Source organism: Canis lupus, chromosome 10 (assembly GCF_003254725.2).
Source record: "Canis lupus dingo isolate Sandy chromosome 10, ASM325472v2, whole genome shotgun sequence".
NCBI lineage: Eukaryota > Metazoa > Chordata > Mammalia > Carnivora > Canidae > Canis > Canis lupus.
Window position 1 is genome coordinate 25,869,693 of NC_064252.1, and position 203,631 is coordinate 26,073,323.

Genomic DNA, 203,631 nt, shown 5'->3' on the forward strand with positions numbered 1-203,631 from the left:
ACACTGTGGTGTTTTTGTAATATTCCCCTTTGGGTACCAAGGACTTATTTATTCAGCTAACATTTTTGAGCAGTTAATGTGTACTAGATAACATGCTTGCCACTGGGAATAAAATAGAGGAATCCGACGCGATAGCTAGCTGCCCTGGTGGCTGCCTCAGTTTAGCTGGGAGTCATATGCCCACAGCTGTCTCTACAAAGCAGGGGTAAGTGATGGCATTAGCGTTCTCAGAGAGGTTGCAGGCTACAGAGGCATTTTAACATAAAATTATCCAATTTGATCTGCCCCTAATCTGGTGCAGTAGACTCTAAAGGGGATTACAGGGAGGGGTTAAAGATGAATAAACTTGGGCAGCCTGGATGGCTCAGTGGTTTAGTGCTGCCTTTGGCCCAGGGCCTGATCCTGGAGACCTGGGATCGAGTCCCATGTCAGGCTCCCTGCATGGAGCCTGCTTCTCCCTCTGCCTGTGTCTCTGTCTCTCTCTCTCTCTGTGTCTCTCTCTCTCTCTCTCTGTGTCTCTCATGAATAAATAAATAAAATCTTAAAAAAAAAAAGATGAATAAACTGAGACTGGGGGTGGGTGGGGAGGCCCAGCTCCAGGTTATCAGCTGGCAAGTGGAAATGCTGGGGCACCTGTCCATGCATTCTGACCCCCCACCTGGGCTTCCACCCTCCCACACAGGTAAACACTGTGCATTATCACTGAGTTTTTTAAAAAGGCTTACCCACTGGGAAATCTATTCCTTTTGGGCACAGGCTCTATCGACTTTGCATCTGGGGACATTCCATGAGGTGGTGACACCCTAGGATTGGAAGCCTTTGGCCCCAGACCAGTCCCTCCAGTCCTGGTTTGGAGTTTCCCTGAGCTAGGTGGAGCCTACTGTGCTTGCATTTCCAACTTCGGAAGCCACTTTACCCAAGGTGACTGTGCCTTCCTAAGAAATGGTGTCTCCTCCTCTGGCAGTTGCTGCCCCCTGCCACCTGGGACCTTGGCTCCTGTTCACCTTCCCCACCCCGGGACATGCTGCCTGCTGTGTGTGCAGTAAAGATGCGACACCTTGTAGTTAATGCTAATTGCAGCTGTGTTCATCTCCCTGCACATCTATTTCTCAGGCCCTCCTGTGTAGTTTGAGTCCCAAAATAGCCCACCTCATGATATATCAGCTATGATTCCCAGGGCTGACTTTTTCTCCTCTGTAGGAATTTGTGTCAGGAGCGCCTGTTGTAAAACTTTGGGGACTTGGGGCACCTGGGGGGCTCAGTGGTTGAGCATCTGCCTTTGGCTCAGGGCGTGATCCCAGGGTCCTGGGATCAAGTCCCACATTGGGCTCCCTGCATGGAGCTTGCTTCTCCCTCTGCCTGTGTCTCTGCCTCTCTGTCTCTCATCAATAAATAAATAAAATCTTTAAAAATAAATAAATAAGTGCAAATTAGCCAAAATTAAATAAAAGTAAGAAATTCAGGGTGCCTGGTTGGCTCAGTTGATAGAGCATATGACTCTTGGTCTCGGGGTCATGGGTTCAAGCCCCACATTGGGTGTGGAGCCTACTTTAAAAAAATCTTATAAAAAATAAATTAAAAGTATGAAATGCGGTTCCTCAGTCACAGTGACTGCATTCAAAGTGCTCAATAACCAATGGGGCCAATGGCTACACACTGGATGGTGCAGATACAGAATATTTCTAATGTCACAGAGAGTTCTTTTACATGGTACTGCTATAAGAACTCACATGCGGAGATAGTTACTCCGGGGCTGAGAACTTAAGAAGGCTTTTCCAGGGAGGTGGACCTCGAGCTGGGGTGGTAAGGGAGCATTGGAGGCAGAAACCACTCCTGGGGGAAAGAGGGAAATTGTGCCCTTCACATTTGCATGCCAGCTCTGGTGGGGACCTGGCCCCGAGGGAATGTGGAACTGGTGAATGAACAAATGAATGTAATGATCAAGGCAAATACAGGCTAAACTAACACGTTAGATTTGTTGTGTAAGTGTGTGTGTGTGTAAGTGTATTTTTGTCTTGTGTTTGTGTGTACATGTGTGTATGTGTATACACGTGTACAGGTATACATGTGTGTACAGTCACATGTGTAGGTGACTACACATATGTGAGTATATACATGTGGATATTTCAGGGGTGAGGGGAAGGACGGGGAGAGGGAATAGGCCAGAAATAGACGTTGCTCCGTGAAAGTTCTTGAATCTCTGAATTCCAGGGTGAGTTTGAACTTAGTGCTGTTGGCAGTTGGGAGCCACGGATGGTGTGTGAGCTGGGAAATGGCAGGATGTCCCAGCAGGGACGGCCAGAGGCAGAGAGAGCCCCTGGTGTGCTCTGACAACATGCAGTGTTTGAGAAAGCCGGCTACTCCAGTTCTGAGGCTGGGGAGGTGTTGAGAAGGAAGTCACGGGAAGGGATGGGGTTATCTCTCACTTCTTTCTTGCACAGAGTTCCGGGAGCCGTGTGCCCTGGTATGCAGGCTGTGTGTGCAGCTTGAGCAATCTTCACCCCCACAGGGCAAAGTGCTGCGGAGAACCGCCTCCCCCTTCCAAGAGCTAGCAGTGCTGCGAACTGGGGTGTGTCTGAAACATTTTTAGGCAAATTTTAAAACAGCTCTGACCCCAACCAAGGGACCTGGGTTGGAATATTTAGTATTTGTTCATCTCTGTCTTTAGGGACTAGGCCCTTTGCCCACCGATCCCTCAAGGGCGAGGTCAGAAGAGCAGTGGCAGGAGACAGTTCCACAGAGGGAGAGTGCTCTCTGAGGGTGGGATCAAGGAGGACTTCGTGAAGGAGGTGGCATTTCCCCCAGCCTTGCAGGCTGGCTAGGATGTAGACAGAGGGCAATAGAGAGGAAGGGGCACTGCAGGTGGAGGACCGATATGCCCAGTCACCAGAGGAGGAATATGTAGGGTGCAGTTCAGGCAGAGAGTAGCCCAGAGGTCCTGCCTCTCCCTCACCCCCCAGCTCTGGAAGGCAGCATGAATCTCAAGCCTGGGATAGTGGGGGGAATGTTTTTAGTAGAGATAATGCCCTATCTGGGTGGAGTGATGTATAAAGTAGCGGAGAGCCTGGAGGTGGGCAGGCCAGCCAGAGGAAGTAATGGCAGCTCCAGGAGCAGCCTGTCATTCTCCCTCAAGAATCACTCCTTTAGGGGCACCTGGGTGGCTCAGTGGTTGAGCATCTGCCTTTGGCTCAGGGTGTGATCCTGGGGTCCTGGGATCGAGTTCCACATCAGGCTCCCCTCGGGGAGCCTGCCTCTCCCTCTGCCTGTGTCTCTGCCTCTCTCTGTGTCTCTCATCAATAAGTAAAATATTAAAAGAAGAAGAATCACTCCTTTATTTGGCCAACACCCTCAGCACTTTGTCCCTTGCAGGCCACTGTTACAGGGCAGCTGTCCTCTGGAAGGGGGTGGGCGAGGCCCAGGGAGGGGATTTACTACCTCAGCAGGTTTATCAGTGTGATAGGTGCAGAGAGACTTACCCTGCTAAGGGCTGAGTACAGGACAGGCAGGTTTCTAAGAAGAGGAGACCTTTGCAACAACATGTCGAGGAGGGTGAGGTGGGGTGCAGAAGGCTGTTTCTGCTACAGTGGAAGGTGTAGTGGGACCGCCCTCTCTCTGCTGGGGCTCACCAAACAATTCCTATGATTCTGTTTACTTCTCATGACCACTTTGTGTTATTGTCTCTGGTTCTCTAGAGTAGCTCAGAGAGGTCAAGTAACTTGTCCAGGCTCACAGAGTCAGTGGCAGAGTGCTTCCTCCACTCTTTCCACATTGCCTACAGGGGAAGCAGGGGACAGCTAGAAAGGAGGGGGCTCTGGGGCACATAATTCAAAGATGGGCTTTCTCTACAGGACTAGGAGTTTCTAGAGTGCCCCAGATCACAGCTGGCAACTGAAAAGCCGCTGGCCGTGTAACACCTCCTACTGGTTCTCATACCCTCTGTACAAGGTGTGAATTCCTCTTTCTGCTCTTGACCAGGTATGGGGAAACTCAACTGTGGAGTAGGAGTGGATATGGCTCCAGTGTCCTGAGCCACACTCAGATATAACCCTGTTGGCCACGTGTATATGGCAGAGGAAGAATAAGGAGCAGCCAAGACTTAAAACTGAAGGCAGCGTCCAAGGAGGAAGTTGGGGAAGGCAGATGAGTGGGGTCTAGCTTCTCTTCTGGGATTACAGGGGCCACCGGTGACAGTGAGCATCAGATGGTGCTGGTGCTATGAGCCAGCAGCATCAGGGACCCCGGCATGAGGCCAATGAAGTGATGGTGAGCGGAGTGGGGGAAGGGAGCAGCAGCCCAATATTGGGAGGTTTGGGCAGGTAGACAGGCAGGATGGCAACGTGCTAGGAGATCCCAGCAGCAGGGGTCTGGATTCTGGAAGGGGACTAGCCAGGAGGAGAAGGGGAGGGGAGGAGCTGGCTGCTGCAGATAGGCCTGGCGAGGCATCTCACTGCAGGAATGAAGGAAGAGACTGGCTAAGATCAAGGGTAGGATCAAGGAGCCAATCCTAGAAACTTGTGCAGAGCCCCACAAGTCAGGAGTTGGCCCCAGCAAGCTGGGCCTGTGACATGGATCCAGTGAGGACAGAAGGGCCGCAGAGCCCAGGAATGGGTAGTCCCTTTAGCAAGCCGGGGACCCTAAGGCAGCACACCCCTAAGGGGACTTCCTTAGGAAGTCTAGGTTCAGTAAAGGACCCAGGGAGTCCCCAGGGATTCATGAGTATCAATTCCAGAAGCTAAATTTCTGTCAACGGTAGGGAGAATCTGTAACTTTTATGTGTCCTGCCAGAGACGCTGGCTTGCTAGTTTCTCCATTTTATTTTAAACACAACTCAATCCATTCCTTTCCTACACTCATCTTGAGTCATTCTTACCTAAGAGGAGTCTGATGATCTGTGTTTATTTAGTATATGCCATCTGCATGCATCAGTGGTTTAGTGCACTTTATTTTACTGACAAGGAAAATGAGGCACAGAAGGGTGAAGAGACTTCCTGAAGCTCCAGTGGCCCTGAGCAAGCGAGGACAGAGTCCAGGCTGTGGAGCCCCCAGCCAGTGCTCCCTTTCCCCTGCATCCCCCACCTCATCTGGACTTGCCATGGTAACCAAGCCTCCTCCAGCGTGGGAAGCAGAGGCTGCGTAGCAGTTACCTAGCAACTCCCCATAACCAGGTCAGAGCAGGGGGAGGGAGGCACCATGTGCTGCCCACCCTGGGGAATTCAGTCCTGTTGAAATGGGATTGCCCACGTCAGAACATGGCCACAAATGACCCTGGATAGAGCCATACCCGGAAGCACCTGTGTAGGAGAGTCTCATGCCAGGATCAGTGCTATTGTGGGACTATGGCGCAGAGCTGGCTGGCTGGGGCCTCGGTCTTCACAGTGGACACAGGGCCTCACTATGTACAGTTCTGGTTTCTGTGCATAGCATGGAAACTGTCCCCACTGACACGCTGTCCTAATTTGCATGTGGGAATCCACCATGGAGGCCTGATGGAAGAGAGAATGTGTGTGTGTGTGTGTGTGTGTGTGTGTGTATGCATGTGAGTCTGAGGGAAAATCTAGGGAGCTATGCTGCCTCACACTGCCTTCTTGTTCCTTACCTTTCTCAAGAAATGTTTATGGAATGGCCTGATCATAAAATGTGTGCATCTTCTTCTAACATTTCCTGTAGATTGGGTCTTGATAGCCATTGCCCACTGTCACCCTACCCCACCTAATTCCTCCTTTAGGGCAGGGCTCTGCCTGGGTTCTCAGGTTCTGCCTCCTATAGAGTCCCATCAGTTGGTCTAAGCCAGTCATGGTGGTCTCATTCTCTTGGAAATGGCTAGTTTAGGAATGGCGTGTGATCTAGTCATGTTAATGGGATCCAAGGGAATGGCTACTGTATGGCTTCTGGGAAAGGTTTTTCTCACCAATTTATTTATTTGTATATTTAAATTATTTTATTTACTTATTTGAGAGAGAGAGAGAGAGAGTACAAGTGGGGGAAGGAGCAGAGGGAGAGGGACAGGCAGATTCCCCAATGAGTGTGGAGCCCAATGTGGGGTTCAGTGCCATAACCCCTGAGATCATGATGTTAGCCAAAACCAAGAGTCAGACACATAACCCACTGAGCCACTCAGGCTCCTCTGTTACAAAAAAAATGGCAGATAATGTGCCTCTTTTTTTTTTTTTCTTTTTAAAGGTTTTATTTATTCATTTGAGAGAGAGAGAGCAAGCGAGCATGAGTAGGGGGGAAGGACAGAGGGACAAGGAAAAGCAGACCGGGCTCTATCCCAGAATCCTGAGATCATGTCCTGAATCCAAGCCAGACGCTCAACTGACTGAGCCACCCAGGTGCCCCAGAATGTGCCTCTTCTTTACTGGACATTGTCGGTCTGCACTGGATGTCTGGTACTGCAATGGCCACTAAGAGACACCACTGATGTTCAGAGGATTGTGTTGTTGAATCACTGAACTCAGCAAGCTCTATCTCTGGCCCTCTTATATGCAATATCATAAACCTCTTGTTGCTCAAGATACTTTGGGTCAGGGTTTCATCCTCCTGATGGATACTCTTACTTTCATGGCCTCAGGCTCACTCACTTTTCACTAGTCTGAGCAGGGCTCTCAGTAGATGCCTGGACAAGGCTTGGTATTAGAAGTAAAAGACCAAAAGGAGACAAGTGTCCCTCTTCCTGAATAAGTCAAAGATATGACTCTTTGGTCCTTTGTCTCCTAGCTTGGAACTGAAATTGGATTTGTAGCTGCAGGACCAGCTTCTTGCAGACTGTAGACTTCCCTCCTTCCCTCTCTCCCTTCCTTCTATCCTTCCTTCCTTTCTTCCTTCACTCATTCATTCATACATTTGTGCCGAGGCTGGTTCCTCCCTGCTTGTGAGAGTCGATTGTGCACACATCTCTTCCCCACATCAGTTCACTGTTGTCATGTTGGTGGCTTGAAATCAGCCATGGTGGGAGGGTGTTTTTTTTTTTTTTTTTTTAATAAGCTTAATTTTTTTTTAGGTTGCAAAACTTATACTCCTTGTTCTCACACATGCACAGCCTCCGCCATTATCAATATCCCCCATCTGAGCAGTGCCTTTGTTACACTTGGTGAACCTACATCAACATGTCATTATCACCCAATGCCTATAGCTTACCTCAGGGTTCACTCTTGGTTTTGTACACTTTCTGGGTTTTGACAAATGTGTAATGACATGTGACCACCATTATAGTATCATAGAGAATAGTTTCACTGCTCTAAAAATCCACCCCTTCCTCTCTCCCTCCCACCTCACCCTTGGCAGCAGCTGGTCTTTTTACCACCTCAATAGTTCTGCTATTTCCAGAATGTCATATAGTTGGATTCATACAATATATAGCCTTTACAGGTTGGTTTCTTTCACTTGGTGATAGGCATTAAAGGTTTCTATAGGTCTTCGCATGGCTTGAGAGCTCATTTCTTTTTAGGACTGAAGAATATTCCATTGTTTGGCTGGACCACAGCTTATTTTTCCATTTACTTACTAAAGGACACCTTGGTTGCTTCCAAGTGTTGGCAATTATGAATAGAACACCCATAAACATTCATGTACAGGTTTTTGTGTGGACAGAAGTTTTCAGCTCCTTTGGGTAAATACCAAGGAGCATGATTGCTGGATCATATGTTAAGACTATGTTTAGTTTTGTAAGAAACTGCCAAACTGTCTTCCGAAGGGGCTGTACCATTTTGCATTCCCACCAGCAGTGAAGAATTCCTGCTACTCCACATCCTTGCCAACATTTGGTGTTGTCAGTGTTTTGGACCTTGGATTTTCTAAGAGCTGTGTAATGGTATCTCATTGTTTTAATTTGCATTTCCCTAATGACATGTAATGTTGAGGATCTTTTCATGTGCTTACTTGTGATCTTCTATCTTGTTCAATGAGGTGTCTTTTGGGGCTTGTTCAATAGGCAGGCCTTTTGCTCATTTTTCAGTTGGGTTGTTCGTTTTCTTATTATTGGGTTTTAAGAATTCTTTGCTTTATTTTGGACAACAGTTCTTTATCAGACAGGCTTTTTGCAAATATCTTTTCCCCTTCTGTGGCTTATCTTCTCATTCTCTTGATGCATGGTAGGAATATTTATACCACAGAATTGGCAAATGTAACAAATCAGGGCTTTCCTTCAGAGGGCATTTAAATATTTACCAGTACACTGATGCATACATGCATCAGCCATTTATTGTGTGAACTATGCACTCAAAAATATTCAGTCCCGTGGCAGAGACAGGCTCAATGAATCACTGACCACAATACAGAGTTCTGAATATAGGGATGGAAGCAGAACAAGGATGCAACAGGAACATGAAGAAGGGGCATCTACAGCAGCCAGGAAGTTGGAATGGCTTTCCCAGTGGAGAACTTGAGCCCTGAGCTAAGTATTTCAAAGTGATTAGTTGTTGTCTGGATCAATACTGCCCAATAAGGTTAGCCACTTGCCCCATCCCGCTATTTAACTCACTCACACTAGCCACATTGCAAGTTGTGGCTACGAGTGGCTGGAGGCTCCTATATTGGACAGAGCAGATCGAGAACTTCCCTATCACTGTCCCAGAATGTGCTATTGGACAGCACTGATCTAGACAAAAAAGTGGAGGAAAGGCATTCCAGGCAGAAAGAACCCAGTGGAAGGACTCAGAGCTCTGAAACAACATGACTCATGCTGGGGGGAGATGGGCATTGCGGCTGAACAAACAGGCAGCAGTCAGATCGCAAAATGGCATTAGTGCCAAGCTTGGGAGTTTAAACTCTAGCCTGAAAGCTAGTGGGAGCCCCCGGAGGCTTTTGAACAGAAGCCTGATGTCGTCAGCTTTGCATGTTAATAAGATCTCTCTGGTAGTCAGTGGACTGGATAAGAGGGGCCAGCCTGGAGGCTGGGAGATGATTCTGAGAGCATTGCAGTTTCCAGGCGGTGTGTGTGGGGGGAGGTTGGGGGTGAGTGAAGAGAGGTTTGAAATGAGGGGGCAACTGTGGCACAGATGCAGAGAGAGTAGAGAAATGTGGATGACCCACTGGCTCATTGCATCTGGCCTCTGTGAAGTGCTTTGTAAATAGTTGTTGATTTAACGAATGAATTACAGCTGAGCCCAAATTGTACAACAGGGTGTGTATCCCCCTGGTGCTGTGGGTGGTATCTATTGCACAAACAAAGAGGTACAAGAGCATATCTTTTCATCTGAAGGAGGAAGGGCTGACAGGGAGAGAGACAAACAAGAGAGATGGGGGGAAAGGGACTTCCTCTGTCCTGTGTGATGGAAAGAGGGCTCCAGTGAGGAGGGCATGAACTGTGGGGGACCCTTGACCTAGGGAGTGCCTCTCTGAGGCCCAGGGACAAGGGCTACTCAGAACTAGGTATAGGCCATTCTCTACCCATCCTCTTCCCCAACCCCTTGACCATGGGAACTACAGGACAGATCTGGTTTCCTGAAGGATTGGGGGCATTTCATCAAGATAGAGATGTGATGCACAATGGACCGGCAGCATCAGGGAAGACGGTGTCAGCAGAGCATGTTCAGGAACAGTGGAACATGGGCAGAGTAGGAGACATTAGTGGACTGGTGCTTAGACACATGAGAGATACCAGCCTCCTTCCCTTGGACTCTTGGAAGTAACTGGAGATCTTGAGGGCAGGTGGCTGAAAGTTACTGTAACTTGAGCATCAATGTTAATATTACCTCGTTTGCACCTACGGGTCCCTAAGGCCTGGGACCTTTGGGTTACAGAATGAATGATAGGTGACATGAGGCAGGTTTCACTTGCTCATTCATTAAGTAAGTATTTGTTGAGCCTCTGTGTACCAAACATAGTGCTGCATGCTGGGCAGACAATGGTTTACAAAACAGAGATGATCCCTGCCCTGGGGAGCTTATGGTCTAATAGTCCAACAGACCAGCGTATGCACTATTCAGGAAAAGCACCTGGAACCACCATAGTCCAATCGGAAGGGTTCTTTTAGGTGAGGGTCAGGAAAGGATAATTTGAGAAAGTGACACTTAAACTGAGACCTGAAGATGCATAGGAGTTAGCCAGGTAGAGGGAACAATAGATACGGAGGCTTTGGGAACCGGTCTGGAGGCTGAGAGAAGGCAGCAAGGAGACACAGGGGAGGCTGCAGTGGGAGGCCGGGGCCAGACCCCACACGGCCACATCGGGACTTGGATGCAAGTCCAAGCATGGTGGCTGGTGGGGGAGTGACGTGATCAGGCTCATGTTTGACAAGGATCATTCTGGCATCTCTCTGGAAAATGCACTGGCGACAAAAGGGTCTGCTGGGAGAAGCGTGTCAAGGCTCATTCAGTCACCCAGAAAGAGACCTGGTGGCGTGGTCGTGGTGATGGAAAGACGTGGAGGAATCTGAGAAGTATTTAAAAGAACTGAGACAATATGTTTTTGCCGTGTCCTTGTTTTGGTATAAACAGGCCAAAGCGTTGACTTTAAACAAGGTGAAGAGCAAGTACTCGCCCAGGTCAATCTGTCCCACGCGTGGCCTGTTTTGCTCTGGGTTAGTTGCTCTAACGGTGCCGAGGTCATGTGGGCCATACCCTCACCTCCAAGCAGGACCACACCTGAGGTGAGTGCGTTTCATGTCTGAGGGGTTCCTGAGAAAGCTTTCACAACTTCTTTCAAAGATAACCTCTGCTTGTCTTTAAAAGAATCACTATTGGGAAACCCCTGTTTGTATTTTACCTGGATGCCTCTCGTCCTGAAGTTTCTTGATTCTTGATGGAGATGCTGAAATCAGTCACCTGGGCCTTCAAACATGGATGACGTCATAATGGCAGTTCTGAAGCATGTCTCGTTTGTAAATAACAGAGGAGGGTGCCTGAATATCCCGAGCAAAGGGATCTAATTAGATTTTTGTGGCTCTCTAGCTCTCTGTTCTTTGCCCTTGCTACTCAAAGCATGGTCCGTGGACCGAGTTAACATCACCTCAGAGCTCAGTAGACTTGCAGGACTGAATCAGAATCTGCATTTTAACATGTTCCCCAGGCCATCCATAGGCAAGTTCATTTTGGGAAGCCCTGCCTTGGATCAGCCTAAGACCATCTAAAAGTGGGTGGGCGGTGACAGGTACCAGAGATTTGATATTGCAGTGAGCCTCAGCAAGTGGTTAGAAAAATTGAACTGGTTCAACAGGAACCAGACTTTCTCTGGAAGTTCCCTGCCCCCGGGTCATGCACAGCGTTTCAGCTGAAGTCAGAGATGTTGGGTGCATTTCCCCATTGTGTGGCTGGGAGGAGCGCTGAGGGCAAGGGGACGCACCCCTGGTGCTGAAATGCTGTCAGGTGGAAAGCAACTCTCCATGCGCTCCCCTAGGCAGCAGAGACACTTCCCCAAACCCCCCCAAGTGTGGACAGTTTGTTCCTTGTCCTCTTTGCCTGGTCCCTAAGGGCCCCAGTTAAGTAGTTAGGGTGGTTAGGGTGACTCTTGCTTTGTTCTGAATTGAGCAACGAGTGATGTGCAGGGATAAGGCTGGGTTAGGACCTCAGTTTAAGACTCCTCCAATGGCCTGGGGTGGAATAGAACATCCAGCTCCAGGGGTTTTGAAAGCTCTGCCCACGCTGTGCGGTGGGCCTCTCCAGGCCAGTGACCCCGGTTCCCACTTGAGCGGATGTGTGACCCAGACACTGCCCAGCAAAACAGGGCCCTTGTCATTATCTCTGCTTTCCTGAGAAGTGTTTCAAGGTGCAAAATCCAGGCCAGAGCCAAATCATTTCCCTCTCTCTTCACTGGGGCTGGTCCTCCCACATAATCAGACAAATGGATGAGGTTTGTGGGCTGTGTAAAGCATATGGTTTGTAAATACTGTAAAATCAAACATCACTTTTGGCTTTTATTTACTGTAACATGTTCACATCACCTAGCACCAAAATAGCTCTTAGGTCTTCTCTGCCTTGCTTCTCCTTCTCCCTGTTCTGTCGCCTTCATCCTTGTGGTACCTGCGCCCGCGCCCCTACCTTCCGCTGCGCTCACGTCTCCTCCTCCCCCACCTGCTCCCACCCTCCTTTCCGGGCTTGCCTTCCCCGCTGACTCCTACTCCCATGTCTCCCTCGCCTGTCCCACTTAACATCTCGCTCGCTTTCCCTCCCTTTCGGCCTCTCACACTGCTCCTTGATCTTTTGAAATGTCTCTGCTACCTTTCCCTTTCTGTGCTTTCATTTCTAAAGGCTGCGTGCCAGACGCTCCTCACTCTGCTCCACTCCCTCCGCCTCTCAGGCTATTTTCTCTTCGCTCCCAAGACTCACCACAGAGTGCCTTCTTTTTCCCTTCCCCTGTAAAGGCAGCGCAGGGATCACAAAATCATAGAATTCAGAGTCAAGGGGACACAGCCTACGTTACACTGACAGTTACTTTTGAGTCAGAAACTCTTTCTTCTTCTATCACACTCCAGAATGGCTGCCCCCATCACTCCTGAGAGCAAGGAGGGCTGGGGAAGAAGACAAAGGAACGGACCCACCTCACCCCCCGTGCTCCATCTCCAACATGTACCCCATCCTTTCATTTAGGTGTCACTGCACACACCCCTCCTCTTCTCAGGACCCTCAGCGGTGCAGACATATCTGCTCCCAGGCTCCACCAAAACACTAAATTTCCTTCTCCACTGTCCCTTCTTCCCAGCGAAGTCAGTCTGTGCTTCACACCTCCCCGGAGAAACACAATCCTATTTGGAGGTGGCAGGAAAGAAGGTGGTAATGGGGTCCCTTGTCCCAAGTGCAGCTCTTGGGTGTGTGTGTGTGTTGGAGGGGGGACGCTGCCAGCAGTGGCTCAACTGCCAGATCCAACAGAAAGCACATTGCAAAGCTGGTTCCCGCCCAGGGTCATGCTTGGGCAATCAATCAATCAATCAATCAATCAATCAATCCATCAACAATTGCTAGTCAACACTCTTGTGGAGTCGGCGTCTCTCTGTGCCACTGGGCAAAGCCTCCTCAAAACACAGGAAAACAAACAGAGACCCAAAGAGACATCCTTGTAACCATGAAACAATGGCTCTAAAATCCAGCTTTCTCAGCCAGGGCTTCTCTAAGCACTTCACAGAATCTCAGATGCAGGCTTCTTCGGTATCCGGGGAAACAGAGGTTACAAGTAAGCCCCTGGGGATTTGTAAAAATCCCTCCATCTCCCAGTGCCTGGCTCCTCGTGGTCTGTTTCTCCATGTCGGCCACGAGGAAGAGGATTAGCCAGGGAACAGTCACTGGAGGGAGGTGAAGGTCTCCACCGAGGGTGGAGCAGGAGGCCGGGCTGGCCCAGGCTTCGGGACACCTGCTGCTCCAGTCCTGCCTTCATGGTCCTTCCCGCTCCCGGCTCAGCCCTGTGTGGCTGTACCTTTACTCTCGACCCAGCAGTACCCACCCTTGGAGAACAGGAGGGAAGTTGCCCCGCGAATCCTCAAGGTAAGCTGGCCTTGGCGGTAAGCTGAAACGTGCCCCACCGAGTCCAGCTCCACCCTGTTATTCTGCGTCCAACGCTAGGGTGTGGATCTCCGCTTAGCTTCTCTCAGTGAGAATTCCCAAGGCCAGGAGGAAGCAGTGCCATCCTAAGGACAGGAAGAATTTGAGTTTCATGTCCCTGCCCCCTCGCCAGCTTACCCGCTGCCTTCCACACACCGCTGAGGGGAGCAGAAAAACAAGTATGAATATAATTCCCCACCTGACTTCCTTTCATATTAACTAATTAACCAACTAAATCACCAATAAATTACTATTATAAAATGTGTATACACATAGGCATATGTGTGTGTGTGTGTGTGTGTGTACACACATATACGTGTCTATATAGTTCCAGCTTTTCTTTCTTGCTCTCTCTCTTGCAGGCAGCTTCAGGCAAAAGCTTCTGACCCCACTGGAAGGGCCTCATCGGATCATGGGTGCCACGTAGTTGGCAGGGAAGAGGCCCAGTTTGTTGTGCAGGCGGCCGGTCCACCAGGACGGGTTGGAGCTGTCCAGGACCTCGACCACCTCTCCGCTGCGAAATCCCAGCTCGTCGTCCTCCAGGGCCTCAAAGTCGTACAGTGCCCGGGCCCACCGCACTCGCTGTTGAGGGAAGCGCAGAGGGGTCCTGCTGAGCCAGGGCGGGGGGCTGGCCTGCAGAACCACTGTCACACAGGGGAGGTCCCAAGGCTCCCGCACCAGGATAAAGTCCTCCATGAGTGGCCTGCCCCGAAGGCTGACTTCTGGCTTCCCAGACCCCTCTTGGACTCCCCTGTCCCGAAGGCTGACTTCTGGCTTCCCAGACCCTCCCAGACCCCCCTACAGCAGAGAGCAGACCCCACTGCACAGCCCTGAGCACAAAGTTATCAGAACTTATCTGAGCCGCTCTTGAGACTCAGGACTTTTACTGCAGAGAGGTTACCCTCCAAGGCCTCCCAGAGAATCCTTGACAACTACCCTCCCTACATCAATAGGTGGTCTTCTTATTCTCTTCAGACGACAGAAAGGATGGCAGCGTACCTACACTGACAGCCCCTGGTGCTAGCACAACCGAGGCAGGTGGATTGCAAGGAAAAAGCCAACAGATCTCCCTCCGCTAGAGGCAGAGCCGAGAAGGAAGAGGACAGGGCAAGGCAGAGCAGCCAGAGTAACAGACAGGGATGGGCTCTGCCTGGGAACTCCCCCGCCCCCATCACTGGGCTCCCCCTGCCTCCATTCGGAGCTCTGAGCACCCTGGCTCCCTCCTGCAGGACCAGCCTTTTCTCTAAGTGCCCCTCTGGCTGCCTTCATTGAGCCCAGGGAGGGAACGTTCACGTACCCCGGCCACTTGGAGCTGCACTGGGTCTGTGTGTCTCCGGTGCATGAGGGCGGCATTCATTTCGCTGCCCATGCCCACGCCACAGTGCCCATCGTTTATGTCAAGGCTGCCTCCTCGGCGTTCCTAGAAACACATGTAACGGAAGACCTGTCACCACACCACGTCCCTCCCAGGCCCTCCAGTGCCTTGCTCAGATGCTAGGGACACAGCCAGTGTTCCAAGAATACTTGCTGCCAATGACAAGAAACCCCAGGTGTTGGAGAGAGGGGGAAGGATGGCAAAGGGACCTTCGATTGTGAAGACGATGCCAGATTTCATTCATTCAAAGAATATCAGGCACCTGCCATGTATCTAGTACTGTCCTAATCACTGGGGATGTGTAGCTGGAAGGAAAAGGCCCTTGTCTTCGTGGATCATCAGTTTAGAGGGGGAACCATCTACATTTAAGTGATAAGTGAGCTGAGAGAGCATCTAAATCAGCCAGGGTAATCGGAGAAGGCTTCCTAGGGGAGGTGATACTTGAACTCTAGCTTAGAGGAGGAGAAGGATCAGCCAGGAAAGGGCATTTTAGGCAGGGGAAATAACATATAAAAAGCCCCCCAAGTTATGAGAGAAAACACAACAGACCATTCTGGTAACTAAAGATAGTGCAGTGTTGCTGGAATGTGTGTTTGCTCGGGGAGTGAGGAGGGTGGGGGGCAGAGGGGTGGTTTAGGAGGAGCCAGCAGGAGATGAGGCTGGGGAAACAGATATGGGCAGCTCACAAAGAGCTTCGTGTGCCCTACTAAGGAATTTAGGAACGATGTTATCTGGCTGTATTGTCCATCTCAGTAAGCGGCCCCAAATCCCATCTGGAACAAGGCAGGGGATAAATAAATAAATAAGCAAGGCTCTATTGTGGGCGTTAATCTGTTTTTCTTGTGGATCTCCACAGCCAGATGGGTTAAGGGGCATGGATAGATTTGGAATTGTGCTGACAGGAAAATGAAGCCACGGTTCACTGAATCCTCAGGGTAGGAGTGTGTGTGTGCGCGTGAGGGTGTGTGTTCAGGCAGGGAGCCAATGAATTCACAGGGACTTCTTTGCCAAGAGCAGTTCCCATATCATATTATCATATTTCTGCCGGTTGGGAGGTCCCAGTTCTTCTTTATGAAATCTGTGGACCCTCACGAGGCTGGGCTGGGCCTGAGATGCTTCTCCCGGGCCCACAGTCCCAGGACCACACACCCTTCCCCCCTCCACTCCCCCCCAGCATTTATTTGCTCTGGTTGTATCTGCTATCACGGGAAATTTTCACAGGCTCGGTGGCGGTGGGGACAGGTGGCCTGAGCCCCATGGGGGAGAGCAGGTCCTCTTCCCTACCTCACAGTGCCCACTGCATTCTTCTGGGGTACCTGATGGAAATGAGGGTGCTGCAGATAGCGGTGCTGCTGAGTTGGTGGTGCCGGGGCGTACTGCGAGGGAGGGGGCGTCGGGTGGTCTGACAGCTTCCTGGTCATCGGAGGCCGGATTTCTTCTCCCACAGCCCCACTGAGGAGCAGGCCTCCCTGGGGCCTCCGGTCCAGGCTGTTTCCCCGGTGACCCTGAGAGAGAATGATGAGGATGAAGCAGATCCATCCTCCTCCTTCCTGCATCTCTGGGCCCCACCCTGCCCCTTCTCGCAGCTGTTTCCAGACCTTGCTCAGGACAGTCCCAGGAGACAGCTGAGGGCATGTGGGCAGCCCAGAGACAGCCCACAGTTCAGACCCTCACAGCTTCAAATGGCTCCACGTTCTCAGATTCTCCAGGGTTGGGAATTTCAGGTCTCTGTTTCCTTTCCACGTGCCTCCCATTTTGTCCCTTCCTAGTAGGCTTGTTTTCCTCTGTGTAATCAAGCTTGAATATTCTATTTTACTGACACAATGCCACCCCTCCTTATCGCATGTGGCCACACCGCCGGACATCCTACCCTCCCGATGAGCTGTGCTATTGACTTTGCCTGATTTTGAACTGTCATTCATAGCCTGGTGATAGAGACCCAAACAGCAGTCCTCTTGCGGCGCCATGGAAACCAGGCTTGCCGCTGGGCACGCTGGGAAGGAGCACGGCCTTTCTGCTTAATGGGACCACAGCCCTGTGACTTGGAGGTCCTCTATTGTTATTTTTATTTCACAAACAATCACATAGGGCCCTGGGCTTTGTACACGCCAGGCGCTGTTCTAAGAGCTTTACAAATATGAATGCATTTAATCCAGTTTAATGCACTTTTATGCTACCTCTTTTCTCTCTTGCATGCATGTCCTGGTAAATTAATACCAGGTCCAATGAATGAATTGGATTCCGGCCACTTGGATCTTTCCATCACCTGTAATGTGGTTAAAATAATTCACAAAGTCTTAGTTAACCTTTGTTTTTCTTGCTGGACTTCTATGTGCACTTGCTAGGAACACTGTTTTTCTCCTAGGACTGTCATCACTTCTCAGGCTTACAATCAGCCAACTACCTGAGATGGTTTTCTCTACTTCCCCAGAGCACATGTTGCTTTGACAGCGGCAATGCCTTTTCAAATAACTTGTTCCTGGGATTTCAACTATTCCAGAGAATGCTTCTTCCTATACCCATCTCTTTCTTTCTTTTTTTTTTTAAGATTTTACTATATATTCATGAGAGATACATACATACGGGGGGGGGGGGTGGCAGAGACACAGGCAGAGGGAGAAGCAGGCTCCATGCAGGAAGCCCGACGTGGGACTCAATACCGGGTCTTCAGGATCAGGCCATGGGCTGAAGGTGGCGCTAAACTGCTGAGCCACCCGGGCTGCCCTCCCATCTCTTTCTTATAACGACTTGCTTCCTTTGAAAGATATTTTATAAATTGTGCGTGTGTGAATTTATGGGAGGCAAGTTAACACTTCCTTGGTGCCTGCTACTGTCCAGACTCTATGGTGAGTGCTATCTCTATATTATCTCATTTAATCCTTGTGATAGGCCAACAAGGGAAGTATTATACTCTCTCCATCTCCAGATGAGAAATCTGATACTCAGAAAGGTTTCTTAACTTGGCTAGGTAATAAGGATAGTTAGTGATGAAATTAAGATTTAAAGCTGGTTTGTCTGGGGGTATCTGGGTGGCTCCATTGGTTAGGTGTCTCGCTCTTGGTTTCAGCTCAGGTCATGACCTCAGGGTCATGGGGTAGAGCCCCACATCCAGCTCTATGCTCAGCAGGGAGTCTGCTTGAGATTTTCTCTCTCCTTCTCCCTCTGCTCCTCCCCCTGCTTTGTGAGCCCTCACTCTCTTCAATCAACCAACCAACCAACCAACCAATCAATCAATCAATCTTTTTAAAAAATTTTTTAAAAAGATTTTGTATTTATTTATTCATGAGAGATAGAGAGAGAGAGAGGCAGGCTCCATGCAGGGAGCCCGACGTGGGACTCGATCCCAGGACTCCAGAATCACACCCTGGGCCAAAGGCAGGTGCCAAACCACTGAGCCACCCGGGAATCCCCAATCTTTTTTTTTTTAAAGGTAGGTTTATCTGATACATTTTCTAGTAAAATAATACTCCATATTCCAGACTGTTCCCAGAGCAAGAATTTCAGGTCCAATTATTTCTTCCAACAACCCTACCCCACCCTTCTGTGACAAAGCTCTACCCACTCCCTTAGTCCTGGACTCTAAGATGCTCTCCATCATTCCTTGTGTGCCCCCCTGGCCTTCATCTTGGCCAACTCCTAAGTTGGGCTGAAACTGTGATGCAGTAACATCTATAATAACAAATAAAGCATCCATGGTTAAGAGCTAATGTTTGTTGAGTGCTGGTAGCACTGTTAGGAGTGATATAAGGGAAGGCAATACATTATCTTCTCAAACCTTCACCACCATCTATGAGTTAGGTATCACTATCATTCCAGTTTTATGGATCAGGAAACTGAAGATCAGATAAATTTCCCAAATCACATGGCTGGGAAGTATTAAGAGATGATTTAAACTGAGGTCTGACCTCAGAGTTATTCTGCCTTCCAGAATACTCAGAGGACATGCCCATCAAATGCATTGTCTTGATGGGTCGAGTAGGACTCATGCTGCCTAAAATCTGTAGACCGGGGCTGATCAGGGCCTGAGACATACCTGGTCCTCTCGGGTTCTATCCCTCAGAAAGATCTGCTTCTGTTTGGAGATGGAAGTCGTCCTGTAGTAGTCTACCAGCTTATTTAGAGATGGAAACTTCTCTGTCCACAGGAAGTAATTACCCTTGTTGTCTCTCATGACCTTGAAGTGCTGAACATCATCTTCATGCCTAGAGATCAAGGTAAATCAAAATTGTATATTATATGGTGATGATGTCCCCACCCCCAGAGCTGACTGCATCCAGGGGTGCTGGAGTTCTTTTTGGGCAGGAAAGGGGATTTGAGTGCTTGCCCATCACAAAGCAGGTGGGCTGGCTCACTCAAATTCTAGGAGGAGATTTGTGGCAGGGACCACTCAGGACACAGGCTGCATTAGAAGGGATTTTTACATCAGCAGAAGATAATCAGTCTTCTGACACTGGAGCCAAGCTTTTATAAGAAGAAAATGTCCAAGTGCTTTAAGAACTATCAGGTCAAGGACTTTTTACAATGTTTGTTTGAAACATGGTAATCCCTAGTTCTGTATGATGCTAAGGACTCTGTCAAGACTCAGAGGGGAAAGATTTTTCACCCCTGCTATCTTTCCATTATCAGAAATACTTTGAACCAGCTCTTTTAAGCCCATAAACTAGCTCTGGACAGTAAGAGGCTACCTTGGGAAATTTGTCACACTTGGTTCTCTATATAATGGAGATCTCTTGGCCTTGGTTTATGTTTTGCAAAAATAAGGTTACAAAGTATTTTGAACTTTTGGGGAGAAAAGTGTTACATAGACATGTAGTGTTTTAATTGGCAAGGACCTCTGAGATTGTTTAGCTTTGTCTCCATGTTATGTGAGGTGAGGATGCTGAGGCTCAGAAAGGTGAGGGGCTCAGCCAAGGTCATGGTGAGTGAGTGGCAGAGCTGAGGCAAGAACCTTGGTTTTCTGATTCCAGTCTAATGAATTGAGCCTGTCATACCATGTACACCTGCTAACTTCTTTTAGATCGGCACCTTTTGACACCAGCTGGAATTGCAGTGATGGGAAATATTTGTATCAAGGTAGGAGAAACTGGATTTTATTCATCTGGAAAGGAGGAGTTTGCCCTTTACTATTAGCTCCAGTCTTTCTCCATCAACAAGGCATTCTCTTTTCGATGTCAAGTTTATTTGTCAAACAGACATACACTTATATCTAAAAATAAACTAATGATATCAATTGCCTGATCCAAGAGAAAGGTCAAGAATTTAAGGAGAGTTGGGGAGTAAGGATACCTCCGAAGGTTACTGCAGGTTTCTTAAGGATGGATTCAGTGGACTATGTTCAGAGGGGACAGGAATTTTGATTGATCTTCAGGCTCGTCTTATGTGCTGGGCTCTGCTCATAGCCAGCAGTGACCTCTGCTTGACTGCTCTGAGCTAGGAACCGACACTCTGCAATCACTGCATGGTCTTCCCCTTGGTGTTGGTCACTAACAGATGCTTTCTTCATTCTAACAACACATGGTTTAATTCCTAGTCATTACTCCTCACATCTGTGTGTGGAGGAGGAAATATTCTTGTGATATAATTATTCATCCACCACCTCTTAGTCAAAGAACTCAGAGTGAGAAACATTAACCCTCTCTCTCTCTCATGAACTGAGAGGCTGGATGTCAGGTTTGCAGCCAGTCACCTGGGCCTGTGGAAAGAGCTGGGCTCTCTCATCTGGGCTGCACCACTGTCTCAAGTTCCAAGAGGAGCAGAGAAAAGGATATAACTCAGGGCTTCAGACTCTAAAGTCTAGTGTTTCAGACCCTTAACAAATGCTAAATGTTAGAACTACAATTAGCTCTTAATTATCTTTGCATGACAGAAAGCAGATGTATAAATAAATAAAAATGATTTGCTTTGGAATATATTAGTCTACGTTTCTGCAAGAGACGTAGTAATGATTATGGTAATAATCACAAGAAGCTGCAATGCCTCAACAGCAGGGAGAGACTGTGGCAGAAGTCAAGGCTGACCCTTTTGGAGAATTCACCATCATGGAGGAAATATAAACCATAATTCCTAGTTGAAAAGCCAGAGTGCACTTCATGCAAACCAAAGGCACCAAGGAATGCCCTTCAATGTAGCCATTTACCTAGTCCAATCTGTAACCAGGGCCCTTAAGAAAGAGGTTTGACTATAAAATTTATTAAATAGAGCAAAGTTGCATTAAGACCTAACAAATTTAGAATTTGTGATCCATCACTATTGGCCTGACCTAAAATTTCCTATTGCCTAACCTATGAAAAAAAAACAAGTTTTAGTTAAGGAAAATTAAGATTTTAAGCAAGATTGCAAGGACAATGCTAATGAGACCAAGCTACTTTTGAGCGCTTTAGAGGCGCAGGTGCATACAAATGGTTGACCCCTATTTGTAAGTCCTTCCTACCTATTCCTTAAAATACCCATTCTTCCAGGCAGCCCAGGTGGCTCAGTGGTTTAGCGCCACCTTCAGCCCAGGGTGTGATCCTGGAGACCTGGCATCAAGTCCCATGTTAGGCTCCCTGCATGGAGCCTGCTTCTTTTCCCTCTGCCTGTTCTCTGCCTCTCTCTCTGTGTTTCTCATGAATAAATAAATAAAATCTTTAAAAAAAAGTACTCATTCTTTCTTTTTTTTTAAGATTTTATTTATTTATACATGTTAGACACAGAGAGAAAGAGGCAAAGACCTAGGCAGAGGGAGAAGCAGACTCCATGCAGGGAGCCCAATGCAAAAATACCCATTCTTTCTAAATAGTAAAGTGGCCTCTCAGTTATTACGCAAGATTGGATTTATGAACTTAAAGCACTAAAGCTGCATGCCTTTCAAAATGTATTGAATGATCCAGACCAATATTTCCTGTCAATGAACCGACAGTAGGCTCCACTGTACAGGTTTCCACGGCTCCTCATGTGCAGGTATCAGCGTTAATTTGCACACTTTCACATGTGGTCACCATGCCTGGTATGTGACTTGCAATCCCAGACGTGCTGACCACACACAGTGCACTCAGACTTGGGGTTTCTGAGCGTGGGGCTGTGTCATGCTTGTGTCTGGACTGACTCACTTCCTCCTGGGTGCTTCACATTAATGAGATTTTGCTGCTACGGTCCCTCACCTCAACCCCCTCGGCTCTGATCTGTTGCTGTCAGTTTGCTGCATTACAGTGCACGGAGCTGGCCCTTCTTTTTGTGCAACCACAAATGACTTGTGACTACAGCAATGACTTGAGATTTTAATTTTCCTCTGAGCCTTCTTCAGATATGTATCAGTAGTAGAAGAAGAAGTTCAGATTTAAACCCTAAGACAGATGTGGACAATTGAGGATTCTCCATTCCTTCTCTTGTCCTACTTCTTTGCACAAATACTCATCGAATGCCCACTGGGTATAAGGTGCTGTTAAAGGCACAAAGATGAAATAGATTAAGATCCTGTCCTTCCAGGGGCACCTGGGTGGCTCAGTGGTTGAGCATCTGCCTTCTGCTCAAGGCATGATCCTGGGGTCCTGGGATCGAGTCCCACATGGGGCTCCCCACAGGGAGCCTGCTTCTCCCTCTGCCTGTGTCTCTGCCTCTCTGTCTCTCATGAATAAATAAATAGTATCTTAAAAAAAAAAAAAAAAGATCCTGTCCTTCCAGAAGCACTTAGGCTAGAGGGGGAGGCAGATGGACATATACATAACTTGGCCACAAGCCAGCGTACTGAGGAGGTATATACATGGGTCACAGGAAGGAGATGAATTGCTTCCAGCTGATAAGATGCCTGGGCCCCTTGGCCGCCATGCTTCTGAGCAATAGGTCACATTCAAGGGGTCACCTCATGGCTTTAGCAGTCTGAGCCGGGAATGATCGTACCTGACGGAGATGGAGAAATCCCCTGGAGAGCTCTGGCTGGCCCGGATGATGAAGAAACCAACCTCCTTGCCCATAAGTAAGTTCTCAGCCTGGTGTCGCGAGAGGCCTTCATGAAACCATCTATTGGATGAGATAAAACCAGAGAGTCTTGGTGAGATGCCAGAGTGATGGGAAGGGGAAGGGGAAGGGGAAGGGGAAGGGGAAGGGGAGAAGAAACGACCCAAAGGGAAAGAGGGACTTTGGTCAGTAGAGAACAGGAAGAGACAAAGGAGGGGGCTGGGGCCTCTGAACCAAACATGCTCTAGGCAGTTTTCAGACAAGGCAAGTGAGCGTTCCCCTGACGCACCCACTTTGTTCCTTCCCTCCAGGAGAAGTCTTTCTTGCACTTGGAAAACCTGAATCATGGAAATGTGCCACTGCACCAAAATGGGACAGTGTGGGAGTGACTCACTGCGGGAAGTGGCCGCCTGCTGGCAGCTATGTGAGGGATGTCACTAGGAAAGAACTGCAGGGACAGATGATGTGCCAGGAAGACAGGAACCCCTTCAGGCACTGGGGGACCAGAGCTGGGAAGCCTTGGGCTCACACCCAGGCTGGGAGATCAGTGGGCCCCCTTAATGCCCAGAGGTGCTTGTGATCTGGGTGGTGTGGAGCCAGGCTAGCAGCAGCAGAGAGCAGCGTCAACACAGCCAGCTCCCAGGACCCCCCTCAATATCCAGGCAAATAATCCTTACTGTGGAAAAGAAGAAACAGAGGAGAGATTCTTCTTTCAGGGGAGCCGTCAGGGTGGCAGTGTCTGGAAGTGTTGTGGCAGGTGGCATAGCATACATGCAAAAGGTCAAGTACAATCACAGGAGCAAGGCAAACAGTGGTTACAGCCTCAGGGCAGGAGGCCAGAAACCTCTCAACCACAGAAGAGCAAAATGAGTGTTTGCAATCACTCAGCAGCCCTAAGTGGGATGGGTCCCATTTCTCCAAGGTGGCTCTCCTATTGCTGCCACAGGAAGGCTAGTATGTCCAATCCCTTGAAGGTGAATGTCTGACGCACTTTGGATTCCTTTGTGAGCAATATCCTGTGCTCTCTAGAATTTAGGAACCTGGACAGGAGTGGCAGGAGGGATGTCCTAATTCTAGACCTGGAACTGCAGGGGAAGGTTGGTTGGGCTCCGAGGGGCCAGAAGCAGAGGCTTTCTGGTGGCCGTCTACCTGGAAATCCTGCCAGAGTAGCTGCCACACTTTGCTACAGGGCCGAACAAGTGACCACCACAGCATTGCCTTGTGTAGGAAATGTAATGGGGCCGGGTAAGAGAATGGGACATGCTCCTCAGCAGCCCTATCTCAAAGGAAATATTTTGGAAGAGGCAGCAAGTGGTTAGGGGATTGTTTAGAAGATACACATTTGTCCTTTAATTGGAGTTGGATAGATGACTTCAAGACTTGCAAAAATGTCCACACACTGCATATTAAGCGAGCAGGCAGGGTTATGTTTTTACATATCCTTCCAAAGCTATTCATTCGTTCATTCAACAGGTGTTTTTTTTTTTTTAAGATTTTATTTATTTATTCATGAGAGACAGACAGAGAGAGAGAGAGAGAGAGAGAGAGAGAGAGAGAGAGAGGCAGACACACAGGCAGAGGGAGAAGCAGGCTCCATGCAGGGAGCCCGACGTGGGACTCGATCCCAGGTCTCCAGGATCACGCCCTGGGCTGAAGGCGACGCTAAACTGCTGTGCCACCCGGGCTGCCCATTCAGCAGTTTTTAATCAAGTATCTACTACGTGCTGGCCTTCTGCTAGACGTTGGGGATAGATATAGTGGTGAGCAGAGCAGACGAGAAGCCCTGTCCTCATGGAACTTACATTCTATCACACAGAGATTGTAGAACCCACTGGCGGACCTAGTAGTTCACTGCGACAGTGATAAAAAGGTTTCAAGGGGGAGGGGAGAAGTTAGAGATGAGAGTACAGAAAATTCTCTTGAAGAAGTAGAGTAGTGGAGTGATAGCTGGAGGGGGACTTGGGACCAGGAGGTTTTGCTTTTGTTTTGCTTTTCGGTAAGATGGGAGAAGTTGCAGCATCTTTGCAGATGGGAATGACCCAGCAGAGAGGGAGAGAATTGATATGGGGGGGGGGGGGAGTTTCTGCTAGAAGCACAGACAATTCTTTCCAAACAGCTGCAGGAAAGGCAGCCTTGTCTGAGTGCAGTTGCAAGAGGTGGGTGGATGCAATGAGTCAGCGGGGGTGGGGTGGGGGGCAGGGTAGAGGGGCTTTTCTGGTGGCTTCCATCATCCCAGTGTCCCTGGAAGCAAGGCCCTGAGCCACTAGGGCCGTGGGGGAGGGGCTGGAGGTCTGAGGAGCAAGAAGGCATCAAGTGGTCATCTAGAAGATTACAGGGCAGCATCAAGGGTTGAGGTCGGTGGTCGTTCTGTTGGTTCGGTGGTCAGTCCTGGTTCACCAGAGTCACCAATACCGCTTCGGGTTTCTAACAGACCTTTGTGCTCTTTGAGCTAGACCGAGACTCTCGGAAATTAGATTTGTATCTAACCCTTGTGGTCCATTCTTGAGACAAATGAGACAAAATCTCAATTTTTCGTTTTCCTCTTTATGAAAGGAATTCCTCTTTTCCCCCCACTGATGGTTTTCATGGGTATGAACATGGCTTAGGGAAGGCAGCTGTTTGTGATCCCTGGTGAGGACGGAAGATGGTTAGGAGGTAATGGAGAGGTGCCCTGAAGAAGCTGCTCTTGATGTGGGGGTGGCCAACAGCGCCCCCGATGGAATTCGTGGAAACCCTGTGATTGCAATTATAGATGCCTTTAGCTTATAAACCTAAAATAGGCGATCCATGCCCATGGTATAAAATTCAAAAGGGAATGCAGTGAAATGCAAATCTCCCTCCCACCCTGGCCTTCAGCTGTGTGGTTCCCTCTCCAGAGGCAACCAGTTTTGACAGTATCTTGGGTATGCATAGATAATTTTAGTGACTGCTGAAAAAGTAAGGGGAGTGTGTGTGGGTAGGCCCATGTCAGCAGGCTGGAAATACTTACTCAGGAAACTGGATGTCTATAAAATTCTTGGGCACATATCCTTCTTGGCTTCCAAGCTCCGCCTTGAACCACTCCTCTTGGTTACTTAAGATCTACATGGAAGAGAAGCAAGGACAAAGACTGGAGGGAGGATGTCAAGAAACAAAAGAGAGGGGTACAGGGCAAAGAACATCTTTTTGGATTTAGAGGGAAATAAGCCATAGAAACCACACAGGTGCTCCAGTGGCGGGGCAACAGGTTTATCTCTGCAGTTTGGCTTCTGTGACCCGGAGCTATATCTGTCCACTAGTGCCAGCCACACATGGGACCCCATCATGGCGTGGCCTTCCAGGCTTGGCACTTGGAGGATTCTCTGAAGCCCCTTCTCTTTATATTTTGGAAATTCATGTGTCCCAGGTCTCAGCACCTTAAGCTCCTCATTTGAGCAGATGCTGGGAAGACAAGAGTGGCCACTCCGTGATTTCTTCTTCTCTGCCAGGTAGCCAGGAACCTGTTAGAAATTTAATGTGTTCCTATTTCTTTAAACAAGCAAATTAAAACTTAAACATCCGGTGGGGCCAGCTTTGAAAACAGTAACTCTTTGTGTTCACACTCCATGTGTTTCACAAACAATTTGGACGTGACTCAAGATATCTGGGATGCCTTTTCTAAACTTGCTTTTAGCACGAGATCACAAGCAAACCAGAAGTTCTGTCTCCTTACTATATGGTCCTTCATTGACTGTGACCCCAACTGTTATCACTTCCCTTGATTACTCGTATGACTCATCAGACTTGGCTGTATGCGGCTTCCGGTTATTTCAGAAAATGTTTCACTATTAAAAGACAAATATTTTCCCCCCATCCCCCACTGAGAACGGTTCTAAAGTATGTGGCATGGACTTGAACAGCAATGAAGGTGCCAGAGCTGGGGCACGTGGGGGGCTCAGCAGTTGAGCATCTGCCTTCGGCCCAGGGAGAGATCGCGGGGTCCCAGGATCGAGTCCTGCATCCGGCTCCCCGCAGGGAGCCTGCTTCTCCCTCTGCCTGTGTCTTTCATGAATAAATAGACTCTTAAAAAGAACAAAGTGAAGACGGCTTGACAATGTCATCGAGCCCCTGAACGAGCCACCCGGGAGCCCTCCTACGTCTGGACATTGCGTGAGAAGTAATCAATGGGCATTATTGTCGAAGCCGCATTCACGTTTCTGCTTCTTTTGCAGCTGAAAACGCCTGAACTGGTGGAAACCGCCACGCCGAAGGGGGAAGCCGGGGACGGCTCAGGGAGACCACCGGGAGCAGAAGCCCTGGGGTTGCCCAGGCCATGTAGGTTCTCCAGGCAAAGGGCGGGCGCAGGAACTTCCGGGACGGGAGGAAGTGGAGTGCATTCTGGGAACAAAAGGCCTCTGTCCGGCGGGACTTCCTGTTGTGGCCCCAGGGGCCCAGAGGGGGGTAAAGGTAGAGACACAAGGCCTTTTCTCTTGAAATTTATGGGGAGCCACTAAAGGATCGTGAGCCGGGAAATAACATGGGAAGAATTAGAGCCAGGAAGGAGTCCTGTACGAGAGCCTGAAGGGGGCTTGGAGGCACGAAGCGCAGCCACCCCTGTGAGGGGCGAGGGTCCGCTTGGAGGCCCCCCGGAAGCCCCGTGTGCAGGTCGTGACCTTCCCGACCCGAGGGAGAAGGGGATTCTGGGAGGGCTCTGGGTATCCTTGGCCTTGGGAGACCGAGTGGGTGGTGATGCCTTTGCTCAAACGGACGAGCACAGGAGGAGGAGCAGGTGTGAATATCTCGTGTGGGTGAATCCACGTGGCCCCGGGACCGTCTGGGAAGGAAAGCCCAGCGAGCAGTTGGAGGAGAAGTTGGGGCTGGCGGCGGTGACTCCAGAGGCATCAGCGCAGGTGGGGTGGAAGCCTGGGTCCCACGGGCTCCTTTCTTCCAGACACGAAGAGAGAGGAGAAGAGCTAGGAAACTGGTACTTCTACTATCACCCCCAAGGTGGAAGAAAGGGCCAGCTCTCTGAATGTGGAATGAGAAGACCCAGTTTCTAGGCTGGCCCTGTCACCAGCTGTATGACCCTTGGCACGTCAACCAGCCGTCAGGCAAGTGGTGACAGTAACCACTAGCCAGCCCCTCACAGAGAGGATGTGAGGATCCGATGAGCCCTGGTACCTCGAAATCCTTCAGGAAGTGTGTGCTGTGTTTTTTTTGGGTTTTTTTTTTTAAATACAATTCTGCAAAATGTGGTATTCTTAGAAAGGAGGACTCCAGCTCTGAAGGACATGGTAGGGCTTATAAATTCTTTCAAGTATTATATGTGTACGTTTTGAATTTGATCACTTGTTCTGAAGAAATAAAAGTGTGTCCCATATTTAAGTTCTAGAATTGCTGAGGACAGAAAACTTTATAGTTTCTAACATCAAATATGACTGCTGGTATCACTGAGGACACGTGGGTACTGGTATGCTAAGGGGGGAGAGCAGAAAATCTAGGTCAGAAAAAGAACTAGGAAACTCACACCGGTGCCTGGTCTTCACACAAAGAACACAAGGACATTTCACGCCACGCCTTCCCCCCCCCCTCCCCAATTTGTGGCTTTGGGATTCCTTTCTCCCATCATCCCAGAGTGCGATGTTTCGGCTGGGTAGCAAATGTCAAATACGAAGGTGAACAGGGATAATAGGGTAAAAGAGGCCAATTGGAAATTGGCTCATCACGGTAAGAACCAACTTTGTACTTAGTTCTCTGACCTGAAACCAGCTGTAATTTTAGTAATTGTGGCGCATACCCATTTACCTCCTGTAGCAACTGAAAGATTATCCTGCAATGCCGGCCATTTCTACCCACCACCTGGTGCTCCGTCTGCCTGAGATTGTGTTCCCAGAGAGGTGAATTTACAGGCTTTTTATGGTGTATAGAAGGCAAGGTTTTAAAAGAATCTCATTTTCTGCAAAGAAAAGTGTTTGGGGGGGAGGTGGTTTCCTCCTGCCGCTGTTGGCTCAGGGCCCCATACTTCCTGTTCTTCTCATCTTTCTGTCTATTCGGTTCCCCATATCTCTTGTCCCCATCATGAAAACCCAAGCAAGGGGTTCAGGCTGAGCACATGAGGTTTTATACTTCACTTTACCATATCTTAATTCTTATAATGTTGTCTACGAGCATAATTTTCTGTGTTACGTGGCCTGAGAATAAGATGTGGGAAGAGGACAAAATGTACCATTGGGAGAATTTTAAAATTGGTTGGAATTATAGCTCTTAGTGGCCTAGTAGAAATCTGAAGTATTGAAGAAGTTAATTGACACAGGATTAAGTCTTAGTGCTTTCAGGTCACTGTTTTAGTAGGGAGCAATGGGATTGAGTTAGACATGTTACAGAAGTGGGTAGAAATGGACTGGGTCAAGAGACTTTTTTTTTTTTTTTTTAAAACAACTGGCAAATTTAAGAGACAAATGTTAAGTCTGGTGTTGTGTATAACTGCAGATCCAGGGGGTTGAGGCACAAACATGAAACATCCGACTCCTGACTTCAAATATTTCTCTCCCAGGAGAAGCAGAATGGAATAATTTGGCTGGAGTTCCCCAACCACCATCTTGTTCATCATCCTGTGATCAGCATCTAGTGAGCACTTGCTGTTTGCACTCAGGTGCTGGGAATACAGAGATGAATAAACTGAGAACTCTGTCCTGGGGAACTCACAGTCTGGAGTGGGTAGGTTGGCGGTGAGCTAGTCAGACATTGTTTGTACCTTCTAGTGAAAAAGTCTGTTTAGTCTTTTAGCATGAAAAGCCTAGGATGAAAGAACACCGCAGGAGTAAATTACTGGGGCAGTCACAAGCTGCCTTTGAAAGCACTTGCAAGATTTTTGGGGCTTGTTACCCATCTCTGGAGTCAAGGGGCAGGGTTGCAGTTGTACATAGAGACCCACAGGCAGGGCTACTAACCCCCATGATAGAGATGTACTGTGGGGCTCAGCCAACAAGCCCCTCTCCACTTTTCATCCCACCATTAAGCTGCAAGGGACAGAATTTGAAAAGAAGGAGAGGTTGGCCTTCTGGTGGAATTCTACATGAGCATGCAGAAATGCAATTTAATAACTCAAGCAATTTGTACTGAGCACCTGTTTGGGGTCGTGACTTGTGTGGGGTGCTGCTGGGAAGACACAAAGATGAACCAGGCATGGCTCTGCTCTGGACCAGAGGAAGAATCAACTGGTCAATTATTCATCAAATATTAGGGAGAGTCAACTCTCTGCTGTTTTGGACACTGAGGCAGACCTGGCCCCTGCCATCAGAGCTTTGGCGAGTGCAGTAGCTAACACATAAACAGGCAATCAGGATCCTACAGGGTAGGGGCAGTGATGAGAGATGGGTGTACAGGGCGCAGAAGAGCACAGAGGCTTGGCTGCTCATGAATAACTGCCACCGGAGGTGAGATCATCAGTGCCTTGAACGAAGTGTGTGTGCAATGCTGTGGAAGAACTGAACAGGGACTGATTAATTTTGCTGAGGCCATCGGGAGTGTGGAGGATTCGTGAGGGTTTCCAGGCAGAGATGGTCAAATATGTGTGTGCAGGAGAGAGGTTTTCAGAGTATGGGGAGAGCCTGACAGCACGGTGTGTGTATTGCAGCGTAATCTGGGCATTACATACACAAGGGTGTGTGCATGCGGGTACATACATGTGCATGTTCCTGGATGAGAGCTTGATGAGGTTAGGGAGTGGGTTGGGAGCAGCTGGCTTAAATTTCAATCAGTTGATAATGGGGAGCCACTGAATGCCTTTGAGAAGGAAGTGATCTGATCTGATTTGTCTTCCAGAAAGATCCTCCTGAGACTAGTATGTAGAATGATTGAAGGAGTAAGAGACAGGAGCCCCTTGAAGTCAGCCAAAGGGCTGTGGCAGTAGTCTGACTGACAGCAGGAATAGGTGATACTGAAATATGGCAATCATTTATGAAGCAACCATTTGTGAGCTGGGACCATTACCTCTAATCCTCTCCAGAACCCTGCAAAGTAGATATAGTCTCCACTTAACAGATGAAGACAGTGAGGCTCAGAGAGGGCAAGTGACTGAGCCAAGGACACACAGCTAGTAAGGTGAGATTCAAGCTCAGATATATCTGGCTCTAAACTCCTGCTCCTTTTTACTGCATCAAACTTCTCTTGTCAAAAGGAGAATGCTTAAGAGATCTCAAGAGAGACCAATGGACAGAGTACATGTTTAGGGTGAAGCAGAACTCCAGACCCAGAGGAGGGACAGTTAACAATGTCAACTTCCACAGGCACTTTAGAAAGGCCATTATTTAAGACGGATTCCAGTAGGTTCCAGTGGAATAAATGAGAAGCGAGGGAGTCAGGCATCAGTACAGAGAACCTCTCCCAGTGTTGGTAGTGAGGAAAAGACACCAGGAGGTAGATTCAGAAGCAGAATCAAGGAAAGTTTGTGGGTTTTTTTTTTTTTCCTTTTCCTTTTCTGAGAAATAAGAAGCACTCAAGCAAGACACTAGGTTCTGTTTGCAATGGGAGCTGAGGAGTGGGAGTTGGCTCCTGGCCTCTTTGGAGTGAGGACACTCTGTAGGGGTTGATGATCACAAGGTCACAATACCCATAGAGAAGGGAGGGACTGCTCACCGCGTGGCAGATCCCTCTGTGACCTTGGTAAGATCCCACAGAAGTGAAGGTCACCTTTCCTTGGGTCAGCAGCCCAGACAACACTCGGACCTTGAGAAGCTCCAGCATGGAAGGCACACTCTTGGCAGCTATATTGCTAGATCTTGCAAAGTGACGACAGTGAGAAGGATGAGCCCTGGGGGTGTTCAAGTTCCAAACCAAGTCATCCTTCTTGTCTGTGCACTTGTCACGTACTGACACGATTCTCTCTACAGCAAGCATACTTCTCGGTAGTGAGATTGGCCTCAGTGCTGCCTTGCGGTCTGAGAAGAGCCCGCGTGGGCTGCTGCGGACCAGGGATCAGGTTTCTGCCAGCGCTCTGAGGCCAGGCAGGGGGCATTCGCCTCACAGACTCCCCAGATGGCCTAAGGGCTTGTGCTTTTGCTCCAAACGGCCTGAGATGCAGGACTTAAGCCTCTGAGTGTGGTGCATGGACTGGAAATTCAAGGCCTCTTCAGCCCTGCAAAGAGCCACTACAACTCAGGTGTGGGTGTTAGGCCAGTTTTCAGGTGCCCCTGAGGGGCCGGGTGTGCATGGCCTCCGTTGGCTCACGTCCCCTCCAGCTGTCTTTCCCAGGCTGTCTCCACCAGCACCCTCCTGTTAGGTTCCTCACGATGCTCACTGAGCACCACCCAGGCTTGCTCACCTCTGAGCTTCGGGTAAAGTCCAGCTCACCTTCGCGGCATTCCCGAACAACCGATGTTGCCCCTCGCTCCTGCAACCCCGTCTCTCGCGGGGGGGATCCCTTGTTCCCTCACCTGGGCTCCTGAGCACTTAGACAAGAATATCTGGAAGAGCCTTTTGGCTCTCTGCCCCCTCTCCTCCAGACCATGAGCACCTGAGGACAAGGATGGTGGCTTCTTTCCATCACCCCACCTGCTAACTGCCATCCCGGTGCTCAGAAGGAGCCCTTTCGATTGAGGCGAACTTTTCTTTTTGAAAGGAACTGTGTGTAGTTCTTAAGAAACAAAGGCATGGGTTGTTGGGTGAAGTCGGGGACCAGACCAGAGTAACCCCAAACTCCCCAGGGCCCCCTCCCCTCAGGGCCCCACGTCACCTACCTTCAGAACATCTCCGGTGTGAAAGCTCAGTTCATCCTCACCTGAGGCGGTGAAGTCAAACTTGGCGATGGCTTCCATGTCGTGACGCGGAGCTGGAAGAGAAGTAATGTTCTCATTATGCCCTTCTGTCCGGAGAAGCGAGCAGCGCGGCGGCCTGGCAGTCGGAGCCGGAGGTCGGCGCGGCGCCCGGTCCCAGGCCTCCGAGGCCTCCGGGCGGGAGACAGGCGGGCCGCACGGGGAGGGAGCCTGCAGGATGTGCTTCCCGTTCTTCCCCCAATCCCCACATGCCAGGAGCAGGGAACCGAGGCCAGCAGCGCCTTTCCCCTTCCTTTCATCTCACTTTGCCTGTCTGGCCGGTCACCCTTTCTGCGGGCGGCCCTGTTTCTGGCTGATAAGGACGGAAGACTCGCTATCGCCTCTAACTCGGGCCGAGGGGCTGGAAAGACTGTTCCGTAAACATCGTCCTGAGGCTGTCCCTTGGCAGCTATATTTAACCAGGCAGTGTTAATTAGACAGATGCCATTTTCTCTTTTACATCTGAATCATTTAAGAGAATTAGGCAGCATCGGCCAGTGGGGAACTTAGCATCCTTCCACATGGCCTGAGAGTGGAAAGCATTCTGGTTCGAGAAGCAGGGGACTCAATTAGACTCCTTATTTCATTTCAAGAGTGTAAGCCAAGTACACTTTGAAAAATTTCATTCTAATACTTCTGAATTGAGTTAAAATATTATTACCCCCTCCCCCCGGAATACACGAGGCCTATGTAAAATAAAAAGTTAGCCTACAAATTAAATATAGTTAGTTGTGGGTTTTTTTGTTTGTTTGTTTTTTCTTTTTTTTAATTTTTTTTTTGTTTGTTTTTAAGGAGACATTGCAGGGGGCACCTAGGTGGCTCAATGAGTTAAGTATCTGCCTTTGACTTCAGGTCATGATCCTGAGGTCCTGGGATCAGCCCCACATTGAGCTTCCTGCTCAGCAGAGAGTTTGCTTCTCCCTCTCCCTCTGCTGCTCCCCCTGTGTGTGGTCTCTGGCACTCACTTGCTCTATCTCTATCTTTGTCAAATAAATAAATAAAATCTTAAAAAAAGAAAAAGACATTGAGGCTATAATAGAAAGAGTAGCATCCTGGTTTTGTTGGTGGCTGACTAGCTGTATGATCTTGTACAGCAACTAAACCTCTTGAGGTCTCAGTTTCCTCATCTGTAAAGTAGGGATCATAATATTCAACTAATAATAGGGGTGCCAGGGTGGCTTAGTCAGTTGAGTGTCTGACTCTTGATTTCAGCTCAGGTCATGATTTCAGGGTCGTGAGATCAAGCCCCATGGCAGGCTCCACACTGGGCATGGAGTCTGCTTAAGATTCTCTCTCTCCCTCTCCCTCTGCCCCTCCCTCTGTGCACTCTTTCTCTCTCAATAAATAAATAAATAAACAAAAAGCACCCAAATAATTTTTTTTCACCCAAATAATATTAAAAGAAATTGTATGGGATGAATTTATCCTCAGCAAATGTAGTCTGGCCAAAAGCAGCCCCAGTTTTCTTCTGATTTCTCCCATCTTCTATAAACTTTCTTCTTTGCAATTTGATGCTAATTCTCCATGACCCTTAAATCCTTTGGTTCTTTGCTAAGACAGTTTGCTGTTCCGACAGTCTTGGAAGTTGTTGCTTGGCATTTGCATTTATCAGAATTTGGCTAAGTCTGAAACCCTTTAGGTTAGTAACCTCACACCTAATGGCTTTCAGTAACCAGTAAACCAGGACCACAATCACACTCTCAGTGGGAATTTCCACCCAAGTGACAAGATTTGGGTAAATGAGGAAGGTGGCTGCCAGTGGGAGGGTACAACACGCAAAGATCAGGGGATCAAAGCCAACTGCCATGGTGGTGACAGCAAGTGGCTAGTTTCTCTGATTTTCCACATTTACTCAGTCTTCCAAAGGCAATTTGTAGAGATGACAATTACTCATCCCAAAGGTAGATATTAAGCAAAAAATACTTCAGGAGCCAAAGTAAAATGTCATAGTTAATTGTCTTGAGTTTTATCACCAGCCAAAATTTATTTCAAAAAATATATATATATATTTTGTACCCTTTCTTCAGGATCTGTCCAGCTAAGGCAAATTAAAATTGTGACCTCGGGTGACCCACTCAACAGAATGGAGTATTCTGCTCTCTTTAGTGAGCACTAAATGCTTTTGCTGATTTGCTTCACCCCGTGGCTTTAACATGAAAGGCCTCCCCTAATTAAGGCCTTGCCTTGAGTTTGCGGGAAGATGTGGTGTCTGCAGGTCACCATCATGGTATCAACAGCGGATACTGGTCACCTCAGGAGAGCAAGTGTCAGGTGAATGGTCCTGAAAACTAAGATCCCATTTCTATGCAAATTTACCTTAATAAGCATGATGGAGACAAGAGGAGGGCAAATGCTAAACATATTAGAAAATCACATAAATTAGGGGTGAAAAAATATCCAAGGCATGCTCTAGATATGACCTTGAGCTTGGGAAGATCTTTCCTACGTTACATGTAACTTGGACCCAGCCTGGGTACTTGGTCCAGGCTGGCTGTGTGCTGCTTCAGTGAGAAGACTGAGGCAGAAGTAGCATTGCTTCTGAGAAGCAGCTCTTTGTCCTGCCTTTCCCCAGGAGGCAGGTGGTATGGCACATCGCAGAACTCCCTAGCTTATAATATTAATCCTGACTTCGAAAACCCAATTAAACAGGCCCACTCTTCATGAAATCACTTTGAAAAAAATTGTGTGCGTCCCATTTCCATTTGTGAAATGAAATCTGCTCAGATGCTGTTTGGTAGGAGGGAGACGTTCAGTGGGGAGAGGGGTGTGTTCTATTTTCGTTCAAAACCCAGGGCTTTGCAATTTGTCCCCTTGAATTTACCATTCCCTGCTTCCCTAATAGCAGTGCCACCCCCAGGGGTCGGTCTTCTATTTGATCATAAAAACGCATGGAGATTTCTATCCTATTTTTCTATATCCATTAGTCTTTATTTTGAAAACTTTTAAATTACCACCAGGGCAAAAGAAAACTGAACATATTTGGTTCAGTATTTATCCATTTGTTGTATAGTCTGTACCTTCCTATATATATATATATATATATATATATATATATATATATAGGAGTATATATATATAATATATATAATATATATATAAAATATATATAATATATATACTCCTATATATATATTCCTATATATATTCATATATATATATACACATATTAAAAACATGGTAGCAACAATTTTAAGACAGAAGAGAAAAGAGGAGGGACAGGGGAGAAAGTGCAGCCAGCTCAAGAGCTCAAGTGTTCAAGAATGCGGTGGAGCCTTCTAGCTGCTGTGTGCAGTTACAGTGCTTCTGACCTGAGAGATGAGGAGAAAGACATCTCTTTAAAGAACCTCACGCATGGATTAAATGTGCGTTTCCTTTCAGTGATCAGCTTCAGAAATGGCTGAAATGCTGCCTGCTACAGAAGGAGAACGTGAATGACAGGTGACAATGTCCAAGGGCAGTCAAGCCACCTCCTGGAGCCTCCCCCACCCACCCCGACCCCGTCAATGATGCCATTTATCCAGAAATCCTACCTCAGAACCATGCAGGGCTCCTGCCCTTAATGCTAGCACTGCTTCTCGCCACCCCTCTGCGTCTCTCTCACTTTGCCCCTTTATGAATTGCGTGCAATATCCATTAGCAGCCCCATGACACAGATCTGCTGCGCCACTTGGCAGCACTGCACAGGACTTCCCCAGGCACGATTTTCTCTGCCCCTGCATTTCCATTTAAGCTTCTTTTACCTCCAAAAAAACCTGAAAAATATTCAGCCTTATATACCAGGAATGTTTGTCTACTTCTAAAATACAGTCACCGCGGAGGATGAAAATAAAAACCACAAGATAGCTTTTTAAAAGAGCCCCCATGTAAAATCCAGATTAATTGGATGTGTTCAGAAGCATGTAGTTACCCTCAAAAATGGTACCCGGCAAGAAACTTCTTGAAAGATTTCAGCTCCTCCTAAGTTGGCTATGAATAGCCAAAGCTTCCGTTTTATGCATCTCTTTAAAAGAGCAATTGCATAACACCACAAAGCTGTTGGAAGATTCAGGCTCAGGACCCAAAGAAAGAAGGAGCTGGGTCCTAAATCAAGTCAGCAACACCACTTCCTATTTTGCTGGAGAGAACTCTAATTTAAATATTATGTGACTTGTACCAGTTTATGTTGTAATTCTGTTAAGCTAATTTTTTTTAAAAGAGAGAAACACTGCTCCGTCTAAGTATTGTTTGTAGCAGATTTATCAGGATGGTAACAACAAACATAATTTTTATTAATTTATCTTGTGTGTGAAATGCAGTGATAAAACAGTAAGGAATTTACATGTTAGGACTTTGCAGCTACTAAGAGGAGCTTGGCTAAAACTGCAAAATTCTTCTGGCAGTTTGACCCACATAATGCAGATCTTTGGAACCTACAGCCTTTCTACTTGTCAGGCAAAGCCCCTCTTGGATTCAATGGGAAGGCAGAGTGCTTACTCTCCTCCTAAATTGACAAGGTCAGCTCCATTACTTTTCAGAAGTAGGAAACCTTACCCTGCTAGGAAAAAAAAGAAAAAAAAGATTCTAGCTAAGCCTCATTGTACACAATAGATACGTTCCTGAAAAGTTATTAGGACTAGAGTATTTGTAAGTGGCTTCATATTAGCATGCATTTTAGAGGCTTATTCTATAAAGGAACCCCATGGCGAATCCCTTTACAAAATGAAAAGGAAAATTTGTTATACAAATAACTATCTTTTAATTTATCTGTCCTAAAATCTGGGTTTTCACACATCAAGTCTTTTTTTTTTTAAGATTTTTATTTATTTATTCATGATAGTCACACAGAGAGAGACAGAGAGGCAGAGACACAGGTAGAGGGAGAAGCAGGCTCCATGCAGGGAGCCTGACGTGGGATTCGATCCTGGGTCTCCAGGATCGCGCCCCGGGCCAAAGGCAGGCGCCAAACCGCTGCGCCACCCAGGGATCCCCACACATCAAGTCTTAAAGCAGAGCACACCTGTATATCCTTCTAGCACCTCTCACCATGGGTTAAATAAATGTTAGTCTCCTCTCTTCTTAACTCCCAGAAAGCTTTTTATTTTTATTTTTATTTTTTTTTAAAGATTTTATTTATTTATTTATTCATGAAAGACTGAGAGACAGAGAGAGAGAGAGAGAGAGAGCCAGAGGGAGAAGCAGGCTCCATGCACCGGGAGCCCGACGTGGGATTCGATCCCGGGTCTCCAGGATCGCGCCCTGGGCCGAAGGCAGGCGCCAAACCGCTGCGCCACCCAGGGATCCCCCAGAAAGCTTTTTAAAAGCCTCTCCTATTGATATATAACATTCCACCTTGGAGTGTAGAATAGGAATCATCAAACAGCCACTCAACTGTGCTGCTATAGCCAGGAAGGCAGCCTGAAAGAAGAGAATTGAATGGGTATAGCTGGGTTCCAATAAAACTTTATTTGTGGACACTGAGATTTGAATTTCACACAATTTTTACATGCCACAAAGTTTTACTGTTCTGATTTTTTTTCCCCTAACCACACTTAAAAATATAAAAACCATCTTAGCTCATGGGCAAAAATAGGTGATGGGTGGAATTTGGCCTGCTGGCCATGGTGTGTGAACCTCTGATACAGAAGCTTTTATTTGTATCTTGCCTGTCCTAGTAGTCTGCAAACTTCCTGAGGGGAAGAGCTGTGGCTTAGTGAACTAAGTGTGGGTTTAGGAGTAGATGGGCCTGGATTTAAGTCTAGGATGTGCCATTCATTTTCCAAAGGTCCTGTTTCTTTATCCATTAGACAGGAGTGACCACGTTGACTTCATGGGGATGTTGTATATTCATGTGTGTAAAGACACTGGCTCACAGTAGGCATTCCACAAATGGTAACAGGTGTTGGTGTTATTTATTCTTAGATTCTCTACAATATCCAACCAGTGCTTAGTAGGCACTTAGTAAATATTAAGTGAATGAAAACATGATGAGCAACCTGCCATCAGAGAGTTACAACTGTAATGGGTTTCCTCAGGGCAGGGACAGCAGACTGAGGACCCATTTACAAGGACAAATTAATTTCCCACTCAAAAGTGCCCTGACTTTTCAGCAAACTCAGCCAGATAATAAAACACACACCCGCACTAAAGGTCTGATTTATTTAATCCAACAGAGGGCAATGGTGCACCCCAAACCATCGGTTCTGTCCTGTAACTCATTTTTTTTGCGTCTTGAGTCCCCACAACCTTTATCTAGACAGGTTTGGTGATTGTCCTCCTTTCTTTCGTGTGTTTTAAGGCATGTATACTTGATCATTTCAAGGAGTCCAAAGCCCATACAATACAGAATGGCTCTGCTGGGCAAGAATTGGAAATCATCGGCTCCTACTCCGTATCCTGCTGCTTGAATTCCCTGAGTAGAGGTGGTCCTGTTCATCTCAAAGTGACTAGTCCTCACTCCTGGCTTCCATTCTAGGTTAATGATTGATTTCTCCTGAAACCCCTACTGCGTGTTTTTCTTTTTTATCTGAACCCTACATCTGTGGTTGGAGACTTTTTGCCTTAGTTTATCACCTTTTCCTGAGTGTTGAATATAGGAACAGGACACTGAGAGAGGTCATAGATGGCCCTCCTTGAAAATTTGTAAGCTTAGGTTGGACAACTACCTATAATTTACCTGTCGGCTATTGCTTAAATATTCTCCCAGAGACCCAAATCAATCTATTCCGGAAAAGGCAGTAGAAAAAAAAAAAAAAAAAAAAGGAAAGAAAAAGGCTGAGCATGGTCAAGAGATCAAGGGCTGGCCTTTCTTCAATTTGGGTTTTCAGATGGCAAGATTTTTGCTCTATTCTAAACCAGTGGAATCCCTGCTTACAGAATAGCTCTTAATCAGCTGGCCATGTTGGAAATGTTAACCTTCTTGCTGAATGTCTAACACGGTGTACACATTTCTTTACTGTGCCTGCTCTTGAATTACTTCTAACTCATCCCTGGAGCCTTTAAAATAGAAACCCAGGGCAGCCCAGGTGGCTCAGTGGTTTAGCGCCACCTTCAGCCCAGGGCATGATCCTGGGGTCCGGGGATGGAGTCTCACGTCAGGCTCTCTGCATGGAGCATGCTTCTCTCTTTCTCTTTCTCTTTCTCTTTCTCTCTCTCTCTCTCTCTCTCTCTCTCTCTCTCTCTCTCTCGTCTCTCATGAATAAATAAATAAAATCTTAAAAAAAAATAAAAAAATAAAAACCCAAATCCTATTCTAGTAAGATCCTCCTTCTGGTTTCTCTGGAGACTCGGATCTGTGCCGGCAAGTAGAGGGTAAAGTGGCAGTTGAATGATGGCAGCACCAAGCTTGCAGATAGCCACGTACTTGGCAATGGCGATCAGGGGCCTCTGCTTTCAAAGATTGACAACCAGCAGCTCCCACGCTCATCTAGACCTCCCCAGTCAGAGCTGCAGGACCATTTATTTTTAGGTGCTGGACCCCAGGGGGGGAATAAACAGCCTTCTCAGGACGACCTGGCCTGTGTCCACAGGTGTTCTCTCCATGGCATATAAGCATTTCTAACTTTATTGCAACCAAAGTATGCAAAGACAAGTAGAATATACTCCCCAAACCATTTCTGGGTGGTTGGCTGAGATTTTAGTACCCTCTAAAAGCCTCCATTTTAAATGGTTTTGCACACATGAGACATTCTTATTTTCCTCTTGTCCCTAGGTGACTCGTTATTTCCCCCTCCAAAGTCCCCTAGGAGGCATAAACTCTCCTGGCAGTACCGGCGGGGCAAACTCAGGCAACTAGAGGGGCTGTCTGCACCCCATCCCAGAATAGCGATTCCTCAGTGGCTGACCTCTTGGTGCCAGTCTTGGGGACGCAAGGAAGTGGCTTAGGAAGAAGCCTGCGGGGTGTGCTCCATTGCGCCTGCAGTTGTCTTGCCCATGTATCAGTCATCCTCTGGCTGCTTCGCTTCAACAGAAAACAGCAACAGAGCTGTCTCTGATGACAGGTAACTAAGGGGTAGTGGGTCCTGGGGCGAGAGTTGAGACCTGGGGGCACTCTCTACCACTGCACCTCCTGCCAACCCTCTCCCGACTGCTTAGAGTTTCAATCTACTCGTTGGCCTTGCCTTGATGTCTTCCTATTTTCTGAGTGGGTACTATCTCCTCAGTTAGGAGGCACTTGTCTTTAGGTTTGGAAGCCAAATAAATATATTTCAAAGACATATAGACAAACTTGATGCAACTGGAGAGTCCCTCTAAATCCCTTATATCTTCATTTAATCAAATTTCTGTTCTGTAGATGCCTACTAGTCGCTGTGGATTCGGGAGCTCTCACAGGTCTCAGGGATGTTTTCCTCTTTTTAAATTAGCTCCTCTTTTCCTGCTGAAGGTTTGTTTGTTTGTTTGTTTTGGGTTGGGAAGGGAGGGCAAGGAGAAGGGAGTAGAAGAAGGTGGAGACAAATGAGGGGGGGATTGTCCCTGTGTGGGTCCCCTCCCCTGCAAATGAGAGTCATTTGCTCTTCCTCCTTCTGTTTTTTTTTTTTTTTTCATCCTGCTCTTTGATAATCAACACCAGTCTGGCACATTAAATGAAACTTTCTTTCTTTCTTTTTTTGTACAATTTTTTTTTTTTTTTTTTTTAAGATTTTCTTTATTTATGAGAGACCCAGAGAGGCAGAAACAGGCAGAGGGCAGCCCGGGTGGCTAAGCAATTTAGCGCCACCTTCAGCCGAGGGCCTGATCCTGGAGACCCGGAATCTAGTCCCACATCAGGCTCCCTGCATGGAGCCTGCTTCTCCCTCTGCCTGTGTCTCTGCCTCTCTCTCTCTCTCTCTCTGTGTCTCTCATGAATAAATAAATAAAATCTTAAAAAAAGAAGAAAAGGAAAGGAAAGGAAAGGAAGAAAAGAAAAGAAAGAAAAGAAAAGAAAAGAAAAGAAAAGAGAAAAGAAAAAAAAGAAAAGAAAAGAAAAGAAAAAGAAACACAGGCAGAGGGAGAGGCAGACTCCCCACAGGGAGCCTAATGCAGGACTCAATCCCAGGACCCTGGGATCACAATCTGAGCCAAAGGTAGACGCTCAACCACTAAGCCACCCAGGTGCCCCCATAAGGTCTTAAAAAAAGCAATCTCTACACCTAAAATGAGGCTCAAACTTCCAACCCAAGATTAAGAGTTGCATGCTCCACCAACTGAGCCAGCCAGGTGCCCCTCTTTTTTTTTCAAGGTCAAAGCACGTCACATAAAATTTCACCTGTCCTCAAACTTTTTGTAAGAAGAATAACCTTTTCTTTCAGTGGACAAACTCAAGCAACTTCTATTCTTTTTTCCCCTAACTTGCCATTCTCTGCAAGGTGAGGCTGCCAGCCATCGCAGAGGTGCAGGGGCCTGGCTGGTTTCAGATCTCAGTTCAGCTGCTTCCTTGCCAGTGCAGGGGGAGTGTGTGTGTGTGTGTGTGTGTGTGTGTGTGTGTGTGTGTGGACCTTAGGTCTTCTGTGCCTCAGGCTCTACAATCAAGGATTCAGATAATAATCCTCATTTCCAGTTTGTCCGGGGACAGGGTGTGACCTCCCGGCCCATCTATGGAGTCTGACAGTTCAGTGTCTCTCCAATAATTTCTCATCTATCTACTCTCCTTTCTTGTAGAGAAAACAGTTTCAAAACCATTTTTCAAAAACCCACCAAGCCTAGGAACGCCTGGGTGGCTCAGTGGTTGAGCGTCTACCTTCGGCTCAGGGTCCTGGGATCGAGTCCCGTATCGGGCTCCCTTCAGGGAGCCTGCTTCTCCCTCTGCTTATGTCTCTGCCTCTCTCTCTGTATCTTTCATGAATAAATAAATAAATAAAATCTTTTAAAAAAATCCACCAAGCCTATGCCTCTTTCCAGCTTTTTAAGTCTCAAGTTTTCTTCACTTGCCCTGGGGCGGCGGGGGGGGGGGGGGCAGAAACACTGAGTTCTCTCTACTCACTGTAAAGTTCTGGCTGCAGTGATTTCAGAAGATGGGACACACAGCATGTTGTAATCAAGACTGTCTCCTAAGTAGAGAGAAAAGGCAGCACGAACCAAAGGGCAGTGGGGTGATGGAAGGCTGAGCAACAGAAAACTATTCTAGCTTCTAGGCTTTGCCATCTGCCTGGAGCTCAGTGACCGCGTGGCTTTCCGTAAAAGAAACCCCAGGACAGCTACCTGGGGGGCCCACGGGGCCCACTCCTCACCCAAATCCAGAGACAAGAACCAGCTGGGACTAAGTTTCATGTATCGATGTGATCTATCACGGGCCAAGGGCTTCCCATGCACTTTGCAACATGATTATGACTCTGATCATTATTACTCCTACGACCACGACCGCCACACACGTTTTATAGCTGGGGAACAGGGGAGCGATTACCGTCCATGCCCCCTGTTCTTTCCTTCTGCACGATGCCCCTGCCGGTACCAGCAAAAACGAAAAGTCCTGCACTAGTTCAGGATAATTACTAACGAGCTCGGGGCCCCCTGAACCTTCCTGGGTGGCTGTCCTTCAGCCAAGAAATTGATGGGCACAATTCTCACGTACCCACAAAATTCAAGGCCATCATTCCTTGGTCAAAGAGGCAAAGCCTGCAATAAACCCGGCTGACCTCCGACCAAGCCATCTTGTGCTTTGAGGCCACTGCAGATAATGGAAGCAATCTCAGTGAATAAACCTACGTGGGGCTGTCCTTCTCCTTGCCTTTCCCTTCCGTTGCTCTCTCTCTCTCTTGCTGTCTTTCAAGGTCACGGGTCTCTAACCTCTCCCACCATCAACATTCCTCACCAGCTAGTCTGCTTCTGTTCTGACCTCTCTCTCCTTTCTCCTCTGAATGCCAGTGACTTACCGTGAATCTAGCGAGAGCAAGTGTACCTCAGGTCTTTTGTTTTCACGTCTCCTACACTTTTCTTATTGAAATGACACCGTGAAAACAACAGCGACAGAAATGAAACAGGAAGAGCCCACCAAGCCCGCCGGAGCTGTTCCTTCCAGCCCCACTCTGGCGCCAGACTGAGATATCTTGCCATTTTCTTGTGTTACCCTGATTGTTCCCTAAAGCAATGAAACACCATGAATCCTGTTGGTGAAATCCAAACAAGAATGAAGCATTAAAGATAACACGCACCCCCCAATCAGAAATGATTCAGGGAACCCTACAAGAAGGGCAGGAGGGTTGATGGTGGATATGAGTGGAGGCAGGATGGAGACGTACAGACAGACATTTTACAAATCTCCAGGCTTCTCCTCCCCTCCAACCCCCACCCCCCATTCACTTTCTAATTTCTATTCACATCATGATTTCTCTTCAAATATATCACCAGGGGTTTATGGTGCCTTCATGATCTCTTTTCCTCCTCTTCCCGTCTGTTCACTGTTTATTGATTTGGTCTCTGAACACTTGGCTCATTTATCATATATATATTTGAAAGCCTCCATCTTCTTGCTCTGTGGTCACCAGGGCTGTAATATCACTCCCAAACGTTACCGAGTCAGCTCAGCACCCTCTTCCCCCCCTCACTGTCTGCACTCAGTGCTATCTTAATTCTTATTTGGGCAGAGGACAAAAGCAAATGACTCTGTGACCACACCTGCTTGTCACTTTTACTTATATTTCCAGGCCCCCACTTATTATTGGTATGCAGGTTATTTTTTAGTTCGCTGGTCTCGAACCTTGCAGAAGTGGACCTTAACCCCTGCAACAGTTTACCTGGCTTCATTCGATAAGTCCACCCCTCGAAAGGGGGAGGTAAATACGTTTTTAGATATCAAGTCACCCCATAGAGGTACTAAAAAGTTGCCAAGAGAAGAGATGTTGCCCATTACTTTCATCAGATGAATAGTTATCATATTCTTATCTCTTTTTTTTTTTTTGAAATTAAGGTCATAATTAGAGTTTGCTTGAACTGAGGAACACCTGTATTTGCTTTGCTTACTGTAGTCTCTTTCTTTCTAACTGCCAGTTTTGATCCCCAAAACTCTTAGATTGTCCAAGTTGAAGATGACCCAGAAAGTTGACCCAGTCTTTCCTTAATTTATTGAGATGATGGGGACTGGGCACAGGGAAGGTGGAAGTGGAAGCAGCTTGGTGGCTACATTGAACCAAACATCTCACTATAATTTTCAGTCCAAATTCTACCCTAAGGAGAAATAAAAGAGTTGAGTGTATGAACGAATCTCACAATACCCCAATTCTTGTTTCTGAGCCTGACTATCCCTGGGTCCTCCACCACCTTCTGTGGGACGAGGCTCAGACTCCTTGCTCTCCTGGTCATTTCCTTCACACAACATCACCAGAACATTCGTTCAATGTTCTTCTTAAAAAAGTGTTACCTAGAAGTAAGTCCAACGTTCAAGAAATGGTCTGAGCTGGGCTGAGTGGAAGACACTATTAAATCACTTTCTCTGTGCAGCAGAGCTTTTAACAACGCTTGACTCTGTTGGCCATTCGGGGTCCGGCAGCCAAGCCTTGGGACAAAAGCACAAGGGTTCCTTGGCGTGAAGAGGGGTCACTCCAGGCCTCTCCACTTCATTTTTGCGAGAGGCTTTTGGGAGCCCAAATGGGAGGTTCAAACTTAATCTTTTTGATTTTGATCTTGTTTTGGTCCTGGCCGTCAGCCAGCTCTGCAGTCCATGATTCAGCTGGAGCACAGATTGGTATTCCTCCCCTCTGGTCTCTCTCCCGACTCTTGTCTCACAAGCAACCTTAATGCCTTTTTGGTCTTTATCCATAATAAATGGAACATGGGCTTGGAGTCAGATGGAGTTGAGCTTGCGTCCTGGCTCCTTCATTCACCAGCTGTGAGATCAGAAGCTCACTGGTTACCTCTGAACTCAGTTTCTTACTGAATGACTCCCTCCAGATTGACATGAACTCATCAGCACCCTCTGAGCATCAGCTCTGAACCCACCAGATTAAGTAGTCATCATTCTTCACGTTTTCTTGCGTTTTGTTCTCTAGGGTCTCGTGAAAAATGCAACCAAACGCCTGGCTGAGATCAAACTGGGCCGTGCCTGTGGCCCTTTCCTTACATGGCCGTCTGATAACCTTATAAGAACAGGGTTCCAGGGTCATACTTGGGGAAATGCCACGTGGAAGAAATTCACCTTTTCACTCACTTTGCCTCTTTTGTGTCTTCTGTTCCCCATTCCTTGTCCACCTTTCCCGTCTGTTGTGTTTTCTTCTATGTCTTTTAAATAGGCTGCTGTCACCTTATCTGAGAGTCATTTTCCCATTCAGAATTCATTGATGCCATGTTGTCATGCTACCTCCTAGATCCACTCAAGACTTTCCTGTTGCCATTTTGGGCCTTAGCAATCTCTTCTCCATGACATCTCTCTAAATAGACTTCAGAATACCACACACCCATGCAATGCAAACATGCCTCAGGATGCTTTCTCATTATTCTCTAAGCACTCCTTCTGCATCCTCACCTCTGCACTGGTCCTCCTTCCACCACCGAACTCAGGCTGCTATGTACAGTTGTGCAGGCTGTTTACTGCACAAGGGCCTGTGGCTGAGGTTGCAGTGGAGACAGCCAGTGCTCTTCTCTTAAGCTTTGAGTCCTGATGTGGGGCTGCATCTAAAGTTAGGGACATACTTTTCTAATTTAAACGAAGGCATAGGATCTGACTTCAACTGCCCCTCCTAAACCTTACTTGGGGTCTGCCCTTGTCATACCCTAAACTCTCATTCTCTCTTTTTCTTCTGGGGGACTCAGCATATCTACCCCTTGCTTGGTGCTGCTGCCACATTCAGTTACATGGGCAAGCACCTGGCCTTTTGGAGTCCAGCCACCAGAGTTCAAATCCTAGCTGCACCACTAGCTACCTGAGTGATCCTGACCAAGTCATTGAATCTCTCTGAGTCTCATTTTTCTCATCTTTAAAACAGGAATAATAATAATAATAGTACCTGCCTTAGTATTCTCGTGAAGATATTTGAATATTTAAGACATCCATCCAAAACACTTAGTATGGTGCCTGGCATATAGCAAGCACTTCATGCCTGCTAGCTCCTGCTACTTTATGCCTATTCCATGATAGCTACCGATGGCTGAGAGATGCAGTGCCTCTCTGGAAAAATCAGTGAAAAAAAGTACTAGTATCTTGCTAGATAAAGTACAGAATGCCCAGTTTAATTTGAATTTCAGACAAATGTTCTACTATAAGTTTTCTAGCATAAGTATATCCCCAAATGCTTACCCTGTCCACATAAATCTCATAGGGGTAAATGGTGCATTGTTAAGAATAATGGCAAGGAGGGCGGCTCAGGTGGCTCAGTGGTTTAGCACATGCCTTCAGCTCAGGGCATGATCATGGTGACCTGGGATCGAGTCCCACATCGGGCTCCCTGCATGGAGCCTGCTTCTCCCTCTGCCTGTGTCTCTGCCTCTCTCTCTGTGTGTGTCTCTCATGAATAAATAAAAATATTAAAAAAAAAGAATAATGGCAAGGAATCATTTGACCTTTCCACCCTGTCCTCTCTGTTCTGCCCACTGCCTGCCATCTCACACAATGCTTGCTCTACAAGATCTCTGACATAAAGACTGGGGAGTGGGCCAACTTGTGTCATAAGACTCCAGATCTTGGAATGAAGCCTTAGGAGTTCCTAAGAAGATTATGGTTTGCATGTAGAAGTGCATATTCTCTCATTCATGTATGGAATGAGCCACAAAATGTCATACTTCCCACCTTCTCTGCTTTTCGTGTGTTATTTGCTACTTTCCATGTTGTGTGGACCAAAAGGCATGCTCTTCCTGTTCAGCATTCTGGAATACTACGTGTTTGGTAAGTGGGTCTGATAGATTGGAATTTCTGTTTCAGTAAGTGAATTTTCTTGTAATCTGTATTTGTGATAAAACAGGAATCCTCTAAGCCTTCTTATGTATTCAGATGTTTCTCTTATAATTATTCTGGCATTTCACATTGTTATTCTCAAATTCACTATCTGCTTTCTCATATCTATAACTTGTCAAATTTTTCCATGCTTGGCATTTGCACCACAGTAAAAAAACTACTGGGCACCGGCCCCAGTGAATTATTAGTAGTCCCATCACGTAGTCACCAGCTTGACATTTACTTGTATTATCCATGTCTCTAGTCCTGATGACAAATAATCCTTGACTTGGTTGCTGATAGCTCATCCTTTTTTTATTTTTAACTATGATTTGTGCTTTTCTAGAGCCTGGCCTCTTCCTGGAACCACTGTGGAGGAAGCTACTGAACCCCCAGCAGTACCTAATGTGGTTCTGTTCCCTTTGTGATCTTCTCTTTCTTATTCTCTTTCATTTCAAATCCTCCATTACTGACTCCTTGTCCAGATTCTTTTCTCTCCCAACTCTGTCTGCATGGCCAAGCAGTGGCAATTTCTCCTTGGTCTGGTCTTCACATTTGCTGCTGCTTGACCTCACAGGGCTTTCACTTTCCTTCTCTCTCTCAGGAGTATCTCCTATGCTTCATGCATGTGCTCAGCAGTCATCTCCTGGGCCCCACTATGTGTCAAGCATTGTGCTCCACATGGAAATCCAGAGTGGATTAGAGAGGTGGTCCTAGACCGTAGCTGAGTCCCAGTTTTGAAGGAAAGACAGAGAAGTTGACCAAACAAATGAGATCAGTGTGGTAACAGAGCCAGACCTCAGTGGTTGAAGAATCCAGAGGAGTGGCTCCTAATCCAGATTGGGATGGGTACAGGTGCAAGAGGGGCCAGGGGGCCCTTTCCAAGGGAGATGAGTCTTATGGACAAGTAGAGGGCATGTACATCATCAATGGAGGGAATGATACCTGTAAATAGTTTCTGTGGAGTCCATTGTGTTCATTATAACCACCGGGGATTGGCAGGAGGTGGGCTTGGTGATTTGGGTGGAGGCAGGTCATGGATGACCTTGCACAGCATGACAAGAACATTGGACTTTATGCCACAGGTGAGGGGGAATCTATGAAAATGTTGATAACATCTGCATTAGGAAATGTTTAATCTGGTGGCAGTATGAAGGATTGGGGGGCAGGGTGAAACTATAAATGAAGAAACCACTGCAGTGGTCTTGGCCAGAAACCACAAGGGCCTGAAATACGACAGCGAGAGACTATGCTCCTTCCCTCGAGCTTGGGCTTATGTCTCAATAGTAAGTGCTTTACATGTTTTCTCATTTAGTCTGCAGGATCCTGAGGAATAAAACCTGTTGTTCTATCCATCTGACGTATGAGAAAAGTGAGGTGCAAAGAGGTTAAAAAATTGTTCAAGGTCACATGTGTCAAAAAGTGGTGGAGCCAGGATTCAAATTCACCAGGCGTATTTAACTAATTTTGTGCCTTGTCTATTACTTTGACCATCTGGCAATGGCTAAAAGGCAGAGAAGAGTCAAGAGCAGCACTCTCCGACAGAAATATGCAAGCCACAACTGTGAGCGACACATGTAACTTTAAATATTTCAGTAACATATTTTAAAAAAAGGAAAATTATTTTTAATAATTTATTTTACACGACATATCCCAAATGCTATCATTTCAACATGAAATCAATATAAAATATTACTGAAATATTTTGTATTCTTTTTTCTGAACTAAGTCTGGTGTGTATTTTATAATTATAGTACATCTTGACTTGGAGCAAGCATATTTGAGGTACTTAAAAGTACACATGTCTAGCAGCTACCATATTGACCAGCATGGGTCTAGAATGAATGGCTCTCATATTTCTGCTGTTGTAGAATGTGCCAATATGGTAGATGGTGGTAACATTTTCAGAGACAAGGCACTATGGGAAGAAAAGATGATTTGGGAGGACTTTGAAATGCTTGAAAAACATCCAGGTAGAGATTCCTAATCAGGGGTTGGATGCATAGGTGTGGCTCTCAACATAGAAGTCTGAGCAGACATATAAATGCAGAAGCTATTCCCATATAGATGATTATTAAAACCCAGGCTTAGAAGGAAGTCAACATGGGGGCGATTATGTCCTTAGAGTAAGCTCTGGAAACACACGTAAGGGATGGATGCCTTGTGTAGGTAAAGGAATTCATTTGTAGGTATCTCCTCTTGAATGGGAAAGAAAGATAAAGTGTGAATGCAGAGGTAAGTTTGTGTAGGTAAAGAGGGTGAAGAGAGACAGGAAGTAGGCCTTCTAACCCAATGTTGGCAGGAGTTCTCTTGGCTTTTCTACATTTTTTCTCTTCTACAGAAAAACGAGCACTTTTATAGCTGACTGCTCACAAAAATCTATCTGGAAAAAGGGGAAGCAAACAAAGCAAACAAAGAAGAAGAAGCAAACAAAATGTAAATATTTGTTCAGCCAAGAAGTAAAACCAAAATGAAGACCCATCTCTCCCAATTGCTATCCCATACTGTCTCTCTCCTTAAACTTTCTGTTTTGGAATAATGATAGAGCCACAGGAAATTGCAAGAATATTACAGAGAGATCCCCTGTCCTCTTCATCCTCTTCCCAAGATTGACATCTGACATCACCATGGTACAACATCAATACCAGGAAACTGACATTGGTACAATTCTATTAACTGGAATTCTACTTTTTTCTTTTACCACTTCCTAGCGGGAAGCACCCTGACTAAAAAGAGTCAAAATGAGGCAAGATGTAATGTCCAACCAGGTCCAGAGCTTTATGTGTTCAAGAGGTTTTATGCCTGTAACTAAATGACATGCATCAAATATAACACCTAAATGCCACCTCAATGCTCAGGTCAAAAATTCGTTCTTAGAGTGATCTGTAACTTGTACCAACATTATGTGGTCAGACCAGACTCTTCACTATCTGTTTGGCTTCTTGTTATAGAAAAGGATGAAGAACAGAAGAAAAGAACTGCTCTGCTGTCCCCATCAGGATCTGTAATGAGGACTGTATGACACTGAAGAGAAAGGGAGGTTGCTGTACAACCCAGGTCTCACTGACTACTGAACCCAGGCTCAGTTTCTGACAGGCAGTCTTGTTAGATGGCTATTTCATGTTTCATGCCCCCCCCTACCCCCCCACCCCCCGTCTACACAGCAGAAAACCAATGGATTAGGAGGGAGTTAGCATTCAGATGAGTGAGTCCATCCAACTTTCGAGCTGGGATTATTTCAGAGGAACTCACAGTATCCAATACGACAGGCTCCTCAATAAATGTGAGGGGTTTCATCGAACCAGCTTATCAAAAAAACAAACCCAAAGGATACAGGCACATTCCTCAAAAGCAGAAGCAAACAAAGAAAGAATCAAGAAACCTCTTCGCTTCAAGGAAATAAAAACCAGCAAGAGAAAATTAAGCCAACTTGAAGGGAACAGTGGCTGTCCATCAGCCAGGCTTCAGCCAAGGCAAATAATCCATTTATTAACAGAGGTGAGAGCTCCTCTGTATTTTTTCTCTAAGTGGTGATTTGTTAATCAGTAAATATGGAATGACTTTTTTTCCTCCCTTGGGTATAAATGAGTTCTAGTTCTCAAAAAACAATATATCTGGCAAGAGGTAGAACGTAGAAAAATGAAATGTTTTGTCCATTAAGATCTGAAAATTCAGCAAAACACTCATTTCTGGTAGCTGGGTGAAAATAATTTGACAATTGGCCTTGACAACTTCTGAGCAGCTGAAGAAGGAAAAATTTAGCAAGAACAGGCTGGATCAGGATGGTCAGATGCCTTCAGGCTGAGTGATCTCCACAAATTTATTTTGTGCATCTACACCTCCCCTTACATTGTCACGTACCATATCTGTGCTACCAGTAATATAATAGTTCGTGTCAAATTTGAGAAGACAGGCTGAGGGCAATTCACAGTTGTGAAGTCCAACTATAGGCTGAAGGGAACAGGACAGTGGGAAGAGGTAGGGGAAGGAGGGTCCTTCCTCCGTCATAGCCCTTGGAAAGGGTCTCCTGCCCCCCAGGTGCTGAGCCAGAGCAGCATTCACAGGACAAGGGTGGAGGGAAGTAGCTGAAATCAACTCAGCTCTACAAGTGCTGTTATCAAGGTCAAGGGTGAGAAAACCAAAGTCATGTGCTTGATGGACTAGGCCCGCATTGACCGGAGTTGAAATTCAGCCTCAGTTCCTTCATAGACCTTTTCCCTTGACAGTGTGGTTTGGCCGTTTGTATCCGACCCAGCCATTTGTTTGGGGCTGAATAGATGCAGGCTGCATTTTTAAATCCTTGCAGATGCTTGAACAGACCCCGCTCTCCAGTCAGACAAGAATGCCACCAGATGTGACTAAACGTGCCTCCCTTTGGAGCCGTTTAAACGTGAGAAATCCCTCCCCTAAATCCCTCCCCTAGCAGTCCGCGGCAGGAAACTATTTTTATCAGGGTCTTTCAACCCCAGCTCCGAGACACATCGCAGATTTTCCTGCAAAAGTTCCAGCCCACAAAGAAATAAACCCCGTGCCAGACAAACTGATGCCCGCGGGCCGGGGGAGGGAAGGGCCGGGAAGCTCAGTGGAGGTAGTAGGGCAGGCGGGGCAGAGAGAAAACGTGACCCACGTGGCATCTGGTTTCTCTTCTCTCTTCAGCTTCCACTGAAGCAAAGGTGAAAAGGGGGAAGAAGCGAGGGGGGGAAGCAAGGAGAGGCAGGGCCCCTTCTGGGAAAAGCAATTCTAGTCTTGAATTCTCAACCCTGCCCACCTCCCAAGCCAGTGACCACTTTCCCCCCACGCACCAGGTGACGGAAATGCTCAGCCTGATCCAGGCTGGAGCCAGAAAAGGGGTGATGACGGCTTCTGCCTCATTCTTTCTGCTGTCTCCCTTCCCCCTTCCAATCACAATAAATATATTTATACTCACTTGATTATGGCAGCCAGACAATGCTCCCCTAATTGGCAGTGATCAGAGCACCAGAATTGCTTGGGTGAACCTGCTGTCTCTCTATCAGGCAAAGCAACGAGGGGCCACTAGGGCAGTCCCCATTAACAGTTTCCGGTGGAATCAAAAACCGTCCCCCTCCCAACTCGTGCATGGCAATGAATTTTCCTAACAGCTCCTAAGAGCCAACCCTTGAGGAACTCAGACTTACATGAACCTGCCCAGCATCGAATGCTTTTGTACATCTTCCCCACCCCCCAGCTCTACTGCATAGAAAAAAAACCCATAGCCACTTCCTTCTGCTGGAGGTTCTTTTGTTCTTTTACGTTTTTTCTTTTTTTCTTTTGCAGGCCTTATGGAGCTAACTGTCATTTTTGGTTCTTGGTTCTTTGTAAATTTCAGGGACATCTGGCACGCAGTTTACTGCATTTGCTCGCTCTGGTATTTGTAGATGCGTGTGCCGTCTCTGCTGCGTGTGCGTGTTAACATTCCGTGTGCATAATTTATGCACACATAATTTGGAACTTGAGTGCTTTGGTATATTTTGACATTTAAATGTGACTACCACAGTGCTGATCATAAGGAATTGCTTAATAAATGTTTATTAAATACATGAATGCACCAGGAAGGCAAATGTCATTCATTCATTCACTCATTCATCAGACATCCGAATGCCTGGTGTGTGCCAGTGTGTGGCTTAGAATGTGCTAGATGCTGGAGGTTCAGTGATGCACACCCACAGTCCCTGCCCTCAGGATGCTCACAGTAGTAGGGTGGGAGGCAGGCACATAAACAGGCAATTATAAGATATGGAGACACAGCGAGAGAGCCCTGTGCAAGGTGGCCTGGAGGGCTGAGGAGGGAGACCTCAGTCTACCTAGGGAAGGAGCTGAGGCCATGATGTGTGTAGAGGGGTTTCCTGAACATGGGGAGACCTGGCTGCGGCTATGAAGTATTCCAAAGGGGTAGCATAGCCGGTGGCAGGACCCAAGAAACAGCAGGGAGCAGAGAGCTAGAAGCCCCCTGAGGGTGTTTGGGAAAGTCCTGAGGCCAGGAGTTGACAAAAATGAAGTGGGGGCTCAGACAGGGGACTGGATCTGGCCCTGAGAACCTGGGGGCAGGGAGTAAAGAAAAGGAGCTTCAGTCACCTCGGTCGGGACTAAACATCTTCTGGATCGTGCCAGAATTTGTAGACACACACACCTCAAAGCAGAATTTGAACCTGCTTTGGAAGCTTTGCCGACATGCAGTCTGTCACGTCCCACACCCGTCACTGATGAGCTACGTGAACCAGAGCAAGGGCTGCCTTCTGTAGGAGTAAACTGAGGACACGGACTCTGTGGGCTCTAGGACTCCTCCCAGCTTGTATATAATAAGTTGCCTAGGGTCTCTGTGGCGTGTGTATAGACCACACCTGGGCCTGTTCCCTGTGCCACCCGTGGGGGCTCTGCAGGAAGGAGGCCATGTCCAAGCAGCACATGGTATCACCGGTGGCATCACCAGCTTACAGGGCAGAGACTGGCAGGTGCGATTCCGCAGAAACCCTTCAAAAGTCCTCATGAGAATGTACTGTATGATAAAGACATCCTACCGTTGCCAGCCTGGGTCAGGGTCTCATTATCTCAATTCTGAAGTACCCCCTATTAAATTCTTTTTTTTTTTAAACATTATTTATTTATTTATTCATAGAGACACAGAGAGAGAATGAGAGGCAGAGACACAGGCAGAGGGAGAAGCAGGCTCCATTCAGAGAGCCCGACGTGGGACTCCATCCAGGGTCTCCAGGATCACGCCCTGGGCTGCAGGCGGCGCTAAACCACTGGGCCACCGGGGCTGCCCACCCCCAATTAAACTCATAGCACGGATCCCTGCTTGATTACTTTTCTCTAAAGCACTGCTTAGCTTATAGCCTTTCTGCTCAAAAACTCTTACTGATTCCCCTTTCCTTATAGAATCAAGCACCAAGTTCTCGGAGTGACATTCGAGGCCGTCCTTAATCTAACCCCCTGCCCTATGTGCCCCATCTTCCCCCTCAGCCAGGGGACACCCTGGCAATGGCACCCATGAATATTCCTACTTCTTTGCCTTTTCTCCCTCCAGCCCTCCTACTAAAGATCCAACTCAAATTCAAGACCATCTCTCCTAGGAACGCTGTCTGGCTTCCCCGCCCTTTGCGGCATCCCGTGTGGCACTTACTATGTTGTTCATTAGTGACTATTAATTTCACTTTGTGGCCTGTGTCTTAGTTCACTGACTAATTTGTAAGTTCCAGAGGATAGGAGCCAAGCCTCACCCCCCACTCTTTGTAGTCTATGGACCTAGCTCAGCATCTTGCTCACGGAAAATAATTGCTGACCGTGGCTTTCCTCCACTATAGCCTCTAGGAGACCATTGAGTAAAATCCATGGGAAGCATGATTATTATTGTGTTATCATAGCTGCCGTGGCCCCAAGTTCTTTTTCTGCCTTCTTGGAAAATAGGAACCTTGGAGAGAGTGGTTTGCTGTAACCATTTTGGAATAAAAAGAATGTGAAACATTTCTCCTACGATTCATAAACAATATTTTAGAGGCATTCCTTCAGAGCTTAAAGTTCATCCAGGAATGAGCTATTTATTGCATGGATCAAAAGGAGCATATGTGCAATCCACCAGGAGGAATAATCACTCTGCTAAATTTAAAGGGGAAAATGATTGAACATTCCTGCTCAAAAGCAGAAATGGTTTAACATCACACGACTGAAGAGGAACATGAGTGACTTACTTAATTTTTGGCACCCCAGTGTTCGGTTTTTATTGTATATGTTCCATTGAGCAGCACACGGGATTTTTCACAAAAGAAAAACTGGCGTTAAATCAATAAGGAAAATCACCATTTCCTTACCGATCCAAGAGCATTTAAGGAAGCTGAGCTCTGCCAATATGTACAACTGTGCAGAATTTGTAACTGGGCAGTTAAAACCACCATCTAAGCTGGCAGCTGTGATTTTCCCAGAAGCAGAGCTTCAGGAAGAAAAATAGCTTTTAAACTTCAGTTCCATTTTTGCAAATTGGATCTGTTCATGAAAAACTGTTTTAAGTCCGGATTTCTTTCTTTTTTTTTTTTTCCTCCTCTCTCATTAGTAAAGGATGTGATTGTTTCTTTTTACCCATATGGGAATTCATCCATTTTCTCCACAAATATTTATTGAGTAGTTATCATGGTCAAACACTGTTTTAGGTGCTGGGGAATGCAGATTGGAACAAAAAAGGCAAAAGTCCTTAACCTTGAGGATTATCTCCGAGGGAGGGCAGATAATAAATAAGTAAACAAGTAGGTAGATAGATACTATGTCAGGCATAAATATGGAAATGATGCTAACATCTTATTGTACTTAAAAAATTAATTTCTAGAAAATTAAAAATGAAGACTCCCCCATGAATATTATCTTAGCTAATATATGTCAAATATATGAAGGGATATTTTTAAAAATAACTAGTGGGACTCCTAGGTGGCTCATGGTTGAGTGTCTACCTTTGGCTCAGGGCATGGTCCTGAGGTCCTGGGATTGAGTCCCATATAGGGCTCCCTGCAGGGAACCTGCTTCTCCTTCTGCCTATGTCTCTGCCTTTCTCAGTGTATCTCATAGTAAATAGACAAAATCTTAAAAAAAAAAAAAAAAAAAAAAAAACTAGTAAGGAAGACATATATTGTTTTTCCATGTGACGTTGACATTCCCTGCTGACTTTCAAAATAATGGGCAGCCTATGTCTCTACATGTTCCCTGGACCCCAGGCCCCAGTCCTAACAGCACCATGGAAGGTTCCCTGGTGATGTGGCACAGATTGTTCCTAGGTGTTTCTTCTACTTTGAAAACTCTCCTCCTCCTTCTCCTCATGCCTTGCCCCCCATTAATATGGCTCCAAAGTCACCCTCTCTGTGTAACCTTCCCAGGCCCACCAAGTAGAGCTGAGTTCCTCTCCCTCCTGCCCTAAGAGTATCCTGGCACCTTCTCCTGTCAAGGACAGATTCTAATGGAAGATTTTCGCAATGGTTTATTTACTTCTGGGTCTTCCTTCCCAAGCTGTAAACTCCTCCAAGTAGATACTGTCTTGTTTGTGATTTTATCACACAGCACAGTGCCTGGAATTGTAGTAGGCCCTTGACAAATACTGCATGAATGAATGAATGACCTATGGTCTTTTCTGTTTTGGCTTGTGCTGAGCTATGCAGTTGAGAACGAGGGGACTGTGGCAGAAGGCAGAGGAGAGCCAGCTGAACAATATGGTAAAGAACTCTGAACAATGGATTTTAAATATTTAAGCTCACAGGCTGCAGATGATAAGGAATTTCAAAATCAAAGTTTCCTAGATGAGGGATCCCTGGGTGGCGCAGTGGTTTAGCGCCTGCCTTTGGCCCAGGGCGTGATCCTGGGGATCCAGGATCGAATCCCACGTCGGGCTTCCGGTGCATGGAGCCTGCTTCTCCCTCTGCCTGTGTCTCTGCCTCTCTCTCTCTCTGTGTGTGTGACTATCATAAATAAATAAAAGTTTAAAAAAAAAAAAGTTTCCTAGATGATATTTCTGTGTGTACCAAATCTGGATGGCTGAGAAATTCAAATAAATGATTAAGCATGTAAAGCAGAACAATTAAGTAATGTGGATCATTTACTGCAGGAGAGAGACTTGAAGAGACTTAATAATGGTTCTTAATGAAAGGAAGGGATTGTATTCCAAGGACGGCTAAACATCCTCCTTCTGCATGCACACAAAAGAAGAAAAAAATGAGATCACAGTGCTACAAAATTTAAGTTAAAAACAGAAAAGAACTCAATTTCAAGTGGGTGACAGAACTCATTTCAAGTTACTATTACAAATAACTGGCATGTGTGGAGGGCTTACTCAGAGCCAGGCATTGTTCTAAACCTTTCCCCATGTGTTCTTTCACCCGATGCTCAGGACAAACCCATGCAGGTTAGTTTAGCTTGTGTTACTCTCATTTTGCAGGTGAGGAAGTGGAGGCACCATTACTGATCGTTAAGCAAGTCCCCTCCAACCCCCGGGGGGTGAGAGGGGCCGCACAGCTGGAAAATTGGTGGTGCTGAGATCCCTGGAGGGCTGTCTGACCCCTGAGCCCCTTGCTCTCACCTACTCTGCTCACTGCTTTACTAGGAGGCAGAACTAGAAGCCAGACCTTCCTCTCCGGATGGAGACCCCAAGGTTAGCTCAGTTAAGTTCCTGGGGCTCATTTAAATTTGAACAAGAAAATCCTTGACTACATAAACCGTCCTTCATTGTCAGTGCAACTTGCTGTCTCAGGGGCTTCACTACACCATGCGTGTGCACGTGCGTGTGAGTGTGTGTGTGTGTGTGTGTGTAGTGAAATTTGAATGCTGCTTTGCTTTGCTTTGTTCTAGTGAGTTGGCCTACCAGCTCCTTTCTAATGAGATGTTGAGTCGTTTTGTTTTCTGCAGTCTGCACACGCGGTTTATAGGAGCAGACGTAAGTCGAGTCAGATTGAGATGTTATGATTGTCGCTCCAGAGGGATGGAATTTACTCTCGGGGCTGAAAAGTCAGCATCTTGTTCCCTGCGATCGGTTCCAAGGCAACCGCGTTTCGCCTGCCTGGGGGCAGAAGCAGCGGGGAGGGCGCCCGCCGAGCGGGGCAGCGGGCCAGCAGCTGGGATGCGGAGCCGCAGCCGCAGGAGTCGGGGCTCCTCGGGTCCGCGGAGGGGAGCGCGCTCAGGGCCCGCGCTGTGCGCTGCGCTCCCCGCCGCGTGCGGGAGGCCTGGGGCTGGTTCGGGGGAACCAGGGCAGCCCAGTAGGAGCTCTGTGAAAGGGTGTGAATGAGTCACTACACTTTTCAGGTTGACTGAGATGACTTCTGTTGATTTTCTTCGAATTTAGATCTGTTATCAGTGTTCACACATGGGGCCTAACGGGAAGAAGATGAGTGAACGTTTTCTCGATAGTGCCTGGCCTTCGGGCAGGGTTGTGATAAGATTTGGGTTAAGATGTGACTCTGCAAGAATGTGTTGGTCAGCACGTGTGTCCCGGTGTGTGCCGAGGGCCTGGGGGGGGGGGGGGTGCTAATGTCCCGAGCTGGCAGGAGACCAAGGAGGGCGAAGGGTCCTGAGCTGGAAGGAGACCCAGGGGGGCAATGTTTTCTGAGAGTATACACAAATCGGCTGGGGTTGGTTCTTAACCATTTTAGGGCATCAGCAGACACTGCAACTTTGTCAGACTTTGAATCCATGGTCTGGGAGAAGCACTTCCTTTTTAACATTGGATCCTGACAATGACTAGATACAAACAAAGTATTGGTGCCTTGATTAAACAAACGCTTGGGTTCCAGAAGCTCATTGAACCTTTCTGGTCTCCGTTTCTTCGTCTTTACAATGGATAGGACAATGGTACCCACCCCCTTGGGTAGGGTTAGATAGAGGAATACAGGTCAAGTGCTTGGAGCGGTGCCTGCTATTTAGGTAGCATTAAATTTGTATTTATATTATTGCATATGTCTTTGTTCATAAGACTTCATACTTGGCAGAGGACCAACTCCAGTGCTTGTGCAAAATAAGGGTTTGGTACCTATTTGTTAAATGTTGAAGGAATTAAAAGAATCGATTTAGTGGAATACATGGATGGCAACCTATTCTGACTTTTCAGTAACCTGTAATTTGGGGGCAGACCAGGCATTAGATTTAATCTCCTATAGAGAAATATTTCAAAAAAAGTGCAGTGTTCTGCAATCAAACATCTATCTCTGCAGAAAAGTAGGGAATGAAGATGGTGGTTTTGCATGAAGATCACAATGGGAATGTCATGAAAAACAGTTGGTAATGGAAGGGCAGGTAACAGGGTCCATGACTTTCAACCAAATAAAGAAAAACATTTAATATAACCAGACACTTTAGAGCTGCAAAGTACATGTTAATTTTGAACCCACAAAAATAAATAAATATAAAAAACAGGAGTCAAATCTCTGACCTATATTTACTTTGTATTGATTTTCTACTAATGACAGCTTCAAGTTGAAATGAATAATTTAAGAAAATGGAAAGAAAATGAACAGTATAATGTTTTAGGAGCTGGTACAGTTTAAAAGTTGATATTGATAGTAGGTTGAATCATATGAAACTGCCACTTCTTTTGATGAAAAATGGTCAGACATTGTCAGTTTCATACAGTTCAGTCTAATATATTTAAGCTAACTGGCACTAATCAAAACACTTATATTACTTTGCCCTTTATTGCCTTTTAACTATGACTCTAGAACTAAATTGGCCAATTATATTTGTCTTGGCCCTTTTTGCCGCTCAGAATTTGCGCACAGTAGGTGCTAAACAAATGTTTTCTTAATTGAGTGCTGTTTTCCATTATTTTCTCTCAAAAATTAGGCATAAACTTCATTCTCCTGCCTGATGGCAAGACTGCCCTTAAAATGTAATTAACAAAGTGTTAGCTTCATTTCATGTTTCATGATTTAGATAAATCCTTTCTGTTCCTTGTTTGGGGCAGCGCTGGGAAGCTAATTAATACATTATTAATATATTGTAGAGGCAGACAAGACTCTGCTTGTGCACACAAGCCACGGACAAGAATAAATTCAGGTCAGATATAGTTTTGCAATTAAGGAAAAATGTTGTTATGATAATGAGAAATTACTGTTCATATGACATATCTCTGCACACTAAAACACATTACAGACTAATAAAGGAGGTGAATGGCAGGATCAGGCAAGCTTTCTCCTGAAGATTCCAGGCATTCAGGGCTCAGTGAGGGCATCAAAAGTGCCCTGCAATGAACTAGAAAAGATAACCTTTAAGACCCCCAGAAATGAAGAGCTTCGTTATTATTCATATAAGCTTTCGTGACAGTTGGGATTGATCCAAGAGTTAAGAAATAAACCAACAGGCAGCATGAAACGGTTTTCAACTCAGAAAATAAAAAGCTTCTTCTACTGGAAGAGATGGGCATGTTCAAGGAGGAATGCAAATAACCCATTAGTTCTATTACACCTGCTTGGGCCTCAGTTTTTGCATCTTGGTTAACTACCTCCTGGAGAATATTCATTCTCTATAACATCTGTTGCTACAAGGGTAAATGGGATCATGCCTTAAAATGAGATTCATTTCTTAGAGGGAAGAGCTAAAGCTCTAAAATGGATTATTTAGGTTTGGGTTGTCCCGGAGCTGTGAGAACAGCCACATTGCATAAGCAAGAGTTCTGAGAAGAGTTGCTTTCATTTTTCAAACAGAAGAACCACAATCCTCGCTCTGTTTGGATCCTTAGACAAATCAAATAAATGAGCAAAAGAGGGTTCATGAAATCACCAGTTTTAACTTTTCCCCCAATGCCACAGATTTTTCTTAGAGATTTTTTTTCTCTGAGTGTGGAGCATACACAATATTCTGTTCGGTTCGTGCTATCTAAAGAGATCCCAGCCTGAGGGGATGTGCTCCTACAATAATGTCTTAATGCTAATTACATTTTAGAATGGTTAGGGCAAGAATAGTTCCAAACATACTTGAGGTAATAACTAGTCCTATATCCAGAAGGTCAACAGTTGAATCAAAGAGAGAAAAAAAATGAGCATATCTTAAGAAAGAGTTCAAGTGGTTTTGTGCAAGAGCTCTCATTAAGTCTACAAGAACACTTAAAATACTGGTAGAGCTAGGTAATTCTATATTTCCCTTTTTAACTCATCGAAAGCCCCTGATTTCGGGGAGCTGTGTCTGAGAACAAGAAGCATCTGGCAGGTGAAGGGGAGAAAGTGTGTTGTTAAGGAATTGGCTGGAGTTTTAGGTTAGGGTCTGTGCCAGGACTGCAGTGCAGAGTTTGAGAGGGGAGGAGGCATGGACTGCTAATGAAAAAGCAGAAGTGATGCTAGAGAGTTTGGTATCAGATGAGGGCCCTGGGCCAAGCTCCTATTCAGTAACAACACGGCTTTAAGCTGTGATGACAATAAATCCCTCAAATAATTGTGCATCAAAATCACTATATGCAAAATTACAATCTGCTCTCATCAATGCAGTTTCCATAACAGTGTCGGAACTTTTCCCCATCTTCCCATTTTTCTGTGATTTCTAATGAACATAAAAGAGGAACAATTGGAAACTATACCTATTGCTCTGTGTTTTAAATAGCTGAAGTTATCTTTCACTTTGAAGTGCATAGTATTTTAATCTATTTTTAAAATATTTATTGCACACCAATTATGGACTTGGACAATAGTCATATGGCTAATCGTTTTAGAGAGGATTCCTAAAACGACTTTGTGCTCTGCCAAAGATAAAGTATTAAAATAACAAAACAGCTCCAGGATTTTTCTTTTCTTTTCTTTTTTAATGTGCTAAAAAGTGGTGCATTGCATTCTCCAAGGGCCCCTCACTCTGCTCAAGGAGATCCTTTCAATAAGGGTGTGATGCAATCTGGCACTGTGTGAAGCAGTCTAAGTAGTAACAATTTCAAGGGGGGCCACATTCAGAAGATAAAATACAACTAAGTTGGGATTATTTTTATAATTGAAATTACAGGAAAACTTTAGAGCTGAAAATCAAGTGACAATCAAAGTTACTCAACTCAGTAACCTTTAAATAGGATTTTCAAGTGTACAGAAAAGTAGAGACAAGAAGACATCTGGATGAACCCACCACTCCTACTAGAGTTCTTGTCTTTGTTACAGACTCTAATTGCTCAAGTAAAATCATTTCCATATCTGAGACCACCCTTTGAGATAAAACCTTTCTGGAGGCCAGTTTTGGTATGTGGAATCCTCTTTTATCCCTGGGCCAGAAGTCTTTGAGCTGTTACTGGTGGAGGAGGGGAGGGGAGAGCCTGGCAGATACAGACATGACGCCTGCCCTGCAGCACATCACGCTCCATTCGAGGGGAATCGATGCCCACATAAATAATTCTAACATAAGGGTAACATGAGTGCTGGGGAGAAAGAGATTAATTCTGTCTGGGGAAGGGCTAGAGACAGGGGGTAGGTTTGTGGCTAGCCCTTCAAGATTGGCTTGGATTTGAGAAGGTGGCCATATGGGAGATGGGGTATCTCAAGCAAGAGGGAGGCCTTGTTCCAGAATGGTGAACAGAAATGGTCCTTGGAACTGAGTGGATGTTCTTAACGAAATGGTTGTGCTCTACCTGTAAAAAATGTTGACGGCTTCTAGCTTATTGATGGAGGAGTCAATGCCCTAAATTCTCTCGTTTGTTTCCAATTAGCAAGTTGCTACTGAGTCTTACTGAATTTTATATGTCATCCAGCTGCTTTTTAAACCCTAAAATTATGTAATACAGTCATAATTTACCTTTAGAGAGCATGTTACAATTTTTAAATGGCTTTTTTATACACATGATTACATTTGATCCATATAACATCCCTGTGACACCACAGGCTCATCTCTGCAAGCTATTTCCTTTGAAAGTAACTACTACTTATAGAAACTACTAGCTATAGAAATCAGAAAAATTTCCACGAGCAGCCTTATTGTGTTAGAAGTGCACACCAGGATAGCCAGCAATTTGGGAGAAATGAAAGAAAGGGTCTCGAGATAGATAGTGATTGAGAGTCACAGGGGGACGATGGGATTGTGGTTTTGGAAATGAGAGTGATGCAGAAGGTAGAAGATGGAGTGAGTGTGGGATGGTGGTCCATTATGGGGTGGTTGGTGGTACTTAGCACAGTACTGAGCACTCCGCAAGCCCATAGTCAAAACCTATTTAGTCACAAGTGGGATATGTATCTTGAGCAATGCCAGCAGCACAATTCAAAAATATAAAATGATGGATTTTAGAACATGGGTACAGAATAAAATGAATATTTTTTATAACACCGAGGAGCAAAAGAGTGGTTCATTCTGGAGGAAGGGAAGAACAGTCATCTCATTTGACACATCTATGTTCTCTCTCATTCTGCAACATCTCCTTCTATGGTAACTTTATAAACTGCTTTTCACATACGGAATTGGTGCGCTTTTGTAACTACTTGATAGAAGCTAAAACAACCAGGATACTATGATTGTTGTAATCTAGTTGGAATAAGCCTTACTGACTTTGGATACATCAACATATCCATTTAGCCGGAAGCAAATCAGTTTACTTTTCTACTTAGAGACATGATGTGAAATGAAATTAATCCAGTTGCAGCAAAGTGAGTGGATTCAGTTGAATAAATCCCTTTCCATGGAAAAGAATTTTGTTTTGCAGCTCATTTGAAACAAAATCCACATGGCAGTATAATGCCTTCTCTGGAACTGAACAAATGCATTTATCTCAGTTTTATTTACAGCTAAATTCACATCAGAGCTATTTCATATGAAAGCACACTCTATTGTCCTTAGGTGAGGGTCACAGTGAAAACATTTGCAGGTCAACCAAAATGTGGCAATGGAACTTAGCCTATGGAGTGTCTCTCCAACTGAACTATGAATTCAGCAAAGATCAACAACTTCTTAGAGAGAGAAAAGAGAGACTAATAAAAACCAACACAAAACCATGTGTATTCTTTTAGATTCTCTCTTCTTTGCCTTCCATTGTCAAAAGGGTAGTCAGCACAGGTGTATGTTTAATAAATACATTCTGGTGGTGACTATCACAAGCAGGCAGGACCTAGAGAGGGTCCAGAGAATATCAAAGGGATGAAGAGGTTGGGGAGAGGATCTTAGGGGGCCCGTGCTAATGCAATCAGGAGATTCTCTACCCTAGAAAGGGGAAGGCTGCCTGTGGCCATTCCAGACGTAGTTGTTCAGCACAAAGCCTCTCTGGTGGGATGAAAAGAAAGCCAATATACATCCCAGGAAGAGGATTTGGGATTAGGAATGGGGAAGAAAGCTTTACTTAGATGGATTATAAGGCATCAACACAATCTTTAAGAAATCTTTCCCCAGAAATTTTACAGTTGAAAAGTAGATAATCTTTGTGAAGTGATTTAGGTGTGGTACAGCAGGGAAATGACCCAAGAACGTCATAGATTCTATTCCAGTTCTTATCCCATGATTTTTTACCAGCCAGTGTCAGGACCTGGTTTGATTCTTGCCTACCTTTCTCTATAACTGGAAGTACTTGACCCCTTCCTGCAAGTCAACCATACCGTAGGCTCAGCACTAAGCCTTTTCTGGGTTGGGAGGGATTTAAGAAGTTCACTGTGGCTGAATAACTGGCTAACTCTAGATCAGGTCACCCCCTGCTGCTGCCCTGGCTCAGAGGTGTCCCAATTCTAGCGAATGGGATTTTGTCTTGCTCCTAAGTCCTTGTTTTACTGGATTTACCTGAAATCCACCATGTACTCCCAGGCTAACACCTGAAATCCTTTCTTGTTTTCCAGGCCTAACATGATTTTGGGATCATATCTAGTATCTACTCTAGGACTCAAGCTTTGTGTCTCTCCAGCCCACCCCTCCCCTCAGTTCATCTCTGGTGTCTAGTCTCTGAATCCCATCCCTGTTCCTTAAAGCTGACTGTCTTGTGCACAGAGCACTGGTGACCCTCTGTCCTAGGTGTCTCCTCTCACTTGTGGCTGGATCCCCCACTCCCTTCCTTACATCATCACTAAGGCCACTGACAGCCTATCTGTTCTTTGGTTATATCACGATGGGCCCCAAGGCTCCACTTTCCTATGGCATTCTTATAATGTATGGTTGCACATCTGAATCTTTCTCTACAACTATATACCTCTGTAATAGGGTTTCTCTATGGTTCTTACTATTGACATTTGGGGCTGGTTAAGTCTCTGCTGTGGGGGCCGTCTTGTGCATTGTAGGATCCCGAGCAGCATCACTGGCCTCCACCCACCAGATCCTAGTAGCACCCCCCACTACCACCCCAAATTGTGACAACTAAAAATGTCTCCAGGCATTGCCAAATGCCCCTGGCAATGAGGGGATGTCAAACCTCTCCCTACTGAGGACTTCTGTTCTATAAGAACTTAGAAAATCACGAGTATTTTAAAGCCAGTTATATATACTTTGAGAAATAGCTGGGTGTGCATAAAGTATTTAAATCTGGTAAAATTGTAAAGAATAACTCTAAACTCTTAATACCAAATGGAATTTTAGAACTGTATTACGACACAAGATGGATGCTGGGTAATGTGGGGTGAAAACCTTGCACCCTAGGTCAGTTCTTCTCATATTTTAGTGTGCATAATAATCACCAGGGGAGTCTTTCAAAAATTTGAATTCTAATTCAGTAGGCTGGAAGCAGGGTCTGAGATCCCCATTTGTAACAGGCTCCCAGGTGGTATCAACTGGACTGACTGGTGGTTGAATAGCTAAGTAGCAAGACCCCAGATCAAAAACACTGGGGAGAGGGAAGGGTGGGGAATCTTTGAATCTTGATGATTACAAGGTCATGGGAGCAACCTTAAAATTTGCATCAGAATGACAGATTAGAAAAATGTGCGTGTTCCCAGAACCATTCTTTAAGAACAAAACCTCTCACAGGAATGGGTTTTGAAATGCAACATTTCTATTAGCTTGAAGTTATAAAAGTTATACAAGTTAGCTGTGAGTTCTCCTCTTTGGTGCGGGAAAGAAAACCTATGAACAGCTAAGTTCCTTTGGCAAGACTTTTAGGAGTTTCCAAAGGTCTGACAGAAACCTAAGCTTCAAGGTTTTGGTAGTCCTTATTTTACTAACGGAAGGGGTTAGGGCTGAGGATGCGGCTGGGGGGGGGAGGGGAAGGAGAGAGAAGAGTCACTTTCGATGAGGCCTTGCCATGAAACAGGTATGTGATCATGTTTACTGAAATTACAGATAATTGTGCACTGAAGTTGTACTGACATCACATGATGTTACTCTAACCCAAAATCAGATCAATCAGCTCCAGGTTTAAAACAGTTGTAAAAATGAATGTTATTTACTATAATGTATGGCGGTAAGCATAATCAAATCTTCCCAAAGCTGCTGAGAGCCTGAAATAAAATTTCCTCCTGTCACATAATAGAGCCTCTGAGTAACTTTTACTTAGAGTTTTGTAGACATCTGACTCATTGTCGTATATCCTTGGGAAAGAAATGGCCATTCATGTTTGTTCTGATTTTATGGAGGCTCACCTGTTTGTCTAAAGATGTAGATTTGTCCACGGTTGCAGAGAATGTTTTGATAGGAAGGAGAAAATAAAGTCCTGACTCTATGGAGACCTCTTCCAGGAGGGATCCAGTGTGAGACTAGCTATGCTCTCAGCAGCAAACAAATACTCACCTGCTAAGAGAGAGAACTAATTCACTAGCTTAGAAATATTTTAATAGGTTGTTATCAATATGACTTAGTATGAGAGGGATAAATTTCTCTACACTTAAACCTCTGTGCCTAGGGTTTTTTGTTTGCTTGTTTGTTTTTAAATCAATAGCATAAGTACAGAATAAGGAAGAGTTGGCTTAATAGTAATGCATAAGAACTCATGGGTTTTAGTGGACCACAATTTCGGCATAAGTCAGCCTTGTGACATGAATGCCAAAAAGGCTAATGCCATCTTGGGCCATATTAATAGAAATATAAGGCATAGAGGAAGGGAGGCAACAAGTTCGCTGTATTCTGCATTTGTTAGATGGCTCCCTGGAGAGCTCTATCCCATTCTGGCACCATGATCCATAAACTGGAGTCCTTCAGAGGTGAGCACCTTAAAATGACAGCATGCAAAATCCCATCTTAGGAGAGTAGTTAAAAGAACCAAAGATATTGATGCTTAAAGAAGACTTAGAGAGAGACATAACTGGAAGTGAGAGAAGAACTGGCTAGGTGGGAAAAGAGCTTGAGGAACAGTGTCCAGGGACAGAAATTTAATTTCTGGCTCCTCAAGGAAAAAAATGTCACGGGAGCCTTCTCAACTCTTATCATTTGCAAAATAAACGGATCACCAGCAAAGAAGACTCTGTTCCTCCTATGATTTCTGTGAACGATGCAAATTTGTAGTTGCACTTACATCTCTTTGTCAAGCCACATCTCTCCCCTGCAGGTGTGCCTCCCTGCCTCCCTCGGGAAGCCCTCTTTACAAAGCCCTCCTTGCCCTACCTGCTCTGTTCTTCTCCTTATAAGCAATGCACTATAGTGCTCATTTACTCAATTTCCCTAATGGCTTGTATGTTTCTTAGGGGGAAGAACCCATTATTTTTTTTTATTATCCTAAGTGTTCTCAGTATATCTGGGTACCGTGATTTGGGGATTGAAGGGGTGTCTGCTGACAGGAGCCCAAAGACGAATTAAAGTGACCAAACAGGTAATTTTTTATGGCATCTACATGACAGAGCCTTCTAGCATGCTCTCTTGATGATAATAGCACCTAACTGACCCTTCATTTTATGAAATAATTTGAGCTGACACAGTTAGGTTGTCTGTGTAATAAATCTTATTTTTCCCTACACCTTACGTTTTAAAATAAAAACTGTATATCCATGCTGGAAAAAAACACACACAAAAAAACAAAGAACCAAAACACAAAGTTTACTATGGAAGAGCTCCATCTGCCTTGTTCCAGGTCTTGAGAATCGCTCTCCAGCAAGGGGATTTTTTTTGGCTTCACACTTACCCCTTCTTTGTTTATTTGGGTATTTACAGGGTACCAGTGCTAAGTCACAGCATCCTACAGTATCTAGTGGATAAAGTGAATTAGTAGTCTGCTTAACAACATTGGTCTGAAAGAGAGATATGCCACAAAATGGGTTTGGCTAAATAAGAAAGCACCACGTTATGCGTTTTATAAATGAAATATTGCATACTTCTATTATATCAAAGGTATAAAAGTGCTTTTGGGGTTACAATGTATGTCTCTTCCCAAGTGTCCCACGTAGCAGGTTAGAGAATGCTATCGTTTCACTCAAGGACGGAGGAGGGAATGAAGCATACTGCATCATCCATAAGGCTGAGGAAAGAGCACAGAATATAGGAGCTAACTGCATTCTCTGTTGTTCTCATCACTGGACAGTATTTCTTCCCACAGTCAGTGACCTGACACTGTACTGAGCAAATTATGCGCTTCTCTGTGAGAAGTTGCTATAGCTCCATTCGCCAGCCTGAAGTTCACTTGGAAAATTGAAAAAGCAAAAGGACTGAGAAACCAGGACCCCCAATTTCATATCTCTGGCTATGAATCACAAATAAATCTCTGTGGCAACCTTCCTGATTACTGAGGTCGCCAGCCTCTCCCGGCCAATAAATAGTCCTTGGCCCAGACTAGTCCAATGGCCAAGAACAGGGTGGCTCCTGCCATGTGGAGCAGACCTTCAGTTCTGGGGTTCTATCTGGCAACTGACACACAAAGCATGAGAATTTTCTGCTTGTTTTAGCTTCCCAGAGAGACTCAGAATTAAGCTGGGACTATATCATGGATTTTGTGTACTTGGCAGCTTATGCTATGGACACTTTTTATAAATCTGAAACAAATGCTAATACTAAACTTGTCCTAATTAGACTGACCCAAAGACTCCAGCTAGCCCCCAAAGTGAAGGGCTTGGTCATGTCCTTCCTTCTTTCAAGGCTTCTGTGCTCAGTACCGCAGGCCCTCTTATGAGTCTCCAATTTCCAAGCACATTTCAGGGACATTAAAAGAAATAACTCTTAATAATGAAAAATCAGGTGGAAGGTTTAGGTCCTTCACGAGAAATAACCTTTATAGAAGGATAAGGTTTATCAGCCCCAAATAAGTCCATCATCATTATTTATTTCCATATTATACTCTGAACTACCCAAGAGGGATAATAAATAATCATGGTAAGTCTGTCTGATGCAGAGCACAGAAAGCAAATTCACTGTGAGGCATTCAGCCCTGCAGGAAAATGAGCAACCAGCAGAACGACACGCAAGCAGCCCACAAAAGCACTATTATGTTTATAGCTTCTAACAGGATTTGGACATTGCAAAGGAACCCATGGCAAACTGGACACCAGCTTTTACGACCTACAGGGAAGGGTAAAAGGTCTTGTCATCTATTGCAGAAAAGGTCATTTGTTCTCAGGCCCAGTGGGATTAAGTAGTTTGAACAAAATCCAAAGGGCTTCAGAGCACATAGAGTCTAATCTCTCACTTGACCGAGAGGTAAACTGAGGCCCAGAGAAGTTACAATGTCTTGTAAGAAGTTACAATGTTAAAAGTCATGCAGGTAGTTTCCAGTAGAGCCAAATTTCAGATTTCCAGAAGTTCATCAAGGGTTCCTGCATCTCCAGAACACGGTGTGATAGAAGGAGCCCTGAGTATCAACTTCAAAGCCTTGGTCTTAAGTCTTGGCGAATGTTAGCAAAATGACCTTGAGAAAGCCACTTAAATTCTCAAGCTTTGTTTTTCCCACAATGCAGCACTAGAGGTAAAATATGTAGTGCGTCTACCTCAAAGATCAAATGAGATAACGTGTGAAAACTCTTTTGAAAGACTTTATAAGGCTCAGGGTAAAATAACTTCAGATAAAGGAAATTTTTCCTGTCGCTGACAAGTGGGGGATTCATGGATCACTAGAAAGTCTGCATAAAGGTGCATGTGGCTGAGTGCTAAGCACATTTTTTTTTCTCCCTGGGGAGTTTCTATAGCTTCCCTCAGCTTCCTAACTGTGTAGCTGACAGTCTTCAACCCCTACCTCACCACTGTCAGTAAGAATCTGTGTGCTATGGGTATCAACATATTTATAATCAACTTAAAAGGTCATGGCTGAGATTTTCCCGCTGCCCTTACTGATTCAATAATCCGTATTTTTAGAACATAAATCTACTTGGGGGAGGGAAGCTAATCTGCCCTTCCATTTTGTTCCATAGAGGACTAAATATCTATGGCCTATAAAATGATGAATAGAAATTACAAATTCCAAACCAACCAGGGTTTTTGTTTTCTTACTTCCCTAATAATATTTCCTAGTTATCTGAAAGAGATTTCTTTAAGGTCATATTTAACAAGAGAACTATCTACTTTTTATTTACTGAGTTCCTACTGAGTTCTCAGCACTTTGTTTCCAGTATTTTCCCATAAAGCACTAGACAAAAGACACAAATCATAAACCATTTGGAGGCTGCCACATTATGCCCATGGTTCTACAAGGCTGAGCGGTATGGAGAAAAACAAATGAAAAAGTATTATTCACGACCAATTGATCAATTAGGCTGCTTTTCATTAAAAAACATAAAAAGGCAGGACCAATTTAGCCATGACTTGTGTTCGAAGTGCATAAAAACGTTATTAATGTTGGATTTTTTTCTCATTTATTCTTAGTTCTGTTTAGAAAATTACACTTGAGAGCTTTCTGCAACAGCATTTGAGGGAGTGGATAAGACGGCACTACAGCACTTTTGTAATGCTAATGAAGAGGTAGGGATGGATACTGGTTTGTAAGGCCTTTTCTGTATACAGTTATACGTTTCAGAAGCAGAGACTGGCTTCTGCGATATCTGAGCGTATGAGATAACCAACCAGGAAAGCTACCTACTTACCAGACTCATCCATTGTCCCATAAAGAAATCCAGTGGGGTCCTTTATAAATCTGACAATGGCTATACTCCTACATTTTAGTGGTAACATCTTAATACAGTACAGGAATGTGAAAAATGAGAGGGATTTTTTTTCCCTCTTGACTATATCAAAATATCATCTCCTGCCCCACGGCTCTGAGGACTCATAATTCCCCTCTTGTATTATTCCTTTCTGTGTGCCTCTTTCCTATTCCTTCATAGTTCTATATTTTTCAGTTCTTAGTGATATCTTTTGTTTAAAGTTTCCCATACAGAGCCTTAAGCTATATAAATGCAGTAAGTACACTCATCTGTAGTATTATCATTCAGAAGAACAAAACCTAATATGTATTTTGGTAGCAACGGTACCAGGTTTTCAATAACTTAGAGTAACTTAAAATCTGAGTGGTGGTGGTGTGAGGTTCTGTTACTGCTTACCATTCAGTTCCACTTGTGTCATTTCTCATTACATGTGCCAATCTTTGGAGAGAACGCTCTAGAGTCAGACTGCTTGGGTTCAAATCCAGGCTCTACCACATACTAGTTAAGTGACCTTGTGCGGGTTTCTTATCCTCTCTGCAGCTGTGGTTCCTCACTTGCAAAAGAAGGATAATATCATTATCCTTCATTGCGCCCTTATGAAAAGCAAATGAGTTCATACCTATAAAGGAATAGACCAGTGCTTGGCAAAAGATACAGACATCATTTTAGTGACTTTACATGTATAAATTACAGTTGCCCCTTGAATAAGGTGCGGGTTGGGGCACCACCCTCCAGGGCCAAAAATCTTTGAATAACTTTTGACTCTCCCCAAACCTAACTACTAAAGACAGATCAGAAGCCTTACCAATAACTTGAACACTCAATTAACACCTATTTTGCATGTTCTATTATACACTGTCTTCTTACAATGATGTAAGCTAGGGAAAAGAAAATCATGAGAAAAATATATTTATAATATTGCCCTGTGTTTCTAGAAAAAAAATCCAAGTGTAAGTGGACTCGCATAGTCAAACCCATGTTGTTCAAGGGTCAACTATACTGAGGCTCTAAAATGATATGATGGGGCAGCCCGGGTGGCTCAGCGGTTTAACGCCAACTTTAGCCCAGGGCATGATCCTGGAGACCCCGGATCGAGTCCCACATCAGGCTCCCTGCATGGAGCCTGTTTCTCCCTCTGCCCCTGTCTCTGCCTCTCTCTCTCTCTCTTTCTCTCTGTCTCTCATGAATAATAAATAAAATCTTTAAACAAAATAAAAATAAAATGATATGATGAGATAGGTACCACTATTACTCTCCTTTTGCACCTTAAGAAACTAGGCACAGAAAGACTAATTTGTCTCATCTGGCCCAGTTAGTAACCGGAGGATTGGCCTCAAACCCATAGCGGGCACTCAGTAAGTGTTACTTCTTATTGTTGTTGGAGTTATTATCTGAATTTACACACTCAATCATATCTGCTATTGCTGCTAAAAATGATGAATTGTACTTCTAAACCTTCTTCAAATTATACAAAAAATGTATATGGTCCCCAATGGATCAGTCAATTTCGGCAAGGATTATCACCTACAGCCATTAGGTAACATTTGTTGGGAAATAAGAGATTACCACAGTGTCAAAGTGTCACCCCCTCAGGGAACTTGTTAATTGGAAAGGGAGAAAAAGTACCTTTATGATGAGAGCTCCCTGGAGTGAGATCACTACCTCAAGCCATGATCAAACCGGGAGTCACAAATAGAGGGACAACCTGGCATTATGTGCCTCCTGATGAGATGCAATATGGAGTGACTTGTAAAAAATGTTCAATTGAAATCTAATCGATGCTCAGGCTGAACCTGGGAGTTTACAGGAAATACAGGGGGTAGAGGAGCAAATTAAATGACACCATGAGGCAACAACAAATCCAGAACGTGGGATATCCTACAAGATAACTGGCCTAACCCTCCAAAAAAATCCAGTTATCAAATAAAAAGATAAAGCCCAAGTGCAAAAATGTGCTTTTCTTTATAAAAATTAGATCCTATTATTTTTTTTTAAAGGTATAGACAATTGGGGGTCAGATGGTGAAGGTTAGATATGGTCTAAGTATTAGATGAAATTATGGAATTACTGTCCATCTTTTTTTTTTTTTAATTGTCCGTCTTCTTAAGTATAATGATGGCGTTGTGGTTCTATAGGAGAATGCCCCTATTCTTAGATGTGTACCCAATTATTTAGGAGTGGAGTGTTGCTTTGTCTGCAAATTACAAGTAGTTCTGAAAGAAATGCACAAAGATGAAACAAATATGGCAGAAAGATAGCAGTTGGTGAGTCTAGCAGGTAAGGTAGAGGTATTCGTTGTACTAATACTTTAAACTTTTTCGTTTGGACTTTTTCTTCACTTTCTTCATAAAATGTCTTATATCTTCTTCGGAGAGCATGTGAGACTTTTATCTTCATGTACTTAGTAATAGTTTCTTTCAATTCTCTATAATGTTTGTGAATGCATATTTAAAAAGAAATTTTTAAAAATCACTTACTGAATTTCTATTTGCTCAACCTTACTGAAACCTGATAGTAACATTGAAGAGTGCTCCATGTTAATATAGGGCCTGATACATAGTGAACGCCCAATAAATGTTTGTAAATGCTTATGTGTTAAATTTATTTTGTTCCTGAGAATTTTAAAGTTGCAGGCAGAAAGAAAGAAAGAAGAAAGAAAGAAAGAAGGAAAGAAAGAAAGAAAGAAAGAAAGAAAGAAAGAAAGAAAGAAAGAAAGGAGACTATTCTTCCTTTGCAGATCAAGAAGATATGCTTTAGCAAATACTTGAGATGGACAAAATGGGGGTGAAGCAACCCCATCTTGTGATTCAAATAACTTAGGTCACAAAGATTCTTAACCACATTTTGAATTTTTAGGACAGGATGAAAATGAAGAATCCGGCCCTAAGACTAATCCAGCAGCAACTGTTACTTATTTAAGAATTCCTCATGGAATCACACTTGATGACACATTTTGAACAACTGTAGATTTTTCTTGATCCAGGAAAAGAGGCAAGTCCTGCTCAAGTTCAGGCGTGAGTGCTGTAAGGCACCAGCATCAGCAGGTGTTATTATACTCTGAGAACCAATACATTTGTGGGAATCGGGGATCATTTTCAACTCTTCCAGAAGGCAATGGTTCTAAGAGAGATGAGGTATATTTTGTATAAAAGTGGAAAAAAAATGATCAATTCAAAGCAATAATTAATGATACAAGTTTGCATTTTTAGAGTGCTTTTTTTCCTAAGGCACTTCGTATCTGTGTGAGCTCATTTATTCTCATAGTATCTCTGTGAAGTAGACATAGAACAACTGAACTAACAGAACAAAAGGGATTTTCATCAGGACATAAGATGTGAGAGATATTCAGAAGGATATCTTAGTAGCAATAGAATTATTACTTAAATCGATACTGAACAAATCGATAGTGTTCCTCCCTTCTGCTTCAGTAAAGTCATTTTAAAAAATAAAATAAGTAAAAAATAATAATAATAAAATAAGTAATATATTAGGGAAAATAAGCCTATAATTTATGGGAGACACTCCAAGTCTGATCTTATTCAACAATACAGGCCTCTCTTTACAAAAAACAAAGTTCTCAAAAAGAGTACAAATCATAGTTTTTAAAACTTGAAATTTAAATGCACTTCAATGGTTCTGTATTTACAGTGTTCTTTATTTAACAGTGGGTTTTGTAGAGGTTTTCCTTAAAATTACATTATAAACATGAAGTTTTATAAACAATACTGGGTTGTTAAAGCAGAGTCTACTTACACTAAACGTTCTTTCTGAAACCAAAAATAAGAAAAAATGGAGGACCCCCACTGAAGAACCGCTCAGTCTATGATAAATGCAGTTGTATAGAACAAAAGATGCTTCAACCTGAGGTTTCCACCCTCAGATGACATAACATGAGCACATGCAACCCCTTCAGAAACAGAATTTTAGATCCTAAACATTTCCCTCTTAATTTATGTGGGGCTGAATATTTTCAGTAATGTGCAGATTAAGTTACTCATACCTTATTAACAAGGACCCATTCCAGGTATGTAAACATGGTATTTTTAATTTAGTGAAATCCTTCGTGGGTATACTCAACCCCCATATTCAGGAGTAGTTGGGGCAAAGAGCACAAAGGAGCTGTCTTCAGCTCAATGCCTGAATTGGGCACCATCTTAGGGACCTGGCACTAATTATCAATAAAGAGATAAAGATAGACAATACTCTCTCAAAACCTATTTCAACATAAAGTTTTCTTTTTGTAAAGAGATCCAAAGTGGTATTCTCTGTAAAGGTACGATAAATACTGACAGAACTAGAAACGTACGTAAAAGAGCCATCCTGACCCTACAGTGCCAATGTTCATTCATTGCTGCCCAGACCTTCATTCCCGCCTTCAATTGGATTTCAGTGCCGACATGGAGAGGTGGGATTTCACCTCTGTAATGGGTCTAAAGTCTCCCTGGGATGGCTCAGAGGCCAATTAGTGGAGAATTTTGTGTGCTAGACTGGATAAGGAACAAGTTCTTCTGCTGGAAGTTGAATCCCATCACACCAAGCATTGTTACAGCAAAAGACATACAGACCTTTGTGGATGGACCAAAATATAAAAAAGCAATATTTAGAGAACCCATGGGATTCATTTTAATTAGATTTGACTTATAGAGAACATCCTGCAAGTTACAAAACTATTCAAGATCTCTAGAGTATATGGCCCGACGTTGTGTAATGACATACCTTTTTGAAGAGAGGAGGTCGAGTCTATGTCTTGGCTTTGACACCAAATTAATAGTATCTTCTCTTGCAAGAAGGAAGATGAAATAAAATATCAAAATTATTGCATTTCAGAGTACAGATCCACCATGTGCTATCTTCCAAGGATCATACTAAAACAGGGTTCAAGTTCACAGATCCATTAATAATGCCTCCTCCTGCCTTACTTCTTACTCCCTCCTCCAAACTACCCCCAGTCAGCCCTGCAGTCTGTAGGCAAACCACACAGGAACTAGCAGATACAGGGCTTCAGAGAGTTGGGCGTGAGCCTTAGATTATGTGGTTTTGTTTTCTTGCTGCCAGAGTTGAACTAAAATGCAGGAGGTTCTCTGAAACACTTTTGCTTCTTGATGCTTGGTTTCAATTTTAACAATTTCCCCCCCCCCGAATGATTATGTTCCCATAAGAAAATTTCTAATCCTAGAGGTGATCCATCAACAAGCTGTTGCTGCTCTGAAGGAAAACTCTGATTTTCCCTTATTACATCCAAGAATCCAGAGGAAAAAAAATAGGGCTTCTTCACTTCGGGGAATTTATATAAAACCACCCTGGAATCACTCACAAAGCTAAAATCCCAGAGGATATGCTTTCTCAGTAACCTCAGGCCATAATATTACTCTTAGTCCATAACATTACCCTTAACGGAAAACACAAGAAGAAAAGCTCTGAGCCAGGAGGAGTTCTAACACCAGTTTTGCCAATCAGGCATGAACTGGGACGGGTTCCTTAGATTTGGGGGATTTCTCTTTCTCCTAAGTTGGTTGGGCTAAAGGATTTCTGGAATTTAAAGAGTTTTCACTGACTCAAGGTTCTTGACACCATCAACTTCTTTAGTTTTTACCTTCAAATTTGTGAAAAACCCTACTCCCCTTTAGGTTCCCATACCAAGTGCAACTTGTGAAGGCCTCTTCCTCTCTTTGCTCTCACTAGCAATGGATTGCCAACGATGCATCTTTTGCACAAAGTAAGAGACATTGCTGCTTGCTTAGTGGCACCAGTCAGAGTTTGGGCCCAAGAGAAAGAGGGAAATGCTGGTTGACAGGATGTTCCCAGTATTTATCCCTTGAAGGCTCAGAAGGAGGATATCATATAAAACTCAGTTTGGAGTTCTAAAATTTAAAGTCATTCTACATCATAAGATGATATCCTTTCTAAAAAATCTTTTCACCCCCTTTATACCTAAATCTTCGAAATGTCCTTTCTTGGGGGGGGGGTGAGGGGGTGTCACTCCTTGGTGATAATTGCTCAACACTTTTATTGAAATACAAAAGAAGAATCCGGTTTGGAATCAACAGAGTACTTTGGTCACAGGAGGTGCTCAATAAATATTTATTGAATGAGTTAAAGGAAGGAATTTGCTACTCCTGATTCCTTAATGAAGGTTTTTCTTTTTGTTAATACAAGTTCGTTACATTTTCTTAAATCCAAGTTGTGTCTGAACAGGGTCCCCACTATTTTCACATGTTGCAAAGATAGAATTTTAAAGTTAACAGAGTGGTTATTGACTTCAGAACAATAAATATCTTGGGGCACCTGGGTGGCTTAGTCAGTTAAGCATCTGCCCTCCGCTCAGGTCATAATCTTGGGGGTACTGGGATCCAGCCACATTCGGCTCTGCTCAGTGGGGAGTCTGCTTCTCCGCTTCTCCCTCTCCCTCTTCCTCTCCCTCTGTGCTCTCTTTCTCAAATAAATAAATAAAACCTTTAAAACACACACACACAAAAACCCCTAAAGCAATAAATTCTCACTGTGGGCCTCAGTGTTCTTCAGTCTTCATGGTCTAAGGACCTTCTGGGATCCCATCATTATACCCAGCAGCTTCATAGCCAGTTGTCAGACACTGAAATCCTCTGGCCACAGTCCTTATCCCAAGTCAGTGGTATTGAACAGTGAGGCCCTAAACTCCCATGGCTGGAGAGTGAGAAGAAAGGAGAAAAGATAAATAGTGTTCTATAGGAAGTATTATGGAGTTTTCGGCTTGCACCCTAATGAGGAAGCTACTCTTCCACAGGGTACTATCTCCCCAGGGAGCAGAATAGAAGTCCTCCCTTTACAAGTGTGGGACAGAATGCAGAACAGGAAAATCTCAAAAAGAAGTTATTTCAGCAGCAAGTAATGATCAACAAATGTGTTATAGAGCGTATTGACAGGGGAGCGAGGCCACTCTAGTGGTATATTTCATGGATGCTCCATAATTGAACAAGTACAAAGGCAGAACCAAAGAATAAAGATTCTAATATGAGAATGCCATCATTTCAGCCCTCACAATCATGGGGCACTCAGAAAATATAGGCAAAATTGTGAGGATTCAAGAATCTATAAAATTTGGACTTACTCATAACAGAAGTTCCTTTTGAAACCATACTCATTTAAAATTTTTCAGCAGTTCCTTTTTTTTTTTTTTAAGATTTTATGTATTTATGAGAGACACAGAGAGAGAGGCAGAGACACAGGCAGAGGGAGAAGAAGGCTCCTCACAGGGAGGGACTCGATCCCAGGACCCCGGATCATGCCATGAGCCGAAGGCAGATGCTCAACCACTGAGCCACCCAGGCATCCCTCAGCAGTTCCTTTTGAAGGGTCGATGTTAATATCAGAATCTCTTGTACATAATTACGTTTAATTTACCTTTATAGTAGAACGCGTACTTCTCATTCAATAATTCAGATTCAGACATTCTCGTTTGATTCACTCAGTAAATAATGTTTGAATATCTACTCTGTGTTAGGCCTATTCTAAGTGCTGGGAATATAGCCACGAACAAAACGTAGTCTTTACTCTTACTGGATCTTACCTTCTGGCAGACAGAGAAATAATTACTTATATCAGATGGTTGGACTATTAAGGAGAATCATAAAATGGGGCAAGAGTTAGAGGAATTGTAGCCCAGGTGGGGGGTTGTGATTTTATTGGGAGATCAAAGGACACCTGAGCTAAGTCCGGAACAAAGTGAGGCAGCCAGCCTGATGGCTCTCTGGGGAAATAGTTTTGCAAGTAGAGGGGCTAGCAAATGCAAAGCCTTATGGTGGGAGCAAGCTTGATGCAATGAATGAGGAGGAGAGGAGTCATGATAGAGGTCAGAGAGGAAGCAGGAGCTGAAACACGTTAGGGCCTTGTTGGCCTTGGCAAGGTCTTTGATTTCATGCTGAGTAAGATGGGGGCCAATGGAAGATTTTGAACTGGGGAGTTACATCATCTAATTTGGGTTTTGAGTTTTAGAAAAATCACTCTGATTGTTGTGTTTAGATTAAATTGTAAGGGAGCAAGAGAAGAAGCAGGAAGACCAGTTAGAAGGCTATTGCAATGGTTCCAGCAAAAGAAGGCAGCACCTAGGACACCTGGTGGAAAGTGGATGTGGTGGGAAATGACCGAATTCTGAATATACGGGGTGACCATAAAGCCTGGAAACATAAATATTATTTTACTGTGAATTAGAATGTGGCATTGATAAACCATTTATTACCTACCAACTGCATATTACCTAGACTTGGTGGCTACCCTGCATTAAAGGCAAGCTGATGATATGATGTGAAGTCTGAGAGACAAAGAAGAGCACCTACAATGACTCCAGGGTTCATGGCCTGAGAAACTAGAAGCAAAGACATGTCATTATTGAGATGGGGGAACAAGCCTGGAAGATCAGAAGTTTGGTTGGGGGCATATTAAGTTTGAGATGTCTATGAGAAATACAAGTGTGGATGTCAAGATAGATATGAGTCTGGAGGTCAGAAGAGGTTAGGGCTGGAGATAAAAACTTGAAAGTTGTTGAGAGATAGAGAAAAGGTTATTTAAAGTTATGACACTGGATAAAACCACACAGGGAATTAATATTGATAGAGAACAGACCCCTTTAAAATTGAGAGGTCAGAGAAATGAGAAGAAAACAGCCAAGGAGATGAGAAGGAACAATGGCTTCCTGGAAACCAAGTGAAGAAAACTTTGTTCACTTTTATTAAATTCTGAGTTCAGGGGAAAAACACACCAAGTTATTATTGTCCATATTTGGTGAGTGCAACTAAATTATGGTGCTCCCAAATGGAAGAAAGCAGAGAGGAAGGACTCTCACATGTTAGTTTAACGAACTTAATTCCACTAGGTAGGTAATACTTTACAGTTTTGCTAAGCCTGACCAGCATCCTTTCAAATACACCCATAGATTCATTCTAAAAGGAGGAAATGAGGGGGATCCCTGGGTGGCTCAGCAGTTTAGTGCCTGTCTTCGGCTCAGGGTGTGATCCTGGAGTCCCGGGATCGAGTCCCACATCGGGCTCCCTGCATGGAGCCTGCTTCTCCCTCTGCCTGTGTCTCTGCTTCTCTCTCTCCGTGTGTCTCTCATGAATAAATAAATAAAATCTTTTTTTTTTTTTTTAAAGGAGGAAATGAATGGGTCTAAAAAGAAAAAAACTGGGATCTCCAACGTTTTCCAAATACAATAGGTAGACTTGTGACTGAGAATGTCAATGGAGGAGAGCCTGGCTGGCTCAGTTGGTGGAGCGTGTGGCTCTTGATCTTGAGGTTGTGAGTTTGAGCCCCATGTTGGGTGTAGAAATTACTTAAAAATAAAATCTTAAAAAAATAAAAGAAGAAGAATGTGCAACATCAAGATGGAGTGCAACATCAAGAACCAAAAACTGGCCCTTAGGGTAGAGGAAAGGACATAGACTTGGACACTGAAAATTTGGGTCAAGTTCTAGCTAAATCACTTGCTAGGTTGAATATTTCTGGGCAATTTGTGTAACCTATTTGTTCTCTCAAACTCAGCTCAAGTTCACCTCTTCCAGGAAGACTTCTCTAATTATGTAGATTTAGACAAATCCTCTTTTACTCCCAAAGCACTTTTATCACAGCAACTAATTATAATTGCTAATTTATTTTTGTCTTTTTAATTAGACTATTACTTCTTTGTATTCCCGTAGCTCAGTATAGTGCCTGGCACTTAGCAGGTGCTCAATAATGTAGAATGAATGCATGTTCCCCAAACTCGGCTTCCTCATTTGTAAAATGGAATAATTATATCTACTTTTCAGAGTTCCTTTGAAATTTATATAATCCATGACTTGAAAAAAAATATCTTCCTAAACTATAGCTCACTATATAAATAAAATACTTGTTTGTCCCTCACTATTTTATAGAATAAAACCTTAGCATGGCATTCAAGGCCCTGTTCAATCTGTTTCCAGGCCACCTTTTACATTTCTCTCTGGCTACTATGCCCACTAGTCTATTTGATAGCCAGCTAAGCAGTATTCCAAACACACTGACTTCTTTCATATCTTCTACCATTTTACATTATAATTACCTAACTACACGTCAGCAGCTGTCCTGAGGTCTGTTATAATAATTGTTATGATTGAAGTAGCAGGAGCTAAAAGCAAATGTTACTTTCATCTCTGAAGACTTTTTCTATGGTCTGTCTTTTCCCTCCACCCTGATGGAATATTGCCATAGTCCACGCAGCCAGCCATGTGCTTTTAAAACATGGGTTTGATTATATTTTCAATGTGTGCCAGATAAAAATCAGCCAGCAGGCTGGACTCGGTCTTTCATGATCTGACTTCCTCTGCCACTTCGTCCTCTGCTGTTCCACTAATAGCCTTTGAGACAGCCATCGGAACTACAGGACTTGTAGTTTTACCAAGATAATAGGCTCTCTTGGCTTTCAAGCCTTTACACACGATGTGTCCTCTGCCTCTAATGGCCTCCTCCACTTTGTCTATCCAGTGAACTCTGTCATCCTTTAAGATACAGATGTAAAGTCTTCCCTGAAGCCTGCCCTCGAATACTCCTTGGCAGAATTAGATGCTCTCTCCTCTCTTATTACAAGATACCTATCTTGTGACAATCTTCTGTGACGGTGCCTGTCACCTCCACTAGCCTGTGAACTCCTGCAGCATCCGACTCCTGCTTTATCTCTGCATCCGCACAGCTTGGTGGGGTGCCGGGCTCACTGAAGATCCGCTGACTATCTCAACGATGACCCATCAGTGGGACCCCCGGCCCTCCCTGGAGCCACTCCATCCCTGCCCACCACACACCTAATCTTTTCATTACTCTTTTGAAAAAATCTTTTTAAAAGATTTATTTATTCATGAGACAGAGAGAGAGAGAGAGGCAGAGACACAGGCAGAGGGAGAGGCAGGCTCCCTGCGGGGGGCAACATCAAGATGGAGTGCAACATCAAGAACCAAAAATTGGCCCTTTGGGGGCCGGGGGGTGAGCCCATGTGGGACTCGATCCCAGGACCCCGGGATCAGGTCCTGAGCCGAAGGCAGACGCTCAACCGCTGAGCCACCCAGGCGTCCCTACTCTTTTCATTCCTAGCAAACAACCATTACATTCTTGGTCCTTTGAGGTGGACATCAGCTGCAGCTGCTGTTTCCAGGCAGCTTCAATACATTAGTAACAGAAGTTGTAAAATATCTCCTCGAAAGGAGGATGAGGGCAGCACCACGGCCCTCTGGATCGTTACACGAGGCCATCTGCCCTCAATTCACTGGGTGGCCTGGCAAACTAAGTCCTTTTGACGCCTCGCATTCTGCTCTCGCGATACGCTGTGAACCGCAGACACGAGACCTCCGAGAGGCCGGAAGTGACGAAGCGGAAGTGGGGCAGGGCGTGGGCGCCTGGGCCTGGCCGCGGGAGGCGACCAGCCGGGGAGCCAAGGGCTTGAAGTTGAGCGGGGAAAGGTCCCGACGCCGGTGGCTAGACTTTCTCCGCAGGTAGTAGATGGTTTGGGGGTGCAGGCGGGCGTGGAGGGGCCCGCTCCCCGCCTCTTGTCCCGGGGCCGTGCCGTCTCTGGCTGGGCGCGGGCGAGCAGGGGCTGAGGCTACCATGGCCTGCGTGAGGGAAGGTCCCCGTTGTGTGACGCCATCGTGTCACTCCCTCCTTCTAGAAACATCTGTGCGGCCCTGCCTTCTGCTCCAAGTAAACTGCGTGCTGTCCGACTCCTCTGAGGGGAGACGGTGGTCCGGCTCACCTGTGTGACCCCGGGCCTGGCACAGGGCCTGCCTTGTACACAGCGGTCGTTCTGAAGAAAGGGATGCCGAGGAAAGACCCCGTCTACAGGAAGTTGGTTCTCTCAGCCTTCGCCCTTCGTGTTCAGAATTCTTTCCCAAGCATCTCCCTTCTTCCTGTCCGCGGTCTATGTGGTGGTGGTTCCTTGTGCCGCAGATGAGGGAACTGAGGCCCAGAGAAGTTGTGGAACCTTAGTTAGGAAGTGGCAGAGCAGGACCTCAAGTCCCTGCCTTTGGAATCCTCATCATTAAAGCAATGAGGTGAGATGTGTGAACGCCTAGGTGTGAGCGCGTTGTGAGCGCTCAAAAAAGAGTGGACCTTAACCCTAGAGAATGGGGACTGCGTCCTTGTGCCCTTGTTTCTCCGTTTCCTAGAATGGAGTCTGCCGCACGGTGAATTCTGGAGAACTAATAGTTGAATGAATCGATGAGCACACACAGGAGGGAGGGGCTCCACAAAGTGGGTTTCTCAGCCTCTTGCAGTGTCCTTCCCATCCGAGCAGTAACACCTCCTAATGCCATGGCATCGTCTGCGATCATTCTCCCATCACAATCTTGGCCAGAGCTTATTTTCTCCCGGGTTAACTTAAGTCTATAGGCAGAACCTGTACAAAAAGGAAAGCTGTTCTCTGCCCTGAATGCTTCTTTCCAGATGCCTCTCACTCAGCCTCTTAGATGCTGCTCTTGGTATTGTCTTAGGTCTTTGGGTGAAGTCAGTTCAGTTCCTTGATTCCTTATTCTCAGTTCTGATATCCAAAGAATTTTGAAGATCAGTTTTTTCCCCCCAGGTCGTTTGGCAGCAACACCTGCATTGAAAGGAGCCACTTATCTGTATTTATTCCAGATATTTACAAGTTTTTGTTGCAGTCATGTTAATGTGTTTGCTTGTTCAGAGCAGCCCCACACCTTGCTGTGGGTATCATGTAACGTATGGTATAGGCACTGCATTACCCTTCAGAAGTCTGGAAAAAAACCCGTTGAGTTTGAATTCCACAATGTCACTTGATAAATGATTTCCTGTTATGATTAAGGTAAAGTTGAGGGAGGAAATAGCCTTTGCCAAAGCATTGTGGAAGTGGGCAAGTCTAAAATGGAAACCAAGAGACCTTTTCTACCTCATCGTGTGTTTACTTTGGAATTATTTAAGGGCAAAAAGCTCCTTAATCAAACGCTGGTTTTTGAATGTCAGGATCGTGTTTTATATTTCTTATGTCATCCGCAAAGTGTTACAAATGGTACATACTCAAGAAATATTTGTTGAAAGTGATACAAATGGTAGATACTCAAGAAATATTTGTTGATATTGATTGTCAATACCTGTTTCTTGAGTACCTATTATGTTCTAGGTACTGATTAGGCAATAGGATTATATTGCCTTGTAAATAGAATGGTCATGGTCCCTACTGTCATGGAATTCCTGGTCTGGTGATGAAGAAAGCAAATGACAAATACAAAAGTACAGAGTATGGTAAGTCACATGAAGGAAATAAACCAGGTGCAGAAAGAATATGTTGGGAAGATCTAAGTAGTTACTGTGCTAGCCTCTCAGAAGAGGTGACCTAGATTTGTGACATGGAATATCTTAACATTTCTTTTTTTTTTTGTTTTTAAGATTTTATTTATTTATTCATGAGAGACACACAGAGAGAAAGAGAGAGAGAGAGGCAGAGACATAGGCAGAGGGAGAAGCAGACTCCACGCAGGGAGCCTGACATGGGACTCGATCCCAGGTCTCCAGGATCACACCCTGGGCTGCAGGCGGTGCTAAACTGCTGGGCCACAGGGGCTGCCCTATCTTAACATTTCTAAATATTCTAGGGACTTGGATAGCCAACCAAAATTTGGGTGTGAAAATTTACCTGTTGGGAACCACTTTTGTCACATCACTGTAATTACAATCCCAAGTTTCTGATAGTATGAGTAAACTGAACATTTGTATGTAGTCAGGCATCTAAAACACATAAAGTCAACATATAATTTACAACTAACACCAATTGAGCTCCTTGCTAATCTGAAAAGATAACAATTGTAGAATAGTGTCTTACCTATTCTATGATCATGTCACAAAGTACCATGCGTTAGTAAATAGTATTAATTCACTCATCCAGACTTTTTGCTTCATGGTTTTTTTAATGATTGGGAATGTGTTTAATTTAGGTATGATGTCAGGCACATCCAGTCCCATTGGATTGAAGCCTATTATTTAGATACTTTCCCCGGGCAGAAAATGCATGGAAGAAAACATTCTTTGAGTACAAAGTAGAAAATATAGGAGAACCTAAAAATTAGGATTTTTGTCTCTCCAAAATATAGACAGGTAGCTTGCCAAAAAAGAAAAAAATAGCATTTTGATGACTGTGTTCAATTCCAGAAGGCTATGATTCTAACAGGGTTTTTTTTTTGTTTGTTTTTTGTTGTTTTTTTGTTTGTTTAAATAGACTTGTGAGGAAACAGATCAATACTTGTTGCTGTCAGCCAGTGTCACAGTGCATCTCTGCATGGCGTGAGCTTGGTAGAAGGGGGGAAAAAGACAATAGAAAAAGAAAACCTTCATGATTGAAAATTTTAATGGCTTATTGAAACATTATAAATCTGGTTTTCACTGCAGGAATAAGTCAGATAAAAATGCCTATGTTTGAAGTGCAAGCAAGGGAGAAAATCAGAAAATTGTAAAAACACACAACTTCTCTTTTTCTTCCTAGGGTTGATGATAGTCTCTTTCTGAGAAATGCTAATTAAACTGATACATTTTCCATCTTGCTTATTTGAGAGTGTGTTGTACTTTTACAAAAAAAAAAAAAAAAAGGTTAATTATCCCCTTCTCCTTTTTTGAAAAAAAAAAAGGATAACTCATTTAGTTTGCTTCTGAAAATTTATGTCTTCCTTAAATACACAGAAATTAATCAAACCTGAGCTAGGAATTGTGAAGGTCAAGGAAGAGAAGCAAAACTGAAAACAAGACAAATTTGTTATGGATTTTAATGTTTTCCTTTTGTGTGTGTGTGCAGTTTCTCTAGTAAAATCTGATTATAGATCGTTGAGGCTTCATTGGGTCTGGATGCTTGTCAGGGCTTGAAATCAATTTAGTACACTATCTTGGTGGCCATCAGGGATGAATCACCAGGGAAATTGCAAACTAACTGGCCCACCTTAATGTGAAGTAATGAAAAAGAAGGAAGGGAATGGTTTCATATGAACTGCGAGTTGATCATTCATAAGCATCATTTAAGGCTCTGGGGCTACAGACCTCCTTTAGGTTTTAATGTATTTTGTATCAACCTAAATGGGCCTCTTTTTGTGTGTACTTGTTTTGGGATGTGAGAAATACAGATGCTGATCACTCCAGGTTTTAGGGAAATTGTTACCTGATTTGTATCATAGTATTGACATTGTTTACTCCTAAATGCATATTTCCTTTTCTAAAGCCCAGTGAAGAAAGTAATTTAACCTTTTTCTTGAACTTGCTAACCTTACCAGGACTAAAATACTGGTTAAGGGTACCACGAGTTAGATGTCGAGTCCACTGAGGTACAACTACTTATGTTAATAGCTGACAACCCTCCCTACTTTCAGATTAACAAGAATGCAGAACATATTTAAATCTGATTCTAGTGGCCTGTAGTTCTAAGAATACAACCACAGGGTCATCTGATGATTCTAAGGCTTGGATGCTACCATCTTAATTACCTTCAGGACCCACTATTTTTATATGTGACAACAAATTTTAAGAATGAGATGTCAGAGTACAAGTCCCATTTTATTTTTATTTTTTTTTATTTTTTATTTTTTATTTTTATTTGCATTTATTCTATGCAGAATTTACTCCCGGGCCATAAGTTTTTGTTTCTTCAGTTTCTTCTGGGATATCTTTTTCTTCTGTGCAACCTCCTCTTCTGGTTTAGGAACAATCTCCTCTTTTTCAGTAAGAATCATCTCAATGTGGCAGGGAGAGCTCATGTATGGATTAATCCGGCCATGAGCCCTGTAGGTTCTACGTCGCATCTTGGGGGCTTTATTCACCTGGATGTGCTCAATGACCAGAGAATCTACATCTAAACCCTTAAGTTCAGCATTACTCTCCGCATCTTTAAGCATGTGCAGTAAAAATTCAGCACTCTTCTTGGGCCACCGATCCTGTGTCCAGCCCCACTGTTTGGCCTGCGCACACCTACCAACTCCACCATTGTAGCGACGGAATGGCACACACTGCTTCTGCAAAGTGACATCTTTCAGATACTTGGTGGCTTTTCGAATATGCATACCCTTGATGGCCTGGGCAGTTTCACGTGTGTTCTTAAAGTGAACACGAAGATTTGAACCTCTCGACTTGCATGATTTTGTAGGGTTTTCTGGGTCCAGCGAGTAGCGAACCATCTCCGGAGGTCACCTCAGGCCGCTCGGGGGAAGAGCCAAGTCCCATTTTCTTATACTAACTTGACCATTGTCCATGGAATGCTTTATTTTATTTTATTTTATTTTTTTATTTTTTTATTTTATTTATTTTATTTTATATTTTATTTTATTTTATTTTATTTTATTTATTTAGATTTTATTTATTCATGAGAGACAGAGACACAGGCAGAGGGAGAAGCAGGCTCCATGCAGGGAGCCTGACGTGGGACTCCATCCTGGGTCTCCAGGATCACACCCTGGGCCAAAGGCAGGTGCTAAACCGCTGAGCCACCCGGGCTGACCCCCCCTCCTTTTTTTTTAAAGATTGTCCATGGAATGCTTTAAAATAATTTATTTCTGGCCAAAGAGGTTGAACGATATTTTCTACAGAAACTTTTAAGATTAGAAAGACCATCTAGATTTCTTTAAATAATACAGGCCAATTCCTTATAAGAGATTTTTCCATACTGATCCTAGGAGAATTTAGGTGGTGCCCCCAATTCTGGCTGATTAAATGAAGGGCTGATTTCTAAGTAATCCTAGATTTTTTCAGACTGACTTGGTCTTCTGTAGATATTTCAAAAAGTATTTAACTTACATCTTTTTTGTGCTTTGCAGGAAACCGATGCCTCATCAAAATGAAGATTAATCATTTGTGTTTGGGAGCAGCAGAACTGGGGACCACTTACCTGTCAAGTGTTTTATAAACCAATTATATAAGCTCTGATTCCACTGCTCTCCTCCCCATCTCACCTTCAAACTTGTCTTACCTATGGCATTCAGGAGACAAGTGAAAAACTTTGTGAAAAATTATTCAGATGCTGAAATAAAAGTCAGAGAAGCAACTTCTAATGACCCTTGGGGTCCTTCTAGTTCTCTGATGTTAGATATCAGTGGCCTGACTTTCAACACAATTTCTCTGTCAGAGATTATGAATATGCTGTGGCAGAGACTCAATGATCATGGGAAGAACTGGCGCCATGTGTATAAATCCCTGACACTCATGGATTATCTCATCAAGAATGGATCAAAGAAAGTTATTCAGCATTGCAGAGAAGGGTTCTGTAACATTCAGACCCTAAAGGATTTTCAACACATAGATGAAGCTGGAAAAGACCAAGGTAAAAGAAATGCATACGGTGTGCCAATAAAGATGAGAGGTTTGGGGGACACCTGGGTGGCTCAGTGGTTGAGCATCTGCCTTTGACTCAGGTCATGATCTCGAAGTCCTGGGATTGAGTCCTACATCAGGCTCCCCTCAGGGAGCCTGTTTCTCCCTCTGTCTAGGTCTCTGCCTCTCTTTCTGTGTCTGTCATGAATGAATAAATAAATAAAATCTTAAAAAAAAAAAGATGAGAGGTTTGGGAGAGGATCCTTTTAAAGCAGGAGCTGGGGAAAAGTTGTTCTTAAATGTATCAGCCCCCTTTCTCCTGGGACAGTTATAGTTTCCAGTTTAATCCTTTGTGTTGACTCCTGAGGGCCTTAGAGAACAATTTTTTTTTTTTTCCCAAGAAGATGGGTAAAACCAACACACTTAGGTTCCTGATAAAACGATACCTCATAGAAAATGAACAAAGTGAATAAAGCGGGAGGCATGGCAGCTTGCTATAATAATGTCACTGTAATTCACAATTATAATTAGACTGAAATTTAGTCACAAATGTAAAGAAGTGTTTCCAAAGACTACAGAATCTTCAAAGACTATCTAGATGGAAGTACTTACATGAATACAAAAATTTAGGTCATAAAATAATTTTGTTGGGGGTGGAGGAGGAGGTGAAATAGGGAAAGGGTGCGTGGAATACTGAACTGAGATGATTTGGTAGTGTCTGGTATCTACAGTGCTAAAAGAATCAGCACTTCCTCCCTGTCTAATGTAAAATTATAATTTGTGCTTAAAGGGAATAGGCTTATGAATCATGAGAAGAGGATAAAATTCAGTGCAGTCTTTGTGTTAAGTATACATTTTTAGAATAGACTTTTTAAAGAGCACTTTTAGGTTTACAGAAGAATTACACAGGGAGTACAGAGTTCTCATAGACCCTTCCCCATCCACACGCTGTTTCTCCTATTAACATCTTGCAGTAGGGTGGTGCGTTTGTTACAGTTGACAAACCAGTATTAATACATTAACTAAAGTCCCTTGTTTACCTTAAGGTTGGCTCTTTGTGTTCTATAGTTCTGTGGGTTTTGAAAAATGCGTGTCATGTATGTACCATTCTGATATCCTACAGAATAGTTGTGCTGCCTTGATAATGCCCCATGTTCCACTTGTTGGTTCTTTTTAAGCTAGAACCCTTGGCAACCACTGATTTTTTTTCTTGTCTTTATAGTTTTGCCTTTTCCAGAATGTCATATAGCTGGAATCGTACAATATGTAGTTTTTTCAGACTCGTTTCTTTCCTTGACAGTAGGCATTTAAGATTCTCTCATGTCCTTTTATAGCCTCAGAGCTCATTTCTTTTTTTTCTTCATGTTTTAAAAATCAGCTTTGTTGCGATATAATTCACTTACCATACAGTTCACTCATTTCAAGTATACAATCCTGTGGCTTTATGTATATTATTAATTTTTAAATATTGTGATAAAATGTAAATAACAAAATTTGTCATTTAAGTATGCAGTTCAGTGGCATTAATTCTATTCATAAAGTTGTACCACCATCACCACTGTCTACTTCCAAAACTTTTCATCACCCCAGACAGAAACTCCATAACCATTAAGCAATGACTGTCCTGCTAACCTCTCATCTACTTTATGTCTCTAAATGTCCTATGCGGGGTACCTCATATAAGTGAAACCATAGAGCATTTGCCCTTTTCTGTCTGGCTTATTTCACATACCACAGTGTTTTCCAGTTCATCTGTGCTGTGGGACGTCTCAAGACTTCATTCCTCTTATAGCTGAATGACATTCTGTGGTATAAATATATCGCATTTTGTTGATCTATTCATCAGTTGGGAGATTCTTGAGCTGTTTTCACATCCTGGCTATTGTGAATAGTGCTGCAATGAACGAAAGCATCCAAGTGTCAGTTTGAGTCTCCACTTTCAATTCCTTTGGGTGTATACTTAAGAATGGAATTGCTCGATCATATGGCAATTCTATGTTTAGTTTTTTTGAGGAACCAATAACCTGTTTTCCTTAGCACCAATGCCATTTTACATTCTTACCAATAATGTAAGAGGGTCCCTGTTTTTTCACATCCTTGTCAACACTTTTTACTGTCCATGTTTTTGATTATAGCCATTCTACTGAATGTGAAAAGTAGTATCTCATTGTGATTTCAATTCACATTTCCCTAAAGACTAATGATGTTGAACATCTTTTTATGCCCTTGTTGGTCATTTATAGATCTTCTTTGGAGAAATGTCTATAGAAATCCTATGTCCAGGATGCCTGGGTGGCTCAGCAGTTGAGTGTCTGCCCTTGGCTCAGGCTGTGATCTTGGAGTTCCAGGATGGAATCCCACATCAGGCTCCTTGCATGGAGCCTGTTTCTCTTTCTCTCTCTGCCTATATTTCCGCGTCTCTCTGTGTCTCTCATGAATAAATAAATAAAATCTTTTTTAAAAAATCCCTTGTTCATTTTTTACTGTTTTTTTAATTGTTTGGTGCTATTGTAAATGGAATTGTTTTCTTAATTCCATTTTCAGATTATTCTTTGCGAGTGTATAGAAATACAACTGACTGAGTTATTTTTGTGTATTGCTCTTGTGTCCTGCTACTTGCTGAGCTCATTTATTAGCTGTAATAGTTTGTTGTTTTTTTCTTCAGATTCCTTAGGATTTTCTGCATGCAAGATCATGTCATCTGCAAATGGAAATAGTTTTACTCTTCCTTTCCAATCTGGATGCCTTTTATTTCTTTTTTTTGCTTAATTTCCCTGGCTAAAACCTCCTGTACAGGATTGAATAGAACTGGTGGAGAGCAGACATCCTTGTCTTGTTTCTGATCTTAAGAGGAAAACGTTCAGTCTTTTACCATTAGGTATGATGTTAGGTTTTCATAGATGCTTTTCATCATAAGGTTGTTAGAGTTCTAGTTTGTTGAGTGTTTTTATGAGGAAAGGCTGTTGACTTTTGTCAAGTGTTTTTTCTGCATCTGTTGAAATGATTATGTGTTTTCCCCCTTTATTCTAATATGGTGTATTACTTTGATTTTCATATGGGTACCAACCTGCATCCCTAGTGTAAATCACACTTGGTCATGATGTATATCCTTTTTATTTTTGAACTGTTTACTTAAGGTCAGGTTTGAGGTTTAAAAATTTATATATATATATATATATTTTAGAGAGAGGCAGAGAGAGCATGAGCAGGAAGAGGGGGAGAGAGAGAGGCAGAGAATCACAAGCAGATTCTGCACTGAGTGCAAAGCCTGATGTGGGGCTCAATCTCATGACCTTGAGATCATGACCTGAGCTAAAATCAAAGGCCAGATGCTTAAACCGACTGAGCCACCCAGGCACCCCAGGTTTGAGGTTTAGTGATGAAATTGGAGAAAATCTTCCTGGGTTTTGATCATGCTGTGCTTTTTAATCCAGAAATTGTAAAGACATTAACTTTCATGAGGTTTGAATTTATTTTTAAAAATTAAAATAGTGATCAAAATTTTGCATCCCCAAGAATTAGGTTTAAAAAAAGTATTTTGTATGATCGTGAATGGAATATAATCATTTTTTTCTTCATAGAGCAGATATTTTATTACTGTACTAAGCACTTGATTTTTTTTCCTTAAGTGGAAAGAGAGGATCAGCCCATGTTCTAAAGAGTTTATGAGCTATTTTGAGAGATAAGATAGATAAGCATGACATTTTAAGCAGACATGCTTAGTTATGCATTTATACCTTTTATATGTACAAAGTATGGTATATTTGGATATGTTTAAATTCACTATCATAAAGGTCTTTCAGATTTCCTAACAGTTGAGCTTAGCATCAAAGAATGAAGCACAAGTATACTATCTTGGACTTTGTAAATACTCTTGATTATTTGGTAGCACCAAAAAGGCAAGAAAAATATTTTATTTTTATCTTTCATGCATTTATCATTTTGTGTTTGTTTCTTAGTGAATGTAATTATTAGAATAATAGCTCTTGGCATAATTTATACATAAACAAATGTGTATGTATATTGGGGGTCAATGCATGGACAAAAAAATTGTTACTGATTGGGTGTGCAGTTAAAACAGTTTGGGAATTACTTGTTCTCAGGATAAAGTCAGGCCCCTTAGCATGTTCCAAATCGACCTTTTACTATTAATTCCTTAGTCTTCAATCTAACACATTGCATTTGGCATTCCTAGTATATTCTTCACTTCTATGTGCTGATACTTAAGATGTTTCTTCTTCCCTGTAATAGCAGTTTCTTGCTGTTTGTTGAATTCCTACTTAGTTGTCAAATTCTAGCTCAGAGGTCTTTTCCTCCATATCTCCAACTATTTCTTTTTCTCACTAGGCAGAATTAATTGCTGTAGAACTTTATTAATAATATCAGTGTGGGTTTTTTATAGTATACCCATTTGATATATATATGTATATGTGTGCATGTATGTATACATGTACATGTATATGTACAGATTTGTCCTTGACTAGATTCTTAGGGTATATGTCATATGATAATCATCTTTTTACCATCAGGCCTTGGTACATACTGGACATCAGTAAATTTTTATTTAGTAGAAGTTATAAAAAAAGAAACTGAGGGAATTGAGGTAAGAAATTTGATCATTGAAAAACTACTCAATAAGAATGATTTTGTTGGATCAGAAAAGAAAAAAAGCAATGAAGTTTATTTTTTTATTTTTTATTTTTATTTATTTATGATAGTCACAGAGAGAGAGAGAGAGAGGCAGAGACATAGGCAGAGGGAGAAGCAGGCTCCATGCACCGGGAGCCCGATGTGGGATTCGATCCCGGGTCTCCAGGATCGCGCCCTGGGCCAAAGGCAGGCGCCAAATCGCTGTGCCACCCAGGGATCCCAGCAATGAAGTTTATACCGAGAAATTAATGAGAGAGAAATTGCAGTGATCCAAGAATCTATAATTGGATCCTACCTGAGATACTGGTATTAAGAAGAGACAAAGAAAAAAGGTAAAAGCAGAAGAAACTATAGAAAAAAAGACCTTTATGTTGGTTTCCTTGATTAGTTTTTACCCTTTACCCGGAGTGCACATCTCCAGATACCTGCATTGCTTCCTCACTTCAGATCTCTGCTGAGAATCTGAGAAAGTCATTTTATTAGTGAGGTCTCTTATATCTACCCTATTTATTTAAAATCAGCCCCACCCCATTCTTTGTACTGATACGCCCTAGCCACCTTCTGTTTTATTTTTCTTCATAGCTTTTCTTATCTGACATAGGGCATGTTTTATATATTTTTTTATCCCTTCTTACTCCCTATTATTTGTTTTCTTTCTCCTCCTACAAAAGCATAAGTTTCATGAAGACAGGAATATTTTATGTCTGTTTGAGGTTTAAAGATTTTTATATATATTTTTTTAGAGGGAGAGAGAGAGCATGAGCAGGAAGAGGGGCAGAGGGAAAGGCAGAAAATCACAAGCAGATTCTGCACTGAGCACAGAGCCCAATGTGGGGCTCAATCTCATGACCTTGAGATCATGACCTGAGCTAAAATCAAGGGTCAGATGCTTAACATCTTTGTCCATGCTCTATAACATTACAACAGTGCCTATCACACAGTGCCTGCCCAGTAATTAATAATAGTATTACAGTAATCTCCCCTTATCTGTGGTTTCAATTTCCATAGTTTCAGTTACCCCTGGTCAACTGCGGTCTGGAAGCAGATGATCCTCCTTCTGACATATTGTTCAGAAGGTTGGTAGTAGCCTAGTGCTATATTACAATGCTTATGTCACTCACTTCACTTCCATATTATCACATAGGTGTTGTATTATCTCACATCACATAAAAAAGGTGAGTAGAATACAATAAGATATTTTGAGAGAGATAACCCATTCATATAATAGCTTTTATTATGGTATATTGGTATAATTGTTCTATTTTATTATTGTAGTTAATCTGTCACTGTGCTTAATTTACAAATTAAACTTCATCGTAGGTACGCATGTGTAGAAAAAAGACATATATAGGATTGTCTTCACAGTTTTTACGGTCTATACAGTTTCTGGCATCTAACTAGGGGTCTTGGAAAGTATTCCTCATGGCTAAGGGAAGGCAACTGTACTGTAGAGGGGAAAAGTTGAGAAAACAATTCGGAAAACTTGGGGAACAAGAGAAACTTATTTTCAAATAGTTCATTGGTTAACGTTTCAAACAAGGTTCTCCATATGCTTTTTTTCAACCTCCAGACAGCTTTTCAGATGAAGTAAATTTAAAACAATGAGTCTAATTATTCATCTGAAAAGATTTTTAGTAAATTTTATGATAAATTTCACTGTTTCAGACTTTGGGGACACTGTTTTGTATTATAGTTTTGGGGGGGTTTTAGGTTGACAGTTGAACACATTGTTTTATTTTATTTTATTTATTTTCTTTGTAAATTTATTTTTTATTGGTGTTCAATTTGCCAACATATAGAATAACACCCAGTGCTCATCCCGTCAAGTGCCCACCTCAGTGCCTGTCACCCAGTCACCCCCCACCCCCCGCCCATCTCCCCTTCCACCCCCCAAGTGCTAACACCTGAAAATCAGCACAGCAGGCCCCTCCCCCAGAAGACCAGCTAGACCAACAGGGGAAAAACAAATTTTTGACCAAGCAGCACTGGAAAGTTCCAGGGGAAGTAGAGGGATTTACAGTATACAGAATCAGAGGATACCCCCCTTGTTTTTTTGTTCTTTTTTTTTTTTTTTTTTTTTTTTTTTTTTTGTTCTTTTATTTCTGTTTACTTCCCCCTCTTTTTTTCTTTTTTCTTTTCTCTCTCTTTCCTTCCTTCCTTCCTTCCTTCCTTCCTTCCTTCCTTCCTTCCTTCCTTCCTTCCTTCCTCTCTTTTCTCTCTTTTCTCTCTTTTTCTCCTTTTCCCAGTACAACTTGTTTTTGGCCACTCTGCACTGAGCAAAATGACTAGAAGGAAAACCTCACTTCAAAAGAAAGAATCAGAAACAGTCCTCTCTCCCACAGAGTTACAAAATTTGGATTACAATTCAATGTCAGAAAGCCAATTCAGAAACACTATTATAAAGCTACTGGTGGCTCTAGAAAAAAAAGCATAAAGGACTCAAGAGACTTCATGACTGCAGAATTTAGATCTAATCAGGCAGAAATTAAAAATCAATTAAATGAGATGCAATCCAAGCTAGAACACATTGTTTTAAATACAGAGATACTTTACCTGAAACAGTGTCTAGAATCTATAGAAAAACATTGAACATATGAATTTAAAATGTAACCAACATACTGCTTAAAAATAAGTTTATTCTGTATTCTCCAACTTTTTGGACCCCTATATTAGCAAACAAGTTTATATCGTTTAACTGTGTGACAAAGGCTCTTCTAAATATTTTACCTGTATTAACTCGTTTAATCTTCATAATAACCCTTTGGATAGGTTGGCCCCTTTTTACTGATGAGGAAAGGAAGGTACAAAGAAGTTGAGTAGCTAGCTCACACGGCTAGTTAGTGTTAGAGTCAAGATTATAATCTAGATGTTTTGACTCTAGAATCCATGTTCTCAACAATATGTTGTTGAATGAATGATGTTATCCATATCCTGCTCATGCTCTTTGCTCTTCTACTCTATGCTGTCACCACATGTCACATCTCCAGACTTGACCAAGCACTTGACTAGCAGCATATAGCAGGATGGAGCACATAGGAAGGATCTGAGAACTGATTAATCTGGGACAGGAACCGAGAGGTTTATTCTTTTTTTCATCTATTTCAGAGTTATTTTATGTCAAAGATGATACAAGAAATGTACATATTATACTCTTGACTTGCAGCAGTCATGGCCTAAAAAATCATTCACTCAAATCTAATTTTACGGTCTTGGACAAATAGCTAGATGCAGTTGGCATGGCTGGGCCTGTTTTTTATCGCAGGTTTAGGGCCCATTATACATTAGGCTCAAACTTATGAGAAAGAGTGCCATGTTCCTGCAGGTGATTCAGGTTCTCCAACTGATAGTCCTCAGTCTCCTTGATATTTTCAGGTCAAGTGCAATGTTCTTTCCCTTATGTGCACAATATCCCTATATCTCTGTCAGAGCACATTTATATACATGCCTGTATCTTTTGCAAAACTGTGAATTTCTAAAGGGCAATAACATTATCTCTAGCACTTACTACATTGCCTGGGAGTAGGATCACTCAATAGATATTAGATGAATGGATGACTAATACTGTAATACTTTTATACCTTTAGCAGATTTATAGCAATTAACTTTCTTTTAGGAATATAAAAAATATAAATGTCAAAGTTGACTCCTTTAACCATAAAATTTCTACCTCTTTACTCTAAATTATTATTATTAAAGATTTTATTTATTCATGAGAGACACACAGAGAGAGAGAGAGAGGGGCAGAGACACAGGCAGAGGGAGAAGCAGGCTCCATGCAGGGAGCCCGACGTGGGACTCAGTCCCGGGTTTCCAGGGCCACACCCTGGGCCGAAGGTGGTGCTAAATCGCTGAGCCACCCGGGCTGACCTCTAAATTATTTTTTAAAATAGGTTTTTAATGCTAACACTGCTTTATTGAGATATAATTTATATACTAAAACATGCACAGATCCTAAGTATACAGTTTGATGAATGTTGGTAAGTATAACCAATCACCCATATGAAGATAAAGAACATTTCCAATCCCCCTTTCTGTTTATCCCCCTTTCTACTTAGTTCTTCCTCCTTCCCAGCGGCAGCTGCTATTCTAATTTCTCCTACTGCGTAAATTAGTTGTGTTTTTTTCTTGAAACTCATACAGATGGAAACATATGTATTCTTCTGCCTCTGGCTTCTTTATCTCCACTAATGATTTTAAGACTCATGCATGTTGTTGCATACATTAGTAGTATCATTCCTGTTTAATGGTGAGTCCTGTTCCATTATATGAACATCTCAGTTTTTTTGCCCATCTTCTGTTGATGGGCATTTGATATGTGTATAGTTCTTGGCTATTATGAATAAAGCTCTTGTGAATGTTATTATGTAAGCCTTTTTATGGCTATACATATTCAGTTCTCTTGGGCATATGCTCAAGAGTGGCATTTCTGGGTGTATATTCAACTAGTCTTCTAAAGTGGTTTCTACCACTTCGTACTCCCACCAGTAGTGTTTGAGAGTTTGTTGCTCCACATACTTGTCACTACTTAAGTACTGTTATTCTTTTTTATTTAACCAATTTGATGAGTATATAGTATTGTTTCAATCTCCATTTCCCTGAAAAGTTGTTGAGCATCTTTTAATATGATTTGTGAACATCTTTGCCTATTCAAGTGTTTTGCCTATTTCAGTTTTAAATTTTTTTGCCTATTTTTAAATTTCATTTGTAGTGGTTCTTTATACATTCTGGATATGAGTCCTTTGTCAGATAGATATATGGATTACAAATATTTTCTCCAAGTTTGTGACTTGTCTTCCCACTTTCTTAATGTCTTTTGATGAAGTGCAGTATGTTTTCCTTTATGGCTGATGCCTTTTGTGTCTTGTCTGAGAAACTTGCCTACCCCAAAGCTATGAAGGAGTTCTCTTGGTTTCTTTTAGACATCTTACAGTTTTAGCTAGGTCTGTGATTGATCTAGAATTAACTTTATGTATATTATGAGGTGGAAGTAAAGTTCAGTCTTTTCCATAAGGTATCTAGTTGTTTGAGTTACTAGATTTTAATAATAGAGCATTTTTGTGTTTGGTATCTTATTTGACCCTTACAATATCTTAGAGGAATAAAAGATATATGTTATCTCTCTTAAAGAGATGAGGAGCTAGCGCCCAGACAGATTAAGTTATTTAGGTAAGGTTGCACAGCTAATTAATGACTGAACATGATTAAAGCTCATATATCCTAATACTGCTTAGTGCTATTCTATTATTGTGCTACACAGCCTCTCCTAATTGAGTTTTAAAAAATATCCTAACAAAGTTTCATCGAACTACCGGAGTGAACTTAATTAAAATTGTCTGAAAAATACCTAGTTGAATGTTTCATACCATCAAATTATTTATTTATACAGATTATGGTATTCTTTTTATAAAACCAAATTTATAGTATTCTTGGAAATGTGTGCATTATAGATGTATGTACTACTTTATTCTCAATTAGGTAAGTCATGAGATTGTAGTTAATTTTGTTTAAATGGGCCATTATATGTGTACATTTATGTAAATTAAAGGTAGATTTCTTTTTATTTTTTATTTTTATTTATTTTTTAAAATAAGTTTATTTTTTATTGGTGTTCAATTTGTCAACATACAGAATAACACCCAGTGCTCATCCAGTCAAGTGCCCACCTCAGTGCCTGCCACCCAGTCACCCCCACCCCCACCCACCTCCCCTTCCACCACCCCTAGTTCGTTTCCCAGAGTTAGGAGTCTTTCATATTCTGTCTCCCTTTCTGATATTTCCCACTTATTTTTTCTCCTTTCTCCTTTATTCCCTTTCACTATTTTTTATATTCCCCAAATGAATGAGACCATATAATGTTTGTCCTTCTCCAATTGACTTATTTCACTCAGCATATTATTTCACTCAGTTCCATCTACGTCGATGCAAATGGTGGGTATTTGTCATTTCTAATGGCTGAGTAATATTCCATTGTATACATAAACCACATCTTCTTTATCCATTCATCTTTTGATGGATTTCTTCTTTTTTTTTTTTTTTGATGGATTTCTTCTTAAAGGTACATTCTAAAAAGACAAATTTTCAGTGTTGTTAAAAAATTATGTTAAGCGGTTTTACTAGAAGTAACTTGGCATACACTGGTGACATTACTGCCATTTTAGTTTTCCCTTGTCATTATCAGTCATCTAATTTGGGAATTAGATGCTTCACACTTTGACCCATGGCTGATTTTGTACAGGCTGCCTGTCTGCCTCCAGGATTGGCCCTTACCAATCACCTACCCATTTGTTCACTAAAGTTTGAAAGTCTTGGAGTAGGAACTAAACCTTATAAGCCAGAGTTAAGAGACACAACCCGAAATGTAAAAAGCAAAGACTGTGGAAGATGTGATACATTTATATATTTACGCTAGTTTAGAAGTTATTGATTTAAAAAAAATTTTTTTTTGAGGAGATGGTTTTTTGAGTTCAGGTTCTCACAGAAGGGAAGAAAACAAAACACCAGGTATTTGGACCCTGATAGGATTTAGAGAAAGACTGGACATGGACAAGTAGAAGAACAAAGGAATGATTAGAATTTCACTTTCAAGGTGACTATAATGAATTAAACAGAGCCAAGATATCTGGAAACAGTGAGTTCAAGAAAAAGAAAATATTTTAAAATGTAGAATTACTTTGGATGTTGGTTAGCCTCTAAAAGCAAAATAACTGAAATCTGACTGTCTTCCTTCTTTTACAGGAGGGACAGAAGTGGGACAGTGTGAGGCAGGCAGCTCCTGGACTGGGAGGTGGGAGGGGGTGGGAGCGGGAAGGAGGGTAGTGCCTAAGCACTGTGGGAAGAATCTAGCTTCCAAGTGCATCAGACTTGATTGTCTCTCTATAGCTGTCAGACAGCAGTGGTCAGAATTCTCTAACCATCAAACCCATCTGATACATAGTGGAGGCTGGATTCATTAGTGAAAGTAGATGTGCTCATTTACAGAGAGGTGGGATAATTAACACAAGGCTGCTGAACAAATGTGATTTCCTGTAACACATATTTTTATAGTTTTGATGAACAAATGAATTTCCTTTAAACAAACATCCAGGCTTCGGGTCATCATGAGCCTGTTCTGTTAGTGCTTTGTTATTGTTACAAGTAACTTGAAAGTTATATTACTGTGAGTTCAAATAAAACCTTTATACCTACAACAGTTTAATATTTTGGATCACCTTTTGCTCCTTCGAGCAAATATAATCATTGGTAATCATGACAGCAAGAAACAAACCATGAATCTATTTAAACTTAAATATGCCAGTCTAGCCAGTCTTCCCACGTTCCTCTTTACATATTATACACACATGGACAGCAGAGTACAGTAAACAAACAAGAGAGAATAACAGTTTAGCACTTCAGTGCTGTGTCAACACAATCGTGCTCTTCTCAAGGTTCCCATCAAATAAAAAAGCTTACATTTGTATGCTAAATTCAGTCAAGGAAACTAAAGTCTATATTGTGGTATTTCTATAGAGCCAGTCTCTACCTTCAAACTTATTATTAACTTTATGACTTTGGAAAAGTTTTTTACTCCCCCTAAACTTACTTTTCTTATCTGTAAAATGGACTTTGTGAGGATTGGAGATAATGTCTGAAGGCCAGGCACCTTCTAGATCATCAATCAATATTAGCTTATACTGTTACTCCTTGGCATATTTTTACTTTTATTACTTTTATTTCCTGCAGTGTATATTCATGTCCAAATAATGCTCAGTGCAAACCATTCACTAGGAAGGGCTTCTCCACTATCCTGTTTTTCCAGTTTCTGCCCATCCAATGCGCCTTGCCCACATATCTGTTGAAGCACACTGCTGTATGACCCAAGGACATGTTACCTCCTTCACTGGACTCCGGGTTTGGAGGGCTGAGGTTATTTTATTGAGATCTCTATTTCTTTACTCAATTTGGTGAAGGTGCTGAATAAATGTCTGCTGACTGAAATGCTGACAAGTGGGCTATTATTGGAGGTTCAAAGAAAAGATTGGTAGCTTTTTTTTTTTTTTTTTTTTTTTTTGATTGGTAGCTTCTAAGAGTTTCCCATTATCCTAAATGTTCTGTCTTTCTACAAGATTTCTACATATAGGATTATTTTTATTTATCCTGCTTAGTCTTTGAAGATCATTTTTGATGTGAGGATTCATGTATTTTCTCTTAAATTCTCAGCCCCTTTTGCTCTGAATATTGCTTTTTTGTGATTACCGTAATTTTCTTCTTTTGAAACTAAGTGAATACTGGGCCTTGCACAATCTGTCGTTTATGACTTTTAATTAATCTTTTTAATCTTACTGCCACTCTGTGCTATATTTTGGAAGAATTCCTTAATACTATTCTTCAATTACCTCTTCAGCTGTTAGATTCTGGAGTTTTTGGATGTTGAGGGTTTTTTTCTTTTTAATTCTACTGAGTATAGTTTTCATTTCTAGGATTTTTAATCGGCTCTTCATATCCAATGTTTTTGTTTCATTTCTGCCTATTTTTGTTTCATAATCTCCAATTTCTTGTTGTGGTTATGATTCCTGTATTAATCTCTCTTAATTGTATTACTTAAAAATCTTTGTTTAGGGGGTGCCTGGGTGGCTCAGGTGGTTAAGCATCCACCTCTTGATTTCAGCTCACATCATGATCTCAGGGTCATGAGATAAAGACTCACACCTGGCTCACGCTGGGCCTGGCACCGCTTGGGAGTCTCTCTCTCCTTCTCCCTCTGCCCCCCCACCACACGTGCACGTGCTCTCACTCTCTCTCAAATCAATCATAAATACATATGTAAAAATAAAAATCTTTGTTTAGCGTTTTAAAATCCTCTAACAATATAGAATATTGATTTATAGAAGATCTTACAGAATCCTATAGAACACTGATTTCCCTTGCAGTGTATTTGCATTTTGATTGCTGTTTTTATCAGCCATCTTTCTTAAGCATGAGATTTTTTTAAAAAACTATTTTGGAATTTTAGTTTTCTGTCTTATTTTGACTGGGAGGTTCTTCCTCCACTATCCATGTTCACCCCTTGATGTTGGTTTTCAGTTCATGCCACCCAGCTCCCTTAGAGCCTCCAGTACAGCCCTTAGAAAGGCAGCCATGCCCTGTGATAGAACTAAGGTGTCTTACATGCAGCCACTGAGGTGGCAGGAGCCTTGCCTGCCTTAGGTTTAGTTCCCAGCCTTAAGGCTGCACATGTGTCTTCTAGCTTCTAGACCCACAGCTACAAATAAGTGACAGCCCAGGAAGCAGCTGGGTTTTTCCCCTCTTCTTTTTCTTTTCTTCCCAGCCCTCTCTCAAACACAGATACCACCTAACATCAAAGAGTGAGATCAGCTCTGGTTCCCTAACACCTGAGGAGCTGAACTCCTTCCTGACTGCCAGATCAAGAACCCAGCAGCCCTGTAGCTTCAGCCTGGCTTATTGCTTTTTCATTTCTCTTATATTTATGGTTTGTGGAGGTTTTTATCCTGTTTTTGAGACTGCTGATGTCTATTATTGCTGTATATTTGGAGCAGAGCAGAGGGGTACTTTGAAGCATGAACTTATTGGTGCCAACTTGACTGAGGGTTTTTTAACTTGAAAATAACACTGTTGGGGATACTTCTCCCCTACCTTCCTACCCCAATTCCATCACCCACCCCTGGAGACATTGTGGAGGATAGAAGGCAAGGGAGACTTGAGATAAGTAAATAAACAGAACACCACAGGCAAGAAATGAGTGGGGCCTGAACTGGGAGATGGAGACGAGAGGATGGATTTGACACTAACAAGAGGCCTGGGTTATTGAGTTTTGGGGGTGGTGGTGAATGGATATAAAATTCACTGAGAAAGGAATATAGGAAGAAGAGTAAATTTGGGTTGGTTAGTGGGTCAGGTATGGGGGGAGCGGTGTTAAGATGTTTTATGACCACTCTCTGAAGCCTAATACATGTTTTTCTAGAAGTCCGATGTATGTCTTTGTTTCTGGTGCATTTCACTGCCCAACATCTTTGAATTTATCATATTTCTAAATCCTTTTACATGATGCTCATTTGTGTGTTTACAGAGACTCCTCCCCTGCATTTGGGACATTTTCCCTCAGAATGTTCCTTCATTTATTGAACAGACATTTCTGAAGTATCTCTTAAGCACACAGGCATACTTCTGGCTGTAATGGAGGGAAAAAGACATTTATCAAATAAATAAGCAATTACAACCTGTGGAAGTGCAGTAAGAGACAAGTGCAGGTGCATGAGACTGGAAACCAGGCTTGACCAAGGATGTGTAGAGCGAGCTGGGAGGGTCTTGCTATCTCTCAACAGAGGGCTTCCTAAAGAAGTGAAGTCAGAGCTGCTCCCTCTGCCTGAATGTCTGCAGGGCTGGTTTTTTCTGGCTGCTCAAAATGCACAGAGATATGACTTGACTTCACTGCACCACAACTTGATGTTTAGCACCTCACTGTTCTTTATTTCCTTTAGAGCATTTATTTTTATCTGAAATTATCTTTAGGAATCTTGTCATTTTTTTTCTCACTTGTGCTTCTAGAACAATTCCTGAAACTTAAGTATTTAAGAAATGATCAGATAATTGCCTAGGTGCATAAGTGAGTATCTCTGGGTATTGGTCTGATGCATAGTTGCTCTAGTGATTTGTATGTCCTTTGCCTTTGCTTGAGTTTGAGAAGCCTCCTCCAGTTGGCTTTCTGTTTGTTCATTTTTCTATCCTGTTGACTCTCCCCTCACTTCACTGTGCCTTTCTGATGGGTGTTGCCAATGGGAGTATCTCCTGCTCTGGCCAAGGGGATGGGCATGTGACTTTCAAGCTGGGCCAAACTGAGTCATTCTCTTGGATTTTTCCAGTTTGAATGAAGGAAGAGGGAGGCTTCTCAGGTGGTAGAGTGTGAGGCATGAACCTGGAGGTATCTGTGGCCATGTCCACATTCAGATGGATGAAGCCAATATGTAAGGGTTTGAGAAAATGAAGGCATTACACGCCTCTTCCAGAGGGAAGAAGGGATGGGAGAGGGAAGAGGAGTCCTAGTAGTTCTCCAGTCTCTTCCTCTTTTTTACCTGAGGCCCAGTCATAACCCCTGTTTTTTTCATGGCCAGTTCAATTTGAGTTTCTGTCACTTAGAACCCAAAGATTCCTAATTAAAATAATATAGCTTTTAAAAAAATATATTTATTTATTAGAGAGAGAATGAATGAAGGGGAGGGGCAAAGGGAGAGGAAGAAGCAGACTCTCCAGTGAGCAGGGAGTCTGACTTAGGGCTCAATCCCAGGGTCCTGGGATCATAGCCTGAGCTGGAGACAGACATTTAATTGACCAAGCCACCCAGGCCCCCCAAAACAGAATATAGCTTTGTTTTGACTTTATTCTTCATCTTAATAATGAGCTTTACATCTTGATGTACCTTTGGGTATTGATCTATTTCGTAGCTTGATTTCTCATTTCAGAGAATCCATGTTTTCTCCCTCCCTTTGTCTTTCTCCCTCCATTCCATCTTCTTCCCCTCCCCTCCTTTTCTCTTTTAGACACAAAGTGGTTGGTTCCTATATGTGTTCTATTCCAGTACAATTCTGTTTTAGTACTGCATCCCTCCTTTCCTTTCAGAAACATATTACTTAGCAGTGAGGAGATGCCATCTTGTTAGTACTATTATTATTTAACTCATCCTGGAAACAAGTTTATTGGACTCATAGATTTTTTTTCACTTTCAACTTCAGTGCTTTAGAACAGCCAGGTTTCTACTCTCCAGCATCTTGAGGGTGGCAGGGAGGTAGCCAGGGCAGTGGGCAGCCTCAAGTGAGAAGTAAACCACTGGGCTTGACATTCCGGATGCTATCAACTGCTCCCTCAGGGAAGAGCCCTGATGTTTCAGGGAGAAGTGCTTCATCATTGTGGTTGGCTTTCTGCTTGATGTACCTGCATGGACCTTTGAACTTTTGTAGCTGCTTTCAAGTGCCACCAATTCATGCAGACTCCAAGTAAAATAATCCACATCTGTCCCATAACTTCTAGTTCTGACCTTTTGTAATTAAGGGTGTTGCAAGAAACTTTCAGGCCAAGCAACTTTCTCAGGCAGCTGCATTGTAAATTGGCACTCAGTATCTTATACATGTGGTTCCATTTGCACTATGTCAAGGAGGAAATTGAAACTTTTTGGTAATTTGCTCCTTTATCAACTCATTTACTCAGTAAATGTGCAATCATTCTTCTAGACACTAAAGGTACTGGGTGAATGAGGTTCTCTGCCCCCATGGAGTTTGTATCATAGATAAAAGAAACAGTAAACAAGTAAACGTGTGTGTGTTTGTGTGTGTGTATAACAGTATCGGGTAGTGACAAAATAGGTAATGAAAGAGAGAGTGATGGGAATGGGGCTATTTTAGAGAGGGTGGGCAGAAGGAAGGCTTCTCTGAGGTGGTGACATTTGAGTAGAGACTTGAATGAATTAGGGACCTATCCATGCAGAGCCCCTGGCAGAAGCAACAGCTAGCACACAGCTTGAAGGAGATAGATAGCCTGGTGTGATTGCAGAATAAGGCAGTCAGGGTCGCCAGTGTAGAGGGAGAGTGTGGAAGTTGAAGGAGATGAGTTTTTATGAAGTTAGAAATGGAAAAACAAGTCTTTCACCCTTTCTCCCAAACTGAGCTATGGCAGTTTTCCAGGGGAAAGGAGTGTCTGGCATGTTGTCCCCAAAGGCTGACAGTCACAGCAGGCTTCTATCAGGCAACACAAAGTGGTAACCCAAAACACTGCGGGATTTTTTGTTTACAGACTACAAATTACTCATAGGAAACTAAGGGTGTTAAGAATGATACGGTTCACAGCAGTTATAAAAGAAGTTTGGAAGGAGGAAGTGACTAAGAAATGAGATTAAGAGTAGATAAAATAATCCTGGGAAAAATGGCAACTTGAACAAAGGTTTCTGAAACCATCCGTAGCAGTCCTTAATGAAATGACTGCAGAGAACATATTAGCTTCTTTCATCTAAATGCACCCTACATTTGACCATTTCTCATTACTTCTACTACTTGTAAATTATAGTTGGATATATTACCACTTTAATTCATCATGCTTAGAGCCCAGAGTGAACATTGTAGTGCATCTTTTAGGGACTTTTCAGTTTACTTCTGGAAGAAGGCTTGGGAAGACATGAGATGTTATAATATGAGTTGGTCCCAAGCTATGGAGAGGGGAGTGGGTTTCCTTTATCATTTCTCATGGGGAAGGGATTGAGAATAGTAATGATACTATATATTTGAATGAGTATATTTTTATATCTGTGAATTACACTGAGATATGCTTCTACTGGTTTTTACATAGAAAACTCAAGGCCAGACAGATCACCTAACATATCAGAGTCACACAGATGATTAAGGAGAGCATCTTCATTAGGATTCTGGTCTTAGACTGTGCTCTGGCACTCTATTAATGGCATCAAGTTGTTTTGATAAGATGTTACGTCAAAGAAAATCCATTCCCCCCCCCATTCTTGTCCCACCCCAATCGTACCCCTTTAAGGTAAGGGATATTAACAATGTTGTGAGAGCACAGCAGGCCATCTTCCTGCCCATCCATCATCCATCCATCCATCCATCCATCCATCCTATCCACTCATGTATTTCTCTATCTACTTATCTCTCCTGTATTCATATATAATGATTGATTTTCCTCTGTGCTTTACCGATTTAAATCATACCATGCATATTATTTTAAATCTTTAGTTATATGTCATGGTCGTACATCTAGATCTAATTTCATTTTTCTTCTTTTATGCCTATATTGTTTGATTTATTGCAATGTATTTATTACTTTTAAAAGGAAATATGTGATACGATTTCATCATACATTTATTTACTTCTCAAAGTATAAGAAAAGGAGAGCTTATTGACAATTCTAATGAAACCGGTTTCCCTATTTTTTCTCTTTGCTTACATTGCTTATGTTTTTTTTCCTAATTTTCTTAAGAATAAAAGTTAATTGTAGCTTTAATGAACATTTTCTTACCTACACAAATCCAATGTATTTTTCAGGTTATTATATCCGGGAAAAGTCTAAGCAAGTAATAACGTTGCTGATGGATGAACAGTTGCTGCATAGAGAGAGGGAAGTAGCATGTCGGACAAGACGGCGTACCTCCTACTCTATGACATTTCCTAAAAGATTACCTGGTACAGCTAACTCACCAACAGCATGTGCTTCTGCCCACACACCAGAAATTTCTGCTTCAGAGAAGAAACGTAAGCTTCTTAAGGTTGCAAGGCTACATAATAAAAGTACGTATAATGAGCGTCAGCCTACAATGGTATCATTTAAGAACAATGAAAAAATATAAACATTAGGGTTTTTTTTTTTTTTGTTTTTAACATTTTACTTATTTATTTATTCATGAGGAACACAGAGAGAAAGGCAGAGACATAGGCAGAGAGAGAAGCAGGGTCCTTGCAGGTCCTTGCAGGGACTTGATCCCGGGATCACAACCTGAGCCAAAGACAGACACTCAACTGCTGAGCTACCCAAGTGCCTCAAAACATTAGATTTTAATACTGAAGTATTAATGCTATATTAGTGCTATTGGTACTATATTAGGCCTCATTCTGTACAAAACAAAGATGAATAATAGTAGAAAATATTACGACTGTTTTCTGAATGCAATTTATTTGGGTTTCAAATAAAATGAGAGTTTTGAGCTCAAATGGTATTAAAATAGTGACTACTTATTTGGCATTGTGATTCATGTTAAGATTTTCATCATAACTGGAATGTGAGCCTCAGGGTCTGGGCATCTATGCGTTTTGTGCTGTTTGATCCTACACATTTCTTAAATGTGCCTCAGAATTCTGAAAGTCTCTCAAACTCCTACAGGACAACAGTGTCTTCTATCATAGAACTTTTTCCTTCGCCAAAGATTTTAAATGCAGAATGAACTTTTTAAAAAAAGGCTTTCTTGGGGATCCCTGGGTGGCTTTGCAGTTTGGCGCCTGCCTTTGGCCTGGGGCACCATCCTGGAGTTCCGGGATCGAGTCCCGAGTCGGGGCTCCAGGCGTGGAGCCTGCTTCTCCCTCTGCCTGTGTCTCTGCCTGCCTCTCTCTCTCTCTCTCTCTCTCTATCATGAACGAATAAATTTTTTAAAAAATCTTAAAAAAAATAAAGGTTTTCTTTGTAATGTTATAGAAATCAGCAGGAAAACACAATTATTGGGACACTTGGGTGGCTCAGCAGTTTAGCGTCTGCCTTTGGCTCAGGTGTGATCCCAGGGCCCTGGGATTGAGTTCCACTTCAGTCTCCCTGCATGGGGCCTGCTTCTCCTTCTGCCTGTGTCTCTGCCTCTCTCTCTGTGTGTCTCTCATGAATAAATAAATAAAATCTTAAAAAAAAAAAAGAAACAAATTACCTTTTCTAGTAAATTTGCCAAAACATGAAGGAATGTCATTGTGCTCTATCTTCTCCAGTACAAACCCTGTTGGTAAGTTTTGTGTAAGGAATGGTCTGAGGAAGGAAAATCATTAAAGAAATGTGACTTGAATTACTGTGCCTTGAAAGGAGGTAAACTTTATGCTGTGAGAGAGACAGCAGAAGTGACAGAGTTAAAAGTATTTTCAGAGGCTTGCCGCCTAGCTTTATCATGTAACTCTATTAAACAAGAGCCTGAAAGAGCTGCAGGTATTAAATGAACAGATGTTCCAAATGTCAGTTATGTATAGAAATTAAGAATGTTAATAGTAATACCAACACAGAGGAATCTTGCTAAAAATCACTAAAGTACTTCTCTGACTCAGGAGTTCTCGAATGTTCACTCAGTTTGTGTTTGTGTGGACTAGGGAGATGGAAAGATGGTAAAAGACAGTAAATGCCATCCACATGCTTCTAAGTGGAGTGGAACCTCTTTCTTTCTGGTAGCCATTTTATTTAGAAATAAATCTCCAGGAGAGAAAAGAGACACAGTCTGAAATTTTCTCACAGAAGCCTTCAACTCAAACTAATACAAAAATGGAGTTACAGAGTAAAATCACCGACTTGCCCACCCCTTTCACTACTTCTCTTTTGCCTTTCTTGTTCTCTCTCCATTCCTTTTTTCTCTTCCTTGCTCTTTCATTGTAAACATCTATTAATGGATTGTTTTGAAATTTAGATATCAAGCAGAAATTTGGAGCTATAGCAGTGAGTAAAACATAGTCCCTTTCATCATGGAGCAAATATTCTAGTGACAGAGACAGATACTAATCGCACATAAACAAAATAGATATAAAATGTTATGTCAATGACAAGTCCTATAAAGAAAAGGAAAGCAGGGGGATCCCTGGGTGGCTCAGCAGTTTAGCACCCACCTTTGGCCCAGGGCATGATCCTGGAGTCCCGGAATCAAGTCCCGTGTTGGGCTCCCTATGTGGAGCCTGCTTCTCCCTCTGCCTGTGTCTCTGCCGCCCGCCCCCCCCCCCCGGGTCTCTCATGAATAAATAAATAAAATCTTAAAAAAAATAAAAAAAGAAAGGAAAGCAGTATTAGGGCACAGAAAGTGACAAGGATGACTTTACCTTAGGTCAGGGAGTAAGGAAAGACCTTTGGAAGAGGTGGCTATTTAGACAGAGACCCAAATGAAGTGAAGGGACTATCTATGTATATCGGGGGTGATCCAGGCAAAGGGAACAGCAGGTGCAAACATTCTGAAACTGGAGCAAGCTTGGCGTACTTAACTGTAAGCTTAGGAAATGAATCTTTAAATTGCCACAGAAAGAAGCTCAACTCTGAGCCATTTTTATGATTCATACAGGAGATCAGGTTTATTGCTTTATAGTCACTGCTTTTTTTTTTTAACCCAAATGATATTCTCTAGCTTTATGACACATCTTATTCACTAAACTGAGCTTCGAATGACTTTTGACTATTTTTAAAAAGTCAGTCTACCTTCAAATGAAGTTTTGCTACAGTTAATTTTTTTTTTCATATCACAAACATGTATTGAGTACTTACGATATGCCAGACGCTATTCTTGGAGTGGTAAGCAAATTGGGTGTATTTGTGCTGTCTTGGAAGTTACATCTAGTAATGGCTTTCAGTCCATTTAAAAAAAAAAAAAAGATGTTCAAAAAGAATTTTGGTGAATGATGGCAAATAGTGAATGTTTGGATATAAATAAAAACTTAGTAAATTTGTTAAAAATCTGTTAAACTATTTAAAAACTCCATTTATCCATCTATGTATATATATATATATATACATATACATCGTAGATAGATATATGTGTGTGTTTGCGTTCAAAAAAGAGTAATTGGGGATGGCTGGGTGGCTCGGCAATTGAGTGCCTGCCTTCGGCCCAGGGCATGATCCTGGAGTCTCGGGATTGAGTCCCATATCAGGCTCCCTGCATGGAGCCTGCTTCTCTCTCTGCCTGTGTCTCTGCCTCTCTCTGTGTGTGTCTCTCATGAATAAGTAAATAAAATCTTTAAAACAAAAAACCAAAAAAGAGTAATTGGATTAAGCTTAGCAATACTGTTTCCACATAGGCATTTGAATCTGAAACTGTATTTATCTATTTATTTATTTCAGAGACAGAGTGCGAGCGTGCACACAAGGGGAGGGGCAAAGGGAGAGGATCTTTAAGCACACTTCCTGCTGAGCGCAGAGCCTAACATGGGGCATGACCCCTGAGATCATGACCTGAGCTGGAACCGAGAGTTGGATGCTTAACTGACCCCCCCCAGGAAATACACCACAGGAGCTATATTTTAAAGGCAGAAAGAAACCTGACAATTTTGTGTGGGAGGGTATTGAGCGAGATAGGAAAATAAATTGGTGGAGCATTCTTAGTAGGACAGAAGTAGCAAATGAAAACTTGGAGATAGGTGGATCAATTAGAATTACGTGTTCCCAGGAGTGATAAAGAAGAGGCCACAAAAATGTTCACAGCTTAAACATAATAGGATTTTTTTTCTCTCTTCTAAAAATAATCCAGAACTAGATATTTTAAGACTGATATGGCCCTTCATAAAGAAGGCCCTGGGCCCTTGACCCCAGGGGTCTTTCTGTCTCATCACCAGACTCAGCATGTAACTTCCACTTCATGAGCCAAGATAGCTGTTTGAGCTCCAGCCATCACATCTGCATTCTAGCCAGTAGGAAGGAGGAAAGCTTGAAAATACGAATATTCTAGAGGCAACTGGGTGGCTCAGTCGGTTAAGCATCTTCCTTCAGCTCAGGTCTTGGGACCTTGGGATTGAGCCCTAAGTCAGGCTCCCTGTTTAGTGGGATGTTTGCTTCTCTCTCTCCCTCTGCATGCACCCCCCTCACCTCCCACTTGTATGCTCTCTCCCCTTCTCTCTCAACTAAATAAATCTTTTTTTAAAAAAAGATTTATTTATTTATTCATGAGAGACACACAGAGAGAGAGGCAGAGACACAGGCAGTGGGAGAAGCAGACTCCATGCAGGGAGCCCGATGTGGGACTCGATCCAGGATCCCGGGATCATGCCCTAAGCCTAAGGCAGACACTCAACTGCTGAGCCACCCAGGCATCCCTCAACTAAATAAATTTTTAAAAAAGAAAATATGAATACTCCTTCCCCTTAAGGACCCTTATTGAAGTTGAAGTTGCTCATAATATTTTGGCTTACATGTTGTTGTTTAGCATCTAGTCACTTGACACTCCTAACTGCAAGAGAGGCTGAAAAATGTAGTCTTTACCCTGGACAGCTGTGTGCCCAGATTAAAGTTAGAAGATCTATTGTTAAGGAAGAAGGAGATAATAAATATAGGGGAGAGTAGATAGTTCCTACTGTAGTGATAAAGAATACAAACAAGAAACAAATTAATCATGTTAATGCATGGTGGTCAGATTCAATGGCATAGAGAACATAAATTTGAATATGTGGAAAAATGTGGACAGGTCATTGAGAGTTCATAAAAGACGTAATGAAACAGTCTTTGGAGATTTCACTTCAATACCACTAGCAACTAGGAACCACTGTAGGCCTCAGAGAACAGAAGGGATGTTTAGCTTAGTCACAGAACTTAGTTTTCTTATTACTGAAAACAGCTGTTGGTGGAAGATAACTCTTACTGCTTTGTGTAGAAATGAAGGCAATACGAATTGTAAGGAAGCTCTGTGAGAGACAGTAGTTTCAATCCAGCATCTTGCTCGGGTTATTGAAATGAGGGAAAGGTAATGTGTAAAGATATAGAGAGGAAATGGACTAAGTAGATGATATATTGGAGAAGAAAGAGAAATTGAAAACAACTAATATTTCAGAGAGGCTAGTGATGGTATCACCCAGGTGCATTTCCATCAGGAGGTATTTAAAGACATCTCTAAATTATTTAGTTATATTGAAATGTAAAGTTGAATGCATTGCTAAGAATATGATTCCCAGGCTTTAGGATCTAGAGCTGAAACAGCTGTGCCTAGCTTCTTTGTGGTAATTTAGCAAAGGGAACAAAGTACTTTGGAGAAGGTGTTCAACACATAGTACTACCTCTACTCCTTTTTTTTTCCCCCTATTTCTAGATGTTTTCCTCAAGTTTTAATTGTGGTAGATAGCTTGGAAGGTTTTTGTTGAGGTAATTTTGTTGTTTGCAGGACGAGAGGGACTGAATGATCATTGTTGCTTAATGTACTCTTACTACAAATTCATTTCAATGATGCTGTCATTCACCAAAACTCTTTTTGAACATCTTTTTTTTTTAAAGCAGACTGAAAGCCATCACTAGATATAACCTCCAAGAGAGCAGAAGTACATATGAAATACATACAGAAAACTACATGTACACAGTTACAACTCAGCTTCTTCGAGCTGTAAGCGTCAGCATCACACCCTTTTCTTAGAGGTGATAATTATAAAAGCTATCACCAGAGACATTGCTTGCAACCAGACCAACAAAGCATTATCTCAGTTGGTCATCTGATCCTCCATAAAGAGCTCTTCAGTGGTATTATTCTTTGCAATAGAACTTTACTTATATTAGAGAAGGATTACTCTGGTCTGTGTTAACTGTAGTAGCACTCTGTATCATGGAAATATTTTCCTAAAAATCATGTAAGTTTCCTGTTGGACCAAAAGTAAAACTTTAAAGTACTTGTCATGCTTTTTTATAAGCACAAGCACCAGTGTTAATGTTAATTCTACCATGAACCTTGTGCTAACAGTTGATGTGGAGTCATATTTGGTTGCTGTGTCACACACAGTCTGGATGGCAGGGCTTATAATACAAAGGCAGTTCCTACTAAAACATTTGCACTGGTGAGTATCAAGCAGTGGTTTTTTCAACTTAAAAGTACAATAAAGAAAGTAACAGTAACTTTGATCTCTATTACCCTAAACCAACTGCCATTAACATCTTAGAATATTCACTTCCAGTCTGGTCTTTTCCTTCCTTTATTTTTTATTTTTAAGTAATCTCTACATCCAATGTGGGGCTCAAACTCACAACCCCGAGGTCAAGAGTCACACACTTTACAAACTGAGCCAGCCAGGCACCCTGTTTTCTTTCTTTTATTTTTGCTTCGGAAAAAAAAATCACTCTATTCTGGTAAAAACAGTACAGGCCCAAAAACCCTGGAGAATCAATCACTTCCAATCCTGTCACTCAGAAATAGCCATAATTCATATCAGATGAGCATAGATTCTAGGCATCTTTCTGTGTAAATACACACACACACACACACACACACACATATACAGAAAATGGGTAACTAGAGAGAACTTATTTTTATAAAAACAATTGTACTACATACATTTTTTTTACACTAAAAAATATTTTAGGTCTACTTCTAGTGATAAGACATATTAGGAGCTCCAAGAAGCCCATTTATTGCATAGTAACCAAACCATTGCAATATTTCTGGCTTCACTAGGGTTATGGGAAGTCTCCAAAGATCTTGCCTTCCAAAAATTTAAATAAATTAATCAAATTAAATAACAGGATATATGAGCTGGGGCCAGAGTGACTTGGAGCTGGTGCCTGTAGAAGCTGAGTTGTTTAAGGGCACTCATCAATAGGTAAGAAAATGGTTTTGGGTAAGAAAATAGGTAAGCATTGGGAAAGAAAGCCTGGGTTTGCTGTGCTGAACCCAGACATTCAACGTGGGGCTGAATTTTCTCTGCAAGAATAAAGCTCAGTTCACAAGTTAGGTCCATAGGATTTCCCACCAATTAAAATCAGGCAATGAGCTCACAATCCATATCACCAACCCTGGAAAAAATGATTAGCAAAGAATATATTTAGCCCCCTAAAGACAGTAGATGGCAGGAAGGTCAGATACCTGATGTAGAATAGCTATGCATTTAAATATTAAATAAGTAAAGGTTGATATGGGGAGGCTCTGCATGTGTCAGGACGAGGTGTATGGAAAACCTCTGTATGTCCCTCTCAGTTTTGTTGTAAACCTAAAGCTGCTCTGAAAAATAAAGTCTTAAATTAAAAAGACATACACACAAGCAAAAGCGTCAAAACTGGATTTATCCTTCTCTAAATTAATCCAGTTATTCAAATGTCAGTTATATCTGTCATAGCATGGCTCATTGGGCCAAACCAAACTCTAAAAAATAAAACTGTTTTACTTAAAATAAAAAGATTATTAGGCATGCATGTATGAATTTGAAAAATGGAAACTTACAGAAATGAGAAAAACTATTGAAATCAAAAACTTAATTTAGTGAACTAGAAGATCTGTCCAAAGGAAAAGGAAAACACGAAAACAGTGTAAGACATAGAGGACACATCTGCAGGGGAATGACAGTTACTCTGCCAGTGACCTCTCCTCTTCAGCTACAGTGGAGGCCAGATGACAGTGATACAGCATTTTCAAAGTGCTGAGAGAAAATAACAGCCTGTGATTATGTACCCAGCAAAACTGTCATTCAAAAATAAGGGTGAAATAGTCACTTACAGATAAATAAAAAACCCAAGAGCCTACCACCAAGAGATCTTCATTAAAGGATGTACTTCAAAAAGAAAATTATTCCAGAAGAATGCTTTGAAATGCAAGAGGGAGTGACTATCAAGTAATAAACTTGTATATAAAATAAACACTGTGTAAAATAGTAATGTCTAACTTTTTTTTTTAGGATTTTATTTATTATTTATTAGAGACAGAGACAGAGAGAGAGGCAGAGACACAGGCAGAGGAAGAAGCAGGCTCCATGCAGGAAGCCCAATGCGGGACTCAATACAGGGTCTCCAGGATCACGCTCTGGGCTGAAGGCGGTGCCAAACTGCTGAGCCACCTGGGCTGCCCTAATGTCTAACTTCTGAATTTGAAAAACAGACAACTAAAATAGTGGGTGGCCATGGTATGTAAATTGGAAATGAGTCTATAGAATTAAGTGTTCTAAGATCCTTGATACTTTGAGAGAAGGGTAAGGATATTATTTGACCGTTAACTGTTAAAGGTAAATATGCATGATAAACTTGAGTTAACACCAAAAGAAGAGAAGTAGCGTGAATAAATTCCAAAGTAGTGAAAATAATAGAATGAGAAAATAAAGGTTTATAAAAAGGAAGAAGCATAGATAAAGTGGGAGAGATGGAAATAAAAAAGGCAAAATGGTAGAAATCAGTCCAAATATATTAATAATCATGATAAATATCAATGGATTAAACTCATCTGTTAAAAGGCAGAGATTACCAAATTCGAGAAAAAGAAGTCTGGATATATGCTGCCCACGTAAATCCACGTAAAGGTTAAAAGCAAATGAATGGAAAAAGGTAAACCAGACATATACTAGTTAAAGAAGGGTGGTATAATTATATTAATATCAGACAAAGTACAATTTAAAGCCAAAAGCATTATTAAGGACAACGATAACAGGCTTAAATCCCTAGGAAGATATAACATTTCTAAATGTGAGTATACCCAGTAAAATAACTCCAAAGTAATACAGAGCAAAAAATGGTAGAACTACAGAAAGTAATTGAAACATATCCCATTATAGTAATGATTTTAAAATCTCTCAATTATTGATAGATCAAGTAAATAAAACATTTTTAAATATGAATTTTATAACTGATTATATTGTAAAGAAAGTCTTAACATTTAAAAGAATTTGTATTATACAGACCACTTTTTCTAGCAAAAAAGTAAGTTTGAATCTTAAAAATGTAAATTAAATTTTTTCATACACTTAAATGTGGAAGTATTCCTTTAGAATCAGGTAGAAAAAAATGTTCCCATTCTTTTTGCTTCTGTTCAGCTTTTCACTGGCCCTAGCCATCACAATAAAATAAATAAGAGAAATTAAAAGCTTAAGTATTAAAATGGAAGAAAAATGTATTTGCAAATGATAGGATCTTCATACAGAAAACTTGAAAGGATCTACAAACATATTAGAAATAAAGAGGCTTTTAGCAAGATGGCTGACTGAAAGATCAAAATATATAAGTCAAGTTATATTTTTATGTATCAGCACCCAACAATAAACATAATTTTAAAAAATACCATTTATAATAGCAAAAAATCATGACACAGAGATAAATCTTAAAAAGATTACAAGATCTATACTCTGAAAATTATAGCACTTAAATACATTAAAGATGATCTATATAAATGGAAAGATACTCATGTTTGTAGAAATACTAAAAAATATAAGTATCAATTCTCTCCAAATTGTGCAGATTTAATGGATGATTTCCTCAAGCTTGGTCCTATTGACATTTTAAGCCAGATAATTCTTTGTCGTGGGGGGGATGTCCTGTGCAGCATAGGGTGTTTAGCATTCCCTGGCTTCTACTCACCAGTTGCTGTTAGCACACATTCCTTCCTGGTGTGAGAACCAAAAATGTCTGCAGACATTGTCACATGTTTCCCGAAGGCCAAAATTGCCCCCAGTTGAGAACCACTGATTAGTGCAATTATAATCAAAATCCAAAACAGATTTTAAAAATTGAATTTGATGGGCTGGTTCCCAAATTTATCTAGAAGAATCAAAAGGTCAAGAATATCCAAAGCATTCCTGGAGAAGAATAAGGTGGTGGAGGGCTCTCTTTTCTGGATGACATAACTAAAGCAATCGTAATTATGGCAGCATGGTATGGATGCAGGAATAGGTGTGTGGGGCCAATGGAACAAACCGTAGAGCTCAGCAAAGAGACCTGTGCAGCTAGGTTATCTTAGAGTATGACAGATGTGGTGGTCCACATTGGTGGGAAGAGGATGAACTACTTCCTAAATAATGCAAGGGCAATTATTTATTCATATTGAAAAAAGTGAAATTAGGTCTCTACCTCCTATCATGCACAAAAACAAATTCTAGAGGAATTAAGGATTTAAAGGAGAAAAAAAAGACTTTAAAATGTTTAAAAGAAAATAAAGAATATCTTTCTTACATTGGGATAGGGAAGGATTTCTTAAACAAAATGCAAATTATTAAAAAAGCTTTTCTAAGTTTGACTCCTGTGGGAGGCAGAATTCTGAGAATAAGCCCCAATGACCATTGTCTTTATGTAATCCCCCCCCCTTTGAGAGGTGAGCATAACCTCTGAGTGGGAAGAGTTATGATTCCCATGATTATGTTATGTTGTATGTCAAAACAGCCATCAAAAAAGAATGAAATCTTGCCATTTGCAATGATGTGGATGGAACTAGAGGGTATTCTGCTAAGTGAAATAAATCAGTGAGACAAAGACAAATATGATTTCACTCGTATGTGGAACTTAAGAAACAAAACAGATGAACATAGGGGAAGGAAAGGAAAAATAAAATAAGATGAAACAGAGAGGGAGACAAACCATAAGAGACTCCTAACTATGGGAAACAAATAGGGTTACTGGAGGGGCTGTGGGTAGGGGACAGAGTAACTGGGTGATGGGCATTAAGGACAGCACTTGATGTAATGAGCACTGGGTATTATATGCAACTGATGAATCACTAAATTCTCCCTTTGAAACTAATAATACACTATATGTTAATTAATTGATTTTAAATAAATAATAAATACATAAATGATAAAATAATGGATATCCTTTGATTACTGATATAAAATGCTACCATTTGGTAGTCATTTTCAATTAAATGTTTTAATGAACTCAATATTCAAAAATTTTTTAAAAGGGAGTATCCAGGTGGGCTTAATCCAATCACACACACCCTTTAAAAGCAGAATTTTCCCCAGCTGGTAGCAGAAGAGGAAGTCACAGATAACCAAGTGTGAGAAGGATTTGTTGTACCCTTACTGGCTTGAAAATGGAGTGATAAGGAACGCAAGTGACTTCTAGAAGCTAAGAGTGGTCCCTGGTTGCCAGCCAGCAAGGAAATGGGGACTTCAGTCCTACAATCATAAGAAAGCCAAATTCTGTCAACAACCTGAATGATCTTGGAAGTGGATTTTTCCTCAGAGTCTCCAGAGAAGAGTCCAGCTTGGCTGACACCTTGATTTTGGCCTTGTGAGACCCAAAGCAGAGAACCCAATCAAGCCTGCTTGGACTGCTGAGCTATAAAACTGTAATATAATAAACGGGCGTTGTTTTAAGCCACTAAGTATCTTGTAATTTTTGGTAGCAATAGAAAACTTCTAAAACTATATTAAATTTAAGAATTATCTCTTCATTGAAAAACACCATATAAGTGAAGAAGACGGTCACAAAACATAGAAATATGTTACATTTCTAACATATGTAAGCGACAAAGGATTATCCAGAATATATAAAGAATTTCTGCTAACCAGTGAGAAAGCCCAACAGAAAAATAGGAAGGAGATATGGAAAGCATTTCCTAAAAAAAGAGAAGGAAACATGTAAGTCCAAGAAACATTTTTTAAAAATGCTCAACCTTGTATTGTTATACAGTAGCAACAATTCTAAAATGAAATATATGAAAATACACAATTTACAATAACTTCCAAAACCATCTAATGCCATATTGTGAGGAACGTCCTTCTGTTCCTTGAAGTACATTCTCTTGTACATTTGGAGTCTATTTTTTGCATGCCATCTTCGTCTCTCTCTTGCTTCTCCCACCCTTCCTCCTCTTCTTTTCCTCTTTTCCCCCTGGAATATGTTTGTTTAGTTGCCAGGTCTCTTTCCATCTTACTGATGCTTAAGCGGCTCTCACTAGGCAGTGTATTTTGAAGGCAGTAAGGAATAAGGGTTAAGCGCTTAGGTCCTGGCACCTTTCTTACTGGATTTGAATCTTGACTCGGGCTGTGTGGACTGTGTGCCCTTGGAAATGCAAGCTTTTGCCACAATTTCATCTTCTCTAAGATGGGGATAATATGGTTTCTATTACAGAGTTGTCATAAGAAGTAGAGAAGGTGATGTAGGTACAGCAGCATCAACTTTGGCAGTTACTGGCTCAGATACACTTAGTGATTTCTCCACTCTTCCCACCATGTCTGAGACCAGTTTGCGCCACCAAGTTGACTTTGTGTGCTGTTTGTTATTTTATCCATTTTTCTGCAGCAGTGAGAAACGGGAGCCTTCATAGGCCATTATGTGATCTTGTTTAGAATACCTGGACTCTGCTCTGTCCTCTGAGCCTTTTGTACAGGATCCTGCTCGTTCTGTCTAGCTGGGAAATGTGTCCAGCCACCGTGGGGCAGGGAGATGCTCTTGAACTTCAGATCATCCACCCGATTCAGTGTGAAACTGTAGCTTTCACTTCCGTTAGTGTCGGCACCTGTATTTACTCACTCTGGTACACCTCTTTTTTTCCCCCCTTAGTCTATTTCTACCTCTTCTTGGTCATAAGGAGTGAGAAAAGCATTGTCTGCTCTGTTCCCCTTCTTTCAGACATGTGGATAGTGATGAGAAATCTCAGAATCTTATCAGTGCATCACTATCATGTTAGGGAAATGGGATGCTTGCCTTGGCCACCCGTTATTTTCCTTTTCCTTTTAAAATTTTTAAGTTCTGTTTCCATGTTAGATTGCTGTTGTAATTTTATTAGTTTTGACTTTTTTCAAACAAATTTTGGCTGATGGAAATTCTGTGTTGCAATTTCAGTGTACTGTCTTAACCTAGGAGCCAACCCCTGAATACTTAATCCTGCCTGTGTAGTGGCTGTATGCTCCTCGTCTCTGTGGCAGAGCACTTAACACAGTCTGTGCATTTTCCTGTTCTCTGTTATTCTAAAGTAAGAACTACTGGCAGTGCCTCAAACTTTGTGTGCTATTGTTAGCAAAACACGGAAATAAAATTGCCTTAACTCCCTAAGATCTCCTGCAATAGAAGTTTGTCCTTTCTCATTTTTCTTCTCTACCTATTTAAAATTTAATTTTTAAAATTGCTTAAACAGCTCTGCTTGCTTATTCTCTTTTTCTGTTTTTGTTGAAAAAAACCTTTTCTTCTCCACTCATCTCAAAATTCACCGTTCAAAAAAGATTTACAGTACTCACACTCTACCTCCAACAGCATTTCTCAAGTAAATGGGAGTACAGGGGTGACATCTGTAGTGCATGTTGTGGTGCCCCCCAAGTCTCCTTTTCAAGATCAAGACCCCATTCCCTCGGCCGCTGGGAGGGTTGGAGGTTGAGGGTCTCAGCTCAATCCTTCTCTGGGAATTCCTTTTTTTTTTTTTTTTTTTAGGTATTTATTTATTCATGAAAGTTACAGAGAGAGAGGCAGAGACATAGGGAGAGGGAGAAGCAGGCTTCCTGCAGGGAGCCTGATGTGGGACTCCATCCCAGGACCCCAGCATCATGACCCAGGCTGAAAGCAGGTGCTCAACCTCTGAGCCACCTAGCCCCCTCCTTTTCTGGGAATTCCTTTTTTTTTTTTTTTTTTTTTCTGGGAATTCCTAACAGTTGACCAGAACCTCTTTGCCCAGGGTCACAGCCCCATGTTGAGGGATACAACATCCAGTGACCTATGGTTGTGGCTGGGCTGCTCTCTTGCTTCAAAGCAGGACAACTGTGAAGAGCCATCCCAGCTCCACAGCTCCTAGCAGGATCATGGCCACATTACAGATGGGTTTCTCCCTTGGCCCAGAACTGACTTCTAAGCACCTCACGGGTCCTGTTACAAAGAGTACCCCCTAATGAATCTCCCTCACAAATTTGAGCCTTGGGGGATCCCTGGGTGGCTCAGCAGCTAAGCACCTGCCTTTGGCCCAGGTTGTGATTCTGGAGTCCCGGGATCGAGTCCCACATCAGGCTCCCTGCATGGAGCCTGCTTCTCCCTCTGCCTGTGTCTCTGCCTCTCTCTCTCTCTCTCTCTCTCTCTCTGCGTGTGTGTTTCTCATGAATAAATAAATAAATAAATCTTAAAACAAAACAAATTTGAGCCTTGGGATCTGTTTCCTGGGGAGCCCAACTTATGACAATGGCTTTTCTTCAGGTTTAAAATATAGGAGCATCACAATATATGTATGTCCATGAAGAAAGAATTATAAAGCAAATGGAGCAAAATGTTAACAATTGGTGAACCTGGATGAAGAGTGAATTGGTGAACTAGTTCTTTGTATGATTCTTGCAGCAATTTTTCTATAAGTTTGAAATTACTAGAAGATGGAAGTTTAAGAAATTAGGACGAGATGCTTGAAGGTGCTTAGGTGCAATTATGCTCCAAGACAGAGAAGTTGTTAAGGTTCCAAACTCATGATTCTGCAAAACTGAGATATAAAGATAATCACTGAGACTTCTATATCTTATCAATTCATTAGCCCACTGAGTATTTCCTTTGGTGGATGCATTTGTTTCTTTCTTTGTTTTTAAAAAGCTGCTTCTGTTAAGTAAATGACTTGATTTACTTACATTACACCTGAAAGGACACAGTCGATACATAACAACAATGTTTATTAGATACTAAATAATAAGTGGAGCAATTTGGGAATTTACTAAGTTTGTGCAGCATTTCAATTCCAAAGTGTGTTCTTGCCTTGTTAATATCTGATGGCTTGAATGTCAGTTTGATATCTCATCTAAGAATTATCACAGGGTCTGTCAGTTCTGCTCTGCAGTATTATCTGAGTGATACAGGCTCAAAGAAATCTACAGCCTCTCTGGATGGTTTCCTCCCAGCACCTCCAAGCTTTGGTATCTAACCTCTCATCTTCAAATGACCTGATAGCATCACTGCCTCAGCGCCTTCACTTTTTCCCTTTGGGGTTTCACATTCGCACGCGAGTCCTCCAGGCTTGTGACTTCACCATCTCAACTGATAAATAGCTTATGATACCAAAGGGACTTCATTTCCACTATGGAACTAAATGTGTATTCTCTCCTTTCATTTGCTTGTGAAAATCCAGAAATAAATCTTGTGTAATCGCCTAATTTAATTAAGCACACCTCACTTCCAGTGCTGGAGCAGGTGCTAAAAAAAATTCTCAATTTCCAAAGTCTCACTATGTTCTAACTGCCTTCCTTCTTGCTCCTAGAAGATTATTTAATATAGGTTTAGAACAGTGTAGCTATTCTAACCTAAAATGTGTGTCTAAATATTTAAGGTATTTTTTTCTTTCACAGTTCTTGCTATCTTTCAGTTCTCCTCACACTTTACTTCAATGTTGACTTCCTGCAATTGTTATTAATCTACCTTTATGATGTCTAAACCTAAGTCCGTATCACTTCAAGGATAATTTTGTTTCTGAATACTCAGAGAGTGATAATATAGTTTCTGATGAATCACATGAAAGTACACAGATAATCTAAGCTTCAAACCACTACTGTTTGCCAGTATTCATTATAAAATCTCCAGGTCCGAATAAGCTCATTTTAATTATTCATTTTCTTTTTTTTTAATTATTCATTTTCATGTGAAGTTACAAGAAGATGAAAATTCAGAGCCGCAATTGCAAAGTTCTTATTCTTTCTTCAGTAAATTTGGCAAATATCATACTCCTCTTGCCCACCTAGTTCTTTCTGCTTGGGATAGTTTCTCATTCTATGTTTATCAGGAATCCTAGTCATCCTTCAAAGCCTCGTTCAAATTTTACTTCATATCTGAGACACTTTCTGATTACTCTGATGCACACTGATTTTTTTTCCTCCTTAAAATGTCTATTCCTAAAGTTAATTAATTTAAGAAAGTTTGGCATGGTGTTGTTTTCCTCAAATTGTTTCCCGTAATTCTGTATGTCAGACTTATCTCCCGAGTCAGGTTGTAACCTTTCTGAAGGTGAGGACCACCATGTCTGAAACCATTGGTTTTCAAGTGATTTTTCTTGCATAGCCCCTAAAATGATTTTGAAAAATTACATACCTCCTAATGCATTTTTAAGTTGACATGTGAAATTGTACTATAAGTAACTACAAAGGACAAAATTGAAAATATTGACATTAAAGACAAAATAAAACAAAATGAAACAGTTCCATGAGACTTCTCAACATATCTAAAGGAATCTCAACACTGTGTGATGGGTACCTTCAGCCATTCATTTGGAAAAAACACATGAAGTCTTTAACTATTGGAAGCTTTGTGTCATTCCCTTTTCTCCTTGAAGTTGTATTTCTATTCCACATCCCTCGCAGGATTTCATCCTAATAGAATGTTGATGCCTGAAAGTCTTCTCTACATCAACTTTGTATATAAATTGAAATTATTTTTTTACATTTTCTAGGACCAGAGGCTTTTAAGTGGTAAAAGAAAATATTCTTTCTAGATTGATTTATCATTTTAGCACACAATTTATCAAAACCAAAACTATGTAAGTGTATTATAAATTTTCATAAATAGTAAACATAAAGAAAATAATTTTATAGGAAATACATATTTCTATGAGATACATGGAACTGTTTGTTTACCCACCTATGAATATCACTTATTGCTGGAAGTAAGCAGGGTTCAGCATAAATTCTGTTTCTCTTTTTACATTTTTATAGATGGAAAATACTGGGAAGACTCGTTCACATAAAATCGTAGGTGGGAATAGAAGGTTTTATATTATAGCAATGTCAGTTCTATGAATTCCTTTTAGGTATCCCAGAATTATACAGTAATTTATTATAAAAATTGTTTTCATCTCTTGTCAGCTGTTGATTAGATCTGTCTTCAATGTTGTTGAAAGCAAGACTTGGAAATAACCCACTTAGAAAAAGATTTGTTTTTTTTGTTTTTTTAATTTTTATTTATTTATGATAGTCACACACACAGAGAGAGAGAGGCAGAGACACAGGCAGAGGGAGAAGCAGGCTCCATGCACCGGGAGCCCGACGTGGGATTCGATCCCAGGTCTCCAGGATCGCGCCCTGGGCCAAAGGCAGGTGCCAAACCGCTGTGCCACCCAGGGATCCCGAAAAAGATTTGTTAAACAGTCGTTAGGAATGATGGACTTTCTCAACTTCTGGGAATAATATCAAAAAAACCTTTACTAAAAATTATCTGGTGATTATTAATTATACCAGTTACACTTTAACCCAATATACTCAGAAAGTGGGAAAAAATATTGAGGTATACCTGTCAATATAATATTTTTGAGGTAATTACTTTATAGTTTCATATGCTTTAAATATATTTCAGCAACTCTTCAAAAGTACAGAATTTGGTTCATTCCATTTTTGGAAAATAGTGACCATATTACCTAGTTGGCAGAGCCAGCCCTTATTGTCAAAACAGTCAGCCAAATCAGACTTAAACTTTCTTTCAGAAAACATCTTACTTTATTTATTCAAAAAACATGTAAACTAGCATCACTGTGGTTGCGCTCACATTCCTGAATTCTTTTCCTAAGGGAGATGGCTAAGACATGGAGCCTTGTCATGTAAGTCTGTTGCATTGATGAGACAGGGTGCCCTGCCTCCCATGTTTGTACTTGCTTTCTTTCCCCTTGTGGGACTTCCCTTAAAAATGATACATTCTTTGACAAGTTGGAGGATGAAAAGCACAGGACATTAAATGAAACTTGTCAACCGTCCTGCTCCTCCATACTGTAGTGTATCTGGATACCAGACATCCCAGTATGGGCCAAAATACCCTGTTACTTATGCCACACTTTGCCACTAAAAAAAATATGCATAAAACAGGACAAATTTTAGAGCTTTACTTTGGGTTTTTCTTGCCTTGATTGAAGGAGGCTTCCCTATACCAGTTTTTACTACTGTTTGGCATTTAGAGGTTCTTATGCTCGTAGCATAAAGGAAGATGCACCATAATAAGATGGGTAGACGATGGGTCTTTCTTTGTAAAGTGGGAGGAAATAGATTATGAAAGGGGAGGAAGAAAGAACTAGTCTGATGTTTCCACACAGTCGCATTCCCAGACAGACGAGTTTTTTAGAAAGAATGTATATGTAAGTGGTGGGTCTGGACATTGATTCCTTTAAAACTATCTATGCCCATCTAGCCCTTGGGAAGTCTTTAAGTACCCCTAGTGGTGCACAAACACCAGTTTGAAGATAGCTCTCTTACGCTTATTGTTCCCAACAATATGCTGAGAGGTAGTTGGCAATAATACTTCGTTTACACAATCATTCAGATAAAAGGAAGGAGGGGGGCCCGGGTGGCTCAGTCCGTTCAGCGTCTGACTTATTTCTGCCCAGGTCATGATCTCAGGGTCCTGAGATCAAACCCCACCATGGGCTCCACCCTGGGTTTGGAGCCTGCTTGGGATTCTCTCTCTCCCTTTCCCTCTGACCCGCACCTGCCCCAGGGGGAAAAAAAGAAAGGAAAATGGCAAATACAAAACCATTAAATTCAGTAAAAACATACAAGCAAAAATATGTTTAATATCACTGGCAATTTCTTTTGTTCAAGATTCTTTAAATTTTGTTTAAAAGTTCTTTCTCATCATATATAGCCTGTGTGTCATGTATGTGAACACATGAAATGTACAGTGCAGTAATAACATTCTTTTAAATATTAATTAGAATAATTCTAGTCATTCCTGCTTTGCTAAGGATAATTTTCAAACTCTATTTTCTACACTATGTGTGACCTTATTTAAAAAAATATGTTTCAAATAATAAAGCATAAAATTGTTGGTGGGAGAAAAGGCTAGAATTAGTTGTATTTTTCAAACCGGCCTGAATTTGTCAATTATTATGAAGAGATAATATTAAAATGACCGTTGGCAGATGATGTATATGTGGCAGACAAAATGGATTTTCAGAAGTAATTAGCTTAAAAATTGTGAGCTAACATGAAAACATTACTCTTTTTTGCCAAAGTGAAATCTTAGCTTTATGTTGTTGACAGAAAACGCTTCCAAGGCAGGATTGAAACAAGAGCAGTGCCAAGACATTCAGTTGCCTAGTGGAACCATGTTGTCCCAGGAAACACTACCAGTCAAGATTAATTCTTGGAAATCCACAGAGGTAAGTCATTGTAGCCGTTTCCTGTTGCCGCTGTAACAAATTACCACCAGCCCAGTGCCTTAAATCAGCACAAGTATGCTATTTTACAGTTCTGTAGGTTGGAAGTCCTGACATAGGTCTCACTGGGTTAACATCAAGGTGTCTGCAGGCTGCATTTCTCTCTGGAGGCCCTGAGGGGAGAATTTGTTTCCTTGTCCTTTCCAGCTTTCCTGTGTTCTAAGAGAAACAGTGCTTGTTTGTCTTTCAAATTTGTTTCTGTTGTCTTCGTTATACACAGTTTTAAGTAAGAATAAGGTTAAATGATCAAAGTGTTCGTTATATAAAGCTGCTGCTTTTAAAAAATCTTACTTAAGAAATTTTTTTATCCTACTATAATAAAGATCTCTTATTTTTTCTTCTAAATGAAATCCGTGTGCCCTCTAGAATTTTACTATAAGATAGGGGTCTTATGGTCTTTGCACTCCTGTGAGTAAATAGTATTTAATTTATTGAACAGTCCATCGTTCTCTCCTCATCTAAAAAAACCTTTTATTGTGAAATAATTATAGATATGGAGGAAGCTGCAGTAAATAGTACAGAGTCCCACGTATGGAGTACCCAGCTTCCCAGCTGCTGGCATCTTCTGTGATCATAATACACTATCGAAACAAGGAGATGGCCGTCAGTATGTTATTGCTGACCCACTGCAGACCTTATTCAGCTTCTAAATTTTCAATTCAGTATTCAGTTGTTTTATTTTTTTTTGAGAATCTTACTCTTATTTTATTTTTTAAAATTTTATTTTATTTTTTTATTTTTTTAATTTATTTTTTATTGGTGTTCAATTTACTAACATACAGAATAACCCCCAGTGCCTGTCACCCATTCACTCCCACCCCCTGCCCTTCTCCCCTTCCACCACCTCTAGTTCGTTTCCCAGAGTTAGCAGTCTTTACGTTCTGTCTCCCTTTCTGATATTTCCCACACATTTCTTCTCCCTTCCCTTATATTCCCTTTCACTATTATTTATATTCCCCAAATGAATGAGAACATATAATGTTTGTCCTTCTCCGACTGACTTACTTCACTCAGCTAAAATTTTATTTAAATTCAATTTGCCAACATACAGTGTAACACCCAGTGTTCATTTCATCATTAGCCCTCCTTCATGCCCATCACCCAGTTACCCCCCGCCAACCTCCCCCTTCTGCAACCCTGTTTTTTTCCCAGAGTAAGGAGTGTCTCATGGTTTGTCTTCCTCTTTAATTTTTTGCCACTCAGTATTCAGTTTTTTAACCTGCATTTAGGGACGTCTGGGTGGCTCAGTGGTTGAGCATCTGCCTTTCGTTCAGGGTTTGATCCTGGAGTTCGGGAATCGAGTCCCACATTGAGTCCCACATGGGGCTCCTGCAAGGTGTCTGCTTTTCCTTCTGCCTTGTCTCTGTGTCTCTCATGAATAAATAAATAAAATCTTAAAAAAAAATAACCTGCATTTATGTGTGTGTGTGGAGGAGGGTTCCTATGCAGTTTTATTGTAAGTATAGGTTTGTGTAACCACACCAAAATCAAGATACAAAACTGTTACGTCCACATACAAGAGGTCTGTCCTGTTATCCACCCCGTCTCTTCCTCAACCGCCTCATCCCCTGACAACCACTAATCTTTTCTCCATCTCTATAGTTTTATTATTTCTAGAATGTATTTCTAGGAATAGATTCAGATAATACATAACCTTTTGAGATAGTTTGAGGTTTTTTTTTTTTTCACTCAGCATAATACTCTTGAGAACCATTCAGGTTGTGAAGTTTTCCTATCTCTGGGATAAATGTCTATCTAAGAGTGTGATTGCTGGGGTGTGTGGTAAGTGCATACTAAATTTGGTAAGAGATTGTCAAACTGTTTTCTAGGCCTGTACCATTTCACATTCCCACCAGCAGTGTAATGAGAGATCCAGTTTCTCTGCATCCTCACTAACTTTGGCATTACCATTTTAATTTTAGCTATTCAAATAGGTTTGTAGTAGTATCTCACTGTGGTTCTATTTTTTTTAAGATTATTTATTTATTTATTTATTCATTCATTCATTCATTCATGAGAGATATACAGAGAGAGGGAGAGACACAGGCAGAGGGAGAAGCAGGCTCCCTGTAGGGAGCCTGATGCAGTACTCGATCCCGGGACCCTGGGATCACGCCCTGAGCCCAAGGCAGATGCTCAACCATTGAGCCACCCAAGGCGTCTCTCACTGTGGTTTTAATTTGTGTTTCCCAAATAGCTAATGATGAGCATCCTTTCATGTATTCATTTGTAGCATCATAACCTCTCTTTGGTGAACTATATGTTCAGACCTTTTGCCTATTTTCTAATTGGACTGTGTATTACCACTGAAGGTTTGTTTGTTTTTAAGATTTATTTATTTATTTGAGAGAGAGCATGAGCTGGGGCGGGGGGGCAGAAGAAGAGGGAGAAGCAGGCTCCTCACTGAGGAGGGAGCCTGGCATGAGGCTTGATCTCAGGACCCCCAGATCATGACCAGAACCAAAGGCAGATGCTTAACCGGCTGAGCCACCCAGGCGCCTCTACCATTGAGTTCTGAGAGTTCTTTGTATGTTCTGGATACCATTATGTTTCTATTCTTCATGCTTTCATCTTGTTTCTGAGCATGACCTGTGTCTTTAATTTTCACAATTGTATTTTCTCTTTGGTGGTTGTGTGTTTAAGGAAGGAAGATATCCCCAAATTGTGAACTTACAGACCCATCTTGACTGGAAATCTGTTCCACTCAACTATATGCAGTTTTCTCATTTGTTCATTTGCTTTCTGTCTTACATGTGTTTCTCCTTCTAGAAGGAAAGCTCCTTGAGAGTAGAGACCATTTTAGTCTTATTCACTACTGAATCTTAATTTGCCACATTTTTGTTAATGAATAAATGATTGAATAGTAGACATTAACTTCCTTCTCTTCCTTTCTTATAAAAGAGGTTTGTTTGGCCTCCTGCTCGGAGGGCTTGTTTAATGTTCCCTGCCACCACCACTGTTCCTATGAGAGTGGCTGGAATTATTTATTGACCTTCTGTTCCCAACACTTTCCACCATACCCTCCAACCCAGTTAAGTATGGATTTACCTGATTTTCTAGCAGCTTAGAAAAGTACATGAAATTAAAATGTCACTGTTCCTTAATTGCATAGTAGCCCACAGACTGAAATTATGTAGATTATTTAAAAGATAATGACATTAAGTCAAAATTATTTTTAAATTTGAGATCATTTTTATTTGCTGCTGCTGGCTTGTAAGGAAGAAAATAGACTTGAATAGAACTTAACAAAGGCATAAAATGCCACCTAGCTTTTTGGTATCAGTCTTCAAATTCTCATTATTATTGTTTTTTCTTACTTGAGAGGAACCCACTGTAACTGATTTACACTCAACATCTTATATCAGTTAGTAAAAAAATGATGCCCTTCTTTCAAAACAAGTTTAAAGCTGGATTTTCCTTTTTCAATACATTACGATATCATGACACTATTCCATCATTCTATTGACAAACATCTCCTCTTATTACTGTCAGGAACGTTTGATGCAACCCAATATGTCCTCTTCAGAAATCTGCTTTTGTGACAGAAGACAACACCTACCAAGCTGAATAGTAAAATCTAATTGTTGTTGCCAAATGTATTACATCTACATTAAAATTCTCATGTTCTTAATACAGAATGAGAAAGAAAGAAGTGATACTGTTGATTGCTTAGGCAGATGAGGGGTGCTTAAAAATATCTTTTAAAAACTTTAAATAGAAACCTCTTTATTCTCTTTCTACAAATGAAAGAATGATCTAAAAGCAGTAAATAAAATTCTGAACAGAATAGGGCTTTCAAGAGCAGAACACTGCTTGCTGGTGGTACTTTCAAAACCAAGGAAAGCCCGTAAATGTATGATACTTAGATACGGATATGTTTTCTCTCTGAGTACTGTACAGAATCTTTATTATTAAATTTGCTATTAATAAAATTATATGTAGCTTTGACCACCTCAAAAGACCTTCCTCTTTTCCTGTTTAAGGAGATTCAACAATAAGGGTTATGATTTTTTTGGTCACAGTTGTTTCTATAGCAACAGATAGGGATGCTGTGAATTGGTTCACACAAAATTAAAGCTGACCAAAGCCTTCAATCTAGTTGTGAGTTGCTAAATTGCTAGTGATAGAAGATAAGTGTTTATTTCCTACTGCCTCTGTTTATTATTTTGCTAAATGAAGAGTAAACAGTTTTTATCCTCGGGCTTATTAGCATATCATTTATTATATTTGCAAAAATTTGAACTCATCAAAGCTGTTAGAGAAATGGAAATTATACCTATTCTAATCATGCTAATCCATCATCCCCTTACTTCTTTTCTGTGTCATTACTTTATGCTTAACAGTTCTTTTTTATTTTCATGTTTGTACTTTTATTCTTTTTAAGTTGGAAGATACTTACTGGAAAAAGTTTAAACAATATGAAAGGGTAAAGAATAAAAAACAAAGTTTCTGTTTACTTACCTATACACCTTCTGTTCCTTTCCTTGGAAGCATCCATTACTAACTAGGTTCTTAGAAATTTGGGAGTGAAATTTTCTGTGTCCATGCATTTCTTTTATCTAAATGGATTTGTTCAGTATATACTGCTATGCAGCATGCTTTGAACTAAGCAATACGTCTTGTAAATCTTTTTATGTAATAAACACAGTTATTTAATGTATATTGTCCCAAATCTTTTTTCGCTAAACTATAGATTATGGATATCTTTCTCTATCAGTACGTATAGCTGTACTATAGTCTTGATGCATAAATGAATCTTTAAAAAAATTTTTTTAAGATTTTATTTATTTATTCATGAGAGACACACAAAGAGAGAGGCAGAGACATACGCAGAGGGAGAAGCAGGCTCCATGTGGGGAGCCTGATGTGAGACTTGATCTCAGGACTCTAGGATCATGCCCTGGGCCAAAGGCAGACACTAAACTGCTGAGCCGCCCAGGGATCCCTAGATGTATAAAATAAATCTTGGGATCCCTGGGTGGCGCAGTGGTTTGGCGCCTGCCTTTGGCCCGGGGCGCGATCCTGGAGACCCGGGATCGAATCCCACATCGGGCTCCCGGTGCATGGAGCCTGCTTCTCCCTCTGCCTGTGTCTCTGCCTCTCTCTCTCTCTCTCTGTGTGACTATCATAAATAAAATAAAAATAAAAATAAAAATAAATAAAATAAAATAAATCTTTATTTCGCCATCCCCTGTTAGCAATCATTTAGGAATATTTTTATGTTTTTATCTTTTAAAAGCAATATTGTAATAATGGCTCTTATACATATTTTATATGATGCTGTCCTGGAAGTGCAATCACCAAAAGGTTGTATTTATTTTTAGTTTTGAAAAATACTCTGAAATTGTCCTCCCAAAAGTTACACAAATTTATGTCCACCAAAAGCATATCCCCTCATCTTCGCAAATACTGAATATTATCAAACTTGTACGTTTTTGCCAGTCTGAGAAGTGGGAAAAGTTTGTTTTACTTTGTTCCATGGTAATTATAGGTAAGATTGGAATAGCTTTTCATGCATTTATTGGGAATTTGTGTTTCTTTTTTTATTATTAACTCTATTCATGTCCTTTGCTCACTTTTTCTGCTTGGTTTCTCATCTTTTTCTTAACCAGTTTCTAAGAGCTATTTGGCTATTAAATGATTAGCCCATTGACTGTTTCTTTATCTTGTCTTTCATTTTCAATTTTTCATTTGATTTTTGACTTTATTTATGGCTTTTCTTTTTTTGCCTTTTGTGAAGAGAAAACACACCGCTCTTCCTTTGTTTCTTTTTTTCATCTCACACTCTGCTGTCACACTTCACTTCTGACACCAGAGATGTGGGCTTTCCACACACCAAGCTATTCTCTGCTACACCAGCTGGGTGTCCTGCCATTTAACTCAATTCTGACACTGTCTACCTGAAGATAGCATCAGACTTCACAGGCTAAATGCTCAGTCCACAAAGCTTCCCCTTCCCCCACCTTCCACATCAGATGCCAGTTGCAAGTCCGGAGTTGCTGCCTGTACTTCTGACCTACCACTATAAATTGGAGTTCCCATCACTCCTTCCTTGGGTTTGATCATTTGCTAGAACAGCTTACAGAACTCTTGGAAATATTTACTTAGAGTTACTGGTTTATTATATAACAAAGGATATGATGAAGAATGCAGATGAATTGCCAGATGAAATATACAGTCTGAGGCCTAAAAGTTTCCCAAGTGCAAGAGTTTCTGTCCCCGTGAAGTTGAACTGTGTTATCCTCCTGGCATTCAGTACGTGTGTTCACCAACTAAGCTCATTGAACCCCAAGCATTGGGATCTTTATGGTGGCTTCATCACGTAGGTATGATTGATCATTTACTCCATCTCCAATATCTTCTGTCCTTCCAGGAGGATGGGGTATGAGGTTGAAAGTTCCAGGCTTCTAATCATGGTTTGGTCATTCTGGTGACTAGTCCCCATCCTGAAGCTATCTAGGCACTCATCAAGAGTCACTTCACAGAACAAAAGACACTCTGATCTCCCTGAAAATTCCAACAGATTTAGGAGCTCTGGTCAGGAATGGGGGTCAAAGACCAAATATTAGAATAAAAGATGCTCCTAGTGCTCTTACACTGAGGAAATTACAAGAGTTTATGAGCTCTGTGCCTGGAACCATGGACAAAGACCAAATATATATTTATTATAAATCACAATATCACAGTCTTAAGTCTTCAATTTTTATTAAAAAGTAGTCAAATTTGCTTTTCTGTTATAGCTTCTAGGTTTTAAGTCATTTTTAGAAAGACCTTTCATAGGGCACCTGGGTGGCTCAGTGGTTGAGCGCCTGCCTTTGGCTCAGGTCATGATCCTAGGATCTTGGTATTGAGTCCCACATCAGGCTCCACACAAGGTGCCTGCTTCTGTCTCTGCCTATGTCTCTCCCTCTCTGTGTGTATCTCTCATGAATAAATAAGTAAAATACTAAAAATAATAGAAAGACCTCTGTAGTGTAAGACTTTAATAAATATCACCCTGGATTTGTATTTATTTATTTTTAAAAATATTTATTTATTTATTTTGGAGAGAGAGAGTGGGGGAGAAAGGGGCACAGAGAGAAGGTGAGGGAGTCCCAGGAAGACTCTGCGCTGAGCATGGAGCCTGAGGTGGGGCTCGATCTCAAGATCCCAAGGTCAGAATCTGAGCCAAAACCAAAAGTCAAATGCTTAACACCAAGAGTTGGACGCTTAACTGACTGCACCACCCAGGCACCCTGCCCTGGTTTTTGTTTTTGTTTTTTTAAATCTTAACAAGCTGTTTTTTTAGATCAGTTTTAGACTCAAGCAGGAGTAGGAAGTAGGAGACTTTACATATACCCCATGAATACCCCCACCTGCCTCTGCCCCCGTATGACCTTCCTCACAATAACAACCACATCAGAGTGATACATTTGTTATAATCATTAAACCTAAATCAACACTCATTACTATCCAAAGACCATAGTTTACATTAGGATTCACTCTTGATGTTGTGTATTTTATGGATTTTGACAAATGTATACTGTTCTATATCTACCGTTATAGCATCACAGAGAATAGTTTCATTGTACTAAAATCCTCTGTGCTCCATCTATTCATTCCTCCTCCTAACCCCTGGCAACCATTGATCCTTTTACTGTCTCCTTAGTTTTGCCTTTTCCAAAAAGTCATGGTTGGAATCATACAATATGTAGCCTTTTTTGAACTGCTTCTTTCATTTAGTAATATACCTTTAAGATTCCTCTATGTCTCTTTAAGGCTTGATAGCTCATTTCTTTTTAATGTTGAATAATATGCCATTGTCTGGATATAAAGTTCATTAACCCATTCACATCCTGAAAGACATCTTATTGCTTCCAACTTATGGAAATTATGAATAAAGTTACTGTGAACAATTGTGTGCAGGTTTCTGTGTGGACATAAATTTTCAGCTCCTTTATGTAAATACCAAGGAGTGTAATTACCAGGTTTTATGATAAACGTATGTTTAATTTTGTAAAAAACTACCCTACCTCTTTAATGCTTTAATTTTTAAAATATATTTAAATGTTATCCATGAAGAATTTATTTGATGAATGGAGAGTGGTAAAGATCCACCTTTTAAATTGTATTTTTACAAATGATAATCAATTGTTTCAATGTCATTTGTTGAACAATCCATCTTTTTCCATTGACTTAAATTGTGGCTTCTATCACATAATAAATTCCCATTTATGCTTAGGTCTATTCCTGGATTTTCCATTTGTTTATATTAAAGATGTGCCATTTAAAAAATTAGCTGTAATATTAAAAAAAAAGGAAAGAAGAGGTTATTCATAAAGGGAGAGGGGAATAAGGTGGAAAGGAGAAATAGAAGCTAGACTTCTTTGATTATACCATGTTTTTAGATTTGTCATTGGAATTCTAGAAATATTTTTGCACTATCATAAAACAAGATTATATTAAATAAAACAATCCTTTAAAATGTAACATAAAATTAAACAAATGTTCCTACATTCAGTTGGTATTTTTATTCTAAGACATTGGTATTTTTGACCTGAGATTATTGTGAGTATAATGTGGAATGAATCAAATGAATAATTGTGTGATACTCCTATTTGTATCATCTTTGGTATCCTTGAGAACTAGGATTCTCAACATGGGGGAAAGGAGATATGAATGTAAGATGGAAGAGATTGTCATCACCTAACAGACCTGAATTGGATTGAAATTATATCAGTATAAACTCATGAGAAATCTTACTTGAAATTTTTGGGGAAAATAAACAAACTTCTAAATTATTCATAGGTCAAAGGGGAAGTCTCAGAGAAAAATTTACAATACATAGAGCTGAATGAGAAGGGAGCACAACATATCAAAATATATGAGACACAGGTGAAATAGTGATGAGAGGGAAATTTATAGCACTAAATGATTAAATTAGAAAGAGAAAAGGTATAAAATCAATAATCTAAGTTTCTTTTAACAAAAACTAAGAAAAGCAAAATAAACCTACATGAAACAGAAGAAAGAAAATAATAAAGAACAGAAATTAATGAAATTGAAAGCAAGAAAACTGTTAAGAGAGAAAATGAATGACACAAAAAGCTAATTCTTGTAAAATACAAAACTTTCAAACCTCTAGCATGACTGACAAAGAAAGAAGACCCAAATCACCAATATCAGGATGAAATGGGATATTACTGCAGTTCCTGTAGATATAAAAGGACAATAAAGAATTACTGCCAATGACTTTATGCTCATAATTTGACAATTTAGAAGAAATAGAACAATTTCTTAGTGCAAACTACCAAAATTCAAAGAAGATGAAAAAGAACCTGAATAGTTCTATAACCATTTTTAAAAGGAATTTGTAATATAAATCCCTGAAAAAGAAATCTCTAGGCCCAGATGGTTTTACTGAAGAATTCTATCAAATGTTTAAATAAGAATTGACACTATTTTCACACAAATGTCTTTCAAAAAATGGGAGGGAATAGTTCCCAGTTCATCTTACGAAGCAAGTATTATTTGCTACCAACCTCAAAAAAACAAACAAACAAACAAAAAAGACAGTACAAAATAAAAACCATAGACCATTAGCTCTCATGAAATTAGATGCAAAAATCCTCAAAAAATTATCCAGTTGAATCCAGCAATGTATTTAAAAAGTTACATACCAGGTCCAAGTAAAATTTAATCTAAGTGTAATTCAACATTTGAGGGCCAATCAGTGCAATTCATCATATCAATAAATTAAAGAAGAGAAATCATAGGATTTTGTCAATTGATGCAGAAAAGCATTTATTAACAAAATTCAAACCTATTTCTGTTAAAAACTCAACAACTAGACATATGGAATTTCCTTAAACTGATAAAGATTTTATCTACACAAAACTATAATAGCATCATTTTTCACAGTGAATACTTTCAAGATCAGGAACAAGGCCAGGACTTATTCAGAATAGCACTGGAAGTTCTAGCCACTGCAATAAGAAAAGGTATGTAAAATGTAGAGAAGAAAATAAAATTGTCCTTATTTACAAATTGTTTGCATAGAAAATCTCAAAGAGATGACAAAAACAAACCAACCTCAAGTAGCTGTGTGGCTGAGTCAGTTGAGTGTCTCACTCTTGGTTTTGGCTCAGGTCATGATCTTGTGGTCATGGGATTGAGCCCCATGTAGAGCTCTGCACTCAGTACACAGTCTGCCTCAGATTCTCTCTCCCTCTACCTCCACTCCTTCCCCTGCATGTGTGTGCTCTATCTCTCTAAAATAAATAAATAAATCTTAGGAAAAAACAAACCTCATAGAACCAGCAAGTGAATTCAGCAGAGTTGTAGGATATTAAGATCAACATTCATAAATGAGTTGCATTTTTATATACTAGTAGTAAACATGTGGAAACTGAAATTAAGACACATGCAATTTGCAGTTACTGCTCCCGAATGAAATCTTTAGGCAACAAAATATGTATAGAATCGGTGTGCTGAAAATTATAAAATACATAAAATTAATGATAAGATACTGATGAAAGAACTTGAAGACCACGCAAACATACCATGTTCATGGATTGAAAGACTTGTGATAGTAAAGATGCTCCCAATTACTTATATCTTGAATGCAATTCCTATCAAAATTCTAGCAGTTTTCTTTTTGATACAGAGATAATAAGCTTATAAAGTTTATATGGAAAGGCACAGGTCCTAAAATAGCTAAGACCATCTTGAAAAAGAATAAAGTGGAACTAATAACTCTGCTTGGTATTAAGCCTACTGCATAGCTACTTACTCAAGAGAGTGTGATACTGGTGGAGAGATAGATATTTAGGTCAGTAGAACAGGATAGAGAACCAAGAAATAGACCCACACATATATGGCAAATTGGCTTTTAACAGAGGAACAAAAGGAATTCAATGGAGGAAGGATAATCTTTTCAACAAATGATATTAGAACAATTGGACATTCACAGGCAAAACCATGAACTTTAATTTAAATCTCATGTAGGAATTCAAGAGGATCATGGACTTAAATGTAAAACTATAAAACTTTTTAAAAATACTGGATAAAATTCTTCGTAATCTAGGGCTGGCCAAAAACATGATCCCTAAAGGAAAAATAAAAGTTAGACATCCTCACACAAGGGTATAAAAACAAGTTACAGCCTAGGAGAAAATATTTGCAACCCACATATCCAGCAAAGGACTAATACCTACAGCATAAAAAATAAAAAACTAAAGAACTCTCAGTGTTCCTAACTGGTTCAGTTGATAGAACAGGTGAGTCTTCATCTCAAATTCATGAGTTTAAGCCCCACATTGGGTGTGGAACCTCCTTTTAAAAATTAAAAAAAAAAAATCTCAAAACCTAACAGTTAAAAACCAAGCCACCCAATTAGAAAATGGACAGATGACAAGAACAATCTCTTCAGCAAATAGAGAAGGCAAATAAGCACATGAAAAGATGTTCAACATCGTTACCTATTATGAATATGTAATTTAAACAAGTAATGAAATATCAAAATGGCTAAAATAAAAAATAATGACAACACCAAATGCTGGCAAATGTGTGGAGAAATTGGATCACTCAAATATTATTAGTGGAAATGTAAAATTGTAGGGCTACTCTGGAAAATAGTTTGGCAGTGTCTTTTATAAAACTAAACATGCAACTACCATACAACCCAGAAATTGAATTCTTAGGCATCTATCCCAGTGATATGAAAATTTATTTTCATACAAAAACCTGTGAGGTTTTTTATTCACAGTGTTCACAGCAGCTTTATTTATAATAACCAAAATCTGGAAACCATCCCGATTTCCTTTGGCACATTAAACAAAATGTGATACGTTTATACCATGGATACTATGCAGCAATCAGCAATAAAAAGGAACCATTATTAATACATGAAATAACTTGGATGAATCCCTGGGAATTATGCCAGGTGAAAAAAGCCAATTCCAAAAGGTTACATCCTGTATGATTCCATTTATGTAACATTCTTCAAATGTCAGAATTATAGAAATGGAGAACAGATTAGTAGTTGTGGGGGGCAGGCTATGGTAATAAAGTATCAGAAAGGATCTTTATTATGATGGAAATGTTCTCTATTTTGACATTATCAATGTCAATATCCTGGATAATATTGTACTACAATTTTTAAGATGTTACCTTTAGGGAAAACTGGGTAAAGGATATACAGGATCACTCTGTATTATTTCTTACAACTGATTGTGAATCTACAATGGTTTCAAAATAAAAGTTGAATTATGAAAAGTGGAAAATTGCTTGGAAAATGGTTTGGCAATTTCAATAAAGTTAAAAGTTAACCTATGCTACGACCTAGCCGATCTACTTCTGTATAAATATCCAGGAGTAATGAGTACATTTGTCCATGAAAAGATTTCTATAAGAATGTTCATAGTAACCTTATTCATATCATAGTAGCTGAAATTTGGAAGCAATCCAAATGTCCATATTGGAGGAGAATGGATAAACAAATTGTGGCATGTTCATAAAATGGAATACTTCTTATAAAAAAAAAAGTATCTGATTACACTCAAAATATGGATGAATCTCACAAACATGTTAAATAATGGGAATCAGATACAAAAGCCTACACAGTATATGTTTACATTCATAGGAAGCTCAAGAACAGGCAATCTCATTGATTTATGGTGGAAGGAAGAATACTGTGTACTGGTGGTGGAGGAATGGTATCAACTGGAAAAGAGCTTGAGGGAACTTTCTGGAGTGACAGAAAAGTGGCTACATAGGTATACACATCATGTTAAAACTTATTGAGCTCTGCACTTGAGGTTTATGTACTCTATGTTAATTACACCTTAAATAAATACTGCAGAACAAATCTCTCTTCATGGGGGATATAAGACATGTCAACCCATCCCACTGTGGAGACTTTATTTGAATCCTCTTGTAAGCTACAGAAAAACCTATTTATGGCACTTAGGAGAAATTGGAAAGATAGATTTATAATTGATGACATTAAGGAGTTGTAAAGTTTCTAGGCGTAAAATAATAATTATTAAAGAATTTTTGTCATGTAGAGAGATACACCAAAATAAGTGATATAGTTAGGATTTACTTCACAGTAAAACAGATGAAGAGTAATAGGATATAAATGAAACAAGACTGGCCATGCATTGATTTGTTGTTTAACCTACATGATTGGATTATCATCTATTTTTTTTTACTCCATGATAAAAAGTTAAAGTTTTAAAATATGAATAAAAGATATACACTGGTAGCTTTATTATAACCAGTAAAACAGAAAAATTGGCTTCTGAGATCGTATGCTCTAAGGATGCTCAAAGGGTGATAGAGACAGTTAATGCCTCAAACAGAATCATTGCTTACCTGCACCAGCTGTCTTCATCAGGGAGTGAGGATCTCCAAGGGTAGAAAACCACCATGTACTAGTGTATAGCTAACTTACATTTGAGTTCTTTCAGTTAAAATGTGTTTATGTTAGCACATATAGACACATTGTATCTCCATAAATTGTCCATCTACTTTAACAAATTGAAGCAGTAGGATTAATTATTTTTTTTCAAACTTCGTGTGCTCTCCTGTTTTCTTTAAGGACCTGATGTTATTTTATGAGGATGACCCAAAGCCACTTTTGCCGACAGTCCCTCCTTCCATTATCTCATCAACTATATCATCAGAAGGGCCAGCAGACGTTTGTAACCTCTGGGATGCAGGTAAATTCTATTCTTTAGAATTTCATTGATGACATTTAGGAGTTGTGAAGGTTACTCAGAAACATGAATAAGAAACATTGGGCAGGAATTGCTTTTCATCAGATTTTATTTTGTGAAATATGGCAGCAGTGGTTTTAATTTAACTTCGATAATGAGGGATGGGACCAACATGGATGAATTCAACCCACACATGATCCTGTAATCTTATTTTACCATTTGTTTCAGTGGTTTTTTTCCCCCTTTATTTTGCTTTTTTTTTTTCATTGTTTCGAAAATTATTAACTGCAAACCTCAAATCTCTTGTGAATGGTTTAAAATGCAGAAAAATTAGGGTTCATTTTTTCATTTCTATTAACTTCTCTTTGATAAAGTTTAAATTATGACATTTTTCATAAGCAAGCATTAGATGAAAATGTGAAAAACAACATGCATAGCATCCCACAAATTGGCTAATCACCTCTTGTATAATTAGTGTTAGAGAAGATACAGTATAAAATGATACAAACTGGCCTCCAATGAATTACATTATCAAATTCAAACTGGGCTCTGCTGCTACTCAATTTCTGATTGATTCACGGTAGAGCCACTTCATACTGTCTCTATTCTTCAGAAACTCTCAATTTTTAATACATTCTTCCTCTTGCTTTTCTCAAAAAATAGGACTCAAGACCCTCTGCCAAGATGAGAATGAAACATTCTCATTAGTATCGTTCATCCCCTCATTTATCTTTGCTTTTATATTCATCCAAGCATCCTTTCCCTCACTGCAGAGGTGGCTCCTTATGTTCTGAGTTTCATCTTCTCCCTCATCTTTGGGCCACGCGCTGTGATTTTCTCCATATATAGATCCCCAATATCCAAAATATAAAAACTAGTTGATTAGAATAGATTTATTTTACAGGTTCATGTTTATATAATTTTCTTATAAAGCTAGTCATGAGAATGATGAGGAGGATATTTCAATAAACACAGAACACGAAGTTGTGGGTTATGGTGATATTTGGAGTACAGGATGGTATTACTCACATGGATAATTAGTTATAAGTGGTTACCATTTTTAAGACAGCTTGCTCTGTATTCTTAGAATACACTTTATGTAAACTGATCCAGATCCAGAAGCTTGAAAGAAGAATGGTAAGGAAAACGTTTTTTTGTGATCTAATATCCCCTCATATACCCCCTCCAACATTTTTAAAATAGACTTCATCTTTTTAAAGCAGTTTTAGGTTCAGAGTAAAATTGAGTGGAAGGTACAGAGATTTCCCTGCATGCCCCTGCCCCCAAACAAGCACAACCTCCCCACCTACCAACACCTCATATTTGTTGCCATTCGCAAACCTACATTAGCGCTTTATCACCCAAAGACCATAGTTTACATTAGCGTTCACTCTTGATGTTGTATGTTCTGTGGGTTTTGACAAGTGTCATAAAGATATGTATCTACCACTATAGTATCATACAGAGTATTTCACTGCCTGCAAAACTTCTGTACTCTGCCTGCCATCCCTCCCTTCCTCCTAATCCCTGGCAACCACTGATATTTTAACTGTCTCCATAGTTTTGCCTTTTCCAGAAAGTCATATTGTTGGAATCATACAGGAGATAGCCTTTTCTGATATTCAGTAACATGCACTAAAGCTCCTCCGTGTCTTTTCATGGCTTGATAGCCCATTTCTTTGTAGTGCTGAATCTGCTAGGATCTACTAGGGTATTTATCCATTCACCTGCTGAAGAACATCTTGGTTGTGTCTAAGTTTTGGCAATTATAAATAAAGTTGCTGCAAACATCCATGTGTGTGTTTTTGTGTGGAAATAAGTTTCCCCTGCCAACTTTATAATACAAGTGAAATGGAATATAAATGAGCCTAAGAGGCAGGCCTTATGAGGAAAAAAAGTCACAAAACATGTTACTTGGTTGGAACTCATCTTAATTGGAGGAGTTTTTCCTATTTTTGAGTCTTCCTCCCGCCCCCTGCCCCATCTTTCCTTCACACCAATCTCAAAGATATCTTGCTAAAGTGCAGCCCTAAGCATTTCACTTCCCAGCTTAAAAATTTTCCACAGTTTTCCACTGCCAATGGTATGTCTAATTTTTTTATACTGTCATATGAGACTTTTCATGGCCTGATCCCAGCCAACCTTTGTGACCTCATCACCCAATACTGCCAATGTTCACAATGCTGTACAACATTCTATTACTTGTATAATTTCTTCTCCTTAGAAAGTCTTTGTTCCAGTTACTTCGGCTGTGTAACACATTGCTCTAAAACTTTGTGGCATAAAATAACCATTTATTCTGTTCATGGATTCTCTGGGTCAGGAATTAGGACAGGGCACAGTGGGGATGACTTATCTCTGCCCCATGACGTATGTTTGGGCCTCAGCCCGAGGACACAAAGGCTGGGGATGGGAATCATCTGAAGGCTCGGGAATCATCTGAAGGCTCGTTCACTCATATGTCTGGTAGTTGGTGCCCACTATCAGCTGGGGGCCTCAGTTTCTCTCCACATGAGCCTCTTAGTGTGGTCTCTCCACATGGGCTAGTTTGGGCTTTCTCACAGCATGGTGGCTGGATTCCAAGGGTGAGCATCCTGTAAAAGAAAGGACCAAGCAGAAGCTGAATGATCTCAAAAATCATGCTGTGATACTTCCTTCCCATTCAGTTCATCAAAGCAATCACAAAATCTTGCCCAAGTTCAAGGGGAGGGAATGTAGACCCCCACCCATCTATGGACAAGTGTCAATGTCATATTGAAAGAAAAGCATAAGGGATGGTGTGTGTGTTAGTACAGGCATCTTTGGAAAATACAGTCTGCCACAGTCCTCCATCAAATTATGGATGCTTGACAAAATCCTATTCAAACAGGGAGGCTCAAATGTCACAACTGCTATAAAATCTTTTCTACATACCAGTTTTTCCTTTCACTGTGCTCCCATCGGACTTTGCCTAAAACCTTAGATTCAAATTTATAGTTGTAAAAAAAATAAATAAATAAAAAATAAAAAAAAATAAAAAAAAATTTATAGTTGTGTACCATTTTATAAGTTTTATTTATTTGTAATTATATAATAAGTGAATATACTCTTATTTTTTTAAGTTTTTTTAAATTTTTATTTATTTATGATAGTCACAGAGAGAGAGAGAGAGAGAGGCAGAGACATAGGCAGAGGGAGAAGCAGGCCCCATGCAGTGAGAGCCCAATGTGGGATTTGATCCCGGGTTTCCAGGATCGCGCCCTGGGCCAAAGGCAGGCGCTAAACCACTGCACCACCCAGGGATCCCAATATACTCTTATTTTTAAAATTCAAACAATATAGAGTCAAAATCCTCCTTGACTGTCCCTTACTCCAACACAGTTCCCTCACCAGAGTTAACTATTATTATCAATTTGTTAATTACTCTCCAGGTCTTTCTCTGTGCATATACATATGTACGTGTATCTTTAAAAGTATGTAGAACTGACTTTATTTTGCTTTAGAATGTTGTTCTGTATTTTTCTGAAACTTTTTCTTTTTTTTTTATTCTTTTTCTGAAACTTTTTAAAGCAATATCACTTGGTGAGCCTTCAGTGTATTCAGTCAGTATTTAGAGATTTACCATATTTTTTTTAACTCCTACATTGCCTGGATATTATAGTTTATTTCCCTGCTAATAGACAGTTAGTGTTTTTATATTTTTCACTATTACAAATGGTGCTTCAGTGAATAGCTCTGTGCATATATGTGAGTGTTTCTTTAGGGTGGATTCCTAGAAATAGAATCCCTGGGTCATAACATATGCCCATTTTCATTTTGCCAAATAGCCCTTCAAAATATCAATACCAGTTTACGTCGTCTTGCAGTTTATGAGTACTTATTCACTCATACCCTCACTGGCACTTGATATTTTTCAAGTCTTATATTTTTATCACTTTGGAAAAGGTTGCATTGCATAGTAGGTATAATTTGCATATTTCCATGTATTAACTGGGTATTTTTATTTCTTCTGTGCATTGCCTGCTTATATCCTTAGTCTGTTTTTCTTTTGGATTGTGTGTTGTGTTTATTTAAAATAAATGATTTTGTAACATTTTTATATATGTTGTTAACCTTAAGAATAAAAACTGCCTGTTATTTCACCAGCAAAAATGGGGCTATTTGGGAATAAAAGAATTTCAATCCAGGACAAACAAGTGGTGGCAAAACCTAGGTGAGTCCGAGGAACAAAGGAAAGGTACACTTTTTTAAGGAGAAAAGGGATAGTTGGGAAGGCTGTTATAGGCTAAAAGTCCACTGGAGTCATTTGAAAGTTCCAAGTATGGTGGCTTCTCACTGACTGAGCTGTTGTTGGGAGGGGAAGAGAATCAAGAAAGTGTCTCTTCCTTCACCAAAATGTAGTGTAGTATGCATATGCAAGGTCAAGGTCTCTTCCTCTTGCATCTGCAATTGACTAGAATGGTAGGGCAAGAGCTCCCCTGAGGAAACCTTCAGACTTCATTTTAGTGAAGGTCCCCATTACTAATTTTCACAGTTACTTATCCTTTTCTGTTGCTTATGTTGCAAATATCATCTTCTAGGCTATGAATTGTCTTTCAGATTTCTTTATAGGTTTTTGTTTTGTTGTTTTTATAAAAGTTTTATGTAGTTTATATGTATTTTTATTTCCCTTCAGAGCTTTTGTTTTTGTAAATTTTATATTGAAGTATAATTAATATACAGTGTTATATAAGTTTCAGGTGTATAAGATAATGATCCAACAATTCTGTACACTACTCAGGAATGCTCACCAGGATAAGTATAGTCCCCATCTGTTACCAGAAAGCATTATTACAGTCTTATTGACTGTATTTCCTGTGCTGTACTTTTCCACTCCATGACATTTATTTTATAACTAGAAATTTGTACCTCTTAATCCCCTTTATCTATTCCATCCCCCTACTCACCTCCCCTCTGGCAACCACCAGTTCTCTGTATTTAAAAGTCTGTTTTTTTGTTTGTCTCTCTGTTTTTTGTTTGCTCCTTTGTTTCATTTCTTAGATTACACATATGAGTTAAGTCATATGGTATTTGTCTTTTTGGGGGTCTAACTTTCAAAAGAAGACATCCAGATGGCCAACAGACACATGAAAAGATCCTCAACATCGGTAATCATCAGGGAAATGCAAATCAAACTCACAATGAGATATCACTTCACACCTGTCACAATGGCTAGAATAAAAAAGACACAAAATAACAAGTGTTGGCAAGGATGTGGAGTAAAAGGAACCCCTGTGCACTGTTTGGGGGAATGTAAATTGGTGCAGCCACTGTGGAAAGCAATATGGAGGTTCCTCAAAAAATTAAAAATAGAAATACCATATGATCCAGTAATTCCACTACTGGTATCCACCCAAAGAAAACAAAAATAGTAATTCAAAAAGACAATTGCATCCCTATGTTTACTGCAGTATTATCTGCAATGTTCAAGATATGGAAGCAACCAAAGGGTCTATTGATAAATGAATAGATAAAGTAGATGTGGTATATTAGAATGTATCTATTCTGCTCTACTATCATCAGTACCATGTCAGGTTTTTTTGTATTGTGAAAAGTTTGGGAACATACTTATATAAGCCTCCTGCTTCTCATGGACAAGAGTTACTCTAGGACATATATTTAGAAGTGAAATTGCTGATCATTCAGTATGAGCATCTTCAAATTTACTAGATAATGTGGAATTGTGTTCCAGAGTTTTAGTTGTCCCCATGTCCTCACCAACCCTTCATATCATATTGTCGTTTTTGGAAAAAGAGAAATTGCCAATCTGTTGAGTGAGAATTAGTACAATATTTGTACTAAAGTGGGATTTGAAATGGAGCATATTTTCATATTTGTATGGTTCATTCATGTTACCTCATTTGTAAAATGTCTGTTCATGTCTTTTGGCCATTTTTCTATTTGATTTGGTTGTTTTCTTAATTGATTTGTAGGAATTCTTAATCTCTTCTGGAAGCTAAACATTTCATTTTTTTAGTCCCAGTTTGGGGCTTGTCTTTTCACTTTGTAAGGAATCTTTTGAATAAGAGATAGTCTCAATTTTAATGAGGTAAGATTTTATTCTTTATGGGTTGTACTTTTTGTATCTTGTTATTTTTTAAGATTTTTTTTCTTGTCTCAAGACCATATAGCCTACTTCTATCAAGGCTAAAATTTTCCTAGTTTTGCTTTCCACAATTAAAATTTTAGTACCACTGGAACTGGTTTTTATGTGTGGTTGAAGCAAGAATCCAGTTTTGCTGCTAAATGGATAACCCAGCTGCCCCAGCATCATTTATTGAAAAGTTTGCTTTTTTCTCCACTGAGCTGCAATGCTATTTATATTCCAAAGCAAGTTTACCCATACGTATGGATTTGTTTCTGGACTCTCTTCTGTTCCAGAAGTTATGTGACTATGCCCGCACCAACAAATAGTTTTAATTACCCTATCTTTGTAATAATTCTTTTTTTTTTTTTTTTTTCTTTGTAATAATTCTTGATGTCTTTTTCCTCATCAGGAGTGTTTTTGTCTCTTTTTGGTCCCTTGCTTTCCCACATAAAAGCATGTCAAGGTCTTTGAAAAAAAAAAAAAAAAACCTATTAGTTTTGATTGGCACTTCCAATCTGTTACCAGACCAGGTCCTTGGATCCAGCAACGGTAGAAAAGAGGCTGAACCCAAAATTTAAAGGCACAGACAGGCAAGGCTTAATTGGGGCAACAGCTGCAGCTGATGGAAGACACAGCCATGACAAAGGAACCAGACCTAAACAATAGCTAAGAAGTTTGAAAGGATCTCAGAAGGACGAGGAATGACATCTAGTAAGGGTGAGACAATACAGGGAATTGGGCACGCAGTCCTGGTTGACAGAACAAGCTTCTTTGTACACTGTATGTTTTTAGTTGCATGTTAAGTCCCTACCACTGGGTGTGATTTTTATCATTATAATGAGGGGGAAAGTTGGTGAAAAGTCTAATTTGTTGGCCATTGCATCTTGGACTAATTTGAACCAGTCTAGGCTTACACCCTGACTGGTGCTTTGCTAGGCAAAAAAGTAATAGTAGCCAGCATAGAGTGTCCCAGGTCCTGAGGGACTTGTTCCTAAGGTCCCTACTGTCTCACATCTTTAAATCAATTTGGAGCAGTAGTATCTTTACAACATCACATCATTCCATTCATTTAAGTCTCCTTTAATATATTTTATAGTTTTTTTTTCCATACAGGTCTCCTATATCTTTTATCAGGGTTATGTACTAGGTACTTTATGTATTTCTGTTGCTACTGTAAAAGATATTTTATAAGTTGCACTTTCTAACTGTTGATGGTGAAATTAATTTTTGTATATTGATTTCGTAGCCAGCAACCTTGCTTAAATAACTCTCACCCATTTTTCTAATTTACCTATAGATTCTTCTGGGTTTTTCACAGCATATCATCTGTGAATGATGGCAAACTTGTTTCTTCATTTATAAACTGTATCCTTTGTATTGTTTTCTTACCTCACCATGCTAGGTAGAACCATTCATTGTTGAATGAGAGTGTGATCATGGGCTTCCTATACTTGCTCTGTATTTTAAGAGAATTCTTTCAACATTTTGCCATTAGGATGGGTTTGCTGTAGGTATTTTGCAGATATCCATTCCTAATTTATTAACAGTTTTCTCATGAATATATGTTGAATTTTCTCCATTTTTAGCACCTGTGTGAATGGTTATAGGTTTTTCTCCTTTGAGCTATTAATTTATAAAGTAGTTGATTTCCAAATATTAAAACAACCTTGAGGGATCCCTGGGTGGTGCAGCGGTTTGGCGCCTGCCTTTGGCCCAGGGCGCGATTCTGGATACCCGGGATCGAATCACACGTCAGGCTCCCGGTGCATGGAGCCTGCTTCTCTCTCTGCCTATGTCTCTGCCTCTCTCTCTCTCTGTGTGACTATCATAAATAAATGAAAAAAATAAAAAATTAAAAAAAAAATAAAACAACCTTGAATTCATGGAATATACTCAATCTGGCCATGGTATATTATCTTACGGATATGTTGCTGGGTTTGATTTGCTGATGCTTTGTCTAGGAGTTTTGCTTTTACATCTATGAGTGAAGTTAACTGGGATTATCTTTTCTAATATTCTTTTTGTCATGTTTTAGTATTGAAAATTTGCTAGACTCGTTAAAAGAGTTGGAAAGCATTTGCTCTTTTTTAATATTCTAGTTTGAGTAGAATTGTTTGTGAGATGATGCCAAAATAGATAAGGCATTCTTTAAGTTCACTCATGGTGCTGCCTGAAGGGCTGCAGGCAGAGAAGGCAAATCTGTACCCAGAATATGTGTGTCGCTATGAAGGCAAAGCACTGCTCCCTTTGTAATGGAGAGATCCAATACAATGAAGCTGACACCATGTACTGGTTATTTTCCCTGGAAAATAGTATCGTGCTAGGGATGTAGCAGTAACCTCTACTCTTGTCAGCTGCGGCATTCACCAGTTGGATAGCCAGGTCACTTGGGGCAGGAGCAGTTCATTCAGGGAGCCCATGCATAGCCGCCATCCCTGCCACATGGCCAAAGCCTATTGGACAGCCTCTGGAGTGACCAGGGAAAGAGGATGATGTGGCCAGTAAACAGAGTGTCTTGCCCACTCACTTTTTGAGAGCCTCTTCCACAGGGAATGTCCCATGGCTGGCATTTCTATGGGACATAAATACTTTGCATGTACATCCTAAGAGATCCATCCGTGTATTTCTTTGTCACCAGTCTTGTCACCTCTGCGTCATCCCTGGGGTCACCACCAACCTACAGATGACAACCATGAAAAAGTGCTTCAGTGATGCTGGTGCCTGTCACAGTACATTTTGAATGCCTTGGTGAAGGAAGTATTCTCCAAGACAATTAGAAGGTGGCTGAGCATGTTGTACATAGTAGATCCCTCCCAGCAGTCCATCATGTGGATTCTTGAAGCTTCCTTTCCAGGGTGCCAAAGAAGTGCCTTTTGTTCTGAAGGCCTTTTCTGAGTCCTGTACACAGTGCTGTCTCACTCTCTGGCACTCTCTCTCTCTCCCTTTTTTTCTGGTCCTGTTGAAATGTTAGAGTCTAGGGCAGTTTTCCTGAACATTTTATTAAAAATTGACACACCACCACCACTATCGGCCCTCCCTGTGCTGGTCCCCACTCTGTTTCTTTAGTAGCACTAATCATCATCTGAAGCATGCATCTATTTGATTTAATAAGAGTCTAGTCTGATAACGGGAGTTCCCCAGACCACCTACAGGTATCATAGTGAATCTGCCATTAGTAGAGCACTGAGTCTGGGCTCTGCTCTTTGCCACTTCCAGGTATATACAAAGCTTTTCAAGCAGTTGCACACTGTTTTACTGTTTTTAAATGTTGCTCATGAATTGGGTGCATTGTACTAGTGTCTTCTGTTTTGAGGGCAGTTGCTATATGCTTTCACATTTCTCCAAAAGAGTCTTTATATCAATCATCAGAGCATTACAAAGCATGCTTTGAATTACAGAACTGACTATAGAAATTTGAGAGGTTATCAACATAGCAACTGTGTATTATATGGTTGATATTAAGAAATCCAATTAAAACCTTTTTTAACTTAATTGTTCCCTCTTTTTACTTCAAAAATATAGGAAAACATGATTCAAACGTGAAAAAAAGACACAAATGAAACTATTAAAGGCTTCCATTGAAATGAATGAATAGAACAAAACCACAATCATTTGCAGTAGAAGTCAATTAAATAATTAAAAGGGTGGCAGGATGTAACTACAGTTAAAGATGCCACCTTTTATTTGTCACACAGTGGCCCAATTTTTTCATCATTGTGATGATTAAAAGAAATATGAAGAGATCTCTGACTTTTGAATTTTTTATGAGTTTTAGGTCAAGAAACCATCCAGCCTAAATCCTTCTATTACTAATGAGTGTGTGTATTATAAAAATGTCTCATAAGCCCTCCAACATTCCAAATTAGGAGAACCAAACTTAATCTGAGGTAAGATGACAGGTTTTTCATCCAAATGACTGACATCTCAGATATATAAGTCCCAAGTAGACTGTATCTGAAGGAAACAAATGGATGTATATCTTTCTCCAAAAATGAGTAAATTATTTGTACTACAAAAATTTTCTGAATACCTACTCTGTGCCAGCCATGGTGCTAACTGCTTGATCATCAATGACATACAAGATTCCTGCCTTTATGTAGCTCCCAACACAGGGACCAAGTATAATCCAGTAAGTGAGGTAAGAGTTAGGATAGAGGACAGGGAAGCACCCAGGAGGGCACCTATCCCTGACTTCAGGTGTTAAGGAAAAGCGTTGCCCATACTGGAACATGAAGCATAGGTAAAATGGCCAATTCTTATATTCTGTGTGCTGAGTATACTTTCAAGCATTTTAATTCATTTAATCTTCATACCAATCCTGTGAGATAGATGAAGAAAACACACACACAGAGTTTCAATAACTTACCCAAGGACACAGAGCTGGAAGTGGCAGAGTCAGGATTTAGAACAAAATAGTCTGATCTCAGCACCTATACCAATGTGTTTCAAATCTTTTGACTGTGCTCAAGTCAGAAATGCCTTTCCTGCCATGACCCAGGACACATGGACTCACACACACCTGCAACAGTAGTTTCACAAAACAAGAGTTTTGGCAGTGTACTCTGATGTATTCTATTTTTTTCTAGACAGGTTTTTGTTGTTGTTTTTAAGTAGGATCCACAACCAGCATGGAGCCCAATGTGGGGCTCAAACACATGATCCTGAGACAAGACCTGAGCTGAGATGAAAAGACTTAACCGACCACCCAGGTGCCCCACAGTTTTACTTTTTAAAAAAATATTGGCTGTGACCCACAATTTGATCTCACATCCCACTAATGGGTCACAGCCCACAGTTTGAAGAAGAGTTTACTACACTATTTTGCCTGCTACCCAGAAGGAGCCAGACGAAGTGAGGAGAAAAGAATGTCTGGGGCAGAGTGAACACTGTGTAGGAGACCAGGGATGTGGGGGAAAAAGGAGCTTGGCAGGTTTGAACAACTGATGGAAATGTAACAGGGGCTTAGGATTGAGTGGATGGCAGGAGAGGTACCAGATGGAGCCAGAAAGGTAAGCAAAGTCGTATCAATAAAGGTGACCATGTAATTTATTGTCCAGACCAGGACACTTTTTAAAAAAGGTTTTATTTACTTACTTATTTATTTATTAGAGGGCACAAGCCGGGGGGAGAAGCAGAGGGAGAGGGAGAGAGAATCCTTAAGTAGACTCCCAGCTGAGCAGGGAGCGCCATGCAGGGCTCCATCCCAGAACCCTGAGATCATGACCCAAGTGGAAGGCAGATAGATGCTTAACTGACGGAGCCACCCAGGTGCCCCCAGACCAAGATACTTTTGATGTGAAAGGTAGCACAATTAATTACTATGCCAGGATAACAGATGTAAACCTGGAGCTCCCTTGGCAGAGTAGCACTGGTGTGGTCTGGATGTTTGTACCCCCCTCTCCAAATCCATACACTGAAAACTTAATGCCCAAGGTGATGGTAGTTGGAGGTGGGGCCTTTGGGAGGTGATGAGATCGTGAGGGTGGAACCCTCATGAATGGAATTAATGATTTATAAGAGACCTCACTGAGCTCAGTACACAGTGAGAAGCTGGTACACAGTGAGAAGCTGGCAGTCTGCTACTGAAAAGGGGGCCTTCACCAGAACCTGACAATGCTGGCGCTCTGATCTTGGACTTCAACCTCCAGAACTGTGGGAAAGACATTTCTGTTTATAAGCTACCCAGTCTGTGGTATTTTGCTTTTCTGTTTTAGTTTTCTAATTTTTGGTTTTTTTTTTTTTTTTTTTTTTAAGATTATTTATGAGAGACACAGAGAGAGACAGAGACACAGGCAGAGGGAGAAGCAGGCTCCATGCAGGGACCCTGATGTGGGACTCGATCCTGGGTCTCCAGGATCACGCCCTAGGCCGAAGACAGGTGCTCAACCGCTGAGCCACCCAGGGATCCCCTAATTTTTGTTTTTTTAAAGACTTATTTATTCATCTGACAGGGAGAGAGAGAGAGAGCGTGCACACAAACACACAAACAGGCAGAGGGAGAGGGAGAAGCAGGCTCCCTGAGCCTGATGCAGAGCTCGATCCCAGAACCTCAGGATCATGACCTGAGCCAAAGGCAGACACTTAATCAACTGAGCCCCCCAGGCACCCCTGTGGTATTTTGTTATAGCAGCCCTAACAGACTATGGATCAGCATGTGTGCCCTGTCTCCTGATGAACTGTGTTGAGGGGTTTTGGGTGTGTCTGAATAACAAACAATAGGGAGCCTCTGAAGTGTTTTAAGCAAGGACATGATATAACTGCTTTAGGAAGGTGACTGTGGGGGTAGCATAAAGAAAGGATCGGAGGAAACAAGTTAGAGCACTTGGGTCAAAACAGAATTAGAGACTTCAGACATTTCTAAAATGCAACTCCGATCAGGTCACAACTCTGAGAAGCTCTCCTAGGTTGAAGTCCTAACACCTTAGCATGGCAGATAAGCCCCTGGTTTTCTCTCCAGCTTTACTTGTCCCGGCCTGTTCCCCTGTCACAGGTGATGGCCTAGCTATGGATGCTTGAACTGCCTGCCTTAAATGCCTAGTGCTGTGCATATGCCACTTCCTCAGGTGGGAAGCCCCACCCCTCACATATGAATTCATTTGTGTGAATCCTTAAGATTCAGCTAAGATGCTGTTTCTCCGTGGAAGCCTTACCTGACACACCCAAGGCAGGGGTTATTGCTCTTCCTCTGGGCTCTCATGGCACTCTGGATGCTTCAGATCCAGTGCCGATTCTGTGTTGTAATTGCTCGTTATGCCTCCCCACTGTCAAATCAGCTAGACCATGATTTTTTAATTTAGATATAATTGATGTATAACATTATATTAGTTTCAGGTGTACAGCAAAATGATTCACTGTTTTGTGTATATTGCAAAATGATCATCACGGTAAGTCCAGTTAACATTCATCACAGTACATTGTCACAAATTTTTTCTTGTGCAGAGAATACAATGATGATCTTCAAGATTTACTCTGTTAGCAACTTTCAAATATACAGTACAGGGTTATTAACCAACAGTCCCCATGCCATACATTACATCCCCTTGACTGGCTTATTTTATGGCTGAGAGTTTGTACTTCTTAACCCCCTTCATCCATCTTGCCCACCCCTACCGCCTACCTCTGGCCACCATCAATCTGTTCTCTATACCCATGAGGCTGTTTTATTTATTTGGCTGGTTAGTTTAGTTTTGTTTTTTTTAATTCTACATATAAGTGAGATCAGAATGGAATTTGTCTTTTTCTATTTAACTTACTTCACCTAGTGTAATACATTCAAGTTCCATCCATGTTGCAAATGGCAAGATTTCCTTCTTTTTTATGGCTAAATAATTCTGTGTGTGCTTTTGTATGTCCTATTTTCTGTATCCATTCATCCATCAATGGACATTTAGATTGCTTCCCCATCTTAGCTATTGTAAATAATGCTGCAGTGAACATGGAGGTGCAGATATCTTTTCAAGCTAGTGTTTTCATTTTCTTCAGATAAATACCTAGAGGTGGAATTGTTGAATCATACAGTATTTGTTTTTAATTTTTTGAGAAACCTCCATACTGTTTTCCACAGTGCGATCACCAACTTACATTCCCACCCACAGTGCACAAAGCTTATTATTCCACATCTCCACCAACATGTGTTATTTCCTGTTTTTTGCTTTTGTTGTCTTTGCTTTTAGTGTGGAATTTTTAAAAATCCTCACCAAGACTGAAGCCACAGAGGTTGCCACCTATGTTTACTTTGAGGAGTGTCATGGCAGCCAGTCTTACATTGAAATATTTGAGCCATTTTGAGTTTGTTTCTGTGTATGGTGGAAGATAGTGAGCCAACTTCATTTTTTTTTTGCATGTGGCTATCCAGTTCTCCCAGCACCATTTACTGAGAAGACTGTCCTTTCCTCGTGGTATATTCTTGGTCACTTTGTAGTAAATTAGTTGACTGTTATATGTGTGGGTTTATTTCTGGGTTTTCTATTCTGTTCCATTGATTTGGCTATGACTTTTCTTTTTTGAGAGAAGGTCTGTGTCTTGTTCATCATTTTATTCTCTGCCTCTAAACCAGTGCTTAGCACGTAGTAAGTATATACTAAATATTTGTTGGCTAAACAAGCGTCATTTGAAATGCCCCTAAATTGAAGAGAGTCATAGTGTTTTTTTCTGTATTTCTTGCATATACTTTGAAAGTGTCTTCAGAGAAAAGTTAACCATAGTTTTGTAAAAGAAGAGCAGCTTGAGCAGCACATGGGTGTACTCCAAGTTCACTGATGAAGTTTAATACCAGCAGAGTCATCTTCTAAAATTTTATAAAATTTTCCTCATTCCTGGTTGACACTTGTTATCCAAAGGAGAGTCTGTTTAAGAGGAGGAAGTACCCAAAACACATACAATTGGAAATCATGTTCAAGGATATAAAGAAGGAACACACATGAGAGGGTGGTGGCCCAGGAATTAATTAACTAAAGATTTTATTTATTTATTCATGAGAGACACAGAGAGAGGCAGAGACATAGGCAAAGAGAGAAGCAGGCTCCATGCAGGGAGCCTGATGTGGGACTCGATCCTGGGACTCCAGGATCACACCCTGGGCTGAAGGCAGGCACTCAATCACTGAGCCACCCAGGCATCTCCCCAGGAATTATTTATTTAGCTTTTCTTTTCATGTCACTTCAAGTCTGTTCTGAAACCAGGATCTGTCTCTGGTGTGGCAGGAGCCCGGAGACCAGCATGGATGATTTCTCCCCAGCTCCTGGATGATGTTTGTTACTCAAGGTAGGGGATTTTAGAGGGAGGGAAGTCTGGAGGGCAGCAAAAGAGCTGAGCAGCTCTTTGTGGGGAAGGAACACCAAGGGCCTTCTGGGAGATGAAAGAGTTCCTCAGAGGCAGAGGTGGGTCTTATTCACCTTTGTGTCATCAACATGATATTTTCAAGCTGTGACCTCCAGTGCGCCAAAAGGGGTAGCCCTATTTTTCTACCTTCCTAATTTTAAACTTCCAAAAAATATCACTTTGCTTATTTTGTTTTCTCAGTCATTTCCGGTTTAAACTCAATCAATTCAGGATTTCCTTTTCTCCTTCCTCCTTTCAAGGATGGGCATCCAACTTTCAGGGACAGCTTATTAGCATCATGGCTTTGGGGATGGGCATCTTCATCCTGACCTCTGCCAAGAGGAAACTTAGCTCACTGTTCTCTAATTGTCCACATCTCTTTCTGCCAGCGTCCACTGGTTTCCTAATAGCACTGCCCTGGCACAAAGTTGTGAGGCTGGGCTTTTAGCATCCTCTCTGCCCCACTAGTGAGGCCCTCTCACCTCTGCCACTCTGTCTCTCAGCTGATCCTGCAGCCTTCAGGCACTGCTGGATGCTCCCCAACACCTCTCTCATGTAGTGGGGGCTCTGAATGGCTGCCCTGAGATACTCTCTTCCCAGACCCACCTCCCTGCATTTCTCCGAGGCTGCTTCCATTCTGTGCTGCTGGTGTGATTTGAAGACAGGGGGAGGAATTCCAAATGTCACTTGCTCTTCCAGGCTCCACCTGGGGAACAAGCAGAAATCCTTCTTACTCTCCAAATGAAAGCAGCATGAGGGAAAGAATTTTTTTTCTATTCTTTTTTTTTTTTTTTTTTTCTATTCTCCCTGCTGAATGCTCAGGACCTAGAAGTATGGCTAGCTAACAATAAGGGCTCAAGACATACCTGGTAGAAAGAGGGATGGCTGGCCTCTCCAACTCCCACCACCAGGCCCTGGATAGACTCAGAGTACAAGACCTCCTTGCCAGTATCTGACTCTTGATTCTTCTGTTTGTCTCCTTCCTCAGAGGATCTTTAGTCTAAGGTAGATGCATAGAGGGGTAGGGCAGGGAGTGACAGGCTAAATCAGTATTCTCCCCAAACTCCCTCTGTGTTAAATTAATCTGGCTTTTGTTTTTAATCTATATCTTCATCATAAATCAATCAATCAATCAATCAATCAATCAATCAATCAATCTTCATCTCTGACCCATCAAGACAGTCCTTCTTGGGCAAAAGGAGCTCTGTATTTTGGTGACTGTGGTTGGCAAAGGGCCTTGGGGATTCAGTTGTGGTGAGGGAGACTCTACCTGTTAGTACTTCATCCATCATCCTTTCACCTTTATAGCCCCAGTTCTTCACACACTGCCTGGCACAAAGTCGATTCTCAGTTCATCTTCACTGAATTGAATATTGGATGAATCAGAAATTGGTGGGATATTAAAGGGTAAAGAGTGGAAGCTTGGGGCAGGGGTGGTCCTCAGGGTAAAGATGGAATGAGATCTAGAAGGAGTGCTCAATATTGTCAATTCTTTGTTGAAACAGAATTCTATTCAACAAAACCACATGATTTGCTCATTTTAATACTTATAAAGAGTGTTGCTATAATTCTTACTAATTGTAATGCTAGGTGTTCCCTAGATCCCAACTTAGTAAACTGTCTCAATTTGAGCCCAAACCCAGAGATTGTCCAGCTTTTTATGAGCATAAAATAGCTATCAGCAACTAGATATTAGTTGCTAAACAGTAATTTTAGAAGGGAAGATTGATAAATTCTATTTTAGTTCAACAGGTACTTAATCAAGTTTCTACCATGTGTCAAGCATTGGTGGTAGGCAGGAAATAATGGCCATGAGTATGGCAGGCCCTGTCTGCCCCAAGGAACTTTTGTTCTGGTAAAGGTAACCAGTAACCTAAACAAAGAAAACAATTACAGATTGTAACACATGTTATTAAGGAAATGAAGAGGAACTTCAGTGAGGTATGCTTTAGTTAGGGTAGTAAGAGAAATCCCCTGCACCAAGATGGTGTGCTATGAGGTAAGGATGAAGAGGCGTGAAAAGAACATTCCAAGCAGAGGCAACAGCGAGTTCAAAGGCCCAGGGGCAGGAATAAAAGGTTAGCTTGCTCCTAGAGTTGCAAGCAAATGAGGGACCGGTGGTCTGCGTGGAGATCAGAGAACAGTAGGCAGGAACCATGTCACTCTGTACTGTGTAATCATAGGGAGGAGTTTCAGACTGAATTCTGAGCACAGTGGGAACATTTGAAGCACAGGAATGCTACAATCTGATTTGTATTTACTTAAATATAAACTGAGGGAGAATGCATTACCAGGGTAGACAGAAGCAGAAAGGTGAATGAAGAACCTAGGTAGACTATCCAGTGACCATGACTGAGGGCAGAGGCAGTGTCTACAGAGAGAAATATACACATGGGAGATTTGTTTTGGAGTTCAGCCCTCAGGACTCCTGGTGATTGGTTGTTGGAGTGAGGACAAGGGTGGAAATGAGGATGAGCCCTAGTTTTCTGCCTTTGGGAAGTATGTGATGGTGTTGCTTACTGAGAAGGGGAAGACGGTGGGGAGACCCGGTCTGAGGGATATGTTAAGGGCTATGTTTTAGATGTGTTATGTTGGAGGTGCCTGTGAGCATCCATCTAAATCCTTGTATTCTAGAAATATTGAATATCAGTACACTAAAGTAATTAAATTTGAACTTAGATGATAACTGTGCTTCTGGGGTTCCGGTTGTATGTCTGCTGTGCATTTCAGAGATCTGAGCATTCCACTATTCTTCAAAACAAAACAAAAAAAAAACAAAACTAGGCACCACAAACCTCAAATGTAGGTTATCACCAAACATGCCCAATCCCTTAATAAAATTCTGAGAGTGATCTAGCAGTTCATCTCTTTGTCCTTGTTATTGATTACAGTCCAGCATGCCCAACATGTTCAAAGCATAGCTTCAGTTTCCCTGAAGTTAGCGGTTTTAACAAAATGTAAATAGTGGTACTTGATTTTTTCACTCTTTATATTGCTGTCCTCCATACAACAGAGTATGAGTGCTTTAGAGGACTGGGTGATGTAGACAATGAATGACCTAGTTTCTGATGGGTTGATTAAACTCCTGAAAGTACGTTTTCCCTCTTTTTAAAAAAATTTTATTTATTTATTTTAGAGAGAGAAAGAGAGAGAAAGCAAGAGAGCACAAGCAGAGTGAGCACCAGAGGGAGAGGGAGAAGTAGGCTCCCCACTGAGCAGGAAGCCAGACACAGGCTGGATCCCAGGACCCTGGGATCGTAACCTGAGCTGAAAGCAGACACTTAACCAACTGAGCCACCCAGGCGCTCGTCCTTTTTCCCTCTTGAAAGATTTTAATGTGTGTGTGAGAGTGAGAGGGAGAGAGAGAGATGGTAGCTCTACTGCACTACAAAGGTATTCTGGAAGTGCCTCAGAGTTTTGCAGCAGGTGTTTCTTTTATACTTTGGATCAGCATGCAGTATGGCCTTGAGACAAGATAAGCAAAGGACTACAGCAGTAAAATCTTGATAGCTTCCTGTGGCTCATGGCAAGGTCAAATACTTTGAATAAATATAGATTATTAAAAGGGTGTTTTACTTCCTTGAAGGTATTTGATTCATTTAATTCAGGAAAGAAAGGGACGCCTGGGTGGCTCAGCGGTTGGGCACCTGCCTTCGGCTCAGGTCGTGATCCTGGGATCTAGCATCCAGTCTCACATCAAGCTCCCTGCAGGGAGCCCGCTTCTCCCTCTGCCTATGTCTCTGCCCCTCTCTCTCAGTCTGTGTCTCTCATGAATAAATAATCTTTAAAGAAAAGAAAAAAGAAAAACCCAGAAAGGAGTACTTAATACTTTGATAATGATAGTTACCAGTACTTTGCTACCTACAAACGTGGGAAAAGCTTAATTATTCAGAAATGTTCGATCACTGAATTGTGACAGTTCTGTGGCAATCATATCTTAACTGTCATCTCTGTCCCTACTTTGGGGGATCTTGTCATCTGTCGGCTGCACTATTAGGATGCCTTTGTCAGTGATCTTTATGCCTGAGCCTCGCTCCTATCAGCCACATAATTTCCACAGAGATCTAACACAAAAATCTTCAAAACAGCCTCTAATGGCTTTTTATTATCTACAGGATAAAAACTATATTCCTAACTTATATTTGCAGGAGTTTGGTGGACTAGATGCTCTGAAGAGCCTCCTGCTATGGAAACAACACACACACACATACACACACACACACACACACAAACCTAGATTCTGGATAAAAGATACCTTTTAATACATTGTTGGGTTCATGGGAACTAAAGGAAATCTTGAAGGGCAAAGTCGAACAAAAACCATGCCGTGTAAGCCCAAGAACTGGAACCCAGCTGGAGCAGGGAGCTGTGAGTGCAAAGGACTTTCTAAAGGCAGGTTTTCCAGAAAGGCAGATGCTGACATCAGCATCAGAGAGCACTCCCCCACACCCCACCACTTCCCCCACTCAGGCGGAGCCAGCAGGCAGGGAGAAAGTGGAGCCTCAGACTTGGCATTCAGGGGGCACTCAAGGAGGCTGCGCTGGCTTTAGGTGTGTAGTCCTAGCTCCTGACAAAAATACAGATCTTTTTTGGAAGCCCTACTGAGACCCAAGACTCTTAGAGATTAACCTCAACCAAGCATGATGTCACAGTCAGCAGTCGCCGAAAACAGGGGAATAAGTCTCCATGCCCCAGAGTCTAGAGAGACGCACATAACCGATTCAGCCTGCAAGGATTCAGATGTGAACCATTAGCTATACAATATTAGCGGACTATGAAATGCTTAAAGAAAAAAAAATGGATAGAATCAGTAAGGGATGGATGACTAGACAAATTTGGAAAATAACCAAGTAAAACTTTCAGAACGGGAAAATATAATTATTTGAAAGTAAAAACTCAGTGGATGTGGATGGACTAAACACTAGATTTGATAAAACTAAGGTGAGAATTAGTGAATCAGAATGTGTATCAGAAGAAATTCCCCAGAATGCAGCAGAGGCCAAGAAGGTAGAAAATATTTTTTAAAAGCTGAGACACAAATGATAAATGAAGTTTAGTATGGCTGATTGGAGGTAATATTTGATGACATAATAGGAGATCATTTTTCCAGAACTGATGAAAAGCATGCGTTCAAAAAAATCAGGGAGCATAATATATGCCAGATATGATAAATAACTACAAAAATTTGCCAACTCACATGTTATAATGAACATCTAGAACACCAGAAACAGAAAAGCGGATTATCCATGAAAGAATAACAGGGCAGACTTCTCATCAGCAACATTAGAAGCCAGAAGACTGGAAATATCATCTGCTTTCTCAGGGAAAATATCTGCCAATCCAAAGTGGGTAGTCATTTAAGAATAAGAGTGAAATGAAGACATTTTCCAAGAAAAGATGGTTCAGATAAACAAAAACTGAGTTTATCATCACAGATTCTCAGTAAAGGAACTCATAACATTTATTTCAGGAAAAAGGGAATATTCCAGAAGGAAGGTCTGAAGTGCAAGAAGGAATGGTGAACAAAAATTGGCAGGAGTGCCTGGGTGCCTTGGTCCATTTAGCATCTGACTCTTAATTTCAGCTCAGGTCATGATCTCAGGGTCATGAGATCAAGTCCTGCATCCAGCTTGGCATTAGGCATGGAGCCTGCTTGGGATTCTCTCTCTCTCTCTCCCCCTCTCCCTCTGCCTCTCCGCCCCCAAAAGAAATTGGTAAATATGTACATCAATCTAAACAAATGTTGTCTTTTAAAATTAATTATAACATCTAATTTGTGGTGTTAGAAAAAGAACTAAACTTCTAGGTAACAATATCATGCAACTGAGAGAGGGTAAGTTAGAGTTACAAGTTCTAAAATCTCTGAACAGCAAGGGCTGTGCTGATGTGAACTATCTGGGAAGAAAGCCATGGTGGTCATCTTGGGTCTTGTTCAGTAGGGCTGCCTAGAGAGCAGAACTCAGCAGGAAGAGTCTGGAGGTCTGTGAGGATGCATCATCCCTGCAGACCTTGAAGCCACCCCAGCTTGCTCTCCTAGCAGCTCTACCTTCAGAATATATCCAGAAACCAGTCATCTCCACTGCTGATCCTGGTCCTGTCTACTGGTATTGCTCATACAGGGCCTTGCTTGGGACCTCAGCTCTCCCCGATTCCCCCTTAGCCATTCTTCACATAAAAGCCAACATGATTTTATTAAAAAGTCATATCGGGGTGCCTGGGTGGCCCAGTTGGTTAAGTGTCTGCCTTCGGCTTGGGTCATGATCCCACCAGGGTCCTTGGATCGAGCCCCACATTGGGCTCCCGCTCCGCAGAGAGTCTGCTTCTCCCTTTCCCTCTGCCACTCCTCCCCCTGTTTATCCTCTCTGTCTCTCAAATAAATAAATAAAATCTTTAAAAGAGAGAGAGAGAGAGGAAGTCATATCATATTCCTTTGCTTAAAAACCCTCCAGGGACTTGTCATCTCACACAAGAATATCTCTGATCTGGCTCCCAGCTTCCTCCCTGACTTCCTCTCCTGTGGCTTCTCCCCGGCACTCACTCCGCGTCCATCTTAGACCCCTGGCTGTTCCTGTTCCCGGGGACGGGACGGCCCAGCACCCTCCTGGCCCTGGGTCCTGCAGTGACTGTTCCCTCCAACTACAGCGCAGCCCTCCTCTACTCCATATGTCTTTCTCTCCCATCTTCAGCTTTCTGCTCAAGCTCCACCTTTACAGCGAGACCACCCTCCCTGCAGGCCTGCTCATCCCCCTGAGCTCCCCATGCCTCCGACCACTCCATCATCCTCCACAGAATGCATCGTCTGACGTACTGTGCACGAATCTTTGGTGATTAACAACTTCCTCTCCCCTGTAATGCATTGTAGCTTGTGCTCCAGGGCAAAGACTCCGTGATTTTGTTCACTGTTGCATTTTAGTTCCTGGAATAGTGTGTGCCACACTGCCTAATAAATATCTTCTGAGGGAGAGAACGTATGAGATGAAGGGGTGCAGAGGGAGGAGAGACGAGTCAATCTGAAATAACGCAGAGATGTCCTGTGGTTCACTGAAAAGGTCAGTGGTCCTCAGGAAAGCGTCAGTTGAGAAGTGGGAATGGAAGCCACACTGTGGTGTTCTGAGAAGGTGATCAGGAAAGAAGGAAATGAATTCAAGGGGAAACATTTGCTTTCCATTGTGTTTGGGTGAGGAGGGGAGCAGGAGAAAGAAACGCTGACACAGAGGCCCACGGAAGTATTTAAAATAAAAAAAGACCTCTCCTCTGTGATTGAGAGGAGAAAGCTAACCAAAAAAAAAAAAAAGAGGAGTTGAAGATGAGAGGAAAGGCAACTGGGAGTGTTTCGGTGACACAGATGGCAGGACGGGCCTGGACAGGCATAGGCAGGGTTTCTGACCCTCAAAACAAAGGGAAGAGAGCGAAGAGTAGTCGTAGGTCATAGTTCAGTTGGCTGGCAGGAGGATGAAAAGCTAAAACAAATCTGTTGAAAAGCCTCTCTTTCCTTGAGGAAGAGGGGAGAAGGTTATTTACTAAAAATGAGAGAAGGTCTGGTTGACAAGGGTGCTTGAGGAGACCAGTGAAGGTTTGGAATTATCTTTAAGAGAAATGAGAGGGCAAAGGACAAGCAAAAGGATTCATGGACACTCCTGAGGACCCATGGGGCTTGGAGGCCTGAACTTCCAGCTGTGAATTCTCCCCTGTAGCCAGCAGTCACCTGGTGCTACAGGATTTGTGTCCCCTTAGTGCCCGCAGCCCTTGGTCACAACGCTTTGAAGAATGAAGAGCTAGATCAGACGAAGAGTGGTGGGCAGCAGGGCCAAGTTTACTGAGCAGAAGTATAAAGCTGCCGGAGAGGGGGGGATGCCCAAGAAGGTTGCCCTTGGAGTTTCTAAGTTCTGGTTTTTTTAATGAGCTCTTTTGTGGAACTCTCTTAAGCAACCAGGGTGTGCTGACACCCTGTGCCCAACAGGGTTACATATCTGTTTACCTATTAGGTTAATGTGTATGCACTGATGGTCTTTTTTTTTTTTTTTCTGACATCTGGGGGCTTATGTCCTAACTTCCCCTTTGTCCATGACAAATGCTTTGTGGTTAATTGTCTTATTTTAGGACATTTTACAGAAGTCATTTTTGCAAGGGCTGCAAAGCAGAATGTCAGTCTGGTCCTGTCTAAGCTCTAGAACAAGATGTTAATGCCATTTTATATTAGCTGTTCTGACTCCATATTTTCTTGTTGGAGACCCTGGCCATGACTACCTAACTGTCCAACTCACTCCTAACCCTGGGAGAGGAGAGGAAGAGAGGAGTCAAGTATGTGCCAGGCCTGAGGGGCTAGATGCAAACATTGGAAGTCACCGTGGAGGGGATGCAGCAGGGAGGTGGTTGGAGTAAGCTGAAGCAGACCTGGATGTGTCCTACATTAGGGAGTGGTGCGGTTAGGGGCGGGGTCCCCAGGGTGCTCTGAAGAACTCTCCTATCCACTCCACAAGAGAGCCAGTGATTGGGTGCCTGCTGTTGAGAGGCTGTGGATAGCCATGTTAGCCAAAGCAGTAGCAGCAACCAAGAGATATGTGACTGTAACAATGGCCAGATGAGGAAGAGATAGACATTTGTCTCTTACTCCCCTTCCTCTGCTCTGACATGAATAGAGCTGAGCTCAGAGGAGGGAGCTTTGTCCCATAAGTCGGTCAAATTCATCCTCCAGATGAGAGAAGGGAAAGAGAAGTAAAAGCAGGCCCTGGAGGGAGAGCAGCTAGTGCAGAAGCCCAGAGGTGTGCTAGCATGAGGTGGACTCTTTCTAGTGATTAAGAATGGCTGATGTGTGATCGGGTGGGTCACTAGAGACCAAAAAGAAGGTTGTGTTCTGACTAGACATGGCGTTAGTGTGAGAACCCTCCATCTGCCATATTGCCTCAACTCACGCCCAGATTTTCTTTCACTTTGATCTCTGTGCTGTATTTTTTAATAATTTCTTTGTACTACCTTTCAGTTCCCCAATTTTCTTTTCAACTAGAGTTACTGCTGTTTTAATCACCAGTTATTTTTTTTTTAATTTTGGTTATTTTGTTTTTCATTTTTAGAAGTTCTACTTGAATCTTCTACTTGGTTTTTGGTTTTATAATCTCTTATTCTGTGCTCATATTTTCAAGCTTGTATGTCTTTAAACATATGAAGTATATCTATGGTTATTTTATCTTCTGTGTTTTGTAATTGAAATGAATTACAATGTCGAAAAACTTTGCCAGTATAATTCCAGTGGCTTTTGTACTTTCAGGCACAGTGCAAAGTATATGGTCCATCCTCGAATTCATTCATCTATTTGTTGCATAGATGAATGAATGAAAATATATGGAAGGTGCTGGAATAAAAAGAGGAAATGAGGGCAGCCCAGTGGCTCAGCGGTTTAGTGCCGCCTTCAGCCCAGGGTGTGATCCTGGAGACCCAGGATCGAGTCCCACATCGGGCTCCCTGCATGGAGCCTGCTTTTCCCTCTGCCTGTGTCTCTGCCTCTTTCTCACATGAATGAATAAATAAAATCTTTAAAAAAAGAGGAAACATTAGTAGGTAAATTACAGTATGGTACTGTAAATCATATTATAAAAATATAAGCAAAGAGCTCTAAAAACAAGGACCATACACTAACTGCCTGGGGAAAGAAAAATGATATGACTCCTCTTAGGTATTCAGGAAGGTATTTTCCAAAGGGACGTATATTATATAACATATGAAATTTTAATAGTGAATTTTCTTCTTAGCTTATTGTGTAAAATAGAGCATTCATACTTCATGAGAAATTAACTCTTCATCTGAATTCACAATTTAAATTATATTCTTAGCTTTGTTGCAGTGTTGCAGACTTAGACGTGATTTTTACTCCATATTGAAGTCAAAGTTTATTATTGGTCTCCACATCTAATGAGGAAAATATTTGAGAATTATAGGTCTTCATCTCCTCATCATCTTTCCATAGAACATCAGTTCTCCGGGTCTCAAACATCACCTTCTGAAAACAATGGGCAAAAAAGTATGCACATTATGCCTGTGGTCTATATATACAGGAATTTCCAGGGGGAGAGGAGAATACCTGGTGCGTTCAGATGCCCATGTTTCCAGTCAAGGCCATGGCAGGAACTCCTCGGGAGTTTCACGTCTTCAGACTGTTCCATAATAACAACACCCAGGACCTATTTTGTGTTTACTGTGTGCCAGGTGCAACTTCAAGCATTTCATATATTTAATTCATGTCAGAATTGAAACTCTGGCCAATTTATCTAAAGTCTTTATTCTCCTAGGACGCCTTGTAGGGTTTTAATGGCATTCTAAGGTCTGGTCTGATGATCACAAACACTTGTGCCTTCAAGCACTTGCTCATTTCCTTCAGCCAGGAGTATGCTCTGTAAAGCAGGAGACCTTCATGTCCCAGAGAGCACTTTCCATTTAAACCCTAGTCTTGGACGCCTGGGTGGCTCACTGGTTGAGCGGCTTCCTTTGGCTCAGGGCGTGATCCCAGAGTCCTGGGATGGAGTCCTGCATTGGGATCCCCACGGGGAGCTGCTTCTCCCTCTGCCTGTGTCTCTGCCTCTCTGCCTCTCTCTCTCTGTGTCCCTCAAGAATAAAATAAATAAAATCTTTCAGATAAGTAAATAAACCCTAGCCTCAACAACAGGAAACGTTGCAATAGCTAGTGATCACTAGTTTCCCAAAGACATGTTCAGTTTCAATTTTTATGACGATAATCTATTAAGGGAAATTATGATTTTTATTGTTGGTGGAACCATAACTATGATATAAAATTTAATAATGAGCATCCTGTACCTATTTTATAATCCATTCACTCTGACCCATTTTCAGGGCCTGAAAACCTTCAACTGTCCTACCTGAGGTTTTAAAAGAAAAGCCCCTTTAAATGTGTCCATATCTCTATTTTCTTATGAAAAGTAAAACCATTATCTCAAATTTATACTGAAAGCAGTAAATATACTTGCCATATTTCATAGCCACATTTTCCAAAGTATTTTCTCTTTTTAAAACTTGGATACAATATGTTCTGTAGTTAAGTATAATGAATATGATGAAGTGAAAACTTCAAAACATACAACTATGTACGCACACACACTTAACACAGACCAGAGGGAGAGTCTAGCTGTTCTAATTTATGATTATTTGGGGTTTCATGCATATCCTGTAAGAAAAACATATTAAGACTTTCACATCAAACAAGTTATTCAAGTTTCACGTTCATATCCATTTTAAATTAGTGGCTTGTCTGTCTACTTAAACCAATATATTAATGAGCAATTCAAATCGCCTCTATATTAATAATTTCTAACTGTGGCCTCTTAGCAAAATGGACTTATTATCATCAGATCCGATTTCCTTTGATTAACATAATTGCAAAAGTAGAAGCTCCTTCAGTTACACGTATTTAAACTACAGAAAGACATATTTTGGCATCCATCTTTTGTCAGGCTTGCCAGCTCTCTGCTTTGTAGCTGTAATTGGATACAATGTATCAGACTAACAGGAGAATTGATCATGGCAGTGGCTCTGCTGGAATTAACACCCATTATTAGATTCACCATATAATGGAATATAAAAAAATATGCAGTGATTATAGTACCTGAAATAAGGCAGTGGAATTATTGAAAAATGAAAAAGAGTTACCAGTATAGAATGTTCCTATCTGTAGGCAAAGACTCTTAGAATTAAATCCAATGTTCCCTTTCAAAAATGATTTCATCATCGTCTCCAAAGGAGCAAAAACATTTTCGGTCCCTTCAACAACATAGCTCTTCTCTTTTGTCCGTAGGCTTAAAGCATGGAGAGGTGTTGTTGTTGTTGTTTTCCCTTACTTCAGGCATTTTGGTGATAGTCTGTATTTAAATTTGCAATCTGATGTCTTACACCAGGAATAAGCTTCTTCCTAAAGATAACTATCAAGAGTAATCAAGCCAGCTTTACAATGACCGATGTTTCAAGGTCGTATTTTGCATTAATCAAGTATATTGGCAGGTGTAAAGCACTGTACAATAAAGAAAACTGGGGACAGACTCATAATTTAATACCGAGCTTCTCATCCAGGAGTCTGCCAGAGAGATACTTGAGAACAAAGCTCTTTGACATTCAGGTTTAAATTGAAAGAAAATGAGAAACCAGATAAAGCAAGCCAACCAAATTAATTCACTCTGTAGTCTTCTCTGCTTTTTAGTGGATTTCAGAGAAATTCTCTCCTGGAGAAAGTTGGAAAGCCCTCACAAAACAATTGCTTTAGTGTTTACAGAGTATATATATTTATGTGCTTTGTGTTCAACCATATAGAAACAATATTTATTGCTCTTCTCTGGCAAATCCCCAGGAGTTTCCTTGGGCTTCAGAAAATTTTTCATAAATGCTGCGCATTCTTTATATGGATCCAAGAAAACATCTACCCCAAAGCGCTTCCTGGGAGGAGACACGTGGGCACAGATACATGGGTCCATTGTGTACCTAAGTCAGTCCTCCTCCACCTGGGCCTATGCTCTGAAAGTGGCACGAGGGGCAAAAGGAGTGACCTCAAAGTAAACTTCAGTCACTTGACAGTTGTGAACCTTCAGAAGAATTGTCAGTGAAGAAGTAGGCGGCATAGCTAGTTCTACTATACTTTCTATATCTTCTAGTCCCCTAGCAAAATGAGCTTTGAGCTAGAATTCAAGGATCTGAGGTTCTATCCTGCCTGCTCCTGGAAGTCCCAGGTTCTCGTGTGTATTGCAAAGGGACTGAATTAGGTGTCCCCCAAGACTTTTTCCTCAACAACTGAATTTATTTTAATGACGAGACCATCCACATAATGACTCGTTGAACAAACGTTTATCAAATGACTGCACATACTCTGCTAGTCTCTTAAGGGTTGAGCAAGTTGGATAAAGATGTGCACCCTGAAGGAGTTAGCAATCTGCTGGAGGTGACACCTCTGTAAACAAGAAACTATGAGTCAGAAACAACAAATTTGTTTACCACTGTTACAGAGCTCAGAATAGTGCCTGTTACATCCTTGTACTTGATAAATATTTGTCAAATGAAGGACTAATATTTGAAATAGGAAATAAGTGAAAAATATGAATATTCACATTGTATTATGCAAAAACAAAGGAGGGATTCAGTTTTAACTCGGAGGATAAAGATCTCACAGAAGAGGTGGTAGCATTTCAATTGAGTTTAAACAAATGAAACAATTTTTGATAGAAGAGAAGGGTAGAGATGAAGGATATGCTAGGCTGAGGGAGCAGCATGAGCAAAAACACAGATATGCAAATGTATGTCTGCCTCTCGGACATCACCTTGGAAGTTGGAAATCAGATATAAAGAGGAGGAAGAGCATTTCAGGCATAAACAACAGCATGGGTGAAAGCTTGGCACAAAGAGGAAACATGCTAAATTGGAAGAACTGAAAGAATTTAAGTGTAGTAGGATCATACAATTTTAGGAAAAACTGTGCTACAAAATGAGGCAGCAAAGCAGAGGCGTGGTTTGTGATGTCCCAGCCCCAGGATCACAAAGCTAGGAGACAGCCCATCCGCTGGCTACTCAGCATCATTCATCCACACCCTTCTGCGTATGTATGAACAACCAGCCAACAAAAACATCTTTCATTGTACAAATAAGATGCTCTCCCTAAAATAATGAGGCACAAAGGTGCCTCACCCTCCCCTTCCTGAAACTTTCTAGAGTTCTGAGGTGGGAATTGATTTTTTTCACATCGGCTTCCGTGCTGTTGGTATCTGGGGGTTTGCTTCCTCACTCCATCAGCTGTTCCTTTTCTAACAATTTGTTGATGACTCTCATCTTCTGTTGTCCTCTCTTCTCTCCTATTCTGTTTGCCCTTTTAGGTTCATACCTCTGTTCCACTTGTGTCACTTCAGTAGGTTTTGGGAAAGGAAAGCTGAAAATGAGTATATCTTGTAGCAATGCCGTGAATGCCCCAGCCCATATTCTCTGAGCCTGCCTCTGAGGACAACTGTTGTCCCAGGGACCCGTTTCCATATACACCGAGAGTGCCTGTGTCTCCCTCGTCCTCTACCAGTGTCTCTTCTGGAGCCCATAGACTCATTCAGCATAAGCATAGGACAGCCTAGAAATGCGACAGATTCATTACTCATGGGGGCACCACTCAACCAGTGAAGGTAAGAGACTCCTCCCCGTTCCTGAATGGACAGCCCTATAGCCCCCAGCAGGATCAAATCTCATTTGCTCACAGTGGTCATCTGACCACTAGTGCACTCTGTTGACTTTATCCCTTTTAGTTTTACCTTCCCACTCCTTCACTCGTGCTCTTGGGATCACTGGCCAGATCAACTACCTGCATCCAAGTCTGTTCCTCAGAGTCTGCTTCTGGGGGAACCCAGTCTGAAACCTGTTCAATTTACTGTGTTATACAAATATATTCTTTATTTTCACTCACTTATTGAGAAGCTGAATCTCTTAGACATTGTGAAATTGAACTGGTAACTTGTATTATTAGTTATTTCTATGTTTATCATATATATATTTTTGTACGTATATATATATGTACACACATATATATGCAAATATGTATATATATCCTATCTATATAAAATCTACACTTGACCTTATGTTTATTGACAGTAGGAACTATGACTTCCACCTTTGTATGGCTCTAGAATCTAATATAACCCAATGCAAACAGAAGGTGCTCAGCAAGTGTTTCTTGATTGATCATTCTTATTTTTAGCCTTCACATAGACTGTACATTATTATACACAAAATCAACAATATTTATATTAGATAATTTATAAATTATTAAATTTAACAAATATTTTCATACCTCCTATATGCAAAAGCATGGTAGAAACTCTAAAGTCAGAATTAAGGAACTTAATATGATGTGTTATAGGCTCTATACAGCGTATAATCACTGAAAAAAATGAATCTACCAAAAAAATGAATTTATAGAAACTAATATTTATTTATTTATTTTAAGATTTTATTTATTTATTCATGAGAGACAGAGAGAGAGAGAGAGAGAGAAGCAGAGACACAGGCAGAGGGAGAAACAGGCTCCATGCAGGGAGCCCAACGCGGGACTTGATCCTGGGACTCCAGGACCACGCCCTGGGCTGAAGGCAGGCACCAAACCACTGAGCCATCCAGGGATCCCTGAAACTAATATTTATTATGAAGAAAAGGGATGGATTAGGTAGACATGATTGGAAATAGTTTTGAGAAGTAGTTGGGATAGGCCTTGAGAAGTTGGTAGGGTTGAAATAGATAGAGAAGGGGGAGAGCATTCCAGTGTTGGAGTGCAGAGTGAGAAATTGATGGTAGTAAAGATTAAAAAACATGGAGAATGAAGCTAAAGGGACCTGAATGAACATGAGTGAGGAAGAGATGACCTGACTGGAGGTTAGTTTTCTGTTGAGTAGCCATAGAAAATAAGCAATATAATAATAATAATAATAATAGGAAAAGAAGAATGGGTGTGGGTGATCATAAGGTACAAACTTCCAGTTATAAAATAAGTCCTGGGGATATAATGTACAGCTTGGTGACTAATAATACTGTGTTGTATATTTGAAAGTTGCTAAGAGAATAGATCTTAAAAGTTCTCATCACAAGACAAAACACTGTGTGTAACGGTGGTGGATGTTAATGACACTCACTGTGATGATCATTTTACAATATACATGTATATCAAATCATTGTGTGGTATGCCCAAAACTAATACAATGCTATATGTCAACTGTAGCCCAATTTAAAAAAAAGAAACAATAAAAAGTGAAGTTATTAGAAGTTGGAAAGCAGTAGAGGTTTCTAGAGAATGTGTAAATAAATGGCAATCAAGTTGAAGGGTCTTCAATGGATCCTTTGATGAAGAGTTCAGCTGTGAATCAGGGTCACGCTTTCCAGAAACTAGAAGGATTGCCTTTGAGAGCATTTGTAAGATACAACTTGGCCACCTTCCACTTTGCATTTAGCAGCTAGCCAAACTCTGTGGTATGACTGATACCCCACACATAATATCTCCAGACCATGTAGGGCCAAATGCCTACATGGGTCAGACTTCTTAACTAGGTAAAGGCCTTAGCAGGTATAGCAGTTTTCCAGGGTGACTATAACCAAAAAGAAAAGAAAAGGAAAAACAAATTTAAAAAGAAGAAGCAGCAACGGAGGGCTTTTAAAACCCAAGGAATTTAGACTTTGTCACTGAAACAAGAAGGGTTTTTTGAAGAATTTGTGAACATTAACTGTAAATAAAGTAGTGGTTGGACTGAAGAGGATACGTTGGCTTGTTGCACAGGAAGAGGGGTGGAGCAAGGGGGCGGCCAAGGCCCCAAGTACAGCTTACTTTACCTAGACTCCTCAGGTATCTTCTACCTTCTAGTTAAGTAAACATTTTCCTCTGTCATCTACCCTGCATTTAAAATCATTACTTTGGGGGCACCTGGGTGGCTCAGTCAGTTGAGTGTCTGCCTTCAGCTAAGGTCATGATCCTGGGGTCTTGGGAATGAAGTCCTGCATCTTGCTCCCTGCTCAGTAGAGAGTCTGCTTTTCCCTCTCCCTCTGCCGCTCCCCCTGCTTGTGCATGCTCGCTCTCTGTCAAGTAAATTAATAAAATCTTTAAAAAAATAAGATAAAATTATTATTTTTGAATTGTCATGCTTTCTTATTTTAGATCATAGTGTTTTATTCATTAAAAAGATTGCCAGTTTATGGGATCCCTGGGTGGCGCAGCGGTTTAGCGCCTGCCTTTGGCCCAGGGCACAATCCTGGAGACCCGGGATCAAGTCCCATGTTGGGCTCCCGGTGCATGGAGCCTGCTTCTCCCTCTGACTGTGTCTCTGCCTCTCTCTCTCTCTCACTGTGTGCCTATCATAAATAAATAAATAAATAAATAAATAAATAAATAAATAAATAAATAAATAAATAAAAGATTACCAGTTTATAAAACAAAGTTTAAGCAACTAGAAGACTGTGTTCTGTTCCTCCCAGACAACTGGGAAAGAGGGTGGATAGATTTTAGCCTGGTTTCATTGAAATTTCTTTTTATTTTTTATTTTTGAGAGGGAGAGAAAGAGAGAGAACCAGCAGAGAGGCTGGGGCAGAGGGAGAGAAGGAGAGAGAGAATCCCAAGCAGACTCCATGCACAGTCCTATGTGGGGCTCTATCTCACAACCCTGAGATCATAACCTGAGCCAAAATCAAGAGCCATTCACTTAACCAACTGAGCAACCTAAGTACCTCTGTCTCATTGAATTTTAAGATAACTTTTTCTTTTGTAATTTTAAGCTTTTCTATTAAACATTAATGTGATGGTTAGGGGTGCCTGGCTGGCTCAGTTGGTAGAGCATGCAACTCTTGATCTCGAGGTCATGAGTTAAAGCCCCATGTTGGGTGTAGAGATGACTTTAAAAATAATAATACATAAAAAAATAAAATGATGGCTATACAGATGAGTTTATACATTCCAGTTTTGAGGTTTAGATTGTTATTATGAATATTTCCATCAGAAAGTCATTGTCATTCCAAATTATCTTACTTTACATATTGCTAAATTTTAAGATGATTCTGCTACTATAGAAAAATGTTTTTCCCCCATTTTTCTCAGATGTAAAATAGAAACCAATGGAAAAATCTTTGACTAAGATTCACTTTTAAGGAATGTTTTTATGTAAATATGGTGATGTACACATGTACCTGGGAATACCACAAATCTAGCATTCTACCAGGAATATATTAATATTTTTAGCAGAACCTTTTACCAGCTAGATATAGCTTGGTCATATGCAAATTAGAAATATTTTATTTTTTTAATTTTTTTTATTTATTTATGATAGTCACACAGAGAGAGAGAGAGGCAGAGACACAGGCAGAGGGAGAAGCAGGCTCCATGCACCGGGAGCCCAACGTGGGATTCGATCCTGGATCTCCAGGATCGCGCCCTGGGCCAAAGGCAGGCGCTAAACTGCTGCGCCACCTAGGGATCCCAATTAGAAATATTTTAGAAGTTATTTTCATCTACTAATTTGGTGTTTCCTTTAATTATTATTCAGTAAACTATATTTGTTGTTTGTCTGTTTTTAAATATTTATTTATTTGACAGAGAGAGAGAGCACAAGCAGGGGGCAGAGGGAGAGGGGGAAGCCGACTTCTCACTGAGCAGGGAGCAGGACGTGGGGCTCGATCCCAGGATCCTGGGATCATGACCTGACCCAAAGACACTTAACTGACTGAGCCACCCAGGCACCCCATGAAATTGTATTTGATTTAAAAAAAAAAAAAAACCAAAGGCATAACTTTTCCTTTATCGTTGTGCTTCAATTTGTCCTTTTCCTCAACAAGCATTTCCTGAGCACATCGTAGGGGCCACGCTGTCAAGTGCTTGGGTACAAACAGGACTCCTACTAAGGTCTCTTCAGGGTCCTGTTTGCAGGTAGGGGCCAGACTGGTGAGAAACGAGACCAAGTGTAATGATGACTCACAGGGCTCCAAGCAGGGTGTGGTAAGAAAGACAAGAACAGGATAGGCCCAGGCACCTGGTGGCTCAGTGGCTAAGTGTCTGCTTTTGGCTCAAGTCATGATCCTGGGGTCCTGGGATCGAGTCCTACATCAGGATCCCCAGATGGAGCCTGCCTTCCCTCTACCTATATCTCTGCCTCTCTGTCTCTCATGAATAAATAAATAAAATCTTTTAAAAAAAAAACCAAAACGGGATAAGGCAAGAAAAGGAAAGGATCAGGACAGGAGAATGTGATATTTGAATTGAGTCTGAAAAGATGAGAAAACTTGTAGCTGAGAGGGTTGGAAAGAAATGGAATTCCTGATGGAGGCAGTGAGATCCAATGCTGTGGCATCCCAGCAGCCCTTTTGCCCAGGCTGGCCTCTAGCTATGGATGAAAATGGGAAGGAAGGTTTTTAGAGTCAAAGAAAACTTGTTTTTCTTTAAAAACTCAGAGGCTTTGTTTTCTTTAATAACTCAGAGCCTAGACACATTCTAAATGTGCATTGTGAGGTCATGATGTGTGTTGTGATACATCAGCACTTGATAGCGGATTACATAATTCTTGTATTCTCTTCTCTTCTGGGAACTTCAAATGATACAATCTTCCTTTTGCCCACTCTCGTCTCATTATACCTCTAATTCCATTAATTCTGTCTTTTAAAATAATTCTCTTTCTTTCCATATCCAACTTCAGATAAAACTACTTGAGACCAAAACCCAGCACTGTTGATAACAATTCACATCTAGAAATTTAGATCAGGTTCATAATTCATAGATTCAAAAGATCTTCCATATCAGACCCACCTTAAATATCTGTTTCTTTCAACTCCTTCTATTTGTAGTATTACTTGTGCATTACATTCCAGGTACTTTGTTATAGTCTAGGTACTGTTGTTGATAGAAATGAATGATATAGACAAAGATTCTGACCTGATGCAACTTATATTTCAGTAATCACAACACTCTGAAAGATTGCTTCTTTTCTCCCACATAGCCAAAGGATTTATTAAAATTAGACTGCTACCTAAAGTAGGGTTTTCTTTCATGGGCTTTGCATAGCCACTGGGGCAAGAAGATATATATATATTTTTATTACAGGGGTAAAAGACTTTTTTTGTAGCCAGTTCTATAAGGATAGACCAGTTTGATGTGGCATATTTTCTCTAGTTTATCTTTTGAAATATGAATGTTTGAAGGTACTAAAAATATAATGGTTCCAGAGACAGATAAGTGGGTGAAGAGAGAAATATTTAAAGACAAGTTATTTGAAGCCTTCCTTGCCTTGTGCTTCAGTGAGGAGAGAGATAGAGAAGCAGCCACCAAATGACTAATGCATCAGTAATAGCTGAGGTATACTTTATATAGGCAGAAGAGAAACATAGTAAGAAAGTAGAGACAACTAAATAGAGAGTGGCATTTAAAAAGTCTGATTATTGAAATTGCAACTGATTTGGGGGTGCCTGGCTGGCTTAGTCAGTAGAACATGCCGCTCTTGATCTCAAGGTCATGAGTTCGAGCCCCATGTGTGGTGCAGAGTTTACTTTAAAAAATTAAATAAAATTGCAACGGATTCAAAATAGAATATTTTAAGTTGTATTTTTTGATCAAAGTTCTTATGTGGTATTTTATAGATGCTGTGCCTACCCCCTCAGAAAAGAGCCCATCTCTGCAGACAAATGTGAGTTTGGACAAGAAATCAGACAGTACCATTACGAATACTGTAACCAAAAACCCTTTGCACATACGTCTAGAAAAGCAGTCAACTGCAAAAAGTTTCGAAACATTGACAACTTTACCATCGTTTTGGTCATCAGATAAAGAAGAGTTTATCAGCCCTAATTTAAGGATGTCAAAATCAGATTCTACTTTCTATAACCAGGCCTCTGTAGAGACACTCTATGTCTCTCCCTCATTTAAAACATTTGACCCAGTGAAGGAGATTATAAGTAATAAGGACTTTCAGAAGCCAGCACAATCCAGCATTTTTCAGATGGATGAGGAAAACCTCAAGCCTGTGACCACATGGGGTGAGTCTACACATGTGCGCATGTACACACACACACTCTTTTTTTTTTTAAGATTTTATTCATGAGAGACACATGGAGAGAGAGAGAGAGAGAGAGAGAGAGAGTCGAGACACAGGCAGAAGGAGAAGCAGGCTCCGTTGCAGGGAGCCCGATTTGGAACTCGATCCCAGGACTCCAGGATCACGCCCTGGGCCAAAGGCAGGCACTAAACCGCTTAGCCACCCAGGGATCCCCACACACCCTCTTTTGAAGCATTCTTCTGCTACTTTTCTATGCTTTCTGCCTCTGTTTTTGGTTCCCTTCTTTCACTCTTCATCCAGTGTTACTAAAATATACACACCAGAGAGAGGCACTTCTCAGTTAGGAAAGCATCCCTTTTATTAAAGACCTGAGAGGCAATTCATCATAGGGGGTTCCAAGTGCTTGGTTGAAGCACAAGTTCTGAGCAGTTCTTTTTTTTAGATTTTTTTTATTTCTTTATTCATGAGAGAGACACAGAGAGAAGCAGAGACACAGGGAGAGGGAGAAGCAGGGAGCCTGAGAGGAGCCTGATGCGGGACTCCATCCCAAGACTCCGGGATTGTGCCCTGAGCCAAAGGCAGATGCTCGACCACTGAGCCACCCAGGCATCCCTAAGCAGTTCTAATGCTGAACAAACTAGAAAGAACTCACATTAAATAAGAGCTTCCTGTTAGGCATTTAGGTTACTTATTAAGAGACGATATAAAAAAGAATTAGTTATTATGTTTATTGGCACATACAAATAATATATATCTGTGTGTTTGTGTGCACATGGGGCCTTTTTTTTTTTTAAAGGGCTGTATACTGATTGCAAAGAAGCAGTGGAGAACCTTTTCCTTTTTCTGTCCCATAAAACATTAAAAGGATTGCAGTATTCTTGAGCCTGGATGGTAAAGCATAAAGCCAATTGGGAATCCAGGCTGTTGGTTGTCAGTTACCAAATCCTGCATTGTATAATTATTCTTTCCTCTTTTTTTTAATTTTTATTTATTTATGATAGTCACAGAGAGAGAGAGAGAGAGAGGGGCAGAGACATAGGCAGAGGGAGTAGCAGGCTCCATGCACTGGGAGCCTGACGTGGGATTCGATCCCGGGTCTCCAGGATCGTGCCCTGGGCCAAAGGCCCACGTCAAACCGCTGCACCACCCAGGGATCCCCTATTCTTTCCTCTTTAAACCTAATTAATAGAAGAATAATTTGCTCATGCAGTTTTTTTTTTTAAGATTTTTTATCTGTTAGAGAGAGCACCATCATGGGGGGTGCAGAGGGGGAGGGAGAATTGAATGGGAAGCAAGCAGCTCCCCACTAAGCAGGGAGCCCAATGTGGGACTTCATCCCAGGACTGTGGGATCATGACCTGAGCCAAAGGCAGACACTTAACTGACTCAGCCACCCAGCGCACCTGCTCATTAATTTTTCAGATGGATGTAGTTTTACTGGTTTTTTGTATAATAATGCTTACTAACTTATATAAATACAATGTTTTATTATAAATATTTTAAACTGCCTCAAACTCAGGTCAAAAGTACCATCATATATGTAAAACAATAGAAGCCAGCGCATTGAGGCTAAAGAAAGTTACTTCTGTGTTAGTTAGGTCAGTGAATGATAGATTCTCCTTGCTGCCTTTCCCAGGACTTCAGGGGATTAAATAGCCTAAAAATAAACTGATTCTTAGTTTTGTTACCAAATAAACTGTCCTGCAGAGACTACCAATGTGGAAACCACTCAGTACTGGTCACCGTGACTGTGATGGTTTATATGTGTAGCTGTTGCCTGGGAAGTTGTTACTCTGACTTCATTTCTTTCACAAATACCACAGAAGGATAATTGAAAATAGGTTTTGGCTACTGCCTGTGTACCAAGCACACTTAGTTATAAACATCAGCTGGAAGTGTCTCAAAAGCCAGTTAGCAAGGAAGATTTTTGCTTCTATAATGAAGTAGATAGTATTATCTAACCCTCCCACCAAAACTGGTTAAAGCTGGAAAACTATTAAAAGCTGGCTTGAAGTCCTGTAAAACAACCAAGATAGAAAACACATAATGAGGTCAAGATCCTAGGAAAAGGACTGTGATACTGTAATATAATAAGAAATATATATTTGGTCTTCATCCCTGATTCCTGGCCCAGAGGTCCTAAAACCCTTGGAATTTCCTGAGTGATAGGGGTGAGAAAAGTGTCTTTTTGTTATTTGTCATAAGCCCCTTTCTTGCATGCCTGTTTATTCTAGGGTGACCGTTGGAGGTTGGGAGCTGGTTGCCAGAGTAACCAATCAGGTCATTAGAGGTTTAGAACTTCAGTCCCACCCCTTGATCTATAGGGATGTTGAGTTAATCACTCTTGACCAATGATTTGATCAATAATGTCTGTAATGGAACCTTCATAAAAAGCCCTAGGCAGTGGAGTTTAGAGAGCTTCCACGTTGGTGAACACATGAAGTTTCTGGGAGAGTGGCATACCCAGAGAAGGCTTAGAAGCTCTGGGCCCTTTCCCCTACCTTGCCCTGTGCATCTTTTCCATTTGGCTCTTCCTGACTTACATCCTTTACAATAAACCAGTAACGGTAAGTAAAGCGCATTCCTGAGTTCCATGAGCCATTGTAGTGATTTATCAAACCCAAGGAGGGGATCATGGGATCCCTCAATTTATAGCTGGCAGGTCAGAAATACGGGAGGCCTAGACTTTTGATTGGAATCTAAAGTGGTAGGTAGTCTTGAGATTAAGGGATTGAGCCCTTAATCTCTGGGAGCTGCACTAACTCTGGGTAGTGTCAGAATTGAATTAAATTATAGGACACTCAGTTGATGTCCACAGAGAATCAGAGAAATCCTTGTGTGTGAAACCCACACATTTGGTGTCAAGTGATGTGAATAAAGTAGGAAACTAGTTTACTTTCAGTTGGTTCAACATTCACCTGTTTTCCCAGCATGGACCTTTTGCCTGTTAGTAGAGCAGGATGACTAAAACTGAGGGAAAAATCACAGGCCTGGACTCTCCACTGTCTCACTGAGCTTGGGAGACAGGATTGGAATTTGGGGCTTCCCAGTGAGCAGGGACTCCAGGGGCCAATATTCCAGAGGAGAGGAACTCACAGAGGAGAAAGCCCAAAAATCTTTGTGTAATTTCTTTTTTTTTATTTTTATTTTATTTTATTTTTTTATTTATTTATGATAGTCACAGAGAGAGAGAGGCAGAGACACAGGCAGAGGGAGAAGCAGGCTTCATGCACTGGGAGCCCGACGTGGGATTCGATCCCGGGTCTCCAGGATCACGCCCTGGGCCAAAGGCAGGCGCTAAACCGTTGCGCCACCCAGGGATCCCTCTTTGTGTAATTTCTTACTGAAACATCTGCCTCCTGCTAAAGATGCCGAGAAACTAAATGGGAAGCAGCTTCGAAGGGGCCAGCATGCTACACAGAGATTCTGATAATCTCAGGGTGCTAGGAGACAGGAGTTCAGGATCTGCCAAGTTGTGTGGCTCTGGTCAGTACTCCATGTTCTCAGCTGGTTCCTCCACAGGCCACACCCAAAGCATCAGAACTACAGCCTGGGTTAAGGGCAGAGCAGAACCAGAACAGCCCTCATAGATGCTGAAATCCAGCTCCATCTAGAGCAAAGTCATTGCTTTATAGCCCATCTGTCTTCTAGAAGACAACAAAATCCTTTCTTAAGAGCTCCTATCACTTTTCATGCAAAATTTTTGGCATTTAAAATACAGTAGAAAAACAGATAATGGAAACAGACCCTCAAATAAGCTAGATAACTGACATTACAAGATACTTTAAAATAGCTGTGATAAATATGATCAAGAGCACAGAGGGAAAGATGGAGAATTTCATCAGATACTAACATCTATAAAGAAAGAATGAAATGAAAGTTTCAGAGCTGAAACATACAGTAGCCAACATTAAGCCCCTGAGAGTACTACTCAGTCATGGCCTGAGGTATCAAAGAGAGCCTCACTGGCAGAGGTGCTGGACAGTTATTCAAGAAATCAACAGGGAGGGAAACTCAGAAGGGGTGAACCCCACCCCACATTCTGTTTATAAACTCGACCTGAATCCTTGACTGACTGTTAAACTATACATGGAGGGGAAGACCCCAGTGTATTCAGTAGGGGGAAAAAATGAGCACTGGAAATTATAAATAAATATGCAGGTAAATATAAAATGCTGTATACTTTATTATTATTATGATTTTTAAATGCAATATGATGTTTTATGGCAAAATTTTCCTACTGTATTTTGGGTTTTAAGACATGGAGATGTAGTATATATTGAAGCAGAGCACAAAGAATGGCTGAATTGTGTAGTTGTTAGCAGCCCAGGTTCTGGAGTCACACTGCCTGGGTTCATAATTGCAGCCTAGCCACTGGTGGCGTGCCTCCAGGCATCAGTATCTTCATCTGTGGAGTGGACACAGGGATGGCATTGCCACACACATGGAGGGGCTCCATGAATTCACAAACATGAAGCAGATCTGAGTAATCCGGTACCCAGCAAGTACCACAGAAAAGTTTGCTATTACTCCAGTGCCTCTATGTTTGATTCCACTTTTACAGTTCTAGGCCTGCAGCCCCCTGCTAACCCTCCAGACCCACTCTGGTTATTTCCCCAAAGTACCCAGGAGTTCCTTGCTTATTATTCTCAGGAATGAGGAAACTCCGGTGCTTCCAGAAAGGGCCTTCCAGGCTGAGGAATAGTGCGCAGTTGTGATTGTACTAACCGAAGGGTTTCTAGGGAGCTCCAGTTCAGCAGCCAGAGGATGTGAGCCTGATATTTCCCCACGGAAGCCCCAGACTTCTGGAGTGTTCCTAAAGATCAAATAGGCTTCCGTGCCCTGCGATGGCTAGCTTCTGCCTCTCCCAGCAGCCTGGTGTTCTTTCCATTTGTCAAGTAAAGCAAATTGCTTTCACCACCTTTGTACTGTTGTTCCCTCGACTAGAACACTTCTGATCCACCCTTTCCCCAGTTCTCTCCTACTTCTCCTTCAGGGGTCATCAGCTCAAACATCACTTCTGTAAGATTTCCTGACCCCCTCAATGATCTCAGATCCCCCTTCGACTATATGTTGTCTAAGCACATATAATTATCCTTCTAGCATGTATTATCATCCTAATTCAGTATAATTACACATGCGTTGAATTATTTAATGTCCCCTCCACCCCCCAAGTAGAATGTCCCCTTCCTCAGGGAAGGAACCGTGTCTGCCTGTTTATTATTGTATCCCCAGCACCAATCACAGTGTCTTGTACGTAATAGGTACCCAATATATAATGAGTGAATTAAAAGCAGCCTAGTAAAGCAGGAATGAAATATGAGGAAATAACAGAAGAAAGCACTGGAAAATTATGCCAGGACAGATGAGGAGGAGATGTGTGTGAGAGGTTAGACTTTATTTTGAAAAGAATGCAAATCACTAAGGGTGTTAGGCCAGGTGAGCAGCTTTTTAAATGTGGTTTAGAAAAATCACTGAGGTCAGGGAATGTGGAGGATTGATGCAGAGGCTGGGGCAGGGAGCCTGGCAGGGGCTGTTGCCTGGAAAGAAACCCGGTGGGACAAGGTGGGGGGTAACCCTGAGATGGGCTAGAATCCAGAACAGAAATACACTCACCTCATCCTCAGGGCCTGCAGGGAAGGAGGGAAAAGGATGTATCAGATGTGAGGGAAGGGTTTGGTGGCTCTTAATAATTAAGACGTATTGAGTTTTCCTGTGCCACTCATTATATCATGGCCTCTATATCTTATTGTCCGAGGTCACCCACCCAGACTGAGGGGTTTGGAGTGCTGTAAGTGTGGTGAAAGGACTGGTAAGATTTAGAATAGCCACTTCAGAAAATGGAAGAAAGAGCCGATAAGACACTGGTTCGATGAAGGAGCCGTAATTTGTAGGGATTCTGATTTGCAGGATCCTTTTCTCCAATAGTGCTGAGCAGCCTGGGGGTAGGAAGGAAAAAGGCAGATATTTGAACTTAAATAGGGTTAGGACAGGAACTGGCAAACCATAGCTTTGGGGTCAAAGGAGGCCACTCCCTGTTTTTGTAAATAAAGTTTTATTGGAACACAACCAGAGTAATTGTTGTACACATAATCTTTGTTTGGTTTTGTGCTACAACAGCAGAGCTGAGTAGTTGCAGTAGAGACTGTATGTCCCAGAAAGCCTAAACTATTTACAATCTGGTCCCTTACAGGAGATGTTTGCTGATTCCTGGATTAGGAATGAATAACAGGGGTGCCTGGGTGGTTAAGCAGCTGACTTCAGCTCAGGTCATCATATCAAGGTCCTGGATCCAGCCCACATGGGCTCCCTGCTCAGTGGGGAGTCTGCTTCTCTCCCTCTGCCTCTGACACTCCCCCTGCTTGTGCTTGCTCGCTCTCATGTGCACTCTATCAAATAAATAAGTAAAATCTTTATATATATATATATATATATATATATATATATATATATATATATAAAGGAATTAACAACAGGGCAGAAAACATGGTGGGGGGCGTGACGGGGGGAATGGAGCAAGAAAGTGGTTGCAGTGAGGGATAATGGGATCCTAGACTAGACAAGAAAGGAGAGTCAGGTGGGCATTGATGAGGTGAGAAAAAATAAAAGGATCATTGGATCTACTGTCTCAATGAGTCCAAAGTGCAGATGGATTAAAAGGAGTGAGAGGTCTAGAAGTAATCAAGTGGGAAAGTAACCTTGGAAAGCAAGACTTCAGAGTAGGGCGGTTCTGCGTGATGACATGTCCTAGGGAGGGCTCAGAGGAACAGCTGAAGGTGACTCCTGGTTGAGAAATTCAGGAAATGATGAGGTAGGATTTAAGGCTAGTCTCCATGGGCGCTGCGTGATGGAGGCTAGAAAAGTCAGTGTCTATTTTCTGTTTTTTATCTTTTATTGTTTTAAGAAGTATTTGTGTATATGAAGGCTCTGGGCCAGTTGGTGGTATAAACTCTTTGGAGATAATGAGCTGGGTAAATTTAAAAAGACTTGCACTCTGGGATGCCTGGGTGGCTCAGTGGTTGAGCATCTGCCTTTGGCTCAGGTTGTGAACCAGGAGTCCTGGGATAGAGTCCTGAATCGGGCTCCCTGCAGGGAGCCTGCTTCTCCCTCTGCCTATGTCTCTGCCTCTCTTTCTGTGTCTCTCATGAATAAATAAGTAAAACCTTTAAAAAAAAAAAAAAACTTGTGCACTCACATTGTAGCAGATCTCAGCCACCAGGGGTCTGGCCAAGGTGGCACGTTAGTATTTTCATTCTAATATTTTCATCAAATGACAGATTTGCTGCAGCGACCTCCTTTGACCTTTTGATACTAAATAACCCTGTTCCTAGACCAGCCCATTCTCACTCCTCTTCCATTTAAATTTTAAGTTATTTATCTGTAGATCAAACTATTCCTTTAAGTCATTAGATCGTTTGTCACGCACACTGAAAAGAAAAAAAAGAGTAGGTGCGCAGAAGCCAGATATAACATTATATTCATGATCCACAGTTTGAGTAAGCGTGTTAGACGACTCTGGACTTACTTTCTAATTTTGGGGGGAGGAAAAAAACCTATACATTCTCATGCTGGGATAGTGGTGAGCATTCTCACTGGCTCCATCCTTTGTTTATAGCTCATTGATTCCATTTTTGTATTCTGGATTTCAGTAGTGGTTGTTCTGTAGAGCTGTTTTTCAGCTCATCTTTGCTAAGGAAAGAAACCAAACATCACACACACACACACACACACACACACACACACACACAAACCCTTTAACTTTTTGTCTGTAAAATTTTCAGAGCCAGGATAATGAACATTTCCCCAAAAAGAAATGGGGAAAATGGTAATAAACAGCTCTGCACAGTCTTAGCCAGCCCTGAGCTCCTGGTCAGGTCGGTTCAGAAGCAGCATGCAGAGTGGAGGGTGGAAGGGAATCTAACCATACCAGTCAGGGAAGTCAGGGCAGCACTCAGTTGTTCTGCCCCCAGACACGGCTGCAGCTGTACAGCTCCTGCCTCCCTTCTTGCAGACAAAAAGACACACTGATTTGATTTTTTAAATTCAGTGAACCAAATTTATAGTTCATAGGTAAGTGAGAAAAGTCATCATTAATCCAGTAATCCAGCTGTCCCAATAACAGTTTAGTATTCCGATGAGGGGCAAACTCATTAGCATTTCTCTCTAATCCTATGTTATTCCTAAATCTGTTTCTTTCATGTAGCTTATTTATAATAATGATACTAAAATGAATTTCCAAATATTACATTTTTAAAAATTGAGATCTGATTCATGGTACCAGAAAATGTACCCTATTAACGCATACAATTGAGTGGGTTTTAGTATATTTTTAGAGATGTGCAGTCATCAGCACTAATCCCAGAACATTTTCATCATCCCAAAAAGTCCTGCATCCATTAGCAGTCACTCCCCATTCCTCCCTCCCCCTAGCACTTCCTTCTAACCAGGAATCTGCTTTCTCTTGGATTTGCCTCCCCTAAACATTTAATGTTACAGAATCATACAATATATGCCATTTGTGTCTGGCACAGTGTTTTTAAAGTTCATCCAAGTTGCATGAATCAGTACTTCACTCTTTCTTATGGCTGAGTAATATTCCACTGTATAGATGAACTCATTTTATGTATCCATTCATCAGTTGATGGATATTTGAGTTGTTTCCACTTTTTAGGTATTATGAAAAATTTTACTGTGGATATTTATGTAAAATGTTACTTCTTACATCACAGAACAAAATCAAAATATTTTAGTTCATGTGCACAGTGACCTTGACAGTCATTATACATCAGGGACAACGAGAGGGAAGAATTGGACAAAGAACACGAAGTTTCTCTGTGTTACAGGGAACAGTTTGAAGTGTTAAGTTGACCAAGGACCCGCTGCTAACAGAAAAATTTACACTGACAGCTATAGCTGAAGAGAGTCTAAAAATATTCCTAGAAATGTATTTGTCGTTATATTTTTGCAATGCAGTTCTTCTAAACGCTTTTTGATTTTAAAGTTACAATATAATAATTAACTGGTCTGATGTTTTTCCTGAATTTAAAAAGTTAGAGACGACCGTCAGCATTTGGGATCATTTTGTCTTTAAGCAAGTGCACTAATTGGCAGGCATCTATCACATGGGGAGATTTTTCAATGCCTCCGTTTCTTGCTGCGTATTTGCTGCATTTCAGCTCTGATGGCTACACTGTATGAAGAGGATGAATGTTAACAAGGTAGTCCAATACCTTCCGGTGGTGAGTGGAGCCGGAGCAGGCTAACTAACGGGCAGGAGAGGCACCCTGGAGTGCAGCTTGAAGTGTCTGGTACAGCTGTGGTGTGTTTGGAAACAAAAGTAAATTGGTGTGCAGCAATTAGAGATGAAGTGGCTTTTTATGAGCAAAAGTCTGTGAATCGAAGCTCCAAAACTGTAAACAATGATAAGCCAGTTAGTCAGCAGTTGTAGCTACAAAGCGAAAGAAAGGTGGACCTCGAGGAGAAAACAGTGATTCTCAGACTTTGGCATGCCTCAGAAACACCAGGAGCCTTGCTAAAACTTATTTTCCCTCTAGGGCACAACCCCAGTCTCTGACGTAGTTTTGAGGGATGGGGCCCAAGAACTTCATTTGTGACAAATTCCCAAGTGCTGCTGCTGCTGCTGCTGCATGTTCGGGGACCACATTTTGAGAACCCCTAGTATGAAGTTAAACCAGGTTAAAGTTAACCAGGTTATCTTAATCACATCACATACACATGACTAACATAACCATGTTATCCTTTTTCAGTGAACTTCCAGAGATGTGCTACCCCAAAAGGGGGTACACCAAGAAAGATAAAGACCAAAGATATAGACAACAGGAGATCCGACAGGAGGATGGTGCAGGGCCATGTCAGGTGACAGCTGTGACCCAGAGCACAGTGGGTGTGTGACCCAGGACACACATGTGTTGAGGCTCTCATCATTAGCATACCCATCACCAGCAGGCCCTGGACAGACATCAGGATAAGGCTGACCTAGATTCTGCTGTGCGTTCTTGTCTTGACCATGTGCTGATGAAATTCCTGTTTTCCTCCTCGTGTCCTGCTGCTGCATCGGCTGAGAATACTCATTTCACCCCCAAAATGTCTTGTGATTGGAATTTTTCCTAAAAGCTGGAGATGGGCCTCAGAGAGCTTTGAAGCAGAAAATAGAAGCCGCCTGCCCCAGCCATGTTTTTTATAGGAGGTTCAATTTGGTTTAAAGGGACATGCAGATGTAAAGCAAATAATATATATAAGTCATGTGTGTTGACAGGTCAGCATTAATTTCCCTGTTTGATGCCTGAAGCTTTCTTTTTTTATTTTAAAGTAACAAGTCTAGAGTTAGCTGCAAAGATGTTAGAACCAGATTTTGCCAATTCATACCACCCAAGACACACACGAGTGTAAATAGATATTCTGAGACAAGAAACAGTTCTGTGTCAAAGAAAGTTTGGAAACCACTTGAATAAATTACTATAGATTTCTCAGAACTTTCAGTGTGCTAATGTTCATTGTTAATCTCCTAAAGAGAGGCACGATATGCAATTGCCCAGTCTTATCTGACTTTAATATCCTGTCACAAGACATCTTTTTACATCTTAAGGAACACAGTATTCCTCAGAACATGAGCTGGGAAATAATGATTTAGAATGAAGTACAAAAGAAGAGATTTAGTATGATTTTGCCTGAAATGGAGTTAAAATGTTATCAAATTTTTAATTTTACGGAGAACAGGTTTGAAGGCTTTTTATTTTACTTATTGTTTCTTGGTGAAAAAAAAATTCTATATGTATACCCAAATGTTCCAGATCTCTGGAAGGTTGGAGTTCAGTCTCAACTGTATTTGAGCAGTTAAAGAAAAAAGTTTGTTTCACAGCTTTTGGGTACGTATAGTTGGTTGTTCATTTTGCCATAATATTCTCTGTAGAAGAAAAAAAAGATGAAGAAATCTAAGTTACAGCTTTCTCACACTTTCTACTTTAAATGCCAACTTAAAATGCCACCAGCCAGTAGAATAGGGTGTAATACTTTACTTTTCTGCTCTCTCTGGTAAGTGCAGTGTAAAAATATGTTGGGCACGGTTCAGAGTCAAGGTGAATATTGATACTTCTATGTTAGTTTCATTTCCATGGCAGTATCGGTATATAATACATCTTTAGATTTTTCTCCACTTCCTGCTTTCAGGTGTCTTTAGGCTTATTATGAATATTTAACCTATAAAATTACAAATAGTATGTTAACATTGAGGTTTTGCTAGTGGGATTTTACATTGTAAAAATATTTTAGCTATGGCTCTCTCTTGTATGTTACATAATCTTTCTCTCCCCCTTTATACCTTTTAGTTTCAACCATCTCTGAAGGAACATCCTCCTTTTCTATGTTATCTGTGTCCCCTCCTAATTCAGCCTCTCCAGAGAAGTCTATTCATCTCTTACCCCCGATTTTGGCTGGACCTTCCTTCTGGACTCTGTCCCATCCACAGTCTTCTTCTGCTTTATTTAAAGATGAAGATAAGATAGCCAGGGCTCATTACCCCTTAGCTCCTAGGGGACTAGTGTCTTCTGATGAAGAGGAAGTTGACAATCTCAATTTACTGGAATGTCTTCCAAATAACTCTGAGTCTGCCAAGAAGCAGACAAGTCCTGCTTCGGGCAGTAATTGGGAAGAGTTTTCCACCCTAAATGTAGACCACTTCACCTCTATGTCCTGTCCAAGTTTTCAGACAACCGAAGGCCTGCTGAAGGAACCTGAAGCCAACAGTTCCATTAAAGTTATCCTGGGGGAGATGAAAAATGCCATAGTCAAACTACACGAAGATCTGAGCATGGTGATACGAGAACTTCATGTCATCAATAGCCATCTGATGAGCATGAGTGGGAATAGTCAGTCACTAAGCAAATCATAGCTTCCTCAGTCTTCTGCGGGGAGCTTAGATCACATCTAAGAAGCCCAGTAGCCATTTTTGGTAGAACTCAATGTGGTTCCACTTCCCAAAGACTAAATTAACCTTCTGTAGATTCTCATTATGATGGCAAAAACAGGGTGGTGGTTTGATTTTTTCCTGTCAGGCTTATTAACAAATATCTTTCAAACCAATAAACTCATTTGGGTGGTTTATTTTTTAACGACCTTTGATAATCTTATCACATTTAGATATGAACTAATGTTCCTTTGCAACTGAAGAGAATTTCATTCTTCTATGCTCTGGACTTTACCTTAAAATATATTAAACATTAGTGGAAGTTGTGGTAAGACCTTCAATTGCAAATGGCTATTCTAGAGCGTTTGGACAAGCAGGGCAATAAGAAGCCCTTCATAGCCTGGGGTAGATGTTTCCACTGCTCTTGTGCCAAGTTTCAGATTCTGAAAACCAAGAGCCAGCCAGCAATCTTTCCCTTCTTGTGGCTGCCGCCATTGGTTGGGGGTTGAGACAAGTGGGACATGGAACAGGAGTTTTTATTGTTAATGTATATTGCAAAGTGAATTCAAATGGATACTTTTTTCTTGTATTTGGGAAATAAATTTGGTATTTTTCATCTTATATGTATCTTTTTAATTCATTAAGACAGAAATTCAAGTAGAAATGTCTCGATTTTATTATATCTCTGGGAAAATGATCTAGTTTGGGGGTCACAGACCAGTACTTCTCAATCCTACTACACATTAAAATCACCAGAGATGCTTTTATTTTGTTTTATATTAATTTTAAAGGACAATTCAAAAGACTCCATGACCCATCACTCAGTTTTGACAATTACCAACTAAAAGCTAAAATAATTCCTGATTATTTTGAAGAAATATGGGACATTTCAAAAATATTCTAATACTGGGTGCACTCCCAAACCCAAACTGATTTTCACTGTGTGAACTGGGTTAAGAACTAAAGAGGACTGCTAGTGGAAATGTTCATGTGAAGACTGTGACATGGGAGAAGGTTTGGCACATTTGAGGAATGGCAAGGAAGCCACTGGGGCTGCTGTGAAGTTAGGAAAGGGGAAAATAGTAGGAGATATAAGGTCATGGAGGAAAGAGCAAGGAGTAGTGCCAGATGACATAGGTTCTAAAAAAGAACATTGTTAGAGATTTTGGCCTTTACCCAATGAAATAAAAACTGACAAGGTTTTAGGGTGGAAAATGATCTTAGGGTTCCAAATGATCATGTTGGCTTTGGGGGAGAGAGGGATGCAGGGACATGGGGTGAGGCAGGTAAGCCAATCAGAAGGCTATTGCAGTCATCCAGATAAGAGTTGATAGTGGATCAAACCAGGGTAAACATAGTGAAGGTACATGAGAAATGATTCATTTAGAGAATTGCTAAATGATGGGCTGAATAAAATATATTAGAGTGAAGAGTCACAGCTGAACCCAAGGTTTTGGATTGAGCAATTGAAATTCAAGATGAACTTGCTGTCAACTGAAATAAGGAAGATTGCAGATAGGGAAAATTTTGAGGCATTCAGTTTTAAATAGGTTAAATCTCAGATATCTGTTAGATAACTGAAGAGGAGATATCAAGTAAACAATTGGATCTGAGAGTTGAGTCTGAGAGAGAGAGAGATTGGAATGGAGGCTGGGGGTTAGTAATTGGTGGTTATTTAAAGCTATGAGACTGGATGAAATTGCCAAAGAAGTGAGTATGATAGTGGAGAGAAGTTGAAGGCCTGAACCCCAGGGGATTCTTAACAGAAGAAGATCAAGAACTTGAGGAATCAATGAATGAGGTGAGAAGGAGCTACCACTAAGGTTAGGAACAAAACAATAAATATAGGGTGTAGTGTTTGGAAGCCCAGAGTGTTTTTCTCTTCTTGGCCCTTTCCTTTTCCATATGCATTTGAAAGCACATTTTCAAGTCTTTCCAAATCCTATTAGATTTTTTTAAAGTTTTTATTTAAATTAGTTAAAATGCAGTGTAATATTAGTTTCAGGTGTACAAGATAGTGATTCAAAGCCCTATTAGATTTTGACCAATGTGCATTAAATTTATTCTTCAATTTAAAGAAATTTTTTACAAATTTAATCTAATCTAGGAGCATGGTATATGAGTCTTCTCTTATAAATTTTATGTTTAGTCTTCCAATCCATGGGTGTGGTATATCTCTATGTTCATTTATATGTTCTCTTAATGTTCTTCAGTAAACTCATAATCACCCCCACAGAGGGCTTCTATTTCTTTTTCAAAGACTTAATCCTTTCATGCTTTATATTTTTCTGCTATTGGAAATGGGACCTTTTTGCCAGTTTTTAAATACTGCAACATACTTACTATGTGAATCAGGGTAATTTGCCTGCCTACCTTCCAATTAGCCAGTTCTCTCTTCAGCTGTGTCTAATCTGTGGTTAAATCCTCCCATTAGATTTTTAGTTCAGTTCTTACTCTTTTCATTTCTAGAATTCTGCTTGGTCCTTTTAAAAATCTTTTAAAATATTCTTTTAAAAAACTTTTCAGGAATGCCTGGGTGGCTCAGCGGTTTAGCACCTGCCTTCAGCCCAGGGTGTGATCCCGGAGTGCCGGGATTGAGTCCCACATCAGGCTCCCTGCATGGAGCCTGCTTCTCCCTCTGCCTCTGTCTCTGTGCCCTTTCTCTCTCTCTCTCTCTCTCTCTCTCTCTCTCTCTCTCTCTCTCTCATGAATAAATAAATAAAATCTTTTAAAAAATAAAAATAAAAACCTCTTCATAGGTCCATGTTTCTTGCAGATATTTTCAAGCATAACTTTACTAGTAAGAACATTAAGCAAACTAGTATAGAATTCTTACCAGTAAGAATAATAAGGAAACTAGAGAGTACTCTTACCAGCAAGCTATCAAGAATATATGCACTTAAGACTATGAATTTCCCTTTATTGAAATCCACAAAATTATAAAATTGAAAAAAATAAAATTGAGATATAATTCACATACTACAAAATTTACCTTTTTAAGGTATAAAGTTCAGTGGTTTTAGTATATTCACAGAGTTACACAACCATCACTACTATCTCACTCTAGAACAGTTTCATCACCACAAAAAGACATCCCCTACTCCTTAGCATCCTCTCCCCGTTTTCCCGTCCTTCAAGCTCCTGCCAACCCCTAATTGACTGTTTCCATGAATTTGCCTATTCTGGATATTTCATATAAACGGAATCATATGTGATTTTGTGTCTAATTTCTTTCACTTAGCATAACGCTTTGGGAGTTCAACCATGTTTTAACACCTATGATTTCTTATTCCTTTTTATGTCTGAATAATACTGCATTGTATGGATATACCACATTTTGTTTATCTGTTCAGTTGAGGGACATTTGGGTTGTTTGCACTTTTTGGCTACTATGAATAATGCTGCTATGAATATTTGTGTGAACATATGTTTTCCATTCTCTTGGATATATATCTAGGAGTAGAATTTCTGGGTCATATGGTAACTCTTATGTTTAACTTTTTGAGGAGTTGCCAAGCTATTTTTTGAAGTAGCTTGACCATTTTACCACAAGTATTGGTATGTGGTATTTTCATCATCCTTTGGCTCAAAAAAATATTCTAATTCCTATCATGAAGAAGAGTAGAAGTATATTTCTTAACTTCCAAGTATTTGCACTATAATAATTCTAACATCTAAAGTTTTTTTTTAAGATTTTATTTATTTTTTCATGAGAGAGAAAGAGAGAGAGAGAGAGGCAGAGACACAGGCAGAGAGAGAAGCAGGCTCCGTGCAGGGAGCCCGATGTAGGACTTGATCCCCGGACTCCAGGATCATGCTCTGGGCCAAAGGCTAAACTAAACTAAACTAAACCACTGAGCCACCCAGGGATCCCCCTAACATCTAAAGTTTTTGTGTGTCTGTTTTTGTTATCTATGGCCCTGCTGACTTGTACTCATGATGTTATGTTTCCTTGTGTACCTGATTATATTTGACTATGTGCTGGTCATGACCCTTGAAAATTTATTTGTATGATTAATACAAGAATTTGTTTTTGCTTCTGCCAAGTGCCTGGTGCTATTTCACCACCATACTGGTTAGGTAAATGAAGATCATGGCTTGAAGTTTTCTAGAATACCCAGGTTAATCTCAAACTTAAATTCCTTATAAAGGCTGGTTCATTTCTAATTCACCCTCCTTGTGTAGCCATTGGGTTCCACTTTGTTGAAAGGAGCCTGTCTCCTTAGACTTTCCACTTTGTGAGGTGATTTCTCTTCCTAAATCACCAAAATTAAAATTGGAATTTGTTAAACCCAATGAATGCCCTTAGAGAAAAGTGGCATCTGTAACCATTTACTTATCAGGTCTTTGTCTTTTTGAGTACCTGTTTTACACAAGACTCCGTTCTGGGCCGTGGGGATTTGTGGTGAGCAAAACCAGGTATTCCTGTGCTCACAGAGAACTGCGTTCTAGAGTTCTGGAGAGATTTGATAGATTAATCAAACTGTTTTTTTAAAAAATGTAAAAGTCTAATGGTTCTGGGAAAGGAAATGTAGGATTTGACCTGATGAGGGGTTCAGGAAAATCTTACATAAGGAAGTCACTTGAGTTGAAATACGAATTCTAGGATTACTGAAGTAAATGCCACTAATGACTTCGGGGGCAAGACAACTTCTTTATGAAATAACATAGAGCATGAAACAAGGATAAAATCTCAAGACATTTTCTGTTGGCTTTCTTCATACATCTGGGAGACCCACAAATGGATTCAGTCAGATACAGTATCTCCTTTTTTTAGTTGTACATTGCTAAGAGTTGAGAAGAAACAAAACTCCAGAGCTATAGCACCTTCCTCTCCTCCCCCCCGTTGCCAAAAGGTGCCACATCAGATATCTTGAAATTCACTCAGAGAAATCCCACAAATAACTAAGGCAGCAAAAGCTATCCCTTTGAGAAACTACCTTACATGCACATAGTAACTTCAGATTTTAACTAGGTTTTACATAGCTCATATATTTTAATTCAACCATTTTTTAATTAGTATAATTAACAAGCACTTATTTGAGTTTCTATTTAGCCAACTCCATTAAGTGAATAGAACAAACTTGGCTTAAATTAAGAGCGGGTATATTCTGATTGACTTCGTAATTATCTCAGATTAAAAATACTTCATTAAATGCTATTAAGTATTTTATTTGAAACTTGAGGATCTTGTTATAAGGCAGTTATGAAAATATTTTACAGTTTACCTCTTGTCAAATTACTTATGTGTTCATCCTTTAGATATTTATTAAGCACTCATTATGAGTGGGCAATTTGCTAGACATTAGGGACACAGTGGTGAACAAGATGAGGGCAGTCCTGTCTTCAGAGCCGCAGTTTCATGGAGGTACAGGTAGAGACATGGGAAGAGTGTGATGTGTAAGTCCTAGGAGTTTAGGAAGCAGGGGATGGTATGGGAGGGCCTGGTAAAGGGGACAACCAGGTCTGATTTGCGGGGGGAATCAGGGAATGCTTCTTGGAGAGAATGAAGCCCAACGTGAATCCTAAAGGATAAGCAGGAGTTTGTCAAGCAAAGGGAGTTGAGGTAGAGAAATTTCGAGGCTGAGGGAAGAGCAAGTACAAAAGCTGGAAGCAGGCAGGATCTAGGTGAGACAGGATCAGATAAAGCTGGTGGGTCAGAGATTTGAGTGCCTTGGTTTCCCTTCATGTGGAGACACTGCAGGTGATGGTTCAGTAGTATTACCCGACTGAGTAGCAGAAAAGGACTGAATGACAAATAAATGGACCATACTGGACACAAAATGTCCTAGAAACTTGGGGGTTTCCAAAATCCATTCACAAACTAATAAAAAATAGACTTTATAGGGGGTTTTTTTGGAGACCTTGGTGACTCATCTTCTCCACAAATGGGATGGTCATGACAGTGGTTTGCTCTGGATGTGCAAGGAGTGGCTTCTTTGTGCACCTTCCTTCTGAAGAAAAGGTGAACCCTGAGAGCAGCCTGGTGAGTCAGTTACGTGCTCGTATACTGGGGACTGTTTCTCTAAGTCTCACTGTATTTTTAATAGAGTGGATTCTGAGATGTGATAAAAAGATTTAGATATGTGGAATTGAGAGATTTTTATTTCTTGCAGCACAAGTAATTTGAGGAGGCCAAGCATATTATTGTTATGCCAGAATATATGTGCCACCTTTTATCAGCAGGCGGGCTTAGAACAGAGTAAATTGGCTCAGAAGAAACTAGGTTTTCAAGATGATTTTGTTTGGTAATTTCAAATCCTGTTTTCTCACTGATGGTGCAGAAAGTTCTCAAAGATATGGTAATTATTGCAGAATTATGGCTTCAGGCATCCGCAGCCATTCAAACAGTAAAATTCCATTATAAAATATCATGATCTGTGTGTTCAGTTACGCCGCAGTTGAAAACTTGTCCCCTATACGCTGTACTGCACCATTCTTATGACACAGAACACCAGGAGCAAAATGCAGAAAGTAGACATTCTAGGACTTGCTGATTGATTAAAAATAGGGCATTAGAGTTGGCAACACATCAAGGATGAGCTCCAGAATTCTAATCTGTTATTATTATTAATAGTAATGTAATCACCACACTAACAGTGGTTGACATTCATTGAATGCTTACAATGTTCTAAGCACTTTTTAGTTCTCTCAACAGCCCTACCAGGAAGATTCTAGTATTGTCATGTTGCATAAGAGAAAACAGAGGCTAACAAAAGCTAAGGAACTTGCCCAGGGTCACACAGGTAGCAGTAAGCATCCAAGCCACACCATAGGCCCTGGTGTGTCTTGGTGTCAAATTTGTGTTTGTCACCACATGGCCACACTGCCTCTCCATCCAAAGCGAGGGTAGCCAGGTGGGCGGTATCACCGCTGGTTGGGACAAGAAAGTGGGAAGATGGCAGGTCCAGCTGCTCAGTTTCGAGGGCAGCTGGAGCCCCTGCCTGGCATACTTGCCCTCTGCATTCACATCCTGCTTTCCAGCTGGTCACCCCACTCCTGCAAGACTGCTTGGCCGAAGCTGCCACCCCAGACCCTCTGGAGCCCCTTTGGTTGACTTGCCTGTTTCTGAAGAGCTATCTGCCTCCACCCACACCCCCCAGCTGGTCATTGCCTTCTTTTCACGTCTGGAGGCTGGGGTGGTGCTAGAACATGTTAAGAGCCAGTTTGGAGATGAAGAGACTGTCCCAATTTCTCTTTTCCTTACCTGATTAAACCTGGGAATTGTCATGTAGCCACACCACTGTTTTAAGTGGGGACTGTTCCCTGGTTCACCCCAGCAGCAGAGAACTTCCACTCACTACCATGGGTCTCTGCTTCTGGAGTGTATAATATGTGCCTGGAAACCACGCAGAACAACCCAGAAAACAGCCAACAAGAACTAAACAAAAGAACCTGTTTTGAATTTGCTACATATAACAGTAATATGTTCATACTTCTTTTTTTTTAATGTGGGGGCAGGGCGCGTATCTTAGTGATTAGTTTCATCACCCCTGGCACTAATGACGGGGTATTTGCTTTTCTTCCACATCGTGGTGCAAGGGTCCCACCACCCCCAGAGGAGCTGGCTTTGGTTAATCCTAAACAGGTCCTGTTCCACTTGTGTCCCCCATGCCCATTTCTCCAAAAATCGACAACAACAACAACAAAAACCAGAGAAACCAGAGAAAGGACTGAACCAGAAACAGTAACACACTAGATGAAGCCAAATGTGAGAATAAATACACAGCTTGAAAAGCACAAACTCTGCGGAGGAAAACCTTGTCGGTGCACATAGCCCCGGGGCGCAGCCAGCTGGGGGCTGCGGGAGCAAGAGCAGGGCGCCCCAGGCCCCGCGTAGACAGCGGCAGGCCGGCTGAGAGCTTCTGGAGTCAGGTGAATGGCACAGAACTGAGGCGCCGATGAGAGTGAGGCCGCAGGAGTAGGGTGGGGAGGGCTGCAGGAAGGGGGGCCTAGCTGCCCGCTGGGTGGGGGGGCGCCCCGCCGGGCTGCAGGCGGCCACCAGCCGCCACACTGTCCCGCCCTGGGAGCCGCGACACAGGGCAGGGTCCCGAAAGAGGGGCGGTCAGGAAACCTGAAGCCCAAACCTCCTCCATCATGAGGCAGGGGCCCCTTACAGAAGATGCTCGAGCTCACTTGCGCCCATCAAATCCCCGTGGGCACCCCCCAAGAAACAGGAGCCTGCGGAGGCCAGGGGAGCCTGCGGGGAGGACGGGCTTTCCTGAGCTCGGCCGCCCCAGGTCCAGCCTGGCTTCTCGGTGGTCACTGTCCTTCCGAAGGGGGGGGGGGGGGGCGCTATGAACGTCCCTAACCGGGACGCTAAGGGCGGGCGGCTTCGGAGGCTCTCGCTCCTGCCGCGGGGGCCCGTGGGTCTCCCCTTGGAAAGGGCCTGGGACGCTCCACACCCAGGTTCGCTGGGCTTCCTCGTCCCTCTGACGTCTCCGCTGCTCGTCTGTTCAAGTCCCCTTGGCCTCGCGTTTCCTGTCATTTGTGGAGCGCTTTGCAGTTGGCCAGCACTGGGACACGTGTGTGCCGCGGGGAGCGAGGAGGGGGGAGGGGGCTCGGGGAGGCCAGTCAGCGCGCAGGGCCACACGCTCAGGGCAGCAGGGCTGGGACCCCTCCCCCAGGCTTGCTTCTTTCTTTCTTTCTTTCTTTCTTTCTTTCTTTCTTTCTTTCTTTCTTTCTTTCTTTCTTTCTTCTTCTTTCTTTCTTTCTTTCTTTCTTTCTTTCTTTCTTTCTTTCTTTCTTTCTTTCTTTCTTTCTTTCTTTCTTTCTTTCTTTCTTTCTTTCTTTTTTTTTTCCAAAGATTTTATTTGTAAGAGAGAGAGAAAAAGAGAGAGAGGGTGCGCACCAGCATGGGGAGGGGCAGAGGGAGAAGCAGCCCCCCTGCTGAGCAGGGCACCCAATTTGAGACTTGATCCCCAGACTTTGGGATCATGACCTGAGCCAAAGGCAGATGCTCAAACGACTGAGCCCCCGGCACCCCTCCCCCAGGTTTCTGATGCCAGATGCATCCTCTCCTGCTAGCTACCAGCCTTCGACCTCTTTCCTAAAACACAGGGAAGCTTCGGGATTCTAACCGGCTGCCCAAAACCCAGTGTGGAGTCTCTGCTCCTAAAACCATCTTCTATATTCTTAAATTTTTTTTAAATTTTTATTTATTTATGATAGTCACACACACACACACACACACACAGAGGCAGAGACACAGGCAGAGGGAGAAGCAGGCTCCATGTACCGGGAGCCCGATGTGGGATTCGATCCCGGGTCTCCAGGATCGTGCCCTGGGCCAAAGGCAGGCGCCAAACCGCTGCACCACCCAGGGATCCCTTTTTTTAAATTTTTTTTAAATTTTTATTTATTTATGATAGTCACACACAGAGAGAGGCAGAGACTATATTCTTAATATTGTAGGTTGGCTTCACTTAAGTCATTTAAGTGTATTTAAGGTATTTCACTGGCTCTAATATATGGAAATCAGTGTTTTCATGTGACTCATTCATCTCCACTTCTTCCCCTAAAAAGACAAATTTAGGGCAGCCCAGGTGGCACAGCGGTTTAGTGCCGCCTTCAGCCCAGGGCTTGATCCTGGAGTCCCGGGATCGAGTCCCACATCCAGCTCCCTGCATGGAGCCTGCTTCTCCCTCTGCCTGTGTCTCTGCCTCTGTGTGTGTGTGTGTCTCTCATGAATAAATAAATAAAATCTTAAAAAAAATAAAAATAAAAAGCCAAGTTTATTGGAAACAATATTACACAATGACCAGAACACCTCACATTTCTGAGACGAGCTGAAGGGGGAGAGGGTGGCTATCACTCTGATTTTGTCTAGACGCCTAAATGACAGTCGTTAAGAGGGTGAATTTCAATGACTAATCTGCTGAGATCCACAGCGGTCCCCTTCTGCTGTCTGACACTAGAACATGAGCCCAACCCACCAGCCCTCAGCCCATCGCCTTCACCACGTAGAAATCTTAAGTAAATGGAGATGCTTGAATATTAGTGAGCAATTGATTCATTAATTAAAATTCCTAATGTTGAAGATTTTAAAAATAATCTGGGGGACAGGGATGGGAGTGACCGTGTGCCTTTCTGTGCGCTCGCTCTTCTGTCCCTATGGCTAGCCTGTGTAGACCTGGCGGGCCCAGCACCCACTCTGCTCAGGACTGAGCGTTGGTCCTCCCCCCACCCCACCCGGCAGTTCTGCTCCCTCAGGGTGGGGGCGAAATCCAGGGGGAATTTCAGTGTCACCGGCTGTCATCAAAGCCCTGTGATGAAGGTCAAGCTGTTCAGCAGCAGGGCTTTGGTTTTGCTGAGGAGGTGGCCCGTCTAAGTGGAATCACCCACCAAGAAGGGGAAGCCGAAGCCACTACCACGTCCCAGGGCAGCCAGAACGAAGTTCCATGAACTTGGTGGCTTAAAATAACAGAAATGTATCCTCTCGGTTTTCCAGAAGCCAGAAGTCTGAGCTCAGGGTGTCAGCAGGGCTGGTTCCTTCTGAGGCTGTTCCACCCAGGCCTCTCTCCCAGCTTCGAGGGGTCGCAGGCAGTCCTTGGCATTCCTTAGCTTTATAGACGCCTCCATCCAGTCCTCCGCCTCCACCTCCCTGTGTCTCTTCTCATGTCTTCCCTCTGGCATGTTTGTTAGTGGCCCAATTTCCCCTTTATACGAGGACACCCACCATACTGACCTCATTTTCACACACTCTTCACTGCAAAGACCCTAATTCCAAATAAGGTCACATTCTGAGGTCCTAGGGGGTGAAGACTCCAACATATATGTTTAGGGGATATAATTCAGCCCATAACAACTGCTCATCTACCCACATGTGAACAAACATGATAAAAGCAGCCCCTTCCCCAGGCACCCACCTGGCTCAATCCAGTCCCATCCCAAGAGAATGTTGCAACGGACCCTGAAGCCAGCCCCCTCGTATATCCGTGTAACCATTCGGCGGCTACGCAGCTTGGGAAACGCAGCTCCGGGGATCAGACAATGCTGATCTGAGTCCAGGCTCTGCTCCTTCTGGGCTCTAGCCCTAGGCCTGCTGCTCAGCCTCCCGAGCCTCTGTTCCTTTGTCTGTATCATGATAGCTCTCACCTCACTCAGTTACTATAAATGGAGATATGTCTACAAGCTCCTTGCACATAGTAGATGCTCAGTAAATATTAGCCCATCTCCACATTTCCCATAGGGGTTTCAATTGACCTGACATTGTTAAAGAGGCAATTCTGCAGCACATATGTGCTCCTTGAACTGAATCTGTGGTTCAGTTAATTGACAAAAAGAAGTATTTTTCAGTGCCTGGCTTTTCAGAATTCACCAAGGGGCACCAGGCCGACGGTGGGCTGTCTTCTTTGAAAAGGATGCAGGTGGAACACCACGCCTGGCATTGACGGACTGTCACAGCACCTCTCCGGCTCCCATGTCGTGTGGGCCTTTGTGTCTGCCATACAGAAATCAATTGCCCTGTTCCTAGGAGCCCACATCCCGAGGAGCAGCATTCAGAAGAGAACAGGGGCACTGGAGCATGCCTCTCGCCTTTCAGGGCCTCCGGCTGCCATCTGCTCCTCCATCCCTGCCTCAGGTGGGAGAGACCGTAGCCTGCTGCAGAATGACACTCTTGGGAGGGCCGCCGCTCGCCAGGGTCACCACCGCCACGATCGTACAGGTTCAGAAATGCTCACTTTTATCGGGTTTTGCAGAGATGCTCAACCCTGAGGAGGCTGCTTTGTAATAACCCAAATCAAAAGAGACTGTTTTATAAGCCAGATCTTCGGCACCAGACTGCAAGTGTTTATTCATTTGTACATTCGCTCACTCAGCCAACAAACATCCACGGAGGGCTGGGCACTCTCCCACGTTAGCTCGTTTGAGCCTTAAAATAATCCCAACGGTCTCCTCATCCTCCCTCTTACAGACAGAGAAATTGAGGTTTGGGGAAATGAAGTGACTTTCCCAGATGCCTGCTTACGTGGTGGGCACAGGAAAATAAGACACTAATGTCCTGGTGGTTATAAACCCAGAAAGGGGAAATCGTGTGCGGCCAGAGTGCCTGCATGAGTACCCCTCAGTAGCCCAGTAACTCCCATCTCCTCTTCAGGCCTCCTCTAGCTAACCAGAGATGCACCCCACCCCAGAAAGCTCTCCCTTCTCAAAACTTTTACAGCCAGTGTATCAATCAGCGCTCACTAAGTTATGCCATGGTAACAAGCAAGCCCGGTTCCCAGCAGCTTACAGCCACCACTGGTTATTTCTCACTCGGGTTAGACATCAGCTGCCTGTCTGCCGAGGCTGATGCAAGCCATCCTCTTCCTGAGATCCAGGCTGAAGGAGCAGGACATGCTCTTGTGGCACAGGGAGAGGACAATGGTGGAAACACGATGATTTTTGAAACTTCTGGAAGGGTTACTTCCCTTGTAAGCCGCCTGGCCAAGCTTGCTGAGGCTGGGGCAGGGAAGTAGGAACTCTTTCAGGTTAAGGCAGCAAATAATTGGCAACAATCATACAATCTACTATGGCAGGTTATCTACATTTACAGATTTTGTTCTCTAGCTTGCAATGTGGAAATGATATCAGTTCCCTTTTAATAAGGCACTTGTGAAGATTAAATGAAACCCACTATGTCTGGCAGCACAGTAAATTGTCATTTTCCTTACCTTTCAGCCTCACACAGTGCCCGGCATAGAGATACTGGCGGTACTTTATTCATCGATGAATAGTTACTGATCACCCACGGTGTGCCAGGAGCTTTTATTCTAGGATAGCTTTTAGGATCTAGTGGAGAACAAGACAAGCAAAATTCCTGTCTCTCGTGGACCTTATGTTCCAGTTAGTGAGGCATAGGCAATAAGCAGCTAAATAAAAATTTCAGAGAGTGGTCAAGCGCTGGAAAGAAAAAAAAGCAGGGCAGCCCGGGGGGGGGGGGGGGGGGGGGGGGGGAGGGGTGGGGTGGGGCTGGGGTGGGGCGGGGGGGACTCAGCAGTTTAGCGTCACCTTCAGCTCAGGGGTGATCCTGGAGTGTCAGAATCAAATCCCACATCAGGCTTCCTGCATGGAGCATGCTTCTCCCTCTGCCTGTGTCTCTGCCTCTCTCTGTCTCTGTGTCTCTCATGAGTAAATAAATAAAATATTTTAAAAAAAGAAATAAGAATAAATAAAAACAGGATACAGAGTGATTGAGATTCATCAGGAAAGGCCCCTCTAAAAAGATAACCTGAGTGGGGATCTATGTGATAAGGAGCCAGTGGTGAAACGATGAAAGGAATCCTGGACAGAACAAGGATAGCATGTTCAAAGGCCCTGGGGCAGGGACGAGTTGGACTGATTAAGGAGCAGAAAGGCCAGTCTGGCCAGGGTGTCCTGAGCACAGTGTGTACCTGCACGGAAGGAAGAGAGAGAAGAGGCAGCGGCTCCAGAGCCTGGCACAGGGCCTGGGGCACAGGAGGGGTCAGGAAACATCCAGAACGAAAGAGTAACCATCAGGATGGAACAAGAGCCACACTAGAGATAGGGCCCCCTCTCTCCTGGAGGGGCCCAGAAGCTCTGCCCATTCCTTCTCTCTTAATTCTCCCTTTTCCTTCCTCACCGGCCCCTGGAAACTTCTTTTGAGAAGCATAGCATCCCTCCATGACATGTTACAACTTCCAAAATCACTGCTGATTTTATACCACACTTCACAGCGGCTGCTTTCTGATGACCTAGAGACATACTTCATTCTTATAAAGATCGCAGCGTGGGGTGGGCCACAGCTAATCCACCCACCGCACACGGATCGCTGTTCCCCTCGACCTCCAAACCGTGGCAGCCGCTGACCTGGGCCTGGGTTCCAGGGTGACTTTCACTTTGGGGACCCGGATCTCACTGCCCACAAACTGGGGTCACGTAGCACACACATCTAACGCCACCCGCATGCTTCACCCACCCCCGCTTGCAGAAGAGAGCGAGAGAGTCCAGTAAGTATCCGGTGAACTCCAGGCTCTGCCGAGCGGGAGACAGACTCAGCGGTTCCTTCGGGTCCTGGTGCCTCTCGTGGCTGGAGCGCCTTTCCTGCCACTGGTCTGTGAGACCCCAGTGTTCAAGATCTGGGAGCCCCGAAGACACCCGGCCACTGGGGAGAAACAGCACTTGATGCCGGCGTGGAGGACGCGGGGCCGGACACCTGCTACAAGCCAGGACGTGAGTCTCAGTGAGGCCTCCCCGGGGGTCCCGGTGGGGAGCAGGCTGGGCACAGAGCATGGCCCCTCCTGCCCGAGGTCTCCAGGCACGGTGGGTATTGGGAGCAGGCTGGGGGAGACGAGGGAGAGGCAGGCCCGCACCCCAAGTCCAGATTCCCGATGATTCAGAGAAGGCTGGGAGGGGGTCGGGCCCAGGAGGGAGATGTCAGGAAAGCTGGAAGCCCCTGGGGGTGAAAGTGAGCCCCCTAGACTTCTGAGCGATGGCCGTGTGGTGCTGTGTCCAAGCCATAAGCTCGACCAAGAATCCAGCGACAGGGAACCGGGGACAGCAGTAGGACTTCCTGAGTGCCCGGCACAGGTGGGGCCCACCTGTGAACCCGTGTCGGGGACGGGGCTGCACACAGTGGACCGAACATCAACTTGAGGGTAATTCTCTGAGTCATGGGCCCACCCGGTCAGGCCTCTGAATAGAGTCCTGGGCAAGAAGCCCGATCCAGAGAGACAAAGGCACAGAAATGAACTCTCATTTACCTTCATATTCTTTTTTTTTTTTTTTAAGATTTTATTTATTTATTCCTGAGAGACACACAGAGAGAAGCAGACACAGGCCGAGGGAGAAGCAGGCTCCCTGCGGGGAGACCCATGGGGGACTCGATCCCAGCACCCCGGGATCCACCTCGAGCCAAAGTCAGACACTCAACCTCTGAGCCCCCCAGGCGCCCCTACTTTCATATTCTTAAGGCTGATGCAGCTTGTATCCTGAGCTGGACTCTGGATCTCCTTTTGCCCTCGTACCGCGGATGCTCCTGGCTGCTCCTTTGCCGACGCCCCAGCACCCTCCCAAGACTCCCCACATTCCACGCCAATGCCAGGTTCTAGCTCATTTCTTCTTCCTTCCTCTTGGGGGCTGGATGGAGAAAGGCTCTCCCGGGGACACTGAAGATGGGACTCTGGGGAGTGAGGCCCTCCCAGTACCAGGCTGAGCGGGGTAAGTTACCAGGACGGAAAACCCAGAGGAGGACAGTGGGGTGGGCCTTGAATAGGGCAGCAGCCAGAGAGGGAGGGGGGAGCCCGGGCCTCCAGGCAGGCGTTCCAAGCCGCACGCCAAGCTCCGGGAGCTAAGCGTTGCCTTCCCCCCACGCTGTGGTGAGGAAATTAGGCTCAGAGAGGTTAAGGGACTCCCCAAGGGCAAAAGGCCTGTCAGAGGCAGGTGGGTCAGCTTGAAGCCAAGGGGGCGTGCTTGCAACGACATCACACTACACATCCTTTCAGAGCAGGGCTGCGAAGAGAAAGCATCTCGCAGGGGTGGGTCAGGGAGAGCCACAAGAAGAGTAAGAAGACACCTGCTGGGAAGGTGGAGGAAGCTCTGCGCGGAAGGGGAAGGGGATCGTGTAGACGGAGAGAAGAACCACAGTCACAAGCACAAACCTCTAGGACAGACGATTGGAAACTGTGAGAGGTGGTCAGAATCTTTCTTGATGTTTTTCTCAAAAGCTCTGGTATCCAACCTATGGCATAGCTTGGGGACAGGACTAGGGACAGCAAAACGGAGCCAATTAAATGGGCAGCCCACCACCGATGTTTTCCCAGAAACTTCTCACTCACCCTGCGGGGACCGCAGAAGGCCCAGGGAATGGTGTAAAATCCACAGTGCTCATGTTGCACTGTAGAGACCCGGCACTCTCCATCTGTAGCTGTGCTCTCAGGCTCTGGGGCCCACGTCTATTAAAATTCTGATGCTTCTGTGGCTGTGGGATTGGATAATGATAGAAACTTCAGCAGAGGAAGAGAAAATCTAATGGCAGACAGTGGGCACAGCAGAAGTCAACTGCAGGGAGCACGGTCCCAGCCCCCGGGGCTGCTCAGCGCCTCCTACCCTGATGGGGAGAGAACGGCTCCCACGATTTGGGGCTGGTGTTCAAGGCGGATTCTTGGATGGTGCGAAAGACAGAAAAGATTTTAAGATCAGTAACAATGACAATCATCACACATTTGCAATTTACATTTGCGCTTTACATGTGTGGTTTGCATCTATCTGTACAGAACTTGACTGACAAAGTGCATCGTATACAATTCCTTCCCTCCCACCCAGTAACAACCTAGTGACGCAAGGTTGTGATAAGCATGGTAACCAAATATGTCTGGCTCCCCATCCCCCCAGCACAAAGCAAAACTGCACTTCTGACCAACCCCCGGAGGTTACATGTGGCCAAGTCACTTAAAACATGGTACAAGTTGGGACACCTGGGTGGCTCAGCAGTTGAGCGTCTGCCTTCAGCTCCGGGCGTGATCCTGGAGTGTCGGAATCGAGTCCCACGTCGGGCTCCCTGCATGGAGCCTGCTTCTCCCTCTGCCTGTGTCTCTGCCTCTCTCTCTGTATCTCTCATGAATAAATAACATTTTTAAAAAAGAAGAAAAAGAAGAAAACAGAAAACAGAGGTTATAACTACACACAAGGTGACTGGGAGAA

The 203,631-nt window shown here is 42.0% G+C and overlaps 3 protein-coding genes and 2 long non-coding RNA genes across 14 annotated transcripts; 1 reads left to right on the top strand and 4 right to left on the bottom strand.

Annotated features, from left to right (window-relative positions):
- Positions 1 to 11,821: 11,821 nt before the first annotated feature.
- Positions 11,822 to 75,798, bottom strand: GRAP2 (GRB2 related adaptor protein 2). 8 transcript variants are annotated; one of them, XM_035696547.2, is made up of 9 exons: positions 75,468 to 75,798; positions 71,148 to 71,370; positions 32,472 to 32,563; positions 25,766 to 25,857; positions 22,720 to 22,839; positions 18,878 to 19,046; positions 16,161 to 16,349; positions 14,767 to 14,889; positions 11,822 to 14,051 (listed from the first exon to the last, which is right to left on the bottom strand). In XM_035696547.2, the coding sequence occupies exons 2-9, from the start codon at positions 71,167 to 71,169 to the stop codon at positions 13,872 to 13,874; spliced, it is 987 nt and encodes a 328-aa protein (XP_035552440.1). In that variant the 5' UTR covers positions 71,170 to 71,370; positions 75,468 to 75,798; the 3' UTR covers positions 11,822 to 13,871. The 8 variants fall into 8 exon arrangements, with proteins under 8 accessions (XP_035552440.1, XP_025315015.1, XP_025315022.1 ...); XM_025459230.3 differs by lacking the exon at positions 71,148 to 71,370 and having other exon boundaries at positions 75,468 to 75,531; XM_025459237.3 differs by lacking the exons at positions 71,148 to 71,370; positions 75,468 to 75,798 and adding an exon at positions 52,286 to 52,523.
- A 6,300-nt stretch (positions 75,799 to 82,098) lies between these two features.
- ENTHD1 (ENTH domain containing 1) lies at positions 82,099 to 187,608 on the top strand. Of its 3 annotated transcripts, XM_025459294.2 has the most exons (8): positions 82,099 to 82,222; positions 82,396 to 82,777; positions 87,527 to 88,029; positions 106,706 to 106,948; positions 125,729 to 125,847; positions 139,487 to 139,607; positions 174,649 to 175,044; positions 186,410 to 187,608. In XM_025459294.2, the coding sequence occupies exons 3-8, from the start codon at positions 87,681 to 87,683 to the stop codon at positions 186,970 to 186,972; spliced, it is 1,791 nt and encodes a 596-aa protein (XP_025315079.1). In that variant the 5' UTR covers positions 82,099 to 82,222; positions 82,396 to 82,777; positions 87,527 to 87,680; the 3' UTR covers positions 186,973 to 187,608. The 3 variants fall into 3 exon arrangements, with proteins under 3 accessions (XP_025315079.1, XP_025315070.1, XP_025315086.1); XM_025459285.2 differs by lacking the exon at positions 82,396 to 82,777; XM_025459301.2 differs by lacking the exon at positions 82,396 to 82,777 and having other exon boundaries at positions 106,706 to 106,912.
- LOC112667549 (60S ribosomal protein L17-like) lies at positions 86,301 to 86,925 on the bottom strand. Its single transcript, XM_035696552.2, has one exon. The coding sequence runs from the start codon at positions 86,888 to 86,890 to the stop codon at positions 86,336 to 86,338; it is 555 nt and encodes a 184-aa protein (XP_035552445.1). The 5' UTR covers positions 86,891 to 86,925; the 3' UTR covers positions 86,301 to 86,335.
- Positions 154,153 to 157,724, bottom strand: LOC125755909 (uncharacterized). The gene is made up of 2 exons (XR_007413436.1): positions 155,397 to 157,724; positions 154,153 to 155,236 (listed from the first exon to the last, which is right to left on the bottom strand). It is a non-coding gene; the product is annotated as an uncharacterized LOC125755909 (long non-coding RNA).
- Positions 185,798 to 187,684, bottom strand: LOC112667554 (uncharacterized). The gene is made up of 2 exons (XR_003141168.2): positions 186,101 to 187,684; positions 185,798 to 185,988 (listed from the first exon to the last, which is right to left on the bottom strand). It is a non-coding gene; the product is annotated as an uncharacterized LOC112667554 (long non-coding RNA).
- Between the last annotated feature and the right edge of the window lie 15,947 nt (positions 187,685 to 203,631).

Bases quoted from the DNA above. Each gene is read 5' to 3' on its own strand.
- GRAP2 (XM_035696547.2), bottom strand. From the start codon at position 71,169: ATGACACAAGTGGAACTGAATG. The intron at 22,840-25,765 runs GTAAGTATTTCC...CTCATCCAATAG, and splicing joins ATAGACATCCAGTTTCCTGA to ATGGTTTCATGAAGGCCTCT. The intron at 14,052-14,766 runs GTACGTGAACGT...TTCCCTCAACAG, and splicing joins TGCAGCTCCAAGTGGCCGGG to CGAGTGCGGTGGGCCCGGGC.
- LOC112667549 (XM_035696552.2), bottom strand. From the start codon at position 86,890: ATGGTTCGCTACTCGCTGGACCCAGAAAACCCTACAAAATCATGCAAG.
- ENTHD1 (XM_025459294.2), top strand. From the start codon at position 87,681: ATGGCATTCAGGAGACAAGTGAAAAACTTTGTGAAAAATTATTCAGAT. The intron at 106,949-125,728 runs GTACGTATAATG...TGTTGTTGACAG, and splicing joins TGCAAGGCTACATAATAAAA to AAAACGCTTCCAAGGCAGGA. The intron at 139,608-174,648 runs GTAAATTCTATT...GGTATTTTATAG, and splicing joins TTGTAACCTCTGGGATGCAG to ATGCTGTGCCTACCCCCTCA.